Source organism: Microcaecilia unicolor, chromosome 13 (genome assembly GCF_901765095.1).
Source record: "Microcaecilia unicolor chromosome 13, aMicUni1.1, whole genome shotgun sequence".
NCBI lineage: Eukaryota > Metazoa > Chordata > Amphibia > Gymnophiona > Siphonopidae > Microcaecilia > Microcaecilia unicolor.
Genome location: NC_044043.1, coordinates 27,443,068 through 27,686,860, shown reverse-complemented (window position 1 = coordinate 27,686,860; position 243,793 = coordinate 27,443,068). Strand labels below are relative to the sequence as shown.

The window sequence follows — 243,793 nt, the reverse complement described above, 5'->3', positions numbered from 1 at the left end:
ATGAGGCCCTGATTAGCTTAATACCAAAGCCGGGACGAGACTTATTGGATCCAGCCTCGTACAGGCCCATATCGCTGATCAACGTAGATGTTAAGATCTTGTCGCGGGTCCTGGCGGAGCGTTTGGCGCCGATATTGCCATCTATTGTGGGAGCTGAACAAGTAGGATTTGTCCGTGGACGGCAATCTGTGACATGAATGTGCGTCGGTTGGTTGCGGTCTTAATAGAAGCCCCTGCCAGGGCACCCTCGAGTTTGGTAATAAGCTTGGATGCAGAACGCGCCTTCGACAGGGTGCTTTGGCCTTTTATGTGGGAGACATTAAACTGGATGGGCCTGCAGGGATGGTATTTTCATGCTGTGCAGATGCTTTATGCGGACCCGACGGCATGCTTGTTGGTAAATGGGGTAAAAACACAAGGATTTAAGATAGAAAGAGGCATGAGACAGGGTTGTCCGTTATCTCCCTTACTGTTTGTGATCACCCTGGAACCCCTGATAAATGTAATAAGAGAACATCCGGATATAGTGGGAGTTGAGGTGGGAAATGAGATTTTGAAAATCTTAGCATACGCAGATGATTTGTTACTGGTAGTGGATAAGCCACGAACATCGGTAAGCCATTTGATGATGGAACTGCAGAGCTACGGGGCACTATTGGGATTTAGATTAAATTATAGCAAGTCTCTGGCACTCCCAACATCAGAGTCCACAAAAATGTAGTGGAAGGGATCATTTCCGTTTCAGTGGGTCGCAGGGCAAATAAAATATCTGGGAGTTATAATACCCATTCAGTTGGACACGATATACGAGAAAAATGTGGCCCCCCTGTTGGCAGAAACTGTGCGGTTACTGGGTTTGTGGGGGTCTTGCCCCCTGTCTCTTGCGGGGCGAATAGCATTGTATAATATGGTGGTGGTGCCCAAATGGCTTTATAAATTTCAAATGTTGCCATTATACTTGGGGGGCCGGGAAGAGAGGAAATTGCAGGCTGTGCTCAGGAGATTCTTTTGGAAAAACAGGCGTCCCCGGTTTGCTTTAGGCATCATGTATAAACCAAAAACACACGGGGGAATGGGATTGCTTAATCTAAGATATCTTACTGTAGCATGTGCCATGCGCCACGCAAGAGACTGGCTAGTGGGCAGCCAACAGTTCACAAATGTACGGTTAGAGGCTTCCATGCATCCCAACATACATCTTAGCTGGCTATTACATACGACTGGAACAGGATCCGGCAGCCGTCCACGGAGAAATCTGTTCGTTAACTCATTGAGGGCAATGTGGCGGTGGCTGTGCCGTAGGCACGGATTCTCAGCGAAGGCCACTCCATTTCTGTCCTTAAACCTGAATCCGGATTTTCCAGCGGGAACTTTGCAGAAAGCCTTTGTAAGGTGGAGACAACAGGAGATACACTATCTTTATCAACTCTTAAATGAAGACGGACAGATAAAACCGTTTGAGGAGCTGCAACAAGAATATAGGTGGCCACAGACTGATTATTACGCCTATCTGCAGGTACGACACTACACAGCATCTTTGGGAGCAGTAAATTTAAGTGAATATGTGCAGGAGGTCTTGGCCACAGCACTAACATTGGGGTCGCAAAATGTGGTGCCTTTACGTTATCACCATAGATATCTACTTGACTCCACAGAAGATATAGACTATTGTGGACTAACTAGCAGTTGGCAGAAAGACATAGGAGGAGAGATTACGGCGGATACGCTACAGAGATACCTTAATTCAATACTACAAAGATCAACCTTTATCCGAGACTGGGAACAACAGTACAAATTCGCGGTGCAATTTTATATAGCACCAGCCCGTGCAAAGAAAGCTGGATTTGGCACTGGTGAGTGTTTGAAATGTGGCGCTGCCCAAGCCACATTGGGTCATATGATCTGGGCATGTCCCTACATTCGCCAATTTTGGACCTTAATCTTTGTGGAAATTACACGGTGCTGGAGCAGACAGACGCTGGCTGATCCTCAGATTTTGTTTGACATATTTAATATCAAAAGACCTGCCCCAGCGGGATTAATGGGTTTTCTGCAAAGAGCCTCAATGATTGGGAAGAAAGTAATATTACTTTTGTGGAGAGAGGGAAATCCCCCATCCAAAGATTTGTGGCGATCTAAGATGATAGAACTCATGCACACGGAACTCTGTGGGATGACGGAGGCTACAGCTCAAGACATCAGTTCCTTTAGGAAAGTCTGGAGAAGATTTTTATATACTTTACATCCAAGCGCCCAGCGGCGGATCCACCAGCGATTGCGAACCAGACTTGAGCAGTTGGAAAACTATGGATCTTGGACAAAATAGCCTGACTTGGACATTAGTATGAAGCTGGTAGCTGGGGGGGGGGGGGGGGGGGGGGGAGAAGGGCGGAAAAAGGGAATATTCAAGACTGCACAGTTAGCAAGTGTTCATTGTATTAACATGATAAAAGAAATGTTTTAAGAGAAGTTTGTACTGTATGTTTGTTAATAAAAATGATTTAAACATACCCATCCCCATCAATTTTAGTTTAAAGCTCAAGGTCTGCCAGCATCCACCCCCTCCAAAACAGCAAGTTTGGAGGAGGTGGAAGCTGGCAGGTCTTGAGCATGCACAAATGATTAAGGCCCTGTGCTGGTCAACCCTGATGCCTGTTCTGCCGATTGTAGCATCGGTAAGGAAATTTGCTGCTGGGAGAGAGAAATGGAAGGAAGGAGAAAGGTGGGGGGAGTGAAGGAGAGAGAGACTGGACACCATGAGGGAGGGAGGGAAAGAGAGAGATGCTGGACATCGGGGATTTGAGAGGTAAAGAAGGAAAAGAATGCTGGATACCATGGGGGGAGGAGCAGATAGAGGCTGGATACCATGGGTAGGAAGGGAAGGAGAGAGATGCTGGGCATTACTGGAGAGGTTGAGAATTAGGGAAGGGGAGAAATGCTGGATGCCATGGGGGTGATTATAGGATGGGAGATGCTGGGGTTGGGGCAAAGCTGGGGATGGAGATTCACCCCCTCCTCCCCCCAAAAAACATGTTCTGCTGCTCTGCGTGGTAAATGTAGGACAGATACTGGGCATAACCCCTGCTTTTACTACACAGGCTTTGAAGTTACCACACTTTAGTAAACATTCCCCTGTGAAGAAACTATTAATGAACACAAAGTATTAAACATTTCTAATTTCATACAGAATTACTATCCCTGCTTACACAAGATATGTAGAAAAGTTAGGACAGTATTCAAGGATCCTAAGGTTGTGGTTTGCTGAGAACCACTGGAAGCCATATTCAGCTAGCAGAGAACCTGAAAATTATTCTGTTTCCAGGCTTGAATATGTTATCACCTTAGATTGTGTTTTGCTGAGTCTCCATCATTATAAGCTCCTGAGAATTCCCCATATAATATTTTCAACAAAATTATCACAGCTCCAAGAAAGAAATCCTGAAAAATCACCAGCACTGCAGTGAAAACAACTGGAGTTTCTCCTTTCCCTCCTGTTTCCTTTATAATATAATATTGTATTGTTTGAGTTTTCCTGAGATTTATGTATTTGGATTTGATTTCTGTTTTGCAATATTACTTTCTGATTCAAGTTTATCTTGAAATATTGTAATTGAAAATTATCAAGAAATAATAAATAAAACACTTGGAGGGTATGCAATTGTGTCATTTCCTCTGTTTACTGCAGATTAAGCACTGCATGGCTCTGCATCCTTAGACTTTGCTCTTCTGTTTGTGAGTTGTAAAGTACAAAGTTCGGATTCAGGCTAATAGTAAAAAAAGAATCAGCTGGAGTCAGACTTTTTATCAAAAATACCTCCTGGAATCTGAGTCACACATTAGACGAAACAGTGCAAGGATCCAGGTGTCAGAAATCTTAGCAGGAAAAAAGTGTTCTGGCTGTCTTACGAATGCTATGGAGTACTCAAGAGCCAAGGAGTATGTCTCACACTTTTCTCCAGTAACCCTCATCAGGTTGGTTTGTCATTTATTTCAAACACTGTGGGGACAAGATGTAAGGAAGGGGAAGAGAGGAAAGATGGAGAAAAAAGAGGGGTAGGTGAAAGGAGATAGCAAAGTAGTAGAGGAGGAGACAGATGTAGAAAAGAGCTGAAGGATACATGACCGGAATTTGAGAGAGCAAGTGGATGAAAGCGGGAAGGGGGAATGGACAAACTAGGAAATACAAACAGCAGATAAAGAGGGAGCAGGGGGAATGGAAAGAGGTGATGGCTAAAAATGAAGGGAAATCAGGATGAGTAGAGGGCAAGATAGAGAAGATGATTGACTGAATGGAAAGCAAGAGAAAAATGAAAGAGTGAGATAAAGGTGGATCAGAAAAATTATTACATGTCCAGATTTCAGAAAAATTATTACATGTCCATATTTAACTTTCCCCATCCGTACTGGGACATCCTTAAAAGTACTTTCACTGGTGAATCCTTCCTGCGCCCACACCCTTGTTAAGGTATCTCCGCCATGCCATTGCTGGCATAATTCTGGTGTTTCTCTCACACACTGCTATATCGAGCCCACCATTCTTTCTCTGATAGTTGCCAGTCCAGGCTGCTTCGGAAAGCATATCTATTATATTCTAATAGGGAGACTAAGTCTATGTTGTTTATTACCAGCTCTTGATGGCAGAGGTAGGGGTGGTTGTGAATGACTTATGGGGGCTGCCAATTTTGTGACAGTTTCTTCACAGACTATTAGCTGGATGGATGGCTGGGTTGGCCAGAAGCTGACTACTTGATAGAATTCCCAATGTGGGATTTCAACGTAGGTTGTGGGACCAATAGACAAGTGCTTCCTAGACTTTGCTAATGGTCATCCAGAAACGCATTCAAATCTTTTTAAAGGTGTGTTTTGCTCCAGTAGAGCTTGTTGTCAAGAGTAGTCCATTTGTCTATCTGTAGACATACTACTACTACTTACTACTACTTATCATTTCTAAAGCGCTACTAGACGTACGCAGCGCTATACACTTGAACATGAAGAGACAGTCCCTGCTCCACAGAGCTTACAATCTAATTAGGACAGACAGACGGAACAAACAAGAGATAAGGGAATATTAAAGTGAGGATGATAAATAAGGGTTCTGAGCACGTGAATAAGGGTTAGGAGATAAAACCAGCATCAAAAAGTTGGGCTTTTAGCTTAGATTTGAAGACGGTCAGAGATGGAGCTTGACGTACCGGCTCAGGAAGTCTATTCCAGGCATATAGTGCAGCAAGATAAAAGGAACAGAGTCTGGAGTTAGCAGTGGAGGAGAAGGGTGCAGATAAGAGAGATTTACCCAGTGAGCGGAGTTCCCGGGGAGGAATGTAGGGAGAGAGGAGAGGTACTGAGGAGCTGCAGAGTGAATGCATAGTTATCGGTTCTAGAAACGGGTGCAGGAACTGAAGCTTGTGAATGGCTGAGGAGCATTAGAGGGAATATATACTTATCCTATTGTTTATACTCCCAAACACTCATGCTCCCCACCACTGCTCTCTATTTTCCCTGGGCTTTCCTAAAGTGGCAGCTTTTAGCAGGTCTGTGACCCAAGTTCACTTCTGGCTTTGCACTGAATTTACTGAGATTCTCCTCTTCTCTCACCTCAAGCTTCCACTGCTTTTCAATGCTCTTCTCCATGGTCTAAGGCAGCTACGACTTTCAGGTTCATGGCCCTTTACATAGATGTAAACCATCTTACTTGTAGTGGTTTATCACAGTTGACAACAATCTTTTAACACTCTTTTATCATTCTTTTAACATACGTAAACACAACCGGGGGGGGGGGGGGGGTTTGGAGGTTGAAGACGCCTCAACATTGCACCCATTTTTTTTTTTGCTTGTGGCTCAGCCTACGTCTTCTGGGGGGCATTCACTCTCATGACTATGGCCAGAGTTTCGATCCTTCTTCAGGGTCCGTGGCATATCTCTATCACTGTACTGGCGACCCGAGTCCTGTTGATTTTAGCTTACACCCTTTTAAGATACAGTAAGCATTTCCCTTTCCCTGTCTGCTCACAAACTAACTCATGCTTACTGCCCGGGTAGCACATGAGATCTTACTGCTAAGTCAATAGGTGGTGGTAAGGTCTCAGGCTGAAAATGGACACATGCTTGTTTTCATTTTGTCGCACATCCATTTTCCGGCCCCTTAAAAAAAGGTCCTTCTTCCAGGATGTGGTAAAAAATGGTCCGGCACATACCCAAAAGACATGCTGGCACTGCCACAGGCCACTTTTTGCCAAGGCTTAGTAAAAGGGCCCCTATGTGACTTACCCAAGATCACAAGGAAAAGCAATAGGATTTGAATCATGCTTTAACCACTAGGCTACTGAGAAGGAATCAGTAGCAAAACTTCAAATTAGGGGCCCCCAAGCAAGCTATTGAAGAGGGCCCCAATGCAGGGGAAGATCCACATGGAAAATATAGAAGTAGCTACAAAGGGCCTTGTCTTTTCCTGTACTGCAAGGGTTTGCGTGGGTGAAATTTATGCCCCTGAGAGGGATTTAACAAACAGGGCTGCTTTAATCAACTATGGAGCCCTGGGCAAACTTTTATAGATGACCCCCCCCCCCCACACACACACACACACACAAACCCACACACAGCCCAGCATTGCAACTTCCTTAGCCCCCTGCCAGCTAAGCCTTTACCTAGGTCATACTGCTGATGGATATGCCAGTTTTGCCCCTTAGAAACAGGAAATCCACATCAAAAAGGGTGAGACTGGCAGAGCCATCATCAGTGTGACTGATACGGCAGCACCCTGCCTTTATACCACCTTTTTTTCTTTGCTAGATGCAGCAGGTTGTCAGGGGGTGGGGTAGGGTAAGAGAACTGCTGAACCAGGGGAGGGGCGGGGAGGGGAAGGAAGGGAAAGTTAAGATCATATTTCTCTGACCACTCATTTCAGGGGTACTCTGGTAATATACTGTCCTCCCCACAACTTCACACTAAATGAATCCCGCAGGGTCCATCGTCAGTCCAACTCTATTTAACGCTCAATCAGTGTTTAGGATTCTAGCAGTTCATTACTCTTGGGACAGTCAGTTTCAATTTACACTTATAGAAAGTCTAGCCATCTTGGATTAAAGATCATAATTTTATCCTCAACCCAGCTAAATTTTGTTTTGTTTTGTTACATTTGTACCCTGTGCTTTCCCACTCATGGCAGGCTCAATGCGGCTTACATGGGGCAATGGAGGGTTAAGTGACTTGCCCAGAGTCACAAGGAGCTGCCTGTGCCTCAGTTCCCCAGGACCAAAGTCCACCACCCTAACCACTAGGCCACTCCTCCACTGATACCCTTTGGTTTTCCATTAGTACTGTCACTCCTCCTTTCTAACCAGTTTTGAATTTAAGGATCAGATTTTGTCACTTGAGGTTATAATACATCTCTTGTGCATATACTATTTATTTATTTATTTAAATAATCTTCTATCCCACACTATCTACAGTTCTGGGCAGCTGACAACCAACATACATAACCATATAAAATAAACTCAAATACAACAAGCATAACACATACAAAACTGATAATTATAAAATCCAATACTTGAAGGTCTCAGGGGCCTTTTGCAATATTCAACAGAAAGCTTGTCGAAAGAGAAAAGCCTTCAATGGCTTTTGAAAAGGAACAATTGAGTCAATGTGTCATAGATGCTACGGCAAATAATTCTAAAACTTTGGGCCAGAGATCATAAAAATGGCATCTTTGTAAATATCTAACCTGTCTGAAAGAAACATGTCTCAAGGAAATTTTTCTCTGCTGATCCTAAACTCCTAGATGGCTTCTAAATTTTCAGAGTAGAAATCAAACTCAAAGGGAACGTATCATGCAATGCTTTTAAAGCTTAATAAAGCAATTTTAATTGGAAACTCATTTACTAAGTTGCCAGTGAACTTATGACTCAGGGAGAAGAGAAAGTTATATGGGGCAGGTTTTTACAAGCAATACCAACTTGTAATAACATTTGTTTTAAACCAGGGTTGCTTTATTAGGGAATGGTGGTAAAGGGATCTATCTAGGATGGGACAGATGGTGGTGGTGGGGGGAGGGGGGCAATTGAAAAGTTTTGAAGAACCAAGAACTCAGTTTGATTTGCCACAAACAGAATCTATTTGCAGATTAGAGATTATATACTACTACTATAAATCATTTCTATAGCGCTTCACAATTCAAACTGAAGAAAAGACAGTCCCTGTCCAAAAGAGATTACAATCTAAATCAAGACAGACAGGACAAATAAGGGGAAAGGGTAGGACAGACAGATAGGACATAAGGGGAAAGGGACTATTGAAGAGAGGAAGATTGAGGCAGCCATGGGCATAATTATATATACATAAGAAATGATATTAAAAGCTTGAAGTTTGAATTCTCTTCAGTCCTGCAGGTAAAGGAATGCAGGCTGGTTCAGATTACTAGAAGTCTAGTTTGCCGGGCTGGGTTAGAAAGGTCAGAGACAGGAATTTCTTTCACCCTGGTGAATGATGAAAGCTAGCTCAACATCTGTATATTATTAGGCATGCTGAGCAGCCTTTGTAAGCTCTGGCATGAGCCAGATATATTGTAGTTTACAAGATAGAAAATACTATTTAGAGAGAGAGGCAATAGATTAGTATTTACAAGTTTTTGATATTTAGAATATGTCTTATAAGGATGCTCATTTTAGAATATGTTTACTCTGTGTAGTTAAATGTAGAATACCTTTTTAAATCTAATGTTACTCTCTGCTGTATTTTCTAAGCAAAGACTGCAGTGAAGAGGCCAACATGTGTTTTGAGTTTTCTGTGGTCCTAGCAAGTTCTGTGTATGGAGCTGATAGGTGAAAAAGGTCAGGAAAAGTCTTGATTAATTATAGGTAACTGTAGGAATAGTCCTGAAAGTATATCTGTATGCTATTAAGTAAGACTGACTTTTGACCTCTTTAATGAATGCCAGAGTCCAGTAAGCAATTTAAGCTATAGCTGAGAAATCAATCATGATGAGAATATAAGAGTTCTAGTGCCATATTGTCTGGCTTGAGGGGCCCCAGGTTAGAGGTCAGTTTGAGGAATACCAAACCTATGTAACTGATATTTCAAAAGTAATGATTGGTTGAGGCAAAGTGACCAATCTATTCCTTAACCAATTGGAGAGTAAGGGGGGGCTAGGCTAGGAGGGGGATAGAAACTGTATTTAAGTAAGAGCAGAAGCAGTTTACGTCAGAAGAAAGGAAGAAAGCTGGAAGACAACAGGAGAGACAGCAGAAGAGAAGCAGCTGAGACAGAAGCCACATGACACAAAAGAGCTGAGAGAAAGAGAAGAGAGCTAGAACTGATGTCCTGCTTTGTTTGCTGGCAAATAAAGAAGATTACTCTCTCATACTGGTGTGTGCTGTCTGACTCCTGAAGTATCACAAATTCCTATCTCAATTCCTGCAACAATTCTTGGTGGCAGCGGTGGGATGAATCCTGCATTAATCCCAGCACCCAACTGACTGGAGAACATTCGCCGGGTATGTATTTTGTATTCTGTATTATAATTCTAGCTAGAAAGTTGTAAACCAGCCCCCTCAAAAATTGAGGGAAGGAGAGCCTGATCAACTCTCAGCGAAGGCCCTAGTACCTTCTAATCTAGAGGAGATTAGAAGCGAAAACGCTTGAGCTTATCTGTATCTGAGAAATTTGAAATTGTTGGGTGGGATTTTCTGTATGGAATGTGTGATGCGTGAATGATTAACTGAGTGCGGACTTCTTATAGCTGCGTTTTCAATTAACGCGAGTTCAATTGGCCAGCGACAGAAGGAAGCGATTGTTGTTTGTTCTACCCTTTTGTTTCCGGATCTGCGGACCCCTTACCGCAAATCCAAAAACTCCCTCCCTTTTGTGTGTTGTAACTGTAAGCATTATGGGTGGGACATCATCTAGACAAATTGCTACCCCCCTAGATTGTATGCTTAAGAATTTTAAAAAAGGATTTTTAATTAATGACTATGGACAGACTTTAAGCTCAAGTACTCTAAGAACCTTGTGTGAAGTTGAGTGGCCATCTATGGGAGTGGGGTGGCCCCCTAGTGGCAGCTTAGATATTGAAGTAATCCGGAAGGTCTACAGCATAGTTGTAGGAGAACCAGAATATTCTGAACAACTCCCTTATATAGATTCCTGGGACAGCCTTGTGACTGACCCTCCCTCGTGGTTGAAAACTTATATGGGATCCCCAGTAAAATTCATGTTAGGCCAAGTTCAAAGAAAGATTAGAAAATCTAAACTAGAAGAGGGAAAGAGCCCCAGGAAGCCTACCCCCCAATCGGTGGCTTCCGCCCCTACCCTGTCCGAGAAACCCATACTCTCTGATGACCCCTCAGACCTTGAGCCACCACCTTATGGCCCATTGTTGGGGTTCCGTGCCACCCCTAGAGATCCACGCCGCCCAGCCCCAAGCCTCTCCAGCACAGGCTTCTCCGGATAGTTCTTCCCCTCCTGTGCAAAACCTGCCACACCCTAGGTTGGACTTTTCACCCAGTCTCTACCCTCCTCTGCCACATCCTCTCCTGTTAACCTCTGAAGACCCGCTTTGGGCTCCACTCCCTGACTCCTCAACTCCTGATAGCCCAGCCTCTCCCTCTAGTACCCCTACCCACTCATCAGGGGCCCGGCATCCCTTTCAATGGACTGACTCACCTGTGACCACCTCTCAGTCTATGAGTACCCCTCCCCATCCCTCAGGATTTCAACCTACCTCCACTGAATGGGTTAGACCCGCTGCAATTACTTTTGAGCATGATAGGAGGGTAGCTCCTAGCTCTACCTCAGGTTCCATTCCCACCTCCTCGAGAGTTCTGCCACTTCGTCAGGTAACTACCACTCGACCGGATCCTAATAATCAGGGTCAGGTTATACAGGCACAGGCCTATCAGTATGTACCCTTCACAACCACCGATCTCCTGAATTGGAAGACGCATTACCCCTCTTATACTGAAAAGCCTCAGGCAGTGGTGGACCTAGTGACTAGCATTATGGCCACCCATAACCCAACCTGGACTGATTGTCAACAACTTCTCCTGACCCTCTTCACAACTGAGGAGAGGCGGAAGATTTTGCAAAATGCTGAGGCCATCACGCGAGAGCGTGTCCCCGGGGGGACACAGGACCCAGAGGGGTGGGTTAGAGCTCGGTTTCCTCGCGCAGCTCCAGTTTGGGATCCAAATGATGGGCAGCACTATGAACTGTTGTCTGGCTATCGCCAGGACTTACTGGAAGGTATGAGGAAAGGCATAAAGAGGCCCATTAATCTGGCAAAGGTCTCTGAAATTCTCCAAGGGGCAACTGAATCCCCTGGGGCCTTTCTAGAGCGACTAATTGAAGCCTACAGAACATACACCCCATTTGACCCTGAAGCCCAAGAAAACCAGAGAATGGTGAATAGTGCATTGGTGGCCCAGAGTATGCCAGATATCCGGAAGAAGTTGCAGCGTCAGGAGGGATTCGCAGGGATGAATACCACCCAGCTAATTGAGATCGCAACCAAGGTTTTCATTAATAGAGATCAGGAGGTGCGCCGAGAGGCTGACCGGAAGATGCAGAAGAAGGCCGACCTTTTAGCGGCAGCCATTACTAATTCCACCCTTAAACCGAGGTCGACCTCTAGCTAATGGGAAGCCAAAGTGGGACCCCGGACCACCAGCCAGGCCCCGAGATTCCTTCAATCAATCCCGGCCAAGGGGGGAGAATCCCAGACCAAGATTGGAGAGGGATCAGTGTGCCTATTGTAAGGAAAGAGGGCACTGGAAAGATGAATGCCCCCAGAGGCGCCAGGGACTGAGAAGGGGACCAGGAGATCGAGGAAGCCGAGGCCGAGTTCGAGAGGGAAGATATGAGCCTCCTGAATCTGACATCATCGGGATAGCCGAGATGGCAGAATGGGATGAATAGGACAGACCGGGTTCCTACAAACTGGGCTCCCAGGAACCTATGGTCAAGTTAACTATAGGGAGCCGCTCAATTCCATTCATGATTGATACAGGAGCTGAACATTCTGTTGTGACGGAGCGATTAGCGCCTGTGTCTGGAAAAACTGTCCGAGTGGTGGGAGCCACGGGGGTGCAGAACCGGAGGCCCTTCCTGACAACCCGTAGATGCCAATTAGGCTCACACATAGTCACTCATGAATTCCTGTATATGCCAGACTGTCCAATCCCTTTGTTAGGTCGAGACCTGCTGTCCAAGCTTAGGGCCCAAATTTCCTTTGACTCTGATAGCCAGACTTCAGTCTCCTTTCGGCCCCCAGCATCCAGCCCTAAGGGTATATTGAGTTTCTGCTGCCCCCCTTGAGGAAGAATGGCGGCTGCATCAGTCGCAGGGCCAAGTTGACCTACTCCTGGCAGACAGCTTTCAGGTTAGTGGGGTATGGGCAGAAGATAATCCCCCAGGGTTGGCCCGAAATATTCCTCCTGTACATGTAGATTTACTTCCAAGTGCCCGGCCAATCCATCTTCGTCAATACCCAATTCCCAGAAAGGCTCTGGAAGGGATTCAAGCACATCTGAATCGTCTGTTATCCCATGGAATTATTCGACCTTGCCAGTCTCCATGGAATACGCCATTGTTGCCAGTTCAGAAGCCAGGGACTGAGGACTACCGGCCAGTCCAAGACTTACGAGTGGTTAACAAATCCACTATTTCATTACACCCTGTAGTGCCTAATCCATATGTCCTGCTAGGATTGATACCTTCTGGAGCTACCCATTTCACGACACTAGACCTAAAAGATGCCTTCTTTTGTATTCGGGTGGCCCCCGCCAGTCAATTGCTTTTTGCCTTTCAATGGGAAAACCCAGTAACAGGAAGGAAGCTTCAGTATACATGGACTCGCCTGCCACAGGGGTTCAAGAACTCCCCCACCATTTTTGGGACTGCCCTAGGGCAAGACCTTAAGACTTTTAAATCTGAGCCTTCCAGGCGAGTTTTACTCCAGTATGTAGATGACCTCCTGATTGCAGCAGTGACCCAGGAAGAGTGTTTTGAGGCTACTAGAGAATTGCTGGAGCTACTCTTGGATGCAGGCTATAAGGTCTCACGCTCAAAGGCCCAACTCTGTCAGTCAGAAGTGAAGTATTTGGGCTTTTGCATTTCCCAGGGAAGTCGGAGACTGGATGCTAGTAGGAAGCAAGCGGTAGCTGCAATTCCCCAACCCAAGTCCAGAAGGGAAGTTAGGGAATTCCTGGGAGCAGCTGGATTCTGCAGAATTTGGATTCCAAATTTTGCATTGATGGCGAAACCCCTTTACCAAGCCACAAAGGGGGGTGAAAAGGAACCATTTGAATGGGACCTACAGCTCAACAATCCTTCATTGCCATAAAGGAAAGCCCTACTCCAAGCCCCTGCGTTAGGCCTTCCTGATGTGGAGAAACCTTTCTCATTGTATGTCCATGAGCGACAGGGGGTTGCTCTGGGTGTGCTGACCCAGATGATGGGATCCTGGCAGAGGCCTGTTGCATACCTGTCTAAACAGCTGGATGGAGTGGCTAAAGGATGGCCAGCCTGTATGAGGGCCATTGCAGCAACAGCCTTACTGGTCCAGGAAGCTGATAAGTTGACCTTGGGGCAAGAACTGGTTGTTAAAGTCCCCCATGCAGTTCTCACCCTCATGGAGTATAAGGGCAACCACTGGTTTACAAATAACCGCATGGTTAAGTACCAAGCTAGCTTGTGTGAGAATCCACGGATACACCTGGAAACAGTGGCTACATTTAATCCTGCCACTCTTTTGCCAGCATCTGAGGGACCACCGGATCATGACTGTATCCAAACTATGGATGAAGTGTACTCCAGTCGACCAGATCTTAAAGATGTTCCGTGGAGGGACCCAGATGTAATTTATTTTACAGATGGAAGCAGTTATGTGGAGAACTCCAAGCGATTGGCAGGCTATGCTGTGGTGACAGAGGACAAGGTGATAGAAGCGAGAGCCCTGCCCCAAGGAACTTCAGCCCAGAAAGCAGAACTTGTGGCCCTCATACGAGCTCTGGAGCTAGCAGCAGGACTGGTAACCAATATTTATACTGATTCTAAGTATGCCTTCACAACCCTACATGCTCATGGAGCTTTGTATAAGGAAAAGGGACTCATAAATGCTGCAGGCCAACCTGTTAAGTATGGACCCGAAATACTTCAGCTGCTAGAGGCTGTTTGGGCCCCCAAGAAGGTAGCTGTCATTCACTGTAGGGGACACCAAAGAATAGATACTCCAGTGGCCCGAGGGAACCGCCATGCTGATCGGGTGGCCAAAGAAGCTGCTCGAGGACCCCCAGCAAGTACTGTGACTCCCCTGTTCCAAATCCGACTGCAAGAATGGACACCTATGTATACCCAAATGGAAGAGAAATGGGCTCAAGAAGAAGGTGCAGTAAGGAGACCTGATGGCTGGTTACATCTCCCTGATACCAGAGTTCTGGTGCCACGCCATCTAGCTTGGCCTGTAGTGTCTCAAGCTCATGACCTATCACACTTAGGGAAAACAGCACTAGCCCGCCTACTCAATCGAGTAGTGGTGCTGGAAGGATTGGATAGTCTGGTTGCCACTGCCTCTGCCCGATGTACTCTCTGTGCCCAGAATAATGCTCGTCAGGGACCCCGTATTCCACCAGGAGTTCAGTCTAGAGGACTAACACCCTTTGAGTCCCTAGTTATAGACTTCACAGAAATGCCCAGGAGCGGTAGGCTCCGATACCTCTTAGTTATGGTTTGTACCTTTTCTGGGTGGGTGGAAGCATATCCTACAGTCACTGAGAAAGCCACAGAAGTAGCTCGAGCTCTCCTTAGGGATGTCATCCCCAGGTATGGACTGCCCCTTGCCATAGGTTTCAGATAATGGTCCCCGCCTTGTTGAAGCTACACTTCAGGCCCTGTCCCCGCGCATTGCGCATTACCTGGAAATTGCATTGTGCCTATCGTCCCCAGAGTTCAGGGCAGGTTGAGCGGGCAAACAGAACCTTGAAAAATAGCCTAGCAAAGATTTGTCAGGAAACCCAATTGAAATGGCCACAGGCATTGCCACTAGCCCTCTTTCGCCTCCGATGCACCCCAACTAGAGGAACAGCCCTCTCTCCCTTTGAAATTGTGTATGGGAAGCCCCCAGCCATTTTACAGGGAATTAAGGGAGACATAGGGACTTTAGGGTCTGCCCAGGTGCAGGAGCAGGTAGCCCTCCTGGGTAAGATAATTTCTGAGCTTCAGTCTTATGTGAGAGAAATAAACCCTGTCCCCTTCCAGGCTCAGGTACATTCCTTCCTGCCAGGGGATAGAGTTTGGGTGAAAGACTGGAGGCTCCAGCCTTTGGGGCCCCGGTGGAAAGGACCTTTTATTGTTTTGCTTTCTACCCCTGCAGCTGTGAAGGTCGCAGGGATTACTCCATGGGTCCATTGGTCTCGAATTAAGTCTGCTGACCAGACTGAGCCCAGCACGGATCAGACGGAGCCTAGACAGTGGAGAGCAGAAAGTGATCCAGCGGAGCCATTGAAGTTGCGCTTGACCCGAACCAAAGAATCTACTAGCTGAAAAGAAGGGTCAACTGCATACTGCAGGAGCGGCTGAACTTCGGCTTCACACTGAGACTCTTTCTTGCCCAGATTCTGGCTTTCTTGGAATTTGAGAGCTTGATCCTTATCAGTTGAGGGTCTATCCCAACTGGTATAAGAACTCAAAGACTGAGAACATTATATTAGAGTAATCTGTGATTAGCACAGACTGTTGAAATATTATTGCTTAATTAGTTTGCTGTATTTGTTTTAGATTAGGAAGAAAGAAAATGTTAGTAGTTTGGATGCTTTTGTTGTTTTCTACTCCTTGCCTCCTTGTTCCTAAAACCCCAACTCGTTCCAACCTTTGGTTACACTCTGTCCAGGAACTAATTAGCCAGGCAAAGATTACTTCCCCTTGTATTGTGTGTTCCCGATTTTCTCCTTATACTACAGATGTCCCAGCTGTACCTGTTCCTGTGCAGCTCCCAGCTCTTATACCTCCCTACTTTTCGAGTTCAGGCCCTTGGAGCCAGGATTATACTTGGTGGTCCTTTTATAATGCTACCTCCCCCTCTGAATCTTCTCTAAGGCCAGTTTTTACGTCTCCCTATCCAGCTTCTGGAGTGTTTTGTTTAACAAGAAACATCTCAACTGTTCTTCCCATTCCCTGTAACTATACTAATGTTCTCCCAGAAAAAGGAGAATCTGTGTGGGTAGTTTCTCCAGGTACTCCTATGTGCCCTACTACCGTACCTGCAGATTATGACCCAGGTGATTATCTGGCTCCTAAGCGTACCACTGAGAGGACTATAGCGTCCAAGCTTATTTTCTACTTTCATAAGTCCCCGGAGTATGAAGAGTTACTAACAAATGAGCAGCCTGTCACAATTGGGGATTGGCACCTATGGTGTGCAAAGTCTCCATTTCGTCTTCGTTCCCCCTGGGATAGGGGCTCGCATTATGAGCACCCTAAGTACCTTGTCCAGCCTGAGCCAACATTTATTGGGAACTTTCCTCACCCTCTCCTTGGTCATTACTGGCTCTGTGATAATGTCCTCCACATGATTCTTCCCCCTACATATGATTTTTGTGTATTGGTAACCTTGAATTATTTTCCTAAAGTTATTCCTCTTAAGCCACTATCCCCGCACCGCTCTAAGCGAGAGGCTTTGTCTTTACCCTCCTCCGTTGCCACAGAGGATGAGGCGATTGAATTAGCCCTCCAGTATATTAATTCTACTTATCCTCTGACTAAAAAGAGACTTGTAGCCCTTTCTGCCACGGCCTGGATTCCAATTGGGGGCCCGGTAGCGGGTATTACTGAACTAGGTATGGCTACCCGGAGACTTCAGTCCCTACTTCATGTTTTAGTTCATGAGCTGAACGTGGTAGTCAATGCATTGCAGGATCAAATTAATGAATTAAGTATAGTTTCTCGGTATAACCGTATGGGTCTCGACTATCTCTTTGCAGCCCAGGGTGGTCTCTGCACAGTGCTAAATTCTTCAGAGTGCTGTACTATTGTCATAAATAGGACGCATGTAGTTAGGCATGCCATGGATAAAGTCCTACAGTTGGCTAGCCTTAATGTGGAGGATTACCGAGGAGGATTAGACCTTACCTCCTGGTGGTGGTCATTGACCTCCTGGATACGTCCCTTGTTCATTTCCCTAATAGTCTTAGTTTAGCAGGGTTGTTGTTTTGTTTCTTGGCCTCATGTGCTTCGGCAGTATGCCGTCGGACCTTAACAAGTAAGGTAATGGTGATTCACAAGTCTATTCCTAGTTAGGATCACTATAATCTCCAGAGTTTGAGATGTGAGACTTATCTCTGCATAAGCTGATTTTAGTCTCAAAGGGGGGAATGAGGCAGCCATGGGCATAATTATATATACATAAGAAATGATATTAAAAGCTTGAAGTTTGAATTCTCTTCAGTCCTGCAGGTAAAGGAATGCAGGCTGGTTCAGATTACTAGAAGTCTAGTTTGCCGGGCTGGGTTAGAAAGGTCAGAGACAGGAATTTCTTTCACCCTGGTGAATGATGAAAGCTAGCTCAACATCTGTATATTATTAGGCATGCTGAGCAGCCTTTGTAAGCTCTGGCATGAGCCAGATATATTGTAGTTTACAAGATAGAAAATACTATTTAGAGAGAGAGGCAATAGATTAGTATTTACAAGTTTTTGATATTTAGAATATGTCTTATAAGGATGCTCATTTTAGAATATGTTTACTCTGTGTAGTTAAATGTAGAATACCTTTTTAAATCTAATGTTACTCTCTGCTGTATTTTCTAAGCAAAGACTGCAGTGAAGAGGCCAACATGTGTTTTGAGTTTTCTGTGGTCCTAGCAAGTTCTGTGTATGGAGCTGATAGGTGAAAAAGGTCAGGAAAAGTCTTGATTAATTATAGGTAACTGTAGGAATAGTCCTGAAAGTATATCTGTATGCTATTAAGTAAGACTGACTTTTGACCTCTTTAATGAATGCCAGAGTCCAGTAAGCAATTTAAGCTATAGCTGAGAAATCAATCATGATGAGAATATAAGAGTTCTAGTGCCATATTGTCTGGCTTGAGGGGCCCCAGGTTAGAGGTCAGTTTGAGGAATACCAAACCTATGTAACTGATATTTCAAAAGTAATGATTGGTTGAGGCAAAGTGACCAATCTATTCCTTAACGAATTGGAGAGTAAGGGGGGGCTAGGCTAGGAGGGGGATAGAAACTGTATTTAAGTAAGAGCAGAAGCAGTTTACGTCAGAAGAAAGGAAGAAAGCTGGAAGACAACAGGAGAGACAGCAGAAGAGAAGCAGCTGAGACAGAAGCCACATGACACAAAAGAGCTGAGAGAAAGAGAAGAGAGCTAGAACTGATGTCCTGCTTTGTTTGCTGGCAAATAAAGAAGATTACTCTCTCATACTGGTGTGTGCTGTCTGACTCCTGAAGTATCACAAATTCCTATCTCAATTCCTGCAACAAGATAAAGGTTACGAGCAGGTGACAAGTTAGGAATTAAAAGCAGTATCACGTAGGCCTTTAGCCTGGATTTGAAGGCGGCCAGGGATGGAGCTTGACGTAAAGGCTCAGGGAGTCTATTCCAGGCATAAGGTGCGGCAAGATAAAAGGAACGGAGTCTGGAGTTAGCGATGCAGGAGAAGGGTACAATTAGGAGAGATTTGCCAAGTGAATGGAGTTCTAGGGAAGGAGTGTAGGGAGAGATGAGGGTGGGGAGGTAGTGAGGGGCAGCAGAGTGAATGCACTTATCCTATATAATAAAACTCACCCTCAATGTTCTGAGGACACTGACGTCAGTGTCACTTCCTTTGGGCACTTCCTTCGGGTTCGAAGGGTTCGTGGTGGTGAAGCCACCGAAATCACTGTCTCTGGGCCCCGCCCTCGCGTCAAACGTGATGACGTCGAGGGCGGAGCAATGGCATCAGTGGCTTCACGACTCAGGAGATGAAGGTGGCGTGCGTTGATGAGGTGCGGAGCAATGGCGGTCAGTAGCTTCACAACGCCGAAGGGGTGGGTAGGGAGGGGGGGTTCGGGAGGAAAACCTTGCTAGCGCCCATTTCATTTGCTCCAGAAACGGGCATGTTTTACTAGTAGGTTAATAAGAGGAGCTTGAACTGTATAAGGAAACAGATAGGGAGCCGGTGAAGTGACTTCAGAAGAGGGCTGATATGGGCATAGCGACTTTGGTGAAATATTAATCATGCAGCAGAATTTTGAACAGATTGAAGAGGAGAGAGATGGCTGAGTGGAAGTCCGGTGAGAAGCAAGTTGCAGTAGTCCAAGCGAGAGGTGATGAGAGTGTGGACGAGGGTTCTGGTAGTGTGCTCAGAAAGGAAAGGGCGAATTTTGCTGATATTACAGAGAAAGAAACGACAGGTTTTAGCAGTCTGCTGAATATGTGCAGAGAAGGAGAGGGCAGTGGCGTACCAAGGGGGGGGGGGGTGGTCCGCCCCGGGTGCACGCCGGGTGCTCGGAGCATGGAACGAACGAAGGACAGGCGTGAGTGGCACCCCCCTAGCGGCGTGCACCCAGGGGGGTCTTTCGCGGGGGGGGGTGTCCTTTCGCCGGGGGGGGTCACGCTGCACCCGGAGAGCGGGGCGGATCAGCGATCCGCCCCGGGTGTCAGCCCCCCTAGGAACGCCACTGGGAGAAGGAGGAGTCGAAGATGACCCCAAGGTTATGAGCTGATGAGACAGGAAGGATGAGAGTGTTATCCATAGAAATAGAGAATGGGTGAGGAGGAGAGGTTGGTTTAGGGGGAAAGACAAGCTCAGTCTTGGTCATGTTTAGTTTCAGATGGCACTGAGATATCCAGGCAGCAATGTCAGACAGGCAGGCTGATACTTTGGCCTGGATTTCTGCCGAGATTTCTGGTGTGGAGAGGTAGATCTGGGAGTCATCAGCGTAAAGGTGATATTGAAAACCGTGGGCTGAGATCAGAGCACCAAGGGAGGAAGTATAGATTAAGAAAAGGAGAGGTCCTAGGACAGATCCTTGAGGTACACCCACTGAGAGCGGGATAGAGGAAGAGGAGGATCCAACAGAGTAAACACTAAAAGTACGCTGAGAGAGATAGGAAGAAAACCAGGAAACAGCAGAGTTCTGAAATCCAAGTGAGGACAGCGTGCCAAGGAGTAGTAAGCTGTGATCAACAGTGTCAAAAGCAGCAGAAAGATCAAGAAGGATGAGGATAGAGTAGAGCCCTTTGGATTTAGCCAGGAATAGATCATTGGAGACTTTAGCAAGTGCAGTTTCAGTTGAATGAAGGGGGCGAAAGCCAGATTGGAGTGGATCAAGAATAGCTTGAGAAGAAAGAAAGTTGAGGCAGCGATGGAGGACAGCACGTTCTAGTATCTTGGATAAGAAAGGGAGGAGGGAGATGGGGCGATAGTTGGAAGGAGAGGTAGGATCCAGAGAAGGATTTTTGAGGAGTGGGGTGACTACGGCATGATTGAAGGCATCAGGGACAATCGCAGTGGAAAGTGACAGATGAGGATATGACAGATGAAAGGGGTGACAGCAGGAGAGATAGTGGCCATGCCTAGTGGAGAATTCCAAGAAATGAGTCAGCTACAGTTCAAAGTATTACCGACGGAAAAGCCAGAAATAATTACCTTGGGGACTATATGGGATGCCTTGGTGAGTCTAGAAAATTCTTTTATTCAGAAAATTTCCTCGACAAACACTCCCAGGTAAAATGTTAGAGATGGAAGAACAATTGCAACAAACTAGTCTGTTTGAACAAACCATAAAGACAGAAAATGATAAGATTAAAGATTGCCAAGCAGCACTAATTAAAGAAAATTTATTATCACAAAGAAAAGTAGAAAATCTTGAGAATCAACAGCGAATGAAAACCTTAAGACTTATAAATTTTCCCAAAGTGCCGTCTGTAGCACCTTTGTTAACCTTTAAGAGATACCTCTCAGAAGTATTAAAAATTTCAGAACAATTGTACCTGCCGGTCTCAAGAATTTACTATTTATTACCATATACTAAGAAATCTACTGGTCAAGCATTAACGACAAACCTGGAAACGCCATTTGAGGAATTAAATTTAAATCTTTCTCAAACAATAGAAAATGAGTTATTGGCTGTACAACCAGCTACTTTGATAGTGGACTTTCCAGCTTATAATCGAACGAGAAAAACGCCCAAGTTCCGACCTAAATCGGGAGATGGACGTTTATCTCACAAAAACGAATAAAGCGGTATAATCGAAAGCCGATTTTTGGGCGTTTTCAACTGCACTCCGTCGCGGATGCGGACAAAGTTTATGGGGGCTTGTCAGAGGTGTGGCGAAGGCGGAACTGGGGCGTGGTTATCTGCCGAACAAAGATGGGCGCATTTCACCGATAATGGGAAGAAAGTATGCGTTTTTAGCTAGAATTTAGGACACTTTTCCTGGACCCTGTTTTTTCACGAATAAGGCCCCAAAAAGTGCCCTAAATGACCAGATGACCACTGGAGGGAATCGGGGATGACCTCCCCTGACTCCCCCAGTGGTCACTAACCCCCTCCCACCACAAAAAAATGATGTTTCACACATTTTCATTTTCACCCTCAAATGTCATACCCAGCTCCCTGGCAGCAGTATGCAGGTCACTGGAGGAGTTGTTAGGGGGTGCAGTGGACTTCAGGCAGGTGGACCCAGGCCCATCCCCCCCTACCTGTTACAATTGTGCTGCTTAATGCTTATTAGTCGTCCAACCCCCCCAAACCCACTGTACCCACATGTAGGTGCCCCCCTTCACCCCTTAGGGCTATAGTAATGGTGTAGACTTGTGGGCAGTGGGTTTGGGGGGGATTTGGGGGGCTCAACACACAAGGGAAGGGTGCTATGCACCTGGGAGCTCTTTGACCTTTTTTTTTGTTTTTGTAAAAGTGCCCCCTAGGGTGCCCGGTTGGTGTCCTGGCATGTGAGGGGGACCAGTGCACTACGAATCCTGGCCCCTCCCACGAATAAATGTCTTGGATTTATTCGTTTTTGAGCTGGGCGCTTTCATTTTCTATTATCGCTGAAAAACAAAAACGCCCAGCTCACACATTGTTGAATAAAACATGGGCGTCTATTTTTTTCGAAAATACGGTTCGGTCCGCCCCTTCACTGACCCGTTCTCGGAGATAAACGCCCATGGAGATAGGCGTTTTCGTTCAATTATGCCCCTCCATGTGTTACAACCAGACCGGGACTGGATCTTAAAAACTTTTTTTTCCCATAGAGAGGAAATTTTTCTGAATTTTAACGATATTTACAGATATTTCCAGACAAACACAGAAAAGGCGTCAGGCATTTTTGAAACTTCGTACACGTGTCCTCCAATTAGGAGGAATTTTCTGGCTCAGTTTTCCTTGTAAATGTGTGATAAAACTCCATTCAGTCAAATATGTTTTTTTATGAAAGTGAGCATTTGCAGACCTTCTTGGATTCAAAACAGGATTTGGTCACATCCCCATCGTTAGTAATTCCGTAGAAAAAAAAAAAGAAAGAAAAGGCTGTTAAAGGAATAACACTTACTGGTACTCCACTAAAGGAGCTGGTGCTGAAACTTGACAGGGGCCTACTGTCCAACCTTTATGGATGGTTTCCTTCTGAGAAAGTAGCCCCATTTAAAACACATTTTAATTGGTATTGCTTGTACAAAACCTGCCCCACATAGAGAGGTTTCAATAATGGTGAAAGAAAACCAGGAGTGGATAATGATCTAAGTAAAAGATGCAAGCTAAAGGGGAAGGCTGCTTCTGAGACATCAAACTGCAGGAAGCAGGGCTTACATGGCAAACAAAGGAAACAAACAAACAGGAGCAATACAAGGACAGGGAGGCTGCCAACAGAGGCAGGACAACAGCAGGCAAATACAAAGCCCAGCACATCAAGGGTTACACAGAGGAAAGGGAAACTTAAACAAACAGAATGGAACCAAACAACAGCCAAGCTTACCACAGACCACCAGCGAAGCAGGGAACAGACTCAGGTGCAGGGGAATGAAACAATCAAGCTCACGCTGGCGCTGGGAACACCCAGCAAGGACAGAACCTACAAGCTACAAGGAGAGTAGGCAAACTCCAACAAACACACAGTGTGCAACAGCACAGACTGAGAGAAAGGGGGGCAGGCTTCAGCTGACAGGAATCAAATGCTAAAGCATGGGTTGTAGGGAGAGGTAAGCTTAGATAGATCAGGCTTCTGATGTCTGCTGCTTCAGACTTCAGTTCAACCCCTGACAGACCAATCAGACGCGAGTTCCAAACATTTCCCTGCCTGCCTAGCAGAATCATAACATGCACATTGCCCCCCTATTCTATAATTGTGCATGTAACTGGAATCCATGCCCATGCTCTGCCCCAAAATGCACATGAATTAAGATTATATAAAAATAAATGTCCCACAAGGACATACGTCCCATACGTCAAGCAAAATTGAATGAAATTGAGTATAAATTGCTCTGAGGAGGATGTTTTACATTTTGACTTCGGTTCAAATAAAAAGATTTTGGCTGAGTTTCTGAAGTCTTTTTTCCTGCTTCCTCTTTCTTTCTTTTTTCTTGTTTGATGATAGAGACTGTTTTTTTTTTTTTTAAATATTTGCATCATATTGACGTGAGATTGTATCTAGAAGCAAGTATGAAGCCAACTTTTGAATTAGTCTTGAACTTATCCACTTTGTGTATTCCATTTTATTATTAGGTTTGTGTACTTTGGTGCATGTGTTAGCACTGGTTGTAAGAATCTCCTCTTTGAGAAAGGAAGTGAAAGATGTTATTTTAAATCATGCATTTCTACACCATCAACTTTGCATCACTCCCAGTCTTGTTGGTTTATCGCTTCACAACTTGTTGGTTTGTTCTAGGTCTGTCTCCTCAGTTAGCTCAGAGCTAACAAAGAGGGTCTGGTCTTCATCACCCCCACCTCAAAGGCCTTTCAGGATATGCAATCATGACCGAACCATCAGGAAAGGGGTCACTGCTGGAACTTTGCGAGAGCTGATCGCTAAGGTGAGTGCATAGTGCACTGGGAGTAATATCATAGATAACCATTACTATTTATTTAGAGCTGTAGTCGAAAGCAAACCTGTCCTGGAGAACCACTAACCAGTTGGGTTTTCAGAATATCTCTATGCATGAGAAAGATATGCATTACATTCAAGCGCCAATCCTGGTTCCAGTTAACCTGAACATACAAGGGAGCAGGAGGAAATTTACAAAGACTAGGGGACACTCCATCAAGTTACTAAGTAGTATGTTTAAAATAAATAGGAGCAGAGCTTTTTTTTTTTCCGGATAGTATGCACCACCAGTACGTTTTTTCCTGCTTCGAAAAATGCCCTATCTACCCTATTATATTTCTCATTCAAGATTTGCTGTGACCCTCAAATTCAGAGGTAGTTACCTTCAAGGTAGAGCTATTCTGGGTCACTGGCTGGAAAAAAAAGCCCTGGTTGACCCCTAAGGTTGGCTCTGTATAAGTAGCTGGCACTGTTTTCCCTAGGAAAAAAAAACACTGAGTAGGAGAAAATATATTTCCACTTAGCACATAAGGGTTACCATATGGCTCCAGAAAAAGGAGGACGGATTGAGCCAGCTGGGTTTTACTTCCATTGCTTTCCATTAAAAGCAATGGAAGTAAAACCCGTCTGGCTCAATCCGTCCTCCTTTTTCTGGAGCCATATGGTAACCCGACGGGGGCTAAACTCTGGAATTCATTGCCAGAGGATGTGGTAAAAGCAGTTAATGTAACTGAGTTTAAGAAAGGTTTGAACAAGTTCCTGGAGGCAAGTCCATAAACTGTTATTAAGGCAGATTTGGGGAAAGGCACTGCTTATCCCTAGGATCAGTAGCAGGGAGTCTTGCTACTTTCTGAGATTCTGCCATGTTCTTGTGACCTGGGATAGCTGAGCTGGCCTTATGTACTCCTCAAAGAATGAGGTTTCTTTATGCTGTGGCTACTCCTCATTTGGCCAAAAACTGCCGGTATATATTTTCTATTGAGCTTTGCAGTATATATTTGCTGTCATTGTTGGTCTGCCACATCTGGAGTAGCTGACAGTTTCTTCCTTTTCTTCACCCACAGCAAGTCAAAGAAAATGAAAACAGAGAGAAAAATAGTTTTGTAAGGTTTCGAAGGACTGTATTAGCGTCTTCCTGTCTTAATGCTGCACAAGATGGGGAAAAAAACCATTCTTTTTATTTTGGATTTGACTCAAACCTTTTTTCAATAGTAGCTCAAGGTGAGTTACATTCAGGTGACCTGGAGGGCTCACAATCTAAGGGGCCCTTTTACTAAAGCTGACAGACTCGTAGCCCATAGTTATAAACTAGGACATGCAGCATTTAGCATGCACTAATGTCCTCTTAGGTTGTACCTGGGGCAATGGAGGGTTAAGGGGCCCTTTTACTAAAGGGTTGGCACGTGGCAACCCGGAACTACCACCGGCCCAACCTGGGTGCTGGCGGTAGTTCCACCCCCCAGCGCACGCCATTTCACTAGAGGAAATATTTTAAAACTATTTTAGCGGTAAATGCTCCCCCCTGAAATGGCCTCACGGCAAGTGTGAACTTACCACATGGCCATTCTTTTGTTTGGCTTTATTACCTGCTGTGGTAAAAGGGGCCCTGGCATGTGGCAAAAACTGCCCCGCACAGGGCCCCTAAGAGACTTGCCCAAGATCACCAGGCTTTCCTGTTTGTCAGCATAGTGCTGTAACCACATAGTGCTCTCCTCCACTCTAGTGCTTCTGTGTAAAGAAACATTGTGTGTACATTTTTGAGGTTCCTGTGTACTCCTCTGATTTACAATTTTGCAAAAATCAATTTCCATGGATTCTATATAGCGCACCTAGAGATCCACGCCGAAATCGGTTCAGATTCTAAAACAACGCGCGTAACTTAATTGGCTTAACCAGATAATCACCATTGATAATGAACACTAATTGGCAATAATTAAAATTTACTACTACTACTACTTATTTCTATAGTGCTACTAGATGTACGCAGCGCTGTACACTTGAACATGAAGAGACAGTCCCTGCTCAACAGAGCTTACAATCTAATTAGGACAAGCAGGACAAACAGATAAGGGAATATTAAAGTGAGGATGATAAAATAAGGGTTCTGAACAAGTGAATAAGGGTTAGGAGTTAAAAGCAGCATCAAAAAGGTGGGCTTTTAGCTTAGATTTGAAGATGGCCAGAGATGGAGCTTGACGTACCTGCTCAGGAAGTCTATTTCAGGCATATGGTGCAGCAAGATAAAAGGAACGGAGTCTGGAGTTAGTGGTGGAGGAGAAGGGTGCAGATATGAGAGGTTTACCCAGTGAACGGAGTTCCCGGGGAGGAATGTAGGGAGAGATGAGAGTGCAGAGGAGGTACTGAGGAGCTGCAGAGTGAATGCACTTATAGGCCAATAAAAGGAGTTTGAACTGTATGCGGAAAAGGATAGGAAGCCAGTGAAGTGACTTGAGGAGAGGGCTAATATGAGCATAATTACACTGGTGGAATATTAGTCGTGCAGCAGAATTTTGAACAGATTGAAGAGGAGAGAGATGGCTAAGTGGGAGACCTGTGAGAAGCAAGGTACATGCACAACTCACTAAGCGTATTCTGTAACAATGTGCACCAAACATCTAACGTGTGCAGGCGAAAAGTGGCATGGTTATGGGCGTGGAAATAGATGTTTTGTGGGCGTTCTGAAATTTGCACACGTAGTTATAGAATATGGCCCAGTGTGCCTAAATCTATGCGCCGGAATTTATGCCACATTTTTGTTGGTGTAAATGGATGCACATACTTTTAGATGTTGAGATATCAATTAAGTACATAAGTACATAAGTAGCGCCATACTGGGAAAGACCAAAGGTCCATCTAGCCCAGCATCCTGTCACCGACAGTGGCCAATCCAGGTCAAGGGCACCTGGCACGCTCCCCAAACGTAAAAACATTCCAGACAAGTTATACCTAAAAATGCGGAATTTTTCCAAGTCCATTTAATAGCGGTCTATGGACTTGTCCTTTAGGAATCTATCTAACCCCTTTTTAAACTCCGTCAAGCTAACCGCCCGTACCATGTTCTCCGGCAACGAATTCCAGAGTCTAATTACACGTTGGGTGAAGAAAAATTTTCTCCGATTCGTATTAAATTTACCACACTGTAGCTTCAACTCATGCCCTCTAGTCCTAGTATTTTTGGATAGCGTGAACAGTCGCTTCACATCCACCCGATCCATTCCACTCATTATTTTATACACTTCTATCATATCTCCCCTCAGCCGTCTCTTCTCCAAGCTGAAAAGCCCTAGCCTTCTCAGCCTCTCTTCATAGGAAAGTCGTCCCATCCCCACTATCATTTTCGTCGCCCTTCGCTGTACCTTTTCCAATTCTACTATATCTTTTTTGAGATACGGAGACCAGTACTGAACACAATACTCCAGGTGCGGTCGCACCATGGAGCGATACAACGGCATTATAACATCCGCACACCTGGACTCCATACCCTTCCTAATAACACCCAACATTCTATTCGCTTTCCTAGCCGCAGCAGCACACTGAGCAGAAGGTTTCAGCGTATCATCGACGACGACACCCAGATCCCTTTCTTGATCCGTAACTCCTAACGTGGAACCTTGCAAGACGTAGCTATAATTCGGGTTCCTCTTACCCACATGCATCACTTTGCACTTGTCAACATTGAACTTCATCTGCCACTTGCACGCCCATTCTCCCAGTCTCGCAAGGTCCTCCTGTAATCGTTCACATTCCTCCTGCGACTTGACGACCCTGAATAATTTTGTGTCATCGGCGAATTTAATTACCTCGCTAGTTACTCCCATCTCTAGGTCATTTATAAATACATTAAAAAGCAACGGACCCAGCACAGACCCCTGCGGGACCCCACTAACTACCCTCCTCCACTGAGAATACTGGCCACGCAATCCTACTCTCTGCTTCCTATCTTTCAACCAGTTCTTAATCCATAATAATACCCTACCTCCGATTCCATGACTCTGCAATTTCTTCAGGAGTCTTTCGTGCGGCACTTTGTCAAACGCCTTCTGAAAATCCAGATATACAATATCAACCGGCTCCCCATTGTCCACATGTTTGCTTACCCCCTCAAAAAAATGCATTAGATTGGTGAGGCAAGACTTCCCTTCACTAAATCCGTGCTGACTTTGTCTCATCAGTCCATGTTTTTGTATATGCTCTGCAATTTTATTCTTAATAATAACCTCCACCATCTTGCCCGGCACAGACGTCAGACTCACCGGTCTATAATTTCCCGGATCTCCTCTGGAACCGGGAAATTAAGCATATTCTATAATCGGTGCTGATTATAGAAAACTAGTGGACCCATGCCCGTTTCCTCAAAAATGAAACGGGCCCTAGGAAGGCTGTCATGTAAGCTTTTTTTTCTCTCTCCCATGCCCTCCCCTCCATGTCCAGCGATTCTCCTCTTCCCTGCCCTCCCATCCATGTTCCACGATTCTCTCCTCTACTGTCCTCCCATCCCATCCATGTCCATCAATTTTCCTCTGCCCTACCCTCCCCTTTCCTTCCTCCCTCCCCAGGGCCGTGCCTAGGGTCTCTGGTGCCCCCCTGCAGACTATCGGTTGGCGCCCCCCCCTCCCCCGTCCAGCAGAGCAGGAACAGAAGGGAGCAGGCAAGTAAGCCGGACCTCAGGAAAAAATAGCACTGTATGTATCCCTCATTGATAAGTCTCTGACTCTAAAGTTTAGCAATTTCATTAAAGCAAAATGTATTTTCACATATCACATCCTATCCAAGGAGAATGTTTTATATATGTCACCCATCTGTGGTAAAACTTCACACAGTATCAAAACACCTCTAATATGTAGTCGTGCCAGCCGAGGAAACTAACTGTGCTCAGCTCACAAGAGACAGAGTGAACATAAAATAAAACTTCATCCTTAAAAGATAATATCGGATGAATGCATGAAGGTGAATATGAATTCCTGTGAATGGAATCAATTTGATTTACAATAAATCCAGATACTACTCCCTCATATATATAACAAAAAATTATTTAAGTGGAATGGAATTATTTGACTGTACTGGTAAACAGAAAGAAATACTCTATTGCATTCTAATCTCCTTTGCACCAAAGGATATAATTCAGATCAAACATTTATCTCTGATCAACTATCTCAGATCAAATATTAAGGTTTCCTTGCTTACAGTCACTTAAATCTACCTAGCCTTTATATAGCTTATAGGATTTAAACACTCTTAAACTGAAATTCACCCTTTTCTATTCTTCATAAACTTCAAGTAATCCTGAAATATTCAGATCCTTTTCTCACTAGAGAAACTTCAATCGCCACCAATCTCTTTTCACTTATATTTTCTCATTTACCACAATCAGGCATTCTTTTATAACTTCAGTCAACAAACACAGGAAGTCACAGCTGGATGTCTCTCTTGGCAAAGGACAGCTCTCACTCTGTTCACTTCCCGGGCAGATTTCTTAACAGAAGCTGATCATCCAATCAGAGAGCTCTATTTGAATGCAGATTAACATACAGACACTCATGGGAATGTTTAGTGAAAAACACCGGACTAATTTGCATATGATTTAAACAAATCTGAGCATATGACAACCAAGTACAGACTTCCAGCACCTGAATTCTGCAATTAGATTTAAGGCAAATACTTTTAAAACTTATTTTTAGCACTTTTAAAATTTCAGGTTCTCTTTAATTTGAATGCTGTTTCAAGCTCTGAAACTCACCCTAACTGAGGAGCTAGCCCCAAACTGAAGCATAAATAGCAATCTGGTTGTATTCTCATGTAACTTGAAGAGCGTGCCTGCTTCAATTAATACTGCTCCTTTGCATGAAAAGGGGAGGGCAGCGGAGATAGGAGAATCACAAGTTCAGGTGAAAGATTTTGCAAGTGAGCAGACGCACAGCCCTGTCCCTCGATGTCCCGCGATTCTCTCCTCCCCTCGATTTGTACCTGAAGTTCTCTGGCTGGCGCTGGCTTCCATTCCATTCCATTCATAACATCCTTTCCCTCTCACTGTTCCACCCTCTGACATCATTATGTCTTGACTTGAGGGGGAATGGAACGCTGGAGGCTGGCTGACGTCAGGAGATGTTAAGAACCCAGGCAGTCAGACATGGAACGCTGGAGGTGCAAATTATTATATAGGATGCTCAGCTGGTGCTGAACTCAGCACCAATTTTTTAGGTGCCATATATAGAATCTTCTCCTTTATGTCCTGCATCATCTGTGGACCCTTGATGCAGCCACATTGGGCTTTCTATTAATGAAACTTTGCAATTTAATCAGATGGACTCTTTATTTTATGTTTATGTTTCTTTCAGAATTTACTGAATCACCAATCTAGGGCACAGACAAATCTAAGGGATTTACAAACTGAAAAATAGACAAATTTAAAAGAAAAAGGAACTCCAATTAATAGGAAAGAACAATAAAACCAACAAAGAGCTTAAAAGAAATATAAAACATGCCAATGCTACTCATCCCTGTCCATCCAGTGTCACTGCCACCAGGTTCTAGTTTAAAAGCTGCTCTATCTCCTCCACCTCAAAAGCCTCTGTAAGATGATTCCTGTCAGATTTCTAATGGTAAACTATTCCAAAAGAAAAAACGCACCATTATGCGTGTACCTGAAGGGCCAGGCAGGACTAATCTATGGTCATTAACAGACCATAAGAACCAAGGGGGAGCACAGAATATTGTAAGAGCAGGATGACCTTAAGAGTTAAAGTAAGAATCTAAAACCGTATGATCCCTCCGCTTTGCTCTACACAGAAATCGTGGGTTTTCTGGGACTATGTGCCAGTGTTCATCTGCCTCTTTGCTTCTTTGCATCCTTTCTAAAATGCCACTCCATGTGTCTTTATGAAATAACATCTACTTGCCCTCGTAAACCTATCGTAAAGGTACCCTCCACATGTTCTCATTTGAAGGTCTGCTTCCAACAGGAAGAAGAGTGAGCAAAATGATAGGATGGAATGGAACTGCTCCCATATGAGGAAAGGCTAAAGAGGTTACGTCTCTTCAGCTTGGAAAAGAGACAGATGAGGCAAGATATGATTGAGGTCTACAAAATCCTGAGTGGTGTGGATTGGGTGAAGGTGAATCGATATTTCTCTCATTCAAAAAAATGCAAAGACCAGGGGACACTTAATTCAATTGCATGGGAATAATTTTAAAACAAATAGGAGGAAATACTTTTTAACTCAATGAATTGTTAAGCTCTGAAAGTCTAACAGTGGTTAGCATATATTCTGGGTTTAAAAAAAGGTTTGGACAAGTTCCTGGAGGAAAAGTCCATAGTCTGTTATTGAGAAGGACATGGGGAAGCCACTGATTGGTAGCATGGAATGTTGGCTCTGCCAGGTGCTTGTGACCTGGATTGGCCACTGTTGGAAGCAGGATACTGGGCTAGAAGGACCATTGGTCTGACCCAGTGTGGCTATTCATATGTTCTTATATACTGTGAGGAAAGGACCTGGGAAAGGAACCAGGCAGGTACACCTCCGGTGCCGGGGTCCAACTACAAGTCCCCGGTGCCTAGGAGGAAAGGAGTCACTCCCCTCTGGAGGTATAAGGATCTCCAAAGGCTAGGGGAGGAAGAAGACTACCGGTCCCAGGAGCCCCAGCAATCCACGAGGGAAAAGAAAGGGGGGAGGAGAGGAAACTAAGTCCCAGGATGCAGAGGGAGAAGGGAGGGAATGGTTAATGAGAAGTAATCAGGGCGAAGAGGAAAAGGTGGGGGAGATAAAAGGATAGGAATTAATGGACTGGGAGGTGGAGAGAGAAGGAGGAGAGGAGAGACCAGTGAAAGAGCCAGGGGAAAATGAACCCATGGATCTGACTGCATTGGCAGAGGTACAAGGGAAGAAGCTGAAAGGCTTGATAGTCAGCCTGGTCTCAAGGCTGAGAGAGCGTGGAGGCACAATTAAGCAGCTGTTCCAATCACCAAAAGAAGGAAGAGTGGGGGAAGGTAGGAATCTTGCCCAGCAGTAAGGGCTGAGCCTGAGGTGAGCAGTCCTTTACCCCAAGACTGGGCTTGGAACTGTGATATGAACAATACCTTGCTGGGCTGAACTGGGACATGAACAGTACTTTGCTGGGCCTGAACTGTGATATGAATATCTTGCTGGGCTGAACTGTGATATGAGCAGTACTTTGCTGGGGTCTGAACTGTGAACTGCCCTTCTTCTCTGGGATAGGGGAAGGTCCGGTGTTCCAACGAAGAAGCCAGGAAAGACCCTTTTTTTGGAAGTGATGTACCTTGCCTTGTCCATACAAAGGTGAATAAACCCAAATTTGAAGTACATTTGCGTTTGTGGTTGTGTGGAGGCCTGGAGGCGTTACGGGGAACTCGTGGACAGCTCTGGGAATTACTTCCCCAGGGATAGAAGCCCTATTGGAGAGGACCCTTGGACCGCAGGGTGACAATACCTTACAAATGCCCATTATTCTTGTGCTTCAAGGGAATAAATGTCTGAGGCAATGTTTAAATGGTTGCCTGTAAGTTTCTGTATAAATTATTGGTAATGATTCAGTTTGCTGTGTATGAAGATGGCTCTTTTTATTTGCTGTCAAGAAATATCTGCCATCTTGCTCTCTGAGGTCATCAATGGGTTATGACCTGGTGGTCCCTGCCTTACAGCATTGCCTTATAGGCCCTGTGGCGTGGAACAGATTTCCAATATGGCTAAAAAAGAGTCATAGTCATCCACTTCCTTGGCTTTTGTTCAGGTCTGTAAACCTTTTGAGGGGTGGTGCAAACAGCAATCACTTTCTCCATGGAAGACTCAGATCCTGTAGCAGGGGTTCAACCAGGGTTTGTTGCTGAACTACCTGAAAATTCAGCTGGCCTTCCAAGTACACTTGACTTATGTTCAGGTGGCATCTTGGGTGGAGGCCCAAGCAGTTTCACCTGATGATATCTGTAGGGTGGCAACCTGGTCATCGCTCCATTCTTATGTGAAGCACTACAGATTAGATGTGCTGGCCAGGGCCAGGTCAGATTTTGGTAAGGGACCTTATCTTCCCCACCCAGTGAGTTTTTCCTTGGATATATCACATTCATCAGGATGGTGCAGCTACACACTAAGGAAGATGAATTCATACCTATTAATCTCCTTTCCTTTAGTCCTGATGCACCATCCTGTATTCCTCCCTGGAAGACTTTGATTCAGAGACTCAGTGCATTCTCTGCATTCTCTTGTGGTCTAAAAAAAAAAAAAAAAAGAGAGAGAGAAATGTTTTTATGGTTCATAAACAGAGCAGTTTTTTGGAGTTATTCATGGCTGAAGTACTTGATGATGCGTGGGTGTGGTATCTGGGACCATTCACTGCTTTGGCAGGGGCATACTGGAGTATTTCACAGAGCACCAGCCCTTATACTAGTGTCATTGGGAAAAGTTAGTATCTCTACCTCCATCTGCACGACCCACTTGTCACGATGGTGCAGCAGGACTAAAGAAAAGGAAACTACCAGGTATGACAAATGTTACCTTACACATATTCAGAACCTTATGCTTGTATCAATTATGGGGGTTAATTTGTAAGTTAACAAGCATAAAATTGATTTTGCGCACACTAAAACTTCTAAGGTGCTGAAACAAACTGAATGCATTCTGTCTATAATAGGCACCTTTCTGGACTTTTCACCATGGCACCTGTTATAAAATTACTTCATAAGTACATAAGTATTGCCATACTGGGTCAGACCAAAGGTCCATCAAGCCCAGCATCCTGTTTCCAACAGTGGCCAATCCAGGTCACAAATACCTGGCAAGATCCCCAAAAAAGTACAGAACATTTTATGCTGCTTATCCCAGAAATAGTGGATTTTCCCCAAGTCCAATTTAATAATGATCTATGGACTTTTTCTTTAGGAAGCCATCCAAACCTTTTTTAAACTCTGCTAAGCTAACCGCCTTTACCACATTTTCTGGCAACGAATTTCAGAGTTGAATTACACGTTGAGTGAAGAAAATGTTTCTCCGATTTGTGTTGCATTTACTACTTTGTAGCTTCATCACAAGCCCCCTAGTCCTAATATCTTTGGACAGAGTAAACAAACGATTTCAAGTGAAATGCAAAGCGCTGATAAGGAAGGCTAAGAGGAACTTCGAAAAAAAGGAGAAGACCAAACGACAGCCATCTTGGTTAAAAAGTGAGGTGAAGGAAGCTATCAGAGATAAAAGAAAATCCTTCAGAAAATGGAAGAAGGAACCGACTGAAAATAAGAAACAGCAAAAGGAATGTCAAGTCAAATGCAAAACGCTGATAAGGAAGGATAAGAGGGAGTTCGAAAGAAAGATTGTGTTGCAGGCCATAACACATAGTAAAAATTTTTTTTAGGTATATTAAAAGCAGGAAGCCGGCAAAAGAATCGGTTGGACCACTAGATGACCGAGGAGTAAAAGGGGCGATCAGGGAAGACAAAGCCATAGCGGAGAGATTAAATGAATTCTTAGCTTCGGTCTTCACCGAGGAAGATTTGTGTGGGGTACCGGTGCCAGAAATGGTATTCGAAGCTGATGAGTCAGAGAAACTTCTTTGAAGGAGTGAACAAACATGTGGATAAAGGTGAGACGGTTGATATTGTGTATCTGGATTTTCAGAAGGCATTTGACAAAGTACCTTATAAAAAGACTCCAGAGGAAATTGGGAGAGTCATGGGATAGGAGGTAGTGTTCTATTGTGGATTAAAAACTGGTTAAAAGATAGAAAACAGAGAGTAGGGTTAAATGGTCAGTATTCTCAATGGATAAGGGTAGTTAGTGGGGTTCCCCGGGGGTCTGTGCTGGGACCGCTGCTTTTTAACATATTTATAAATGACCTAGAGATGGGAGTAACTAGTGAGGTAATTGGGTTTTTTTTTTTGTTACATTTGTACCCCATGCTTTCCCACTCATGGCAGGCTCAATGCGGCGGGCAATGGAGGGTTAAGTGACTGTAGGGTTGTGAACCGGACAGGGTGTTGTTCCTCCCTGGTTTTGCTGAAAAATCAGTTCCCCTGAAGACGCCACTAGTCTGGCGAAACATGGTCCATGTAGGGAACTAAAATCGATGAACAGTGATTTTTTTTTTGTTCTTATGTCTTGCATGGAGTGATTTTTTTGAAAAAAGTATTGCAGTGGACAAGAACTTTGCAGGAAGAAGATCTTTGGTTCTGCACAATCTCTACCTAAGCTAAGTAGCTGTTATTCAATATTTTTTTTTGAACATCAGTTTTTTAACATCTTTTTTTGGATATTGTCCATTAATTAAACATTATGATCAGGATGGAGGTAGGATGTGCTATGATGTAAATGTGGTGTCCCTGCAAAGCTTGGACTTTTAGTCCACAGCAATACACCAAAAAAAACTGAGCACAACAAATAAATATTTATACAATTTTATTGAGCTTTTTACAAAAAGTAATTATGTATACAATATGAGCAAATGAGAACATTTTTAATACTTTAAAGTTTCAATTAGGGTTTCTGTTATAATTTGCTAATTTTGAAATTTGAAACCGATTTTTGCTGGATACCCAGAATTGCGTTTGGTATTTTCAGTTAAAATTTAATGCCAAAAAGTGTAGAGTGATGCACTTGGGGTGCGGAAACCCAAAAGAGATTCCAGATAAGCTTGACCCAGGAGAGAGACCTTGGGGTGTTGGTGTCGGAGGATCTGAAGGTGAAGAAACAATGCGACAAGGTGACGGCCGTGGCCAGAACGATGCTAGGCTGCATAGAGAGGTGTTGATACCCCTCTACAAGTCATTGGTGAGGCCCCACTTGGAGTATTGTGTTCAGTTTTGGAGGCCATATCTTGCTAAAGATGTAAAAAGACTGGAAGTGGTGCAAAGAAAAGCTACAAAAATGGTATGGGATTTGCATTGCAAACCGTACGAGGAGAGACTTGCTGACCTGAACATGTATACCTTGGAGGAAAGGAGAAACAGGGGTGATATGATACAAACGTTCAAATATTTGAAAGGTATTAATCCGCAAACGAACCTTTTCCGGAGACGGGAAGGTGGTATTAGCCCTCTCCTCAAGTCACCTCATTACCTCTACACTCTCATCTCTCCCTACATTCCTCCCCGGGAACTTCGTTCATTGGGTAAATCTCTCTTATCTGCACCCTTCTCCTCCACTGCTAACTCCAGACTCCATTCCTTTTATCTTGCTACACCATATGCCTGGAATAGACTTCCTGAGCCGGTACGTCAAGCTCCATCTCTGGCCGTCTTCAAATCTAAGCTAAAAGCCCACCTTTTTGATGCTGGTTTTAACTCCTAACCCTTATTCACTTGTTCAGAACCCTTATTTTATCATCCTCACTTTAATATTCCCTTATCTCTTGTTTGTCCTGTTTGTCTGTCCTAATTAGATTGTAAGCTCTGTCGAGCAGGGACTGTCTCTTCATGTTGAAGTGTACAGCGCTGCGTACGTCTAGTAGCGCTTTAGAAATGATAAGTAGTAGTAGAACTTAGTACAAGAACAGTACTGCATAGGTCTGTGCCCTACGAAAAGCAAGGACAAATCAAACTCGGGTATACATATAAAGTATCACATACCATGTAAAATTAGTTTATCTTGTTGGGCAGACTGGATGGACCGTACAGGTCTTTATCTGCCGTCATTTACTATGTTACTATATATGACACTCAATGGAAAAGACTAGATAGCAACCCTCTCGCTGCTGGACTGCTGACTCCATATCTCTTTTCTAAGAAGTTCCTGTCAGGCCTGTACCACGATACGTGAGCCCCTGTGCCAAACAATGCCTGGCAGCCAGACAGTTCTGATCTTACCTGAAGAGACAGGGCAGGAACTTCCAAAGAAGCGCAGAGCGGAACACCGAATGGCTAGCAGACAGATGGCCAAAGACCAGGTCCAGGTTCAACCAAAGGAACGCAGCTGGAAGAAGCAAAGTCCAGATCCAAACAGAGGTTCAAGGCAGGCGGCAGGCCAAGGCAAAGTCTAGGTCCAAACAAAGGTACGAGGCAGGTGGCAGGCAAAAGCAAAGTCCAGGTCCAAACAAAGGTTCAAGGCAGGCGGCAGGCAAACACAAAGTCCAGGTTCAAACAGAGGTACAAGGCAGGCGGCAGGCAAACACAAAGTCCAGGTTCAAACAGAGGTACAAGGCAGGTGGCAGGCAAAAGCAAAGTCCAGGTCCAAACAAAGGTTCAAGGCAGGCGGCAGGCAAACACAAAGTCCAGGTCCAAACAGAGGTACAAGGCAGGCGGCAGGCAAACACAAAGTCCAGGTCCAAACAGAGGTACAAGGCAGGTGGCAGGCAAAAGCAAAGTCCAGGTCCAAACAAAGGTTCAAGGCAGGCGGCAGGCAAACACAAAGTCCAGGTCCAAACAGAGGTACAAGGCAGGTGGCAGGCAAAAGCAGGTCCAGGTCCAAACAAAGGTTCAAGCAGTCGGAAAGCAATCCAAAACACAGAACTTTGGGATCCGCAAGCAGAAGCCGAAGCAACGAGTTCTGCCAGCGTCTGCACTAAATAGCCCCCTCCATCAGAGAGATCCAGATCAGCTGTCCGGAAGGTGGAGCCAACTACCAACCCCAGGGCTCTGGATAGGCTGGTCGCCGAGAGAGGGCGGAGTCCAGCCGCGACCAGCCAATCCGGGTCCAGAAAGGGCGTTCACAACGCTCCCAGGCCCCGCACCCGGAAGAGACTTACTAGCTAGTGAGCGCCGGCCATATTGGCCGCGCCGGCGCTCTCCAGCCGCCACCGCGCTAAAGCGGCGAACCGGCATAGTCCAGGAGGCGGGCACAACTCTCCGCCCACGCCGCCCATCGCCAGCGATACCCCGCTCTCTCCTGCTCGCGGAGCGAGGCATCCCAGCGGGCAGAGCGGCGCAGGTAAGGGACGCGACAGTACCCCCCCCCGTAAGCCCCCCTTCTCCGTCTAGGTCCTGGTTTAGTAGGGTAGCGAGAGTGGAACTCGTGCAACAAATCAGGAGCAAGGATATTATCAACTGGCTCCCAGGAGTTATCTTCAGGACCAAAGTTCTTCCACGAGATCAAGTAAAACAATCGACCCCGTTGAAGTTTAGAGTCAAGAATCTCTTTGACCTCAAACTCCGGATCAGGGTCAGAGTCTGGAACCAGAACTTTCTTGGGAGCAGGATGCCAGTGGGAAGTCCGAAAAGGTTTAAGCAGAGACACATGGAAAGCATTATGAATGCGAAGATTACCAGGTAAGTGAAGACGATAGACCACCGTCCCCGCTCTAGATCTCACAGAAAATGGCCCGATGAAGCGAGGAGCGAACTTGAGGGAGGGAAGACGAAGTTTGAGGTACTTGGTGCTGAGCCATACCTGTTGTCCTGGCTGGAATACGGGAGCGGCACAGCGACGCCGATCAGCAATTCGCTTGTATCGTGCAGCCGCCCTCCCCAACTGCTGACGAACTGTCCTCCAAGTAGCATGGATGGTGGTGATAGTAGACCGGATCAATGGAGGAGCCTCAGTCACAGGAATCGGAGGCGGAAGACGAGGATGACGTCCAAAAACAGTAAAAAAGGGTGATGTTCGGGAAGCAGAATGGAAACTATTGTTGTAGGCAAATTCAGCCCAGGCCAGGAGATCAGTCCAATTATCTTGACGAGCATTAGTGAAGGCCCGAAGAAAAGCTTTGAGGGTCTGGTTAGTACGCTCCGCCATGCCGTTGGTCTGAGGATGGTAAGCAGAAGAGAAATGCGTGGTAACCCCAAAGGCGGAGCATAAAAATCTCCAAAATTTAGAGGTGAATTGAGATCCCCTATCACTGATGATACGATGCGGTAGTCCATGCAACCGAAAAATGTGCTGGATAAAATGGGACGCCAGAGTTTTCGCGGATGGCAGGGACCGCATGGGAACGAAGTGGGCCATGCGAGAAAAACGATCCACCACCACCCAGATGATCGTGTTGCCCTTGGAACAAGGCAGGTCAGTTATAAAGTCCATCGAGACCTCGTGCCACGGGAAGTGGGGTACCGGCAAAGGTTGAAGAAGCCCCCACGGCTTGCCGGGCAAGGACTTGGTACGGGCACAGGTAGGACAGGTAGAGACAAACTGTCGAATCTCCTGGGCCATGTGAGGCCACCAAAAATAACGGGAAATAAGATGGTAGGTCTTACGAAACCCAAAATGTCCCGAAAATGCAGCAGAATGACCCCACTGAAGCACCTTGCGACGAGACCGAGCTGGAACAGACGTCTTGAGACAGGCGGAGGCCCCCACCGTAGGGGAAAGGCAAGCAGGATTGAGCATAGGGTAGAGCTCTTCAGGTTCCTCAGGCACATCAAACGCTCGGGAGAGGGCATCCGCCTGTACATTCTTGTCCGCAGGACGAAACACCAAGTGAAAGGTAAAACGTGCAAAAAATAGTGACCAACGGGCCTGCCGGGGATTCAAGCGTTTGGCATTTTGTAAATAAAGCAGATTTTTGTGATCAGTAATAACTGTAATAGGATGAGCCGCACCCTCCAGTAGGTATCGCCATTCCTGAAAGGCGAGCTTCAGAGCCAGCAGCTCTCTGTCCCCGATGGTATAATTACGTTCTGCAGATGAAAACTTCTTAGAAAAGAAAAAACAAGGATGTTTCTTACCAGAAGAGGTAGTCTGGGACAGCACCGCCCCCACTCCCAAAGCAGAGGCATCGACCTCCACGATGAAAGGCTTCGTGACATCAGGACTACGGAGCACAGATGCAGACAGGAACGCCGTCTTCAAGGCAGAAAAGGCCTCCAGGGCAGCAGGGGACCAATGCCGCACATCCGCCCCCTTCCGAGTAAGGGCTGTCAAAGGAGCCGTGAGGAGCGAATAATGGGAGATGAATTGTCTGTAGTAGTTAGCAAAGCCAAGAAAGCGCTGCAAGGCCCGGAGACCTTGGGGAAGAGGCCAGTCCCGGATAGCCTGCAGTTTAGCAGGATCCATTTGTAATCCAACAGCAGAGATAATATGTCCCAAAAAAGGAATAGTGGATTGATGAAACGCACATTTTTCCAATTTGGCAAACAATCGATGATCCCGGAGTCGTTGAAGCACTGTGCGGACATGTCGGGGATGATCCTGGGGAGAAGCAGAGAAGATCAGAATATCGTCCAAGTAAACAATGACTGAGAAATAGAGGAGGTCCCGGAAAATGAAGTTGATGAAGTCTTGAAACACAGCCGGAGCATTACAAAGTCCAAAGGGCATGACACGATACTCAAAATGGCCTTCGTGAGTATTAAACGCAGTTTTCCACTCGTCCCCCTGGCGGATACGAATCAAGTTGTAGGCCCCTCGGAGATCCAACTTAGTAAAAATAACAGCCCCCTGGAGTCGATCAAAAAGCTCCGGGATAAGCGGAAGGGGATAACGGTTCTTGACTGTGATCTTGTTAAGCCCTCGATAGTCAATGCAGGGCCGCAAGGACCCATCCTTTTTGGAGACAAAAAAGAACCCTGCCCCGGCAGGAGACGAAGATGGTCGGATGAACCCTTTACGGAGATTGTCCTGAATGTAGTCCCGCATGGCAGCAGATTCATCCCGGGACAAAGCATATAATCTCCCTCTAGGCGGCATCGTGCCGGGCAACAAATCAATGGGACAATCGAACGGGCGATGGGGTGGGAGGGAATCTGCCTCCCGTGCATCAAAGACATCAGAAAACTCCTCGTATTCCCTCGGAAGATGAGCCTCACCAGGGTGAAGAAGTCCAGGTAGCGCTGGCACATTAGTAGGGGGAGGGTGTACTGGTGTCAGACAGGTCTCAAAACAGCGAGCACTCCATTGGCTGATCTCTCCCGAGGGCCAGTCTATGCAAGGCGCGTGCAACCGCAGCCAGGGTATACCTAGAATTACAGGATGAATGGCTTGAGGTAAAATAAGAAACTGTATCTCCTCATGATGAAGAAGACCCACCTGCATCCGAAGCGGAAGAGTGAGATGAGTAATAGGTTGTGGCAAGGTAGAGCCATGAATGGATGTTACTTGAAGAGCTGGTTTACAGGGAAGCACCAGCCTTCCTAGGCCCTGAAGTAGACTAGCATCAATAAAGTTGCCTCCTGCTCCTGAATCCAGCAAGGCTAGGGTATTTATCCTGTATTCTTGCCAGAGTAAGATAATAGGTACAGTCATTAAGTTATCCGGAAGGGTTCCTGAGCGACCCAAAACCACCCCCTTCACCAGGCTAGGGTCTAAGCATTTCCCGGCTTATTGGGACATCCTTTCACAAAATGCCCAGGTTTCCCACAGTACATACATAGTTTATTCTCCCTTCGGTGATTTCGTTCCACAGCTGTCAGTCGGTGCCTGCCAATCACCATAGGCACTTCCGATCCCTCCGCAGTCGGAACCGCAGTTTCCTGAGGAGAGACAGTTCGTTGTCTTTGAGGGGAAAACCTGCGAGACGGGCGAGAGGCAACTTGTTCTCGTGCCCGTTCCTGGAAGCGGACATCAATCCGAGTACTTAGGGAGATCAGAGCGTCCAGGGTGCTAGGGATTTCACGGCCGGCTAACTCGTCCTTTATGCGCCCACTCAAACCCTGCCAGAAAATGGCCGTAAGAGCCTCTTGATTCCATTTAAGTTCAGCCGCCAGGGTACGGAATCGAATAGCATAGGCTCCAACCGTACTGCTCCCTTGCTGAATCCGTAGGAGCTCTCCTGCAGCAGAGGAGGGGCGCCCTGGAACATCAAAGACCATACGGAACCGACGCAGGAATTCTCCAAGTTCCGAAAGGAGCGGGTCCTGTTGCTCCCACAGAGGAGAAGCCCATGCCAGGGCCGAACCGGAGAGTAAGGAAATGATGTAGGTAATCTTTTGCTTGTCCGTAGGAAAAGAAGCAGGTTGCATGTCAAAGAGCATTTGACATTGGTTCAAGAATCCGCGGCATGCGGAGGGTGTGCCATCAAATCGAGGAGGTTCAGGCAGACGAAAGGCAGGCTGAGGTGGGGATGTCCTACTTGCTCCGGGAACCGATGCTCGCTGCGCTGACATCTGAGAACATACATCTTGCAATACTCCAGACAATCTGTTGAGCTGGGCCTGTTGCTGCTGAAGAGCTTGAGCCAAGTCGGTCAGATCAGGCTTATCTGGCGAGCTCATGGCTTCGGCTTTCTGTCAGGCCTGTACCACGATACGTGAGCCCCTGTGCCAAACAATGCCTGGCAGCCAGACAGTTCTGATCTTACCTGAAGAGACAGGGCAGGAACTTCCAAAGAAGCGCAGAGCGGAACACCGAATGGCTAGCAGACAGATGGCCAACCAAAGGAACGCAGCTGGAAGAAGCAAAGTCCAGATCCAAACAGAGGTTCAAGGCAGGCGGCAGGCCAAGGCAAAGTCTAGGTCCAAACAAAGGTACGAGGCAGGTGGCAGGCAAAAGCAAAGTCCAGGTCCAAACAAAGGTTCAAGGCAGGCGGCAGGCAAACACAAAGTCCAGGTTCAAACAGAGGTACAAGGCAGGCGGCAGGCAAACACAAAGTCCAGGTTCAAACAGAGGTACAAGGCAGGTGGCAGGCAAAAGCAAAGTCCAGGTCCAAACAAAGGTTCAAGGCAGGCGGCAGGCAAACACAAAGTCCAGGTTCAAACAGAGGTACAAGGCAGGCGGCAGGCAAACACAAAGTCCAGGTCCAAACAAAGGTACAAGGCAGGTGGCAGGCAAAAGCAAAGTCCAGGTCCAAACAAAGGTTCAAGGCAGGCGGCAGGCAAACACAAAGTCCAGGTCCAAACAGAGGTACAAGGCAGGTGGCAGGCAAAAGCAGGTCCAGGTCCAAACAAAGGTTCAAGCAGTCGGAAAGCAATCCAAAACACAGAACTTTGGGATCCGCAAGCAGAAGCCGAAGCAACGAGTTCTGCCAGCGTCTGCACTAAATAGCCCCCTCCATCAGAGAGATCCAGATCAGCTGTCCGGAAGGTGGAGCCAACTACCAACCCCAGGGCTCTGGATAGGCTGGTCGCCGAGAGAGGGCGGAGTCCAGCCGCGACCAGCCAATCCGGGTCCAGAAAGGGCATTCACAACGCTCCCAGGCCCCGCACCCGGAAGAGACTTACTAGCTAGTGAGCGCCGGCCATATTGGCCGCGCCGGCGCTCTCCAGCCGCCACCGCGCTAAAGCGGCGAACCGGCATAGTCCAGGAGGCGGGCACAACTCTCCGCCCACGCCGCCCATCGCCAGCGATACCCCGCTCTCTCCTGCTCGCGGAGCGAGGCATCCCAGCGGGCAGAGCGGCGCAGGTAAGGGACGCGACAGTTCCAGATACTCATTTTGCACATTCAAGTTGAAAGACAAGACATTCACCATTTTGTTTCATACATGCTTTTTTAAAATTAAAATGCTAGGGCATATGAACAAGAGTGAACAATCCATGGGCTGCACAGTGTTGAGAACTTTAATGATACACCATACGCTTTGTAGAGAAAAATTGACAAGCAAAGCATTATGGACTGAAGTCTATAAATGTTGCCCTCATTTGGGCACCGATAAAAATCAGCACTAAAGATGCAGGTAGGGGGGTTTTAGATCTGTAAAGAACCGCGCAACATTCTGGGGAAGGGGGAGCCTTTTCTGGAATGATGGGCTCTACCTTAACCAGGGTGGGACCAGGCTAAACAGTGCTCAGAATTGGACGTCGTTTATAGAATAGCATTTTGTGCCCAATTTGGTGCCCGAGGATTACAGCAAGGTATAAATTCTCACACCTAAATTAGGCATTGTAATATAAAAGTGCATGCAAATTCCAGGAATACCCTGATCCGCCATGCCCCTCCCATGGCCATGCCCCCTTTTCAGATCCGTATGTAAAATTTACATGCAGATTCTGGCACCTAAAAATATACATGCAAATTTTAATTAAAGCCAATTAGCACCAATGATTATTAGTGTCCAATTATCAGTGGTAATTGGCTCATTGATCAATTAAATTGTGTACACAATTTTGAGCGCCATATATAGAATTAGAATGTATATGTCAGAGTGAAATCTACTATGAGACTGCAGGATCTCAAACCATATTCTAACTCTTCAGTAGATAAATTCTTCCTGCCTCTTCACTGCTTCTCTCGTTGGTAACATCATCTCACTTTAGTGGCATGGTAAATAGTACCAAATCAATTCAGAATACTAATTCTGGCTACTAGTATATGGTATTTGAAATATAGTGATCTCTGTGCTTCTCTGTTTAGGCTATGGATGCTTTGCTTATCACGGGAATTGTTTCGCTGGTTCTGGAAGAAGATGGTACTCTGGTGGACAATGAAGATTTCTTTGACATGATTGATGACAACACAGCATTAATGATTCTGGAGACAAGGCAAAAATGGAGCTCAGTGAAGGTCTAAGTTGCTTAAGAAGGTTTAGTTAGTGATTCAAGTTTGGGTGGAAGGTGTTTGCCTGTAACTGAATCTCTTCATAAAGGCAGTTAATAAATCCTAATCGATAAATAAATAACCTGGGAATCAGGGGCGTAGCCAGACAACAGATTTTGGGTGGGCCTAGGCAAGAAGTGGGTGGGCACCAAATGTTCTCCCCCACCACCACAAAAAGACATCTCAGCTGGCAGGAAAATGCTTCTTTCCACCTTGGCAGTCTGCAGCAGGCATGCGCTGAAAACTGAACATGCGCAGGTGACAGTATTGTGGAGAGTAGCGTTTTCATTACCATCAGGGGGAAGTCTTCCGCTGGTAGAGCTTGGGATCTCCACCAGCTACCGCTAAACATGTGCTGCTGTTGGGTGGCCTGAGCCCTAAGTGGATGGGCCCTGGCCCACCCAGGCCCACCTGTGGCTACGCCACTGCTGGGAATATTACCTTATGTGTGTCTGAATAACTTTGCTGTATCTGCACCAGAACGTTCTGCAGTCCCATTCCTTAAATTAGCTTCTTATATCTGTTTCAGAGTCGAGTGCTGTCCTATAATCTGAATAGGGAGAAACCCCGAAACAGCAAGGACATTGCACGTATCACATTTGATATCTACAAATTGAACCCTCGGGACCTTTTTGGAAGTCTTAATGTCAAGGCCACCTTCTATGGTTTATACTCTATGAGCTGCGATTTCAGGTGTCTGGGGCCCAAGAAGTTCCTGCGGTGAGTTTCTTTTCTCTTTTGTATAACCTTTAAAAGGGGTAGTTGTGTTAGTCTGGTGTAATGACAATGACAAAGACAGGCTGCACCTTATAGACTAAGGGGGCCTTTTACCAAGAGGCGGTAAGCCCAACGCAGGCTTACCGCATGCTAAATTTGAACTACCACCTGCCCAACGCAGCCATCAGCGGTTGTCCCGGCTCAATTGCTCTGGAAATTTTTAAGTTTTTTCTATTGTGGCAGTAACCCGGCGGTAATTGGGCATCGCCATGTCCTGCCTGGTTACTACCAGGTTACCATGAGAGCTTTTTCCGCCACCTCAATGGATGGCAGTAAGTGCTCCCCGCCACACACTGCCATTTTTTTGGCTTTTTACCCACTGCGGTAAAAAGGGCCCTGGCACGTGGGAAAAACAGCCCCTGCCACTACCGCAGGGCCCCTTTTCCCAGAGCTTAGTGAAAGGACCCCTTTCGAGGACCAGAGTCCAATTTGTCAGATGCATCTGCCTCAGTTATTGTTGTTCTTTTACGTCAATCTGTACACACAGGTGCGAAGGTGGCGGACCTCACGCATCACCTAGATAGGATTTTAGATAGTGCTGGGGAGGAGCCGGCTGACTTGGTGCATGTGGGTACCAATGACATAGGAAACTGTGGGAGGGAGGTCCTGTAGGTAAGAAACCATAAAACCAGAACCTCTAGCGTAGCATTTTCTGAAGTGCTCCCTGTTCCAAGTGTAGGGCCCAAGAGACAGGCAGAGTTCTGGAGTCTCAATGTATGGATGAGGTGATGGTGCAGGGAGGAGGGTTATAGATTCTGGGAAAGGGAGAGCCTGTTCTGGAATGATGGGTGGAACCAGGCTGCTAGCATCAGCATTTAAAAAGGAGATAGAGCAGCTTTTAAACTAGAACCTGGGGGAAGGCAGACAATCATTCAAAAGCACATGGTTCAGAACAAGGTATCTTTCAAAGATATCACCAAAACAGGAAAGATAGGGTATCTTGATAGCAAGGTTGCCAAAGAGACCATAGTAGACCAGGTGTCTTGAAATCAAAAGCAGACAAAAGATTGCAAATTAAGACTGTCAACTACTGAGAAAGATGTAAACAGGAACAACAAACATAGCTCGAAATGTCTATATGCGTATTCCAGAAGCCAAAGAATAAGATGGGAGAGTTAGAATATATTGCTCTAAATGAAAAATTAGATATAATAGGCATCTCTGAGACCTGGTGCAAGGAGGATAACCAGTGGGACACTGTCATACAAGGGTACAAATCATAACGTAATGATAGGGTGGATCAAATTGGTGGAGGGATAGCATTGCATATTAAGGAGAGCCTTGAATCAAATAGATTGAAAATTCTGCAGGACACAAAGCACTTCTTGGGATCCCTATGGATAGAAATTTCATGTGTAAAGGGGAAAAAGATAGTGATAGGAGTGTACTACCGTCCGCCTGGCCAGGATGAACAGACAGATGTAGAAATGTTATCAGAAATTAGGGAGGCTAACAAACTGGGGGACACAATAATAATGGGTGATTTCAATTACCAAAGACTTGTGGAATATGTAGAATATCAATCACATCAATTTCCAAAGTATTCTACAGTTATTTAGAGTGTCGAAAGGTGATAATATCAGATTAGGTGTATGGACAGCTGCTTATGAAGTCATTTAATGTGGATTTTTTTTTTAAAGACTTATGATTAAAGAGGCACTCTTTCTCATTATAAGGCGAGTCCTTTGGAAGTAGGAGGTGCCATTCAAACTGAGGTCTATTTCTCTCCACTTTTTTTCATGCGTGTGTCCATTATCACCTTTCGACACTGCAAAGAGGTGGGAAAATGTGGGATACAAATGCAATAAGTAAATAAATAAATAACTGTAGAATACTTTGGAAATTGATGTGATTTCAATTACCCCAATGTTGACTGGGTAAATGTATCATCAGGGCATGCTAGGGAGATAAAATTGACGAAATCAAGGACTGCTTAATGAAGCAGCTGGTACAGGAGCCAACAAGAGGAGGGAAAATTCTAGACCAAGTCCTTAGTGGAACACATGATCTCATGCAGGAGGTAATAGTGATGGGGCTGCTTGATAACAGTGATCATAATATGATCAGATTTGATATCTGCTTTGGAGTAAATACAGACAGGAAATCCAATATGTTAATATTTATCTTTCAAAAAGGAGACTATGATAAAATGAAAAGAACGGTAAACAAAAAACTTAAGAGGAGCAGCTGCGAAGGTCATGAATTTACATCAGTCGTGGATGTTGTTCAAAAATACCGTCCTAGAAGCCCAGGCCAGTTATATTCCATGTATTAAAAAAGGAGGAAGGAAGGCCAAATGACAGCTGACATGGTTAAAAAATGAGGTGAAGGAAGCTGTTAGAGCTAAAAGAAAATCCTTCAGAAAACGGAAGAAGGATCCGACTGAAAATAATAAGAAACAGCATAAGGAATGGCAAGTGAAATATAAAGCGCTGATAAGGAATGCAAAGAGGGACTTTGAAAAAAAGATTGTGTTGGAGGGAAAAACATAATAAAAATATTTTAAGGTATATTAAAAGCCAGAAACCGACAAAAGAATCAGTTGGACTGCTAGATGACCGAGGGGTAAAAGGTGCACTCAGGGAAGACAAAGCCATTGCTTCTGTCTTCACCGAGGAAGATTTGGGAGAGATACCAGTGCCAGAAAAGATGTTCAAAGCTGACGAGTCTGAATGAAATCTCTATAAACCTGGAAGATGTAATGGCACAATTTGACAAACTGAAGAGAAGCAAATCTCCTGGACCGGATGGTATTCATCCCAGAGTACCAATAGAATTGGTAAATGAACTTGCAGAACTATTGATTGTAATATGTAATTTATCTTTAAAATCAGGCATAGTACTAGAAGATTAGAGAGTGGCCAATGTAATGCTGATTTTTTTTAAAGGTTCCAGAGATGATCCAGGTAAGTCTGACGTCGGTGCCGGGCAGAATGGTAGAGATTATATAAAGAACAAAATTACAGAGCATATTCAAAAGCATGGATTAATGACACAAAGCTAACATGGATTTAGTGAGGGGAAATCTTGCCTCACCAATCTATTACATTTCTTTGAAGGGGTGAACGAACATGTGAATAAAGGTGAGGCAGTCGATATTGTGAATCTGGATTTCAAAAGGCATTTGACAAGGTACCTCATGAAAGACTCAAGAGGAAATTTGAGAGTCATGGGATAGGAGGTAGTGTACTACTGTGGATTAAAAACTGGTTAAAAGATAGAAAATAGAGAGTAAAGTTAAGTGGTCAGCATTCTCAAAAGAGAAGGGTAGATAGTGGGGTTCCCCAGGGGTCTGTGCTGGGATCGCTGCTTTTTAACATATTTATAAATGAGATGGGAGAAACTAATGAGGTAATTAAATTTGCTGAGATACAAAGTTGTTAAATCGCCTGTCACGACTGTGATCGTGATCCCTCTCACACCCCCTCTCAGACTCATCTTATTTCTGTTGGTCAGCTTTTGAGCTGGCTTCTGTCTGTTCTTCCTGAGTTAGATCTGTCTCTGTCTCTGTGCTGGCTGCTTCCAGCGTGGCTCTAATTACTCCACTATACTGTACCTTTGTGTGTTAAGCCTCTCTGTGCTTCAGTATATTTCCTGCCTGTGTCCTGTTGTTGTGACATCATTAGTCAGGGCCTTGATAAGGAAGTGGTGTGCTTCCATTCAGGGCCTTTGCATTGCCAAAGGTCTCTGGGTGAGTTTGTGTGGTCTGTTGCACCTCTGCCTAGTCTAAGTTTCTTGTCTGAATTCCTTGCCTAGTTCTTGGTTAGTCTGTGTGTAGTTTAGCTTTCAAGCATTTTGCTTTTACCTTTCTTTGTGGCTGCTAGGCAGCTTTCAGTCCTTGCTCTTCTGCCTGTCTGTGTTTCTTTCCTAGTGGCTGCGTGCCAGTTTTCAGTCTTTGTTCACTAGTCACTGTATGCTCTTGAGTCCTTTCCTGTGTGTGTGTTCTTGGTTCCGGTAAGTCCTGCCGGCCACCTGCAGCCAGGGGCTCAACTCCTGGGGAATAGTGGTCAAGTGCAGGTGAAGCCTTGCTCCAGTCCTGTGTTCCAGTCCAAGTGTTCCTGCTTTGCTTATCCCTGTCTGCAGTCTCTGCTTTGTGTGTGTGTTAGCCCAGTGCTGGTTGGGGTGGCTTTGCCTGCCACTGCCGCTCCTTGGCAGCAGCCCAAGGGCTCACAAACCTAGTTGCTGCTTTGAAAACCTGACATCGCCAGAAGATTATGAAAAATGACAAGAGGACCTTACGAACCTGGGAGGCTGAGCATCCAAATGGCAGATGATGTTTAATGTGAGCAAGTGCAAAGTGATGCATGTGGGGAAAAGGAAACCGAATTATCTCACATGATGCAAGGTTCCACATTAGGAGTCACCGACTAGGAAAATGATCTAGATATTATCATTGATGATATGTTGAAACCCTCTGCTTTGTGTGTGGCGGTGGCTAAGAAAGCAAACAAAATGTTAGGTATTATTAGGAAAGGAATGGAAAACAAAATGAGGATGTTATAATGCTAGACAGGAAATGAAAGGGCAGGACCCGGCTGATGAAAGCTTGTAGAGCCAGCGCAGGCAGCAATAATTGAATCACTGCAGGCACCAGAAAGGCACACCAGGGAGGGACGGGGCTCAGAGACGGGCGATCAGATGCCAGGACGCTGTAGAAGAGGAGAGATGTTGATGTGGGGTGCTGCCGCCCACCCAGGCCCACCCATAGCAACGCCACTGCTCCTTGTGTGATTTGGCATATAGTCTTCAGTCTTTTACCAGTTGTGGGACACAGAAGTTTGTCTGGCTTTGGCCTTAGGTCCTACTACTCTTGCCACTACAGCAGCCATGTCGTGTTTCCATTTTCTTTCTATTTAGGCATTCCCTGTGTCTATCCCACACATTTTTTAATTTGCTCACCATTTTTGACTCTACCACCTCCTCTGGAAGGGCATTCCAGGTGTCCTCTACCCTATCTGTAAAAGGGTTGTTGTTATTTAGGTCTTTGTTTTTTTAGTATTACTCTGCTCTGCTAATTTTATTCTTTTTGATATCTTTGGATAGTAGTATAACAAAATTTATTATTATTATTTTATTATTTATAGCATTTATACCCCGTTCTTTCCTGCTCGATAGCAGGCTCAGTGCGGCTTACAAGGTATGGTACAAAGTATCACAGAGATAACACAAATGAACAAATAAATACAAGTAAGAATTGGTTTCTGCAATGCTTATGTGATGTGTTGACATTTTAAAATGCCTCTGCCTTCTCAAACATTTATGAGCACAACTGTTATAACAACAGTTTTTGTGGGTGGCTTGAGTTTTTTTGAAACATTTGATTTGGTAGGGGTTATATGTGTTGATTTATTATTTCTAGTAAGCCTTTTCAGGAGGCTGAATAGGTTCGAGGCGGCTGTAAGTCTGGTCTACTCCTGTGGCTCTGCTCCACTTCCCCTCCCTATCTCTGCCTTTTCAGTTGCTTGCTTCCATTTTTCTATTGGTATATTTATTGCATTGTAAACCGCATTGACATGTAGTTGAAATATGGCATATCCAGCCTGTGAATAAACAATGAACACGTGTGTATGTCACGGTCTCAGGCTACTTGGCCTACGGTCTTGGCCTACTGTCGTCAAGCGGCAGTAGGAGGCAAAAACCCCCAACTAGGACTGGAGCTGAAGCTGTAGGCAGGCAGTGCTGGAACAGACAGGACTGGAACAGCAGGACTGGAGCTGAAGCTGTAGGCAGGCAATGCTGGAACAGACAAGACTGGAGCTGAACCTGTAGACAGGCAATGCTGGAACAGACAAGGCTGGAACAACAGGATTGGAGCTGAAGCTGAAGGTAGAGGGGACTAGAGCAAGCAAGACAGACTAGGCAGAACACAAAGCTGACCCACACAGATAAACAAAAGAACTAAGGCTGAAGGCTGACCCTAGCACACAAACAAACAGAGAAGAACAGAAACAGAAGTGCACACAGGCACCTTAAACAAGAAATCAAGAAATCAGCCTGCTTATCCGACATTGCTGCATGGATGTCCAACCGCCACCTGAAACTGAACATGTCCAAGACCGAGCTTATCGTCTTTCCATCAAAACCCACTTCTCCTCTTCCTCCACTCTCTATCTCACTTGATGGCACCCTCATCCTCCCCGTTTCATCTGCCCGCAACCTCAGAATCATCTTCGACTCCTCCCTCTCCTTCTCTGCGCGTATCCAGCAGATAGCCAAGTCCTGTCGCTTCTTTCTCTTTAACATCAGCAAAATTCGCCCTTTCCTCTCTGAGCACACCACCCGTACTCTTGTCCACGCTCTCATTACCTCTCACCTTGACTACTGGCCTCCCACTTAGCCATCTATCCCCCCTTCAATCTGTTCAGAACTCTGCTGCACGTCTTATATTCCGCCTGAACCGATATACTCATATCACCCCTCTTCTCAGGTCACTTCACTGGCTTCCAATCAGATACCACATACAGTTCAAGCTTCTCCTTCTTACCTACAAATGCACTCAGTCTGCAGCCCCTCATTACCTCTCTACACTCATTTCCCCTTACGTTCCCGCCCGTAACCTCCACTCACAGGACAAATCCCTCCTCTCAGTACCCTTCTCCACCACCGCCAACTCCAGGCTCCGCTCATTCTGCCTCGCCTCACCCTATGCTTGGAATCAACTTCCTGAGCCCTTACGCCAAGCCCCCTCCCTACCCATCTTCAAATCCTTGCTCAAAGCCCACCTCTTCATTGTTGCTTTCGGCACCTAACCTTTATACCTTTCAGGAAATCTAGACTGCCCCTATTTGACTGACTGTACATTTGTCCTTTAGATTGTAAGCTCCTTTGAGCAGGGACTGTCCTTCTATGTTAAATTGTACAGTGCTGCGTAACCCTAGTAGCGCTTTAGAAATGTCAAGTAGTAGTAGTAGTAGTAAGTGCCCACGGGCACACAGACTATGAACAAGGCAGAAGTGCTTCACTGCACATGGACTAACCTGGAGACCTTTGGCATTGCAAAGGCCCTGAATGAAAGTCCATCACTTCCTTATAAAGGAAACACACTGAACACCAAAGTGAGGCTTGAAACATAAGAAGTGGAAACACTACAGGAAAGAAACAACAATGCAAGGTGAAAGAACAGACAGGAGCCAGCTCAGAAGCTGACAGTACCTCCCCCTCAGGGCTCCCATGGTCCCCACGGGATATTCAGGTTTCCAAGGGTAACTGTGGTGAAACCTACTGATGGGTTTCAAAACATGAACATAGATTACTGGACTGGAAGTAACAAGCAAATCTGGAACTTGAAGACAGGAGTGGCTCTTGTAAACAGGAGGGAAGCTTGAAAACAGGACTCAAGTGATGTCTCTTCCAGCGGTGTTCTGTAGCCTGACCTCGAGACCCTGGGCCCCACTGACATCAAGGTTGTCCTGAACCCTATATCTAGGGTCCGGTTCTACGGGCGTGGTACAAGACATAGGTGCTGAAGGAGGCTTCTTCGGACAGCCGCTAGGCAAGATCAGAGTCTTAGATGCAGCAAGAGGAGTCATATTCAGAAGGAACCCCTCCTGAGGAAATCCACCACCTGCTTGACCTCCTGGCATATCAGCGTAGTAGCAGGAACTGGGCTAGAGCCAACACCCAACCTGGAATCAGGAGCTGGACAGGAACTCGAACTAGAATCAGGAGCTGGATCTAAACTGGAACCTGGACTGGTATCAGGAGCTGAACTGGGACCCGGACTGGCATCAGGAGCTGAATCGGGACTGGGACCCAGACTGGCATCAGGAGCCGGACCGGGGCTGAGACCCAGACTGGTATCAGGAGCCGGACCGGGGCTGGGACCCGGACTGGTATCAGGAGCCGAACCGGGACTGGGACCCGGACTGGAATCAGGAGCTTGACTGTAACTGGAACTCAGACTGTAATCAGCATCTTGAAAGGAACTAGGACTGGAATCAGGAGCTGAACCGGGACTCCAAAGAGACTGCAGGCAAGCCCTGGCCTTGGGACTTCTAAGACGCCTTCTTTCAGTGTCAGCTTCAGGAGTATCCCGCAGGGCTGGATCCGAGACAAGTTTGTAGCGGTAATCGAAGAGTGTGATAGAAGAATCAATAGCAGAAACTGGGTTTACAAAGAACCAAAGCCCCCAGACACGCTCTCTCTCAGCTGCAGCTTCAGGAGCATTCTTCAAGGCTGGATCAGAAAAAAAGTTTATCACGGTAATTATGGAGCATCATAAAAAGATCAAGAGCAGAAACTGAGTTGGGACCAGAATCCGAACTGGAACTAGGAGCTCAACCCGGGCTGGGATCCGGATTGCCAACAGAGAAAAAAGTCATGGCCTGGAAGCCCAGCTGGAAGGATGATTTTGCCGAGCTCATGGCCTTTACAATCTGTCACGGTCTCAGGCTCTAAACAAACAGTCATGGACTCTGGAACAATGTGAGCCCTTGGTCTACAGTCGTTGAGCAGCAGGAGGCAAAATCCCCAAACCAGGACTGGACTAACAAGCAAGAATGGAGCTGAAGCTGTAGGCAGGCAATGCTGGAACAGACAGGACTGGAGCTGAAGCTGAAGCTGAAGGTAGAGGGGACTAGAGCAAGCAAGGCAGACTAGGCAGAACACCAAGCTGACCCACACAGACAAACAACAGAACTAAGGCTGAAGGCTGACCCTAGTACACAAACAAACAGAGAAGAACAGAAGCAGAAGTGCACAAGGCACCTTAAACAAGAAATCAAGACAGAAGTGCCCACGGGCACACAGACTATGAACAAAGCAGAAGTGCTTCACTGCACATGGCCTAACCTGGAGTCCTTTGGCATTGCAAAGGCCCTGAACGAAAGTCCACCACGTCCTTATAAAGGCCCTCACTAATGACGTCACAACTACAGGATAGAGGCAGGAAACACACTGAACACCAAAGTGAGGCTTGAAACATAAGAAGTGGAAACACTACAGGAAAGAAACAACAATGCAAGGTGAAAGAACAGACAGGAGCCAGCTCAGAAACTGACCATCAGGAAATAAGGTGAGTCAAAGAGGGGTCACGACCACAGTCGTGACAATGTATTAGTCTCTTATAATTTACATTGGGGATTGGTTTTAGGTTTTTGTTTGCCTTTGTAATAAAGGCATACAATAAGCACCTTGTTTGAAAATCATATGTGCCCTCTGTATAATTACCTTTTATAGGGGGGTCTTTTACTAAAGGTTAGCTTGAATTATCTACAGCAGGTCCCATTTTATTCCTAGGCCCTTCTGCAGATAACTCAAGATAATCTTTAGTAAAAGACCCCCTTAATTTCTAAAATATTTTACCTACTATTGCTTCTATAAAGGGTTGTTCTTTTCTCTAAAAGCAAAGGGGGCATCCTTACATCACATACACCTAGTTAGTGCAGTGGGCTGAGAACCTGGACAACTGGGTTCAATTCTCACTACAGCTCCCTGGGAAAGTCACTTAACTCTCCATTTGTCATGTCCCCTACCTCAAAACAAGCGGCGTCCTCGGGCTGCGCAGGGTCCCGTCGACACGCACACTTGACTGGCACAGCCCTGAGCCATGTGTGTGTGGTTCTTCTCTGGCTGCAGACTCCTTGATTGCTTTGCTTCCATGCACCTGGGTCTGTTCTTGCTTCCATGCACCTGGCTCTGCTCTCTCTCTACCTGGCTTCCAGGCTCCTTGATTGCTTTGCTTCCACCCACCTGGGTCTGTTCTTGCTTCCATGCACCTGGCTCTGCTCTCTCTCTACCTGGCTTCCAGGCTCCTTGATTGCTTTGCTTCCACCCACCTGGGTCTGTTCTTCCTCTGCCTAGCTTCCCTTGCTTCTCTCCTATTGGTCTTCCGGTTCCTCCTTCCCCTGCTCTTGTCCTGTGGCTGTGCCCCTTCTCCCTGCTGATGTCAGACGCCAGCACTTTATCAGCTGAGCTCTCCCTAGACTCCTTGCTTCGGCTTCTACTTTGGTAGGTGTTACTTGCTCAGTAGTGTGCTTTTCCTCTACTTTGTTCTTCGTTACTGACTCTGCCTGTACCTGGATTACACTTGTGTCCGCTGCCTGCCTACTGACTCTGCCTGTACTGGGATCACTCTCTTACCTGCTGCCTGTCTGGTCATCACGTTCATCACCCCGCTTTCTGCTCCATCTCATAAGCCCTGCAGGCCACCCGCACTTAGGGGCTCAACCTCTGGGGAACGGCGGTCAGCACAGGTGAAACCCGGGGTTGTCTGGCCGCCAAGCAGAACCTGGTCCGAGTACCGGGCTCGGCAGCGCTCTACTTGGTACTAGAACTCACAGGTCTGACACCATTGCCCCAGGTACAAAACAGATTGTAAGCCTACTAGGGACAGAGAAAGTACCTGCATATAGCAGATGTAAACCACTTCGGTTGTATCCACAGAAAGGCAGTATATCAAGTCCATGACCCTTTACTCTACCACGGTACAGCAGAATTAATATTCTGTACCATTTCCTACAGCTCCTACATAGCTAACCTTACAGCATACTTTTTTAACTCCCTTTCAGTCACTGGCATCAGCATTACAATGTCTTCAAATGAATTGTTTGTGCAAACCATGATGGTACTGTACCTTACTCCTGAGCCAGGATATGCAGAATATGATGTCAGTCTCTCACATTGGTGTCCTTTCCACAGAGAAATTCTACGACTGCTCTCCTCTGTGATGCAAGGTGTGGGTCACCTTCTTCTAACAACATCCAATTACCTGCGGCGCCTCATTGAGGGAACTGATAATTGGCAACCTGCAAGGATCTCTGAATACAAAGACTGAAGCTAAGATTAATTCACTTTTTGCCAAGAATATCATTGCAGAAAATTATTCTTCACCAAAATATTTGTTTTTTTAGAGGGCCAGTTCTATCTCCAGATCTTTGTGTGAAGAGAAATGTTCCACCAGAGATATTTATACCGACACACCCTTCCTTCAGATGCTGGTGTGACAAGAAACACTTCCACCATCTCTACCACTGAAGTTTATCCTAACTCTACAGAATGACATTTTTAGAAATCACTTCTCTACAATATATTACTAAGACTCCTTCAGGCTGATATTCAAAAACGTTTATGCAGTCAACACTTGATTCCAACTGTGTAGGTGATTTCTAAAATTAAAAATCAGGCAATGGATACATTTTAGACACAGAAGTCAATGTCTGACCAACATGTATCTGCTTGGAGTTATCAGGGGCCAGGCATATTCTGGAGGAGGTGATATTATTACTGAGAGCAGTAATTCCAGCCACTATCCAGATAAATGTGTCCATTTAGCGGGATTGCAGTCCCAACTTTAAATGGATATGTCATCTATTTAAGTAAACTGGCATGTACCCTGTCTAAAATCTTAACACGGGAATGTCCAAGCTATGTAATCTCGCATGTGGAGTATAATTCTACCATCAAGTCTACCAACTACTCTCCTTTTGCAGAACTATACCCTATTTAGAAAACAACCTAAGACAACTCTATTCAAAAAATCTGTCTATAATACACCTCTTGTAGGAGATTGTACAATCCTACTGTGAATTTTTTCATCTGTCTAGCTGATGGCAACTGCACATGTAATCGCTTGTAATCCCCAAGGGACTGTCTCAGTTGTTATCCCTTGAAACTCTGTAAACCACTTTGAGCTCTCTGGTCTAGGAATCCAAATAAAGTAAAAAGTACAGACTAAGTGGTCCTACCTAAACAGATAAACCCACTGAATGTCAGACATAAAGATAAGTAGACAACCCATCTGCTTCTCATTCTGCAGTGATTATCATAAGAAATGCCATGCTGAGTCAGACCAAAGGTCCATCAATCCCTAAATCCAGTCTCCAGCTGTGGCCAATCCAAGTCACTCGGAAGCAGATTTCAAAGAATGAGCACTAGTGTTCTGAGATCTCCTTAGCTAATAATTATTTATGATATTCTTTTCAGACTTTCTAAATATTGCCCCTTCAGGAAATGCTCTGCCAGCCGACAAGAGCCCCTAGTGAGCTTCATGGGGAAAATCTAAACTATTATTTCTTTATTTTAAAGTACTACCTATTTTTCATAAGAGGTCTTGTTGAGCCTCTTATTTATTTCAGTGGTATTTTATCAGTAAAATTATGACTGCGGAAGGAAACAGAACATTGGAGTGTCAGCCAGAAGGAGCTTTATCATAATGTAATAAGCAGATGAAGGTTTGTTTCCCACAACACATGTCCAGCCCACATCAAATATGGATGCCAATAGGCTTCACATCATAAGGCCAGAAAGACTAATCAATGTATCAAAATTTTATTCCAAAACCTGAACAATGTATAATATAAACTATTCAGCCAGCGGAAGGCAGCACTGTTAATGTTTGCCACTGGTGTTGAACCTGGATATTCAAGCTTGAGCCAATTCTGGTCACTGGCATTGAATATCCGATTAAAAAAAAAAAAGAAAGCTGTTTAGCACATGCCTGGTTAACTCGATATTCAGAACTAACCAGCCATTCATTAACTCTATTTATGTGCTCTGAATATCAGGAGCTAACCAGACTCCATCCCTGAAACACCCCAGAGATAGCCGGCTTGCACTTCAGCGAAGATAAATGGTTAAGCACTGCTGACAATGATTGGGCAAATTAACTACCTCCCTCTAAGAAATGCTGCATTCCAGGATAAACATCACATATGTTATAATTGTTCATATTAAGTCATTGTAATATCTTTATATGATGTATTTTACAATCTGTCTAAACATGCTACCTTTTTACTATGTAAGCCACATTGAACCTGATAAACCTGAGTTCCTCTTGGGCTAATGTGGGATAAAAATGTCATAAATAAAAGTATATATATATATATATATATATATATATATATATATATATATAGTTCAAGAACTTTTATTGATGAACATCAAAATATAACACCATTGATCCACAAACAATTAGGCAAGTGATATGTTATGAAAACCAAGTTTACACAGACAGTGACAATAACGGTGTCATCTTATACATACTTTAACTTCCTTCCCCGTTCTCTCCCCTCCCCACCCTTCCCAACCCACCCCCTCCCCTTCTCTTCCCTCCTATACCTTCTATACGAATGGGTGTATTAACAATTCAAAATATAACTTCATCCCTTTATGGGAAGGGTGTTCCAAAGAGCCTCCCACCGTGCTTTAAACCGAGCTCCCAGGGTACTTCCCATCTGTTTAAACTCGCCCCTATCAATCTTCATCTGATGGATCAGCTGAATTTGCCACCATTGCAAAGAGGGACCCTTAGGAGAGAGCCAGGACTTTAAAATGGCAGCTATTCCAAAATGTATAGCTATCCCCATGAAGCTTTAAATTTGTAGCAATTGAAAAGAAGCAGCAGGTCTCGCACCAACGTACATCCCCACATGTCCTCCACTGCCCCCAGTAAGCCTTTCCAGAATCGACTCGCAGCTGGACAGGTCCAAAATACATGCCATAGTTCCCCCGCACTTCAAGCAAGAGCCGCACCCCAATATTTTTGCCCTAAAGGCCCTTCGCGGCGATATATGTAATCGGAGGAGAAAATAATACCGTTTTCCCCTTTGAGGAATTCACAAACGTTGAGTGTATAGCTTCTTAATACTATCCTGTAGAACTGCCAACGAGACTTCGCAGCCAAGCTCCCTTGACCAGTTACCCGCCATCCTAGCATAATCCAATTCTTCCATAGTATCTTTCAATTGTTGATGATGAAATTTAAGTGGCACCGATTGCTGTGAACCCAATGAGAACGTCTCAGACAAAATATCAGAGACGTCCTCTGTTAGGTCCATCCACGTCAAGGATGCAATATAGTGCCTTAGCTGAAAATAAGCAAAATAATGTCCCCGGGGAATCTCGTACTTCTCTACTAGTTCGGCAAATGGTTTCATACGACCTTCCTCATCTAAAACCTGAGCAAGATAAACAATCCCCCGCCTAGCCCACAAGCCGCATACGCTAGTTTCCCGGCACGGGGGAAAGGCAGGGTTGTTACAAATCAAAAGGAAGGGGGAGGATCTGGCCGAAAGATGACGACAATGACATAACCATCGCCATGTCGCTCTCATGGCAGCCCAAAGCGGATGCAGTCGAAAAACGTGTTGAGGCAAAATGCCTCCAGTATGAAGTAAACGACTAAAGTGAATCTCAGGGAACAATGCTGTTTCTATGGCAGTTAAGGAAAACTCAGACGTACCCCTAAACCAGTCATTTATATGCCTCATCATACATGCCACAGTAAGAGCTCTAATACTCAACAATCCCATCCCGCCACTCTCCCATGGAGCCACCATCACAGCCAGGGGAAGTCTAGGGCGTTTCCCGTTCCATAAGAAGGATTGAATTATTCATTCCAATACCCGCTCATCTTTCTGTGATAGAAATAGGGGCAACCGCTGAAACACATATAGCCACTTGGGCACCAGTACCATGTTAGGCAATCTTACCCCAAAGTGTCAGCGGCACAGCCTGCCAAACTGTCAACTTTTGCTTTGTCATCTCTAGCAAGGGGTGTATATTGGCTGCGTAAAGAGATTCTAAATCCCTAGTAATATACACTCCTAAACACCTCAGGGGAAACCTGCCGCTCCAGGACTGCTGTAAATTCTCATCTAGAGCGAGGGCACATGATTTTTGTAAGTTTAAAGAAAACCCAGATAAAGTCCCAAAATAACCAATAAGATCCAAGGCCATGTGGCGAGAGGATTCTGAATCAGAAAGGAGAAGCATAACATCATCTGCATAAGCCAAAGCTACCATCTGCTCAGTGCCCACCTCAATGCCACTGATATCAGGGGAGTTATTTAGGAGTCGGATTAGGGGCTCTAGGGAAATATTGAAGAGAAAGGGAGACAAGGGGCAACCTTGGCGAGTCCCCCTCTCTACCCCAAACCACTCCGATCTGCCTCCATTGACCACCACCTGGGCCCCCACACCCGTGTAGAGCGCTCTCAAGGCCCCCAGGAAACACTCAGGTAACCCGATCCAGTCCAGTACCTGAAAAAGATAACCCCAGTTCACCTGATCAAAAGCCTTCACCGCGTCCAGGCTCACTAGCATCGCCAGCAGACCCCTATACCTGCTCTGCGCCATGGAGAGGAGAATTCTTCTTCCATGGCAAACTGAATGCCGTTTGGGGATAAATCCCACCTGATGAGGCCCGATCAATTCCGCCATATAGGGCAACAGCCGGTTAGCCAATATCTTTGCCAAGATTTTAATATAGACATTGATCAAGGATATGGGCCTATAAGATTCCGGGTCATCCGGTAGCTTACCGGGTTTGAGCAAAAGTGAGATCAAAGCAACATTCTCACGTTCTGGGAACTCTCCCTGTTGAATAACTGACTGATGATAGTCAAACAGCGCCCCTTCCAACGAGAACTGCAGGATCTTATAATATTCTCCAGAAAATCCGTCCGAGCAAGGCGCTGAAAATGTACGCAGTCCCTTAATCACTTGTTGTAACTCTTTGAATTGCAGGGAAGATTCCAATACCTCTACAGCCTTCTCAGACAACTGAGGCATTCCCACCCATGGCAGTAGCCCTTGCACCCTCGATGGAGAAGGAGACTTTCCCCCTTTGTATAAATCTCGGAAATGGCCCGTCAGGATCTGCCTCATTAAATCTGGACAATTTGTTAGCTTCCCCTGTTTATCTCGTAGTGTTGCAATAGTTTAGTTTCCCCCACTAGATTTCACTAACCTCGCCAAAAGGCCTCTCGACCAATTCCCAAACCTATGAAAGCGGAATTTTTGAAAGACCATCTGCCATTGCACCTGCTCATGCAATGAGTTAATTGTCACCTGAAGCGCAATATAGCCCACCTCTTCAATGCTGCGTTCGGCACCTAACCCTTACCGTTCAGTGAATCCAGACTGCCCCAATTTGACTGCCCCTATTGGACCGACCGTTCACTTGTCTATTAGATTGTAACATAAAGGAATCCTGCTCAGAAGGGAGGGATCCCCAGAAGCTTAGCCGGTGGTGGGAGGCAGGGCTGGTGGTTAGGAGGTGGGGATAGTGCTGGGCAGACTTCTACGGTCAGTGCCAGAGCCGGTGGTGGGAGGCGGGGCTGGTGGTTGGGAGGCGGGGATAGTGCTGGGCAGACTTATACAGTCTGTGCCCTGAAAAAAACAGGTACAAATCAAGGTAAGGTACACACAAAAAATGGCACATGTGAGTTTATCTTGTTGGGCAGACTGGATGGACCGTGCAGGTCTTTTTCTGCCGTCATCTACTATGTTACTATGTAAGCTCTTTGAGCAGGGATTGTCTCTCTTTGTTAAATTGTACAGCGCTGCGTAACCCTAGTAGCGCTCTAGAAATGTTAAGTAGTAGTAGTAGTAATATAGTCCTCCCTGGATTCCTTTGGCCAAATCCCTATCCAAATCCGAACTTAACCCCTTCATCTACGCTAATGACGTCACAATATTCATCCCTTTCCAATCCAACCTCACAGAAATCTCTGAGAAAATAATCACGGCCATGAACATCCTAGCAACCTGGGCCAACGCCTTCAAGATGAAAATGAACAAAGAAAAAACTCAATGCCTAATCCTTTCATCACAACACGCTACTCTGCTCCCAACCCCCTGACCACCCCAGACGTTACAATCCCAATCTCTGACAATCTAAAAATCCTAGGAGTAACATTAGATAAACACCTAACTTTAGATACTCATGCAAACGCCACAACGAAGAAGATGTTCAACATGATGTGGGCCAAGAAAACAAGAAGGCAGATGATCCGCAAAATCCAATGTGGAAGCAAACAAAAGAGCAGATCGCTAGGTGGTATTAATCAGACTTTATTGGAGAAATAATCGCCCGACACAGACTGTGTTTCACCCACAAGGGCTGCGTCAGGGGCTCTAAAATAACAAACAGTAATAAAATAAATAAATCAATAACATATATAACACCACTCATAATATATATAGAAAAATAAATGTAGAAAAATAAATAAAGAGCTAAAGAAAGAAGTACATAGGATACCATGACGTGTGCAATAACAAAATTACACATAATCATAATTAAACAGTAATAAACACAAATTATATAACCAAAAACTCAGTATTAAAACAATGATCCTCCTAGTAAAATGATCACATATTCAAATTATATATCCATAAATATAAAATGCAGCCTAATAAACATATACAAGCGAACATGATGTGGGTACTGAAAAGAGTAAAACCATTCCTCCCACAGAAAACTTTCTGCAACCTAGTACAATCCACAGTACTCACCAATGCCAACTACTGCAACAGCATCTTCATCGGTTGCAAAGCCCAAATCATGAAAAAACTCCAAACTGCCCAAAACACAGCAGCCAGACTCATTTTTGGCAAATCTAGATTTGAAAGTGCAACACCACTTCGTGAAAAACTTCACTGGCTCCCTATCGAAAAACGCATAAACTTCAAATCCCACACAATGATCCACAAGATCCTCCATGGCGAATCTCCAAGCTACATGACCAACTTGATCGATCTTCCAGCCAGGAACGGGTCCAAATCCTCTTGAACATATCTCAATCTTCATTTTCCCAACTGCAAAAGCATCAAATACAAAACCTATGCGTCCAACTTCTCCGTTATAGGCAGCCAACTCTGGAACGCAATACCCCGTCACATCAGAACAACCAATGATTACCTACCCTTCCGAAAGCTGCTGAAAACTTACCTCTTCAAACAAGCTTACCCAAACAACCCAACTTAATTCTTGAACTTAATTCCTCACCATCAGCACTACCTACACTCCAATCCTCTCCCTCACAACTCTTCATATTGTTCTACGCTTTATAACTTGAACATCTCTTGATACTTTGTACCATACTTTGTGTCATCTATGTGAATCTTGGTACCATACTTGTGTAACCTTTGTGATACTTTGTAACACAACTTGTAAGTCGCACTGAACTTGCTATTGAGCGGGAAAGAGCGGGGTATAAATGCTATAAAATAAAATAGATCTCTGATAGCACTCCCTCAAGCTTTTCAAATTGCCCCTCCAGGGATGTGAATCACGGCTCTAACGCGGTACTTATACGGTCTGTGCCCTGAAAAGCACAGGTACAAATCAAAGAAGGGTATACACAAAAAGTAGCACATATGAGTTATCTTGTTGGGCAGACTGGATGGACCGTGCAGGTCTTTTTCTGCCGTCATCTACTATGTTACTATATGTTACTACGTACCCACCGCTGATGCAAGCTGGATCAGCTGTCTTGCCGAAAATTCAGCTTCCGCTCGTGACACAGTCCCCATCTTGCCATCCCCAGGAGTCGCGCCCCCCTTCTCCTTTTCCGATTTCGCTCCTTTCTTTGGCGCTCCGGATGGCATTGGAACGAGGAATTGTTCCATGCAAGTCCCCCAGATCTTCTGAGGTAAGGTCCTGCAGCGGAGGATCGTTACAGGCAGTCAGGGTCAAGGCAGCGAGCAGGAACCTCAAAGCAGCTCTAAAGCTCTGCTACTCCTCTCGTTGCATCACGTGATCTCATGTATATATATATATATATATATATATATATATATATATAGTGATATCCCCCCTTCTCGCTCAGGGTGACCTGGTTCCCACTAAGCAAATTAAACAGGTCTCACCAACTGCATATTTCTCTGGCAACTCTTTATTCCAGCCCCTGGGCACACTTCTTCTAGCTTAATACTTTATGCTTTCATAGGTCTTCACACTGAGCCGCCCCACACAGATACATGGGCTCAGTATTAGCTTCAATACTTTGGGGACTCCCAACCCCAGGCTTTGCAGCCTGCTTCTCTCAGTACTTGGGATACACAGTCCCTCATTTGAATACACAGTTCTTTACCAGTACTTGGGACACGCAGTCCTTCCTTTGAACACACAGTTCTTTAACCAGTACTGGGGACACACAGTCCAACTATAATGCTTTAGGGCCTTCTTACCCCAGGATTTTCAGCCTGCTTGTCTCCTTTGAACACACAGTCCACCACAAGTCCATAAGGTTAGCCAGTATCTTTCAGGGGGATTTCTTCTTCTGCTGCCAGCTCACTTCTCTTCCTTCCCTCTCAGGTGGGGTATAAAGTGGTTAATTAGCTACACAGGACCCAGCCCATAACCTCCTACACCTGTGGACATCCCAGGGCTCCTAGCGACCTCCACCTATTCTCCTAGCACCCTCTAGTGGCCTACCCCGGATAGGACAGCCTCATACTTATCACAATATATATATATATATATATATATATATATATATATATATATATATATATATATATATATATATATAAAAAGAGAGAGAGATGGAACAGTTGTTTGAATTTTGAATATCAGGAGGGCCCAGATTGAAGATGTCTCCTAAGTTTGCCCAGGAACAAGTCCAAATGATAGATAAGAAACCAGGGCCCTAACTTAGAAACTCAGGTGCTGATATTAAAAAGATTTATGCTTACAACTTTGAGTTATGCTCATAAACTGGCCTGATATTCAGTGCTATTTAACTAGCCAGGAATGGCTCCTGGTCAGTTAAATAGCACTTACCTGGCTAACCGCTGATATTCAGCGCGAGATAGCCAGTTACCTCCAGATTCTATATAGTGCACCTACATTGGCACAGATTCAATAACAATGCACGTAACTTAACAAGCTATTGAGCACCAAAAACAGTACTTAACAAGCAATAATGAGCATTGATTGGCACTGATTAGAATTTAGGCACACAACTTGGTAAGCGCATTCTGTAATGACTAGTGGAACCATGTCCGTTTCCTCAACAATGAAACGGGCCCTAGGAAGGTTGTCATAAGTACATACATAAGTACATAAGTAATGCCACACTGGGAAAAGACCAAAGGTCCATCGAGCCCAGCATCCTGTCCACGACAGCAGCCAATCCAGGCCAAGGGCACCTGGCAAGCTTCCCAAACGTACAAACATTCTATACATGTTATTCCTGGAATTGTGGATTTTTCCGAAGTCCATTTAGTAGCGGTTTATAGACTTGTCCTTTAGGAAACCGTCTAACCCCTTTTTAAACTCTGCCAAGCTAACCGCCTTCACCACGTTCTCCAGCAACGAATTCCAGAGTTTAATTATGCGTTGGGTGAAGAAAGTGTGAACAGATGCTTCACATCTACCTGTTCCACTCCACTCATTATTTTATATACCTCTATCATGTCTCCCCTCAGCCGTCTCTTCTCCAAGCTGAATAGCCCTAGCCTTCTTAATCTTTCTTCATAGGGAAGTCATCCCATCCCCGCACCTTTTCCAATTCTACTATATCTTTCTTGAGATGTGGCGACCAGTATTGAACACAATACTCAAGGTGCGGTCACACCATGGAGCGATACAACGGCATTATAACATCCTCACACCTGTTTTCTATACCTTTCCTAATAATACCCAACATTCTATTCGCTTTCCTAGCCGCAGCAGCACACTGAGCAGAAGGTTTCAGTGTATTATCGACAACGACACCCAGATCCCTTTCTTGGTCCGTAACTCCTAACATGGAACCTTGCATGACGTAGCTATAATTCAGGTTCCTCTTTCCCACAGATCCCTGAGGAACCCCACTAACTACCCTTCTCCATTGTGAATACTGCCCATTTAACCCCACTCTCTGTTTCCTATCCTTCAACCAGTTTTTAATCTACAATAGGACTTTTCCTCCTATCCCATGACCCTCCAATTTCCTCTGTAGCCTTTCATGAGGCACCTTGTCAAACGCCTTTTGAAAATCCAGATACACAATATCAATCGGCTCCCCCTTTGTCCACGTTTGTTTACTCCTTCAAAGAATTGAAGTAAATTGGTCAGGCAAGATTTCCCCACACAAAAGCCATGCTGACTTGGTCTCAGTAATCCATGTCCACGGATGTGCTCTGTAATTTTGTTTTTGATAATAGCCTCTACCATTTTCCCTGGCACCGACGTCAGACTCACCGGTCTATAATTTCCCGGATCTCCCCTGGAACCTTTTTAAAAAATCGGCGTTACATTGGCCACCCTCCAATCTTCCGGTACCACGCTGGATTGTAAGGATAAATTGCATATCACTAATAGTAGCTCCGCAAGCTCATTTTTCAGTTCTATCAGTACTCTAGGATGAATACTATCCGGTCCAGGAGATTTGCTACTCTTCAGTTTGCTGAACTGTCCCATTATGTCCTCCAGGTTTACCGTGGAGTCAGTAAGTTTCTCCGACTCGTTCGCTTGAAATACCATTTCCGACACCGGTATCCCACCCAAATCTTCCTCGGTGAAGACCGAAGCAAAGAATTCATTCAATCTCTCTGCTACGTCTTTATCTTCCTTGATCGCCCCTTTTACCCCTTGGTAATCCAGCGGCCCAACCAATTATTTTGCCGGCTTCCTGCTTTTAATATACCGAAAAAAATTTTTGCTATGTTTTTTTGCCTCTAATGCTATCTTTTTTTCGTAATCCCTCTTGGCCTTCTTTATCTGTGCCTTGCATTTGCTTTGACACTCTTTATGCTGCTTCTTGTTATTTTCAGACGGATCCTTCTTCCATTTTCTGAAGGCGTTTCTTTTAGCCCTAATAGCTTCCTTCACCTCACTTTTCAATCATGCCGGCTGTCTTTTGGACTTCCGTCTTTCTTTTCTAATTCGTGGAATATGTTTAGCCTGGGCCTCCAGGATGGTATTTTTGAACAGCGTCCACACCTGTTGTACAGTTTTTACCCTCTCAGTTGCCCCCCTAAGTTTTTTTTTAACCGTTCTTCTCATTTTATCATAGTCTCATTTTTTTAAGTTAAACGCTAACGTATTTGACTTCCTGTGTATAGATACTTCAAGGTTGACATCAAAACTGATCATATTATGACCACTTTTATCAAGCAGCCCCAGTACCATAACGTCCCTTAACAGATCATGCGCTCCACTAAGGACCAAGTAACCTTTTTTTTTCTCTCTCCCCTGCATGTCCAGCAATTCTCCTCTTCCCTCGATTTTCTCCTCTACTGTCCTCTCATCCCATCCATGTCCATCAATTCTCCTCTGCCCTGCCCTGCCTCCCCTCGATGTCCCACGATTCTCTCCTCCCCTCGACTTGCACCTGAACATCCCCCCTGACATCAGCTTTCCTCCAGCGTTCCCTTCCCTCTCACTGTTCCACCCTCTGACGTCATTACGTCTTGATGCGAGGGCGGGACAGTGAGGGGGAATGGAACGCTGGAGGCTGGCTGACATCAGGAGATGTTACGAACCCAGGCAGCCGGACATGGAACGTTGGAGGTGCAAATTATATAGTATGTGCGCTGAATTTGTAATGTGCACAGGCAAAAAAGAGCATTCTAAAATTTACACACCTAGTTATCGCCTGGTGCCTGCAGTAATCTTTCAGGCACATGCTGGGCCATTTTCTACTGCAGCTGGGAAAAAGGCAATTTTTTTATAGGCCAGGAAATGGGCCTGCATTAATATTAAAAGTAGTGTGTGCCTATTTATGGCTTGATCCCTTACCACCACCCATTGACCTAGCAGTAAGGGCTCATGCATTACCCACACGGTAACCATGCAGCACGCTCCAACGTGGGCACACTGCCAGAAATGCCCCCTTGGTAGAAAATAGAACATTATTTACTACCACAGGACTCAATGCATGCCAAATTTGAAATTACCACCGGGCGCACGCACTACCCCAGTGGTAGTTCCGATTGGGTATGTGCTGCCTGCTGCCAGCTGAATATTAGGAGCATACAAAATGGCTGGCAACAGGGGCATATTTAGGAAAAGGAAAAGAAGTTAGGCGCTTAGCGTTGCTTTTTAGTACTAGGCTCATAAATTAGGCTGATAATCTACGAGCAGGGTCGGTATTATTGTAAGCCACATTGAGCCTGCAAATAGGTGGGGAAATGTGGGATACAAATGTAACAAATAAATAAATAAATAAATATGTTTTATCACTATAGATGACAAGTTGTAGTAGTAGTCTGGACAAATTAATGGCAGGACTAAATTTATGAGCATAACTTTTAAGCTCCTAAATTAAGATGAATTTTCAGCTGAAAATTTACACTCCTAAAATTGGCTGAAAATAGGGCACAAATTTAGGAGGCTAACTTAGGAGCTCAAGAAGCCTTCAAGTTAGGGGCGTCTCAGCTTTGCTTTATGGGTCAGACCCGACACGGTCTGTGTTTCGGCAAGAAACGCCTGCATCAGGGGTCTAATATTTGTATCTGTTTCCAAGACAAATGTGCTGGAAACTCAATTGAAAGACACCAAAATTGGCAACACAGGAACATATAAGATTTCTAAACTTAAGCTTCCCACGCTGTTCAGAAATGGCAATTTTGTTCAGCACAATTTTGGCGTCTTTCAATTGAGTTTCCAGCACATTTGTCTTTAAGACTGAAGTGTTTCCTGACAATGATTGATTGATAACCTTGGAAACACAGACCGTGTCGGGTCTGACCAATAAAGCAAAGCTGAAATGTTCCTAACTTGAAGGCTCCTTGTGATTTCTTGTTTTCATTTTTGCTTTTGTACTTTTGGATTCCCTCTCCTTTATGTTTAACTTAGGAGCTCAACATTTTCTAAACATTGGGTTCTCAGAGACCATCTTTCCCTTTTTTCATAAAGAGAAACTTAGAAGTGGAAATGTATGAACAGTTCCTGCTACCCAATCTTACTTCAGCTGGCTCATAGGTAGGTGGCCCATTTGGGTGAAGAGAAAACGCAGGATCAAATATTGGCACATTTCTGCTGGCCAGGGCTATAAAGCAAGTTCAACTGTACTGCTGGGGTCCGATTTGCTCCCTTAACTCCATTGCCTAACATTCTTCAAGAGGATTGCCAAGGATTTGGTGAGATCTTTGGAAAGGACAATCTAAGGAACCTTTTTCATCATCTTTGATTTGCCAGCTAATATCCAGAGGCAGTTTGTAACATGAAAAATGCAACAGTGGCAACTACTCTGATGAGACTTCCTAACTAGGTAGTCTTAACTGACCAGTAGACTCTGTAATGCAACATGCTTATTCATTGCTGAAGGTGAAAAATCTCCTATCACCCACATTTTTGTCGAGCATATGCCTTGAGTATTGTGCTCAGTTCCGTCACTGTATCTCAAAAAAGATAATTAAGAATTACGAAAGGTTCAAAGAAGAGCGACCAAAATGATAAAGGGGATGGAGGAAAAGTCTTTAGTCTGCTACTGAGACAGACATGGGAAAGCATCTGCCTGCCCTAGGATTGGTAGCATGGAATGTTGACATGATTTCAGTTAATGCCAGGTACTTGTGACCTGGTTTGGCCATTGTTGGAAACAGGATACTGGACTAGATGGACCATTGGTCTGATCCAGTGTGGCTACTCTTATGTTTTTATGAGCACATCAATAAAACCCTCAAGCAGATGTTGAAGAAGTTGGTCAGTAGGTATGGCAAGAACTGAGAGTCTTTGTGTGGAGGAGTGGCCTAGTGGTTAGAGCACTGGTCTTGCAATCCAGAGGTGGCCGGTTCAAATCCCACTGCTGCTCCTTGTGATCTTGGGCAAGTCACTTAACCCTCCATTGCCTCAGGTACAAACTTAGATTGTGAGCCCTCCTGGACAGAGAAATATCCAGAGTACCTGACTGTAACTCACCTTGAGCTACTACTGAAAAAGGTGTGAGCAAAAATCTAAATAAATAAAAATAAATACTGTTTGTTATTCCAGACGTTTCCCATAGCTACCAAGTTTCTCCCCATTTAGAAGAGGAGACCCAAGGGAATCCTGGCTATTGTACGAGAGACTTGGGAAGAAGACAGAACCTGAGGGACTATGTAATTCAAATGCAAACACGGCTAAAGAAAACTATTGTGTTGGTGGCATGTTCCTTACAAGGTCAAAGAAAAGGTGGGACCTGTGATCTACAACGTGGCCTAACTGTATAAGGAGATTGAGGTGTGAATGTACATGGTTCAAGTATGCATGTAGGTATTTATTTTATAACCTACATGCATGCACGTTGTTACTTCACCTTTGTCCAGCTCAAACTATGCCTATAAAGAAATGCAACCTGACTCTCCTGAACATAACTGGGACCCATGAATTGCAGTCTGGGGTCTTTGTTGCTGTGGGGTTGTGGATGGATTCTGTGGCTCTTAGGCCTGTTTCTCGGTGTAATGAGCTGGCAAGGAAACACAGCCCCACCACCACCACCACACCTTGTTTTTAACAGAGGAAATTTCAGCTGACTATAGAACTTGGCTTATCTAGCAATAGTCTGATCTTGGAATGGATCCAGGAGTGAACCAACATCTGGGCCAAGGCATAAGAACAAAAATTTGCTATACTGGGTCAGACCAAAGATCAATCAAACCCAGTATCTTGTTTCCATCAGTGGTCAATCCAGGTCACAAGTACATAATAGGATCCCAAAAGACAGATTTCATGCTGCTTTTCCCAGCATAAACACTGGATTTCCCCAAGTCCACCTTAACGATGTTTTATATTTTCCTGCAGGAACTTGTCTAAACCTTTTTTAAACTTGACACCTAACATGAACACCTCTTCTCACATCCTCTGGCAACAGATTCCAGAGTTTCATTATGTGTTGAGTGAAAACATATTTTCTCTGATTTGTTTTAAATTAACTACTTAGCAACTCATTACATTTCAGACCCCTGTCGTATCTCCTCTTAGCTGTCTCTTCTCCAAACTGAAGAGCCCCAACATCTTTAGCATGTTCTCATAAGGAAGTCGTCCCATTCCCTTTATCATTCATCACCCTCCCTGTATATTTTCTAATTCCGTTATATCTTTTTTTCACCAGAATTGCACACAATACTCAAGATGCTATAGCACCATGGAGTGATACAGAGGCATTATGATATTCTCTGTTTTATTCTCCAGTTTACTATTGCCAAATGTACTTTGAGGAAGTAAACTGTTCCGCAAAACACTCGTTTTAACATCTTTGTAAGTGATATTGCAGAACGGCTGTCAGGTAAGATTTGCATCTTTACGGATGATACAAAACTCTGTAATAGGGTAGACACCCTGGATGATGTGGATTGCACGAGAAGGGATATAGCAAAGTTAGAAGCATAGTCCAAAAATTGACAACTAAGATTTAATGCTAAAAAATGCAGGGTTATTCACTTGGGCTACAGAAATCCAAGGGAGCACTACCATTTAGGGGGAGGGGGAAATACTTCTGTGCTCAAAAGAAGAGTTGGGGGTGATCGTTTCTGAAGATGTTAAGGAGACCAAACAGGTAGAAAGTTTGATGGCCGTAGCTAGACGGATGCACAGGGAGAGGAATGGCCAGCAAGAAAAATGAAGTGATTATGCCTCTGTATAAGTCTCTGATGAAACCGTATTGTGTACACTTCTGGAGACCACACCTTCAAAAAGATATAAAAAGGATGGAGTTGGTCCACAGGGCGGCTACTAAAATGGTCAGTGGTCTTTGTCATAAGGTTTTTGGGGACAGACAAAGATTTCATAAGTACATAAGTATTGCCATACTGGGACAGACCAAAAGTCCATCAAGCCCAGCATCCTGTTTCCAACAGTGGCCAATTCAGATCACAAATACCCGGTAAGATCCCAAAAAAAGTACTAAACATTTTATCCCAGAAATAGTGGATTTTCCCCAAGTCCAATTTAATGGTCTATGGACATTTCCTTTAGGAAGCCGTCCAAACCTTTTTTAAAACTCTGCTAAGTTAACCGCCTTTACCACATTCTCTGGCAACGAATTCCAGAGTTTAATTACACGTTGAGTGAAGAAAACTTTTCTCCGATTCGTTTTAAATTTACTACTTTGTAGCTTCATCACTTTCAACATGTATACTTTGGAAAAAAGACAAAAGAGAAGAGGTATGATAAAGACATTTAAATATCTCTGTGGCATAAATGCAACTGAAAGGAAATTCTGGAATGAGAGGGCATAAGATGAAGTTAAAAGGGGATAGACTTGGAAGTAATCTAAGGAAAATAGTTCTTTACAGAAAGGGTGGTAGATGAGTGGAATGACCTCCCAATGGAAGTGGTGGAGACAAAGACTGATTTAAGAAAGTGGGGGGCAGGCCTGTGGGATCTTAGGGTGAGAAAGAGATATTGGATGATATGGATGACTGGATGGGCCATATGACCTTTATCTGCCATCATTTTCTGTGTTTCTATGCACGTCAAGCAAAAAATAGCAAAAGTGCCTGACCTTTGTTGTTTTTGTACATTTCTAGGCATTTTGTGCCATTTTTTTGTGAAGTCACTTCGTACTTTGGTGCATTGACTCCATAAAGCAGTGTTATTTGCTCATTTTGTAATATAAAGAACTGTAATAAGTTCATTTGTTTCATAGCTTATGACAGTGTAGTATGTGCTTATCCTGTAAGAAGATGCTGGGCATTCATATTCCCTTCAAGGAAGGTGGTATATAAGTAAAATACAGCATACTTTATTCATCCAATTGCATAAGGCAGTTTAATATATGCTCATTCTGTGGCATAAGACAAAATTACATTCTTTAATAGGCAGCAGTGTAATAAAAACTAACATATCAAATGCAAAGGTAAGGCAGTATTATAAGCTTATACTAACTTCAGAACTACTTCAGCATTTACAATACTTTGCTTATGAAGGCTCAGGATTCTGTTTCAAGCATCCAAATATGAAATATTCACAGCTAAGTCAGAACAAATTGGCTCTGGGATATTGCCTGGAAGGGTTGTCTGCCCCTGTGTGCAGCAGACAGGAAGCACTTGCTCCTGGTGTTCCTGAAAGGCAATAAAGGGCCCTAGATGCTGGTTTCTGAGAGTTACAGAAAGAAGGTGTCAGTTAACCATGGTGTTGAGTTTTACAAAAAAGGAGTGAGAGTGCAGAAAGAGGTGTCACTAGAGAGGAGTGCGGTTGACTCTGTTCCTAGGAATTTCACAGACATGTCATTCTGGCTCCTGAGCATTACAAGGAGGGGTCATCATCTGGCCTGGATCTTGGGCGTTACAGAAGGTCCATGTTGTCTCCTGTGGATCCAAATAGAGAAACCGAATCAGAAAGCTTTGAAAACTGACAGTCATTTTTATCTGTGTTTCTGGGACACTGGCAGGACATTGGCACTTTAAACTTCAGCTACATCAAACTAAACAGAGAAACAATAAGGCAACACAACATACTTCTACTTTTGTCTTCATTTTCTAGCAATTACCATAAAAATCCAAAAGCATTTTCTTTCCACTTATAATCCTTTTTTTTGCAGGGTTCTGAATAGATTCATATGGAAGACAGTGAGCACAGAAATAAAACCTGATGCTACATTCTGCAGTGCCTGTAATCTTGGAAACACAAAAAAATGCAAAAACATGGAAAGAGGGGAAGGTTAAAATGATTTTTCTGAGCTAAAAACTTGTTTTCTGTACTTTCAAGCCTGGTAGCCCCGAGAGCATGATGCCTGTAGCAGAGGAGGATAGGACATCGCACTCTCACTTTCAGAACATATGTGAAGTCCTGCAGGTTTTAGCTCGGGCTCTAACCCACTACATTCATGTTGGAAAATAGGCAAACTTGACTTGATGGTTCTGGGATCCACTGGCACCATCCTTGTAGAGTTGAGATTACAGATGGAAAGGCATACTGGACATGTACTCCTGGCGCTCAAAAATTGCGTTCAAAATTTGCACCAAGTTTCAGGTGGTATAAATCCTCAGGCCATAAGTTGGGAGCAGATTGTGGCACTCCGTGGAGTGGCCTAGTGGTTAGGGTGGTGGACTTTGGTCCTGGGGAACAGAGTTCGATTCCCAGCACAAGCAGCTCCTTGTGACTCTGGGCAAGTCACTTAACCCTCCATTGCCCACTGCATTGAGCCTGCCGTGAGTGGGAAAGCGTGGGGTACAAATGTAACAAAAATAAAATATCTACAACTCTTTTTTTCAATCTTCCCTGGGCTCGCTGATCTCATCTCATGGTTTCCAATATCATTTTTATGCTGACGACACCCAGCTTTATCTCTCCACACCAGACATCACTGCGGAAACCCAGGCCAAAGTATCGGCCTGCTTATCCGACATTGCTGCCTGGATGTCCAACCGCCACCTGAAACTGAACATGGCCAAGACTGAGCTCATTGTCTTTCCACCCAAACCCACTCTCCTCTCCCTCCACTCTCTATTTCAGTCGACAACACCCTCATCCTCCCCGTCTCATCTGCCCGCAACCTCGGCGTCATCTTCAACTCCTCCCTCTCCTTCTCTGCCCATATCCAGCAGACAGCCAAGACCTGTCGCTTCTTTCTCTATAACATCAGCAAAATTCGCCCCTTCCTCTCCGAGCACACCACTTGAACTCTCATCCACTCTCTCATCACCTCTTGCCTTGACTACTGCAACCTACTCCTCACTGGCCTCCCACTTAACCATCTATCCCCCCTTCAATCCGTTCAGAACTCTGCTGCTTGTCTTATCTTCCGCCTAGACCGATATGCTCATATCACCCCTCTCCTCAAGTCACTTCACTGGCTTCCGATCAGGTACCGCATACAGTTCAAGCTTCTCCTACTAACCTACAAATGCACTCAATCTGCAGCCCCTCATTACCTCTCTATCCTCATCTCCACATACGCTCCTACATGTAACCTCCGCTCACAGGACAAATCCCTCCTCTCAGTACCCTTCTCCACCACCCAGGGGCGTAGCTACAGGTGGGCCTGGGTGGGCACAGGCCCACCCAATCTTGGCTCAGGCCCACCCAGTCTTTTGTGACCCTTTTTATCCACCCGCCATGCAGCAGAAGCTCCCTCCTGTTGCACCTCGCTAATAAACAAACAAGGCAGAGGCGCAGGACCACGTCTCTCTGTCTGCCGCTACTACTTCCTGTGTGCCGGGCCGGCCCGGAAGTTTACCTTAGAAGAGGCATGACTGCTGGGCTGAACTTGCTAGAAGCGCACCCTCGGCTTCTGGTAAGAATTGTTGCTGCCCTTCCTGCGCTGCTCCATCCATTGAACTTTTTGTCCACTTTCAGTTTCCCTCTCGCATCCGCTCCTCCCTCCCTCAACCTCGCCCCCCCCCGGCAGTCCTCCGGACCGGACCGAACCGTCGTACCTGCAGGCAGTGGTTAGGAGAGGATGCCGGCATCCAGGCACTTCTGCTGCCTGCCACGTCCCACCTACTCTGATTCAACTTGCAGGACGCGGCAGTCAAAGGACACCGCCTGTGACTGTTGGGAGACTCGGGAGTTGGGACCAAGCGGTTTGAAGTGATCTAATCCACGGTAAACAAGGAAGCCAATTTGGTTAATCTCTGTTTTCACTCTCCCGCATAGCTGTCATCACCTCTAGTACACTCTAACCAAAGGAAGCAAACCTATGAGCTGCTGCAGCCACGTTGTCGTTCTTTACTGTTTGTCCACCTGTAATGTAACAAGTCTAAAGCTGTTTTAATTGGATAGGTAGTGCCTTAAAAGGTAGAGGTCAAAAGTTTTTTGTTTTTTTTTACTTATTGGACAGCTTTTTAATTTATTTGAAAGCTTCCCATATAGGTATAAATATCATGAAATAACAATTGAATATCACTAAACATCTTTAAAATTATTATAGCTGGTAGAAACTGCAATTTTAAACTCTGTATTTTGTGCTCATTTTTGTACACTAAAAAATAAAATAAATAAATACACTGTATACAATACAGATGGCCAAATTTCAGTGAGGATATCCTGTTTCTTGATGGGTTCATCTTAACTGTTGTTGTAATCTACCTTGGGAAGCCTGGTGTTATAAAGATGATGGAATATATCATGGCTTTTTTGAGGGGATACTTGGGGTACTGAGTACCGGCACCTTTTTCATTGTCTGCTAAAATTGACCCTTGGACCCCAAGCTTTAATGAAAGAGCTCAGGCTCTACACACTAATTCTGCCTTGTCATAGGTTCTGTGACTGGTTGCAGGGGGCCTGGCTATTGTGGGGTGGGTCCCTCAGTGATCACCTCACCCCTGAAGGGTGGCCTAGCATTTGAGTACGGGCACCTATTTTGCTAGAAAAAATGCAGGGTTAGATGGTGGGGAAGGGAAGGATAGAGCTGATGCTGGGCTATGAGGATGGATGGGGGGAAAAAGAAGGGAAGGGTAGGGCTGATGCTGCGCTGTGGGGATGGATTGGGGGGTAGGGAAGGGCAGAGAAGGGCTGATGCCATGCTACAGGACAATTTTTAATTTTTGGTCCTCTTTTCTGTAATTGATGAGGGTTGGTATATGTTCTGCATGTGACTGAGGTGAGAGATTCTGCTGGCATGTAGTTTGTGTGGTATGAATCTGACGTCTGAATTTTCCAATGGAATGTGTATTGCTGCTATGTATATTCACCCCTGCTTTTATAAAAGTACTGTTGTTGGTAAACGTGTTCAGAATTGGTGTTAAGGAGCTTCTTTGCAGCCTTTAGTGTTACTTCACAAAGTACCTGGCAGTGAAGGGATTTTGTATTGCTATTATTGAGGTGCTACCAGAATTTGAATACATTTCTCCAATGCAGGATCATGCCATGTGTGTTGAGAAGTTTGCTGCTGTAGTAAACTTATGCATGGTCAATTTTAAGATATAGGATAATGTAATCATATTTAAAAATATCAATTTTTCCATTAAATATGTATGTGGTTATATTGATTTAGGGCAGCTGTTGGACAGACTACTTAGAAATCCATTATCAAGGGCATTCTAAGGCATTATTTTGTAGTATCACAAGAAACACTACTATACACACAGTGCCCACCCATATTAGCTCTGGGCCCACCCAAAATCTCAGGTCTGGCTACATACGCCACTGGCGGGGGTCCCCAATCCCTGTCAGCTGAAGTGTTGTCCAGCACCAGTCTCCGACGCCGCTGCATTGCCTGCCCTGCTCTATCTTCCCCTCACGTCCTGCACGCTCCTTTTAGTGAAATTGAGCAGGGGTCATTTAGGGTACCTGTTTGTCACTTAGATGTGATTGAAACAGATCTAGACCAAAATGTCTATCTTTTAGCTGTGGACATTTTTTGCTTTGTTTCATTACGGCAGATAAACGTCCACATTTTAGGAATGCCCAAGTCCTGCCCCAACATGCCCCGTGATTTGCACACACTGCAGAGAAAAACATTTCAAATCTGAGTTTTGAAAAACATCCAAATGCCACTTCATGCCAGTTTTCAGACATTTTTCTCTTTTGAAAATGAGACCCAAGATATGATATATGGCTACAACTTCTAATGTTGATAATCTTTTTCCAAGTTCCCTCCTAAAGTGTTCCTTCTGTATTAATGCCTCTCTGTGATCAGGGATTCTGATTTCAGGTGCTATCTTCATTGCTCCAACCCTTCCCTGGGTTTAAAATTATACCTTTATGAAACCTACTGGAGTTCTCGGTCCTATTCCTCCAAGCAGTCAGGTCAAGCGCGGGGATCTGGTTGCAGTTCACGAAGTCCTGGGGGAAGCTGTTTCCCAGAAAAACATTGCGTGGCACCTGAGTAATACGAGTGTTTTTGCAGATAATGTGGGACAGGGTCACCCTCTCCAGGGCCTGGATTTGATTCCTTGTAAACACTCCAGGATTTTCATAATAAAATCTGATAAAAAATGTAAAACAGACATCAGGTGAACACTCCTCACACTTTTTCCTTCTTCTGTAGTACAAAGGTATGTATCATTTTCAATTTTAGTTGCTTACTTTTGAGGCAATTTGGTGCTTTCCCAGGGTCAGAAAAATGGTTTTTTATTAATGTCCACTATGAATCAGACTTCACTGTCTCCCAATAAAAGTGAGGTCTATTATCAAAATCTGTACCTTTAAATATACAATACTTTATGGAATGACGCCCAATTATATGCAAAACTTAATAGAGCTTCTGGTACAAAAGAGGCGCCAGAGATGCATTGAGATAGACTGCTTGTCCTGGGATTGGTAGCATGGAATGGGGCTACTAATTAGGTTTCTGCCAGGTACTTGTGACCTGGACTGGCCACTATTGGAAGCAGGATACTGGGCTAGATGAACCCTTGGTCTGACCCAGTATGGCTTCTTATGTTCTTATGCATTTCCCTAACTGAAAGCTTTTCATATTTAGGCACAAAATGGTGGAACTCTCTTCCAAGAGATATAAGACATAACGATAACTGTCCTTCCACAAATTCCTAAAAACTTTCCACTGACCATCCACTGCACTAGTTGTAAAACTGTTCTCTCAGTTTGTAATCTTCAAATCTCACTGACTGTAATTCAACTTTTGTAATGTATGTAAGCCACATTGAACTGAAATTGTTTTTGGATAATGTAGGATAGAAGAAACAATAAATAAACAAAATGTATTTGCATCACAGGGGATTCTAGCGCTGTGCCCATTCTGACGACATCCCCCAGCACTGCACATCAGCTGCAAAATGATATCACAGTGCCCCAGGAAGACCCATTTTTGGGAGGGTTTGGCTATAATTGGAAAACTCAGGGGTGTTTTATCAGTGCTTTCTAAATATAACCAAGCAAATCAGACGCCCCAAGTATAAACTTAATGGTTAGTGCAGTGGCCTGAAAACTAGGTGAACTGGATTCAATTCCCACTACAGCTCCTTGTGACCCTGGGCAAATCACTTAACCCTTCATTGCCCCAGGTACAAAAACTTAGACTGTGAGCCCTCCAGGGACAGAGAAAAAAATCTGTATGTAATATGTCAACTACTTTGGTTGTACCACAGAAAGGCAGTATATGAAATACATAATATGAGGATATTAATCATAGGGGACGATATTCAGCCCATAGGTGTCAGTGGTTTTATAGCCACGGACTGAGTTTGGCACGGATATTCAATGCTTGGCCCCGTCCAGGCACCAGGATTAAACATCCTGGTCTTTCGTGAGCCCAGAAGTTATGTGGGTACTGTGCAATATTCAATGCTGGTAAAGATAGGAATGCTTTTTTTTTGTAACAATATATTTTTATTGTAATAAAAATATAGTGAATTCATATTTTACAAACAACAACAAAAGGGAACAGGCAATAAAAGCTAGTAACAAGGAACTGCCAATCTAATAGCACACTGACTGGCCCCCTTCAAGAACAACTCTCCCGCCTCCCACCCTTACCCAGCTCACCTCTCCCCTTTACAAGTCTCCCCTTTCCCTGCTAGGAACCAAATCTCCTCCCCCCCCCCCCCCCCCCCTGCCAATATCCCTCCCAAAACATTCAAAACCAGGAGTGGCCATAAAATCTCCAGCCTGGAACTGGGTAACATAGTAACATAGTAGATGATGGCAGAAAAAGACCTGCATGGTCCATCCAGTCTGCCCAAGACAAACTCATATGTGTATACCTTACCTTGAATTTGTACCTGTCCTTTTCAGGGCACAGACCATATAAGTCTGCCCAGCAGTATTTCCCGCCTCCCAACCACCAGTCCCGCCTTCCATCACCGGCTCTGGTACAGACCGTATAAGTCTGCCCTCCCCTATCCTCGCCTCCCAACCACCACCCCCTCTTCCCCACCACCCAATTTCAGCTAAGCTTCTGAGGATCCATTCCTTCTGCACAGGATTCCTCTATGCATATCCCACGCATGTTTGAACTCCGTTACCGTTTTCATCTCTGCATATAAAATCAATTTCTTATCTGTTTTAAGTTCTAACTATTTACCTGTCACCTTACATCGTTAACTTATCCATTTAAAAACAGATTGTTTCTCTAGCTTTGAAATTGGACAGACACTGGATGTTGCATGTTTTCTTTAAGCATAAGGGTGATTTGTTCCTTAATTCTAAAAATAGGATTTTGCCTGATGCGACATAAGAAGCAAAGAACAGAATTTTTTCTTTTGAGATCTGGGGTTCTTCACTTGGGGGCCCTATTTTAACTCAAGTTTTCATGTAAATGTATTGTTAAGTATACAGCCATTAAATATATATTTTTTCAGCCTGCATAGTTAACAGCATTTGGCTGAACATTGTCCAGAGGTTCTGGCAGACGCTGTTTTGTCTGAGGTCACTGAGATTTAATGTGGTTCGTGTATTATTACATTTCAAATTTGGTAGTTAGTTGTAGGCTGTATTTGTCTCCTTCATTTGAATTATTAGCTGTGGCTAAGTCCTTGATTTTGTGGGTTTGTGTGGATAGTGCTTTATTATTTTCTTAGTATAAATAATATGAAGTGACAGTCATTTATTTACTATGCCACTTTTCTGGTCAAGCATCTTTGGCCTGCTCATTGATATATTTTATTTAAATACATAACCCCCCTTTTACAAAGCTGCGCTAGCGGCTGCTAGTACGGCTTTGTAAAAAAAAGGGGGGGGGGGGGGGGGGAGTAAGTAGCTGATATGCTGGGGGAGCATACGAGAAGTGGAAGGGCAGAGGTCCAGGCTGAAAGAAGCTATAAATATGGCCACAAACCTTATGTAAAGGAGATCTTGGGATCTTGCCAGGTATTTGTGACCTGGATTGGCCACTGTTGGAAACAGGATGCTGGGCTTGATGGACCTTTGGTCTTTCCCAGTATGGCAATACTTATGTACTTATGAGAGTAAATAAAAGCAAGAGAAAAAGGAAACCGATATGGTTCTCCAAGCAAGTGGCTGAGAAAATAAAGGTTAAAGAGTTGGCGTTCATGAAATACAGAAAAACTCAAGAAGAACACGGGGAGGAATACCGGAGGAAACTGAAAGAAGCCAAAAGAGAGATACGTCTGGCGAAAGCGCAAGCGGAAGAACAAATGGCTAGAAATGTAAAGAGGGGGCGACAAAGGTAAAATTATGTATCATACCTGATAATTTTCTTTCCATTATCATAGCTGATCATCCATAGACTGTGGGTTGTGTCCATCTACCAGCAGTGTAGATAGAGAGCAATCCTTTGCCTCCCTATATGTGGTCATGTGCGGCCGGAAACTCCTCAGTATGTCGATAATCAAAGCTCCATCCGCAGGACTCAGCACTTAGAGAATTACATCCACAAAGGGACACTCTGCCCAGCTCACCCCACCGAAACGAGGGAGGGGAATCAACCCAGCTCATCCCCACACAAGTGGGGGAGGGGAATCCGTCCAGCTCATCCCCGCGGAGCGGGGAGGGACACCACACCCGCCGATGCGGGGGATCTGGCTTATCCTGCAACCGCAACCGCGGAGAAGCTGACTGACCCTAACACCGCCGAAGCGGGAGGGGTACAAAGCTGCCCTACAGCCGCACGAAGCGTGAGGGAGTGGCCGGCAGAATTTAGGTCTCAATCCAGCCCCGTAAAACTGAGGGGAGAGGATGCAGCAGCTCACTGTAACACAAAATCGTCTCAACTCCTGAAGAATCCAATTGAAAAAAACTTGAACACGAAGTCCTCTTGAACAGGAACTGAAGACTAAACTTGAACCTGAAATGCAACCAGAATATAAACAGTACAGATATCTGGGAGGGGCTATGGATTGATCGGCTATGATTAATGGAAAGAAAATTATCAGGTATGATACATAATTTACCTTCCATATCATCATGCCGATCAATCATAGACTGGTGGGATGTACCGAAGCAGTACTCACCCAGGGCAGAACATAGAAATCCCTGACTGCAACACTGAAGCTCAAACCGGGCCTCCACCCGAGCAGCCACAGTCAAGCGGTAATGTCTGAGAAGGTATGAGCCGATGCACAAGTTGCCGCCCTACAAATCTCTTCCAAGGAGATGGACCCGGCCTCTGCCATCGAGGCCGCCTGTGCTCTAGTGGAGTGAGCCTTCAGCTGGATAGGCGGCACCTTCCCCGCGGCCACATAAGCTGCTGCAATGGTTTCCTTGACCCATCGTCCACTATAGGCTTGGCAGCCTGCAGACCCTTAGGAGGACCTGCGAACAGCACAACAGATGATCCGACTTCCGGAAATCAATGGTCACTTCCAAGTATCTGATGATGACTCGTCTCACATCTAGATATTTGAGAGCAGAGTACTCCTCTGGATAGTCCTCCCTACGAAAGGAGGGTAGACAGAGCTGCTGATTCACATGGAAGCGAAAAACAATCTTGGGCAGGAAGGAAGGCACTGGTGCGAATAGACACTCCTGCCTCAGTGAACTGCAGAAAGGGCTCTCAACATGATAGTGCCTGGAGCTCGGAAACTCTTCTGGCTGACGTGATAGCCACCAAAAAGACTGCTTTCAACGTCAGTCTTTCAGAGATGCCTCGACAAGGGTTCACAAGGCGGCTTCTGCAAGGCTCTTAGCACCAGATTGAGATTCCACGCAGGTACCACTGAGTGCAGAGGAGGGCGCAGGTGATTAACTCCCTTGAGAAAACGCACCACATCTGGCTGCGAGGCCAGGGGAAGCACCCTTCAGGTGACCCCTGAAGCAAGCAAGAGCCGCTACCTGGACCTTAGGGAACTGAGGCGACAGTCCTTTTGCCAGACCTTCTTGCAGGAACGCCAACACTGAAGAAATTGGAGCAGTGAAGGGAGAAAGTGAGCCTGCCTCACACCACGATGCAAAGGTACGCCAAACCCTGGCGTAAGCAGTAGAAGTAGAGCGCTTCCTCGCTCTCAGCATAGTGGCGATGATCTTGTCTGAGAAGCCCTTCTTCCTCAGACACTGCCGCTCAATAGCCAGGCTGTAAGACCAAAGGGGGAGGGATCCTCCATCACCACGGGACCCTGATGCAACAGGCCCCGCTCCGCTGGCAGCCGCAGAGGGCCGTCCACTGACAGCCTGATCAAGTCCGCATACCAGGGACGTCTGGGCCAATCCGGACTCACCAGGATTATCCAGCCTGGATGCTTTGCCACCCGGCCTAGCACCCTGCCCAACATGGGCCAAGGCGGGAACACATAGAGAAGCTCCTGTGTCGGCCACTGTTGGAAAAGAGCATCTACTCCCAGAGATCGAGGGTCCCATCCTCCTGCTGAAGAAGCGCGGCACTTGGCAAATTGACTGATGATGCCATCAGATCTATGCGCGGCTGGCCCCAGCGCTTCGGGATGTCCAAGAACGCCTGAGCAGTATTCATTGCCTCCCGCAATGTGGGGCCGCCGACAGCTGTTCCAGGTTGCTTCCGCCCACAGGCATAGCTTCATGTCCTCCTTGGCTAGAAGGGCGCTGCCTGGTATCTCCCTGGCGATTGACATAGGCCACAGCCGGGGCATTGTCCGCAGGACCCGTACTGGCTTCAGCGCCAGAACCGGGAGAAAACTCCAAAGGCGCCACCGAATGGCTCTGAGTTCCAGATTGATAGACCACTTTTGCCCTACAGGGACCAGAGCCCCTGCGCTGTCCTTCCCAGCAGTGGGCGCCCCAGCCCGACAAAGAGGCGTCCGCTGTGACGACAACCCACGTCCGGGGTCATAGAGGCATTCCTGTGGACAGCTTGTCTGGCCTCAGCCACCAGCTCAGCGCCTTGCGCACCGCTGGATCCAAGGGAAGGCGCACAGCGTAATCCTCCAAAGCTGGAGTCCATCGCTGCAGCGAGAGAGCTGTATAGGTCTCATATGGGCCCTGGCCCAGGCACTACTTCCATCGTGGCCGTCATAGATCCCAACAAGCTGCACATTAGTCCCAAGCCCGAAGAGAGAGGCTGCTAGGAACTTGTCCACCTGAGCCTGAAGCTTGACAATCCATTGTCTGGCAGAACATCTGCCCCACTTGGAGTCAAATCGAACTCCCAGATACTCCAGGACTGAGTCGGGCGCATCTGGCTTTTCTCCCAGTTAATGATCCACCCCAGGGAGCCAAAAGAGCATCACCCGGTCTGAAGCTCTGCCGCACTCTGCATAAGAGGGGGCCGGATCAACCAGTCGTCCAGATTAGGTGGACTTGTACTCCTTCTTGCATAGGAAGGCCGCGATGACCACCATTACTTGGAGAAGGTCCTCGAGCAGTAGCCAACCCGAACGGGAGGGCTCTGAACTGGAAGTGGTCGGCTCAGAACTGCAAAATGCAGAAAGCGTTGATGAGGCCAGATGGGAATATGCAAGTAAGCTTCCTTGATGTCCAAGGATGCCAGGGACTCCCCTGCCTGCACTGCCGCTATAACAGAGCGGAGAGTCTCTATCCGGAAGTGCCGAACTTTCAATGCCCGATTGACCCCTTTGAGGTCAAGGATAGGCCGGACAGAACCTCCTTTCTTTGGTACCACAAAGTAAATGGAGTAAAGTCCCTTGCCAAGCTGATCTTCTGGCACCAGAACGACCGCACCCAGGCGGATCAGATTGTCCAAAGTCTGCTGCACTGCCACAGCTTTGACCGGAGACTTGCAGGGAGAGTGCACAAACCCGTCTCTTAAGGGTCGGCAGAACTCTAGCTTGTAGCCGTCTCTGATGACTTCCAGCACCCAAGCGTCTGAAGTTACCCTGGTCCACTCACCCAGAAACGAGGACAGGCGTCCTCCAATCTGCACTGGGCCATGGACCAGGACCCCGTCATTGGGTACGAGACCCTGGGGGAGGACCGGAGGGCGCACCTCCGGGACGGCGGTCTCTGCGAAAGGAATGCTGCTTGGGGGTGAAATTCCTCTTGAAGGAAGAGGGGGCAGAGGAGCCCGACTTGCCCGGGCGGTACCGATGGGCTTCCTGAAACCGTCCTCTGGAGATACCGGGGCAAGCACTGGCCCGAGCCCTGACCTCTGGTAACCTCTTGCCCTTAGATGTGCCGAGATCGGTCACAATTTTGTCCAGCTGGACCCCAAAGAGCAGCTTGCCTTTAAAAGGCAACTTAGCCAGGCGGGACTTAGAGGCGTGGTCAGCAGACCAATGTTTCAGCCAAAGCCACCGCCGCGCAGAGACTGTCTGAGCCATACCTTTAGCCGAGGCTCTCAAGACATCATACAGCAAGCCTGCCAAGTAGGCCAAGCCCGATTCCAGGGCTGGCCAATCAGCCCTCAAGGAAGGATCCGAGGGGGAAGCCCGCTGCACAAGCGTCAGGCACGCCCTGGCCACATAGGAGCTGCAAATTGAGGCCTGCAAACTTAAAGCAGCCGCCTCGAAGGACGACTTTAAAGCCGCCTCCAATCTCCTGTCTTGGGCATCCTTTAGGGCCGTGCCACCTTCCACCGGTAACGCCGTTTTCTTAGTCACCGCAGTGATTAAAGAATCCACGGTAGGCCCAAGAAAGGCCTCCCGTTCACCTTCAGGCAGAGGATAGAGGCAGGATATAGCCCTAGCCACTTTAAGGCTCGCTTGTGGGAAATCCCATTGAGCCGAAATCAAGGTGTGCATGGCTTCATGCACGTGGAAGGTTCTAGGCGGGCGCTTCGTCCCCAGCATAATGGCAGAGCCAACAGAGGCTGAGGGAGAGACGTCCTCCGGAGAGGAAATCTACAAAATGCTCATGGCCTGCAATAACAGGTTGGGCAAATCCTCTGAGCGAAAGATCCGTGCTGCAGAGGGGTCATCCGCTCCATCCGAGTGGGAATCCGTCTCCTCCAAGGAATCCCCAAAGGACCGTTGGGAGAACTCAGATACGCTGCCCTCATCTACATCAGAGGAGACAGTCCTCTGGGGCCTGGAAGTCCACCCGAGGGCGTTTGCTTCCGGAGGCCTCAACCCCTTGATCAGAGGGGGGAGCCGGGGCAGCGTTTAGCATAAGAAAAGCCTGATGCAGCAGCAAAATGAACTCAGGGGAGAAACCCCCTAGACTGTGCACTTCTGCCGCCTGGGCCACGGCCCTAGACGCACCCTCAACCGGCGCTCGCAAGAGCGGGGGAGAAACATGCTGCGCATCCAAAATGGCGTCCGGTGCAAAACTCCGAGAAGGAGCCGCGCGGGAAGAACAGCGCTTAACTTTCGCCGCTTTCTTGCCGTCGCCCGAATCAAGGGCGACCATAGCATTAACATCTCCCACCTCGAGGGCGGCCCAAAAAGAAGCCGTCCGAGCAGAGTGGCCAGTCAAAATGGGGGGGCGAGCAGCGGGGGATGGGAGCTTATGGCGGGAAAAACCGTTGCACCGGAGGAAGAACCGGGACACTGACTGGACTCCAAACTGACGCCCAAAAAAGGCGAGTCAGGCTTTGAAACCCCCGCATCCCCGCTAGACGCACACAGGCGGTCCGGGGAGCAAATCTTCGCGCCCTCACCCTCCAACGCCATAAGCCACGTGGAGACCGAACGGGGAACCCCCTGCCCGCTATAAAAGGTAAAATTACCTGCTTCTCGCTCCGAGCTGTAACGAACTGGTGTCCCAGTGAGCAGCTGCAATAAACGCTGATATAAACGTTGAAATAAACGCCCTTGAAGGACGTTCACATTTTTTTTTTTTTTTTAAACGGAGCCAGCGGGAGGGGGGAGAAAAGGAGGGACCTGGCACCACCAGGTTTGCACTTGCTCAAGAAGAGCCCTCAACCCCAGGTACTCAACAAAACCTAAAGATTAGGCTTGGAGACCTAGCCAGAGCTGCTGCTGTCTGTGACCACCACCTGCTGAGATAGAGAACATACTGGGGAGTTTCCGGAAGCACATGACCACATATAGGGAGGCAAAAGGATTGTTCTCTATCTCCACCTGCTGGTAGATGGACACAACCCACCAGTCTATGGATTGATCGGCTATGATTAAGGGAAAGAAAATTATCAGGTATGATACATAATTTTACCTTCTGGCACCGGTATCTCTCCCAAATCTTCCTTGATGAAGACTGAAGCAAAGAATTAATTTAATCTCTCCGCTAAGGTTTTGTCTTCCCTGATTGCCCGTTTTACCCCTCGGTCATAGTGGTCCAACCGATTCTTTTGCCGGCTTCCTTCTTTAATATACCTAAAAACATTTTTTACTGTGTGTTTTTGCCTCTAAGACAATCTTTTTTCAGATTTGCATTCCTTGTCAGCTCTTTGCATTTGAGTTGACATCCCTTATGCTGTTGTTATTTTCAGTCGGTTCCTTCTTCCATTTTCTGAAGGATTTTCTTTTAGCTCTAATTGCTTCCTTCACCTCACTTTTTAACCGTGCCGGCTGTCCTTCCTTTTTTAATATACGGAATATATTTTGCCTGGTATTTTGAACAGCATCCACACATGATGTAAGTTTTTGACCCTTGCTTCTGCTCTTCTAAGTTTTTTTTTTCACAGTTCTTCTCATTTTATCCTAGTCTCCCTTTTGAAAGTTAAACGATGACATATTGGATTTCCTGTTTATACTTACTCCAAAGCTAAAGAGTTAGCGTTCCAGAAATACAGGAAAACTCAAGAAAAGGAACACAAGGAGGAATACCAGATGAAACTGAAAGAAGCCAAGAGAGAGATACATCTGGCGAAAGCGCAAGCGGAAGAACAAATGGCTAGAAATGTAAGAACGGGTGACAAAAATTTCTTCAGGTATATTAATGAAAGGAGGAAGACTAAAAATGGAATTGTGAGACTGAAAGATGCTGCGAACTGCTATGTGGATAATGATGAAGGAAAAGCAAATTTGCTAAACAAATACTTTAGTTCTGTTTTCACCGAAGAAAATCCTGGAGAAGGACCGCGATTGACTGGAAAAAGTACAAATGAAAATGGAGCGGATACAGCATCATTTACAGAAGAGAGTGTGTATGAACAACTTGGAAAGCTAAAGGTGGACAAAGCCATGGGGCCGGATGGGATCCACCCCAGGATATTGAGGGAGCTCAGAGAGGTTCTGGCGGGTCCTCTTAAAGATTTGTTTAATATATCGTTGCAGATGGGAGAGGTTCCGAGGGATTGGAGAACAGCGGATGTGGTCCCTCTTCACAAAAGTGGTGATAGGGAAGAAGCTGGAAACTACAGGCCGGTAAGCCTCACTTCGGTTATTGGAAAAGTAATGGAAGCGATGCTGAAGGAAAGGATAGTGAATTTCCTGGAAGACAATAAATTGCAAGATCCGAGACAACATGCTTTTACCAAAGTTAAATCATGCCAAACGAATCTCATTGAATTCTTTGACTGGGTAACCGGAGAATTTAATCAGGAACGTGCTATAGATGTAATCTACTTAGATTTCAGCAAAGCTTTTGACACGGTTCACCACAGGAGGCTCTTGAATAAACTTGACAGGCTGAAGATAGGACCCGACGTGGTGAATTGGACTAGGAACTGGTTGATGGACAGATGCCAGAGGGTGGTGGTTAATGGAATTCGCTCAGATGAGGGAAAGGTGAGTACTGGAGTGTCTCAGGGATCGGTGCCGGGGCCAATTTTGTTCAATATATTTGTGAGTGACATTGCCGAAGGGTTAGAAGGTAAAGTTTGCCTTTTTGTGGACGATACTAAGATTTGTAACAGAGTGGACACCCGGGAGTGGAAAACATGAAAAAGAATCTGCAGAAGCTAGAAGAATGGTCTAAGGTTTGGCAATTAAAATTCACTGCAAAGAAATGCAAAGTGATGATGCACTTAGGGAGTAGAAATCCACGGGAGACGTATGTGTTAGGCAGTGAGAGTCTGATATGTACAGACGGGGAGAGGGATGTTGGGGTGATAGTATCTGAGGATCTGAAGGTGACAAAACAGTGTGATAAGGCGGTGGCTGTAGCCAGAAGGTTGCTAGGCTGTATAGACAGAGGCATGACCAGCAGAACATAGTAACGTCTTGCCCCATCCTTGACCATCTTTAACATTGCTTTTGACTTGTAACCACTCGCCCCACCTACCCTCCTCTCCTCTTGCCTCTACACATTAATTGATTTGCTTGCTTTATTTTTTTTTTTGTCTATTAGATTGTAAGCTCTTTGGGCAGGGACTGTCTTTCTTCTATGTTTGTGCAGCGCTGCTTATGCTTTGTAGCGCTATAGAAATGCTAAATAGTAGTAATAGTAATAACATAGTAGATGATGGCAGACCCTACTTGTCCCTCCAACTACCGCCCCATTTCCCTCTTACCCTTCCTCTCCAAGATACTTGAACGTGCCATTCACAGCCATTGTCTTGATTTTCTCTCCTCTCATGCCATCCTCGATCCGCTTCAATCCAGCTTTCGCCCCCTACACTCGACAGAAACGGCACTATTTAAAGTCTGCAATGACCTGTTCCTTGCCAAATCCAAAGGTCACTACTCCATCCTCATCCTCCTCGACTTATCCACCACTTTTGACACTGTCAATCACAATTTACTTCTTGCCACACTGTCCTCATTTGGGTTCCAGGGCTCTGTCCTCTCCTGGTTCTCCTCTTATCTCTCCCACCGTACCTTCAGAGTACATTCTCATGGTTCTTCCTCCACCCCCATCCCGCTCTCTGTTGGAGTTCCTCAGGGATCTGTCCTTGATCCCCTTCTCTTTTCAATCTACACCTCTTCCCTGGGCACACTGATCTCATCTCATGGTTTCCAATATCATCTTTATGCTGACGACACCCAGCTTTATCTCTCCACACTAGACATCACTGCAGAAACCCAGGCCAAAATATTGGCCTGCTTATCCGACATTGCTGCCTGGATGTCCAACTGCCACCTAAAACTGAACATGGCCAAGACCAAGCGTATTGTCTTCCCACCCAAACCCACATCTCCTCTCCCTCCACTCTCTATCTCAGTTGATAACACCCTCATTGTCCCTGTCTCATCTGCCCGCAACCTCAGAGTCATCTTCGACTCCTCCCTCTCCTTCTCTGCGCATATCCAGCAAATAGCTAAGACCTGTCGCTTCTTCCTCTATAACATTAGCAAAATTCGCCCTTTCCTCTCTGAGCACACCACCCGAACCCTCATCCACTCTCTCATTACCTCTTGCCTTGACTACTGCAACCTACTCCTCACTGGTCTCCCACTTAGCCATCTATCCCCCCTTCAGTCCGTTCAGAACTCTGCTGCACGTCTTATCTTCTGCCTGGACCAATATACTCATATCACCCCTCTCCTCAAGTCACTTCACTGGCTCCCGATCAGGTACCGTATACAGTTCAAGCTTCTCCTAATAACCTACAAATGCACTCGATCTGCAGCCCCTACTTACCTCTCTACCCTCATCCTCCCCTTACGTCCCTACCTGTAACCTCCGCTCTCAGACAATCCCTCCTTTCAGTACCCTTCTCCACCACTGCCAACTCCAGGCTCCGCCCTTTCTGCCTCGCCTCACCCCATGCTTGGAATAAACTCCCTGAGCCCATACGCCAGGCCCCCTCCCTGTTCATCTTCAAATCCTTACTCAAAGACCACCTCTTCAATGTCGCCTTCGGCACCTAATCACTATACCTCTATCCAGGAAATCTAGACTGCCCCAACTTGACATTTCATCCTTTAGATTGCACTCCTTTGAGCAGGGACTGTCCTGCTTTGTTAAACTGTACAGCGCTGCGCAACCCTAGTAGCGCTCTAGAAATGTTAAGTAGTAGAAAGTAGTAGTAGTAGGTAGTAGTAGAAAGACCTGTACGGTCCATCCAGTCTGCCCAACAAGATAAACACAGAAGCTTAGTGGAGATTGGGTGGCAGAGCCGGTGGTGGGAGGCGGGGCTAGTGCTGGGCAGACTTCTACGGTCTGTGCCCTGAAAATGGCAGATAAAGCCGAATGCTACTACCTGTAGAAGGTATTCTCCGAGGACAGCAGGCTGATTGTCTCACTGATGGGTGACGTCCACGGCATCCCCCTCTAACCGGAAACTTCACTAGCAAAGGCCTTTGCTAGTCCTCGCGCGCCCATGCGCAACCGCGCATGCGCGGGCCGTCTTCCCCGCCCGAACCAGCTCGTGTTCGTCAGTCCCGTATGTAGCAGACAAAGACAAGGGAAGACACAACTCCAAAGGGGAGGGCGGGCGGGTTTGTGAGAACATCAGCCTGCTGTCCTCGGAGAATACCTTCTACAGGTATGTAGCATTCGCTTTCTCCGAGGACAAGCAGGCTGCTTGTTCTCACTGATGGGGTATTCCTAGCCCCCAGGCTCACTCAAAACAACAACATGGTCAATTGGGCCTCGCAACGGCGAGGACATAACTAGATTGACCTAACAACTTATCCAACTACAGAGAGTGTAGCCTGGAACAGAATAAAACATGGGCCTAGGGGGGTGGAGTTTGGATTCTAAACCCCGAACAGATCTGAAGCACTGACTGCCCAAACCGACTGTCGCGTCGGGTATCCTGCTGCCAGGCAGTAATGAGATGTGAATGTGTGGACAGATGACCATGCCGCAGCTTTGCAGATCTCTTCAATAGTGACTGACTTCAAGTGGGCCACTGACGCAGCCATGGCTCTGACATTGTGAGCCGTGACATGACCCTCAAGAGCCAGCCCGCCTGGCGTAAGTGAAGGAAATGCAATCTGCTAGCCAATTGGATATGGTGCATTCCCCACAGCCACTCCCCTCCTGTTGGGTATCAAAAGAAACAAACAATTGGGCGGACTGTCTGTTGGGCTGTGGTCCGCTCCAGATAGAAGGCCAATGCTCTTTTGCAGTCCAATGTGTGCAGCTGACGTTCAGCAGGGCAGGAATGAGGACGGGGAAAGAATGTTGGCAAGACAATTGACTGGTTCAGATGGAACTCCGACACTACCTTCGGCAAGAACTTAGGGTGAGTGCGGAGGACTACTCTGTTATGATGAAATGTGGTGTAAGGGGCCTGGGCTACCAGGGCCTGAAGCTCACTGACTCTACAAGCTGAAGTAACTGCCACCAAGAAAATGAACTTCCAGGTCAAGTACTTCAGATGGAAGGAGTTCAGTGGCTCAAAAGGAGGTTTCATCAGCTGGGTGAGGACGACATTGAGATCCCATGACACTGTAGGAGGTTTCACGGGGGGCTTTGACAAAAGCAAACCTCTCATGAAGTGAACAACTAAAGGCTGTCCTGAGATCGGCTTACCTTCCACACGGTAATGGTATGCACTGATTGCGCTAAGGTGAACCCTTACAGAGTTGGTCTTGAGACCAGACTCAGACAAGTGCAGAAGGTATTTATGCAGGGTCTGTGTAGGACAGGAGCGAGGATCTAAGGCCTTGCTGTCACACCAGACGGTAAACCTCCTCCATAAAAAGAAGTAACTCCTCTTAGTGGAATCTTTCCTGGAAGCAAGCAAGACACGGGAGACACCCTCCGACAGACCCAAAGAGGCAAAGTCTATGCTCTCAACATCCAGGCCGTGAGAGCCAGAGACCGGAGGTTGGGATGCAGAAGTGCCTCTTCGTCCTGTGTGATGAGGGTCGGAAAACACTCCAATCTCCAGGGTTTCTTCGGAGGACAACTCCAGAAGAAGAGGGACCAGATCTGACGCGGCCAAAAGGGGAGCAATCAGAATCATGGTGCCCCGGTCTTGCTTGAGTTTTCAACAACAGTCTTCCCCACCAGAGGTATGGGAGGATAAGCATACAGCAGACCTTCCCCCAATCCAGGAGGAAGGCATCCGATGCCAGTCACCGTGGCGCCTGTAGTCTGGAACAGAACTGAGGCACCTGGTGGTTGGCTCGAGATGCGAAGAGATCTCCAAGGGGGTGCCCCACACTTGGAAATCTGGCGCACCACTCTGGAGTTGAGCGACCACTCGTGAGGGTTGCATATCCTGCTCAACCTGTTGGCCAGACTGTTGTTTACGCCTGCCAGATATGTGGCTTGGAGCCACATGCCGTAACGGCGAGCCCAGAGCCACATGCTGACGGCTTCCTGACACAGGGGGCGAGATCCGGTGTCCCCCTGCTTGTTGATGTAGTACATGGCAACCTGGTTGTCTGTCTGAATTTGGATAATTTGATGGGACAGCCGATCTCTGAAAGCCTTCAGAGCGTTCCAGATCGCTCGTAACTCCAGGAGATTGATCTGCAGATCGTGTTCCTGGAGGGACCAGCTTCCTTGGGTGTGAAGTCCATCGACATGAGCTCCCCACCCCAGGAGAGACGCATCCGTAGTCAGCACTTTTTGAGGCTGAGGAATTTGGAAAGGACGTCCCAGGGTCAAATTGGTCCAAATTGTCCAATACAGGGATTTGAGAAAACTCGTGGACAGGTGGATCACGTCCTCTAGATCCCCAGCAGCCTGAAACCACTGGGAAGCTAGGGTCCATTGAGCAGATCGCATGTGAAGGCGTGCCATGGGAGTCACATGGACTGTGGAGGCCATGTGGCCAAGCAATCTCAACATCTGCCAGGCTGTGATCTGCTGGGACGCTCGTACCCGGGAGACGAGGGACAGCAGATTGTTGGCCCTCGTCTCCGGGAGATAGGCCCGAGCCGTCCGAGAATCCAGCAGAGCTCCTATGAATTCGAGGCTCTGTACTGGGTGAAGGTGGGACTTTGGGTAATTTATCACAAACCCCAGTAGCTCCAGGAGGCGAATAGTCATCTAAATATAGTAACATAGTAACATAGTAGATGACGGCAGAAAAAGACCTGCACGGTCCATCCAGTCTGCCCAACAAGATAACTCATATTTGCTGCTTTTTGTGTATACCCTACTTTGATTTGTACCTGTGCTCTTCAGGGCACAGACCGTATAAGTCTGCCCAGCACTATCCCCGCCTCCCAACCACCAGCCCCCCCTCCCACCACCGGCTCTGGCACAGACCGGATAAGTCTGCCCAGCACTATCCTCACCTCCCAACCACCGGCTCTGGCACAGACCGTACAAGTCTGTCCAGCACTATCCCCGCCTCCCAACCACCAGTCCCTCTTCCCACCACCGGCTCTGGCACAGACCGTATAAAGTTGCCCAGCCCTATCCCCGCCTCCCAACCACCAGCCCCGCCTCCCGATCTTTGACTAAGCTCCTGAGGATCCATTCCTTCGGCACAGGTTCCTTTATGCTTATCCCACGCATGTTTGAATTCCGTTACCGTTTTCATTTCCACCACCTCCCGCGGGAGGGCATTCTGCATGGACTGTAGAGCTCCTGCCTCGGATGTGTTCTTCACCAGCCAATCGTCGAGATAAGGGAACACGTGCACTCCGAGCCTGCGAAGCGCTGCTGCTACCACAGCTAGGCACTTCGTGAACACCCTGGGCGCAGAGGCGAGCCCAAAGGGTAGCACACAGTACTGGAAGTGACGTGATCCCAGACGAAATCGAAGATACTGTCTGTGGGCTGGCAGTATCGGGATGTGTGTATAAGCATCCTTTAAGTCCAGAGAGCATAGCCAATCGTTTGCTGAATCATGGGAAGAAGGGTGCCCAGGGAAAGCATCCTGAACTTTCCTTGACCAGATATTTGTTCAGGACCCTAAGGTCTAGGATGGGACGCATCCCCCCTGTTTTCTTTTCCACAAGGAAGTACCTGGAATAGAATCCCAGCCCTTCTTGCCCGGATGGCACGGGCTCGACCGCATTGGCGCTGAGAAGGGCAGAGAGTTCCTCTGCAAGTACCTGCTTGTGCTGGAAGCTGAAGGATTGAGCTCCCGGTGGGCAATTTGGAGGTTTCGAGGCCAAATTGAGGGTGTATCCTTGCCGGACTATTTGGAGGACCCACTGGTCGGAGGTTATGAGAGGCCACCTTTGGTGAAAAACTGTCAACCTCCCCCCGACCGGCAGATCGCCTGGCACAGACACTTTGACATCGGCTATGCTCTTCTGGAGCCAGTCAAAAGCTCGCCCCCTGCTTTTGCTGGGGAGCTGTGGGGCCTTGCTGAGGCGCACGCTTCTGACGAGAGCGAGCGCGCTGGGGCTTAGCCTGGGCCACAGGCTGTCGAGAAGGAGGATTGTACCTACGCTTACCAGAAGAGTAGGGAACAGTCCTCCTTCCCCCATAAAAACGTCTACCTGAAGAGGTAGATGCTGAAGGCTGCGGCGGGAGAATTTGTCGAAAGCGTTATCCCGCTGGTGGAGCTGCTCTACCCCCTGTTCGACTTTTTCTCCAAAATGTTGTCCGCTCGGCAAGGGGAGTCCGCAATCCGCTGCTGGATTCTATTCTCCAGGTCGGAGGCACGCAGCCATGAGAGTCTGCGCATCACCACACCTTGAGCAGCGGCCCTGGACGCAACATCAAAGGTATCATATACCCCTCTGGCCAGGAATTTTCTGCATGCCTTCAGCTGCCTGACCACCTCCTGAAACGGCTTGGCTTGCTCAGAAGGGAGCTTGTCCACCAGCCCGCCAACTGACGCACATTGTTCCGCATGTGAATGCTCGTGTAGAGCTGGTAGGACTGAATCTTGGCCACAAGCATTGAAAAATGGTAGGCCTTCCTCCCAAAGGAGTCTAAGGTTCTAGAGTCCTTGCCCAGGGGCGCCGAAGCATGCTCCCTAGAACTCTTAGCCTTCTTTAGGGCCAAATCCACAACTCCAGAGTCATGAGGCAACTGAGTGCGCATCAGCTCTGGGTCCCCATGGATCCGGTACTGGGACTCGATCTTCCTTGGGAATGTGGGGATTAGTTAAAGGCTTGGTCCAGTTCGCCAGCAATGTCTTTTTTAGGACATGATGCATGGGTACAGTGGACGCTTCCTTAGGTGGAGAAGGATAGTCCAAGAGCTCAAACATTTAGCCCTGGGCTCATCCTCCACAACCACCGGGAAGGGGATGGCTGTAGACATCTCCCGGACAAAGGCCGCGAAGACAGACTCTCGGGAGGAGAAAGCTGCCTTTCAGGGGAGGGAGTGGGATCAGAAGGAAGGCCATCAGACTCCTCGTCAGAGAAATATCTGATGTCCTCCTCCTCCTCCCACGAGGCCTCACCATCGGTATCAGACACAAGTTCGTGAACCTGTGTCTGAAGCCGTGCCTGACTCGACTTCGTGGAAACACAGCCACGGTGGGAGCGTCGAGAGGTAGACTCCCTCGCCAGCACCGGCGAAGCTCTCTCCACCGACGTCGTCGGGAGTCTTCCTGGGAGGCGGGGGCGGCCACCGGTACCGCAAGCGGTACCGATTCGGAGACCTCAACCCCGACAAAGGGCCAGCCGGCGCCTGCTCGACGGTACCGGTGGCACAAGCACCCACGTACCGGAGGGGAAGGGCACAACAGGTCTCCCAGGATCTCTGGGAGAACGGCCCGGAGACTCTCGTGCAGAGCGGCTGTGGAGAAAGACATGGAAGCCGATGCAGGCGTCGAGGTCAGAGTCTGTTCTGGGCGTGGAGGCGGTTCCGGGCTGAACAAGGTGGAGCGCATCGACACCTCCTGAACAGAGGGTGAGCGATCCTCTCGGTGTCGATGCCTACTGGGTGCCGACTCCCTCGGCGACCCAGAGCTCTCGGTACCGACGCGGGAAGGAGACCGGTGTCGATGCTTCTTTGATTTCTTCAAACGAAGCATGTCACTGGAGCTTCCCGGTACCGACGAGGAGAACGTAGAATCCAGCCGTCGCTTCCTCGAGGCCGAGGCCGAAGAAGGCCGGTCTCGGGGGGGCTGTACCGCAGGAGCCCTCAGGGCAGGAGGAGACCCACCTGAAGGCTCACCGCCACCAGCAGGGGAATGGACAGCCCTCACCTGCACTCCAGTCGAAGCACCACCGTCTGACGACATCAGCAACAGCGGAGGTCCCGGTACCACCGACGCCGACGCAGCCTTCCGATGTCTTGGTACCGACGATGCAGAGGGTCAAAACCTCGATGCCGTCGATGCCGAGGTCAAAGACTTCGATGCTGTTGACGTCGATGCACTCGATGCCCCCGGTGCTGTTGTCGACGAAGAGCCCGAGAACAACACGTTCCACTGGGCCAATCTCGCTACCTGAGTCCTCTTCTGTAAAAGAGCACAAAGACTACAGGCCTGCGGGCGGTGCCCAGCCCCCAGACACTGAAGACACGAAGCGTGCCTATCAGTGAGCGAGATTACCCGGGCACACTGGGTGCACTTCTTGAAGCCGCTGGGAGACTTCGATTGACATGGGCGGAAAAATCACGCCGGCGAAATCAAAATTCGTGATGGCGACGAAGGCACCAAAATAAGGGAGAGAGAAAAAACCCGTACCGAGGCCACGAAACAGGCCTACCCCGAAAGCGAAAGGAAACTTACGCCAGGGAAAACAAACTGGACACACGGGAAGGGACAAAGACCAAAAGGTCTCTTTTTTTTTTTTTTAACGAAAATCGCGAAGACGCGCGAGGGTCAACTTGAGGGGCACGAAACGATGGCAAAACACGACCGTCCCAAGCGCGGACAAAAGAAGACGGACGAACACGAGCTGGTTCGGGCGGGAAGACGGCCGCGCATGCGCGGTGCGCATGGGCGCGCGAGGACTAGCAAAGTCCTTTGCTAGTGAAGTTTCCGGTTGGAGGGGGCTGCTGTGGACGTCACCCATCAGTGAGAACAAGCAGCCTGCTTGTCCTCGGAGAATGGCAGATATAAATCAAGGTCGGTATACATATAAAGTAGCGCATATGAGTTTATCTTGTTGGGCAGACAGGATGGATGGACCGTACAGGTCTTTTTCTGCCGTCACCTACTATGTTACTATGTTACTATGAGTAAGGAAAGAAAGCACCTATTTTTCTTTACAAAATTTGTGCCAATTAGGCACCTGCTTCTAAGTAACTCATACACATAAAACAGTGGACACCCACATTTTTCATATCTTAAGCTATTTTAGGCATATTAAACTTGAAATTACCTGTCCCCATCTCTGACATCCTGAAACTGTTTTCCAATGAGGCAGGAGAGAAGAGGCCCAATTCTTGCATCAGATGCAAAAGGCTCAGCCACACCTCCAATCCAAATATCGATATTGTTTGGTGTTCCGTAAAGATTGATGAATTTTCTGGCCAGGTCACGATTCTGCAGAACATTAGCAAGTTCATCCAGGTTACGAGGCTGCGAGAGGCCACAGAATCTTCTCCAAGCATTGTAGCCTGAGTGAGGAGTGGAACAGAACATCAATCATTCAACTCTGCATTCCAGGAAAAGTATGTCCAGAAGTCTATGTCCTTCATGTGCTAGGGACTGCATCCTCACTACTTTTTATAGCAGTTTTCCATGTGAAAGGCACATAGGGCATTGTAAGTCAGAAAAGAGGTCCGGGCAGGGGTGCTGAGCAGGGACCATGGGGAAGAGAGACCAGTCTGACCTTCTCTGATTTTAAATATTGGCGGACAAAGGGAGGCGGGGGGGGGGGGGGGGGGGGGCAAAGTTGATAGAAGTGAGGCAAATAACTCTAGCACCTGTTTCCCCATATCTGTCCCTTGAGGACAGGGCTGCGTGAGCTGGAAATGTGCTCTGAGCAACACGCCCTCTAGAGCCCACTGCATTACAGCCAAGGACAGGACAAAAGTTTGGAGCCCCTGCCTCCCTTGTGCCCTATGTGGCCACACTGCCCTGACATTAGCTCACTACAGCCCTGCCACTGTCTTCCATCCCCCACCCCCTTCATATGTTGTTCTTTCCATTTTCCTTTTCTCTCCTGTAAGTGCCCTTGTTCACTCCCTCACCTCTTTTCTTGCTCCTCTCTTACCTCTCTCTGTAATTCCACTCTTTTGCCGCTCTCTCCTTCCATTCCTTCTCTTCTGTCTCCTTTTACTCCTATGTCAATCCCTCTTCTCATCCTCTCTTTCTAACGTGTGTATTTGAAAGACAGAGAGTTCACACTAGATCCCAATCCTACCTTCCTTTTCCTCTTCTCCCTACAACATCTGGATTCTGGAGCCTTAAATGAAGCACTAGGTTCTGAACATACAATCTTTCATTTAGGAATATAGACCACCCCCCAAAGTACCCCAAATTCTAATCAGAAAGCCTCTGCATGTTCCCTTATAGAATGCAGTTTGAGTACAACTGGCCCCGGCAACTGGTTAAAACAACAATGTATGAGAGCAATTTTCTAGCTGGTCCCCCCCCCCATATGGAAAACTGGTGGAGGAGTCAGGATTTTCTATGAAGCTTACAAATTAATGGAGTTGGGGGGGGGGGGGGGGAGAGAAATCACAAATCACAGCACAAATGAATGAAAGTTTTTGGAAATGAGTCCATAGTAATTTCCCAGAGTATGGCAGATGGAAAGAGAGTATTGCTCACTGTGCGTTTCCTGAATCTTGAAGAGGAGAGGCCCTGGTAGAGGAGTTTGTGGAGATGGAAAAGGGCATTAGCCATTAAGGAGACAAAGAAAATTGCAAAGTAATCAGTTTCTGAAGCTTTCTTTCTGTTTTTCGTCCTGTCTGGGATGATCCACTATCAATAAACCACTATCAATAAACTGCTGCTGCGGCTAGGAAAGCGAATAGAATGTTGGGTATTATTAGGAAAGGTATGGAAAACAGGTGTGAGGATGTTATAATGCCGTTGTATCGCTCCATGGTGCGACCGCTCCTTGAGTATTGTGTTCAATTCTGGTCGCCGCATCTCAAGAAAGATATAGTAGAATTGGAAAAGGTGCAGCGAAGGGCGACTAAAATGATAGCGGGGATGGGACGACTTCCCTATGTAGAAAGACTAAGGAGGCTAGGCTATTCAGCTTGGAGAAGAGACGGCTGAGGGGAGACATGATAGAGGTATATAAAATAATGAGTGGAGTGGAACAGGTGGATGTGAAGCGTCTGTTCACGCTTTCCAAAAATACTAGGACTAGGGGGCATGCGATTAAACTACAGTGTAGTAGGGGGTCACGTGATGCCGAGCTAGGAAGCGGCTGTGATTGAGGAGAGCTCCCGGTTCGACCCTCGAACTAACTATTTAACAGAGCTTTTACCACAAGACTTTGGTGCTGCCGATTGAGGACTGATCTCTGGAAAGCAGCTGAAACATAGTGGGCTTCTTCGAGTGCGATGGCCCTTCGTGCGCCGCGAAAAGATAAAGATAAAGCGCACCAGAGTTAACATAAAATGGCGGGCGACGGCGAATCGGGCCAAGCCACAATCAGCTCAGCTTGGGTGGCGGAGGTTGTGGCGGAGGTGCGGAAAGTCATTGACGCCTCCTTAGATCAGCGGCTGCAGAAAGTTGCAGATAAGCTCGACACCGTGGACGGAAGGCTGGAGGACTTGAAAGGTGAATTCTCAGCCCAATGCCAAAGAGTGTCTGACTTGGAAGATAAGGTGCAGCAGTTGACGGCTGGGAAGGAAGACCTGCAAAACGTGTGCGTTCGCTGGAGGATCAGATTGACGACATCGAAAACCACTCTAGGCGAGCTAATTTGCGGCTGGTGGGTCTCCCAGAGAAGATCGCGGATTCGGAGCTTCGCGGATTTTTAGAATCCTGGTTGAGCAAGAGTCTTCAATTGAAATCAGAAGCAGTAGAACTCCGCATTGAACGCGCCCATCGTTTGGGCCCGCGGAAGGCCGCAGAGGCCAGGCCGCGAGTGGTTATCTTCAAGCTATTAAATTATGTCCACAAGACCGAAATACTTAGAGCTATTCGAAGTAGAGGCACTTTAACCTTTGAAAATCAACCTGTACTTTGCTTTCAGGACTACTCTTCTAGGGTGGCCCTGTTGTGCAAGGCCTACACTCCTATTTGTGGAGAACTGCGTCGGCGGAACATTCAGTTTGCGTTGCTGTATCCTGCGCGGCTCAAAGTATTCACCGAAGGGAAGCCGCAGCTGTTTGAGACAACTGATGGAGCCAAAGCTTTCCTGCAAACGCTACTGCCGTTGTAGGCGCAATCACCTGGAGCGGTGGACGATAAGTATGGTAATTCTGGATGGTGGTGGTTGCTTGAGAAGGGACTTTGCAGCTCTCACAGTATTCTTTCTCTAATGTTTGTTCTTTTTGTAAAAAAGAAGCTTGCTGTCCATATCTGAAAAACCATATGGGATGGTGCATGGGGTATCCTAGATTTGAAACAGTATGACTGCCCAATAGTCTGCTGATAACAGTTGTTTTTTGGATATTGGATGCTTGCAATGGGGTGACATCAGTTGGATGTATAGGATCTGAGTTATGTTGAATTTGAATCCCTGAGGGGTATAAAAGGGGAATTGAAGGGTAATTGCTTTGGGTGAGGCCTGAGTGACTCGGATGGAGGGATGTAGGGAAATGCTCAGAGGATGCATGATGCGAGTGTGTGGGGCATGGATGATGTTTTGGATGATGAAAAAGTAGAGACATGCACTAGTTATCTCTGACTGGGTGGTGGGGAATGATAGCTTAGCCTTCTTGATTAGCAGAGGGGGACCGGGGTAGTGCTTCTCCTACGGGGCCTACTTAGTGGGGGATGGTGGAGTTGGGAGCTTCAACCCAAGGGAGGGAAGGGGAAGTGCAAGTGGTCGGGGGGGGGGGGGGGGAGTTTGGTTAGGTTAGGGGGGGGGAGATGTTTCATTTGTTATGTTTTGTTTATTTATTTTGTTTCTTGCTTTAATTTTTGTGATGGTTTTATTGCCCGGGTGGCTCCCCCGGTCTGTGGGACGGTGCAGGCACACTGGAGTAGAGTGGGAGAAGTGGGGGGCTGGAAGGGTTATTGCTGGGGTAGCCCTGAGGCCTACTTTAAAGGATTGGATATTTGGAATTACTTGCATTCTATTCCTCCATGACTACGCTCAAATTGATATCATGGAATGTGAATGGGGTTTCTTCACCCATAAAATGACAAAAAATTATGCAGGCCTTAAATCAGCAGAGGGCAGACATAATTTTTTTACAAGAGACTCATCTGCCCACTTCAGAACACCTTAAATTTAAGAAATGGTGGGTGGCAGACTTGGTGGAAGCGCCGGCAATAAACCGTAAGGCAGGACTGCTGATCTTATTCCGGAGGGGACTGGAAGTTCAAAAGATGCAAATTTGGAGAGATCCCAAGGGTCGTTTTCTAATTGCCAGGGTGATATTGGATAAGCAAGAAGTACTTTTATGTAATGTTTATGGTCCCAACAACTATGATAGTAGCTTTATACATGCCCTAAAATCGAGTGTAGTACCGGAAGACTGGAGGGTAGCCAATGTTACTCCGATTTTTAAGAAGGGTTCCAGAGGAGATCCGGGAAATTATAGACCGGTGAGTCTGACGTCGGTGCCGGGCAAGATGGTGGAGGCTATTATTAAGAATAAAATTGCAGAGCATATACAAAAACATGGACTGATGAGACAAAGTCAGCACGGATTTAGTGAAGGGAAGTCTTGCCTCACCAATCTAATGCATTTTTTTGAGGGGGTAAGCAAACATGTGGACAATGGGGAGCCGGTTGATATTGTATATCTGGATTTTCAGAAGGCGTTTGACAAAGTGCCGCACGAAAGACTCCTGAAGAAATTGCAGAGTCATGGAATCGGAGGTAGGGTATTATTATGGATTAAGAACTGGTTGAAAGATAGGAAGCAGAGAGTAGGATTGCGTGGCCAGTATTCTCAGTGGAGGAGGGTAGTTAGTGGGGTCCCGCAGGGGTCTGTGCTGGGTCCGTTGCTTTTTAATGTATTTATAAATGACCTAGAGATGGGAATAACTAGTGAGGTAATTAAATTCGCCGATGACACAAAATTATTCAGGGTCGTCAAGTCGCAGGAGGAATGTGAACGATTACAGGAGGACCTTGCGAGACTGGGAGATTGGGCGTGCAAGTGGCAGATGAAGTTCAATGTTGACAAGTGCAAAGTGATGCATGTGGGTAAGAGGAACCCGAATTATAGCTACGTCTTGCAAGGTTCCGCGTTAGGAGTTACGGATCAAGAAAGGGATCTGGGTGTCGTCGTCGATGATACGCTGAAACCTTCTGCTCAGTGTGCTGCTGCGGCTAGGAAAGCGAATAGAATGTTGGGTGTTATTAGGAAGGGTATGGAGTCCAGGTGTGCGGATGTTATAATGCCGTTGTATCGCTCCATGGTGCGACCGCACCTGGAGTATTGTGTTCAGTACTGGTCTCCGTATCTCAAAAAGATATAGTAGAATTGGAAAAGGTACAGCGAAGGGCGACGAAAATGATAGTGGGGATGGGACGACTTTCCTATGAAGAGAGGCTGAGAAGGCTAGGGCTTTTTAGCTTGGAGAAGAGACGGCTGAGGGGAGATATGATAGAAGTGTATAAAATAATGAGTGGAATGGATCGGGTGGATGTGAAGCGACTGTTCACGCTATCCAAAAATACTAGGACTAGAGGGCATGAGTTGAAGCTACAGTGTGGTAAATTTAAAACGAATCGGAGAAAATTTTTCTTCACCCAACGTGTAATTAGACTCTGGAATTCGTTGCCGGAGAACGTGGTACGGGCGGTTAGCTTGACGGAGTTTAAAAAGGGGTTAGATAGATTCCTAAAGGACAAGTCCATAGACCGCTATTAAATGGACTTGGAAAAATTCCGCATTTTTAGGTATAACTTGTCTGGAATGTTTTTACGTTTGGGGAGCGTGCCAGGTGCCCTTGACCTGGATTGGCCACTGTCGGTGACAGGATGCTGGGCTAGATGGACCTTTGGTCTTTCCCAGTATGGCACTACTTATGTACTTATGTACTCATAGATTGCTAGAGATGCCAGATATACCTATACTGATGGGAGGGGATTTCAATTTAGTTCATGACCCAACTGTGGATAGTTCTTCAGGAATCCGGAGGGCGGGAAATTCTAATAAGGGTATTCCATTAATCTGCACTACGCTACATGTGCTAGATGTGTGGCGCACGTTACACCCCATGGAGAAGGATTTCACCCACCTTTCGAGAGCCCATGGAACTCAGTCACGGATTGACTATTGGTTAATATCAACATCCTTGTTCTCAAAGGTAAAAGAGGCTGGGATTGGGGCTTATAGTGTGTCGGATCATGCATGGGTGTGGTGCACACTTGCAATAGGTTGAGCGGAGACAAGGGCATTTAGGTGGAGGTTTCCATTGCAATTGTATTGGGATGTTGAGTTCCGAGACTACTTGTTAAAAAAATGGGCTGAGTATCAGGAAGATAATGCTGCACACAGGAACAACCCAGTCCTTTTCTGGGAGACGGCTAAGGCAGTTTTGCGCGGAGAAATTATAGCATACACGGCATTTAAAAAGAAGGCAAGAGACCGGGAGATTTTGAGGCTAGAGAAGCAATTGACTAAGGAGCGGATTCTTTATGGGAAATACCAGTCGGAAGATAGGCGGAGTGCTTTGATGGCTGTACAGACCTCATTGGGGGAGTTACTTCATGCGCGGGTGGTTAAATCAATGCAATACTTCAAGTACCAGTTATATAGGCATGGGAACAAATCTGGGAAGCTAATGGCCCGACTGATTCGAGGAGCTAGAGGTTCGTCTAGAATATCTCAAATTGATAGAGGGGATGGTGTGTTAGTTAGTGAGAGAAGACTCGGAAATTTTGGATGTTTTCTTGAAATACTATAAACAGTTATATGCAGCTTCAGAGGGGGAGTTATTGGAGGGTGATACCTACTTGCATAGTGTAGATCTTCCTTGTGTGCATGATAAAGATCGTAGAATGCTTGATGCAGACATAATAGAGGATGAGGTGGTGTTAGCCATACAGCAGAGCACTGTGGGTAAGGCACCGGGGCCAGATGGCCTGAGAGCTGAATTTTATAGGCTCCTTTCATCATCCCTTGTAACATTACTACATTCGGTGTTTACGCAATTTATTTGTGATGGGGCTCTCCCTTCATCACTCCAAATGGCTCAGATTAGTCTGCTGTTGAAGCCTGGGAAGGATCCTACGAAACCGTCTTCATATAGACCCATATATTTATTAAATACTGAGGCTAAGTTGTTTGCCAAGGTGTTGGCGAATCGGCTGTCGCGGGTTTTGCCCTCTGTGATAGCCGATCCGCAGGCGGGATTTGTCAGGGGTAGAACCATCGTGAAAAATGTAAGGAAGATCATGATATCTCTGGAACAAGTAGAACGCACACAGACACCATCCCTTGTGGTTAGCTTCGACGCTGAAAAAGCGTTCGACCGGGTGAGTTGGGGATTTATGTTTGCGGTCCTGCGGAAATATGGAGTGGGAGAGTCTTTTCTTCAGGCTGCTGTGCAAGTACTTTATACGTCTCCATTAGCAATGATTGACTTGAACGGGGGGTTCACGCCCCCCTTTGCGATTAACAGGGGTACACGTCAGGGGTGTCCTCTTTTTCCCTTGCTTTTTGTTCTCTCACTAGACCCTCTGGTGAGGGAAGTGGTGAGTAATCCAGAAATAAAAGGGGTGCAGGTTGGGAGTCAAGAATTCAAACTGTCTGCATTTGCGGATGACCTGCTGATTCATATTGTTGAGCCCAAGGGTTCGTTAACAACTTTAATGGAGAGCTTTCGGGAGTATGGGGAATTTTCAGGTTTTAAGCTCAATCTGGACAAGTCTTTGGCACTACCCACCTGCGAGTCTGTACGACGAAAATGGGTGGGTGGATTTCCTTTAAAATGGGGGACTAATTCGTTTAGATATTTAGCAGCTCTGTACGAGAACATCACGGCTGTATAGGTGTAATGTTGAGAGGTTGCTGAACTCCACGAGAGACTGGCTGCAGAAGTGGATACATTTACCACTCTCACTTCATGGCCGAATACAGCCCTTCAATATGGTTCTTTTTCCAAATATGTACTCCAGGTCTTACCGCTGCGGTTATTGAAGCGGGATCTGGGTGTGCTGAGAGGATTGTTATCTAAATTTTGTTGGGCGGGGAAAAAGCCCAAAATGGCCTTTAGATACCTCTTAGGAGCTTGGAAGCATGGTGGTTTTGGATTGCCAGATCTGAGAGCGTATAATCACGCATGTCTAATGCGGCATCTAGGAGACTGGTATTTGAATGAACAGACTTTTACACCAGTAGAGCTTGAAAGAGAATACTATGCACCTTGGCATATTAACTATTTGATGCAGGAGGTAGGTAAACAGCTGCCCAAAGAGTTGAGAAGTAGCATAGTACTGCAATCGGTGCGAGAGGCCTGGAGATATTTAGTCCCGCTATTGGGGGGGGACCCTGGGATATCGGACCAATAAGCCATTCGGGGTAACAAACAGTTTCCCGCAGGACAAGATAATGCTAGTTTTCGACGATGGGCTAATGGGGGGTTAACTCTCTTTAGGCATGTATTAGATGAGGAGGGTAGACTATTTATTTGTCTATTAGATTGTAGACTATTTATTTGTCTATTAGATTGTAAGCTCTTTGAGCAGGGACTGTCTTTCTTCTATGTTTGTACAGCGCTGCGTATGCCTTGTAGCGCTATAGAAATGCTAAATAGTAGTAGTAGTAGTAGTAGTATTTAATTGGGCGCAATTTCAAAGTCAGTTGGGAGTGGAACAGAGAGATGTGCTAGCCTATTTACAATTACAGCATTATTATAAATCTTTGGATAGGAGAGCATTAGGGACCCGGATGGGAACCTGTTTAGATGAGTTTTTTGGGCAGTTTTCTGAGAGGGGACTGTCGATTTCGTCTCTTCATAAGGAGGTGCAAAAACGGGTAGTGAGTCGGTCCAGAGCGGCGATTTTACGTCGTTGGAATCAGGATTTAGGGGAACATCTGACGGAGATCGATCTCTCAGTTTTGATTTAGAAGATCCCTGAGGTGTCTACTAGTGCAGAGTTGAGAGAGTGCCAATATAGGGTTTTACACCGAGCATATATGACACAGGAGCAGTTATTTAGATTTGGAGGAGTGGAGACACCGGTATGCCCCAAATGTAAACAAGGAAATAATTCATTTTATCATGCTTTTTGGGACTGTCCAGAGGTTAAATTGTTTTGGGCAGAAATCTTGAACTATGTGGGGGGTCTCTGGAAACGTCCTCTGCCGATGGTGCCTGCTGGAGTGTTGTTAGATAAATATGAGAAGTTTGGGGTAACTAAACGGGAAACAATATTGTTTATACGGAAAGCAATAGTGGTAGGGAAGCGGATTATCTTGAGAGAATGGATTGGAACTGAGAGCCCCTCATTTTGGGCTTGGAGGTATTGCATGTATTGTTGGGTTTGCATGTACTGTTGTTATTGGAGAAACGAGAGATGTGGGGTACACCAAAGAGGAAAAAACAATTCTTGTTGATTTGGGACCCATATTTGCAATCACTCCCGCATAGAGCGAGGAGCCTCATTCTAAATACGATCTAAGATTGACCTTTTGTTAAGGGTAATAGACTATGAGTAACTAGGATAAGGGAGTTCTTGTTAGCGTGCCCGCGCTGAACCACGGGGGAAAGGGGGGAGCACCGGGTGGAATAAGGAAAGGAGAAAGAAGCACGGAGGGAAGGTAGGAGGGGGGGACCAGAAAAGAGGGTTGTTTTTTTTTTTTTAGGATGGGTTAAGTGTGTGAGAGGTGCCATAGGGAGGGGATTGGGGATAATGGGGAGTTGTTTGTTCTTTCTCACCGCCTTTGGGGGCTATCAGATCACAAGCTCCCAGGGGCATTGCTGAGGGGCATTCTTCTTTTTCTTCTTTGTATGGGAGGGAGGGAGGGAGGGAGTTGGGAGTTATAGGGTTTCAATGGTAGGCATTTATTAGTAGACATCGAGACTGTATTATCTTTAGATATGTGATGTGAAATGATATTCCCGTGTATATAATTGTTGTTCTATGAGTTGGATGAAGGGGGTGGTTTGGGGAAAGAGGAGGGGTTAGGGGAGGGGATGGAAGGGAAAGGGGGTGGGGGGGAAAGGAGTTTGAAGAATGTAGTAGATTGGTCTGGAATAGATTTGGGTTGTTACGTCACACTGCTGTTATTTCTGCACAAAATTGTATTGTTTTGATTTGTGTGAAAACTCAATAAACCATTTAAACATAAACTACAGTGTAGTAAATTTGTAAATTTAAAACAAATTGGAGAAAATTTTTCTTCACCCAACGTGTAATTAAACTCTGGAATTCATTGCCAGAAAATGTGGTGAAGGCGGTTAGCTTAGCAGAGTTTAAAAAGGGGTTGGACGGTTTCCTAAAGGACAAGTCCATAAACCGCTACTAAACGGACTTGGAAAAATCCAAAATTCCAGGAATAACATGTATAGAATGTTTGTACGTTTGGGAGCTTGCCAGGTGCCCTTGGCCTGGATTGGCCGCTGTTGTGGACAAGATGCTGGGCTCGATGGACCCTTGGTCTTTTCCCAGTATGGCATTACTTATGTACTTATGTAATAAATTATGCAGGCAATGGTCTATACTAGTTAATGGGGCAAGAGAGGCTCTGTCAGGTTCTCAAGGCTAAACTGGATTCGTGAGCCCTTGGCCCACAGCCGTAGGATGGCAGTGGCAGGCAAACCCCCCCAACCAGCACTGGGCAAATACACCAACAAGACAGGGACTACAGATACAGAGAAGCAAAGCAGGAACACAGTGGACTAGAACACTCGGACTGGAACAAGACTTCACCTGCACTTGGCCGCCGTTCCCTAGGGGTTGAGCCCCTAGGTGCAGGCAGCTGGCAGGACTTACTGGACGGAGTGGATCAAGACAACCTTGACTAGACAGGGTACAGGATACAGGGTCTCAAACAGCAGGAAACAAAAACAAGCTGGGCTAGAACAGGGTACAAGGTACAGGGTCTCAAACAGGCAGGACACAAACACAAGCTTGGCTAGAACAGGGTACAAAGTACAGGGTCTCAAACAGGCAGGAATACAGGCTAAGGACACTAACTAACAAACAAGGCTAAACAAGACAAGGCAGAAGTGCACTAAGCACAAATGCCAACCTGGACCTTTGGCATTGCAAAAGCAAAAAAGAAAGTTTCCAGGTGGCTAATAAGCCCATCAGCAGCTGAGGCTCAAGCTGCAACAATCTCAAGGCAGCTAAGGGTGAGGCTAGCTGCCAAACTTCCAAGCAAGACTGGAGAGCTAAAATATCTGGACCGGACCAAAAAGAGAGTCTGGAAAGTCTATGGCAGCCACCGGTTCTGGCCACCAGAGGTCGAGAGGAGCACAAACCAAGAAAAAGTCACAATCGTGACAGGCTCCTACATGGTTGACTAGCAATGACTGGGGCCTGACAGGAAATTCAGTGGCACATAACTGGATAGTGCCACTGAATGTCCTGTCTAACTATTGCAGCACTGTCTGTGTAGTGCAAGGGCAATCCAGGGACAGAGTCTGGGTTGAGATGGCAGCAGGGCCGCCGAGAGACAAAGCCGGGCCCATGTTAAACAACCCCCAGCCCACCCCCCACCCCCGCGGGCCTGCTTACTTACTTAATACTTGTCTCCTGCTCCTGTGTGCCAGGACCCGCGTTAACTCTGCTCTGCCGCCACAGGTCCTTCTTCCTGCCGTGTTCCCTCCCATCCATGCAGAAACAGAAGTACTTCACACAGAAGGCGGGATAAGGCAGGAAAAAGAACCTGTGGCTGGCAGAGTAGAGTTAACGCGATAACTCGGTACTGCGGCACACAGGAGCAGGAGATCAATCAGCAAAGAAAGATTTTGAAAGAAAGATAGCGTTAGAGGCGAAAACTGATAGTAAAAATTTCTTCAGATACATTAAAAGCAGGAAGCCGGCAAAAGAATCGGTTGGCCCACTGGATGACCAGGGTGTAAAAGGGGCAATCAAGGAAGACAAAGAAATAGCAGAAAAACTAAACGAGGAAAGGCTGAAGAGGCTGGGGCTCTTCAGCTTGGAGAAGAGGCGGCTGAGGGGAGATATGATAGAGGTCTATAAGATAATGAGTAGAATGGAAAGGGTCGATGTGGAGCGTCTGTTTACGCTTTCAAAGAATACTAGGACAAGGGGGCATGCGATGAAGATGAAGTTGTGGTAAATTTAAAACAAATCGTAGGAAATTTTCTTCACTCAATACGTAGTTGGACTCTGGAATTCGTTGCTGGAAAAAGTGGTTAAGGCGGTTAACTTAGCGGACTTCAAAAAAGGGTTGGACAGCTTCCTGGAGGAAAAGGCAATAGAATGTTATTGAAGGGACGTGGGAATAATCCACTATCTCTGGGATGGGCGGGACAAATTGCTTGTTCTTTTGGCTGCTGTTGGTGACAGGGTGCTGGGCTCGATGGACCCTTGGTCTGTCCCAGCATGGTGATGCTTATGTACTTATGTAGCTTTGCTGGTGCCGGGCGGATGCTTAGGTGAATCTTGCCCTCCTCCTCTCAGTGGCCCTGGTCATCAGTTTGCTGGGCACTATCAATATTCAACTGTGCTACCCATATAGCTATCCCACTGTTCCCTCTAAGCTGAGTGGGTATCCTCCAACTGCACTACCACCAGTTGGGGGTGATGCATCAATATAGTGTTATCAAATGCTAGGGACAGGCAGATTTCCAGGAATCCTGCAGAACTTGCCTGTCCCTCACTAATGAAAATGTGATAGTGAAAAAGCACCCTCCATTGGCAGGAGAACTCCTGCTCAGCTTAGAGGGAACAGTGAGCTATCCAATTAATTTACAACAGCAAAAATGCTAACATCAAGACTGGATTACTGCAATGCACCATACAATGGTCTGACTACAAAGGGCCTGCACCAGCTCCAGTTGATTCAGAATGCAGCAGCAAGATTCATAGAAGGTTGCAAGCGACGTGACCGCATCACACCATTTTTGCAAAAACTTCATTGGCTACCAGTACAGTACAGGGCTAAATTTAAAACTCTGTCTGATCTTCATAGCCCTCAAAGGAAATGGTCCTGAGTACCTGAAGAATAGGATGATCCTCTACACACCGCCAAGGACACTAAGGTCCTCTCAAGGACTATCACTAACCACACAATCTCCAAAAGACATTACACAATGTGATACCCGCAAGCAAGCCTTTTCTGGAGTACTTATGTACTTACAAAATGTTTTGTACTTTTTTGGGATCTTGCCAGGTATTTGTGACCTGGATTGGCCACTGTTAGAAACAGGATGCTGGGCTTGATGGACCTTTGGTCTTTCCCAGTATGGCAATACTTATGTACTTATGTAGCCCCTACACCCTGGAATGCACTGCCTGAAAGGCTCTGCTTAAAACAAGGCTCTCTCTATTTCAGGAAGCAGGTGAAAGCTTGGCTCTTCAACTAGGTCTTTAATGGAAGAATTAACTAACTTGCTAGCTGAGATAATATTAAACCATCTCTGACCTTATGTTGCAAACTTTCTTTAAATTAATCACCTTACTTTCTAACTCTTCTTACTCTCTTACCTATGTATATGTTTCATCTTTGTTTTACCTTTCACTATCAATTAAAATGTTCTATTACATATTGTGTTGACATTGTAAGTAGTATACTATGCCATACTTGTTATTTGAATATTTTTACTGCTGTAATTGCCTATTGCTCATGTTTGATCTATTTTTACTGTACATTGCCTTGAGTGAATTCCTTCAAAATGCGGTAAATAAATCCTAATAATAAATAAAAATAAAATAATCAAGTTTACCAGGTAGCTATCCAGATATCACCACTGAATATCACCTGGGTAAATTCTAGTGGCTGCCCCAGCACAGATATTCAATGCTGGTATTTAGATAGGGGCTGGCACTAAATATTCTTGTCTAATTTAGCCAGCTGCAGCCAGCCATTGACCATTGCTGGCTGAATTTTGTCCCTTATATTTTTATATTAATTTGGGTCACACTTTCTTTTTCAGTTGTAGATCAAGGTGAATTAATTCAGGTACAGTAAGTGTGGACACTGGACTTCTTTGAGAGTAAATACCAAAGGGAAAGAGCTTTGTGAGATGTTGGAAGACGGAACAGTGTCCCCTAGAGGTGGGGTCTTGAAATAAATTTCCCCCCGCCCCTTAAGAGGACCTGCAGCCACACTCAGTATCTATAGTCCTTGGAACTGCTGATCCATTATCTCGAGGAATTGGCTTGACACAGAAACACATGCAGGTTTGAAAAGGTTCATCATACACCTCTGCCCATTCTGAACTTCACTCTGGGTTGTTAACTTCTTTCCCTGGGGCTTGCCCTTTGTTCTGGGCTCCTGAGCTAGGTGGGCTTCACATGTTTTAAAGGATTATACAGGAGAGATCTCCAGTACACAACAACCTCAGCCTACCTCAATAGGGCCCAACACTTATGAAATTTGTGTCTAATTTGTTCAGCCTTTCTGTAACTGTCCTATATTCAGATTGAGTTTGCAGAGAAATGTTGCCAACCACTCACCTGGAAGACCATGGTCTCTCCCACGTTGCATGTTAATTGCTCCTAAGTCAAGGCCAATCCTCTTGAAGAGTTTGAAGAGTCGTTCCCGGAGTTCATCAGTTAAAATCTGTTTCTGTGTGTTCATTTTTGCACGATTAGCCATAAGGCCCCGGAGTAGTGGATCAATGCCACCTGTACATTAAAAGAGTGTCTGTAAGTATACTTATTAAAAGAAACAAACTGAAATCATACAATGGGATCTAGGAGGGATGGAGTTGAGTTCTTCCCTTCCAAGAGGTCATGGAAAAGAGACAGTCCAATTGTGATATCTGGTCAGGAGACCATGTTCAGAAAGCAATGGAATGTAAATGCAAGGAGGGAGCTTTACCTCATAGCCTTGCAAATCTTCACAATTGAGGTATAGCTGACAACATCATGGCCCTACCATAACAGAGTTCAATATGCCCCTTTAAGATCAATCCTGCCTGGGTATTGTCAGGCTTCTCACGAAACACTGGGTTTGTGAGCCCTTGGACCACTGCCGTGGAGCGTCAGTGGCAGGCAAACCACCCCCCAAACTAGAGACAAGGCAGAACAGGACTGGAACCCCGGACTGGAGTTGCAGCAGAGGCAAACAAGCTGGAACAGGCAGAGCAGGAAACAGCTAGGCTTCACTTGCATTTGACCACCCTTCCCCAGGAGTTGAGCCCCTGGGTGCAGGCGGCCGGCAGGACTTTACCGGACTGGGCAGGAACTGGATACCAACAGGAAACACACAACAGAGTCAAGACTACAAGCTGCCAGGCAGCCACTAAGACAGAAACACAGACAGGAGAGAGTCAGCACTAAAAGCTGCCAAGCAGCCACTAGAACAGAAACACAGACAGGAGGGAGTCAGGACTAAAGGCTGCCAAGCAGCCACTAATAAAGAACACAGACACAAGACAAGGAAATGCAGACCAGAAACAAGACTAGGAACTAAACAATAAAACCAAAGCTAACTACACACAAACAAACAAGAACCAGGCAAGAACTCAGAATAAAACTGGACTAGGCAGAAGTGCACAGAGCACACTCACATACCAGGGACCTTAGACGATGCAAAGGCAAACACAGAAGTTTCCAGGTGATTAATAAAGCCCATCTGCTGCTGAAGTTCAGCTGCAGGAATCACAAGGCAGCTATGGGTGCTGTTCAGGCACAAACAAGAAAAGGAAGTCTGGCAGCCTGGAAGATCCGGACCGGACTAGGCTGAAGTCTGGAACGTGTGACAGTTCATAGCAGCCACCAGTTCTGGCCACCAGAGGGTGAGGTGAGCACAGATAAGGAAACGGTCACAAACGTGACAGGTATAATATAAGACGCAATCTATTATCCAGTTAGAAATGGTATATATACTTTGTCAATATACTCCCATTGGGGTCAAGTGTCCAAAAGCTGAGTGTACTATATGATACTCAGTCTGATCCTTATAGATGGCAATCACTCTTTTGCAATCTAGGGAAGGTAGAACCTTTCTACTTTTATTAAGATACCATCAACTAAGGAAAAATGTTGGAAGGACAATTGACTGATTATGGTAGAAATCCCAAACCAACTTGTTATGGTGAATAAAGTCACTAAGGAGGGAAAGTTGTCAACGTGGGCTACCATTATGATGGGTTCTTTTACCACAAATTGTGCTGTTTTAGCACAGGTCCCATTTTATGTATTGAGACCCTGTCCTAAAATAGCATGGCATGTGGTAAAATAAAAAAAATATGTTCTACCAACTCCCATATACAGAGAACAAATCATTATCACAAAAAATGGTAATAAGGAGGGAAAAGACCTCATATGTCCAAACAGTGGCAGCATGCACAGTATCTTCGTGCCTATGTTTATCAGACTCCATTTTTCTCAGTCTCAAAAAACCTCTTCATATATTTTTATTTTTATAAAGTGCACTTAATTTCATACTTAAATCTCACCATCAATATACATTTCCACTGCAATATCAAGCATTATATCAAAAATTGTGGAGCATGATTGCAAATGGCACTTAGCTTTGAATATGAGATTTTTTGAGACCGATGAGAAAAATGGAGTCCGTTAAACATAGGCACTAAGATATTTGCTTGCTGGCACTGTTTGGATGTTTGAGGTCTTTTCCCTCCTTTTTACCATTTTTTTTGTGATAATGATTTGTTCTCCTTTATATGGGAGTTGGTAGAACATATGTTTCTTCAGCTTGGAGTTGAGAACTGAAGTGTGAAATTTTGCTGATGTTTGCTTTGTAGTTGTAGTCTCCGCATCTCAAGAAAGATATAGTAGAATTGGAAAAGGTGCAGCGAAGGGCGACTAAAATGATAGCGGGGATGGGACGACTTCCCTATGAAGAAAGACTAAGGAGGCTAGGGCTATTCAGCTTGGAGAAGAGACGGCTGAGGGGAGACATGATAGAGGTATATAAAATAATGAGTGGAGTGGAACAGGTGGATGTGAAGCGTCTGTTCACGCTTTCCAAAAATACTAGGACTAGGGGGCATGCGATTAAACTACAGTGTAGTAAATTTAAAACAAATCGGAGAAAATGTTTCTTCACCCAACGTGTAATTAAACTCTGGAATTCATTGCTGGAAAATGTGGTGAAGGCGGTTAGCTTAGCAGAGTTTAAAAAAGGGGTTGGACGGTTTCCTAAAGGACAAGTCCATAAACCGCTACTAAACGGACTTGGAAAAATCCCAAATCCCAGGAATAACATGTATAGAATGTTTGTACGTTTGGGAAGCTTGCCAGGTGCCCTTGGCATGGATTGGCCGCTGTCGTGGACAAGCTGCTGGACTCGATGGACCCTTGGTCTTTTCCCAGTATGGCATTACTTATGTACTTAAAATAACCCATCTTATCAGTAGCCCAGGTTGATAACTTCCCTACTTAGTCCTGTGACAGCTTCCAAAAAAACAACTTCTAATTTTAGAAGTTCAAAAAAAGGGCAAGGCATTTACTGCACTATTGAAGTTTTAGCTCCTTCCCTCCCTACCAGCCCCATTGATTAATCTTGTCATATAGCCTCCAGTTAGGGAGTTGGATTAGATACATTTTTATTAAAATTAAGGAAGTCATTTTTCATTCTGTACTGAAATTGCACATGGTAGTGCTAAATCTAACGTGCAAAGAAGCTGGATATTATTTGCATAGATGAATGCAGTGATTTCAACTGTTCTAATTACTTGCTAATGCAGACAAGAAAATATTAAAGAGAATAGACCTCTGTAGAATGCCACAATTATTTATAAATGGACTTAATAAAATATTTCTTCCAAGAGACTATCCAGCTTATAATCGAACGAGAAAAACGCCCAAGTTCCGACCTAAATCGGGAGATGGGCGTTTATCTCACAAAAACGAATAAAGCGGTATAATCAAAAGCCGATTTTGGACGTTTTCAACTGCACTCCGTCGCGGAAGCGGACAAAGTTGATGGGGGCGTGTCAGAGGTGTGGCGAAGGCGGAACTGGGGCATGGTTATCTGCCGAACAGAGATGGGCGCATTTCACAGATAATGGGACAAAAGTATGCATTTTTAGCTAGAATTTAGGGCACTTTTCCTGGACCCTGTTTTTTTCACGAATAAGGCCCCAAAAGTGCCCTAAATGACCAGATGACCACTGGAGGGAATCGGGGATGACCTCCCCTGACTCCCCCAGTGGTCATAAACCCCCTCCCACCTCAAAAAATGATGTTTCACAACTTTTTATTTTGACCCTCAAATGTCATACCCACCTCCCTGGCAGCAGTATGCAGGTCCCTGGAGCAGTTGTTAGGGGGTGCAGTGGACTTCAGGCAGGTGGACCCAGGCCCATCCCCCCCCTACCTGTTACAATTGTGCTGCTTAATGCTTAGTCGTCCAACCCCCCCCGAACCCACTGTACCCACATGTAGGTGCCCCCCTTCACTCCTTAGGGCTATAGTAATGGTGTAGACTTGTGGGCAGTGGGTTTTGAGGGGGATTTGGGTCACAATGTAGGCATTTTTCTATTTCGATTATAAGCAGGATAGTAACATAGTAGATGGTCCATCTAGTCTGCCCAACAATTTAAATTCATATGTGCTACTTTATGTGTATTAATTGATTTGTTTCTGCCATTTTCAGGGCGTATAAAGTCTGCCCAGCACAAGGCCCACCTCCCGACCACCAGCCCCGCCTCCCCCCCACCGGCTCTGCCACCCAATCTTGGCTAAGCTTCTGAGGATCCCTTCTTTCTGAACAGGATTCCTTTATGTTTATCCCACGCATTTTTGAATTCCGTTATCGTTTTCATCTCCACCACCTCCCGCGGGAGGGCATTCCAAGCGTCCACCCTCTCTCTGTGAAAAAATACTTCCTGACATTTTTCTTGAGTCTGCCCCCCTTCAATGTCATTTCATGTCCTCTCGTTTTACTGCCTTCCCATCTCCGGAAAAGGTTCGATTGTGGATTTATACCTTTCAAATATTTGAACGTCTGTATCATATCACCCCTGTTTCTCCTCTCCTCCAGGGTATACATGTTCAGGTGCGCAATTCTCCCCTCATACGTCTTGTAACGCAAATCCCATACCATTCTCGTAGCTTTTCTTTGCACCGCATCAATTCTTTTTGCATCCTTAGCAAGATATGGCCTCCAAAATTGAACACAATACTCCAGGTGGGGCCTCACCAACGACTTATACAGGGGCATCAACACCTCTTTTCTTCTGCTGGTCACACCTCTCTCTATACATCCTAGTAACCTTCTAGCTACGACCACAGCCTTGTCACACTGTTTCGTCGCCTTCAGATCCTCAGATACTATCACCCCAATATCCCTCTCCCCGTCCGTACATATCAGACTCTCTCCGCTTAACACATACATCTTTCATGGATTTCTACTCCCTAAGTGCATCACTTTGCATTTCTTCGCATTGAATTTTAATTGCCAAACCTTAGACCATTCTTCTAGCTTCCGCAGGTCCTTTTTCATGTTTTCCACTCCCTCCCGGGTGTCCACTCTGTTACAAATCTTAGTATCATCCGCAAAAAGGCAAACTTTACCTTCTAATCCTTCGGCAATGTCACTCACAAATATATTGAACAGAATCGGCCCCAACACCAATCTCTGAGGCACTCCACTACTCACCTTTCCCTCCTCCGAGTGAATTCCATTTACCACCACCCTCTGGCGTCTGTCCGTCAACCAGTTCCTAATCCAGTTTACATCAGGTCCTATCTTCAGCCCATCAAGTTTATTTAAGAGTCTCCTGTGCGGAACCCTGTCAAAAGCTTTGCTGAAATCTAAGTAGATTACGTCCATAGCACGTCCACGATTCAATTCTCCGGTCACCCAGTCAAAGAATTCGATGAGATTCGTTTGGCACGATTTCCCTTTGGTAAAACCATGTTGTCTGGGATCTTGCAACTTATTGTCTTCCAGAAACTTTATTATCCTTTCCTTCAACATCGCTTCCATTACTTTTCCAATAACCGAAGTGAGGCTTACTGACCTGTAGTTTCCAGCTTCTTCCCTATCACCACTTTTGTGAAGAGGAACCACATCCGCCATTCTCCACTCCCACGAAGGAAGGAAGCAAGCCCATATTTGGGCTTGAGGGTGTCTCCGGTGGGGGCAGCCATCTTGAAGACAGCTGTGCATGTTTGAGCTTAATTCCTGTCCTATTTAAAGCCCTGACTCCAGTCCTTCCATGCTTCGGCTTCTATTCAGTTTCCTCGATAGTTGCAGTGCTTCTGGTTTTGCTACTATTTGCTGCCTAGTTTTGACCTCTGCTTGATTCTGGACTTGCTACTGTCTGCTGCTTGGTATTGACCTCTGCCTGATCCTGGACTTGCTACTGTTTGCTGCCTGGTATTGACCTCTGCCTGATCCTGGACTTGCTACTGACCTCTGCCCGTTCCTGTCTCCTCTGCTGTCTGCTTCTGGTCCTCGTTTCTCCCATGGCTAGGCCGGACCCCGTGGACTTTGTTCTGGACTCAGTTCTTCCTGTTGTTGGCTTCCTGCACCTGGGGGCTCAACCCCTGGGGAATGGAGGGTGACACAGGTGGAACTCGGGGTTGGCTGACAGCTTGGGGAGGAACTCTCCTCCATCGAGCACAAGGGCTCACATTCCTTCTCAGCGGGCCTGACACATGGTATGTGATACTTTATATGTATACCCGAGTTTGATTTGTCCTTCCCTTTCTCAGGGCACAGACCGTAGAAGTCTGCCAAGTACTGTTCTTGTACTAAGTTCTGAAGCTAACATCGAAGCCCCTTAAAACGTACACTCCAGCCCATCCCTATCTATTCAGTCACAATCAGGGCATAGTTCGTAGAAGTCTGCCCAGCTCCCGTTTTGTTTCCCCAATTACCGGCATCGCCACCCAATCTCTGCTAAGATTCCATGGAACCATTCCTTCTAAACCGGATTCCTTTGTGTTTATCCCACGCACGTTTGAATTCCATTACCGTTTTCATCTCCACCACTTCCCATGGGAGGGCATTCCACATATCCACCACCCTCTCTTACTGTACTCTAAACCAATAAGGGCCACACTTGGAATAAGTTCATGCATAAATGTAGGAATAACTTAGTTGTTCTTACCTTCCCTCACAATTCTCCAGCTGGAGAAAAAGGTCTGGTGCAGAAGAACCGGTGACTCTCCATTTTGTTGCTGGAAGCGATCATCCAGACGGAAGATGAAGGGCTGGATTGAAGCATGAGCAAAACGGTAAGCCAGCGAAAAAACGTTTGAAACTGTGGGATCCACCGATTCATTATACTGTCTGTATCTAGGGAGGAACCTGGACATTGCCTGAGATCCAAGCAGCAGAGGCAAGTAATCCTTGTATGTGATTTTCTAGAAAAAGATGAAGACATGAGCAATCAGGTGCTGAGTCTAATAATCTGGGAAGCCCTTCTTTAAGCAAACACAAATTCCAGCTTTAGTACTGCTGGTACAAAACTCTTCCAGACTTTATTAAAAACAATATCTATTGGCTAATGTACACATTGTCCAAATTCCCCACTCCATCCACAAAATAAACATTTCATTTTCAGTAGGACTTCCCCCCCCCTCCCCCCACAACACTTCAAGGGTCTCCGACTTCAGCTAATGTAGGAAATAGCTACAGAGCATCCACTGACCACACTTCTTTCAAACACTTAGGTAATATTTTGTCCTGGGGATTGAATCCATTTAAATTTCCTCTCCTGGGCTCCCAAAGTTGCAGGGTAAGTGCATGCTGTCTCCTGCTGGGACACACAGAGCTAAAGTGAATGTTGTCTCATGCTGAGGCTCCCAGAGCTGGAATGTAAGAACAGCAAAGCTGGAGGATGAGTGGAACACTTGAAGATTTTCATCAGCCATTTTATCATGTGGTGCAGTTAGAGGAATATAGATCCTCTATCTTCTATATTATAGGTCCCAGAGTTTAGAATGTCCTACCTGCTGAGCTTCGTACATTGCAAAGTTTAGCACAATTTAAGAAATATTTAAAAACTTATATTTTTCACCAAATGTGTGGATCAGAGGAGCAATGAATTTATTACATTAATTTTACTGCAAGAAAATTTGAATACTGTGTTACTGTTTTATTTGATGATATGATCTTGTTTTATATTATATTTTTGTTTAATCTTGTTTGTTTTATTTGCTGTGTATATGATTCAAAAATGTCAGGGGTCAGAGTGGTAGTACCGTGAGTCTATTGCTAGAGCTTGTGGCTATACAGTGGCTGACCTGTAACTGTGCTGCCCCCATATTCATGGAGACAGTGTCACAGTCTGTCCCAGGCTGTTGCAAGTGACCTGGAAACCGCCGCAGGTTTTGAGCCCTTGTGCTGATCCTAGAGCAGAGGTACCAGGCCCGAAGGCGTCAGATCAGTTCTACAATAGGCCGTCGGAAAGCACAGTGCTTCACCTGTGGTACCCGCCATTCCCCAAAGGTTGAGCCTCTGGATGCAGGCGGCCGACAGGACTTCTGGAGGATCTGGACAGGAAGGACTACCAGGAAGGGTACCAGTCTAGACAGCAAGGGAGCGAGGCAGACAGCCACAGCAGGCAGGATCAGGTCTAAGCAGAAGTCCAGGCAGTTAGCAAATAGGAAGCAGGGTCAGGTTCAAGTAGAGGTCTAGGCAGGCAGCAATCAGGAAGCAAGGTCTGGTCTAAGCAGAGATCTAGGCAGGCAGCAATCAGGAAGCAAGGTCTGGTGTAAGCAGAGGTCTAGGCAGGCAACAATTGGGAAGCAAGGTCAGTTCCAAGCAGAGGTCTGGCTAGGCAGTAAAGCAACAAGAGAAAACGCACCAGTGCAACCAACAAAGTAGTAACTGAGGCAAAGACACACTGGAGGATTCCTTCCTTAAGAGCTGAAGGTGTCTGACATCAAGGAGGAATGGGCGGAACTACATGTGTAGCGTCCAGCACATCAGAGACAGGAACGCCTTGGCTGCACAGGCTGGATGCCCCATGTCAGATTCCGGGTATGTGACAGACTGTTATGACTAGGGATGTGTGAGCCCTTGTGCCCCGACTGAGCACGGCGAAGATGGAGTGACACCGCACTCGGTCAGGCAGCCAGACAACCCCTAGCTTCACCTGGGAAGTGACCGCCGTTCCCCGGGAGTTAAGCCCCCAGGTGCAGGCTGCCACCAGGACTTCTGGAACCAGCGAGGTTGCACGACCACTGACCAGACAGGTGGGTAAACAAACACAGTCCAGGAGCCCGTAATCAGCAGAGCAAAGAATAGTTATGAAACAGTCCAAGGTCAAGGCAGGCAGCAACACAACGCATAGTCCAGGAACAAGCCAAGGTCAGGAACACAGGAACTGAAGACAAGGAGCACCGGCGTGGACCTCAAACACAATTGAGGCCGAAGCAACAAAGGGCTGGAGGCAGGGCTTTAAATAGGGAAGTAATCAGGCTCAAACATGTGCAGCTGATCCAAGATGGCTGCCCCCATCAGCAGAGAAGCCCTACGTCCAAATATGGGCTTCCTTCCTGAAGCTGCCCAACTCCAAGATGGCTGCCACAAGCTGAGATGCCCATCCCAAGATGGCCGACCTACCCTGAAGAACCACATCCAAGATGACCGGCTATCTCCGCTGGTCCACAATTCGCTGGCGAATCGGCCGCGTAGGCCTGGAACCAGGTGAGGGACGTAACACAGACAGGGTGTATTGTTAAAGTATATTTAGTATTATTTGTGTTCAATTGCATTGTCTGTGTAACGGATAGCACTGTGTATTAAGTCTGCTTTTCCTATAGTTTGCAGTGATTGACTCCTTGTTGGCTCATAGGTCTGAGCTAGGGCCAGCCCTCCCTCTCTGCCCCTGCGGGTTGTGTGAGAGAGCATGCTTTTGTGATCAGCAGCTTTTCTAGGGGCTAACCTCTCTTTAACCTACTGTAGTTCCATCAAAACTTTTCACCATCTCCCCATCATTTCCCATTTATTTCCCCTGAGTTTATCCACTCCTTTGAGTGTTACAGCATTTCCTCTCAGCTGGGCTGAGGTTCTGGCCATCTCCTTGCCTCTGGGGTGGCTAGCTACACAGTCTATTTGCAGAAGGCAACATTTCTCTTCCAAGCAACTGAACTGTATGTTGGATTTTCTTTGTTTATTATGAGTACTACAATAAAGATTTTCTTAAGAATTGAGAGTCTACTGGTAACGCTTCTACTTGGGGATGGTTTATCTGGCTGTTTGCCTAGAACAGCACATTAACCTCAGTAAGGGAGTGTTATGATTGTGCCCTTGTTTCATGCTCGTCTTCCTCTCGCCACCTGGTGACCAGACCTGGTGGCTGCAATGGACTGTCTGTTTGCTGTCACCCGTTCCAGGCTTCAGCCCAGTTCAGTCCGATCTTCCGGCCTGCCAGACTTGCTTGTCTTGTTTGAGCCTGCACAGCACCCGTAGCTGCTGCTGGGCTTATTAGCTATTTGGAAACTCTCTGCTTGGCCTTTGCATTGCCTAAGGCCCTGGTATGTTGGGGTGCTGCTGCACTTCTGCCTAGTCCAGATTATAGTCTGTATTCTTGCCTGATTCTAGTTTAGTCTTTGTGTAGCTTCTTGTTCTGTATTGCTTGTTTCCCAGTCTTGTTTCTTGTTGTATGGCTTTGTCTAAGTTCTTGGTTGCCTGTGTTTCTTGTTCAGTGGCTGTCTGGCAGCTTTCAGTTCTGTCTCCTGTCTATCAGTGTTTCCTCCCTGTTTCAGTGGCTGCTTGCAGCTTTCAGTCCTGCCCTTTAGCTTTTCCTTCCTTGCCCTGCTGCCCCTGTTTGTTCCTTTCCCCTCAGACCCTCAGTCCTGGTTCAGCCTAGTGGGTATCCAGTCCTGCCTTGCCCAGTAAGTCCTGCCGGCCACTTGCAGCTCAACTCCTGGTGAAAAGCGGCCAAGCGCAGGTGAAGTTTTAGTGTGCGTGCTCTGCTTATTCCTGCTTGTTTGCCTCTGCTGCAACTCCAGTCCAGGGTTCCAGTCCTGTTCTGCCTATTCTCCGGTGTGGGGTGGTTTTGCCTGCCACTGCTGCTCCTCGGCAGTGGACCAAGGGCTCACAAACCTAGTTCCAGCTTGGAAAACGTGACAGGGAGTGTTTCTAGGGACACCTGCCCCTATGTCACTCACTCTGAGGCAGATGCAGCTATGTCTGTAAATACATATTTTATAAAGTATGTACACACTGAAACCCCACTCCAGCTCCACCCAAAGTTTACCTCCAGGAACGTGCATGCAAACTGCATAAAAGCCCATCCCCTTCCTCGAACTTACCTTTTTTTTTTTTTTTAAAGGTGGCAACAGTGGCAGCAGTGATTCCCATAAGATGACCTGCCACCGGTCCCTTCTTTCTACTACAGTTCGCCTCCGAGGAAACAGGAAGGTACTTCAGAGAGGCGAGCCGCAGTAAAGAGAAGGGGCCAGGTCCGGTGGCAGGACAGCCTATGGAAATTGTTGGTGCTGCTGTTGCCACTCTCTTAAAAAAAAAAAAAGATATGTTCGAGGAAGGGGGTTGGGGAAGGAACGGAAGGGGAGGATGTCAGTGGCAGCAGCTCACTCCTCGCCTCAGACGGAAGATTGTCTTGGGCTGCCCCTGGTAATAATCTTTCTCACTTGAACAATGCTTTATAAAATGACTCCCCTCGATATATTTCTCACAGACACTTCTAGTTTCGTTTTGTATTGACAATGCCATTTAGTACCTGAGCGATACCGCCTAGGATTTTCCTGGCCTCTTGGTAGATGGTTTCTCCACTCCACTGTGGATTTAGCCTTTTCAGCTCAGTAGCTAGACGATTGTGCTCTCGTAGAAACATTGTGTGAAAAGCTGTGAGTCCAGGCTGTTCACTTGTTCGCGGATCACCTTTACAAATCAGAATTAGTGGGGTTTTAATTTTTTGTAAATAGCAAAAGACCAATGACTTTCTTTTCTGGGTGGAGAACAAGGATGGTTAAAGTCCTGTTGCTTATGGTTTCCAACTGAACTGGAAATTGCCTTCACACAACCTGCAGCACAGAAGCTTTTGTTTACATCTACTAAGAGTAATTCCACAACAGGGCAGCTATATTTAGAGGGTACCCATATAGCACCTATTTGATCAAAAGAGTACAGGGTCATGGATTTGATATACTGCCATTCTGTGGTACAACCAAAACAGTTTCCACATGGAAATCTCAGCGCCATATATAAAATCTAGTCCATTACATGCAAGTAGTACCGATTATCATTTATGGAATACTTGATATTTTGGGTGGGCCCAGAGTTAACATGGGTGGGCAAACCCTCCTGTCTCCCTCCTCCTCCTCCTCCCCCCCCCCCCCCCCCCCCATTGCCCACAATTTCATTCACAGATTTCAACAGCAGTCAAAACAGGCTGTTTCCTTCTGGCTTTAAGTTAGCCACCAGATTTCAGTATGTCAGCTTTATATATTTATCCCTCACTAATAACAAGTCCACTTCAGTTTTTTTCACCACTTTCTCACAACTTCAGAGACTCTCTCACTCTAAACTCTAGAAAGTTCACTAAAGCAAATTTCTAGAAAAGTATTTTCACAAATCACTCACTCTTCAGAAATCAGTCCTTTAGTTCCACTTTCATTTGCTTTTCTCACTACTCACACAAACTCCTGTTTTTCTTTTACCAAATAAAAAGTAATCAGAATTTCACTCACCTCTATCCACACCAAATACAACTAAACCTGAAAGAATTTTCCTGAAAATTTCCTTTCAAACAGCAACTTTCTTTCATCTATTGCTCACTTAAGGAGGGCACAAATTATGGGGAACCCTCATACCAGTGTTGGGGTTAGTGATTTGAACTGAGAGGGATGGTATGTAACAAAGTCTTCTTCTTAAGAGAGGGAGACAGACACACACATGAGAAATGGGAAAGGTTCCTCAAGACAGAAAGCACCAATCAATCCCCTAGGCATGATTCATGCCTTTCTCCCTTGTAGTGAACAGCTCTAGGCATAAGAGGGGAGACAAATGATGGCCTCTTCTGAGTAGGAGGCAGTTATAAGGGCTGTACCTTGGAAGGGGTTCTTCTCATTGAGGAAGTTGGGAAGTTGAAAAGGGGAAGGGATTGTCTAAGGCAGGAGCCAGGTGAGGGGGAAAAGTATTGCCCAGAGACTAGAAGCCAGGAGAAAGGGAACAAGGTATGTCCAAAGCTAGGAATCTTGAAAGGAAAAAAAATTTCTCAAAGGCCACATTTTTTGGAAAAGGGAGAGAAAGCCTAAAGCAGTGTTTCCCAATCTTTTTGTGGCTGTGACCCCATGATTATTGCCAAATAAACTTATATGACTCCCTGTAAGTGCAAAGTAATGATGTATCCATGGGGAGCTCACCTAGGTCATGACCTCAAACTTAGGTTTTATGATCCCATTTGGGGTCCAGACCCACAGGTTGAGGAGCACTGGTCTAAAGTCTGATGACTGGTCCTGGCCCAAGCAGTTAGGGAAAGAACAGTTCTGGGACATCTGCTTTTCTAGTAAGAGAAAGACTGGACAAATAGAAAAGGGAAACTGTAAAAGCTGAGTGCAAAGCAGTGACACAAATCAATGAGAACTGGGTTCAATTCCCACTGCAGCTCCTTGTGACTCTAGGCAAGTCACTTAACCCTCCATTATCTCAGGTACAAAATATGTAAATTACTTTGATTGTAACCATCCCTTTTCCTGTATGTTGGGAAAGAGTCCTGAGGTGTATAGCAATAAGATGGAATTAGTGAAGAATTAAAAGTTTGACACCATAAAAAAAAGTGCTGCCTTCGCCTTAGTTTGACCTCATTTGGAAAAGCCTGAAAGAAAAGGCAATAGGAAGACTAAGTGTAGTTGTACTCTCTGTCAGCAGAGATCATTTGACTGATTTAAAACCTCAAGCAAGCACATGAATGCCCCCTGACACTAGATAATTTTGGACACTAACAAAGCTGTCCTAAGTTTATCAGAGGCTGAATATCATTGCTGTCTGGATGCAGTCACTATTTATTTATTTATTTCAGCACTTGATATGTACTGCAAGTGATCCCTGAGGTGACTATGCTGTTTTAACTGTGGCAGCCAGTATCTTTAAAAAATGCTAGGGAGGTCCCTTTCATCCTCTCTCAGTGATTTTGATGCCTGGCTTGCCTTCTTCCATGATCCTTCCTCCCCCTCTCTCATCCTTGGTGACTTTAATATTCCTGCTAATGATCCTTCCAACTCTTATATTTCCAAGTTACTCACTTTAACATCCTCCTTTAATCTCCAACTATGCTCCACCTCCCCCACTCATCAAAATGGTCACTGTCTTGATCTCATCTTCTCCTCCAACTGTTCACCCTCTAGTTTCCTTGCCTCTGATCTTCCCTCCTCTGATCACCATCTTATAACTTTCACACTTAAATCTCCTCCCTCCCAGTCCCGTCCTATCTTATCTAATTTATCTAGGAATCTTCACGATATTTACCCTTCATCTCTATCCTCCCATGTTTCAAACCTCCTCTCTACTGTGGCACCATCCACGTCTGTCAACGAGGCTGTTTCTTCTTACAACAATACTCTATCCTCTGCCTTAGACACTCTTGCACCTTTGATGACCCGCCCTATAAGGCGTACAAAACCCCAAACTTGGCTGACTCTAATATCCGCTACCTACATTCCTGTACCCGCTCCGCCGAACGCCTCTGGCGGAAATCTCGGGCCCTTGCTGATTTCTTACACTTTAAGTTCATGCTGACCTCCTTCCAATCTGCTCTTTTACGTGCCAAACAGGATTATTATGTCCAACTGACCAACTCTCTTGGCTCTAACCCTCGATTTCTCTTCACCACATTGAACTCTCTCCTCAAGGTGCCCCCTCCCCCAACTCCCCCTTCATTATCTCCTCAGACCCTTGCTGAATTCTTTCACGACAAGGTTCAAAAGATAAACCTTGAATTCTCTACCTCGCCACCTCTCCCTCCACTAGTCTGTTCCCCTCTCTCTCCTTCCCCTCATTCCTTTTCCTCCTTTCCTGAAGTTACTATAGAGGAAACTACACTTCTCCTTTCTTCCTCAAAATGTACCACCTGTTCCTCTGATCCCATTCCCACCCACCTTCTTAATGCCATCTCACCTGCTCTTATTCCTTTTATCTGTCACATTCTCAACCTTTCACTTTCCACTGCAACTGTCCCTACTGCCTTTAAACATGCTGTGGTCACACCTCTCCTTAAGAAGCCTTCACTCGACCCTACTTGTCCCTCTAATTACCGACCCATCTCCCTCCTCCCTTTTCTCTCCAAATTACTTGAGCGTGCTGTTCACCACCGCTGCCTTGATTTTCTCTCCTCACATGCTATTCTTGACCCACTTCAATCTGGTTTTCGCCCTCTCCACTCAACTGAAACTGTGCTTACTAAAGTCTCCAATGACCTATTACTGGCTAAATCCAGAGGTCAATATTCCATCCTCATTCTTCTTGATCTTTCCGCTGCTTTTGACACTGTCGATCACAGCATACTCCTCGATACCCTGTCCTCACTTGGATTCCAGGGCTCTGTCCTTTCCTGGTTCTCTTCCTACCTCTCCCTCCGCACCTTCAGTGTTCACTCTGGTGGATCCTCTTCTACTTCTATCCCTCTGCCTGTCGGCGTACCTCAGGGTTCTGTTCTTGGGTCCCCTCCTCTTTTCTATCTACACGTCTTCCCTTGGTTAATTAATCTCATCCCATGGCTTTTCCTACCATCTCTATGCTGATGACTCCCAAATCTACCTTTCTACCCCTGATATCTCACCTTGCATCCAAACCAAAGTTTCAGCGTGCTTGTCTGACATTGCTGTCTGGATGTCTCAACGCCACCTGAAATTAAACATGACCAAAACCGAGCTTCTCATTTTTCCCCCCAAACTTACCTCCCCACTCCCCCCATTTTCTATTTCTGTTGATGGCTCTCTCATTCTCCCTGTCTCCTCAGCTCGAAACCTTGGGGTCATCTTTGACTCTTCTCTCTCCTTCTCTGCTCATATCCAGCAGATCGCCAAGACCTGTCACTTCTCTTTACAACATCCGTAAAATCCGCCCCTTTCTTTCCGAGCACTGTACCAAAACCCTCATCCACACCCTTTGTCACCTCTCGTTTAGACTACTGCAATCTGCTTCTTGCTGGCCTCCCACTTAGTCACCTCTCCCCTCTTCAATCGGTTCAAAACTCTGCTGCCCGTCTCGTCTTCCGCCAGGGTCGCTTTACTCATACTACCCCTCTCCTCAAGTCGCTTCACTGGCTCCCTATCCATTTTCGCATCCTGTTCAAACTTCTTCTACTAACCTATACATGTACTCACTCTGCTGCTCCCCAGTATCTCTCCACACTCGTCCTTCCCTACACCCCTTCCCGTGCACTCCGCTCCATGGATAAATCCTTCTTATCTGTTCCCTTCTCCACTACTGCCAACTCCAGACTTCGCGCCTTCTGTCTTGCTGCACCCTACGCCTGGAATAAACTTCCTGAGCCCCTACATCTTGCCCCATCCTTGGCCACCTTTAAATCTAGACTGAAAGCCCACCTCTTTAACATTGCTTTTGACTCGTAACCACTTGTAACCACTCGCCTCCACCTACCCTCTTCTCCTCCTTCCTGTACACATTAATTGATTTGATTACTTTATTTTTTGTCTATTAGACTGTAAGCTCTTTGAGCAGGGACTGTCTTTCTTCTATGTTTGTGCAGCGCTGTGTATGCCTTGTAGCGCTATAGAAATGCTAAATAGTAGTAGTAATAGTAGTGGGTGAGTCTCTCTATGGCTCTGATGAATTGAAATTTGTTGTTCTTTGCTTTGTAAAATTGTTGATTGGAGCTTTACTATAATGAAGTTTGCCTATTCCACAGAAGTCAGAATACAGTTCTTGTAAATCTGGATTCAAGACATTGGAAATACACATTTTGAAACAGAATTAGCTTTACTGACAAACGTCCATCGCTTGTTTTCCACCAAGGATTTGTTTGTCAACTTCTTTTTCCCCCCTTCCTTTTCTTCTCTAGCACCAATTTTCTCTCTGTTCATTTCCCAATGATTTTAAGAAACAATTTGTATAGTATAGAGTCAGATGACTTACCACTCAGGAAACAAGGGATTCCAGAAGTTCTGTTAGTCAGAAAGCAGAAGTCTTCTGGCATGGTGTCAAAAGGTAGAAATGCCAGTCCTCGGTCAGTAAACCTGGTGTTAACAGCTAGCATGCCAAGCTGATTAGAGTGATTTCTAAGTATGAAAGCCAAACGATCATCACTGCCATACACCTGACTGGCATCTATGAATGACGTCAACACGTTGATCTGCTCACGGACAGGACCAACGGTGCAGGCAGGAGCCGAGCGGAATAATGGAATACAATCATTCCGGTTTCTAATCCTAGGATCATTAGGTGGAATCTGCATTTTAAAGAAAAAGTAGTACTTTTTGTAACTTGTCATTAGAGTCCCAGATGGTACATCCTTATAAAACTTACATATGTTTGCATGCAAAGTGTATTACCTCCTTTAAATTACCTAATAACCCTTTGATTACCTTAGCTAGATGAGCATGGAAGCTAAGTCAGAAGCAATTTGGCTTACCTTTTGCTTGCTCTCCATTTTTTGAGTAATAGAGATTTTCTACCTGGTAGGTGTAGACTGAGCTTTCAACTTTGGGCAGAAAAAGGACAATTGCATCAGGAGGGGCCTTCTCAACTGCTCTTTTTTGAATATCTGCAGACTGCCTACAATTTAGAAGCAAAGGACCATAATCTTTATCTGCAGGCTTCTCATTATGTGAACAATTTGATACTTCGATGTGGACCACTGCTACATTTCAACAGTATTGTACTGGTGTCATTACAACAAACCTAGCAAAAAGAAATTCGCAACACCTGTCATCAACAACTTAAAAATCTAAAGGTGGACAAAGCAGTGGGACCAGATGGGATCCACCCCAGGATATTGAGGGAGCTCAGAGAGGTTCTGGTGGGTCCTCTTAAAGATTTGTTTAATAAATTCTTGCAGACGGGAGAGGTTCCGTGGGATTGTAGAACAGCGGAGGTGGTCCCTCTTCACAAAAGTGGTGATAAGGAAGAAGCTGGAAACTACAGGCCAGTAAGCCTCACTTCAGTTATTGGAAAAGTAATGGCAGCGATGCTGAAGGAAGGGATAGTAACGTTTCTGGAAGACAATAAGTTGCAAGATCCCAGACAACATGGTTTTACCAAAGGTAAATCATGCCAAACGAATCTCATTGAATTCTTTGACTGGATGACAGGAGAATTAAATCAAGAACGTGCTATGGACGTAATCTACTTAGATTTCAGTAAAGCTTTTGACACGGTTTCCCACAGGAGGCTCTTGAATAAACTAGATGGGCTGAAGATAGGACCCGAAGTGGTGAACTGGATTAGGAACTGGTTGACGGGCAGATGCCAGAGGGTGGTGGTAAATGGAGTTTGCTCGGATGACAGAAAGGTGAGTAGTGGAGTGCCTCAGGGATCGGTGCTGGGGCCGATTCTATTCAATATATTTGTGAGTGACATTGCCGAAGGGTTAGAAGGTAAAGTTTGCCTTTTTGCGGATGACACCAAGATTTGCAACAGAGGACACTCCAGAGGGAGTGGAAAGCATGAAAAAAGATCTGCGGAAGCTAGAAGAATGGTCTAGCGTTTGGCAATTAAAATTCAATGCGAAGAAATGCAAAGTGATGCACTTAGGGAGTAGAAATCCACAGGAGACGTATGTGTTAGGCGGTGAGAGTCTGATAGGTATGGACGGGGAGAGGGATCTTGGGGTGATAGTATCTGAGGACCTGAAGGCGACGAAACAGTGTGAGAAGGCGGTGGCCGTAGCTAGAAGATTGCTAGGTTGTATAGAGAGAGGTGTGATTAGCAGAAGAAAAGAGGATTTAATACCCCTGTATAAGACGTTGGTGAGGCCCCACCTGGAGTATTGTGTTCAATTTTGGAGGCCGTATCTTGTGAAGGATGTTAAAAAAATGGAAACGGTGCAAAGAAAAGCTACAAGAATGGTATGGAATTTGCGTTACAAGACTTATGAGGAGAGACTTGTTGACCTGAACATGTATACCCTGGAGGAAAGGAGAAACAGGGGTGATATGATACAGACGTTCAAATATTTGAAAGGTATGAATCCGCAAACGAACCTTTTCCGGAGATGGGAAGGCGGTAGAACGAGAGGACATGAAATGAGATTGAAGGGGGGCAGACTCAAGAAAAATGTCAGGAAGTATTTTTTCACGGAGAGAGCGGTGGATGTTTGGAATGCCCTCCCACGGGCGGTGGTGGAGAGGAAAACGGTAACGGAATTCAAACATGTGTGGGATAAACATAAAGGAACCCTGCTCAGAAGGAAGGGATCCCCAGAAGCTTAGCCGGTGGGGGAGGCAGGGCTGGTGGTTGGGAGGTGGGGATAGTGCTGGGCAGAATTATACGGTCTGTGCCAGAGCCGGTGGTGGGAGGTGGGGCTAGTGGTTGGGAGGCGGGGCTAGTGCTGGGCAGACTTTATACGGTCTGTGCCCTGAAAAAGACAGGTACAAATCAAGGTAAGGTATACACAAAAAATGGCACATGTGAGTTTATCTTGTTGGGCAGACTGGGTGGACCGTGCAGGTCTTTTTCTGCCGTCATCTACTATGTTACTATGTTATACTATGCAGCATATGTGTATAAATGTGTGACTAACCCTTTTCAATGTATAGCAGTGGTCCTGGGATACAGCTGATGATTATACACACAGTGAATTTCAAGGTGGTGTGTTGGGGGCCTTGGACTTGACTGAATGTGTTCTGTTTCAGGAAATCCACTATAAAGTGTTGCACCATCTTTACATGAGCCCTAGCAGAGTGTACAAAATATGGCCTACTAGGCCTGCAGGCTGTCCTAAATGTGGACAGGAAGGTACTTATATCCACTGTTGGTGGTCCTGCCCAGGTATTGCTCATTTTTGAGGCGTGTTGTGGGACCACTTAGAACCCCTTATTCATTATGCTATGCCGCGAACAGAGAAATTGTGCTTATTGCACTTGGATGATGACTTGGAACTGACTAGTTGTCGCGTCTCTCGCGCTTGCCGCGCTCTCGGGGACCTTGGCATCCTTTCAGGCTTCTTCCCCGGGAGCACGGGGTTTGTGAGTCCATAGGCCACTACCGTGGAGCGGCAGTGGCAGGCAAGATCACCTTCCAGGTGGAGATGAGACAACCCTGGACCGGAACCCCGGACTGGAGTTCTACACAGGAATACTCGGAACTGGAACGCACCGGACGGGTGTGCACTGGAGTGGGGCCCACTAGCCTGGACACACTGGAGTGGCCCCACTGGACTGGAACATACAGGAGTGAAACCCGCTGGACTGGAACACACTGGACCTAGGCTTCACCTACACTTGACCGCCTTTCCCCGAGGGTTGAGCCCTCAGGTTCTGGCAGCCGGTAGGACTTACAGGAAAACCCGGAACTGGAACTTGCAAGCAGGAACAGCAGGAATGAAGATCCAGGAGTGCCCCCTGGCACCTAGGCGGAGGCAAGGCAGACAGGCAGGGACTGTCCGGGTTCTGGCAGTCGGCAGGTTTCAACACAATGACTAGTAAACTGTACCCAGGCTAATAGGAACGCTATACCCAGGCAAACCAGTCATACACAAGAAACATACACAGAGCAAACTCAGGAGACTTAGGAAGCTATACACCAGCTAACCACAAAGCTGTGCCCAAGCTAACAAGTCATGCACTGGAAACATACACAGAACACTAGCAAAGCTATACACAGGCTACAAGCCACACGGTGCCTACGCTGGCTAGTCAAGTATTAGGAACAAACACAGGGAACTAGCAGAGCTATGCACAGGCTACAAGCCAGACGGTGCCTAAGCTGGCTAGTCTACACTAGGAACAAACACAGAGAACTAGCAGAGCTATGCACAGGCTACAAGCCAGACGGTGCCTAAGCTGGCTAGTCTACACTAGGAACAATCACAGTCTTGGGATAGTGGCTAGCAAGGGCGGCTAGTCTAACACTAGGAACAAATACAGACTCGAGATAGTGGCTAGCAAGGGCGGCTAGTCTAACACTAGGAACAAACACAGAGAACTAGCAGAGCTATGCACAGGCTACAAGCCAGACGGTGCCTAAGCTGGCTAGTCTACACTAGGAACAATCACAGTCTTGGGATAGTGGCTAGCAAGGGCGGCTAGTCTAACACTAGGAACAATCACAGTCTCGGGATAGTGGCTAGCAAGGGCGGCTAGTCTAACACTAGGAACAAATACAGACTCGAGATAGTGGCTAGCAAGGGCGGCTAGTCTAACAATAGGAACAAACACAGAGAACTAGCAGAGCTATGCACAGGCTACAAGCCAGACGGTGCCTAAGCTGGCTAGTCTACACTAGGAACAATCACAGTCTTGGGATAGTGGCTAGCAAGGGCGGCTAGTCTAACACTAGGAACAATCACAGTCTCGGGATAGTGGCTAGCAAGGGCGGCTAGTCTAACACTAGGAACAAATACAGACTCGGGATAGTGGCTAGCAAGGGCGGCTAGTCTAACACTAGGAACAAACACAGAGAACTAGCAGAGCTATGCACAGGCTACAAGCCAGACGGTGCCTAAGCTGGCTAGTCTAAACGAACACAGAGCACTAGCAAAGCTATGCACAGGCTACAAGCCAGACGGTGCCTAAGCTAACTAGTCATGCACTGGAAACAAACACAGAGAACTAGCAGAGCTATGCACAGGCTACAAGCCAGACGGTGCCTAAGCTAGCTAGTCTAAACAAACATAGAACACTAGCAAAGCTATACACAGGCTACAAGCCACACGGTGCCTAAGCTAGCTAGTCTAACAAACATAGAAACTCACACAGAGCAAACACTGAAACCGTGTACAGAGCACTCTATACACCAGGACCTTTAGATGAGATGCAAAGGCCAGGACTGTAGTCTCCAAGTGATTAATAAAGCCCTTCAACACCAGAGCCACAGCTGCAGCAATCACCTTGCAACCAAACAGAGGCTTGACACACAGAGCAGTCAGCCCATAGGAAGGAACAGCGGGAGCCATCTTGGATACTGGCAAAGAGGAGGAGGCGGCAGCCATCTTGGAAGAGGCATAGCCCACACAGGTGAGGTTCAGTAGGGCAATCAGCACACAGAGCCAGAGAGAACCTAAGACAGACACAGACACAGAGAAAAGCAGAAGCCAGCACAGACACTGACTTCCAGAAACAGGGTAAGTCTGAGGGTTGTCACGGCCACAGACGGGACACTAGTGAAGAACAGGTATCCATCAAGCCCAGCAACCTGTTTCAACAGTGGCCAATCCAGATCCCAAATATGTACAAAACATTTTATACTGCTTATCACAGAAATAGTCCATTTAATAACTGTCTATGGAAGCCGTCCAAACCTTTTTAAAACTCCGCTAAGCTAACCGCCTTTACCACATTCTCTGGCAACGAATTCCAGAGTTTAATATTTTCTCTGATTAGTTTTAAATTTACTTCATTGTAGCTTCATCGCATGCCCCCTAGTCCTAGTATTTTTGGAAAGCGTGAACAGACACTTCACATCTACCCGTTCAACTCCACTCGTTCATTTAAAGACCTCTATCATATCTCCTCTCAGCCACCTTTTCTCCAAGCTGAAGAGCCCTAGCCCCTTTAGCCTTTCCTCATAGGGAAGTCATTCCATCCATCCCCTTTATCATTTTTGTCGCCCTTCGCTGCGCCTTTTCTAATTCCACTATATCTTTTTTGAGATGCGGCGACCAGAACTGAACACAATATTCGAGGTGCGGTTGCACCATGGAGCGATAAAAAGGCATTATAACATCCTCATTTTTGTTTTCCATTCCTTTCCTAATAATACCTAGCATTCTATTTGCTTTCTTAGCCGCAGCAGCACACTGAGCAGAAGGTTTCAACGCATCATCATCATCACCTAGATCCCTTTCTTGGTCCGTGATTCCTAACGTGGAACCTTGCATGACTTAGCTATAATTCGGGTTCCTCTTTCCCACATGCATCACTTTGCACTTGCTCACATTAAACGTAATCTGCCATTTAGACGCCCAGTCTCCCAGTCTCGTAAGTTCCTCTTGTAATTTTTCACAATCCTCCCGCGATTTAATGACTTTGAATAACTTTGTGTCATCAGCAAATTTAATTACCTCACTAGTTACTCCCATCTCTAGGTCATTTATAAATATATTAAAAAGCAGCAGTCTCAGCACAGAGCCCTGGGGAACCCCACTAACTACCCTTCTTCATTGAGAATACTGACCATTTAACCCTACTCTCTGTTTTCTATCTTTTAACCAGTTTTTAATCCACAATAGAACACTACATCCTATCCCATGCCTCTCCAATTTCCTCTGGAGTCTTTCATGAGGTACTTTGTCAAATGCCTTCTGAAAATCCAGATACACATTATCAACCGGCTCCCCTTTATCCACATGTTTGTTCACCCCTTCAAAGAAATGTAGTAGATTGGTGAGGCAAGATTTCCCTTCACTAAATCCATGTTGACTGTCTCATTAATTCTGTTACAGTGGTTACATCCCAAGCCTCCATGCTTGCAGCTTTGGAGGAATCAAATGAATCATTTGCTCCAGATGGGGCGCCTTTCTGTTTTGGGGGCCAGTCATAAAAATATTACCAAATTTGTTGATAATTTGCTGACTAGACTCTTTGCTAATTGCTATAGGGTGTAGAGAAAAGTCAAGGGGTTGTGCTGTGGGGGTTACTGAAGTTGAGGAAAGGCAGATGAGAATGTTTTCAAGACCTGTTTGAATGCTACAAGGAAGGGTTGATTCCTAATGTGTGTGTGGGGGGGGCAGGTCATTCCAAAGTTTGGGACTGATGTACCTGAAGCCAGAGTCGTGGGAGATACTGAGACAGAGGAGGGAGGGAGATGGGGAAGGTAGGGTAGGATATGGTAAGAAGGTTGTGGTCAGCGCAGCGGAGTATAAGCAGATTATTGAAGTAAACATGGGCAGGAGGGGTTTGACATTTATACACCAGAAGTAGGATTTTATATTTGATATGGACAGTGTTCTGCATAAAGGAGGGGCGTGACATGGTTGAAGCGGTGTGCGTTTTGAAGGAGCTTGATGGCGGTTTACTGAATAAGTTGAAGATGTTTGAGAGAGTGAAGAGGTAGGCCAGAGTATAGGTAGTTTCAGTAATCAAGATGTGTTATGACAAGGTCCAAAATAAAGGGGCGTAGAAGTGAAGCTGGAAGAAAAGGACAAACAGCACGGATGTGATGTAATGCAAAGAATGAGGAATGAAGAACATTATCAATGTGGGGTCTGAAAGTGAGATGGGAATCAAAAGTGACTCCAAGAATTTTTATTGTGTCCTTGAAAGGAAGAGGTTGGCCATCCAGGAAAAATTGCAGGAGGAAGGAAAGAGAATAGATTCACACTTGCAGTTGTTCAGATACAGAAGATTTGATTTAAATCAAGAAGAGACAAGAGATAAGCAGGTATTAAGACATGCAATGGCAGAGGGATTGGAGATTCTGCAAAAGATTTGGATGTCATCAGCATAAGGGAGTGCATGAATGATCTTGGATAATGGTGAAAAGTGGGGTGAGAAAGATTTTGAAAAGAGTAGAAATGAGAATAGAGACCTGTTGAATGTCCAAATGAGGAGGTAGGGAAGCAATGGCAGAACAGTCAAAACAAAGCTGGTAGGAGTAGCCAGAGAGGTAGCTGGTAAACCAGGACAGAACTACAGTGGTGGAAATAAGTATTTGATCCCTTGCTGATTTTGTAAGTTTGCCCACTGACAAAGACATGAGCAGCCCATAATTGAAGGGTAGGTTATTGGTAACAGTGAGAGATAGCACATCACAAATTAAATCCGGAAAATCACATTGTGGAAAGTATATGAATTTATTTGCATTCTGCAGAGGGAAATAAGTATTTAATCCCTCTGGCAAACAAGACCTAATACTTGGTGGCAAAACCCTTGTTGGCAAGCACAGCGGTCAGACGTCTTCTGTAGTTGATGATGAGGTTTGCACACATGTCAGGAGGAATTTTGGTCCACTCCTCTTTGCAGATCATCTCTAAATCATTAAGAGTTCTGGGCTGTCGCTTGGCAACTCGCAGCTTCAGCTCCCTCCATAAGTTTTCAATGGGATTAAGGTCTGGTGACTGGCTAGGCCACTCCATGACCCTAATGTGCTTCTTCCTGAGCCACTCCTTTGTTGCCTTGGCTGTATGTTTTGGGTCATTGTCGTGCTGGAAGACCCAGCCACGACCCATTTTTAAGGCCCTGGCGGAGGGAAGGAGGTTGTCACTCAGAATTGTACGGTACATGGCCCCATCCATTCTCCCATTGATGCGGTGAAGTAGTCCTGTGCCCTTAGCAGAGAAACACCCCCAAAACATAACATTTCCACCTCCATGCTTGACAGTGGGGACGGTGTTCTTTGGGTCATAGGCAGCATTTCTCTTCCTCCAAACACGGCGAGTTGAGTTCATGCCAAAGAGCTCAATTTTTGTCTCATCTGACCACAGCACCTTCTCCCAATCACTCTCGGCATCATCCAGGTGTTCACTGGCAAACTTCAGACGGGCCGTCACATGTGCCTTCCGGAGCAGGGGGACCTTGCGGGCACTGCAGGATTGCAATCCGTTATGTCGTAATGTGTTACCAATGGTTTTCGTGGTGACAGTGGTCCCAGCTGCCTTGAGATCATTGACAAGTTCCCCCCTTGTAGTTGTAGGCTGATTTCTAATCTTCCTCATGATCAAGGATACCCCACGAGGTGAGATTTTGCGTGGAGCCCCAGATCTTTGTCGATTGACAGTCATTTTGTACTTCTTCCATTTTCTTACTATGGCACCAACAGTTGTCTCCTTCTCGCCCAGCGTCTTACTGATGGTTTTGTAGCCCATTCCAGCCTTGTGCAGGTGTATGATCTTGTCCCTGACATCCTTAGATAGCTCCTTGCTCTTGGCCATTTTGTAGAGGTTAGAGTCTGACTGATTCACTGAGTCTGTGGACAGGTGTCTTTCATACAGGTGACCATTGCCGACAGCTGTCTGTCATGCAGGTAACGAGTTGATTTGGAGCATCTACCTGGTCTGTAGGGGCCAGATCTCTTACTGGTTGGTGGGGGATCAAATACTTATTTCCCTCTGCAGAATGCAAATAAATTCATATACTTTCCACAATGTGATTTTCCGGATTTAATTTGTGATGTGCTATCTCTCACTGTTACCAATAACCTACCCTTCAATTATGGGCTGCTCATGTCTTTGTCAGTAGGCAAACTTACAAAATCAGCAAGGGATCAAATACTTATTTCCACCACTGTAGATTGGAAAGACCTATAGAGTGGAGGCGCTATAAAAGGAGGGGATGGTCTATGAGATCAAATACAGAAGAGAGATGTAAATAGACTGCAATGACAGAGGAATGTTGGTCTAGGGAGGAGCAGATGAGATCATTCAGTGCTAGAAGTACAGTTTCTGTGCTATGGTGGAGGCAGAAGCCTGATTCAGAATAAACCTTGGAATGAACTGTGAGTTTTTGTAAGTGGAAGAATGAGTGATCCCACCCTTATAAAATCCTAGGACCTAAGTCGAAGAGTGCTGCCTTTCAAGATATGCTAAGGGCACTGGGTACTCTAGGTGAACCTTCAGCGTTACACCCTCCCCAACTCAATTAAATTTCAGCCCCCCCCCCCCCCACCAAGACATCATGCCCAATATTCAGAAAATGCTTCTAAATTTATGCTCCTAAGTTAGCCTCCTAAATCTGTGCCCTATTGCCAGTCAAATTTAGGAGAATACATTTTCAGCTGAAAATTCATCTTAAAAGTTATGCTCATAAATGTAATCCTTCCATTAATTTACCTAAATTAGGAGCCTAATTTATGAGCCTAGTACTAAAAAGCAGTGCTAAGCTCCTAACATTTTTCCCCATCCTAAATCTGCCTTGTTGCCACCCACTTTTTATGCTCCTAAATTTAAAAGTTTAGTGAAATTTTGAATGTAAGCACTTAGCCTTAATACATTTTCAAAGAGGCCAATTTACAAGAATAACTCTCAAAGGGGCCCATTCATTAAAGCTTGCACTAATTGCTATGTGACCCATAGGTATAAAATAGGACATGCAGCATTTAGCGTGAGCAAAACTTTAGTAAAAGGGCAGTAGAGTTAGTAGCATAAATCCTCTGAATATCAGGCCCCATCAAATTTTAAATATTAAACTTTGTTTGTTAATTGTGAGAGAGTATACAGAACACTGCCCCTCACCCTTAAGGCTAGTCCCTCAGATAGCCTGAGCACCTTAAACTCATTAGTCCCACCCAGGGAGGAAGTGAGGCGGGAGATGTGGAGCCGAAGGTACAGGAAAGAGGAACTATAAAAGGATGGGCTACTAATTGGGTTTCTGCCAGGTACTTGCGACCTGGATTGGATACTGTAGAAGCACAGACCTGCCAAGTCTCCCGCATTCACAGGGGGATGATCAAAAGTCAACGCGAGCACGCAAGCCCATTAGTGCCGTTTTTGCGCACGCTTTTAACAACGTGGGATGATCAACGTGGTTACCGCCATAAACTGCAAGCACACCAGGCACTTGCGCACATGACATTTAAATGTAGTCAATCTCATGTAAATAAGGTCATTTCGCATTCCTCCTGGATGATCAAAAGCTAGCGCCTCATGAACAGAGGTGTTGAACGCCACTATATCGAAAAACAGCATGGCAGAATAACGCCAGGTCCTAGCTGGCATTCTTGTGGCGCAGGTCCCACCCCGAAAAAAAAACTTCTAAAACCTTTTGTCTTTTTTTTTTTTTTTTTAGAGTATATTTTTTGCTATGCCTCCGTCCCTGCGACGGCAGTTGAGGACGTCCAAAATGTAGATGTTCCTGTGAGAAGGACATCCATGCCTTTGCTATGCTTCTGACACCCTTTTTATCTATTTGGATTTTGGATCACAAGTAGCAGCAGTGGGATTTGAACCAGCCACTTCTGGATTGCAAGACCAGTGCTCTAACCACTAGGTCACGCTGCCACTCCTCCACTCTACTCCACTTCCTTGAAATGTGGCCATCCCTGAGGGGGGGTATGTGTGTGTCAGCGGAGGCATAACGACGGCATGGACGTCCTTCTTTCAAACATTTTGGACGTCCTCAACTGCCGTCACAGGGAAGGACGTCCTCAACTGCCGTTGCAGATGGCCGGCGCCGTTCGATTATTCCCCGCTTTATGACAGGACGCAATGACAAAACGACAAGCAGCCCTACGCACACGCATGCTGTTCGTAGCCTAGCACATCTGATTAGTGTGCATCCCGACTACTTAGCTTCATTTAACTACGCTGAAGTGCAGCTACACCGCTGCATATATCTGCATACATTAACTTCTGATCATGCCATAGCGCAACACCGTGCTACTACAGCGTTGGAAAAGCAGTATTTCCAGAGCGCTATCTGAAATAGCGCCGGGGTTTGATTATCTGCCTGTCAGCGGGTCATCTCCCACCAAAGCGAGAAAGTCTCCTGCTGAGACACCATTGGCAGCTCCCCCTTCCACCCGGTATTCATTTCCTGGCCACAGCAGTCTTCAGGCATGGGCTGTCGGCTCTACAGCTGCTCCTCTCTCCTTTCTCTGCCCCTGGAGGAACAGGAAGTTGACATCAACTTCCTGCTCCACTTCGGGGACGGAGAGAGGAGCAGCTGCAGAGCCATGCCTGGCTTTCTTTTTTTTATTTTTTTGTTTGTTAGCTCTTTTTTTTTTTGTCGCAGCCACCGCTGCTCAACAGGAGAAGCAGCAGTGGCCAGGAAATGAATATCAGGTGGAAGGGGGAACAGGAGGCAGGAGGTAGAATGGAGTAAGAAGATGGGGAGAGAAGAAGGGGACATGGAGAAGGGCTGGAGAAAGAAGCTGCTGAAGATAAGGATGGGGAGAAAGGGAGGGATCCTGGCTGAAAGCAGAAAGAGGAAAGACGCTAGAAAGGAAGGGTAGGGAGAGAAACAGGAGAGACATTGAAGGATGGGGAGAGAGAGGGGGAACATGATGAATGGAAAAGGTGAATTTTAAAGATTGTTTTACAACTCTGCCTTGACTGACAAGTGCACTCGGGGTCTGTATTTTTGATAAGAAGTAATTCTGTTTGTATGAAAATGATTTGGAATGTAGAAGAAGATAAGACACAGTTCTAATTAATTTGGTATGTGAAGGGAAAGGTGGAGCCTGTTTCGAGTTCAGACTGGCCACCTGGACCGAGAAATATGTGACCACATTCCCACAGTATGGCTTGTTTACCTAAACAGAGAAAATCTCAAGCATTCTGTAATTTTCCTTAGCTCTGAACATGAGTTCTAAGCATAATAAAAAAAGGGGGGGCCTTTTGCAATGAAACTGGAAGCTCATCTATGGGTGGACGCATTGCATAGAACCAGACTCCTGGTCAGACTCTGACTTTGGTGAAAAAGGGGCTTCTCTCAGCTGATGTAAAAAGCCTGGATGATGTAAGGACCAGTGATGGATGTATGTGTAATGACTGTTTATTGCTCCTTTTCCTGGTCTAGAAACTCCTAGCATTGCTTGAATGTAGGGACCAGTGATGTAATGATTGTTTATAGGTATTGTTTCTTTTCAGTTATAATCATTGTGTGTGTGTATATATATATATATAATCATCTTATTTTTTTTTAATTTTTGTTACATTTGTACCCCGCGCTTTCCCACTCATGGCAGGCTCTATGCGGCAGGCAATGGAGGGTTAAGTGACTTGCCCAGAGTCACAAGGAGCTGCCTGTGCCTGGAATTGAACTCAGTTCCTCAGTTCCCCAGGACCAAAGTCCACCACCCTAACCACTAGGCCAACTTAGAACCTCTAATAAAAGTCTCATTTACCTAATACGAACTCAAACGAATCCACAGTAATTACTGAGTAGTCTGTGTCAGTAAAGCAGGCTGTAAAACCAGGTCAGAACAGTAGAGATCAGTTTTGATATCGACCTTGAAGTAACTGTACACAGAAAGTCAAATACGTTAGCGTTTAACTTTAAAAAAGGAGACTATGATAAAATGAGAAGAACGGTAAAAAAAAACTTAGGGGGGCAACTGAGAGAGTAAAATCTGTACAACAGGCGTGGACACTGTTCAAAAATACCATCCTGGAGGCCCAGGCCATACATATTCCGCGAATTAGAAAAGAAAGACGAAACTCCAAAAGACAGCCGGCCTGGTTGAAAAGTGAGGTGAAGGAAGCTATTAGGGCTAAAAGAAACGCCTTCAGAAAATGGAAGAAGGAACCGTCTGAAAATAACAAGAAGCAGCATAAGGAGTGTCAAAGCAAATGCAAGGCACAGATAAAGAAAGCCAAGAGGGATTACGAAAAAAAGATAGCATTAGAGGCAAAAAAAACATAGTAAAATTTTTTTTCGGTATATTAAAAGCAGGAAGCCGGCAAAAGAATCGGTTGGGCCGCTGGATGACCGAGGGGTAAAAGGGGCGATCAAGGAAGACAAAGACGTAGCGGAGAGACTGAATGAATTCTTTGCTTCGGTCTTCACCGAGGAAGATTTGGGTGGGATACCGGTGTCGGAAATGGTATTTCAAGTGGACGAGTCGGAGAAACTTACTGACTTCACGGTAAACCTGGAGGACGTAATGGGGCAGTTCGGCAAACTGAAGAGTAGCAAATCTCCTAGACCGGATGGTATTCATCCTAGAGTACTGATAGAACTGAAAAATGAGCTTGCGGAGCTACTGCTAGTGATATGCAACTTATCCTTAAAATCGAGCGTGGTACCGGAAGATTGGAGGGTGGCCAATGTAACGCCCATTTTTAAAAAAGGCTCCAGGGGAGATCCGGGAAATTATAGACCGGTGAGTCTGACGTCGGTGCCGGGGAAAATGGTAGAGGCTATTATTAAAAACAAAATTACAGAGCACATCCGAGGACATGGATTACTGAGACCGAGTCAGCACGGCTTTTGTGTGGGGAAATCTTGCCTGACCAATTTACTTCAATTCTTTGAAGGAGTAAACAAACATGTGGACAAAGGAGAGCCGGTTGATATTGTGTATCTGGATTTTCAAAAGGCGTTTGACAAGGTACCTCATGAAAGGCCACAGAGGAAATTGGAGGGTCATGGGATAGGAGGAAATGTCCTATTGTGGATTAAAAACTGGTTGAAGGACAGGAAACAGAGAGTGGGGTTAAATGGGCAGTATTCACAATGGAGAAGGGTAGTTAGTGGGGTTTCTCAGGGGTCTGTGCTAGGACCGCTGCTTTTTAATATATTTATAAATGATTTAGAGATGGGAGTAACTAGCGAGGTAATTAAATTTGCTGATGACACAAAGTTATTCAAAGTCGTTAACTCGCGACAGGATTGTGAAAAATTACAAGAGGACCTTACAAGACTGGGAGACTGGGCGGCTAAATGGCAGATGACGTTTAATGTGAGCAAGTGCAAGGTGATGCATGTGGGAAAAAAGAACCCGAATTATAGCTATGTCATGCAAGGTTCCATGTTAGGAGTTACGGACCAAGAAAGGGATCTTGGTGTCGTCGTCGTCGATAACACACTGAAACCTTCTGCTCAGTGTGCTGCTGCGGCTAGGAAAGCGAATAGAATGTTGGGTATTATTAGGAAAGGTATGGAAAACAGGTGTGAGGATGTTATAATGCCATCGTATCGCTCCATGGTGCGACCGCATCTTGAGTATTGTGTTCAATTCTGGTCGCCGCATCTCAAGAAAGATATAGTACAATTGGAAAAGGTGCAGCGAAGGGCGACTAAAATGATAGCGGGGATGGGACGACTTCCCTATGAAGAAAGACTAAGGAGGCTAGGACTATTCAGCTTGGAGTAGAGACGGCTGAGGGGAGACATGATAGAGGTATATGAAATAATGAGTCGAGTGGAACAGGTGGATGTGAAGCGTTTGTTCACGCTTTCCAAAAATACTAGGACTAGGTGGCATGCGATTAAACTACAGTGTAGTAAATTTAAAACAAATCGGAGAAATTTTTCTTCACCCAACGTGTAATTAAACTCTGGAATTCATTGCCAGAAAATGTGGTGAAGGCGGTTAGCTTAGCAGAGTTTAAAAAGGGGTTGGACGGTTTCCTAAAGGACAAGTCCATAAACCGCTACTAAACGGACTTGGAAAAATCCAAAATCCCAGGAATAACATGTATAGAATGTTTGTACGTTTGGGAAGCTTGCCAGGTGCCCTTGGCCTGGATTGGCCGCTGTCGTGGACAAGATGCTGGACTCGATGGACCCTTGGTCTTTTCCTAGTATGGCATTACTTATGTACTTAGAGAGGAGAGAGAGAGAGAGAGAGAGAGAGACTGAATGGAGAGGGGGAGGGGGGTAGACATTGGATGGAAGGATCGGGAGAGGGGCTAGATGGATGGAAGGATAAGGAGAAAGAAGGAAAATGGATAGAAGGATGGGGAGAGAAAGAGGGAAAACGGATGGGAGAATAGGGAGAGAAAGGGAAGACGCTGGATAGAAGGTTAGGGAGAGAAAGAGGGGAGATGGAAGGATGTGGAGAGAGAGAGAGGGAACACTGAATAGAAAAGGGTAGAGCGATAGAGAGACACTGGATAGAAGGAGGGGGGGGAGAGAGAGAGAGAGAGACACTAGATGGAAGGATCAGGAGAGGGGGTAGATGGGTGGAAGGATGGGGAGAGAAAGAGGGAAGTCACTGGATGGAAGGGTAGGGAGAAAGAGAGAAGAGACGCTGGATGGAAGGATGTAGAAAGAAAGAGGGGAGGCACTGGAAGGATGGGGAGAGAAAGAGGGGAGCTGCTGGGTGGAAAGGGGGAGAATAGTGAAAGACTGGGGAATAAGAGGAAGGGGCATGGGGAGAACAAGGGTGAGGAAAAGATGAAAATCCATAGGTAGATGAAGTAAAAAGAAAGAAATTAAAGAATGGATAGTAAGAATGAATTAAAAGTGGACAGAGAGAGAGGCAGAAAAATATTGAAGAAAGCAAAGAAAAAGGAGAGAAAATGACAAATAGATAGGAAACACTGGCAAGAGAGTTAAGAGAAGATGAAGGAAAGCAGAATCAAGAGATTGGGAGCAACACAATTAGAAAAAGTAAGTGGCCAGACAACAAAGGTAAAGAAAATAATTTTAATTTAGGATAAAGTAATGTGGTAGATGTGTTAATAAAGTTTAATAAATGCAAATAAAACACAAAATAGAAAATAAGATGATACCTTCACTGATTTTAAAATATTTTTGATTAGCTTTCAGAGACCAACACTTCCTTCCTCAGGTCAGGAGAGGATACCATAACAGCATTATACTGACCTGAGGCAGGGTTTGGCCTCTGAAAGCTAATTGAAAAGGGTATTAGACTAAATAAAATATTTTCTGAAATGGCCGTGGGTTTGAGGTGTGACAGGGGGCAGAGCCATGTAGAGTGGGTGGAGCCAATGCAAAGTGGGGTGGGGCTGGGGGCGTGTACTAAAAATCTCCCTCTCAAAAATAGGGACCCCTTGGCAGCTCTGGAAGCAGGATACTGGGCTAGATGGACCATTGGTCTGACCCCATTATGGCTATTCTTATGTTCGGGCCAGACTGGGGTTATGGAGGCCCAGAGAAGAAAGAGTTGAAGCCCACCATAGGCCTCTATTTAGCGGAGGTAAGCCACTTTTGATGAGAATATTTGAGACTTGTAAGCCTTGCCCTGAGGTCTGGCTAGAGCCGGACCTGCAACTCAGAGAAAGAGAAGAGCTTACAGGCTGTGTTTGGGCATGGCAGCCAACAGCCTCAGACTATGTTTGGGTCCGTCAGTCACAGGCTCTGGATAAGACTTATGTACTTAAGTAAGACTGTATTTGTTAAATCACAGAGACTTTTCTCCTTGTGTTCCTGGCCCTGTGATGTAACAGGCCTCAGGTTTTCCGTTAATAAAAAGTACTTATTTCCAGTTTTACACCTTTGTCCAGCTGGGTTATTGTGCAGGCCTACCCCCAACCCTCACTCGAGGTATCACACACATACACAAATGAGAGCATGTTCCAAAAGTCATTTATCCAGGTAAATAGGCAATGTTTTAAACGCTCATTGTTTATTTTTTGCATTAACTGTCAGGATCTATTGTTTTGCTCTTTACTGCTCCCTCCCTAATATGCTACTGCCCTAGGTAGATGACCACTTGTGGCAATGGTTGAGCTGGGCCTAGTCCTTGGTGCCCAGTGACAGTCCTACAGAGTGGCACATAATATGAGAATGCCATTATAGCTTTTAAACATTTTCTCTTTCCTTCCTCCCCTCTCACTATGTCTCCCAACCTGTGCCATACCTTGAGTGGGAAGCAAGGAGGTGCCTTGGCACAACTGTGATCACAGTCAACACCCTGGAGGAAAGTTGTCTTTGCAGGAGTCTCTGGGGCAAGATCTAAATCATGGTCTGTCCACTGGCCCCACTGCATAAAAATGAGCGCTCTCCTCTGATCCAATGTGACATTGGTGGTAAAACGAGCTATCTGGTTTGAAACTTCTCGAGCCTGTGCAGAAGAAAACAATAGAGAATATGACAAGTGGCTTATGATGACATCGGTCCAAGTTCCAGCTATCCTACTGGACACATACTTGTTTATGATGATCCAGAAAAAGCAACATGGCCTTATCAAAGTTTTAATTTAGGGAACAAATAGAGGTAAAGGGACTGAAGTGGTGGTAGGCAGAGAAAAACATACTATAGGGAGGTTCTTAAGACCCAGAGAAGGAGATATCTTGAGTTATATGGAGGAGAACCCGAATAACAGGCCTCTCCAAACTCCTTTCCTCCACATTATCTGCTGAAGACTTTCCTAATAGCTTCTTTGATAAGATAGAGGTAATCAATAGAAATCAAACAAAATAAAACATGGAAAAGAAAATAAGATGATACCTTTTTTATTGGACATATAACTTAATACATTTCTTGATTAGCTTTCGAAGGTTGCCCTTCTTCGTCAGATCGGAAATAAGCAAATGTGGAAGATGACAGAATATATAAGTGAAACATCCAAGCATTTCATTGACAGTCTAACAGGGTGGGGGTGGGTAGGAGGTATGCATGGGAACATCAAAGCATTTCATTGATAGTCTAACAGGATGGGTGTGGGTAGGTGAGGGAAGAGGGAGATAAACAGAGATATCATATATTCTGTCATCTTCCACATTTGCTTATTTCCAATCTGACAAAGAAGGGCAACCTTCGAAAGCTGCCTGACCTATCTGGATATTCAGTGCCATCCATTATTCGGATACTGGAACTGAACATCTGGATTTAATTCAGCCACAGCAGCTGGCATTAAAAAAAAAAAATACACACAGTCACTCTGGCTAATATTGATGCGTAAATATATAACAAATAATTGCAGTATGAGAAAAATAAAACATCTGTACCAATGGGAGGCGAAACCCTGAGTACGTTCTCCGCTCATTCCAGCCTTTGGGAAGAGAAATTCCATCTTCATATTCTGCTGGAAGCCAGCGGCCATAGGCCTGATTAGATGATCCTAGGAAAGGATTTTTTCTGTAACATTAGAAAGAGTTTATTAGTCTTGTAAAAGTACACACACAGGGGCAAATGTACCCTTTAGGGGCACATGGTGGTAGCAAGTTTCAAAGTACGTGCTTACTTTCACTTTGAAAGTTCACCAAAGTACCTAGGTAAAAAGTACCTGTGGGTCTAGACCCAGTGCAGACAGTCAGAAAAATGCTTCCGGAAAGTAATTGGAGACAGAACGTCCTTCTTTTAATGGGATGGGTGGCTGGTGAAAGTTCCTGTCAGGGAAGCTTGGACCATGAAAAGTGTTTTTTGTAATATCAGAAAGAATATCAAAGATACTTACCTGTAGCAGGCATTCTCTGAGAACAGCAGGCCTTATATTCTCACAAGTGGGTAATGTGGTGCCATGTTGCCCAGTCTGGGCTTTATAACAAGCCTTAAGAGCTTTGTGGAGCGCAACACATGCTCCAATGCGCATGCGGTTACCACAGTTAAATACTACAGCAAGAAAAATAAAAATAGGAGACAACCCCTAAGGGAGGTGGGAGGATTTGTGAGAATATAAGGCCTGCTGTCCTCAGAGAATACCTGCTACAGGTACGTATCTTTGCTTTCTTCAAGGACAAGCAAGCCATTAAATCTCACAATTGGGGTATCCATAGCATCCATGCTCACCGAAAACAACATACTTTGATTGGGCCTCACAACGGGGACAATATAACTCAGATTAGCCTGAAACTATATACAACTTAGTGAGAGTGCAGACTGGAACAGAATAAAATGGGCCAAGAGGGGTGGAGTTGGATTCCAGACCCCAAACAGATTTTGCAACACCGTCTGCCAAAACCGACTGTCGCGTCAGGTATCCAGCTCAAGGCAGTAATGAGATGTGAATGTGTGGCCTGAAGACCACGTTGCAGCCTTGCAAATTTCTTCAATGGAGGCTGACAGCAAATGGGCTACTGACTTAGCCATGGCTCTGACATTGTGAGCCTTGATATGATCCTCCAGTGTCAGCCCAGCCTGGGCATATGTGAAAGAAATGCAATCTGCCAGCCAAATAGAGATTGTGCATTTGGGTGGACTGTCTGTGGGACCTTGTCAGCTCCGGGGAGTAGGCCAATGCTCACTTGCAGTCCAAGGTGTGCAAGGTGCTCTTGCCAGGATGGGCATGAGGTCTGGGAAACAACTTTTAGCAGGAACTTAGGGTGTGTGTGGAGGACTATGCTGTTGTGATGAAACTTAATATAAGGTGCATCCACAACTAGAGCTTGGAGCTCACTGACCCTATGAGTTGAAGTAACAGCCACCAAGAAAATGACCTTCCAGGTCAAGTATTTCAAATGGCAGGAATTCAGTGGCTCAAAAAGAGCTCTCATCAGCTGAGTGAGAACAACATTGAGGTCCCATGACACAGGCAGAGGTTTGACAGGGGGCTTTGACAAAAGCAAACTTAACTAGAGGCTGTCCAAAGATGGGCTTACCCTCTACACATTGATGATAAGCATTAATTGTACTGAGGTGAACCCTTATGGAGTTGGTCTTAAGACCAGACTTGGAAAGGTGCAGAAAGTATTCAAGCAGGGACTGTGTAGGACTGTAAACAGGATCTAGGGCTAGACAGCAAGCCTCCTCCATTTGAAAGAATAACACTTCTTAGTGGAATTGTTCCTGGAAGCCAGCAAGACCCAGGAGACACCACCCTCTGACAGACTGAGAGAAGCAAATTCTAGGCTCTCAACATCTAGGCCATGAGGGCCAGAGACCTGAAGCTTGGGATGTAGAAGAGATCCCTTGTTGTGTGTGATGAAGCTGCCAGGTGCCCTTGACCTGGATTGGCCGCTGTCGGGGACAGGATGCTGGGCTTGATGGACCCTTGGTCTTTTCCCAGTATGGCATTACTTATGTACTTATGAGGATCGTAAAACACTCCAATCTCCACGGTTCCTTGAAGGATAACTCCAGAAGAATATGGAACCAGATCTGTCGAGGCCAGGAAGGCACAATTAAGATCATGGTCCCATGGTCTTGCTTGAGTTTTAGCAAAGTGTTCCCCACAAGAGGAATGGGAGGATATACATACAGCAGACCTGTTCCCCAATGCAGGAGGAAGCCATCTGATGCTAGTCTGTCGTGGGTCTGAAGCTTGGAACAGAACTGAGGGGCTTTGTGATTCTGCTGAGTGGCAAAGAGATCCACAGATGGGGTGCCCCACGCTCGGAAGATCTCATAGGAAACGCCCATATTGAGACTTTGATCTGAAGACCTGTTTTCCCTGAGTCTGCAGCCTATCTATATGAGCTCCCCAACCAACAGATGCATCTGTTGTCAGAACATTTTGAGGCTGAGGAGCTTGGAATGGAAGTCCCAGGGTCAAATTGGATCGAACAGTTCACCAGAGACATTCAGATCACATCTTCCAGCTCTCTCGTAGCCTGGTACCACTTGGAGACCTAGGGTCCATTGGGTTGATCTCATGTGAAGATGGGTGTCACATAAACTGTGGAAGCTATGTGGCCCAAGAACCTCAACATCTGTTGAGCCGTGACCTACTGAGAGGCCAATGCAACTATAGTGTCTGCCCTCGGCCCTGGGAGGAAGGCTTGAACCTTCTGCATATCGAGCAGGGCTCCAATGAATTCCAATTGGTGTGCAGAGTGAAGATGGGACTTAGGGTAGTTTATAACGAATCCTAGGAGCTCCAGCATCTGAATAGTCCTCTGCATTGGCTCCTGGGTATTGTCCTCCGGCGTGCTCTTCACCAGTCAATCGTTGAGGTAAGGGAACACATGGACTCCCAGTCTGTGTAGCGACACTGCAACTACCGCTAGACATTTGGTAAAAACCCTGGGAGCTGACGCGAGGCCAAAAGGCAACACACGGTACTGATAGTGATGTGTTCCCAGCTGAAATTGAAGAGAACGTGGTACGGGCGGTTAGCTTGACGGAGTTTAAAAAGGGGTTAGATAGATTCCTAAAGGACAAGTCCATAGACCGCTATTAAATGGACTTGGAAAAATTCCGCATTTTTAGGTATAACTTGTCTGGAATGTTTTTACGTTTGGGGAGCGTGCCAGGTGCCCTTGACCTGGATTGGCCACTGTCGGTGACAGGATGCTGGGCTAGATGGACCTTTGGTCTTTCCCAGTATGGCACTACTTATGTACTTATGTACTTATGTACTTCTTGTGGGCCGGAAGTATCGGGATGTAAGTATATGTATCCTTCAAATCCAGAACGTATAGCCAATCCTTTTCCTGAATCATGGGAAGAAGGGTGCCCAGGGAAACCATCCTGAAATTTTCTTTGATTAGGAATTTGTTCAGGGCCCTTAGGTCTAGGATGGGACACATCCCCCTGTTTTGCCTGAGGAAGTGCCTGGAATAGAATCCCTGCCCTTCTTCCCCTGGTGAAACAGGTTTGACCGAATGGGCCCATACAAGTTTGGACAGTTCCTCTAAAAAACACCTGCTCGTGCTGATAGCTGAAGTAATGACATCTCAGTGGGCAATTTGGAGCCTTTTGAAGCCAATTTAGTGTGTTTCCAAGACGGACTATTTGGAGAACCCATCGGTTGTGCAATAACTTCAGCCTCCTTCTGACTGGCAAGTTGCCTGACACAGACAGTTTGATAGAGGCTATGCTTTGCTGGAGCCAGTCAAATGCTCACCCCCTTGTTTAGATTGGGAAGCAGCACAAGCCTTAGGTGCATGCTGTTGATGAGAATGAGTGCGCTGGGGTTGAGCCTGAGCAGGCTGGTAAGAGAAAGTGGCATACCTACATCTCTGTGAGTAGTAGGCACCTCTCTTCAACTTGCTAAAAGACCTAGCTGAGGAGGAGGATTCAGAAGGTGCCCAGTGGGAGACAGAACAGATGGTATCAGTGTGCTTTTTGATTTGGTCAGTGACCTCCTCAACCTTATCGTCAACAAAGTTATTCCCCCGGCATTGGGAATCCTCTAACCGCTGCTGAACCAACTGTTCCAAGTCAGAAACACGCAGCTATGAGAATCTGCGCATTGCTATTCTTTGAGCGTCTCTCATCTTTTCTTAGCTCTACTATCATACACTAACCCCCAACTCCATTACACTTGTCGATGGGAGGCTGCATAACAAACCACCTTTGCCCCAAAAACTTGGGTGAAAGGATACCGATATCTGCTGAAACCTTCATTGGCTCAATGTCTAGCTGAGAATGGTTTTAAAATATTGTATTGATGGTACTATACTCCACAGCATTTACACCAACTATACCAACAGGTTTCTGCTGATTGCTGGCGCAAATGTGGTACTAGAGGAACTTTTCTGCACATTTGGTGGACATATCCAGTGGCTCAGTCCTACTGGACGCTAGTGATCCAGCTGGTACAGCAGATATTACAACAACAATACTCATGTAAAGCAAAATATTGCCTATTACATTTCAAGCCTCCGGAAATAACTGTGCCCTACCATAAGCTGGCAATACACTTCTTCACTGCAGGAAAATTGGCTTTGGCTCATTCTTGGAAACAACAGACATTATCCTCTATGTGACTTATTCTTCACAAAGTGGACTTTTTATTCCAAATGTCTAAACTTACAACTATGAGATGCAGTCGTTTGATGTTATTTAATAAGCTATGGCAAAAATATGAACAGTGGAAATCCCAATCACCTGCACCACCTTGATTCAGGAGGGAGGGGGTGGGGGAAGTGGAGGATAACGCAGTATCTATAATGTAAAAGCTTTGTATTTGAATGCGATGGCTATTTTAGCTATTTGTATTTTGAAGTACTAACATCAATAAAGCCTTAAAAAAAAGACGTGATGGTGCCTGAAAAAAAGGCAAGGCACAATAGAAAAATTCATAGGATACATCTGTGCCTAAGCGCAGCCTAAGGCATGGAAAATAAAGGAAACTTAAAAATCAGCAAAAAATAACTGAAAATATACAGGAAGAGAAGGGGAGAAAAGTCTGACAAAGGCACAGCAAAAAAATCGCACAAAAAGAAGCCAAAAAGGCACCATAAAGAAGCTCTTCCAATCTGAACATGAAGCGAAACTACAGACACAGTCTTCTCTTCACTGCGGTAGAACAACTGTGGTAACTGCGGCCTTGTCTTGCACTCCACAAAGCTCTAAAGGCTTGTTATAAAGCCTGGGTGACTTCCGGTGATGCGGTGAGCGGGTCGGCAGCAGCTTAACTCGGCTCTGAGGTCCCTCGCTGTTGAGCGCTAACATTTACGAGAAACTAAACTAAAACAATCGCCTGCCACGATAGCGAACAGTGCACACACTGTATGGACAAGTTCCTCCACAAATCGCCGACGGAAATGGCACAGAAATCATCGAGAAAAGAAAAAACTAAAGCGGAGGGAAGCGAGTCCAAGATGGCGGACGCGGTCGCGGCGCCAACTCCTATATTCACGGACGCACAATTGGAGCAAATAACAGCGGCAGTAATAAAAGCCATGGATCCGCCCTGGAACACGCTATCTGAACAATTGGAGTCCTTCCAGGCAAGATTGGACGGTTTGGGGAAAAGAACTGGAGATTTAGAAACAAGAGTCTCAACTATTGAGGACGAAACTCGATCACAGACCCCAGATTTAGCTTTGTTAAAAAAACAATTGGCAGAGCAAGCCCAGAAACTGGAAGACCTGGAAAACAGATCCAGGAGAAACAATATAAGAATCGTGGGCATTCTGGAGAAGGTTCCAGAGAAGAACTTGGAAACGTGGCTGAAGGCATGGCTGGCAAAGGAGCTAGCAGTAACAGATTCTGGAAATCCACTAGTGGTGGAACGAGCGCACCGCGTGGGCCGTAAAGTTGACTCTAAAAACCGCCCCAGGGTGATAGTGGCGAAGACACTCAACTTTAAACACAAAGTGGAAATAATGAATGGATTTCGCCTCAGGAGAAAAGAACTCGAGTATGAAGGGCACAAGATATTGATTTTCCAAGACTACTCTCAGTCTGTTCAGGAACAGCGGAGAGGATTTCATCCGTTATGCTCCTGGTTAATTACCAAACATCTGAAATTTGCCTTGATGTATCCAGCCCGCCTTAAGATTCTGTTCAGGACAAGTGGCATCATTTTCAAACTGTGGCTGCAGCTAAATCTTTCCTCGCAGATAATGGACATACAGTGGAAGGTTGAGTAGATGCATGTTAGATACTGTGCACTGTTATGTGAAATTTTGTGGTTACATTACAGAGTGGTGGTTGTTACTTAGGATGTTACAGGGAGCGCTGGGAGCGAGGGCCTCTTGCCTCTAACGGGAGAACACATTCTGTGCTTGTTCACAGAATGACTGGGGTGCAAAATTGGGTATTGAGGAGAAGGGATGGGGGGGGGAGGAAGGGAGGGGGTTTGGGAGTTGGGTAAGGGGGGTAGGGTTAAGTACGGGGAAAGGAACAAGGAGGTTAATGAGGAATGTCACGTGCTCCACAGAATGGGGACGAGGCCATTGCTACATAGGATGTGGAGAAGAGCTGTTAGTATTAGAATGATTATCTATACAACTCACTGGGGGGAGGCTGGGTCCCCTGGAGAGAAGATTAAAGATGGGAATGGCTACTGGGGTACAACATTAACAATGCATGGCACACATTAAGAAAACACGTTTCATTTCATGGAACGTGGGAGGGATTACGTCGCCAGTAAAACGGGCAAAAATACTAGCGGCATTGCGGCAACATGGGGCAGATATCGCTTGTTTACAAGAAACTCGCCTCTCCGAGGTAGAACACATGAAGTTAAAGAGGTCTTGGGTGGGAGAAGTATTCTCAGCCTCGGCAGATGGGAGGAGGCGAGGGGTAGCGATCCTCCTTAAAAGGAGTGTGGCTGCTAAGGCAGAACTAATATCAACGGATGAACAAGGAAGATATGTCTTAATAAAATTGTGGCTACAGGGGAAGGAAATGGCGTTGCTGGGTGTCTATGGCCCCAACATATATGAACCCACTTTTTACCAAGCATTAATACGTCAGTGCGCTAAGCTGCAGTGCCCGCTGATAGCACTGGGTGATTTCAATCTAGTGGTGGACCCAATGCAAGACTGTTCAACTCCTAAAGGGGCTACACAGGGAGGAAGTAAGGCAAAGGCGCTGAAGGTGTTTATGAGCACCTTGGGGGTGTTGGATACATGGAGAGTAATGCACCCGGGCGAGAAAGAATTCACTCACTTGTCACGAGCACATGGGACCCTCTCCCGAATAGATTACATTATGGTAAGCAGAGAGCTATTCCCAACAGTCTTACAAGCAGAAATAGGTCCTGAGGAGATATCAGACCACAGCATGGTGTGGGTGGACATGGAGGCGCCTAGTTATTTTCAATCTAACCGGGGATGGAGATTCCCAGGGTACCTTTATGGGAACAAAGACTTTGCGCAATTCATTGTAACAAAATGGGAAGATTATGCCAAATTCAATAGCCAACACCTAGATAATCCCAGTTTATATTGGATGGCAGCGAAAGCGGTCCTCAGAGGTGATGTAATAGCGTACGTGACGGCACGGAATAAAAAGATAGCTAGGGCTATAGTACAACTGGAAAAACAGGCACAGAGGACAAAACGACAATATGCGGCTAGCCCAAATAAAAAGACATGGGAACATTATAAGACAATACAAGTAGCCCTTAACTCACATCTACATGAGAAAACCACAAGAGCGATGTTTTATCAAAAATACAGATTGCATAGGCATGGGAACAGAGCAGGCCCCCTACTAGCAAAGTTGGTAACGAATTGGAAACCCCACCGGGTGGTCACAGCTGTGAGAGATAGCCAGGGGGTGCTGCGGACCAAAAATGAGGTCATCAGACAGATATTCGTGCAATATTACTCCAAGCTATATCAGAAACAACAGACGATTAGAGAACAGTCTTTGGATAACTATTTGGGGAGGCTGGGTGTTCCGCGCTTGCAAGACCAGGAAATTAGACAGCTGAACGAACCTATCCAGGGCCAGGAGCTCCAAAGGGTGGTTAGAGGACTGGCGCTCTCCTCTGCACCAGGCCTTGATGGATTCTCAGGGGAGTTCTACAAACTATTGCCCGAGGCCTCCCTGGGCGTCCTCGGGGCATATTATGATACTGTAGTGGAGTCTCAGAGGTTTCCGCAGTATGCAAACACAGCGCTTATAACTCTGCTACCGAAACCGGGCAAGCCCGAAGACCAGGCTAAGGGCTATCGGCCAATATCACTACTTAATGTGGATAACAAAATTTTGGCAAAGATTTTGGCCGATAGACTAGCAAAAATTCTGCCGAGGCTGATCGGGGAAGACCAGACAGGGTTTGTGCGCAATAGACAGGCAGGTGGGAATGTCCGTAAGTTACTCTTGGGAATGGCCCGTAGCAAACATGAGGAAGTACCAGCACTACTTCTGAGCCTCGATGCGGAAAAAGCATTCGATAAAGTGGACTGGGAATTCATGTTTGATACGATGCGCTATATGGGCTTTCATGGCTGGTTTTATGAGGCTACCATTGCATTATACACAGAGCCCTCAGCCGCGATCCTCCTTAATGGAGTGAAAAGTGAGAATTTTCAGATATACAGGGGGACACGTCAGGGGTGCCCCTTATCGCCCTTATTATTTATCATAGCGCTGGAACCCCTGCTCAGAACAATAAAATTGGAAAGGGCAATACAAGGGGCTAAGATAGGAGCCAATGAGATTAAGGTGTTGGCATTTGCTGATGACCTGCTAATTTTGACTACTAACCCTAATGAAGCACTTCCGATATTATTAAATATAATTGAGAGGTATAGCCAACTCTCGGGGTTCACTCTTAACCTTGCAAAGTCAACAGCCATGATGGTGCATGGGGAAGGGACTCACAGCTCTAGACAACTTAAGGTGAACTGGGTGGATAGCGAAATTCGGTATCTGGGGGTCCGTATACCAAAAGATTTAACGCAATTGTACCACCTAAATGTTTCCAAATTGATGAGGGACACGTGTACAAGATTGCAATTGTGGCATGACTACCCACTTTCTCTGTTGGGTCGTATTGCTATAATTAATATGATGATAGTGCCTAGGTGGCTATATGTTTTTCAGGTACTTCCGCTATTCTTAACAACTACAGTGGAAAGGAAATGGACTAGAGTCATCCAACGTTTCCTCTGGCGGGGGAAACGGGCACGAATACCATTGTGGATACTCCACACCCCAGTGGAATATGGGGGTCTGGGGCTTTTGAACATTAGACATTTAACAATAGCTAGTGGCATGCGCCACATAAATGACTGGCTCAGAGGAACGAGCTACTTTTCGGCCACAGCAATAGAAACTGTAGCGCTACAACAAGTACATCCTGGATACATGCTGCATGCTTCAAAAGCGATAATAAGTAAGGAGTTTGTGGACACAGGAATCTTCACATCAGCACGAGCGGTCTGGAGATGGGTTTGCAGATTACACCGCTTTTCAGCAAAAACGACACCGTACATGCCCATATGTGGGAATTTGGACTTTCCACCAGGGCAGCTACATAGCGCTTACCGGAGGTGGAAACAACAGGGTCTGATTTTTCTAGCACAAGTATTGACAGCGGAAGGAAAGATTCAACCCTTTGGGGAGTTACAAAAAAGTTATCAGTTACCACCACTGGACATTTTTTACTATTATCAATTGAAACATTACATCACCGGATTACCCTGGGACGATTTGACTGAGGATGTCCGGGAGGAGTTGGCGGAGGCATACACCATCAGATCCCAGCAGAAGGTACCATTGAAGTTCCATCATAGACACCTTAAAGATGCAAATACAGAACTTGACACCGGAAAGCTGGCAGAGGCATGGAGTGCGGAGCTGGGTGTAACTATAAAAGCTGCAACATTAAAGGAACACATTTTGGGATTGAGGCAAATAACCCAATCCTCAAAACATTGGGAGATGCAGTACAAGGTAGCGCTCAGAGCACATATACCGCCAAGGTGGGCCTTTCATATGGGGTTATTCCCAGATGGGGCATGCCCAAAATGCGGGGCTGCAGGAGCCACTCTTGGACACATGTTTTGGGTCTGCCCGCAAATACGTACCTTCTGGGACAGACTTTTGAAATGGATCTCACATGTTTGGCATGCTGGCTGGCAACCCAATCCGGAGATGCTGTTTGGAAAACTGCAAATACTTGAACCAATCCCACAGGGCATGCGAGAATTTTCGCTTCGAGCCATAATTGTGGCCAAGTTAAACATTTTAAAATCATGGTTGTCCATAAGAGCCCCCTTGCTTCAGTCTTGGAGAGGGGAGATGATACAGCTTATGAGATTCGAAAGGTTGGAAGCAAAACAACAACCCCCCGCCAGAGAGAAACGATTCTATCGCAGATGGGGTCCCTTTTTGGACACATTGACTCCTAGAGCACGAGGCCATTTATTGAATATGTGAAAAGTAAAGCACGGACTTGATTAACAGGTTAAGAGACTGAGTTACCTCCAAAGGGGGGGGGGAAGGGAGAGGGTGGGTAATAGATTAACCAGGGAAGGGGAGAGGTGGGAGGGGGGAAGGGGATGGGAGGTAAGGAAGGTTAAGGGTTGGAAGATTAGTTGTTAGATGCAGAGACTTACAATGCTGTGAGTATGTTGCACAACGTTGAAGGTATATGTTTTCTGAAAAACTCAATAAAAATAATTTAAACATAAAGCCTGAATTGGGCAATACGGCACTCGTTACCCAGTTGTGAGAATTAATGGCCTGCTTGTCCTCGGAGAATTGCAGATACAAGAGCCAAATTTGTATTCCTATGCAAATATTATATTAAATATTATCAAAAGGTCTACATTTTTAATGATCTGAATCAATTATCTAACTCTTTACATAACAAAGCAAGCAAATGGGGGAAAAATCTGACTGAATTTCTGTTTTGCTGGCTTCTTTAACTTAGGGGACTATTAACTAAGGTGTGCTACATTTTTGCACATAATTTTATCAGGGGGTGCAGACTTTAAGCTAGAACTCAACAAATTTTCTTAGGATCTAGGACCCAGACCAAAAATCTATATGTTAAAGAGGGAATTGAGTCAAATTAAACAAACATTCCACATGACACAGATAGCAGCGTGGAATCATTATGGATAGAAATTCCATGTGTGAAGGGAAGGAGTATTCTTGTAGGTGGTGGCTGGTTCTGATGTGCACACCCAGTGAATTTTGAGAGGGATTCCAACTGTTCTGGGGTGAGTAAATCTGTCCGCCGGGACAGAACGAACAGACGGATAAAGAAATGTTTATAGAGATTAGGAAAGATGGCAAATTGGGCAACACTATAATAATGGGTGATTTCAATTACCCTGATATTGACTGGATAAATGTTACTCATATAGCTTTATAAAATATCCATAAACATTCCTGATGTAGCAAAATAATTGTTAAACGGAGGAGAAAACGCCTCACATTATAAGGGAACACGCCGTCATTGGTAAACCAATATTAGGGAGGTCTCTTAAATCATCATGGGCAAAAAACTCCTTTCTTTATTCTTTATCCTTTCTTTATTCTAAAGGTATGGCTACTGCTCAATATATTTAATCAACGGATCATGAACTTATCTTTTTTGCTCAACAGTCTATTAGACACCCTCTACGGAGTGCCATGGAGATAAAATTTCCGGATGTAATAAACGACTGCTTCTTGGAGCAGCTGGTCCAGAAACTGATGAGAAGGGGAGCTATTTTGGATCTGGTCCTAGTGTGAGAGGTGGCGGTGTTGGGTCCCCTGGGAAACAGTGATCATAACATGATCAAGTTTGAGCTACTATATGGAATTAACCCGCAAAGGAAATGTATTGTAGCTGCATTTAATTTTCGAAAGTGTGACTATAATAAAATGAGGAAAATGGTTAAAAAGAAACTAAAAGGACTGGTTGCACTAAAACTAAACTAAAAAGATTGACACTAAATAAGGTGTGGATGTTATTCAAAAATGCCATCTTGGAAGCCCAATCCAGATCCATTCCACGTATTTATTTGCAAAGGTGGAAAGAAGATAAAACTTCAGCCTGCATGGTTAAAAGGTGAAGTAAAAAAGGCCATTCCAGCCAAAAGATTGTCCTTCAAAGAATAGAAAAAGAACCCAAATAAAGACAATAAGAAGCAACATAAGCACTGGCAAGTCAGAGCAAAGTATTAATAAAGAAGGCTGAAAGAGAATATGAAGAGAAACTTGCTGCAGAGGCTAAAACTCACAGTAACAACTTTTTCAGGTACATCAGAAGCAGAAAGCCTGTGAGGGAATCCATGGGACCGTTAGATCACGAAGGAGCAAAAGGGGCACTTAGGGAGGTCAAGGCCATAGTGGAGAAACTGAATGAATTCTTTGCTTCTGTTTTTCTGGAAGAAGATGTAAGAGATATCTGCCTGTACCGGAAATGGTTTTCAAGGATGATGATGCAGAGGAACTGAAAGAAATCTCGGTGAACCTGGAAGATGTACTGAGCCAAATTAACAAATTAAAGAGTAGTAAATCACCTGGACTGGATGGCATACATCTAAGGGTACTCAAAGAACTCAAGCATGAAATTGCTGATCTGCTTTTAGTAATATGTAACCTGTCATTAAAATCGTCCATAGTACCTGAAGATTGGAGGGTGGCCAATGTGACGCCAATTTTTAAAAAGGGTTCTAGGGGTGATCTGGGAAATTATAGACCGGTAAGCCTGATCTCAGTGCTGCGCAAAATAGTGGAAACTATTATAAAGAATAAAATTACAGAACAAGTAGGGAAGCATGGTTTAATGGGACAGAGTATGCATGGGTTCAGCCAAGGGAAGTCTTGCCTCACCAATTTGCTTCATTTCTTTAAATAAACATGTGGATAAAGGTGAGCCAGTTGATGTAGTGTATCTAGATTTTCAGAAAGATTTTGATAAAGTTCCTCATGAGTGACTCCTGAGAAAATTAAACAGTTATGGGATAGGAGACAAAGTTCTGGTGTGGATTAGGAATTGGTTATTGGACAGAAAACAGAGGGTAGGGTTAAATGGTCATTTCTCTCAATGGAGGAGGGTGAACAGTGGAGTGCTGCAGGGATCTGTACTGGGACCAGAGGAAAGGAGAAACAGGGGTGACAGGATACAGACATTCAAATATTTGAAAGGTATCAATCCGCAAACGAACCTTTTCTGGAGACGGGAAGACAGTAGAACTGGAGGACATGAATTGAGGTTGAAGGGGGGCAAACTCAGGAGTAATGTCAGTAAATATTTTTTCACAGAGAGGGTGGTGGATATGTGGAATGCCCTCCCACGGGAGGTGGTGGATATGAAAACGGTAATGGAATTCAAACATGTGTGAGATAAACACAAAGGAATCCTGTACAGAAGGAATGGATCCACAAAATCTTAGTGGAGATTAGGTGGCGATGCCGGTAATTGGGAAGCGAAACCAGTGCTGGACAGACTTCTACGGTCTATGCCCTGATCGTGATTGAATAGATATGGATGGGCTTCAGTGTAAATTTTAAGGGGCTTCGACGTTAGCTTCAGAACGTTTAGTACAAGAAGATTGCTGGGCAGACTTCTACGGTCTGTGCCCTGAGAATGGCAAGGACAAGTCAAACTTGGGTATACAAATAAAGTATTGGACAAGAAAGTGAGGACTGCGCGAAAAGGATCTCAGGAAGTCTTTAATATCAACAGCTAAAAAACAACCCGAAAGAATATACTTGTGATTGATTATGTTTCTATATTATGAAATAGATTTCAAATTTGTGTATTTTCACTCATAAATGTATATTATGAATGATAAAATTAATAAAGATAAATATAAAATTAAAAAAAAAAAACAACCCGAAACAGCTCATGTGAGAAAAATGGAAGGAAAAAGCCTCAAATATTTCCAGACTTACTAGCCTAGGGAGTGAAAACACTTCATCGCTGGCGTAGAAAGCTTCCTCTAATTACATTATTGCGTATTTTAAATGTCCAAGTAAATCTTTAATAGTGAACAAAACCACTTAACTGACAATGCTGTCAAGCCTTCTCTGGAAATCGAAAAATAAACACCCATGAGGAACGGTAGCCAGCGTTTTACTTAGCTGCTTCAGAGTCTGTGGATCTTATGTTTATAAACGCCACAGAACATGTCAGCTGTGTTCTACAGACTTTATAAACGTAAGATCTACAGACCCTGAAGGGTTTTTTTTTTTGGGGGGGGGGGATGAGATAGACTAGGTGAAGTTTTTTTTTGGGGGGGGGGTATATGAAAGAGACTGGGTAAAGTTTCGGGGGATATAAGAGAGAATGGGTGAAGGTTTGGAGAGGGAATGAGAGAAACTAGGTGAAGTTTTGGAGGGGTATGAGAGAGACTCAGTTAAAGGGAAAGAGAAATGGGACTTGACATACCGCCTTTCTGTGGTTTTTGCAACTACATTCAAAGTGGTTTACATAGTATATGGTACTTATTTGTACCAAGGGCAATGGAGGGTTAAGTGACTTGCCCAGAGTCACAAGGAGCTGAAGTGGGAATTGAACTCAGTTCCCCAGGATCAAAGTCCACTGCACTAACCACTAGGTTACTCCTCCGCTCCTAAGGGTGTATATGAGAGAGACTAGGTGAAGATTGGGGGGAGGTATTTGAGAGAGAGAGAGAGAGAGAGAGAGAGAGAAATGGGTTGGGGGGAGGTATTTGAGAGAGAGAGAGAGAGAGAGAGAGAGAGAGAGAGAGAGAAATGGGGACCCAGGCCATACATGGTGATATGTGAAACACAGATAATTGTCCCTATGTTTCACCTATCTAGGGGATGCTGAGAGCATGCTTTGAGAAGGGAGACTGCTGACTTCTGCCAATGATTTTGCAGAGGCACCTTAAGGAACTGATTTACTACTACTACTATAAATCACTTCTATAGCGCTACCAGTTGAACATGAAGAAAGACAGTCCCTGCTCAAAAGAGCTTACAATCTAAATCAGGACAAACAGACAGGACCAAAAAGGATAAGGGAAGGATTTCCTAAAGTTTCTTTGCCCAGGGACACAGAATAGGAAACAAGCCTTGGTAAATCAGTTTCTCAAAGAGTTACTGCTGCTCTGAGGGGATTCCTGCTTCTCCTCCCCCCCCCCCCCCCCCAAAAAAAAAAAATAATTAACTGCGGACAATGTTAGAGGGGTGGGGAAGGAGCAAGAGAGATCTCAGCTGCTGGCTCCTAGATTTAAAGGAAATTTGTCCCTTATTATTAACATGGAAAGGACCCTTCAGTACCTGTTGTTACATACTCCAGTGATGGTCCTGTATAGACTATCTGTGCAGAAAGGTGGTGGCTGGTTCTGATGCACACACCCAGTGAATTTTGAGAGGGATTCCAACTGTTCTGGGGTGAGTAAATCTGTAAGAGAATCATATCAGTGTTATCACTGAGGGTGAAGAGACGCACTCTGAAATATAGTGCGAACTACTCTACATCTGACCTTTTAGCCTTTTATTTGTCTCATCCCCTTACAAGAAACATACTACTTATGCTCCCCCCCACCAAGAAGAAGTGAGTTGATATCAAAATTTTCTTCATATTTTCCACAGGGTCTTTTTCCCACAACCAAGAAACTGAAAAGAAACTCTCAGAAGCTCACTCGTGTTTCATCTCTGAATCTAATGCCAACAACATTCTCATGTGATTCTCTCTTAATTGTGTCTGACCTGAAAACGGTTGCAAACTCATGAAAATGGTAACAGGTATTTTATTGAAAGTCTGCTGGTTTTTACTGACAAACTAACTTTTATAGACGTACATTTTTGATAACTCCATAAAACCAGGTTGGATTTAGGAATAGATAACTGTTTAGGGTGCCAAATGTTTAAGACAGTAAACTGAGGTAAAAGAGGAGCCTGATCTCATACAGCTCAGGGCATGCGATCAGTCAAAACGAATAACTGGTGAGATAAGAGTGATTACTTTAGTTGCCCTAGCTACCACAGCAACAGCTTCAAATGTGATACTTAACTCCAGATCACTCTCATCACTGGTTCTCTCAAGTCCCACCAGCTTGTTGGTGGCAGTGTATCGTTTGAAGGTACACAATTGTGACACCATTGTCTTCCTCTGCTCCTTTTCTGGTTCCTCAACCTTAGGAATTTCTGACCCTCCCCTCAGGGATATGCAATCTGGTCTTGCCTATGGGGGCCAAATATCTTAAATTTGTCCCTGTATAAATCTGTTTCATTTGAGTTGGTGTACAGTGCTGCATATATTTGGTAGCCTATAGAAATGGTAAATACAGTAAACATAGTAAACATAGTAGATGACGGCAGAAAAAGACCTGCACGGTCCATCCTGTCTGCCCAAGAAGATAAATTAATGTGTGCTACTTTTTTATTTGTACTGTCCTCTTCAGTGCACAGACCGTATAAGTCTGGCCAGCCCTATCCCCGCCTCCCAACCACCAGCTCTGGCACAGACCCTATAAGTCTGCCCAGCACTATCCCCGCCTCCCAACTACCAGTCCCGCCTCCCACCACCAGCTCTGGCACAGACCATATACAGTGGGGGAAATAAGTATTTGATCCCTTGCTGATTTTGTAAGTTTGCCCACTGACAAAGACATGAGCAGCCCATAATTGAAGGGTAGGTTATTGGTAACAGTGAGAGATAGCACATCACAAATTAAATCCGGAAAATCACATTGTGGAAATTATATGAATTTATTTGCATTCTGCAGAGGGAAATAAGTATTTAATCCCTCTGGCAAACAAGACCTAATACTTGGTGGCAAAACCCTTGTTGGCAAGCACAGCGGTCAGACGTCTTCTGTAGTTGATGATGAGGTTTGCACACATGTCAGGAGGAATTTTGGTCCACTCCTCTTTACAGATCATCTCTAAATCATTAAGAGTTCTGGGCTGTCGCTTGGCAACTCGCAGCTTCAGCTCCCTCCATAAGTTTTCAATGGGATTAAGGTCTGGTGACTGGCTAGGCCACTCCATGACCCTAATGTGCTTCTTCCTGAGCCACTCCTTTGTTGCCTTGGCTGTATGTTTTGGGTCATTGTCGTGCTGGAAGACCCAGCCACGACCCATTTTTAAGGCCCTGGCGGAGGGAAGGAGGTTGTCACTCAGAATTGTACGGTACATGGCCCCATCCATTCTCCCATTGATGCGGTGAAGTAGTCCTGTGCCCTTAGCAGAGAAACACCCCCAAAACATAACATTTCCACCTCCATGCTTGACAGTGGGGACGGTGTTCTTTGGGTCATAGGCAGCATTTCTCTTCCTCCAAACACGGCGAGTTGAGTTCATGCCAAAGAGCTCAATTTTTGTCTCATCTGACCACAGCACCTTCTCCCAATCACTCTCGGCATCATCCAGGTGTTCACTGGCAAACTTCAGACGGGCCGTCACATGTGCCTTCCGGAGCAGGGGGACCTTGCGGGCACTGCAGGATTGCAATCCGTTATGTCGTAATGTGTTACCAATGGTTTTCGTGGTGACAGTGGTCCCAGCTGCCTTGAGATCATTGACAAGTTCCCCCCTTGTAGTTATAGGCTGATTTCTAACCTTCCTCATGATCAAGGATACCCCACGAGGTGAGATTTTGCGTGGAGCCCCAGATCTTTGTCGATTGACAGTCATTTTGTACTTCTTCCATTTTCTTACTATGGCACCAACAGTTGTCTCCTTCTCGCCCAGCGTCTTACTGATGGTTTTGTAGCCCATTCCAGCCTTGTGCAGGTGTATGATCTTGTCCCTGACATCCTTAGACAGCTCCTTGCTCTTGGCCATTTTGTAGAGGTTAGAGTCTGACTGATTCACTGAGTCTGTGGACAGGTGTCTTTCATACAGGTGACCATTGCCGACAGCTGTCTGTCATGCAGGTAACGAGTTGATTTGGAGCATCTACCTGGTCTGTAGGGGCCAGATCTCTTACTGGTTGGTGGGGGATCAAATACTTATTTCCCTCTGCAGAATGCAAATAAATTCATATACTTTCCACAATGTGATTTTCCGGATTTAATTTGTGATGTGCTATCTCTCACTGTTACCAATAACCTACCCTTCAATTATGGGCTGCTCATGTCTTTGTCAGTGGGCAAACTTACAAAATCAGCAAGGGATCAAATACTTATTTCCCCCACTGTAAGTCTGCCCAGCACTATCCCTGCCTCCCACCACCGGCTCTGGCACAGACCGTTTAAGTCTGCCCAGCACTATCCCCGCCGCCCAACCACCAGCCCCGGCACAGACCGTATAAGTATGCCCAGCACTAGTCCCGCCTCCCAACCACCAGCCCCAGCACAGACCGTATAAGTCTGCCCAGCACTAGCTCCGCCTCCCAACCACCAGCTCTGCCACCCATTTTAGGCTAAGCTCCTGAGGATCCCTTCCTTCTGCACAGGATTCCTTTATGTTTTAGTAGGAGTGGCATGTTTTACATGTGGACGATGGCTATTCTGTATGTTCTTTTTATTTATTTAGTATTCATTCATTATTCATTTACACATTTTATATCCATTTTGGATTTATTGGCTGGACATGTTGTGGTATTTTACTATTAATATTAATCTGTGATGTATTTATGTTTTTATTATTTTAATCAATGATTGCACATTTAGCATTATTTATTAATATTTAGTAATATGTTTTTTGTTTTATTTGTTACTAGTAAAAAAGCCCCGTTTCTGATGCAAATGAAACGGGGGCTAGCAATGTTTTCTTTTGTGTGCATGTGGGCGTGTGTGTGTCCGTGCCCTCTGGCCTCTCTCCCCTCCCCCCTCTGAGTCCTTCACTGTTACAGAGCCAGCAATTTGATTTCTTGCTCTGCTGTTTTCCTTCACTGACTGTGTTACAGAGAGAGCGGGGCAGACACTTATAGGGAAATCGGATATCTCGCCCCCTTCACACTTCCGGCTGGAGGCTTCATAGAACGTTGGTGTTGCTTTTTATATAGAGAGACTAGTAAAAAAGGCCCGTTTCTGTTTTAAAGGAAATGGGCACTAGCAAGGTTTTCCTCGGAGTGTGTATGTTTGAGAGAGTGTGTGTGAGAGTGACTGTGTGAGAGAGTGAATGTGCAAGTGTGTGTGACAGAGAGAGCGTGAGACAGGGTGCGAGTGTGTGTGTGAGAATGAGAGTATGTGCCAGGGTCCCCCCTCCCTCCCCATTGCTTTTTATTATAGTAAGATGGTCATAAATCAAATCAGCTGCATACAACTGCCAGACCACAATAAAAGCACATTGTCTATACACCGCTTCCCAAACAAAATAAAAGCCAGATGATATGAATTGTAGAGTCAACAATTTTCAGAGGTCAACATATAGGTTGTCAACATTTGGGGCCATTATAGCTCTCATGGCTATACCCTTAATTTGAAAACAGAAAGTTGCCAGAAACTGATAAATATTTTTTTAATGCCAAAAGAGTCAATGGTGTTAGCAAAACAGCAACAACCTGTTGATCTGTCTATTGTTGAATATTTGTATGTAATGAAGAAATGTCAGATGCAGCAAGAAAAACTTCAGATTCTGCCACATGAAGATGTTGCTGAGCCCTCCCTCCCTCCGTCCGTCCTTCAGTCTCCCTCCTACTACTACTTATCTAGGTGGCCCAGCACCCGCGACAGGCGCAGGAACAGGTAGGCCAACTTGCCGAAGAGCAGCTCCACGTCGATGGCCAGGTGGGAGCCGCCGTTGTACTCCACCTCCAGCTCGAAGGCCACCTCCTCGGGGGGGCGGGGGCCAGCAGCGTGCGGACGGAGCGGAAGACAGGCAGCGCCTCGCCCAGTGTCACGTCGCGCAGGCTCAGGCCCTCCAGCAAGCGGCCGGCGGTGCGTGTCTGCACCATCTCCTCCAGCTCCACCTTGATCTTCTTGGTCATCCAGCGGCGGACCAGCACCGTGTCCCGCAGCTCGTTGTTTGAGGGCGGTAAAGGTGGTTGGCGGCCATTCTGGAGCGATTCCTAGACAGGGGGAGGAATAGGGAAACTTACTCCTCCCCCTGCCTGGGTCGCTGTTTGCTGCTGTCTGGGTTGCGTCTTGTTGCTGGGCGTCGGGCTGGAGGCGCAGCCAATCAGTGGCACTTCATGAATGACGTCACTTATCTACTCCACTTTCCTGAGCACCTCTGGCCGGAAACCACGGTTCCAGGCAGCCTCAGAATGTTGGAGGTGAGAATTATTATATAGGATTAGTTATCTTAGATGACGCAGCTCTTATAGACCTCACATGAGTTAAGCATGTCTCGTGGGACTTTTCCTTGTGTGATCTGCTCCTTTCACAATGTTGTTTTGGTTCTTGTGGATCGTTTGCCCTGCTGTTTCCAAAATAGCACTATTCCATTGCATGCACAAATAATCTACTAGTACATCTTGCGTTTCAACATTCAACAGTTTCAACTCTCCGTTATTAACATCTCAGAACTTCAGATTTTTTTTTAGTTTTGCTGAAGCTAATATTACCCTCCCCACTACCTCCCCCCTTCCCATCCCCCTCCCAAAGGACACAGCTGGCCACTATCATTCATATCACTCTCTCAACAATCATGCTAAACTTTCTGGGTATCCAAAGGAAAATGTTTCCAGACTGAGTGCCATTTTCCCATCTGTTGTTTGCGCTCGGCCATTAGTCTCTCCATTTCACACACATACCTCAATTTATTAAGCCACATCACTACCGAGGGTACCCCCTCCCGCCACCAGTGAGAGGCTACAACCACCCGTGCTGTTCCGACCACATGCTTCACCAGAATCTGTTGGCATGTCGCTAGACCTGTGGTCCGTGCAGAGAACAGGAACACTTCAGGGGCCCAAGGAACTGTGCATCCCAGCCAATTCTGCAGCCTATAATGAACCGCCCTCCAGAATGCACAAATTTTGACACAGCTCCACCATATGTGCCCCATTGTCCCTCTGTGGCCACACCTCCTCCAGCACACACCTGAAGAAGCTGGAAATATCTGCTGCAAGCGGGCAGGGGTAAGATACCACCTATATAGCACTTTCACTGCGTTCTCCTGCATGGGGACACGAGTTGACACCTCCACCACTGTTCTTTCTATTCTCTTCCACTCAGGCTCTCCCAGACTCGCACCCAAATCCCTTTCCCAGCTTCTCCTGTGCACACTATAACAGGGAAATTGTTTGCTTATGCTTTTGTATAGGTGACTTATCAGGCCACGAGAGGACGCGAGCTTTTCACAAATCTTCTCTAAGTCTAGTTTCTGTCGCTGCATCACCTCTCGCACTGCCTTAGTCCGAAGGAAATGTGCCAATTGACAGTATGCAAATTCACCTCCCTCCACCTTAGGGTACCTATCCTTCAAGGCATTAAAAGACAGCAAGGAGTCAGCTTCAAACATTTGACCCCAATTTCTCACACCTTCCCCATACCATTTGGTGAAAGTCCCCTTCGTAGTACCTGGCAAAAATAGAGGGTTAAAAGCTATAGGAGTCCACCGAGACAAGATACATTGTCTCTTAGGGAACATGCTGTCCCAATAATAGAGTGTTACAGCTATGGAGGGACAAACTCCCTCATCTAGAGTTCTAAAAAGCCTCGGTAGCCACATTAGTGCACTCAAGGGCCTCTTGTCCATTGAGTGCTGTTCTATATGCACCCATTGTTGGTCCAGGTAATCTTGATGCCATTCAAGTGCTGCTTTCCCTTGCGCTGCTCTATAATACCATATGAGGTTAGGTACACCCAACCTGCCCTTCCTCCTCTCCTGGTATAATAGTGAACGCGCCAACCTTGGACGTTTTCCTGCCCAGACGAAACGCACTAACTTATCTTGTAGGGAAGCTATAAATTGCCTGGGCATCATCACAGGCAGCACCTGGAAAAGATACAGCAAACAGGGTTGTATGTTCATATTAAGAATAGCTATTCTTCTAAACCATGAAATCTCCATATCTCCCCAACGCTCCAGATCCTCCGCAATAGTTTTGCCCACCCCCTTATAATTTGCATTGAAGAGCTCGGAGAACTCCTTAGTCAGGTTCACCCCTAAATACCTAATTTGTTTATGAGCCCAACGGAAGAGGGAGGAAATCTTCAAAGACTCCACTACATCTACTGGAAGTGTTACATTCAGGGCCTCCGATTTTGCCATGTTAACCTTGAAACCAGACACTGCAGAATATTCCTCTATCATTTGCTCAAGGTGAGGAAATGTGGACAGGGGACGAGTTACAAACAGCAATACATCGTCAGCAAAGAGGGCCATTTTATGAGTTCTAGCTGCTATTCTGGCTCCTGAGATATTAGGATCTAGTTGCACATAGGCCACAAAGGTTTTTTTTTTTGTTTTTTTTAAGCAACCCTAGAACTCCTTGGTTGCCCTTTCAGTGAACTTTTATTTCCAGCACTTACTTGGAAACTCAGAACCTTCCAGAGATTTGGGGAAGTCACTGGAAGGGGATGGAAGTGAAGGAGGGCTTTGATTTTTGAGGAATGTTCCTGGTGGCAGGGCCAGTCTTAGGCCGAGGCGACTGAGGCAGCCGCATAGGGCCTCACGCCTAAGGGGGCTCCGCACGGTGCACCTCAACTCTGCCTCCTCCGCTCCCACACCAAGTGCATGCAATCTCGGCAGTCGGCAGCCGTTTCACCTAAAAAAACGGCAGTTCCACAAAGCCAGCAGGAAGGTCGTTTTCAGCAGCGGAACTCACCATCGGCGGGCAGGCTCAGTGCGGCTCCACCGCTGCCTCCCAGCTTCTCGGCACCTGCATTTCCTTCAGCCTCTTCAGCCACAGCAGCTGCGAGCTCCGGTAGTAGCTAAGCCACCCGCCTACTGCAGCACGACACACCGTAGCCCCGCGAATCACGGGGCCGCGATGGAACAGGCCTCCTGACGGACACCTGCACGAAACCAATCACAGCCGTCAGCGTCTTCGATTACACCCAATCGGAGACGAGAATTCAACCACTACCCGCCCCACTGCCTAGGTGCCCGTCTATCGGCATGGGTGTTCCTGCTGGAGGCTCGTGGTCTTTCAGAGTCTGAGGTTGTGCGGTTCTTGTAGGAGGGGCAGGTGCATTATAAGGGTCTCGTGTTCCTATAGAGTGTGTGTACATTCATTGAATATTCCTTGCAGATAGCCAGACGTGCAGCGATGGAATCTGGACTGTCGGCCCCGGCAGGAATGGAGAGAGGAGGAGGACTATTGGGGAGCTGAGGGTGGGCAGGTGGGGGTGGGGCTGGGTAGCACATCAAACTCGGAGGCTGGCTGGGGCAATTCAACATGGATGGCAGGGGTGGACAAGGAGGCAAAGGAGAATCAGACATGGAGGGGAGGAAAGGGGAAGAGGAAAAATGACTGGATACAGAGGGGAGGGCAGGGGAGAGGAGAACTGCTGGATTTGGATGGCTGGAGGGGGCAGGGGAGAGGAGATTTGCTAGATATGGATGAAGGAGAGGGCAGGGGAGAGAGGAGAGTTGCTGGACATGGATGGATGGAGGGGAGGGAAAACTGGAAGGAGATGCACATGGATGGAGGGGAGGGAAGAGAGGAGAAACCTGGACATAGATGGAGTGGACAGCAGGGAAGAGAGGAGAAATGGGACTGTTAGTGCCGGTGCAGGAGCGGAGCGGAGGAGGCAGAGTTGAGGCACGCCGCCCCCTTAAGCGTGAGGCCTAAGAACAGCCCTGGATGTAGGGGAGGGGAGCAAAGTAGATGCACATGGATGGAGGGGAGTGAAGAGAAATTGCTGAATTTAATTGCTGGATCGGAACACAAGGCAGATGCTGAAACTGGAGAAAGGACAGGGACAGGGCTACAGATGGTAGGACACATAACGACACAGGAGGATAGTGAGAGAAAAAATATCAAATGGAAAGAAGACACTGCAGAGTCACATTCAGGTACGCTGGATATTTCTCTGTCCCAGGAGGGCTCACAATCTAAGTTTGTACCTGAGGCAATGGAGGGTTAAGTGACTTGCCCAAGATCACAAGGAGCAGCAGTGGGATTTGAACCGGCCACCACAGGCATGGAATCCTGGCTGGCACTGGCATTTTTCATGTGATGTTTATGTAACTTAAATCTTGTCTTTAGCATCTGGCTTGTTTGTCAGGCTTCTCACGGAAGCACAGAGTTTGTGAGCCCTTGGACCACTGCCGAGGAGCGGCAGTGGCAGGCAAAACCACCCCCAAACCAGAGACAGGGCAGAACAGGTACCCCGGACTGGAGTTGCAGCAGAGGCAACCAAGCTGGAACAGGCAGAGCAGGAAACAGCTAGGTTTCACCTGCACTTGACCGCCGTTCCCCAGGAGTTGAGCCCCTGGGTGCAGGCAGCCGGCAGGACTTTGCAGGACAGGGCAGGGAGCTGGATACCAACAGGCAACACACAACAGAGTTAGGACTAAAAGCTGCCAGGCAGCCACTAAGAGATAAACACAGACAGGAGAGAGTCAGGACTGAAAGCTGCAAGCAGCCACTAAGCAAGAAACACAAACACAAGACAAGGAAAGGCAGACCAGAAACAAGACTAGGAACTAAGCAATAAAATCAAAGCTAACACACAAACAAACTAGAACCAGACAAGGAACTCAGACTACAACTGGACTAGGCAGAAGTGCACAGCGTACACCCACATACCAGGGACCTTAGACGATGCAAAGGCAAACACAGAAGTTTCCAGGTGATTAATAAAGCCCATCAGCTGCTGAAGCGTAGCTGCAGGAATCACAAGGCAGCTATGGATGCTGTTCAGGCACAAACAAGAAAAGCAAGTCTGGCAGCCTAGAAGATCCGGACTGGACTGAGCTGAAGTCTGGAACATGTGACAGTTCATAGCAGCCACCGGTTCTGGCCACCAGAGAGCGAGGTGAGCACAGACAAGGAAACGGTCACAAACGTGACACGTTTCTCCAATATAGCATCCTTCGTCACATTTTTTACACTGAATGATGTATACCACATTGGAAGATGAACATGTAAAGGATTCCTTTATGTTGAATATTTTTCCTTTGTGAATGACTGTGGGGTCCTGTGAAATATTTTGGCATAGCTTGCAGCTGGATATATTGCAAGGATGTGTGCCATTCTCTTCTTTTTGAGTCTGTGTTGGGAGCTTATTTCTAATTAGCTTGTGTTTTAAGCTGGGTGGCTGTTGGAAAGCCAGCACTGGTGGGGATGGGAATATCTCTTTCAGTAATTCATCCTCCTGGAGTAGAGTCTGAAGATCTTTTATGATTTTTCTTAATTTTTCCAGCTCTGGGTTGTATGTCACTAAAAGGGGGATTCTGTCTGTGGCTTTCGTTTTTCTTTGTACTGTAGCAGATTTTCCCTGGGTGTTTTGAGGGAGGAAGCAATATTCTTGGAGACTATTTTGGGGTTGTAGCCTTTCTGTTTGAAGGATGCAGTCAGGATTTCAAGGTGCCTGTCTCTGTCCCTTGGGTCAGAGCAGATACGGTGGTATCTTGTGGCTTGGCTGTAAATAATGGATCTTTTTTGTATGTGAAGGGTGGAAGCTGAAGTTGTGGAGGTAGCTGCATCTTTCTGTGGGTTTCTTGTATATAGATGTTTGTATATAGCCATCGCTGATTGAGACCGTGGTGTCCAAAAATTTGACTTTTTCTGGGGAGTAGTCAGTTTTGAATCTGATTGTAGGATGGTATGTATTGAAGGAATTGTAAAATTGTTTCAGAGTTTCTTCCCCCTCAGTCCAAATCATAAAAATGTCATTGATGTACCGGTAGTATTTTAGGGGTTTGGTCTGGTATGTATTCAGAAATGTCTCTTCCAGCTCAGCCATAAAAAGGTTGGCATACTGGGGTGCCCATCGCAGTGCCCATTATTTTAGATAGATATCATTGTTAAAGCGGAAGTAGTTGTGAGTTAAAATAAATTTGATTAATTTTGTAATAGTTTCTGGTGAGTATTGATGGTCCAGTGTGGATGTTTTTAGGAGCCTCCCATATGCAGCTATGCCATCCGCATGGGCAATGTTGCTGAAGAAACCAGCCTGCTGTGGGCACAGTTTACATGCTACCCAAAATCCACAAACCTGGAAACCCGGGCAGACCAATCATATTGGGTATTGGCACACTCACAGAGGAAATATCTGGGCTAATAGAGGGAATTCTGAAACATCTTGTGCACAAAATAAACTGCTTCATAAAAGACACCACAGACTTTCTGAAAAATATTCAACATAAAGGAATCCTTTACATGCTCATCTTCCAATATGGTATACATCATTCAGTGTAAAAAATGTGACGAAGGATGCTATATTGGAGAAACAAGCCAGATGCTAAAGACATAGTAACATAGTAGATGACGGCAGAAAAAGACCTGCATGGTCCATCCAGTCTGCCCAACAAGATAAACTCATATATATATACCTTACCTTGATTTGTACCTGCCTTTTTCAGGGCACAGACCGTACAAGTCTGCCCAGCAGTATTTCCCGCCTCCCAACCACCAGTCCCGCCTCCCATCACCGGCTCTGGCACAGACCGTATAAGTCTACCCTCCACTATCCTCACCTCCCAACCACCAACCTCTCTTCCCCCACCTGCTCCGCCACCCAATTTCGGCTAAGCTTCTGAGGATCCATTCCTACTGCACAGGATTCCTTTATGCATATCCCACGCATGTTTGAATTCCGTTACCGTTTTCGTCTCCACCACCTCCCACGGGAGGGCATTCCAAGCATCCACCACCCTCTCCGTGAAAAAATACTTCCTGACATCTTTTTGAGTCTGCCCCCCTTCAATCTCATTTCATGTCCTCTCATTCTACCGCCTTCCCATCTCCGGAAAAGATTTGTTTGCAGATTAATACCTTTCAAGTATTTGAACGTCTGTATCATATCACCCCTGTTCCTCGTTTCCTCCAGGGTATACATGTTCAGGTCAGCAAGTCTTTGCTCATACGTCTTGGAACGCAAATCCCATACCATTCTCGTAGCTTTTCTTTGCACCGCTTCCATTTTTTTAAACATCCTTCGCAAGGCACGGCCTCCAAAACTGAACACAATACTCCAGGTGGGGCCTCACCAATGACTTGTACAGGGGCATCAACACTTCCTTTCTTCTGCTGATCACACCTCTCTCTATACAGCCTAGCAACCTTCTCGCTACAGCCACCGCCTTGTCACACTGTTTCGTCGCCTTCAGATCCTCGGGTACTATCACCCCAAGATCCCTCTCCCCCTCAGTACCTATCAGACTCTCACCGCCTAACACATAAGTCTCTCGTGGGTTTCTACTCCCTAAATGCATCACTTTGCATTTCTTCGCATTGAATTTTAATTGCCAAACCTTAGACCATTCTTCTAGCTTCCTCAGATCCCTTTTCATGCTTTCCACTCCCTCCCGGGTGTCCACTCTGTTGCAAATCTTAGTATCATCCACAAATAGGCAAACTTTACCTTCTAACCCTTCGGCAATGTCACTCACAAATATATTGAACAGAATCGGCCCCAGCACCGATCCCTGAGGCACTCCACTACTCACCTTTCCTTCCTCCGAGCGAACTGCATTTACCACCACCCTCTGTTGTCTGTCCATCAACCAGTTCCTAATCCGGATCACCACTTCGGGACCTATCTTCAGCCCATCTAGTTTATTTAAGAGCCTCCTGTGGGGAACCGTGTGAAAAGCTTTGCTAAAATCTAAGTAGATTACGTCTATAGCACGTCGATGATTCAATTCTCCAGTTACCCAATCAAAGAATTCAATGAGATTCGTTTGGCACGATTTCCCTCTGGTAAAACCATGTTGTCTCGGATCTTGCAACTTGTTGGCTTCTAGGAAATTCACTATCCTTTCCTTCAGCATGGCTTCCATTACTTTTCCAATAACCGAAGTGAGGCTTACCGGCCTGTAGTTTCCAGCTTCTTCCCTATCACCACTTTTGTGAAGAGGTACCACCTCCGCCGTTCTCCAGTCCCTCGGAACCTCTCCCGTCTCCAAGGATTTATTAAACAAATCTTTAAGAGGACCCGCCAGAACCTCTCTGAGCTCCCTCAATATTCTGGGGTGGATCCCGTCCGGTCCCATGGCTTTGTCCACCTTTAGCTTTCCAACTTGTTCATACACACTCTCTTCCGTGAACGGTGCTATATCCATTCCATTCTCAGGTGTACTTTTGCCAGTCCCTCGCGGTCCTTCTCCAGGATTTTCTTCAGTGAAAACAGAACAAAAGTATCTATTTAGCAAATTGGCTTTTTCTTCAAGATTTAATTTACATAGATATCACATGAAAAATGCCAGTGCCAGCCAGGATTCCACCAGTGATTTAATAGTAAGTATCCTGAATGGTAACTTTAAAACAATACAGGAATGTAAGACCTTTGAAGTCAGAATGCCTCTCCTCTCCCCCCGTTCTCTATTTCAGTAGATAACACTCTCATCCTCCCTGTCCCGTCTGCGCGCAACCTTGGAGTCATGTTCGACTCCTCTCTCTCCTTCTCTGCTCATATTCAGCAGATTGCCAAAACCTGTCGTTTCTTTCTCTATAATATCAACAAAATTCGCCCTTTCCTTTCCGAGGACGCTACCAAAACCCTTACTCACACCCTTATCACCTCTCGCCTAGACTACTGCAACTTGCTTCTCGCTGGTCTCCCGCTCAGCCATCTCTCCCCCCTTCAATCTGTCCAAAACTCTGCTGTGCGTCTTATATTCCGCCAGAGTCCTATAGTCACGTTAGCCCTCTCCTCAAGTCGCTTCACTGGCTCCCTATCCGCTTCCGCATACAGTTCAAACTTCTCCTATTGACCTACAAGTGCATCCACTCCGCAGCTCCTCATTACTTTTCCGCTCTCGTCTCTCCCTACACTCTTCCCCATGAACTCTGTTCGCTGGGTAAATATCTCCTGTCGTCCCCCTTCTCCCCCACTGCTAACTCCAGGCTCCGATCCTTCTATCTCGCTGCTCCCTATGCCTGGAATAGACTCCGTGAGCCGATACGTCAGGCTCAGTCTCTGGCTTTCAAATCTAGGCTTAAAGCCCACCTCTTTGCTACTGCTTTCGACTCCTAATCATGACTCTCTTACTCAGTACCCTCACTTATCACCCCCACCACTGCAATTTCCCCACCCCTGTCTGTTCGTCTGTCCAATTTAGATTATAAGCTCTGTTGAGCAGGGACTGTCTCTTCATGCTCATTTGTACAGCGCTGCGTAAATCTAGTAGCGCTATAGAAATGTTTAGTAGTAGTAGAATGATTAAATATTTTGACATCCACCAGACAGGACTTAACAAAGATCTGGGTTTTCTAGCCCATTATAAACCATAAAGTTGTATTGCTCTGTTTATCACCCTCCTCTCACCTATCCACCCCCATCCTGTTAGACTGTCACTGAAACACTTTGATGTTTCACTTATATATACTGTCATCTACCAACATTTGCTTATTTCCGATCTGACGAAGAAGGGCAACCTTCGAAAGCTAATCAAGAACTGTATTAAGTTATGTCCAATAAAAAAGGTATCATCTTATTTTCTTTTCCATGTTTTATTTCTATTGATGATTACCTTTAAAAGTGGACTAACACGGCTACCACACCTCTCTACTCATATGTTATAGAGTAATAGCACTCATGCACGTCAGAGGCATCAATAATTGCCAGTTGACCATATACATTCTAGGTGTTATTCTATAACATATGCACCAAAGTCGCATGGAGGGGCATTTTCGATATGATGTCTAAATCCGACATTGGATGTTTTACTGAAAACATCCAAAAATCAAGTGGTGAACATGGCCAAAATGGCTATTTGCTAGACATGTTTGTGCTTAGTGCATCTATCTTTTTGGAAATTTTTGAAAAAAAAACCCCAAAACAACAACATCCAAGTGAAAAACGCACAAAATCAAGCCATTGGGATGTAGGAGGAGCCAGCATTCTTAGTAGATTGGCCACACAGACATCCCAGCAAAGGGGGCACTGCAGTGGACTTCACATAAAAGGTCCAAGGTACAAATCTCACCCTTATCCCCTATGACGAGCCCTCCAAAACCCACCCCAAATATTTACTGTACCCAACTATACACCACAACAATAGCCCTTATGGCTGCAGGTGTTACCTATATGTGTGTATTGTAGGTTTTTGGTGGGGTTTGGGAGGCTGACACTTTCCACCACAAGTGCAATAGAGCGGATTATGGGCCTGGATCCCCTTCTCCACAGTGCACTGTACAGACCACTAGGCTACTCCAGGGACCTTGCTTGCTGCTCTATTAGGACTGGCTATAATGGTGTTTCCCAACTTCTTCAAGCCAAGTAACCCCCTACGTCGAACAAATTTCAACCGAGTAACCCCAAGCTCCGAGCAGCAGGGATTTAGTGACTCAGCAAGACTTTTGTAAGGTTAGATTAGGTCACTGTAACTGACATATAGAACAAGACAACGTTGGCATGATCTGTTATATTTCAGTCTCATATAAATTGTTTGGCCCCTTGACAGTTGGTGTGTTATGCTTACAAACTGAGTAAAAGTGAACAATGACACTTAGGCTCCAATGGACCAAAGGAGCTTACTATGCACATACCAAATTAAAATTAAAAATTTATTGCACAAAGCAATGACACAGAAGAAGAAGCTGTCTTCAGAACATACAAGGAATGCAACCACAACCAATTAAAATGAAAGTATGAACTGTCTTAAAACATGGTGAAATATAGGCACACATGTTTGTTTTTATAGTTTTAATGGGAGATCTGGGCTTTTTGGATGAAATAAACATGCTGCATCTCGGTTTCAGTGTACTGATTTCCAAAATCAGGTCACTTTCCAGACAGAACTGGTTTGTCATTTTACATTTGAGAACTATTAGATAAGAGAAGTTGGTTTCACATAAGTACATTGAAGCAAAAGGAAGAAGTTCTTTAAGAGCCATATTTGTTAGCTGTGCATTTGCCAACAACACAGTATTTCCCAGGCCCTCATTTGCAGTGTTTCACTTCGGCAGAGGGAAGGTCCCAGAGTGGCCAGAAGCAGAGCCACCGAGAGACAGAGCCGCTGTAGCCATCTCCCCCTTCTCGGGACGCAGCCGCTGTCCCCCCCCCCCCCCCCAACTCAGGACACCACCACCACCCCCTGCCACCTACCTTCCTGCATCAGTGTATCTGCCCCTCCCCCTTTGGCGGCCCTGGCTAGAGGTAGCAACTGAATAAAAGCAGATTTAAATCTCTCTCCCTCTGTCCCTTCCCAATCTCAGAGAGCTTGTTGATTTTGCTGCCTCATGAGATTTGTTACATGATCAACAGGCTCTTCTTGCACCTCAACACATATCAGTTACTGTAAAACGTCTAAAGCCCTGTCTAATGTAATGACAACTAAACTAAATTAAAGTTTTGATTCCACCTCAGTAAGGCCAACACACAATCCCTCCACTGCAAAACACTATGCATAAACTTGTGCAAAAAATGAGTTGTAACTTTACCATACCATAACAGCACCAACAACCAAGACTCAAACAGCAAAACGTTATGCATGAAAATATAGCACTGTAAATATTACACTAGGTCCTAAAACACTAAAACACCACCTAGTGAGAAAACAGAACAAATGGGACTACTACAAGATCTCTACACGGAACTACATGTTAGCAGACCACACCACGGTCATACACGCAAGACACAGACAGATCCTCAATGTATATGAAGCAAGGGACAACAGATCAGTAACTGAGATATGAAGGCAAAAAACTGAACTGGAAACCTCAAGGAGTCAGCCTCTGTATATACGGCAAAACTAGAGTAACAGATACATATTTCCCAAAGCTGACATGGTCCAATTGATAAATTCAAAATAAAATGGCTTTTTTTTTTTCTATCTTTCTAGTCTGAGCATTTTATTTTTCTACTCAATTTGGTCCGTGTCTCTTCTACTTTTCTCCATTTTTTCTTACTTTCCAGAGTCTCCTGTCCATTTGGCATATCTGTCCTCCCTTTGTGTCCTAATCTCTTGCTCCCCCTATAATTCAGTATCTGCTCTCTTATTCCTCCCCCTGTGATCAGTCCCCATCCCCTCCCTGTCCAGTATCTTCCCTCTATGCCTCTGTCCCAATGCTCCCTGCATGCCCAACATCTCTTCTCTATGTCTCTCTCTCACACTTCCCTCTTCCCAACCACATCCCCCAGCCTGTGGCTAGTATCTCTCCCTTGCCCCCCTCCTGCAGTATGCATCTCAACCTCCCTGAGTCGAGTGTCTCTTCTCCTCTTCCCCCAATTTAGTCTCTCTCCCTCTCCCACAGTCCAGCAGCATCTTTCCCTCTCTCACTCTGAGTCCAGCAACAGTTTACTCTCCCTCCCCTGCCTCCAGTCCAGCAGCACCTCTACCTCCCCTCCAGGTCCAGAAGCACTGTCCCCTCTCAACCCCCCAGGTCCAGCAGCACCTCTCCCTCTCAACCCCCCAGCCCAGGTCACGCAGCACCTCTTCCCCTCATATCCCCCACTGAAGTCCAGTATCATCTCTCATCACTTCCCATCCAGCAGCACCTCTCGTCCTCTCACCCCCAGGTCCAGCATTTCTTCCTCTCCCCCTCCCCCGGGAACCAATAGCAGCTCTCCCTTTCTGCAACCCCCCCAACCAGCTCCTCTCCCTTTTGAACTGCCCCAACCAGTAGCAGCTTATCTCCATTTTGAACTTCCCCAACCAGCAACAGCTCATCTCCCTTTTGACCACCTCCCCCAACCAGCAGCAGCTCATCTCCCTTTTGACCCCTCAACCAGCAGATCATGCCCCTTTTTATCCCCAATCCCAACCAGCAGTAGCTCATCTCTCCTTTGACCCCCCCAACCAGCAGCAGCTCATCTCTCCTTTGACCCCCCATCCCCAACCAGCAGCAGCTCATCTCCCTTTTGATCACCCCAGCCCCCCAACCAGCAGCAGCTCATCATGTACCTTGAGGCTCCGTAAGAGGAAAGCAAACCCTCCTGGGTTTCTATAGCTGCTCAAAGAGATCAGAGATGAAGAGGGAGCAAGTCTGGCTTCAGTAGGGGCAAAGAAAATCCCTGAGCCGCCTGCCAGGACTTTTGCCCAGATGAATGTAGTGGCTTGCTTAATAATCTACTAGGCATCTACAAAAAGACATAGCCTCTTTGAGAACACAGGATAGTGCTATGCTTATTCCAAAGGCTGAGAGACAAGTGCTGACTATGGATCAAGAGAAGGATTTGCAGACCCAAGTGGCAGAGCTGTGCCAGGAAGTTGTAGCCCTGAAGGAGGCACAATTGCATAAAAGAGAGAGAAAGAGGAAAAAACTCTGAAAATGACAAGAAGTACAAGGAGACTCAAATGTCACCCAGCACACACTATCACAACAGTAATGAAAGGGCTAGGCCTATTTCTGACTACAGATGTACAGAAGGAAGCAACTGGCAAAATAGTACCCATGAACTGCAGAGCGCAACGTCAGGCCCCACCATGGGGCCCACCAAGCTGCAGGGAAACTTCAGAAGGACCCACAAAGCAAACGGCTCCAATACAAAATCAGTGTCCACCCGAGATACTGCATCTACCATACCAAAAGGACTGATAGTCTCTGTGAAAGTAGAGAAGCAACCAGTGAAGGCACTATTAGATTGGTAGGTCACAGATCACCATCATCTTGCCTGCCCGAGGCATCTGCCTCTACACTCTGTAGAGGGCTTGGCCATATGGGGCCTCAGCAAAAGCAGCTACCCATTCCAAGCAGGGCCGGTCCTAGGGTCTCTGGTGCCCCCCTGCAGACTATCAGTTGGTGCCCCCCCCCCCCCCCCCCCCCCATCTAGCACTCTTTCTCTCCTGCAGGTCTTCATCCCTGGCTACTCCCTTCTAAGCATGTGACACTGTAGCCAGTCGCTCTGGAGCTCCTATGCTGATAGTCTGCTCATTCCACTTAATGGAGGAGCCCTGCAATACACCGAAATCCTGCCATGCCCATGCAGCACCCTCTGCCTTTTAAGTTCTGAGAATCCCAGGTCTACCAAAGCACCTTTCTCCATCCCTTCAGTGCCTCCTATTTCAGTAGAGACACCCCCCCCCCCCAATCCAGGTCACAAATACTCCTCTCATACACATACACACACACGTGCAAGCTCTGCAAAAGACTGCAATACAACTTACTTATGTCTGACTCCTGAGTCCTGATTCGAATGCAACTGCCAGAACTGACTGAGACCCCCTACACCGTGCCACACACAGCTCTGCGGCACAGCGTGCCGGCCTGAGGACTCAGAGAGATGCGAGAGACGCTTCGGCTTCAAGCAGGGCCGCAACTGGAAGGCACGCACTAGTGCGCGCGCACGAAGGTGCCGCAGGTGGAGGAGGCGTCGTCGTGACGTCGAGAGTGAAAGGCTGGAAGGAGACAAGAGAGAAGCAAGAGCAGCGCCATGTTGCGGGAAGCAAGCCAGGAACCAGGAAGGCGCATGGGCAGGCAGGTTTGCACCTTACCCGTCGTCGAACAGCTGGGCGGGCCGCGGGAGGGAGGCGCCCCCCTGCAGGGCTTACCCCGCTTACTGGGTTGGACCAGCCCTGATTCCAAGGTTATGTAATAGTAGAAGTGGAATTTCCAGAGAAGGTCACTGGAATTCAAGAATAGTGTCCAAGGCAGACGGTCTGCAAACTCCACGACGGAAAATGAACAAAGCAGATCATTGAGAAATAAAATGTAATCTCTCTATATAAAACGCACCACCAACGTTCTGAAGCCTCACTTTTCCAACGTTCTAAATGTGAGGCGCCAGAGATCAATTTTTCATCCATGACTGTCTGCCCCGCCCACACGTCAAACGTGATGACCTCGTGGGCGGAGCAATGACACTCACAGACCGTGTAGCACGTCTGATTGGCTGAGTTGGGTGAAGCCAAGGATGACGTTGCCAGCACAGCTGCTCCACAAAAAAACAAGGAAAGGGGGAGGAGTAGGGAAACACGCTACGCGTGTTTCCCTACTCCTCCCCCTACCTAGGAATTCATGCAACTCAGCACCCCCCCTTCCGATACAAACACTAAACAAAACTCCCCCCCCCCCCAATGCATCGGCACCTTTTTTTGCCCGCCCCGCGCCCCCCCCCCCCCCCCCCGCGACACTCCGGCCGAGTCCTGCACTTAGTTTTTTTTTTTTAACACTCACAACGCACGAACGATGCAGCCGGCAGCGATTGAAAGAGGCTGTCTGGGCTGGCGTCTGCGTCGGAGCTTCCCTCACCCTCTGCGAGTCCCGCAAAACAGGAAGTTGTAACAACGAAGGCGGGACTCGCAGAGGGTGAGGGAAGCTCCGACGCAGACGCCAGCCCAGACAGCCTCTTTCAATCGCTGCCGGCTGCATCGTTCGCACGTTCTGAGTCTTAAAAAAAAAAACTAAGTGCAGGACTCGCCCGGAGTGTCGCGGGGGGGGGGGGGGGGGGGGGAAGGATTGGGGAGAGAAAGAGGGAAACCAACAGAGGGAAGGATTGGGGAGAGAGGGAAACCAACAGAGGGAAGGATTGGGGAGAGAGGGAAAGAGGGAAACCAACAGAGGGAAGGATTGGGGAAAGAGGGAAACCAACAGAGGGAAGGATTGGGGAGAGAGGGAAACCAACAGAGGGAAGGATTGGGGAGAGAGGGAAACCAACAGAGGGAAGGATTGGGGAGAGAGAGAAACCAACAGAGGGAAGGATTGGGGAGAGAGGGAAACCAACAGAGGGAAGGATTGGGGAGAGAGGGAAACCAACAGAGGGAAGGATTGGGGAGAGAGGGAAACCAACAGAGGGAAGGATTGGGGAGAGAGGGAAACCAACAGAGGGAAGGATTGGGGAGAGAGGGAAAGAGGGAAACCAACAGAGGGAAGGATTGGGGAGAGAGGGAAAGAGGAAAACAAACAGAGGGAAGGATTGGGGAGAGAGGGAAAGAGGAAAACAAACAGAGGGAAGGATTGGGGAGAGAGGGAAAGAGGGAAACCAACAGAGGGAAGGATTGGGGAAAGAAGGAACCCAACAGAGGGAAGGATTGGGGAGAAAGAGGGAAACCAACAGAGGGAAGGATTGGGGAGAGAGGGAAACCAACAGAGGGAAGGATTGGGGAGAGAGAGGGAAACCAACAGAGGGAAGGATGGGGAGAGAGAGGGAAAAACAGATGGAAGGATTGGGGAGAGAGGGGAAAAAGATGGAAGGATTGGGGAGAGAGGGGAAAAACAGATGGAAGGATGGGGAGAGAGAGGGAAAACAGATGGAAGGATGGGGAGAGAGGGGAAAAACAGATGGAAGGATGGGGAGAGAGAGGGAAAACACAGATGGAAGGATTGGGGAGAGGGAAAAACATGGAAGGATGGGGAGAGAGAGGGAAAACAGATGGAAGGATGGGGAGAGAGAGGGAAAACAGATGGAAGGATGGGGAGAGAGAGGGGGAAAAACAGATGGAAGGATGGGGAGAGAGAGAGAGGGAAAACGGAAGGATGGGGAGAGAAAGAGGGAAGACGCTGGATGGAAGAATGCAGAAAGAAATAGGGGAGACACTGGAAGGATGGAGAGAGAAAGCAGAGCTGCTGGAAGGAAAAGGGGAATAGAGAAAGACTGGAGAATAAGAGGAAGGGGCATGGGGAGAACAAGGGTGAGGAAAAGATGAAAAGCCACAGGTAGATGAAGGAAATTAAAGAATGGATAGTAAGAATGAATTAAATTTGGGCAGAGAGAGAGCCTGAAAAATATTGAAGAAAGCAAAGAAAAACGAGACAAAAATGACAAATGGCACAGAAGAGTTAAGCGAAAACAAAGGAAAGCAGAATCACAGACTGGGACCAATATGCAAAGAAAAACAGTCACCAGACAACAAAGGTAGAAAAAAATCATTTTATTTTCATTTTAGTGTTTGTAATATGTCCAATTTGAGAATTTACATTGGCTGTCTTATTTTGCACTGGGTATACTGGAGCTGTAAGAGCTTACAGAGATTATTTATCATGAAAAAAAAACACGTTATTTTTTTCTCCTATAGTACTATAATATTTTCAATAATGTCTGTTTATATGCGCCATGGCTGGTATAGGGGGTGTGGTTAATGTGGGTGTGGCTATCATAGGGGTGGAGACATATGTGGTGACCCCGCCCATAATAAGTACCGGCACCTTTTTTTCTACAAAAAAAGCACTGACTACAGGCAACGCGCAAACACGAAGATCAGCCTCCTTTCCTTTCCAGGGTCACAGTTCAAATTCCTCACCTCCACCCATGGATCTCATTTCTCATCTACAGGCAACACACGAGCACGAAGATCCGCCTCCTTTCCATCCCAGTGTCAGAGTTCAAATTCCTACAGCTCACCCACAACCCCCCCCCCTTCCGATACCACAACTACTACTTATCATTTCTATAGCGCTACTACACGTACGCAGCGCTGTACACTTGAAACCCCTCCCCCCCATGCATCTCACTTTACATCTACAGGCAACGCACGAGAACGAACATCCGCCTCCTTTAAGTTATGACAGCAAGGAATCACCCTGACAGCAACAAATCACCCACTCCTTTTCCTAGCAACCAGGAAGAGATTTTGCAACCAATCAACGATGGTCTTATTGTTGGTGCTCCTGCGCTTGGGGCTGACTACTACTCTGTGCTCTGAAGAATTGTTTTCGCGAGGCAGGGTTACAAATGACACAGCTTCCCCCTAGCAGATTGGGAAACACTTAACATGATCCTAAAAGAAGCAACTCCTCCACCCCTCTTCCAACAGCAAGCAAACCAGCTGAGCAAGCTCGCTCCTGAAGTGTTAACGTTGATGTGGCAATAAAAGGGTTAAGGGCTGCAGTCGCTGACACGGTACCATTGTGCTTCTGAGGGGGAGACGGAACAGAAAACACAGATTTCTTTTACATTCAATGTGTATTTCCCATGTTAACATGAAAAATACTGAGGGTTTGGTTGCCTTTTTAGTTTTCCACTTTGCAATTCACTTTGCTGCGGTTCTGCTTCCTTGGGAAGTACTGTGCATGATAAAGCACTTTCAGCACTGCTTTTGCACTAAACCTGCAGTTCACAAAACAACATTTTTGAAAGCTTTCTTGCCTTTTACCTTATGCTTACAAACATTTAATTACTTGAAAGGAGTATTGACAATTCTTTTACCAGCATTTCATTCCTGAAATACCTCAGTCAGTAATCTCTTTTCTTCACACACACTCACTATCGGTCTCACACAGTCTGTCTCTCTGTCTTACACACACAAACACTCTGTCAAAAAGGACCGCACCTGTGGTCCTACACAGGGCCTCCTCCTTCCTCATTATACACCCTTCACTATTACTCCATCTCATTACAATACTTTCATATTAAATATTTGGTTAACAAAAAACAACTAATCAATATAACCTTGCTAGCGCCCGTTTCATTTTTGTCAGAAACGGGCCTTTTTTACTAGTTTATTGATAAAAACCAATTAGAACATATATATATGTATATATATAAAACCAGCCCAGTCTGCCCAAAAAGATAAACTCATTTTACATGGTATGTAATACTTTATATGTATATCCGAGTTTGATTTGTCCCTGCCTTTCTCAGGGCACAGACCATAGAAATCTGCCCTGCACCGGTTTTATTCTCTAAATACCGGCGTCACCACCCAATGTCCGCTAAGATTCCATAGATCCATTCCTTCTAAACAGGATTCCTTTGTGTTTATCCCACGCACGTTTGAATTCCATTATTGTTTTCATCTCCACCACCTCCCGCGGGAAGGCATTCAACATCACCCTCTCTGTGAAAAAATACTTCCTGACATTACTTCTGAGTCTGGCCCCTTTCAATCTCAATTCATGTCCCCTAGTTCTACCGCCTTCCTGTCTCCAGAAAAGGTTTGTTTGCGGATTAATACCTTTCAAGTATTTGAACGTCTGTATCATGTCACCCCTGTTTCTCCTTTCCTCCATGGTATACATGGTCAGGTCGCCAAGTCTCTCCTTGTACGGTTTGCAATGCAAATCCCATACCATTTTTGTAGCTTTTCTGTGCACCGCTTCCAGTGTTTTTACATCTTTAGCAAAATATGGCCTCCAAAACTGAACACAATACTCCAAGTGGGGCCTCACCAATGACTTGTAGAGGGGCATCAACATACCCCTCTCTATGCAGCTAGCATCCTTCTGGCCATGGCCGTCACCTTGTCACATTGTTTCTTCACCTTATCTCTCTTTTGGGTTTCTTGGCATTAAATTTTAACTGATAGTACTCAGTACTGGGTGCAAATCATTGAGCTAGTGCAGTGGTGTGCTGGTAAATTTTTAACAACAGGCTCTCTCCCCGGTCCACCTCAGCGCCCCCCCTCCCCCCATCCACCTCTGCGCCCCCTCGCCCACCTCTGCGCCCCCCTCCCCGTCCACCTCTGCGCCCCCCCCCAAATTGCAGAGCTGGCTATAGCGGGGGAGGGGGGCAATGCATTACTCTCTCCAGGGCTTCCTTTCCATTTCTTTCTTTCCTCCTTTCTTCTTCATTTCTGGTCCTCAGCTTCTGCCTATTTTCTTCATCCATGTGCAGTTTTTCTCCTCTCTTCCTTTTCCCTCATCTCATCTCCTTCCTCACTTTTCTCTCCCCTCCATCCATGTCCAGCATTTCTTCTCTCTCCCCTCCTCTCCCCTGCATGCACCCATGTCCAGCAGTGACCTTCCTCTCCCATGCCCTGCATGCACCCATACCCAGCGACCCTCCTCTGCCCTGCCCTGCATGCACCCAGATGTCTAGCAGTAACCCTCCTCTCCCCTGCATGCACCCATGTGCAGCAGTGACCCTCCTTTCCCCTGCCCTGCATGCACCCATGTCCAGCAGTGTACCCTCCTCTCCCCTGCCCTGCATGCACCCATGTCCAGCAGTGTACCCTCCTCTCCCCTGCATGCACCCATGTCCAGCAGTGACCCTCCTCTGCCCTGCCCTGCATGCACCCAGATGTCCAGCAGTGACCCTCCTCTCCCCTGCCCTGCATGCACCCATGTCCAGCAGTGTACCCTCCTCTCCCCTGCCCTGCATGCACCCATGTCCAGCAGTGACCCTCCTCTGCCCTGCATGCACCCAGATGTCCAGCAGTGACCCTCCTCTGCCCTGCCCTGCATGCACCCAGATGTCCAGCAGTGACCCTCCTCTCCCCTGCCCTGCATGCACCCATGTCCAACGACCCCCTCCATCCACCCATGCCCAGCAGCGACTCTCTTTTCCCCCCTGCCACCCCCTCCCGAGCTGTTTTATGAAATTCTTCTTCTCCTCCCTCCCTCCCGATCTGGTCTCTCACCGCGCACCCGCTTGTTTTTTAAATTCTTCGCTTCCAGCGCTGAGTCGCCGACTGTCTGAGTCCTCCCTTGCCGATTCGCGCTTCAAAATGGCCGCCGAGACTTCAGCCGAAGTCTTGCGAGGCCGCCATTTTTAAAGCGCAAATCGGCAAGGGAGGACTCAGGACAGTCGGCGACTCGGCGCTGGAAGCCAAGAATTTAAAAAACAAGCGGGAGGTGAGGCGGATCCGAAGGGAGGGAGGAGAGCCAGAGCCGGCTCGCTATTTGCAACAACCGGCTCGCAAGCCGGAAGAAAATTTAACAACCGGCTCTTGCGAGCCGGTGTGAGCCGGCTCCAGCACACCACTGAGCTAGTGGCACCTACGCCCACCATCACTGCACTATGCGTCCCTACCTCCCTACCCCTTGTTTTTGGTTAGTCACAGACCTCTCCGCTGTACTATGACATTAAAGACTTTTTATATATATATCAGTCAGGGATCTCTATGTTATGCTATAACATCAAGACTTATGGTGTTTCTAAAAATCCCACTTATCTTGTAGGGGCATGCTGTCTCTAGTACTCTTTTTTACTGCCAGTTGGTGGGCTGTGGCTCAAGTTGTCATTCCTTTTTTTCTTTGCTTACTGGATGCGACCCAGTTCCATCTGTGTACTCTCTATCTTGGTTTTCTCACTCCCGTTCCTGTGCTATTTAACGAGTTATCCACTAGCTCAATGATATGCACCCGGTACTGAGCACTATCACATACATATTAAAAATATTTTAAAATATATTTATATACTGATAAATGAATCAGGTTTCTATACTTTTTTGAGCATTATCAATTGAGAAACCGGAATTGTTATTAATTCCCCAGAGTATAACACTTAAATTTTAACTGCCAGACTCTCAACCATTCTTCTAAAGTTCGGAGATCGTGCCCATTTCCCACTGAATCTAGCTTTCTGTAAGAAAGAGGTGGGCTCAAGAACCTGATCAATGATTGGAATTTTGTCTCATCTGTAGGTTGAATCTGACAGAGTGATATAATTTCTTAGCTATACGTGGAGGCAACGGAGATAAAAAGTATAAAGGCCTTTTTCCTCTGATTCTGCTTGACGTCTACTATCCCCTGTAATGTTGGCATATAGGAATCGTAGTGCCCCTCCAGTCTGCCTCTTTCTGGTGCAACACCACAAAGCCCAACTGATCTCGGGCTCTGCACTCAGTCTGTTTTTCCTACTCACCTTCCACCTTACATTAAAGCTCTTTCCTTTTGTTGATCCCCCGATAGCTCTTCCCATCCCACCCATCGTCTATGGTTTGATCAGTTTCTCTTACAGTGATCTATAACTGTAACATAAGAACATAAAAATAACCATACCCATCTAAACTCAGTATCTTGTTTCCAACAATGGCCAATTCAGGTCTCAAGTACCTGGCAGAAACCCAAATAGTGGCAAGCAATGGCTTCTCCATGCAGACAAAATCATCTCTTATTTCTCCATTTGTTTCTTACTGTCCCCCATCTCTCTCTCTCTTTTCCATTTCTCTACATCCTCTCTTTCTGTCCTTTAGTTTACTCTCATTCTCACAGCAGACTCTACCTGTGACATTGAAGGGTCTCCTGTAGATGTGCTGCATCTTTTCCTTCAGCAGCTGCAGGGTGGTCCCCATGTAATCGGCAGCTCTTATAATAGTCCTGCTTCTAGCGACAGGCTGCTTGAAAAAGGACATCACATCTGAGGGGCTGACAGTGTCTTGCTTCATTTTTGCCTTTAAACTTGAAAATAAATGGTTATCTTCTGTCAGTTATAGTGAAAGATATCAGGTATATGTCAAAACCAGGCAGTAGTCTCTTAACTTGAGCATACGCAGGAGGATACTAAAGGCAAGTTCAGATCAAGGAGGTGCAAGACATTTTCGTCCCGCTGTGTACAGTTCTGGGCGCTCACTTTCTATGAAAGAGATGGTGAAATTGTCAGACTTCCAAGAGGGGCATGAAATTAAATAACAGGATGGGCACTGCCCTTTAAGGGAAGCCTAATTAAATAAAGCCTCTTTTCTTAGCAAAACGGAGACGAAAAACATAAGAGTACACAACACGCTTGTGGGCTCTGAACGCAAATAACATGCAAATGCATGCAGAACAGCGCAAGGAGCGTGCAAATGCATGCTAAACGTATTCCTCCCCAATGATCAGCTCGCAGCTCACCAAACATTGGCATGCTGTCTGTGACAAACCCTATGCCAGCTTGGAGCTGGCGTTAGGGTTTGCAGGCCATTGAGGAGGAATGGTGAGTCCTGTCCAGCATGCATTTGCATGCTAGCAGGCCCCCCATTCCCCCCAATGCAGCCCTCTGCAGGAACAGGAACCCCAACCCTCCAGTCCCCCCAACCACCCTGACACGTTCAGGGGGGCTGGAGATCTCTTATATGGTGTGAAGTCCTCCTAGGATGCACTGGGCAGGGCTGGGCACCATCATTTTCAAGGCGGCGCTGCTAGGAGGGCCTCCAACAAAGGTACAAAGGGCGGGGAAGAGGGCTGCTAGACCATCAGGTCGGGGGGGGGGGGGGCTTGATTTGCATCCCACTGGGCCACCAGAGCTTTTCTTGGGGGGATGCTAGGGGGGTTAGGGGGGCTGGAGACATCCTGTAGATTGGGAATAGAAAAGTACCTACACTACTGCACCTGAATGTGAGTCGCCTTGAGCTGCAGTTGAAAAGAAGAGAACTAAATCTGAAATCCCTTCTCTTCCCTTCCACAGAGACTTATGGTTCAGGTGCAGAGGAACATCTTTTTGGTGGAAGGGCCAAACAAACCAATCTCCAACCCCATCTCCTTCTCCAAGCTTCCTAGTTACTGATACTGGGCTGGGGCCATAGTCCCTGAGGGCCATCCTATTCCGCTACCTGTCTGTTGGTTTGCTTCCAGCTTACACAACTGTTTTACAAGAAGAAAGCAGTAAGGCACTAGCTACTGCATGTGGAGAGCACAGGAAGTACAGTCGGAGAATGAGTACAAGATAGCAGACCACTCCCCTTACTCTGAAGCCAATCCAGAAAGCTATAGTTAACGTGGGTTCAACATGCACGATTAGGGGTGAATGATGCAGATAGGAGTGCAGCACCTGAATTAACATCAGCATACAACCTATTCAAACGAATGCAAAGAAGGTGATTAATTAAACTGTGGCAATGCAGAGACATTTCTGCTGGAGCACCAGAAGAACAAACCGTGAGAAATTTACTGCCATGTCTGCCCCCGACATAGATTACCAGGGAAAGGGGCCAATGCAGAAAGCTAACAGCACCCCCCCACACACACTCCCCAAACTAAACTGATCTAACCCCCTGTCCCCTAACATAATAGCACAATGCTCTGGTGATCTAGCGGCACCCCAGCCCTCCCCCCACCCCCCCCCGACACAAAACCAAAAAGCCCCGGGAGTCTAGTGGCCCAATCCCTGAATCAATTTCCCTGTCCTGTCATTTAAAAAAAATCCCTGTTGTCAAGCAGCACCTTCATCCCGCTCCCCTCGGTGTACATTCAAGAGGCAGAAGCAATGCTACTTCCTTAGAGCTGCCATCTTAGGAAATGGCAGTGCCTGACACCATGTAGTGGGATGCATAACATAGGGTCAGTCTGACAGGAAGGGGAATATTTTACAATGAGCTGCACTTTTAATGCTCATTAATTACTGCAGGAAGCCATGTGGTCAATGGCTCTAATCTACTCTGTGTGGCTTTTTGCATTGGCCTTTCTGTGCAGTGTCAGGATTAATGACTCACCTTTGCCTGGTGTGTTTATAGGCCACATCCACAAGGTGTTTGGCTTCTTCAGCACAGCTCAGAATAAAGGGGGTTTCCAACTCCTCGACACCATCTATTGCATGGAAGAAAACAAAGACAGGATGAGCAACAGATAGTGAAGTTCTGCTAAGGATACAAAAGTACTTTTTTAAGAAAACAATAACGAAAGAGGAAAAGCGTTGGGAGAGGGATAAAAAAGGAATATGGTACCGTAAAAGGATGTTCTAGTTGTCTGTATCAGGGCAAGTATCACCATAGAGCCCAAAAGAGTCGAAATGGTCCTCATCTCTGTTCAAAGGGAAACACACAAGACAAAGAGAGCCTGTTTTATTAGCACCACTGAGTACCTTGTGTCTAGGCCTCTGGCCTCAGTATACATCTAGCCATATTTGTTGCATAGTACCAGTAGTATTGTTGCAGCTGGGTCCAGGTTAATTTTCTGCCCTTCAGCTTCCACAATAAAACAAACTGGAAAACTGACAAGTGTGGCTTTTATGCAGAATATAAGTCCTGTCAGTTTGAGATCTACAATCTGAACAAAGACATGTCCATTAGACTGGCTTGTTTTGAGCAAAATATGTTATTCGGTACAGCTGTACTTGCTAATTCATACTAAATCTGGTCATCATGCCAATGAGCCACAAGACAGAGGCAGGGCCGGTAACCAGCATATTCTGATGAGGTACCGCATACAGTTCAAGCTTCTCCTACTAACCTACAAATGCACTCGATCTGCAGCCCCTCCTTACCTCTCTACCCTCATCTCCCCTTACGTTCCTACCCGTAACCTCCACTCTCAAGACAAATCCCTCCTCTCAGTACCCTTCTCCACCACCGCCAACTCCAGGCTCCGCCCTTTCTGCCTCGCCTCACCCCATGCGTGGAATAAACTCACTGAGCCCAAACGCCAAGCCCCCTCCCTGCCCATCTTCAAATCCTTGCTCAAAGCCCACCTCTTCAATGTCTTCGGCACCTAACCACTACACCTCTATTCAGGAAACCTTGACTGCCCCAATTTGACATTTCGTCCTTTAGATTGTAAGATCCTTCGAGCAGGGACTGTCCTTCTTTGTTAAACTGTACAGCGCTGCATAACCCTAGTAGCACTTTAGAAATGTTAAGTAGTAGTAGTAATATTGCATCTCTGAACAGTGTGCCACTGAATATTTATCTCCAGAGCCAGCATCACATATCACACATTCAAAAAGGATGCCTGAAAATGTGTATAACAAAAGTTTATGAAATCATGATGGGGTGGAATGATTGTTTAATAACCACCAAACACCAAAACAGGACAATTTTTCTTAAAAGCAGCTACCAGCAAACTAGAAACAAATCATATAAAGTTTTTTTTTTCATGCAGTATATAATTAATGGGATCTGTTGCCAGAGGTTATGCTTAAGGCAATTACAAACAGAGGAGTTTGCAAGCGGTTTAGACAAGTTTCTGGAGGAAAAGTTCATACAAATTATTATCCCTTGAAATGAGCTATACAAAATTAATCTACTTTTTTGGATCTGCCAGGTATTTCACCTGGGCTGGCCAGTATCAGAGAGAAGATGTTGAGCTTGATGGATCTTGCTCTGCCTCAGCATGGCTTTTCTTATTTTCCATATGTTTAACCTGTAGGATTACTACATCTGGCAACACACAAACTGTTAATATCAGATCTCCTGCCTAACATATCAATCATCCTATAACATCCCTTCATCACATATCCTGTATCGTCACTAGAGCACTGCTTCACACATCACACAACTTATAACTCACATTCCCAGACTACCGCAGTTCCATGGCTGCAGTAAGGTCTACTGCAGAACTGGCCAGTTCTACTACTACTTAACATTTCTAAAGTGCTACCAGGGTTATGCAGTGCTGTGGAGATGAAAACAGTAACGGAATTCAAACATGCGTGGAATATGCATAAAGGAATCCTGTGCAGAAGGAATGGATCCTCAGAACCTTAGCTAAAATTGGGTGGCGGAGCAGGTGGGGGGAAGAGGGGTTGGTGGTTGGGAGGTGTGGATAGTGGAGGGCAGACTTACACGGTCTGTGCCAGAGCTGGTGATGGGAGACGGGACTGGTGGTTGGGAGGCGGGGAATACTGCTGGGCAGACTTATACAGTCTGTGCCAGAGCCGGTGATGGGAGACGGGACTGGTGGTTGGGAGGCGGGGAATACTGCTGGGCAGACTTATACGGTCTGTGCCCTGAAAAAGACAGGTACAAATCAAGGTAAGGTATACACATATGAGTTTATCTTGGGCAGACTGGGAGGGGTAGAGGAGTGAGAGGAAGGGAGGGCTGCGGGGGATAGGAGAGGGGTAGAGGAGGGAGAGAAAGGGAGGGCTGCGGGGGATAGGGGAGGGGTAGAGGAGGGAGAGAAAGGGAGGGCTGCGGGGGATAGGGGAGGGGGAGGGGAGTGAGAGGGAGGGCTGTGGGGGATAGGGGAGGGGTAGGGGAGTAAGAGGAAGGGAGGGCTGTGGGGGATAGGGGAGGGGTAGAGGAGGGACAGGAAGGGAGGGCTAGGGGGGATAGAGGAGGGGTAGAGGAGGGAGAGGGAGGGCAGTGGGGGAAGAGGGGGGCTATGGAGGGAGAGGAAGGGAGGGCTGAGGGGGAAGAGGGGGGGCTATGGAGGGAGAGAAAGGGAGGGCTGAGGGGGAAGAGGGGGGCTATGGAGGGAGAGAAAGGGAGGGCTGAGGGGGAAGAGGGGGGCTATGGAGGGAGAGGAAGGGAGGGCTGAGGGGGAAGAGGGGGGCTGTAGAGAGAGAGAAAGGGAGGGCTGAGGGGGAAGAGAAAGGGAGGGCTGAGGGGGAAGGGGGGCTGATGGGGGATAGGAAGGAGGGGGTAGAGGTGGAGTATGGGGTGGGGTTAATGCATCCGGGGTGCGCAGTGGCAGGGTGAGATCAGGACCAAAGGACACCTGACCTGCTGTTACCTGGCGTGCCAGGTCATCAGCTAAATTGCTGTTATTAGGGTATTGGATGAGTGATCTTTATAATATAGATCAAGCATAGAAGAATCTAGAATTTGGACATGAAAAAGTGCAGTGCATTTTAAAATATTCCTCTGTCCTGTAATTCAGCAGCTGTGAAACAGAAAATAGTTAATTTGTAGGCAGACGAATCTGCGCTTGCGAACAGAAAGACAATTCATAAATCTTTACACACACAGTGACGTCGGAGAGAAAATGGAAGGGAAAGAATTTCCTTTAAAGTTCTCCGGTAGCAGAAAATACAAATATAAATCAAAAGTGAGTTGAACAGAAAGCAGTAAACGGTGGGAATTTATTAAAAATCAAAAGTGAGAAATAATGAGTTTTATCTTGTCAGCGGCATTGCTTATCTTTAGAAGTTTAAAGAAAACTGTTCAGTGCTACAGACAAGTATTATAGACAAGTAGCAGAAGAAAATACAGCTGTTAATCAAAAGAAAGTTAGTCAGAAGGCAGTGAACAGTGAGACTTCATTATTCAGATGTGTGTAATAAAGGAAAAAATAAACAGAGGATCACATTTTTTCTTTTTCCCTTTTTGTTTCCAGTCTGTGAATAATAAGGTAAGGAAAAAATCTAAGTGTAACAGAATAGCTAACTCTATCTGTAAACCACTAGTTTGCGGGAGTTCATAGTGAATGTTTAAAGAAACAGGTTAGGGGTTTCCGGTGGCTTTAGGGGGAAGCGCCGTAGAATTCTGTCTTAATCAGACAATAACTAAATCATTATCATGCTACAAGCAGGGTGTGAGAAAAAGAAAACCCAAAAGTAAGAAATAAAGAGTTTATCCTGTTACACAGAAGTTTTAGAAATAGCGGCACCTTTCTGCCAGGGGAGGGGAGGGGGGGAGAGTACTCAGCATAACCTTGAAGTACAGAAAAATGAAACTGTCAGGCTTTCCCAGTGTGAACGTTTACACAGAGAAAAGCAGAGATGCAGCTTTAAGCATGAAGCACAGAAGATTGCATTTGTAGGTCTGAGTAACTCGGGCTCAAACCAGATGGACACAAGACCATTCTGTTTTGTTTTTTTCTCTAAGAATGAGTTGCACAATATATTTAAAAAGTTAGCTAAAAACAAATCTATTACAGGGGATTCTGGAGTTAAAAAGCCTAATGAACTGGGACCATTTTATTCCTAAGTAAATATCAGATAAAGTAACGGCATTAAACCATGGCATGTTAGCACAAGGTATGGTAAAAAAACAAATGTGGATAATACAGTAATTCAAGACAGTGTAGGAAGTAACCACTATTTAGAATTAAGTCAGAAGAGACAGTAGGACTACTAAAACTAGAATATTACCAAACACACTCAGGATAACTTCTAATTTTTAATCTAATAGTTTAAGCATTGTTCTTCACAATAGTACAGTTGAGCAAAGTGATTATAGGGTCCAAATAATTTGCTCAGGTACGGTCCACGCCTAGTTATTGAGAATGGCTTTGGTCCGGGTTCCACAAAGGGAATGATTGCCGGACAGGGGGATTATTATGCCGGGCATGCTTATGAAAAGACTATCGACATATGGCAGAAAAATGGCCCAACCTATGACAGCGCCCACACCTAATATGCTCGCCACAATCTAGGCTGGCAACTTCTGGTTGTCGCAAGACATTGGGAGCTTTGTCTATTTTGTCAAGGGTAGACACAGAGTTAATTTGTAACTGACCTAGATTAGCATTGCCCGAAGTGATAGGGAGTGACAAGGGGTTCACTGGTTTAGATGGCTGTTTAAATTTTACTGTTTTAGAGGGTTGTTTAAAGGTGACAGATCTCGGAACTGAAGGGGGGGGTCTGGAGCCGGGATTCTGGTTCAGAGCTAGAAGGGATTGCAGTAGTAGGGACCCTTGGCAGGGGTACAGGTTGAGGAAGAACGGGAGGAGGAACAGGTATAACAGCACCTAAGATGACAGGTTGAAGGATAATAGGGATAGCAGCACCTGCAACTGTGGTGGCGGCACCTGGAACAATGGTTGGAGGAATGGCAGGGATGGCAGCACCTGGATCAGTGGGCTGGGGGATGGCAGGGGCAACAGCACCTGGAATCATGGGTCCTGGACCGGAAGGAACAGGGACAGGTGACAGATCTACCGTACCGGAGATCTGTACAGATGTGGGCTTGTTCAGAGTGATGGGATGGGTGGGGGGAAGTGGAGGTGTGGGATTCAGAAGGTGGGGTGGTATGGGCGTATATCCAACGGCAATGCCACAATTTAAAAGTTTGTTGGAAAGACCTGGCTCATATGGAGGAGGAGTCCCCTCATATGAAGGTACAGCCATGGATGCAGTGTCATCCAAAGGTGGATGTGCTGGGCTTTGGGTGTTGAGCAGAGGATTAGAATTACCTTCTTGCTCCCCAATAAGAATAAATTTGTCTATGGCATTGAGATTTTTATCTCTGGACTTCACTTTTTTATGGGAGTTGTAAGTAATTAAACCACGTAATTTGGCAGGTTCAAAAAAGCTGGACACGGGCCAATCAAGGGTCTTATCCTTGGCATTCCAAACTTTGAACCATTTCTTACAGATACGGGTGAGAGCCTTTTTTTCATTCTGGAAGAACTTTAGAATTGTGTCTAAGGGCTTGGGCTTGGTCATAGTCAGAAAAGTATATGGCACAAAGGGTGGTACAACTGGTGTTGTGTAATTATATGCTTAACTTTATTACAGTGTGAAAGGGGTTTAATAGACTGACTAAATCTTCATTAGAAATTGATTCTAACAAAAATGAAGTGAATTTTATACTTACCTGTCTTCAGAACTTTCCAGTGTGCAGGGATACTTCACAAAAGGGAAGGAATCCTGTGAATAAGTCTAAGTAAAAAGAAAAGGTTGCCTAGGGCAATTTCATAAAGGTACAATTATAGCTGAACCGGTCAAAAACAAAAAGAAAATTGCAATGTGCACGCAAACAAAAAAATTCTCAATATGTGTTTGTAATAGTCAAGGTACTTAGCAAAACCCCGCGGTCTAAACCTGGCCCATCAATTAGTGCGTTCACTTATTGAGAGTACACTCAGGATCCATTACAAGACACTTAAGACAGGGTGGCTAAAGGTTACCTGTATTACAAAAAAAACCGCGGTTCACCAGGAACCGGAAGGAAAAAAACCCTCAACCTCTGTCAGGAGATTGGACAAAAAAACAAACAAACCCTCAGTTACTCTGAACTGGACAAACTCTCGGTCACGCTAGACCGGGGAAAAGAAGCAAACCCTCAGTTACTCTGAACTGGACCCTCAGTGTCACTGGACTGGACCCTCAGTCTCTGTGGACTGGACAAACTCTCGGTCACGGTAGACCGGGGAAAAGAAGAACCCTCAGTTCCACACCTAGAACTGGAATAACCCTCAGTCAATTTAGACTGGAATACAAAAATATCCCTCAGTATTAAACTGGAACTCTTGGTCACCTTGACCAATATAAAACCTCTCGGCCAACTATAGACCGGTGAACATAAAATAAACCTATTTTTAAAAAAAACGTAATGGTCAGCTAAAATTATAGTACCTGAATGAGGGCAACCCTAAAAAAAAACACTTGTTGGTATTCACAATAAAAAATTAATCTGGGGAACAATTTGGAAAGTACCCCATATAGAGGCACCTAGACAATCAATTCTATATATTCACAACAGGCTGGGACAGTAAGGATAAAACTACTTTTAAAATCAGCGTGGCTATGCTGCTTCAGCAGGACTGAATTGGTAAGCAAGCTAGGATTGGCAGCCTTCCCAGAAACAAGAAACCCTGAAAACAAAGTAATATCGGTGCCCAATATTAAAGATGCCCAGATTTAAAGGTGGCAGATTTAAAGAGGGACCCTAAGAGAAACCCACAGCTGTGCACAAGGACAGTAAAAAGTGTGTTTGAAATCAGCGTGTCTATCCTGCTTCAGTGAGTGTCTTTAGACAGCACAGGCAGGGCTGAATCGGTAAACAATGTATGGTTGGCCACTTGCCCAGAAACAAGACAAAGAAAATGTACTGTGCAATGGCCAGTCTCAAAAAATTGTCCTGCACAAAGCCCAAAACCTTCAAAAGTACCTTGGTAGAGGTTAGAAGGTGCTTCTTACTCCCTTTATTAGTACTGGGGAAAGCGCAGCAACCCACAGACTGTAAGAAGTCCGGAACCTGCACAAAGGGTGGGGTCAGTCTCCAGTAATTGGAAACTGGCTAACTAAAAAAAATTAACCCAGCTAAAGGTGGTAATTTGGGACCGCAGCCAGGGGAAGGCTGTTTGTTTATCAGAAAGTGCTGCCGAAGGAGGCAGACTGAAAATCTAGAGATAGGGAATCATAAATCTCATCGGCGTTAAGGGAAGGACCCTTGCATAAGTCCACCGTCGAGAATATGTTGAAAAAAAAAGTTGTACCAGTTTCGAGAGATGAAACCGGAGTTGAAAGATATGAAAAAGATAAGAGAGGGAGTTAGTTAGATGGATTTAGGAGCAATACAGTTGACAGAGGATAGACAGCGAGAGGTTAAAAAGAATACCTGTGTAAATGACTGTTTAACTTGTACCACTTCAGCATAGAACAGGGACAAAAAACGAACGGAAAAGGGGGAAAAAAAAAATCACTTTCTGAGCTTTTAAAAGTGAACTGTAGAGCCTCCTCTGCCGAAGCAGTGCTGGACTGATAAGGCAGCTAAAGTGGGCAAGCTTCCCAGATTCTCATGTCCTTGAGATAGCGAACTACAGCACTTGTTAGGGAAAACTTTTAAAAGCTACAGAAAGAAATGGCAGTTTCGGGAGCCTGGATAAGGATATTAAAAAATGTGAGAAAAAGGGTTTAGAACTTACAGCTCTTCGGGCAATTTTAAATAAATTTACAAAGGCAGATTCGAAGCCCAAGAGGGAGTAACCATCCTCTGGCTACCAATATGTTTATTTTCTCTGAATCTGCCTTTGCTAATCCAGCAGCGGAAGCAGTGGCCCGTCTCATCTCTCTCTGGGCAAAGTTACATATGCCCTCCAAATATCTAGCTTTCCCAACCTTGAATCTGCTCATGACAGGCTTACACCGTCAGGCAGTATGGACTCTTGTAATTTGAAAGGAACCCAGTATGTAGTAGATATAATAAGATAGTTTATTACAATCTTACCAATGGTAATACAGGTAGGTTAAGCATTCACATAATGGAACCGCATATCATGGCACGTCCTCTCTCTCTAGCCTTCTGGAGTCTCCCTTCTCTGTTCGTCTTCTCCTCTCATCTCCTTCTTCTTCTCGTCTCGTCTTGTCTGAACTAATACTCCTCAAACTGCTGCTTATATACAATTTTGGCCCTATTCATTTCAATGGACCCCAGCTGTCTCAACAGGGCTCCTAGTCCTTATCAGTTGATCAGAATGACTTCACATATTCCCAAACCTTCCTGTAGCCCCCCCTTTGGATGTTCTCACCTGGGGTGCAGCTGACCCAGCACTATCTCTATGTAACCATAGCAACTCTTGCTTATGACGTCTTGCAGGTGCCAATCTCAGGATTGTTTATACAGTAGATTCCCCCACCCTTGCCAGTTCAGCACTTGCCACAGTGAAATGTAACTGTGTCAAAGGTGACCTCTGATTTTTACAAGCTAGCTCTCTTTTGTATCAGAGATTATTCTGATTTTAAGAAGCCTAGCTCTTATTATGAGCCATTTGCTTGCAGAGGCCTAGCTCTTTAGCCTGAGCCATTGACCTGTATTTTACTGAGAGCAAGGGCGGCCATATATATACATGATGGGAGACGGGACTGGTGGTTGGGAGGCGGGGAATACTGCTGGGCAGACTTATACGGTCTGTGCCAGAGCTGGTGATGGGAGACGGGACTGGTGGTTGGGAGGCGGGGAATACTGCTGGGCAGACTTATACGGTCTGTGCCCTGAAAAAGACAGGTACAAATCAAGGTAAGGTATACACATATGAGTTTATCTTGGGCAGACTGGATGGACCGTGTAAGGTCTTTTTCTGCCGTCATCTACTATGTTACTATGTTAACACAGAGGACAGTCCCTGCTCAAAGGAGCTTACAATCTAAAGGACAAAAAGTGCAGTCAATCAAATTGGGGCAGTCTAGATTTCCTGAATAGAAGTATAATGGTTAGGTGCCGAAGGCGACATTGAAGAGGTGGGCTTTGAGCAAGGATTTGAAGATGGGCAGGGAGGGGGCTTGGCGTATGGGCTCAGGGAGTTCTCCTGGAATCCCCACAGCATAGGCCACAAATGCAGCAGGCACTGGGCAGCTTTTCTCTCTCTCCACTCTTTCCCTTACTATGATCCTTTCCACCCATGGTTTGGGACTTGGAGAAGAAGGGCAGTGTCAGTATAACATTTAGGCCACACTCTCCTGCATTCCTTTCCAGAGCCTGAAAGTTGTAATTTGTACATATGTACAACTTGCAACCCTGCTCTGTAAATATGTACAGTGTGTAATACTCATGTATCAGGGAGGAGAGGAGGATGATGCAATCCGATGCATTGTACTACCACTGTTCAAGTCCAAACTGGGGAGGGAGGACCAGTGATACCAGCGGGAAGAGGGTCATGATGTCGCCAGAGGCAGGGGACTATGAGGGTGGGGATGGCGCAGGGGGATTGTAGAGGATGTCTGGAGTGGGTGAGAGAGAATATTATAAAGTGAGGGAATGTGAGGGGGGAAAAAGTAATTTCAGGGAATGTACATGATGGGAAGGAGGAAGTGCCTGGAGAAGAGTGAGGTGTGGGGTGGGTGGATTGAAGGGGCCATGGACTGTGTGAAGAGAGAGAGGAGAGTGAGGAAGAGGATTAAAGAGGGACTACACAGAAAGAGTGATGGAATCCAAAGGGCTGCGGAAGATTGGGAGGATCAGAGGAGGTGAAGCAGGGTGGATAGAGTGACTGAGGGGATCCAAGGAAGGGGACAGGAAAAGAAGGGCTCAGCACTGGAAAGGGGGATGTGTGGGGATCAGAGGTGCTGTGGAATGAGAGAGGGGATTGGAAGTGGCAGGAAGAGAGAGAGAGAGAGAGAGAGAGAGAGAGAGAGAGAGAGGCTCTGGAATTTGAGTGAGAGTAGGGGGTGCTCATTCATCTCTCTCCTGATCCCCTCTTTCCACTATCCCTCTATAATCCTTCCTCTCCTCTGGGGACAGGGAAATACCTATTGTACCTGAATGCAAATTATCTTGAGCTACTACTGAAAAGAGCATGAACTCAATCCAAAATCTTTCCCTTCCCTTTCTTCTACTCCTTTTGCTCTTCCTATCCTCCCTTACACTCAAATCCTGTCTTCCATCCCACTACCTATCCTGATTCACATCCCTTCTTCCATCCTTTATTCACTATCCCCCTTCCTCCCTTTTTAGCACTACTCATTATTTTATTTTATTTATTTATTTAGATTTTGCTCACACCTTTTCAGTAGTAGCTCAAGGCAGTGGCGTAGCCAGACCTGACATTTTGGGTGGGCCCAGAGCTAATATGGGTGGGAACTAGGTGTGAGTAGTGTTTCTTGGGATACTCCTTAATAATGCCTTAGACTGCACTTGATGATGGATTTCTAACAGTCTACTACTACTACTACTTGACATTTCTAGAGCGCTACTAGGGTTACGCAGCGCTGGACAGTTTAACAAAGAAGGACAGTCCCTGCTCAAAGGAGCTTACAATCTAAAGGACGAAATGTCAAAGGAGCTTACAATCTAAAGGACGAAATGTCAAAGGAGCTTACAATCTAAAGGACGAAATGTCAAATTGGGGCAGTCTAGATTTCCTGAATAGAGGTAAGTGGTTATGTGCCGACAGCTCTCCTGCATTAACACAAACTGCATACCTGGTTCATGAAACACCAACATTTTTAAATATAGTGATTTTATCCCATATCTTAAACTTGACCAAATATGACTGCTATAAGGCAAACATGTCAATGGCACATATCCTTCAAACTTTGCTTTGTAACAAATGCAAATGCCTGATTAAGCTGTATTCATAAAACAGGTAAATTCTGAAACTGACATTCCCATTTAAAAAGCCAGAGAAGTCAGACTCATATAGATCCCCACACGAACTACATGCACACAGAATCTTTTACGTCGGTCACATGCAGAACACAGACCACCCCTTACAAATTGCAGAATAAAACACAAAAAATTAGAAATCACAGAGATGGCAAATTACCCAGTTCCAGGCTTGAGATTTTGTGCAGTCCTGATTTAAACTTTATAACCCAAATCAGTGTGGGATTTGCAGTGCCTGATTCTGCCCATGGAAATCAGTGCTGCAAGTCCCATAACAATGGGGTGGTCAGAAATGCAGGACTGTCCCAAAATCTCCAGCCTGGAACTGTAGCCCAGCAACAACCCTGCCCTTCCCCCTCCCCCATAGTTTGGCAGCAGCCACGGGAGAAAAGGCAGCGACAGCAATCAAAGCAGTGGCGTACCTAGGATAGTTGACACGTGGGGCTGGCCATTTTATAATACCCCCTCCAAAATCCAGTACTAGGCATACTGAGAATACAAAACACTCAGGACCTATAGAGCAATACTAGCATACCATAAGCAGTAATTTCTACAAGTCACACAAGGAAAAGGAAAGCATCTTAAACACTACAGTGAGCACTAGAACATCAATTCACCTATTGTAAAACAAAACCAGACAGAATAGTACAGATCATCAATCCTGCACAGTCAATGCCAACTGAAAGCCATGTCTTTTTCACAAACACAGATACACCCTAATCCACTATAGAATAAGTAATCATAAACTTTCTATTTAGACAAAAATTAAACTGAACCCCCAAGATGCCAGACTCTGCATACAATGCAACACCACAGAAACAGAAAATGTCCCCTAGTACTGTGCAAAATATAAAGACAGCAGATGTAAATTTGAAAAGAAAACTAACAAATACCAATCACCACTTTACAAATTAACAAATAGAAATAAAACAAATATAGAAAATAAAATAATACCATTTTATTGGGCTAATACATTTAGCTTTCAGAGGCCAAAACCTCCGTCCTCAGGTCAATACAGTATAGTGCTGTTACAGTATCCTATCCTGACCTGAGGAAGGGGGTTTTGCTCTCCGAAAGTTAGTCAAAATGTATTAAAATTAGTCCAATAAAAAGATTACCTTAGTTACATGTTCTATTTATAAACATTTATTAACACATCTACAATACTACTTTATCCTAAAGCAAAAAAATACAAATATATATTTTATTTACAGTTTGTTGTCTCTGGTTTCTGCTTTCCTCATCTTCTTTTCACTGTCTTCCTTCCATCCAGCATCTGTCTTCGCTCTCTCTCTGCCATCCAGTGTCTGCCCTCTCTGCTGTCCCCTCCATCCAATGTCTGCCCTCTCTCTCCCTGCTCATTCCATCCACATCTGCCCTCTCTCTCCCTTCCATCCACTGTCTGCCCTTTCTCTCTGCCCCTTCAATCCACCATTTGCCCTACCTCCCCCATCCATCCAGGGTCTGCCCTCCCTCTCGCTGCCCCTTCTTTTCAGCCCCAGTTCCAGCCCCAGCCCACATCTCCCACCTGCTCCTCCTTTTCAGCTCCACTATCCCACCAGTCTCCAGTTTCATCCCCAGCTCTTTTCTCCCACCAGTCCGGAGCGTCAGCCCCCAGCCACTTCTCCCTGTCCCCTTTTCAGTCCCCAGTCCACACAGTTTCAGTCCCTGCCCCTTTTCAGCCCCCAGTTCCAGTACTAGCCCCCTTATCCCACCTACCGTCCTTTTCAGTTCCAAGTTCCCTTCATCCACATGCCTTGCATTAGGGTCCCCCTTTTCAACCCCAGACCCATTCTCCCACCTGCCCCCTTCTCAGACCCCAGACCGTCTCCTTCTCCCATCTGAGCCCCTCCCCACCCCACCCATCCCCTTCTCCCATCTGAGCCCCCCCACCCTGACCCAGTCCCCTTCTCCCATCTGAGCCCCTCCCCACCCCAGTCCCCTTCACCCACCTGAGTCCCTCCCCTTCCCTCTCAGACCCCTTCTCCCATCTGAGCCCCCCCACCCCAACCCAGTCCCCTTCTCCCATCTGAGTCCCTCCCCTCCCCGACCCAGTCCCCTTCTCCCATCTGAGCCCCCCCATCCCAACCCAGTCCCCTTCTCCCATGTCCCTCCCCTCCCAAACCCAGTCCCCTTCTCCCATCAGAGCCCCAACCCCACCCAGACCCCATCCCCTTCTCCCATCTGAGCCCCCCTGCCCGACCCAGTCCTCACCTGCCTACCAGCTCCATTGACGAGCAGACGACCCTCTTCTGCCACCCCCCAGCATCCAGCCTTAAAAAAAAACCCTGGTGAAATGCCTTGCGTCTGCTCTGCTGTAAAGCAAGCAGCAAATCGCTTCGTCACATCGGCCCTTCAATCACTGTGTTCCGCCCTCTGATGTAACTTCCTATTTCCGCGAGGGCGGGACACAGCGATTGAAGGGCCGATGCGACAAAGCGATTTGCTGCTTGCTTTACAGCACAGCACAGCAAAGCAGACGCGAGGCGTTTCACCCGGGTTTTTTTTAAAGGCTGGATGCCGGGGGTGGCAGAAGAGGGTCGTCTGCTCGTTGATGGAGCTGGTAGGCAGGTGGTGACTGTGGCACCGCGGAGCACCCCCCCCACACCTGCTGACACCCGGGGCGGGGCGGATGTTGGCTGGGCGGGCTTGGAGGCAAGGTGGCTGGGCCTATCCAGGCCCGCCCATGGCTACGCCCCTGGCTCAAGGTGAGTTACAGGATAGTTCTCTGTTCCTGAAGGGCTCACAGTCTAATTTGTACCTGAGGCAATGGACGGTTAAGTGACTTGCCCAAGATCACATGAAGCAGCTGTGGGATTTGAACTGGCCACCTCTGGATGTCAAGACTGGTGCTCTAACCACTAGGCCACTCCTCATTATATCCCTTTCCCTAGAAAAGCAGCCCCACTGCTTGAAACACTACATTGGTTACCAGTCAAGGCAAGAATATTTTTCAAAGCGAGCACCCTAATCTTCAAGTACTATTTGGAATGGCACCCGGATATATGCTCAGCCTGACTGAACTATCTTCAAGAAATGCAAGCCCAGTAAACAGAAACTACCTACTCCTACATTTACCCACAAACACCATCTACAAAACTATCTGCACAGCAGAATTTAGCTACCAGGGTTCCAAATGGTGGAACTCGATACCAAAAACCATAAGAAGCATCACAAATCTCCTCCAATTCAGGAAAGAAATGAAAACCTACTTCTTCAAGAAATTCTACAGCTAGTCACAAGGATATTGTTGCCTTCCTTTCAAATATTATATGAAAAATATCACTAAAACTTTACCACTGAACAGAAAAGCTACCACTACCTTTTCCTCTTCAAACCCCACCAAAATCTGGCTTCTGGCTGGTTAAATCACTTGTTCAAGGCTAGTGCTGCTGAAAATGATCAGTTAGTGCCTAAAACAAAACTGGCTATTTTGGGGGTGCTCTGGGGCGGAGTTGGCACTTTAGAGGCTGACCAAAACCGGGATTCTCGGTTTTGACAGAAAGCGAACCAGCAACCAAAATTTGCATTTCAGTTTTGGCTGATAATGAAACACCCTCTGCCTCACAATCACTCTCAGCAGCCCCCACACCCCGCAATCACTCTTATCGCTGCCGTAGCCCACACCTACCCCCTGCAATCACTCTCTGCACCCTCTCTTCCCTCCCACCACACAACACCTGAAGGACCTCCCAGAGGCTACACCTTTAAACCACGATCACTCTCCGCCTGGCACCCATCCACCATCCGATGGCCCGCCTTTAAACCTCCTGATGGTCTAGTGGGTTTTCAGGGCAAGAAAGATCCCCAGTTGCTCTTGCCCCTGACAGTTCTGGGATTAGAAGCAGCATATGCAGGAGTAATCTCCAATCTCAAAATGTCCCACAGGACGTCCCAGCAGCCATTTTGGCTGTAGAACCCACAGTGGCAAGAGCAACTGGGGATCACTCTTACCCTGAAGACCCACTAGACCATCATGGCCCGGCACTGAATTTCCAGGCATAACACTGGCCATGGTCAGCAAAATGCTGCGCACCACCGGCTATCGACCCCCATCATTTTAAATAATTTTCTAAGACTGCATAACTTAATGTGAAAATGTATGTAAATGTGCTACAGAACTGCCAAATTCATGCCACAAAATCTTGACAAACCTGCTGTAGGAAAGCAGGGACCTGCCTCATACAGTACAGAAGTTACAGCATCACTACAGCCCCTTTATCATACAACATATACAGCTGCTTATAACATCACTACAACACAAAACTTAGAACATCACTAGAGTCCCTGTATCATATAGCTTATAATAACATTAGAGCCCAGCACCATACAACACATAGCTTATAGCACCACTAGAGTTCATGTATCATACACCCAGTGTCTCTTTCACTTCATTCCAAACCAACCCTGAGAAGTCTAAGGTTTGTCTCAAGGCTTATTTCTTCTTTGAGGCATTTGGCAACTTATGATCTAGGGACCTTGTCTGGCAGGCATGAAGGGAAGGGTGTTCTGGACAGACCTCCTTGCACCTCTTTTCCTTAGCTGTTCTATCAATTATTTGTAGCTCCCCATTTCTTTTTCCTGGTTTTATTTTGTAAGCAGTTAATTTTCTCATGAAAGGCAGTATAGCAATAAATAAATATAAACACTGGAAGAGTGGAGTTGGCCACCCCAAATGTATAGTGTAACAAGTTCTGCATCACACATCACACCACACAACCTACAGCACAGCAGCAGCTGGAATCATTCATCACACAACCTAATACCACAAGAACCCATATTGCACATTGCAAAAACTTTAATGTCACATTAGTTCCTGCTTTATAACAGAACGAAAAATTCTGCATCACAGTCTGTCATTAGCAGACAAGTCAGTTTGCAGTTCTGAGGCCACATTACTAATGTTCAGCTAAACAGTCCCTCTAGTAAAACCCAGACATTTTCAGAAAATACCCTCTTTGCTCTCAAATATAATCCTGAATCCTAATTCACACTGCAGTCTGCCTTAACTGCTTCTTCATAATCTCACACTGTGAAATCTCAGTCTGCTTTTCATCTCACTGTGCTACATCCCAGGGCAGCTTCATAATTAGTCTCACCCCTTAGCAGTCTTATTTATGCCTTCCTTCAGTCAGATAAATCATCAGCCTAGCCCAAACCCTTTCCTTCTAGTCCAAAGCCCTCAGACTCACCTGTTATCCTCTGGTTACCCTCTTATGAACTGGACTGGTGATTGTACCTTTATATGATTAGTGGGCTGAAGGGCATCAGGTGGCACTCCCATACTGGGATGGGCCACAACCAGTTCCTCTTCTCTCCATTGCCTCCTTAGGACCCTTTCTCTTAAAGTGGTTAGAGCAGCAGTAACCAAATCCCACTGACTCTCCTTGAGGGGCATAATCGAAAGGGGCGCCCAAGTTTTCCTGAGGATGTCTTGGTGAAGGGGTGGGGAAACCCATATTACCAAAACAAGATGGGCGTCCATCTTTCATTTCGATAATACGGTCGGGGACGCCCAAATCTTGACATTTAGCTCGTCCCTAGAGATGGTCGTCCTTAGACTTGGTCATTTCTGATTTTCGGCGATAATGGAAACTAAGGATGCCCATCTCAGAAACGACCAAATGCAAGCCCTTTGGTCATGGGAGGAGCCAGCATTCGTAGTGCACTGGTCCCCCTCACATGCCAGGACACCAACCAGGCACCCTAGGGGGCACTGCAGTGGACTTCAGAAAAAGCTCCCAGCTACATAGCTCCCTTACCTTGTGTGCTGAGCCCTCCCAAAACCCACTCCCCACAACTGTACACCACTACCATAGCCCTTATGGATGAAGGGTGGCACCTACATGTGGGTACAGTGGGTTTGTGGTGAGTTTTGAAGGGCTCACATTTACCACCACAAGTGTAACAGGTAGGGAGGGATGGGCCTGGGTCCGCCTGCCTGAAGTGCACTGCAGTACCCACTAAAACTGCTCCAGACCTGCATACTGCTGTCATGGAGCTGGGTATGATACTTGAGGCTGGCAAAAAATATTTTTAAAAGTTTTTTTGAGGGTGGGAGGGGGTTAGGGACCACTGGGGGAGTAAGGGGAGGTCATCCCTGATTCCCTCCGGTGGTCATCTGGTCAGTTCGGGCACCTTTTTGTAGCTTGGTTGAAAGAAAAACAGGACCAGGTAAAGTCGTCCAAGTGTTCGTGAGGGACGCCCTTTTTTTTCCATTATGGGTCGAGGACGCCCATGTGTTAGGCATGCCCAAGTCCCGCCTTCGCTACACCTCCAACATGCCCCCGGGAACTTTGGTTGTCCCTGCGACGGAAAGCAGTTGGGGATGCCCAAAATCAGCTTTCCATTATGCCGATTTGGGCGACCCTGTGAGAAGGACGCCCATCCTGCTATTTGTGTCGAAAGATGGGCATCCTTTTCTTTTGAAAATAAGCCTGCTTGTGACCTTAGACTAGTCATTTAACCTCTGAGTATAAGGGAATACTTACTGTACCTGAATGCAAGCTGAACTAGTGGAAAGACAAGAGCTAATGAAAAGACTTTTTTTTGTCCAATTTATCCAAAATTTCAACAGGGAGAAATGACAGCAACATTAAATTTATCCCTTCATCAGTGAACACCCATCTCAGAAAGCTACCAAAAATACGCAGCAGACACAGGACAAACAGACTATAGACTCTGAGGCCTGGAACAACTCTCTGAACAGACCCAGAAATGGGATACATGCAGTTGCCAGCAATTCAATCCCAATCTTCAATTTAAATACATTTATTTCTTTACAATTCAACTACTTCTGTGTTGTTGTTAAACTTTTCATGTGAGTATAGGAAGGAGATTTTGTAGCACATAACCATTAGGGACACCGTTCAAGTAGGAAAACACATAGAAAGCCCTTTTTAACAGCAGCAGCAGCTAAACATTTAAGCAGAAACAATATGGAAGCAGAAAGCCATTCATTGTAGCTCCCCCAAAAGCCTCAAACTTCCATGATGCACTGCAGGTGATATCATATGCACTGAAAGAGGCATTTATGGATGTCTGGCACAGAGGGAGAGCTAAAACAACTCACTGAATACCTAAATAAACACTCAATTCTGCATGAGTCTCAATCAGGATTTCGGTCAAATCACAGCACCGAAACAGTACTAGTGTCCGCAATGAACTCATTCAAACCAGCAATTGCAACTGGTAACAACATACTCCTCCTACAAGTTGACATGTCCAGCGCCTTCGACATGGTTAATAATCATGGAATACTATTACATATACTAGAATACTTCGGAGTAGGAGTTACAGTACTCAAATGGCTCAAAAGATTCCTGACCACAAGATCATACCAAGTAACAACAAACGCGGATATAACACCCCCATGGACACCGGAATGTGGAGTTCCCCAAGGATCCCCCCTCTCACCAACTCTCTTTAACCTAATGATGATACCTCTAGCCAAACTTCTAGCCAATCAAAACCTCAACCCCTACATATACGCAGACGATGTCACGATTTACATCCCGTTCATCTCGTTCAAACGTGATCTAAACGAAATCACCAATGAGATCAACCAAAGCCTCCAAATCATGCACTCCTGGGCGGACGCATTCCAACTGAAACTCAACGCAGAAAAAACACGTCTAGTACTCACCTCACAACACAACACAACCAGCTACTCCACCATAACCACACCATACTGTTCTCTTCCCGTCTCACACAAAAAAAACAGCACCACGGGCCTTTAAAAATGGAACACAGTTCTTTAATGAATGAGCCTTGACAAAAAGACCCGACACGGGCCGTGTTTCGGTGACTAGCACCTGCGTCAGGGGTCACAGTGATGACGTGGAAAACTTGGGGAATAACTCGAATATATTCCTCTACAATATATTATTCCTTACCCCACGTCTCATATAGTAAAAGCTACAAAGCACCAAGGCACTTTCACTTTCTGTATCCATTTGGATATTCCCCAAGTTTTCCACGTCATCACTGTGACCCCTGACGCAGGTGCTAGTCACCGAAACACGGCCCGTGTCGGGTCTTTTTGTCAAGGCTCATTCATTAAAGAACTGTGTTCCATTTTTAAAGGCCCGTGGTGCTGTTTTTTTTGTTTGGACTTTAGTTTGTACTTCGTTCCCTCTCTTTTGTTATATCCCTCTTCCCGTCTCACAAAATCTGAAAATTCTTGGAGTTACCATTGATCGAAACCTCACACTCGATGCTCACATGAAGAATACGACAAAAAAGATGTTCCATTCCATGTGGAAATTCAACAGAGTAAAACCTTTCTTCCCGAGACATATCTTCCGTACCCTGGCACAGTCAATGGTAATAAGTCATCTGGACTATTGCAACGCACTGTACGCTGGGGCTGCAAAGAACAGACTCTCAAAAAACTCCAAACAGCCCAGAATACCGCTGCCAGACTCATATTTGGAAAAACTAAATATGAAAGTGCAAAACCTCTAAGAGAGAAGCTTCACTGGCTCCCACTCAAGGAACGCATTGCGTTCAAGATCTGCACGATTGTACACAAAATCCTTCACGCAGACGCCCCAATCTACATGCTTAACCTTGTGGACCTGCCTCCCAGAAACGCCGTAAGATCAGCCCGCAAATTTCTCAATCTGCACTTCCCCAGCTGTAAAGGACTAAAATACAAGCTGATACACGCCACCACATTCTCTTACATGAGCACGCAGTTGTGGAATGCATTACCTACAGCCCTGAGAACCATTGACGAAATAACTAACTTTCGCAAATCTTTGAATACACATCTCTTCAATAGGGCCTACAAAGAGAACCCATAATCTTACAAAACTACCTAACCAACCCATCCAGTTATTAAAATTCACCATCTATACTATCCTGCCCAACACCTTCCTTCTCTCTTCCCTTTCTTAATCTCTGTATATTACTAATTTATTTATTTATTACATTTGTATCCCACTGATATCCTGGAATGACTATCCTGCTTATAATCGAAAGAGAAAAACGCCTATATTTCGACCCAAATCGGGATATGGGCGTTTTTCTCGCAAAGGCGCCCAAATCAGTATAATCGAAAGCCGATTTTGGGCGTTTCCAACTGCACTCCATCGCGGAAACGAATAAAGTTGACTGGGGCGTGTCGGAGGCAGAACTGGGGCGTGGTTATCAGCTGAGGAGAGATGGGCGTCTTTAGCTGATAATAAAAAAAAAAGGCGTTTTTACCTCGATTTTGGGTCACTTTTTTTGGACCCTTTTTTTCACAAATAAGCCCCAACTGTCCAGATGACCACTGGAGGGAATCGGGGATGACCTCCCCAGACTCCCCCAGTGGTCACTAACCCACTCCCACCAAAAAAAAAAAACCACTTAAAAAATTTTTTTTCCAGCCTCTATGCCAGCCTCAAATGCCGTACCCACCTCCATGACAGCACAATGTGGTCGATCCTGTCACAGCCTTTCCCTTGTTCTGATGTGGCTCTCAGGTGCACTACAGGGTCACATCAGCATTGCATTGTGGTGGGTGAAGGGTATTGGGCTCCGTGATTTCATTAGCTTGTGGTAAATGCTCACGATGTTGGTAGTTGGTAGGCTCTTCTCCCATGGTGCTTTTCCCCCTGCCTACTGGGTCAGAGGGTGTCCAGTTTTGTTTCCGGTAGTCCATGAGGTAGTGGCCATTTTTGTAAGCCAGTTTTAGATCCCTTTCATGTGTTAGCCACGTTAGAGAACTTAGTTCTTACCTTGAATGTGGCTGAAAGAGGGCATTGTACACCATTCTGCCAGCTCTGACCTACTGCTAATCTCAGTACCAGGGAGACTCGTTGCCAGTGGGGCACAACCTCTGTTCTGCAGTTAACTGTGAGTAAGCGTGCTTATTCCAATAAAGGACGTTTTCGGAGAGATTAGTCTTCAGGTGTCAACTGGTGGGCCAATGTTATACAGCAGTAACAAGTCCTAGAGGCCTGCGTGTATGCAGGTCCCTGGAGCACTTTTAGTGGGTACTGTAGTGCACTTCAGCCAGGTGGACCCAGGCCCATCCTCCCCCACCTGTAACACTTGTGCTGGTAAATGGGAGGCCTCCAAAACCCACTGTACCCACATGTAGGTGCCCCCTTCACCCCTAAGAGCTATGGTAGTGTTGCACATTTGTGGGTAGTGGGTTTTGGGGGAGGAAGGTTGGGTGCTCAGCACCCGTGGTAAGGGAGCTATGCATGTGGGAGCTTTTTCTGAAGTCCACCGCACTGACCTAGGGTGCCCAGTTGCTGTCCTGGCATATCAGGGGCGCCAGTGTACTACGAATCCTGGCCCCTCCCATGACCAAATGGCTCGGATTTGAACGTTTTTAAGCTGGGCGTTTGTAGTTTCCATTATCGCTAAAAAAAACAAACACCCAGCTCAAAAAACGTCCATTTTTTCAAAAATACGGTCCGGCCCGCTCCTTCACCGACCCGTTCTCGGAGATAAACGCCCATGGAGATAGGCGTTTCCATTCGATTATGCCCCTCCACGTCATAACAAAACTCTGTAAGCCACATTGAGCCTGCAAATAGGTTGGAAATGTGGGATACAAATGCAATAAATAAATAAATAAAACATAAGGTGTGCCATGTGTCCACTGAGTCCAGCATTGGGACATCCTCTGTCCAACAGTGGCTGCTCCAGGTCACTTGAAAATAGCCTGGAAGCCTATTCCATGTTGTTTGCTCCCATTGGAGACGTGGAGGGGCATAATCGAACGGGGCCAGCCATCTATATGGTCAGCCCCGTAAAGCGGCATACCCGACCGTATTATCGAAACAAGATGGCCAGCCATCTTTCGTTTCGATAATACGGTTGGGGCCGGCAAAATCTCAACATTTGGCCAGCCCTTAGAGATTGCCAGCGTTACAGATGGCCGGCGTCGGTTTTCACAGATAATGGAAACCGACGCCGGCCATCTCTGATCTGGCCAAATCCAAGCCATTTGGTCATGGGAAGAGCCAGCATTTGTAGTGCACTGGTCCCCATCACATGCCAGCACACCAACCGGGCACCCTAGGGCGCACTGCCATGGACTTCACAATTTGCTCCCAGGTGCATAGCTCCCTTACCTTGTGTGCTGAGCTCCCAAAATCCCCCCCCTAAACCCACTCCCCACAACTGTACAACACTACCATAGTCCTTATGGGTGAAGGGGGGTACCTACATGTGGGTACAGTGGGTTTTGGTGGGGGGGTTTGAAGGGCTCAACATTTACCACCACAAGTGTAACAGGTAGGGGGGATGGGCCTGGGTCCACCTGCCTGAAGTGCACTGCACCCACTAAAAACTACTCCAGGGACCTGCATACTGCTGTCAGGGAGCTGGATATGATATTTGAGGCTGGCGTAGAGGCTGGAAAAATATTTTTTATTTTTTTGGGTGGGAGGGGATTGGTGACCACTGGGGGAGTAAAGGGAGGTGATCCTCGATTCCCTCCGGTGGTCACCTGGTCAGTTGGGGCACCTTTTTGAGGCTTGGTCCTGAAAAAAAAAGGGACCAAGTGATGCCGGCCAAATGCTCGTCAGGACCGGCTTTGTTTTTTTCCATTATCGGGCAAAACCAGCCATCTCGTAACCACGTCCCCGTCCTGCCTTCTGTATCCTGCCGACATGCCCCCTTGAAGTTTAGCCGACTTCATGACGGAAAGTAGTCAAAGCCCGCCAAAATCGGCCTTCGATTATGCTGATTTGGCTGGGTTTAGGAGATGGCCGGCCATCTCCCGATTTGTGTCAGAAGATGGCCGGCCTTCTTGTTTGAAAATAAACAGGATAGTAACATAGTAGATGATGGCAGAAAAAGACCTGCATGGTCCATCCAGTCTGCCCAACAAGATAAATTCATATGTGCTACTTTTTGTGTATACCTGACCTTGATTTGTATCTGCCATTTTCAGGGCACAGACCGTAGAAGTCTGCCCAGCACTAGCCCCGCCTCCCAACCACTAGCCCTGCCCCCCCACACCAGCTCTGCTACCCAATCTCGGCTAAGCTTCTGAGGATCCATTCCTTCTGAACAGGATTCCATTATGTTTATCCCACGCATGTTTGAATTCCGTTACCATTTTCATCTCCACCACCTCCCGCGGGAGGGCATTCCATGTACCCACCACTCTCTCCATGAAAAAATACTTCCTGACATTTTTCTTGAGTCTGCCCCCTTCAATCTCATTTCATGTCCTCTAGTTCTACCGCCTTCCCATCTCCGGAAAAGGTTCGTTTGCGGATTAATACCTTTCAAATATTTGAACGTCTGTATCATATCACCCCTGTTTCTCCTTTCCTCCAGGGTATACATGTTTAGGTCCGCAAGTCTCTCCTCATACTGTATGTCTTGTAACGCAAATCCCATATTATGAAGTCATGCAGTCCACTAGCCCAGTGATATCCAAACTTTTTCTCATGGCACATAGAACACTAGGTCCACTTCATAAAAGCACACTATCACATTCTTAAAATCCCCCCCCCCCTTGGATTAAGCACCTCAGCTTCCCTTTACTACGCTGGCCCCCTCCCCTATCAACACCATCTTCCCCTTTCTTACCTGATGCTGCCTGTTCCTTCGCCATCATTCTTCTGAAATCAGAATTGTACAGACCACAATTTCAAGAGATCAGTGTATGTTTAAAGTCAACAGCCGCTTGCTGTCTGTTGCAAGAGAGATATATAACTAGAATTCCCAATTGTAAAAAGATATTTTGTATTACTCCTGGTACTAGGGCCATGCGTGACGTTCCAGAGTTTGTCCACAATCCCATTCTGCAGTCCTGGAAGATGTGTTGCTGAAAGAAGCATTCATCGCAAGATCATCCATTCCCACATCCTCGGGGTATCTCTGCAGATGACTTATATCCAATTCCTTCACCTGTGTGTGTTTTTTTTTTTTAATAAAGACCATGTCCATTTGGATCAGGACCTTCCCAAAGACTCTCTGATGAATGTGCTACGATCACTGAAGAGTGCTGTAGTACATACACCTCTAATTAATAATTCTTAATAAACAAAAACACAGCAGAGTGGACAAAAGAGGCTGGAGATTGTGTTTCGGAGACAGGGCCTGTGTCAGGAGTCTGTAGAGAGTGCATCAAAAGTAGGTCTAGATGAACACTAGATTCAGATAAAATCAATCACAGTATGTTTTTGGTGGGAGAATCGTTAGACACTCTTTACTGATTTCTTAGAAAGCTGCTACTTTGACACGCTGTGAAGGCTGTGTTTGATTTTATCTGAATCTAGTGTTCATCTAAACCTACTTTTGATGCACTCTCTACATACTGCTGTCTCCAAAACATGGTCCATGTCGAGTCGAATTGTAATAAAATGTCCAGCATCTTTCGTCCACTCTGCTGTGTTTTTGTTTGTTCTTGCTCCTTGTGGAGTCTGTCTTGTTTGCTGGGCCGCTGGCACCCCCTTACCTTCCTGCTCTTCTCCTCCCTCGGTCTATCACTCTTGCTGCTCCTGTGTGCCAGGACCACCCAGAATCACCTGGGTCCTGACAAACAGGAGCAGGAGACACACAGACCCTGGCTCGGAGCCTCCCTGGGAGGCTGGGTCCGGGAAAATCTTGTCCCCCCACCCCTTAGTGGTCCTGCTTGTTTGTTGCTGTTCCAAACCACTAATCACTTTATCAGGCAGTAAATTCCATAGAACTTGAACACATTTTATAGTACTAAACACCATAGTTTTGCTTCCCAATTACCGGCGTTGCCACCCAATCTCCACTAAGATTCCATAGATCCATTCTTTCTAAACAGGATTTTGTTGGAATCTGCTTAGTTTTAGGCGGGATATAAGTTTTTAAATAACTAAATAAATATCACCTGCCTGGTTAAACCTTTTGAATGTTGGACCCATGCTATCTTAACTTTGTTTTAAATCCCCTCCTACACTGGAGAGAGAAAAGACTGATGTATTTTGGATGATAGCATAAGCAAAATAACTAAGGTCTTCTTTTGCAAATGAGAGGAACCCCACAGGAATTGAATGGGCTTCCTCTCATGTACCCCGCAGGCTTTGTAAAAAAAGCCCTACATTTGAAGATGATATGCAAATATATTGGAGGAAAGGATAAAAATTCAAAATGAACTCGAAATGAAAACAATGCAATGGAGAAATGGTTGAAATTGTTATCATTTTCATTCATTTATTGTTTTTTTTCTACTTCGACATTAATTGCATAGCAAATCAAATCGTTTTACTATATATATTTATGGCATTTATATCCCACATTATTCCCACCCATGGACAGGCTCAATGTGGCGTACAATGGTCTATTAAACAACATTAATACAAAATACAGGAATTAGCGTCAGAGAAGGGAAAGAGGCAATATATATATATATATATATATATATATATATATATATATATATACAGGCAACATAAAAGACAATAATCATTCTTAACAACACATATCTCTATGAGAGACCAGCTATAGTATTTTCTGCTGCATGAAATTCAGTCATGTTAAATGTAAGGTTATGACACTTAGGAAGGAAAGGTCCAACGTACAAATGCAACATAGGAAATAGATGGCTAGGCAGTAGCAGTGCAAAAAAAAAGGATCTGGTGGTTATCGTAGACCACAAACTGAATATGAGCAAACAACGTAGTACTGGTGTAAAGAAAACATACCTCATATTGGGATGTTTGAAGTCAAGTGAAATAATTGTTCCACCGCATCTTGTCTTAGGCCCCACATTTTAACAAGAGTATTAAGATGGGCTGGCATTAGCTGGGGACTAAGGTAATATAATCTGGGCAGCAAAAAAAGAAGAGACTACTTGTTCCATTTATGGTGTGTCTGCCCAGGGTGTATCATAAAATCATTTACCTCCCCGGGAACTCAATTCATTGGGTACATCTCTCTTATCTGTACCCTTCTCCCCCACTGCCAACTCTAAACTCCATTCCTTTTATCTTGCTGCACCATATGCCTGAAACAGACTTCCTGAGCCAGTACATCAAGCTCAGTCTCTGGCCATCTTCAAACCTAGGCTAAAAGTCCACCTTTTTGAGGATGATTTTAGCTCTTAACTCCTATTTACTTGTACAGTAGCCATGTATATAGTAACATAGTAGATGACGGCAGAAAAAGACCTGCATGGTCCATCCAGTCTGCCCAACAAGATAAACTCATATGTGCTAATTTTTGTGTATACCTTACCTTGATTAGTATCGGCCATTTTTAGGGCACAGACCGTAGAAGTCTTGCCCAGCACCAGCCCCGCCTCCCAATCTCGGCTAAGCTTCTGAGGATTCATTCCTTCTGAACAGGATTCCTTTATGTTTATCCCACGCTTGTTTGAATTCCGTTACCGTTTTCATCTCCACCACCTCCCGCGGGAAGGCATTCCAAGTATCCACCACTCTCTCCGTGAAAAAATACTTCCTGACATTTTTCTTGAGTCTGCCCCCCTTCAATCTAATTTCATGTTCTCTAGTTCTACCGTCTTCCCATCTCCGGAAAAGGTTCGTTTGCGGATTAATACCTTTCAAATATTTGAACGTCTGTATCATATCACCCCTGTTTCTCCTTTCCTCCAGGGTATACATGTTCAGGTCACCAAGTCTCTCCTCATACGTCTGTTTTATCATTCCCACCTTAGTAATTCCCTTATCCCTTATTTGTCCTGTTTTCTGTCTTAATTAGGTTGTAAATTCTTTCAAGCAGGGACTGTCTCTCCATGTTCAAGTGTACAGCGCTGCGTATGTCTACTAGCGCTATAGAAATGATAAGTTGTAGTAGTTTTATATATCATACACTGTGTTTTTGGTAAATATTTTTATGACACACCCGGGGCAGACTGACAGTGATCTGGGCCCTCAGGCAATAAGGGTCACGAGCCCCAAACCACCTACAATAAGTGATTAAACTAAAAGGAGGCTAGGGGAGATTGGGTCCCCTACTGCTGAGGGCCCTCGGGCTTTATCCTATATTCCCAATGGTCAGTCAACCCCTGTTCTGCACAGTGCTTTGAATGGATGCTGTTTTCAGTCTCAGAGAGGCATTTTATAGGGACAATTCTACAATGCCTATTTTCGAATCCCAACTAGAGGAAAAATATGTGCCGTGATTTGATGATGTGCGTGCACATGGGTGGAGTTGGGTGAAACACACGAGTAGACGTGCTAACATTAGGCATGGGCATTTCTGTGAGCTGTAGAGCTGCTGTGATTGTTCCTTCATGTATGCATATTTTTTGCCAATTGTGCTTGTATTGTGTAAAGAAAAGTGAGTCCCTTATTATAGTAGAACTCCAAAAATGAATCAACAGATTTTGGAGAAATAACAGTTCTAAATAATTTGATCCAAGAGCCCTGGGTATATTTAGCTTAATGAAAAGCAATGTGTGACTAGTTGGAAACAGCATCCAAATACATAAAAAGAACATAGATTGATTGTTCTCCATTTCCACCAATGATATTGCAGCAGAGAAGATTTTTAAGCATGTGAGGGAGTGAGTAGTACACAGAGCATTCCCTCACTGAGAACCTTATGGTAAGTGGAGTTACACCTGCTAAGTCAGAAGGGTGGGGCTCAAGCAGGGAGGTGGTTAAATGCCCCGAGATAGAGCAGATCAGAGAGGCCCCAAGTGAAGAGGTTTTCACGAAGAGACCCCAAGTTGAGGTCTCTAAGGGAGTGGCAACTGAGGCTACAGTACCTAAGGGGAATGCCAAGGAAGAGAAGTAGCCAGAGCCAAGTGTTTCCCTGGGGTGAGAAACCATAAGCATTCAAATCAGCTTCCAGGAGTTAATGATACATGGACAGCAGACTGTCAAAGATAGGAGAGAACTTGCAGAGTATTCCTAAAGTGTATAAATTTGATGTCCAGAAGGGAACTGAGGTGGCCGTCTTAGTTTTCAGAGTGTTTGGGCCTGGTTAGGAGTCGGCCCTTATGAAGAGTATTGACTGGGACTCTAGTGAGAGAAAAAGAGATACTCTACTTAAAAGGACGTTTGACTTTTACCTGCAACCTGTGAGTCTGCCACATTTGTGCGAGGTCCTGCTGACACAGCATAACTGTAGTCAAATATGAGTACAAGTATTTAATTCTTTTTTTCAATATCTCCATCAGATGTTGTCTTTCTTGCGGAGACTCAAGCACTGGTTTCTTTAGGCTAAATTATTGGCTTTTCCTGGGGTTTCCACTGAAATCTATGCATTGTGCACAATGTTGTAAAATTATGTGGCACGTGTCATTTCTGCTCTTGCGCCTTTTCATCCTATCCATTCTACCTTTTTAAGGTCTCTATTGGCTTCTGACATCAGCTTGAGTTTCATTTAAGACCTTTGTGCTGATTTTTAAAACATTACACTGGAATGATTTCACATATATAACAGTACACTCCAATTAGAGGAAAAATATGTGCCGTGATTTGATTATGTGTATGCACATGGGTGGAGTTGGGTGAAACACACTGGTAAATGTGCTAATGCATGGGGATTTCTGTGAGCTGTAGAGCTGCTGTAAGCAGTGGCGTAGTGAGGGCAGCTGACACCCAGGGCGGGTCGCCGCTGTGCACCCCCCTCCCCCCGGGTGCAGCACGACGCACCCTCCCCTCTCCGGAGCGCACCACCCCCTCCGGAGCGCACCCCCCCTTCTGGAGCGCGTACTTACTTGGAAAGCGGGGCGGGAGGGCCGAACCGCCCCGAGTGCATGTCGCTGGGAGCTGCATCGGCTCCGCTGGTTCCTTGCTCTCTCTGCCCCGGAACAAGAAGTAACCTGTTCCGGAGCAGAGGGAGCAGGGACCAAGCGGAGCCGACACCCCCCCAACGGCGTGCACCCGGGGCGGACCGCCCCCCCCTTCCTACGCCAGTGGCTGTAAGTGAATGTTCCTTCATTGTGCTCAAGACACTCTTCTCCACCTTCCTTCCCAAAAGATTTTTTAAATTGTGTGTAGTGGACGATTACATAAAAGCAATCAAAACCTGATTTTTGTAATCACCTATTTGTTTACTGTTTTTGTTGTTTTAACTTAGGAACTGTAAGTATGATTGCAACTGCTTTGTGCCAATTTCTGTATTTTATGCAGCTAGTCACCTTGAGCCATAGTTTGTGGATTGATGGCATAGAATTGTAAACGAATGAAATGAAAATAAAAAAAAGTGGAACATATACACAACAGACCTTGAAAGCAGGAAATGAAAAAAATGAATCTGATGCAGGAGGAGACACAGCCAGCAGAGGGGAAGAGATGGGGTAGGTATCTATGCACGCCATATGAAGATGATTCTTGGCATTGCATTCCAGATGTTGTACGTGGCAGGGCCAGCTTTTGGCTGTGTAACCTGTGCAGTCACACAGAGGGCAGCACCACTTTCTTCTGATAATTCCTCCTGCTATGAGCTATGAGTGTTGGGTGTTAAAATATTCAATCATTCTGACTTAACAAGGATCTGGGGTTCCTGGCCCATTATAAACCATAAAGCTGTATGTCTCTGTTGACCACCCCACCCCTCACCTATCCACACCCATCCTGTTAGAATATCAATGATATGCTTTGATGTCCCCATGCATACCTCCGACCCACCCCCATCCCCCCACACTGTCAGACTATCATAGTAATGCTTGAATGTTTTCACTTATATACACTGTCATCTAGCACATTTGCTTATTTCCGATCTGACGAAGGGCAACCTTCGAAAGCTAATCAAGAAATGTATTAAGTTATGTCCAATAAAAAAGGTATCATCTTATTTTCTTTTCCATGTTTTATTTTGTTTGATTTCTATTGATAACCTTAAGAGTGGACTAACACGGCTACCACACTCCTCTACTATTGACTGCTAAAATTGACCCCTGGTCCCCAAGTTTTAATGAACGAGCTCAGGCTCTACACACCAATTCTGCCTTGTCATAGATTCTGTGACTAGTTGCAAGGGCCCTTGTAGGGTGGGTCATAGGAGCCAACTTTTCAAAATTATTGGGGGTGCTAAGCCTAATGGAAATAACCCCTGCCTGGACACATACAAGGAATTTTCTCAATTTTGGGGGTGCTAAGCACCTACAGCACTCACAGAGTCGGCTCCTATGGGGTGGGTCCCTCAGTAATCGCCCCATTCCCGAAGGGTGGCCTGGCATTTGAGTACCGGCACCTTTTTTGCTAGAAAAAACGCACTGAGAATGGGTGATATCTCCCAGTTCTGTGCACAGTTAATAGAATGCTATACATTACATGCATCGCTTGGTACACTTAGGTAAACCAACTTTCATGTGCCATTGATATGGCATAATAGGACATGCCTAAACATGGATGCACCAATGCCAACATTAAGTTAAAACAACTCACGATCTGACAGCCTTCCGGAGGTCACTGAAAACTAAATTATTCAACGAGACTTATAATATGAATCCTTCATAAAAGACTCACTATCACATCTGCTTTAGAACTAATCAACATTGAACTCCTCAATTTGGTTACTTTAATCATACTGTTATTATTTAACATTATACTTTATCCTACATTTTGCATATCTGATATGTATTAATTATTTCTTTACTTTTATTTTCTTGGTATCCTATGTACCTTAATTGTAACAATATTCTGTTCTTCTCATACCGTTAATGACGACTGTCATTGCGGCATAATGTAAGCCACATTGAGCCTGCAGAGGTGGGAAAATGTGGGATACAAATGCAGCAAATAAATAAATATTATGTACTGTTATTTGAATTGTCTGTTAGGCCTATGTTCAACTTATTCATGCTGTATACCTCCTTGGGTGAATAAAAAGAGTAGTTACTTACCTGTAACAGGTGTTCTCCGAAGACAGCAGGCTGCATATTCTCACAAGTTGGTGATGTCACGTCGGCCCCGGAGGATTTAAAAGCAAAATCTAAAAATCTCTTTTACGGCGTTCCGTCGCGCGAGCGATCGCACTGCGCATGTGCGCACACATCTTCCCGCTCGCTGTGCGGACACGCCCCTCAGTTAAATCCAAAAGATGAAGGAGACAACTCCAAAAGGGGAGGTGGGAGGGTTTGTGAGAATATGCAGCCTGCTGTCTTCGGAGAACACCTGTTACAGGTAAGTAACTACTCTTTCTCCGAAGACAAGCAGGCTGATATTCTCACAAGTGGGGTATCCCTAGCTTCCAGGCTTAAACAACACAACAAACAGTGGTCAATTGAGTCTAGCAACGGCGAGGCCAGAATAAAAATTGACCTGAAAAGAAGAAACATCTAAATGAGTGTAGCCTGGAACAGAACAAAAATGGGCCTAGGAGGGTTGGAGTTGGATTCTAAACCCCAAATAAGTTCTGCAGCCCCGACTGCCCAAACCGACTGTCGCGTCGGCTATTCTGCTGAAGGCAGTAGTGAAATGTGAATGTGTGGACTGATGACCACACCGCAGCCTTGCAGATCTCTTCAATAGTGACTGATCTTAGATGAGCCACCGACTCAGCCATGGCTCTAATTTTGTGAGCCGTGACATGGCCCTCTAGAGTCAGTCCAGCTTGGACAAAAACGAAGGAGATGCAATCTGCTAGCCAAGAAGAAATGGTGCGGTTTCCGACAGCAACTGGCATTAAAAGAAATAAACAACTGGGAGGACTGTCTGAGGGAGCTCGTCCACTCCACGTAAAAAGTGCGCAGCTTGCTTTCGCCAGGGCTTGTAAGATGAGGGAGAAAGAATGTTGGCAAGGCAATTGACTGGATCCGATGGTACTCTGATACCAGCACCAGTAAGAACTTTGGCTGCATGCGGAGAACCACTCTGTTAAGATGAGAAGTAAGGTTAAGGCGCTTGAGCTACTAGAGTCTGAAGCTCACCGACCTTACGAGTTGAAGGAACAGCCACCAAGGAAAATGACCTTCCAGGTCCAATACTTCAGATGGCAGGAATCCAGTGGCCCGAATTGAGCTTGCAGCAGCTGGATGAAAACGACATTGAGACCCCAAGATACTGGATAAGGAGTGATAGGGGCTTTGACCGAAGCATAAGAGCCAACTTTCAAAATTATTGGGGGTGCTAAGCCCAACAGAAATAACCCCCCCTAGACACATACAAGGAATTCTCTCAATATTGGGGGAGAAGTAAACCTCTCATGAAGTGGACAGCTAAAGGCTAACCTTCTACACGTTGATGATAAGCTCTTATTGCAAGAAGATGAACACTGACAGAGTTGGTCTTGAGACCAGACTCAGACAGGTGTAGAAAGAACTCAAGCAAGGTCTGTATAAGACAAGAGGCAGGATCTAGGGCCTTGCTGTCACACCAGATGCAAACCTCTTCCATGAAAAAGAATAACACCTCTTTGTGGAATCTTTTCTGGAAGCAAGCAAGAGTCGGGAGACACTCTCTGGAAGACTCAACGAAACCCACACTCTCAACATCCAGACCGTGTGAGCCAGAGATTGGAGGTTGGGATGTAGAAGTGCCCCCTCGTTCTGCGTAATGAGAGCTGGAAAACATTCCAACTCCAGAAGAAGAGGGAACCATATCTGACGCGGCTAGAAGGGAGCGATCAGAATCATGGCTCCACAATCTTGCTTGAGAATCAGCAAAGTCTTTTCCACCAGAGGTATGGGAGGATACGCATACAGAAAGCCTGTCCCCCAATGAAGGAGAAAGGCATCCGATGCTAGCCTGCCGTGAACCTGCAGCCTGGAACAGAACTGAGGGACTTTGTGATTAGACTAAGTAGCAAAAAGATCCACTGAGGGGGTATCTCACTTCCGGAAGATCTTTTGAGCTACAGCCATGCTCAACAACCATGACTGTAGCATTATCCTGCTCAGCCTGTCGGCCAGACTGCTGTTTACGCCAACTAGATAAGTGGCTTGGAGAAAACATGCCACGTTGGCGGGCCCACCACTACATCTGCATGGCATCCTGACTCAGAGGGCAAGATCCAGTACTCCTTTGTTATCGAGTACATCACAACCCGATTGTTTGGTTGAATTAAAATAATTTGGTTGGATAGCCAGGAGGGATGCAACCTTCGTCAGCAGCTTTTGTGACTGAGGAAGTTGGACAGGACGCCACAGAATCAAAATGGAGAGAATTGACCACCTCTGAAGGGAATTCCGAAAACTGGTGAACAGTTGGGTCACATCCTCTAGATACCCTGAACTTGATACCACTGGGAAGCTAGGATGCACTGAGCGGATGTCATGTGTAAAAGTGCCATGGAAGTTACGTGAACTGTGGAAGCCATGTGCCTAGAAGTCTCAATATTTACTGTGCTGTAATCTGTTGAGACGGGCAATCATCATGTTAAGGGAACACATGCACTCCCAGTCCATGAAGATACGCTGCAACAACAGCCAGGCACTAGGAAAAACATACTCTAGACGCAAAGTGGGTATAAGTATCCTGTAAGTCCAGAGAGCATAACCAATCGTTTTCCTGAAGTATGGGAAGAAGGATGCCCAGGGAAAGCATCCTGAACCAAATATCTGTTTAGGCCCCTTATGTCTATGATGGGACGCAGCCCACAAGGAAGCACCTGGAATAGAATCTCAACCCTTCTTGCCCTGGTGGAACGGGCTCGACTGCATTGGCGCTGAGAAAGGCAGAGAGTTCCTCTGCAAGTACCCACTTGTGATGGAAGCTAAAGGATTAAGCTCCCAATGAGGAATGTGGAGGGTTTGATTCCAGATTGAGAATGTATCCTAACTGGACTATTTGAAAAACCCACCGGTTGGAGGTTACAAGAAGTCACCTTTGGTGGAGAAAATTTAAACTTCCCCCCGACAGGCAGATTGGCCGGTACGGACATTTTTTTTTTTTTTTTATGGTGGCTATGCTGAATTGGAGCCAGTCAAAAACCCCTCCCTGGTTTTTGTGGAATAGCTGCAGGGGCCTGATTAGGTGCACGCCGTTGACTAGAATGAGCGTGCTGTGGCATAGCCTGAACCGGCTGTCGAGAAGTAGGAGTATACGTACGATCCTTTAAGGCACAAGGAAAACTACTCTTCTCTTTAAAGAACTTCCGAGATGAGGAAGTGTATGCACAGAATATCTACAATTTTCTGCTGAGTCCCCTCCTCCAGGTGAGAGGCACACAGTCATGAGAGTCTGCGCATCACTATACCCAGAGCAGAAATCTAGATGTTACATTACAAGTGTCGAAAATGCCCCTGGACAGGAACCTGCGACACACCATGTGCTACCTGACCACCTGGTGAAAAGGTTTAGCCTACTCCGGTGGGAATGCTCGTAAAGAAATGGCAGGACTTGATTTTGGACGCGATCATGCCAGCCTGGTACGCCATTCTCCCAAAAGAGGCTAAGGATGTATGCTCTGGCCCCGGGGGCGCCAAAGCAAGTTCTTAGAACTCCTATCTGTTCTGAGAGCAGAATCCACCACCGCAGAATCATGAGGTAACTGAGGCCTAATGAAACTGGGTTCCCCGTGGACCCGATAGAGGGATTCAGTCTTCTTGTATCATGTGGCAGAAGACTTAGGTGAAGATGGATAGTCCAGGACCTCGAGCATCTGGGGCCTTGGGCTGATTCACAATCTCCACTGTAATGTGTCGAGACAGATAGAAGATCTAGAGAATTCTCAGCAGAGAAAACCCCATGACCTTCATTGTTCATCAGATGAGCCATCATTGAATTGAGCTAACTACTCAAACAGAGCAGCTCAGATCCAAACCCGTCCGACATGGAGGCGCGGTAACCTCTACGACGGGGTCGAGAAGTTGACTCTCCAGACGACTCCAGTGAAGGAGAATCGACCCAGTAGGCTGCGAACACCAATACCGGAGGCAGCATCGGTGAAGGAGATCTAATCCCAGGTGAAAAGCTAGATGCCGCAGGAGGCGCTAGCACCAATGGCATCCGATGGTACCCATGGTACTGAAGCCGAGGGCAGAATCTGGAAATGCTGGGGAATCGAAACCAGACTGCCAGATGACTTGCGTGTCCATAACAGAGATGGTACCGATGGTACCGATAGTACCCATGGCACCGACGGTACCGATGGTACCCATGATACGTGGTACCAATGGTACCCATGGTACTGATGGTACCTGGTACCGATGATAGTCATGATATCTGGTATCGATGGTACCCATGATACCTGGTACCGATGGTACCCATGACATCTGGTACCAATGGTACCCATGATACCTGGTACCGACGGTACCGATGGTACACATGATACCCGGTACCGATGGTGCCCATGATACCTGGTACCAATGGTACCCATGGTACTGATGGTACCTGGTACCGATGATAGTCATGATATCTGGTATCGATGGTACCCATGTACCGATGGTATCCATGATACCTGATACCGATGGTACCCATGGTACCGATACCTGGTACCGATGGTACCCATGATACCCGGTACCGATGGTGCCCATGATACCTGGTACCGATGGTACCCATGATACCTGGTACCGATGGTACCCATGGCACCGATACCTGGTACCGATGGTACCCATGGTACCGATGATACCTGGTACCGATGGTACCCATGACATCTGGTACCGATGTACCGATGGTACCGACGTCCGATGCCAGGATACCTCCATAACAGAGGGAGCAACGCTCTCGGCACCGACCGAAGTCTGATGCCCGGATACCTCCATAACAGAGGGAGCAAAGCTCTGGGCACCGATGGTACCGACGTCCGCTGATTCGCCCGAATGACCTGTCAAGCAGGAGGCGCCGAGGCAGGTGGAGACCCACTCGATGCATCACTGTACCCAGCGTGCATCGGTCTCTATCGGACTCAAAAATTGATCTCCTTTGGGCATCCCTGGCAAGTAGCATACGTCTCGTCTTTGAGACACTACTTGCACTTCTCAGGGAGATGATCCGGCCCAAGACACATCCGCCGATGCGCCCGAATGACCTGCAAAGCAGGAGGCGCCGAGGCGGGTGGAGACTCACTCGATGCATCCGGTTGCAGCGGGTACAAGGCTTAAAGATAGTGGTGTGCTGGAACAGGCTCTCACAGCTCTCGAGAGCCATTTGTTAAGTTTTAAAGAATTTTGGGACTTTAACAAATGGATCCTAAAATGTGGGCTTGTTTTACTTTGCTGGCGAGAGAGAGCCCACCGATAACAATTTACCAGCACACTCTTGTTTAATAAGAAAAAAGAAAAAAAGAAACTTATAAAGAAAAACTTATAAGTTTTGATTCTCATTTCAGGCACAGCCCCTTGTGACTCTGGCAATTACTTAACCTTTCCTTGCCCCAGGTACAAAAAGTACCTGTATATGTAAGCCACAATGAGCCAGCCATGAGAAAGTACAATATGAAAAAATAAAGAACACCCAAAAGGGTAAAATAAAAAAGAGATTTAACTCCGAGGACCTGAAGAAAACACGAAGCACTAACGAACTCCGTGTCTCCTCAGACGTGGAAAAAGAAGAACTGAGGGGCGTGTCCGCACAGCGAGCGGGAAGATGTGTGCGCACATGCGCAGTGCGATCGCTCGTGCGACGGAACGCCGTAAAAGAGATTTTTAGATTTTGCTTTTAAATCCTCCGGGGCCGACGTGACGTCACCCACTTGTGAGAATATCAGCCTGCTTGTCTTCGGAGAAAAAAACAGTATATAAATCCTAATAAATAAATAAAACAAAAAACTTTCCATGAGCTGAAAGCTTCCCTTCACTTAGTATGCACACAAGTACCTTCTCCACTCCAGATTTTCAAAGGAAACTCTCCAGTCAATATTCAGTTGGTGGTGGTCAGCGTTTTTTAAATGCTGATCGTTGCTGACTAAATTAGCCCCAGATATTCAATGTTAGGCCATGCCTGAGCATTGGCATTGAATATCTAGCTCTCACTGGACTTGTGATAGCCACCGAAACCTATGCAGGTCTTGGCCTATATTCAGCTGGAACCCACATATTATACTTATGTGGGTCTTGCCTTAATGTTGCCTGGGACCTCGCATAATAGAATTAGTCCTTTTCTTCCTCACCCCCAGTGGCGTACCTAGGGTAGTTGACACCTGGGGCTGGTCATTTTTTAACACCCCCCTCCAAAATCCAGTACTAGGCATACCGTAAATACAAAACACTCAGGACCTATAGAGCAATTCTGCCATACCATAAGCAGTCACACAAGGAAAAGCAAAGTATCTTAAACACTACAGTGAGCACTAGAACATCAATTCACCTATTGTAAAACGAAAACAGACAGATTAGTACAGATCGTCAATTCTGCACAGTCAATGCCAACTGAAAGCCATGTCTTTTTCAGAAACACAGATACACCCTAATCCACTATAGAATAAGTAATCATAAACTTTCTATTTAGACAAAAATTAAACTGAACCCCCAAGATGCCAGACTCTGCATACAATGCAACACCACAGAAACAGAAAATGTCCCCTAGTACTGTGCAAAATATAAAGACAGCAGATGTAAATTTGAAAAGAAAACTAACAAATACCAATCACCACTTTACAAATTAACAAATAGAAATAAAACAAATATAGAAAATAAAATAATACCATTTTATTGGACTAATACATTTAGCTTTCAGAGGCCAAAACCTCCGTCCTCAGGTCAATACAGTATAGTGCTGTTACAGTATCCTATCCTGACCTGAGGAAGGGGGTTTTGTTCTCCGAAAGGTAGTCAAAGAGGCATATTTTCAAAGCACTTTGGGAGGCTAAGTTCCATAGGTTTCTATGGAACTTTGGGAGGCTAAGTGCTTTGAAAATGAGCCTGATAATGTATTAAAATTAGTCCAAAAAAAATTATCTTATTTACGTTTCATTTATAAACATTTATTATACAGCTACAATATTACTTTATCCTAAAGCAAAAAAATAAAAATATATATTTTATTTACAGTTTGTCGTCTCTGGTTTCTGCTTTCCTCATCTTGTTTTCACTGTCTTCCTTCCATCCAGCATCTGTCTTCACTCTCTCTCTGCCATCCAGTGTCTGCCCTCTCTGCTGTTCCCTCCATCCAGTGTCTGCCCTGTCTCCCTGCTCCTTCCATCCACATCTGCCCTCTCTCTCCCTTCCATCCACCATCTGCACTCTGTCTCTGCCCCTTCCATCCACCATCTGCCCTCTCTCTCTCCCCCTTCCATCCACTGTCTGCCCTTTCTATCCCTTCCATCCAATGTCTGCCCCTTCAATCTACCATTTGTCCTCCCTCTCCCATCCATCCAGGGTCTGCCCTCCCTCTCACTTCCGCTTCCAACCAGGGTATGCCCTCCCTCTCGCCCCCCCTTCCATCCAGGATCTGTCCCCTCTCTCTCTGTCCCCTCTTTTCGGCCCCAGTTCTAGCCCCATTATCCCACCTGCCCCTAGTTCCAGCCCCAGCCCACATCTCCCACCTGCCCCCCTTTTCAGCCCCACTATCCCATCAGTCCCCAGTTTCAGTCCCAGCCACTTCTCCCTGCCCCCCCTTTTTAGCCCCCAGTCCCCAGTTTTAGCCCCAGCCCTTTTCTCCCACCAGTGCCGAGCTTCAGCCCCAGCCACTTCTCCCTGTCCCCTTTTCAGTCCCCAGAGTTTCAGCCCCTGCCCCTTTTCAGCCCTCACTTCCGGTACTGGCCCCCTTATCCCACCTACCCTCCTTTTCAACTCCCAGTTCCAGTCCCTTTCATCCACATGCTTTGCATTAGGGCTCCCCTTTTTAGCCCCTGAACCATTCTCCCACCTGTCCCAGGCATAGCCACATTCTCCATCCTGCCCCCTTCTCAGACCCCAGTTCCAGCCCCCTTCTCCCATCTAAGCCCCCCTCCCCAACCCAGTCCCCACCTGCCTACCATGAGCGTAGTGTGACTGTTTCATTTGGGGGGGGGGCATATTAGCATATTCATTTGCATATGTACAGTGGTGGAAATAAGTATTTGATCCCTTGCTGATTTTGTAAGTTTGCCCACTGACAAAGACATGAGCAGCCCATAATTGAAGGGTAGGTTATTGGTAACAGTGAGAGATAGCACATCACAAATTAAATCCGGAAAATCACATTGTGGAAAGTATATGAATTTATTTGCATTCTGCAGAGGGAAATAAGTATTTAATCCCTCTGGCAAACAAGACCTAATACTTGGTGGCAAAACCCTTGTTGGCAAGCACAGCGGTCAGACGTCTTCTGTAGTTGATGATGAGGTTTGCACACATGTCAGGAGGAATTTTGGTCCACTCCTCTTTGCAGATCATCTCTAAATCATTAAGAGTTCTGGGCTGTCGCTTGGCAACTCGCAGCTTCAGCTCCCTCCATAAGTTTTCAATGGGATTAAGGTCTGGTGACTGGCTAGGCCACTCCATGACCCTAATGTGCTTCTTCCTGAGCCACTCCTTTGTTGCCTTGGCTGTATGTTTTGGGTCATTGTCATGCTGGAAGACCCAGCCACGACCCATTTTTAAGGCCCTGGCGGAGGGAAGGAGGTTGTCACTCAGAATTGTACGGTACATGGCCCCATCCATTCTCCCATTGATGCGGTGAAGTAGTCCTGTGCCCTTAGCAGAGAAACACCCCCAAAACATAACATTTCCACCTCCATGCTTGACAGTGGGGACGGTGTTCTTTGGGTCATAGGCAGCATTTCTCTTCCTCCAAACACGGCGAGTTGAGTTCATGCCAAAGAGCTCAATTTTTGTCTCATCTGACCACAGCACCTTCTCCCAATCACTCTCGGCATCATCCAGGTGTTCACTGGCAAACTTCAGACGGGCCGTCACATGTGCCTTCCGGAGCAGGGGGACCTTGCGGGCACTGCAGGATTGCAATCCGTTATGTCGTAATGTGTTACCAATGGTTTTCGTGGTGACAGTGGTCCCAGCTGCCTTGAGATCATTGACAAGTTCCCCCCTTGTAGTTGTAGGCTGATTTCTAACCTTCCTCATGATCAAGGATACCCCACGAGGTGAGATTTTGCGTGGAGCCCCAGATCTTTGTCGATTGACAGTCATTTTGTACTTCTTCCATTTTCTTACTATGGCACCAACAGTTGTCTCCTTCTCGCCCAGCGTCTTACTGATGGTTTTGTAGCCCATTCCAGCCTTGTGCAGGTGTATGATCTTGTCCCTGACATCCTTAGACAGCTCCTTGCTCTTGGCCATTTTGTAGAGGTTAGAGTCTGACTGATTCACTGAGTCTGTGGACAGGTGTCTTTCATACAGGTGACCATTGCCGACAGCTGTCTGTCATGCAGGTAACGAGTTGATTTGGAGCATCTACCTGGTCTGTAGGGGCCAGATCTCTTACTGGTTGGTGGGGGATCAAATACTTATTTCCCTCTGCAGAATGCAAATAAATTCATATACTTTCCACAATGTGATTTTCCGGATTTAATTTGTGATGTGCTATCTCTCACTGTTACCAATAACCTACCCTTCAATTATGGGCTGCTCATGTCTTTGTCAGTGGGCAAACTTACAAAATCAGCAAGGGATCAAATACTTATTTCCACCACTGTATATATATATATATATATATATATATATGCAAATGAATATGCTAATATGGAGGAAGGAAGGAAGGAAGGGAGAAAAGAGCTGTTTTTGGGAATAACCATAATGAATATGTATGAGATATCTCATATATATTCATTATAGTTATTCCCAAAAAAGCCATCTCTTTCTCCCTTCCTTCCTCCTTACCCAGCACTCCCTCTTCCTCTCCAGTAGTATTTCCCCACCCCCTTTCCCATACCATACCAGTGTTGACCTTAGAAATGCATAAGCTCTATATGTAGATCCTTCAAGAGGTAGTGTGTCATGATTTAGGCTCTACACCCTTTCTGATGTTTTGGTGCCACCTCAGTAAGGCCAACACACAATCTCTCCACTGCAAAACACTATACACAAACTTGTGCAAAAACACACTCATAACCTTACCAAACCATAACAGCACTAATTCCAAGGACAGGACGAGCTAAAACCTTATGCGTGGAAAGACAGCACTGTAATTACACCAGGCTCTAAAACACCAGTACACTACCTAGTGAAAAAAAAAACAAAAAGGGCTGCAAATACAGCGAATGCTACATACCTGTAGAAGGTATTCTCCGAGGACAGCAGGCTGATTGTTCTCACTGATGGGTGACGTCCGCGGCAGCCCCTCCAATCGGAATCTTCACTAGCAAAAGCCTTTGCTAGCCCTCGCGCGCCGATGCGCATGCGCGGCCGTCTTCCCGCCCGAAACCGGCTTGAGCCGGCCAGTCTCATGTGTAGCAAGACAAAGACAAGGGAAGACACAACTCCAAAGGGGAGGCGGGCGGGTTTGTGAGAACAATCAGCCTGCTGTCCTCGGAGAATACCTTCTACAGGTATGTAGCATTCGCTTTCTCCGAGGACAAGCAGGCTGCTTGTTCTCACTGATGGGGTATCCCTAGCCCCCAGGCTCACTCAAAACAACAAACATGGTCAATTGGGCCTCGCAACGGCGAGGACATAACTGAGATTGACCTAAAAAATTTACCAACTAACTGAGAGTGGAGCCTGGAACAGAACAAACAGGGCCCTCGGGGGGTGGAGTTGGATCCTAAAGCCCAAACAGGTTCTGAAGAACTGACTGTACATAAGTACATAAGTAATGCCATACTGGGAAAAGACCAAGGGTCCATCGACCCCAGCATCCAGTCCACGACAGCGGCCAATCCAGGCCAAGGGCACCTGGCAAGCTTCCCAAACGTACAAACATTCTATACATGTTATTCCTGGAATTTTGGATTTTTCCAAGTCCGTTTAGTAGCGGTTTATGGACTTGTCCTTTAGGAAACCGTCCAACCCCTTTTTAAACTCTGCTAAGCTAACCGCCTTCACCACTTTCTCCGGCAACGAATTCCAGAGTTTAATTACACGTTGGGTGAAGAAAAAGTTTCTCCGATTTGTTTTAAATTTACTACACTGTAGTTTCATCGCATGCCCCCTAGTCCTAGTATTTTTGGAAAGCGTGAACAGACGCTTCACATCCACCTGTTCCACTCCACTCATTATTTCATATACCTCTATCATGTCTCCCCTCAGCCGTCTCTTCTCCAAGCTGTATAGCCCTAGCCTCCTTAGTCTTTCTTCATAGGGAAGTCGTCCCATCCCCGCTATCATTTTAGTCGCCCTTCGCTGCACCTTTTCCAATTCTACTATATCTTTCTTGAGATGCGGCGACCAGAATTGAACACAATACTCAAGGTGCGGTCGCACCACGGAGCGATACAACGGCATTATAACATCCTCACACCTGTTTTCCATACCTTTCCTAATAATACCCAACATTCTATTCGCTTTCTTAGCCGCAGCAGCACACTGAGCAGAAGGTTTCAGTGTGTTATCGACGACGACACCCAGATCCCTTTCTTGGTCCGTAACTCCTAACGTGGAACCTTGCATGACTGTCCAAACCGACTGTCGCGTCGGGTATCCTGCTGCAGGCAGTAATGAGATGTGAATGTGTGGACAGATGACCACGTCGCAGCTTTGCAAATCTCTTCAATAGTGGCTGACTTCAAGTGGGCTACCGACGCTGCCATGGCTCTAACATTATGAGCCGTGACATGACCCTCAAGAGCCAGCCCAGCCTGGGCGTAAGTGAAGGAAATGCAATCTGCTAGCCAATTGGATATGGTGCGTTTTCCCACAGCCACTCCCCTCCTGTTGGGATCAAAAGAAACAAACAACTGGGCGGACTGTCTGTTGGGCTGTGTCCGCTCAAAATAGAAGGCCAATGCTCTCTTGCAGTCCAATGTGTGCAGCTGACGTTCAGCAGGGCAGGAATGAGGACGGGGAAAGAATCTTGGCAAGACAATTAACTGGTTCAGATGGAACTCCGACACAACCTTTGGCAGGAACTTAGGGTGAGTGCGGAGGACTACTCTGTTATGATGAAATTTGGTGTAAGGAGCCTGGGCTACCAGGGCCTGAAGCTCACTGACTCTACGAGCTGAAGTAACTGCCACCAAGAAAATGACCTTCCAGGTCAAGTACTTCAGATGGCAGGAGTTCAGTGGCTCAAAAGGAGGTTTCATCAGCTGGGTGAGAACGACATTGAGATCCCATGACACTGTAGGAGGCTTGACAGGGGGCTTTGACAAAAGCAAACCTCTCATGAAGCGAACAACTAAAGGCTGTCCTGAGATCGGCTTACCTTCCACATGGTAATGGTATGCACTGATTGCACTAAAGTGAACTCTTACAGAGTTGGTCTTGAGACCAGACTCAGACAAGTGCAGAAGGTATTCAAGCAGGGTCTGTGTAGGACAAGAGCGAGGATCTAGGGCCTTGCTGTCACACCAGACGGCAAACCTCCTCCATAGAAAGAAGTAACTCCTCTTAGTGGAATCTTTCCTGGAAGCAAGCAAGATGCGGGAGACACCCTCTGGCAGACTCAAAGAGGCAAAGTCTACGCTCTCAACATCCAGGCCGTGAGAGCCAGGGACCGGAGGCTGGGATGCAGAAGAGCCCCTTCGTCCTGCGTGATGAGGGTCGGAAAACACTCCAATCTCCAGGGTTCTTCGGAGGACAACTCCAGAAGAAGAGGGAACCAGATCTGACGCGGCCAAAAAGGAGCAATCAGAATCATGGTGCCTCGGTCTTGCTTGAGTTTCAACAAAGTCTTCCCCACCAGAGGAATGGGAGGATAAGCATACAGCAGACCCTCCCCCCAATCCAGGAGGAAGGCATCCGATGCCAGTCTGCCGTGGGCCTGAAGCCTGGAACAGAACTGAGGGACTTTATGGTTGGCTCGAGATGCGAAAAGATCCACCAAGGGGGTGCCCCACGCTTGGAAGATCTGGCGCACCACTCGGGAGTTGAGCGACCACTCGTGAGGTTGCATAATCCTGCTCAGTCTGTCGGCCAGACTGTTGTTTACGCCTGCCAGATATGTGGCTTGGAGCACCATGCCGTGCCGGCGAGCCCAGAGCCACATGCTGACGGCTTCCTGACACAGGGGGCGAGATCCGGTGCCCCCCTGCTTGTTGACGTAGTACATGGCAACCTGGTTGTCTGTCTGAATTTGGATAATTTGGTGGGACAGCCGATCTCTGAAAGCCTTCAGAGCGTTCCAGATCGCTCGTAACTCCAGAAGATTGATCTGTAGATCGCGTTCCTGGAGGGACCAGCTTCCTTGGGTGTGAAGCCCATCGACATGAGCTCCCCATCCCAGGAGAGACGCATCTGTGGTCAGCACTTTTTGTGGCAGAGGAATTTGGAAAGGACGTCCCAGAGTCAAATTGGACCAAATCGTCCACCAATACAGGGATTCGAGAAAACTCGTGGACAGGTGGATCACATCTTCTACATCCCCAGCAGCCTGAAACCACTGGGAAGCTAGGGTCCGTTGAGCAGATCTCATGTGAAGGCGGGCCATGGGAGTCACATGAACTGTGGAGGCCATGTGGCCCAGCAATCTCAACATCTGCCGAGCTGTGATCTGCTGTGACGCTCGCACCCGCGAGACGAGGGACAACAAGTTGTTGGCTCTCGCCTCTGGGAGATAGGCGCGAGCCGTCCGAGAATCCAGCAGAGCTCCTATGAATTCGAGTCTCTGCGCCGGGAGAAGATGGGACTTTGGGTAATTTATCACAAACCCCAGTAGCTCCAGGAGGCGAATAGTCATCTGCATGGACTGCAGGGCTCCAGCCTCGGACGTGCTCTTCACCAGCCAATCGTCGAGATATGGGAACACGTGCACCCCCAGCCTGCAAAATGCTGCCGCTACTACAGCCAAGCACTTTGTGAACACCCTGGGCGCAGAGGCGAGCCCAAAGGGTAGCACACAGTACTGGAAGTGACGTGTGCCCAGCTGAAATCGCAGATACTGTCTGTGAGTTGGCAGTATCGGGATGTGTGTGTAGGCATCCTTCAAGTCCAGAGAGCATAGCCAATCGTTTTCCTGAATCATGGGAAGTAGGGTGCCCAGGGAAAGCATCCTGAACTTTTCTTTGACCAGATATTTGTTCAGGGCCCTTAGGTCTAGGATGGGACGCATCCCCCCTGTTTTCTTTTCCACAAGGAAGTACCTGGAATAGAATCCCAGCCCTTCTTGCCCGGATGGCACGGGCTCGACCGCATTGGCGCTGAGAAGGGCGGAGAGTTCCTCTGCAAGTACCTGCTTGTGCTGGAAGCTGTAAGACTGAGCTCCCGGTGGACAATTTGGAGGTTTCGAGGTCAAATTGAGGGTGTATCCTTGCCGGACTATTTGAAGAACCCACTGATCGGAGGTTATGAGAGGCCACCTTTGGTGAAAAGCTTTCAACCTCCCTCCGACTGGTAGGTCGCCCGGCACTGACACTTGGATGTCAGCTATGCTCTGCTGGAGCCAGTCAAAAGCTCGTCCCTTGCTTTTGCTGGGGAGCCGAGGGGCCTTGCTGAGTCGCACGCTGCTGACGAGAGCGAGCGCGCTGGGGCTTAGCCTGGGCCGCAGGCTGTCGAGAAGGAGGATTGTACCTACGCTTGCCAGAAGAGTAGGGAACAGTCTTCCTTCCCCCAAAAAATCTTCTACCTGTAGAGGTAGAGGCTGAAGGCTGCCGGCGGGAGAACTTGTCGAATGCGGTGTCCCGCTGGTGGAGCTGCTCTACCACCTGTTCGACTTTCTCTCCAAAAATGTTATCCGCACGGCAAGGCGAGTCCGCAATCCGCTGCTGGATTCTATTCTCCAGGTCGGAGGCACGCAGTCATGAGAGTCTGCGCATCACCACACCTTGAGCAGCAGCCCTGGACGCAACATCAAAGGTGTCATACACCCCTCTGGCCAGGAATTTTCTGCACGCCTTCAGCTGCCTGACCACCTCCTGAAACGGCTTGGCTTGCTCAGGGGGGAGCGCATCAACCAAGCCCGCCAACTGCCGCCAATTGTTCCGCATGTGTATGCTCGTGTAGAGCTGGTAAGACTGAATTTTGGCCACGAGCATAGAAGAATGGTAGGCCTTCCTCCCAAAGGAGTCTAAGGTTCTAGAGTCCTTGCCCGGGGGCGCCGAAGCATGCTCCCTAGAACTCTTAGCCTTCTTTAGGGCCAGATCCACAACTCCAGAATCATGAGGCAACTGAGTGCGCATCAGATCTGGGTCCCCATGGATCCGGTACTGGGACTCGATCTTCTTGGGGATGTGGGGATTAGTTAAAGGTTTGGTCCAGTTCGCAAGCAATGTCTTTTTTAGGACATGGTGCAAGGGAACAGTGGACGCTTCCTTAGGTGGAGAAGGATAGTCCAGGAGCTCAAACATTTCAGCCCTGGTCTCGTCCTCCACAACCACCGGGAAGGGGATGGCCGTAGACATCTCCCGGACAAAGGAAGCGAAAGACAGACTCTCAGGAGGAGAAAGCTGTCTTTCAGGAGGAGAAAGCTGTCTTTCAGGAGAGGGAGTGGGATCGGAAGGAAGACCCTCAGACTCCTCGTCAGAGAAATATCTGGGGTCTTCTTCCTCTTCCCACGAGGCCTCACCCTCGGTGTCAGACACAAGTTCACGGACCTGTGTCTGCAACCGTGCCCGACTCGACTCTGTGGAGCCACGTCCACGATGGGAGCGTCGAGAGGTAGACTCCCTCGCCCGCATCGGCGAAGCTCCCTCCGCCGACGTAGTCAGGGAGCCTTCCTGGGAGGCGACGGCAGCCGGCACCGCACGCGGCACCGACGCCGGAGACCTCACCTCGGGCGATGGGCCAGCCGGCGCCACGCTCGACGGTACCGGTGGCGCAAGCACCGCCGGTATCGGAGGGTTAGGGCGCAACAGCTCTCCCAGAATCTCTGGGAGGACGGCCCGGAGGCTCTCGTTCAGAGCGGCTGCAGAGAAAGGCATGGAGGTCGATGCAGGCGTCGACGTCAGAACCTGTTCCGGGCGTGGAAGCTGTTCCGGGCTGTCCAGAGTGGAGCGCATCGACACCTCCTGAACAGAGGGTGAGCGGTCCTCTCGGCGCCGATGCCTGCTGGGTGCCGACTCCTTCGGCGACCCAGAGCTCTCGGTACCGACATGGGAAGGGGACCGGTGACGATGCTTCTTCGACTTCTTGGGACGAAGCATGTCACCGGAGCTTCCCGGCACCGACGAGGAGGACGTAGAATCCAGCCGTCGCTTCCTCGGGGCCGAGACCGAAGAGGGTCGGTCTCGGGGGGGCTGTACCGCAGGAGCCCTCAGGGTAGGGGGAGACCCACCCGAAGGCTCACCGCCACCAGCAGGGGAATGGACAGCCCTCACCTGCACTCCAGACGAAGCACCACCGTCCGACGACATCAGCAGACGAGGTCCCGGTACTACCGACGTCGATGCAGCTATCCGATGTCTCGGCGCCGATGCAGAGGGCCGATGCCTCGATGCACTCGATGCACTGGCCGCCGAGGTTGAAGGTCTGGACGCTGAAGACGTTGATGCACTCGATACCCCCGGTGCCGATGCCGACGAAGAGCCCGAGAACAAAATGTTCCACTGGGCTAACCTCGCTACCTGAGTCCGCCTTTGCAAAAGGGAACACAGACTACAGGCCTGAGGGCGGTGCCCAGCCCCCAGACACTGAAGACACGACGCGTGCCTGTCAGTGAGCGAGATTACCCGGGCGCACTGGGTGCACTTCTTGAAGCCGCTGGAAGGCTTCGATGTCATGGGCGGAAAAATCACGCCGGCGAAATCGAAAGACGAAATGGCGAAATTTGGCACAGAAAAAAGGGAAATTTCGACCGGGGCCTAAGTAAGGCCTACCCCGACAACGAAAGAAAACTTAACGGGGCGAAAAAACTCGAAGTAGAGGAAGGAAAAACCGAAAGTGGCTAATCCAAATGATTTCTGGATTTCTCACAGAAAAATGTCGAAAAACGACACGCGAGGTCGACTTTCCGGGGCACGAACGGTAAAACACAACCGTACCGAGCGCGGAGAAAAGAAGACTGGCCGGCTCAAGCCGGTTTCGGGCGGGAAGACGGCCGCGCATGCGCGGTGCGCGAGGGCTAGCAAAGGCTTTTGCTAGTGAAGATTCCGATTGGAGGGGCTGCCGCGGACGTCACCCATCAGTGAGAACAAGCAGCCTGCTTGTCCTCGGAGAATACACACTAGCAGAATATTGCACCTTGATCACACATAAAAAAACACATGATAACAGATATGACACAAGGAACTAGAAATAAAAAAAATATGAAGGCAAAATACTGAACTGGAAAGTTACCTCAAGAAGTCAGACTCGGCATGCAGCAATACTAGAAAAATTGAAACTTAAATGCAAAATATCACAGATGCACATTTCTAAAAGCTGACATATTCCAATTAATAAATTCTGAATAAAATATTTTTTCTACCTTTGTTGTCTGATCATTTAGTTTTTCTACTCGCTTTGGTCCAGGTGTCTTCTTCTTTTTTATGCAGTGTCTTCTTTCCATTTGATATTTTTTCTCTCACCATGTCCACCATCCTCCTGTGTCCTTATGTGTCCTCTCTACCATCTGTAGCCCTGTCCCTATCCTTCCTCCAATTTCAGCATCTGCCCTCAAAGTGCTCCGATCCAGCCCTTAAATTCAGCAGTTTTCCCTCCATCCATATCCAGCATTTCTCTTCACTCCCCTCCCCTCCCATCCATGTGCATCTACGTCCTCTGTCTTCCCTCCCCTCCATCCATGTCCAGCATTTCTCCTCTCTCCCTTCCCCTCCATCCATGTGCATCTCCTTCCTTTGTCTTTCCATCCCTCCATTCTTGTCCAGCATTTCTCCTCTCTTCCCTCCCCTCCATCCATGTGCAACTCCTTCCTGACTTCCCTCCCCTCCAACCATCCATGTCCAGCAACTCTCCATTCTCCCCTGCCCTCTCCTCCATCCACCCATATCCAACAAATTTCCTCTCCCCTGCCCACTCCATTCATCCATCCATGTCCAGCAATTCTCCTCTCTCTCCTGCTCTCTCCTCCATCCACCCATATCCAGCAAATTTCCTCTCCCCTGCCCCCATTCATCCATCCATGTCCAGCAATTCTCTCCCCTGCCCTCCCCTCCACCCATCTCCAGCAACTGTCCATTCTCCACTGCCCTCTCCTCCATCCACCCATATCCAGAAAATTTCCTCTCTCCCCTGCCCCATTCATCCATCCATGTCCAGCAATTCTCCTCTCTCCAATGCCCTCCCCTCCATCCATCCATCCATCCATGTCCAGCAACTCTCCATTCTTCCCTGACTTCTCCTCCATCCACACATATCCAGCAAAATTCCGCTCTCCCCTGCCCCCATTTATCCATCCATGTCCAGCAATTCTCTCTCCCCTGCCCTCCCCTCCATGTCCAGCAATCTCTTCTCTCCCCCTGCCTTCCCCTCCTCTCCATGTCCAGCAATCTCTTCTCTCCCCTGCCCTCCTCTCCATGTCCAGCAATCTCTTCTCTCCCCCTGCCCTGCCCTCCCCTCCATTCGATGTCCAGTGATTTCCCCTGTCCTCCCTCAGCTCCCTGACAGCCCTCCTCTCTGTTCCTCCCACCACCCCGGCGTGTTTAACCTTTTATTTTCAGTGGCAGTGACGGCAGTGAAAAAGAAAGCACTGCGAGCTTGCCTCTAGCTTCTCTCTTCCATCACTCAGTGTCCCGCCCTCACGGAAACAGGAAATGCATCATCACAGAAGGTGGGACACTGAGTGAGGGAAGGCAGAAGCTGGAGGCGAGCCCGCAGTGCTTTCTTTTTCACTGCTGTCGCTGCCACTGAAAATAAAAGGTTAAACATGCTGGGGGGGGGGGGGGGGGAGGAACGGAGAAGACAGAGGGCTGTCGGGGTTGGGGAGCTGAAAGCGGGACGTAGGGAGAGCTGCCTGCAGCATTGTGCCGGCCCTGCGTTTGGGGGAGCAATGCCCCCCCTCGCCCCCCAAACTACGCCCATGCTGCCCACCAGCTCCATTGCCAGATGACCCTCTTCTCCTGCACTTGGCACCTGACCCAGCCTTTAAAAAAAATCTATAAAGCGGCGGTGCGGCGCCTCACGTCTGCTCTGCGTGTAAAGAAAGAAAAATTGCCTCGTTGGCCGGCCTTCCCTGTGTTCCGCCCTCGCGGAAATAGGAAGTTACATCAGAGGGCGGGACACAGTGAGGCCGGACGATGAGGCAATTTTTCTTCCTTTACATGCAGAGCAGATGCGAGGGTCAGGTGCCGGATGGCAGGGAGAAGAGGGTCATCTGGCGATGCAGCTGGTAAGCAGGTGGGGACTGGGGCACCAGCGGAGTACCCCCCCACCCGCTGACACCTGGGTGGACCACCCCCACCGCCCTTGGTACGCCACTGCTCACCCCTCCTGATTCTGTTCCTGCCTCGCAAACCCCCCTCATAAGAATGAATATAAGAATAGCCATAATGATCCATCTATCCCAGTATCCTGTTTCTAACAGTGTCCAAGCCAGGTGACAAGTAGCAACATTCTATGCTAGAAATCACAGGGCAAGCAGTGGCTTCTCCATGTCTGTCTTAGAGTTCAACGGTTTTTTATTGATGACCACCATATAAGTAACACAATTGTACAAATTCTTCCTATGTAACTGTATCCATATCTTATTACATTTTCAAGACAGAATCTTAACAAATATATATCCTCATTTACAGTCATCAAATTTTAATATTTCCCCCCCTCCCCCTACCATAATAATGTTGTTCTTTTATTGGCTTCACCCATATAAATTTGTGAATGATATAGACATATTATGAAAGATCCATTATACTTTTAACCTGAGGTGTTATCCTACCAGTTCTCCCTCCCTTTACTGATAATGCCTTCCCTTCTCTGTCCTACCAGGTCTAATATCTGATGGCCCCATTGGTCTCAGGCCCAGGAGATTCCATTTTGTGTCTATGCCTTCTCAGGCCTTTGATGGATCACTGTGTAATTACAAACTTCTCCCCAGTGACCATATCCCTCTGATGGTGAGAGTACTGAACACCTATGTGCAAACTTATGTAGTACTCCTACATCCAAACTCTCATCATAACAAATCTTAAACATTATCAACATTAATCTAATAATGTATCTATAAACCAAGCCATCTATCTTCCTCCCTCCCCAACCTCCCGCTCCCGTCCTATCCCCCCCCCCCCCCGTTCCCCGCCTATTCGCATTTTCTTTTAAAAAAAGGAACTTCCCCTCCCCCCTAACTACTCTTCTACCTTTCGGCTCCATGTCCCCTCAATTCCAAATCTTATTTCCTTTTTCCGTTTCCCGAGTTTTCCTCGCTCCTTTCCCATTCTCTAGATCTTCATTACGAGAAAGAGTTCATGACTAAGCTCTTGGCTCTGTGAGATAAGGATTGGATATATGTGTCCCAGACCATTAAAAATTGCTGTTTCCATTTAAAAGTAAGCCTGGCATATTGTGCTTCTAAAAGCATAAGGTTATGTAGCCTGTTCCTCCATTGCCAATAGGAGGGAGCCACGTCGCTAGTCCACACCCCCAAGATAACTCTCTTACCCAACATTCCGGCCTTCCGGATTAAGCGTTTAAAGTATTTATTTTGTGGGCCAAAATCTTCATACTGGTCCAATAGCAGGCCCGTTGGGGACAGTCTAATGGCTCTACCCCCCAGACCTTCTAGATATCTAACTATTTCTGTCCAAAATCTTTGGATCAGGGTACAATTCCAAAAGGCATGGACCAGGGAATTAACACCTGTCTTACATTTTTTACATAATGGGGTATCTATTCCTCCTGCCTTGAAAAGCCGTTCTTGTGTAAAATAGGCTCTATGAAGCAGGCGAAAATTGCACTCTCTCAACTCTGCGCTCACCGATCCGGATGGTATCCATCTCATTAGTTGGTTCAGATTTAGCGGAACCCCCCTGCAACTCCCCTTTCTCCGGATGTGCCTGTATATCCTCCAATGCTCTTTTTAAAGCAGATACCGAAATTCCATGTGCATGGATGGGTTCAAAAAAATTAAGTAAGCGTTGTTTGAGGGGGAAGCTTTCATCTTGTAAATCCAGAGTGTTAATATAGTGTTGCATCTGCCTGTATGCGAACATATCTTTCCCATCTACCTTTCCTGAGCTCAGTAATGTCTCCCATGACTTCAATTTTCCTGCCTCATCCAACAGATCTCCCACATATTTGATCCCTGCTTTTGCCCATCGTTGAAAACTTTGATTATCCATCCCCGGAGCAAACTCTACATTGCCCACTAGGGGCAATATATCTGGTTGTTGGCCGTTCCCATGTTAATCTTATCGATTTCAGCAGGAAGCTGGACTTCTGCTCCTCCGGGACTTGCATCTTTGGGCAGCGGACCAAGGACAGTATATTCCATTTACCATATAACACCTGCTCCAACGCTCTTGGTGTATATAGTTGATTATCCAGCACCCAATCTCCCAAGTGGCGTAATAAACATGCCCAATTATAGGTCTGAATATCTGGTATTCCTAACCCTCCTTGCCTCCAGGGTCCAATCAAATATTTAAATAGGGTTCGAGGTATTTTCCCCTGCCAACAGAAGTGGGATATCATTTCATAAAGCTTTCCTAGCTCTTTCTTTGTAAGTTTAATTGGTAAAGTTTGTAGCAAATAAAGCCACCTAGGAAACAAAATCATGCCAAATAATTGAATGCAACGAAATCGGCAGCATTGCCCAATTTGCTAGTGATTGTTCCGTCTGTTCTAACATTTATACCTTTCAGGAAATCTAGACTGCCCCTATTTGACTGACTGTACATTTGTCCTTTAGATTGTAAGCTCCTTTGAGCAGGGACTGTCCTTCTATGTTAAATTGTACAGCGCTGCGTAACCCTAGTAGCGCTTTAGAAATGTCAAGTAGTAGTAGTTCTAAAAGGTGATTAACATTAAGCTCATGTAGCAAAAAAGTTTTATATGGGAGCTTAATGCCTAAGTATTTGAAATGTCGAGACGCCCATTGTAAGGGAAAGTTACCCTCCCACTGCCGTTGTATCAAACTACTGGTTGGCAATGCCATCAACTTGTCCAGATTTAATTTAAACCTGGAGAAATCCCCATATTCCTCAAAACTTTCCATTAGCGCTGGTAGGGATTCCCCGGGCCCAGTCAAGTGGACCAACAAGTCGTCGGCAAAAGCCGATACCTTAAATTCTTGATTTCCCATCTTTACTCCACTGATCTCTGGGTTCATCACAATCTCCCTAATCAAAGGGTCCATACTAAGTACAAAGAGCAATGGGGATAACGGGCAGCCCTGTCTGGTTCCCCTCTGTAATGCAATGGCTTCCGACAGGGTCCCATTAACCCAAATCACTGCTTTTGGAGCACTATACAGTGCCCTTACAGCCCTACCCATGTCTGTCTTAATAGCAGACTATGGACTTTTCTTCCAGGAACTTGTCCAAACCTTTTTCAAACCCAGATACAGTAACCACTGTTA

At 46.3% G+C, this 243,793-nt stretch overlaps 2 protein-coding genes across 5 annotated transcripts; one reads left to right on the top strand and one right to left on the bottom strand.

The window, feature by feature from the left end:
- The first annotated feature begins 3,770 nt into the window (after positions 1-3,770).
- On the top strand, positions 3,771-57,534 carry CIDEB (cell death inducing DFFA like effector b). The gene is made up of 5 exons (XM_030185898.1): positions 3,771-3,972; positions 23,859-24,003; positions 44,172-44,321; positions 44,884-45,074; positions 55,770-57,534. The coding sequence occupies exons 1-5, from the start codon at positions 3,914-3,916 to the stop codon at positions 55,903-55,905; spliced, it is 681 nt and encodes a 226-aa protein (XP_030041758.1). The 5' UTR covers positions 3,771-3,913; the 3' UTR covers positions 55,906-57,534.
- Positions 57,535-72,492: 14,958 nt separating this feature from the next.
- Positions 72,493-203,824, bottom strand: LOC115456483 (myeloperoxidase-like). 4 transcript variants are annotated; one of them, XM_030185593.1, is made up of 14 exons: positions 203,799-203,824; positions 190,821-190,898; positions 190,590-190,683; positions 188,405-188,580; positions 161,907-162,030; positions 146,597-146,726; positions 145,507-145,710; positions 128,278-128,590; positions 122,903-123,063; positions 118,319-118,574; positions 111,741-111,911; positions 97,431-97,668; positions 77,409-77,635; positions 72,493-73,073 (listed from the first exon to the last, which is right to left on the bottom strand). In XM_030185593.1, exons 2-14 carry the CDS (start codon positions 190,894-190,896, stop codon positions 73,051-73,053), a joined length of 2,193 nt encoding a protein of 730 aa, XP_030041453.1. In that variant the 5' UTR covers positions 190,897-190,898; positions 203,799-203,824; the 3' UTR covers positions 72,493-73,050. The 4 variants fall into 4 exon arrangements, with proteins under 4 accessions (XP_030041453.1, XP_030041452.1, XP_030041451.1 ...); XM_030185592.1 differs by lacking the exon at positions 203,799-203,824 and adding an exon at positions 202,797-202,819; XM_030185591.1 differs by lacking the exon at positions 203,799-203,824 and adding an exon at positions 191,014-191,161.
- Between the last annotated feature and the right edge of the window lie 39,969 nt (positions 203,825-243,793).

What these genes read in the sequence shown, in the direction of transcription:
- CIDEB (XM_030185898.1), top strand. Translation starts at nt 3,914, where the DNA reads ATGGAGTACTCAAGAGCCAAGGAGTATGTCTCACACTTTTCTCCAGTA. An exon ending in TCTCCAGTAACCCTCATCAG is followed by an intron (nt 3,973 to 23,858) that starts GTTGGTTTGTCA and finishes GGTTTGTTCTAG; the next exon opens with GTCTGTCTCCTCAGTTAGCT. An exon ending in TGCGAGAGCTGATCGCTAAG is followed by an intron (nt 24,004 to 44,171) that starts GTGAGTGCATAG and finishes TTCTCTGTTTAG; the next exon opens with GCTATGGATGCTTTGCTTAT.
- LOC115456483 (XM_030185593.1), bottom strand. Translation starts at nt 190,896, where the DNA reads ATGAGGACCATTTCGACTCTTTTGGGCTCTATGGTGATACTTGCCCTG. An exon ending in CAGGGTTTCGCCTCCCATTG is followed by an intron (nt 145,711 to 146,596) that starts GTACAGATGTTT and finishes TCTTCTGCACAG; the next exon opens with GCTCGAGAAGTTTCAAACCA. An exon ending in CTCCAGTAGGTTTCATAAAG is followed by an intron (nt 73,074 to 77,408) that starts GTATAATTTTAA and finishes TTGGATCCACAG; the next exon opens with GAGACAACATGGACCTTCTG.